The 264842-nt window shown below is 47.0% G+C and overlaps 72 protein-coding genes and 2 non-coding genes across 74 annotated transcripts in view; 35 read left to right on the top strand and 39 right to left on the bottom strand.

Moving 5' to 3' along the window:
• The window catches only part of F4812DRAFT_391088 (uncharacterized protein), a 3270-nt gene extending 3106 nt beyond the window's left edge, over positions 1 to 164 (top strand). Inside the window, exon 2 of the mRNA XM_047932118.1 lies at positions 1 to 164. This exon is cut by the window's left edge and continues 1733 nt beyond it. The gene's annotated coding sequence lies outside the window, so the exon portion shown is untranslated.
• Positions 165 to 218: 54 nt separating this feature from the next.
• F4812DRAFT_459390 (putative polyketide synthase) lies at positions 219 to 8688 on the bottom strand (the record flags this gene model as incomplete). The annotated part of the gene is made up of 9 exons (XM_047937535.1): positions 219 to 421; positions 560 to 1235; positions 1301 to 3408; positions 3470 to 3561; positions 3639 to 6510; positions 6580 to 7767; positions 7833 to 7965; positions 8016 to 8284; positions 8343 to 8688. The coding sequence occupies 9 exons, from the start codon at positions 8686 to 8688 to the stop codon at positions 219 to 221; spliced, it is 7887 nt and encodes a 2628-aa protein (XP_047790424.1).
• Positions 8689 to 9859: 1171 nt separating this feature from the next.
• F4812DRAFT_428897 (uncharacterized protein) lies at positions 9860 to 11768 on the top strand. Its single transcript, XM_047934225.1, has one exon. The coding sequence runs from the start codon at positions 10411 to 10413 to the stop codon at positions 11122 to 11124; it is 714 nt and encodes a 237-aa protein (XP_047790423.1). The 5' UTR covers positions 9860 to 10410; the 3' UTR covers positions 11125 to 11768.
• Positions 11769 to 15294: 3526 nt separating this feature from the next.
• Positions 15295 to 17408, bottom strand: F4812DRAFT_391008 (uncharacterized protein). The gene is made up of 6 exons (XM_047932117.1): positions 16832 to 17408; positions 16743 to 16762; positions 16567 to 16674; positions 16388 to 16501; positions 16010 to 16281; positions 15295 to 15932 (listed from the first exon to the last, which is right to left on the bottom strand). Exons 1-6 carry the CDS (start codon positions 17067 to 17069, stop codon positions 15425 to 15427), a joined length of 1260 nt encoding a protein of 419 aa, XP_047790422.1. The 5' UTR covers positions 17070 to 17408; the 3' UTR covers positions 15295 to 15424.
• Positions 17409 to 17747: 339 nt separating this feature from the next.
• Positions 17748 to 19267, top strand: F4812DRAFT_451172 (FAD/NAD(P)-binding domain-containing protein; the record flags this gene model as incomplete). Its single annotated transcript, XM_047936173.1, has 2 exons — positions 17748 to 18252; positions 18306 to 19267. 2 exons carry the CDS (start codon positions 17748 to 17750, stop codon positions 19265 to 19267), a joined length of 1467 nt encoding a protein of 488 aa, XP_047790421.1.
• Positions 19268 to 20091: 824 nt separating this feature from the next.
• On the top strand, positions 20092 to 27997 carry F4812DRAFT_471358 (ketoacyl-synt-domain-containing protein; the record flags this gene model as incomplete). Its single annotated transcript, XM_047939088.1, has 11 exons — positions 20092 to 20164; positions 20219 to 20693; positions 20754 to 21062; positions 21121 to 21340; positions 21429 to 21552; positions 21657 to 22136; positions 22204 to 22476; positions 22535 to 26327; positions 26390 to 26555; positions 26615 to 27104; positions 27189 to 27997. The coding sequence occupies 11 exons, from the start codon at positions 20092 to 20094 to the stop codon at positions 27878 to 27880; spliced, it is 7095 nt and encodes a 2364-aa protein (XP_047790420.1). The 3' UTR covers positions 27881 to 27997.
• Positions 27998 to 29408: 1411 nt separating this feature from the next.
• On the top strand, positions 29409 to 30614 carry F4812DRAFT_459385 (cyclophilin-like domain-containing protein; the record flags this gene model as incomplete). Its single annotated transcript, XM_047937534.1, has 2 exons — positions 29409 to 29766; positions 29854 to 30614. 2 exons carry the CDS (start codon positions 29409 to 29411, stop codon positions 30612 to 30614), a joined length of 1119 nt encoding a protein of 372 aa, XP_047790419.1.
• A 1467-nt stretch (positions 30615 to 32081) lies between these two features.
• F4812DRAFT_451169 (Rho GTPase activation protein) lies at positions 32082 to 35480 on the bottom strand (the record flags this gene model as incomplete). The annotated part of the gene is made up of 1 exon (XM_047936172.1): positions 32082 to 35480. The coding sequence occupies one exon, from the start codon at positions 35478 to 35480 to the stop codon at positions 32082 to 32084; it is 3399 nt and encodes a 1132-aa protein (XP_047790418.1).
• A 5363-nt stretch (positions 35481 to 40843) lies between these two features.
• F4812DRAFT_390764 (uncharacterized protein) lies at positions 40844 to 42876 on the bottom strand. Its single transcript, XM_047932116.1, has 2 exons — positions 42565 to 42876; positions 40844 to 42334 (listed from the first exon to the last, which is right to left on the bottom strand). Exon 2 carries the CDS (start codon positions 42180 to 42182, stop codon positions 41076 to 41078), a length of 1107 nt encoding a protein of 368 aa, XP_047790417.1. The 5' UTR covers positions 42183 to 42334; positions 42565 to 42876; the 3' UTR covers positions 40844 to 41075.
• A 1444-nt stretch (positions 42877 to 44320) lies between these two features.
• On the top strand, positions 44321 to 45603 carry F4812DRAFT_390754 (mitochondrial ribosomal protein subunit L20-domain-containing protein). The gene is made up of 2 exons (XM_047932115.1): positions 44321 to 44510; positions 44654 to 45603. The coding sequence occupies exon 2, from the start codon at positions 44937 to 44939 to the stop codon at positions 45582 to 45584; it is 648 nt and encodes a 215-aa protein (XP_047790416.1). The 5' UTR covers positions 44321 to 44510; positions 44654 to 44936; the 3' UTR covers positions 45585 to 45603.
• Positions 45604 to 46163: 560 nt separating this feature from the next.
• Positions 46164 to 48381, bottom strand: F4812DRAFT_428852 (uncharacterized protein). Its single transcript, XM_047934224.1, has 4 exons — positions 47784 to 48381; positions 47377 to 47674; positions 47068 to 47300; positions 46164 to 47009 (listed from the first exon to the last, which is right to left on the bottom strand). The coding sequence occupies exons 1-4, from the start codon at positions 47996 to 47998 to the stop codon at positions 46490 to 46492; spliced, it is 1266 nt and encodes a 421-aa protein (XP_047790415.1). The 5' UTR covers positions 47999 to 48381; the 3' UTR covers positions 46164 to 46489.
• Positions 48382 to 49091: 710 nt separating this feature from the next.
• Positions 49092 to 52773, bottom strand: F4812DRAFT_390484 (glycosyl transferase family group 2-domain-containing protein). Its single transcript, XM_047932114.1, has 4 exons — positions 52142 to 52773; positions 50789 to 52074; positions 50083 to 50729; positions 49092 to 50009 (listed from the first exon to the last, which is right to left on the bottom strand). Exons 1-4 carry the CDS (start codon positions 52607 to 52609, stop codon positions 49651 to 49653), a joined length of 2760 nt encoding a protein of 919 aa, XP_047790414.1. The 5' UTR covers positions 52610 to 52773; the 3' UTR covers positions 49092 to 49650.
• A 3953-nt stretch (positions 52774 to 56726) lies between these two features.
• Positions 56727 to 59211, top strand: F4812DRAFT_451167 (glycoside hydrolase family 37 protein; the record flags this gene model as incomplete). Its single annotated transcript, XM_047936171.1, has 5 exons — positions 56727 to 56891; positions 56950 to 57013; positions 57072 to 57196; positions 57255 to 58996; positions 59064 to 59211. The coding sequence occupies 5 exons, from the start codon at positions 56727 to 56729 to the stop codon at positions 59209 to 59211; spliced, it is 2244 nt and encodes a 747-aa protein (XP_047790413.1).
• A 1212-nt stretch (positions 59212 to 60423) lies between these two features.
• F4812DRAFT_428843 (isocitrate lyase) lies at positions 60424 to 63272 on the top strand. The gene is made up of 3 exons (XM_047934223.1): positions 60424 to 61397; positions 61464 to 62365; positions 62549 to 63272. The coding sequence occupies exons 1-3, from the start codon at positions 61011 to 61013 to the stop codon at positions 62904 to 62906; spliced, it is 1647 nt and encodes a 548-aa protein (XP_047790412.1). The 5' UTR covers positions 60424 to 61010; the 3' UTR covers positions 62907 to 63272.
• Positions 63273 to 63345: 73 nt separating this feature from the next.
• On the bottom strand, positions 63346 to 63953 carry F4812DRAFT_471341 (aldehyde dehydrogenase domain-containing protein; the record flags this gene model as incomplete). The annotated part of the gene is made up of 2 exons (XM_047939087.1): positions 63346 to 63638; positions 63740 to 63953. 2 exons carry the CDS (start codon positions 63951 to 63953, stop codon positions 63427 to 63429), a joined length of 426 nt encoding a protein of 141 aa, XP_047790411.1. The 3' UTR covers positions 63346 to 63426.
• A 5350-nt stretch (positions 63954 to 69303) lies between these two features.
• F4812DRAFT_451165 (ARF/SAR superfamily) lies at positions 69304 to 69846 on the top strand (the record flags this gene model as incomplete). Its single annotated transcript, XM_047936170.1, has 1 exon — positions 69304 to 69846. The coding sequence occupies one exon, from the start codon at positions 69304 to 69306 to the stop codon at positions 69844 to 69846; it is 543 nt and encodes a 180-aa protein (XP_047790410.1).
• A 4406-nt stretch (positions 69847 to 74252) lies between these two features.
• Positions 74253 to 75119, bottom strand: F4812DRAFT_428831 (uncharacterized protein). The gene is made up of 2 exons (XM_047934221.1): positions 74642 to 75119; positions 74253 to 74582 (listed from the first exon to the last, which is right to left on the bottom strand). Exons 1-2 carry the CDS (start codon positions 75031 to 75033, stop codon positions 74348 to 74350), a joined length of 627 nt encoding a protein of 208 aa, XP_047790409.1. The 5' UTR covers positions 75034 to 75119; the 3' UTR covers positions 74253 to 74347.
• Positions 75120 to 76620: 1501 nt separating this feature from the next.
• Positions 76621 to 80934, top strand: F4812DRAFT_390278 (uncharacterized protein). The gene is made up of 2 exons (XM_047932113.1): positions 76621 to 79283; positions 79335 to 80934. Exons 1-2 carry the CDS (start codon positions 76914 to 76916, stop codon positions 80721 to 80723), a joined length of 3759 nt encoding a protein of 1252 aa, XP_047790408.1. The 5' UTR covers positions 76621 to 76913; the 3' UTR covers positions 80724 to 80934.
• A 1546-nt stretch (positions 80935 to 82480) lies between these two features.
• F4812DRAFT_459374 (uncharacterized protein) lies at positions 82481 to 83665 on the bottom strand (the record flags this gene model as incomplete). Its single annotated transcript, XM_047937533.1, has 1 exon — positions 82481 to 83665. The coding sequence occupies one exon, from the start codon at positions 83663 to 83665 to the stop codon at positions 82481 to 82483; it is 1185 nt and encodes a 394-aa protein (XP_047790407.1).
• Positions 83666 to 83923: 258 nt separating this feature from the next.
• On the bottom strand, positions 83924 to 85240 carry F4812DRAFT_428826 (uncharacterized protein). Its single transcript, XM_047934220.1, has 2 exons — positions 85034 to 85240; positions 83924 to 84955 (listed from the first exon to the last, which is right to left on the bottom strand). Exons 1-2 carry the CDS (start codon positions 85052 to 85054, stop codon positions 84206 to 84208), a joined length of 771 nt encoding a protein of 256 aa, XP_047790406.1. The 5' UTR covers positions 85055 to 85240; the 3' UTR covers positions 83924 to 84205.
• Positions 85241 to 85337: 97 nt separating this feature from the next.
• Positions 85338 to 86575, top strand: F4812DRAFT_390120 (ribosomal protein L17). The gene is made up of 2 exons (XM_047932111.1): positions 85338 to 85744; positions 85924 to 86575. Exons 1-2 carry the CDS (start codon positions 85529 to 85531, stop codon positions 86323 to 86325), a joined length of 618 nt encoding a protein of 205 aa, XP_047790405.1. The 5' UTR covers positions 85338 to 85528; the 3' UTR covers positions 86326 to 86575.
• A 197-nt stretch (positions 86576 to 86772) lies between these two features.
• Positions 86773 to 89476, bottom strand: F4812DRAFT_390029 (DUF1253-domain-containing protein). The gene is made up of 3 exons (XM_047932109.1): positions 89025 to 89476; positions 88217 to 88954; positions 86773 to 88148 (listed from the first exon to the last, which is right to left on the bottom strand). Exons 1-3 carry the CDS (start codon positions 89192 to 89194, stop codon positions 86831 to 86833), a joined length of 2226 nt encoding a protein of 741 aa, XP_047790404.1. The 5' UTR covers positions 89195 to 89476; the 3' UTR covers positions 86773 to 86830.
• Positions 89477 to 89723: 247 nt separating this feature from the next.
• F4812DRAFT_471339 (Mov34-domain-containing protein) lies at positions 89724 to 91169 on the top strand (the record flags this gene model as incomplete). Its single annotated transcript, XM_047939086.1, has 2 exons — positions 89724 to 89828; positions 90026 to 91169. The coding sequence occupies 2 exons, from the start codon at positions 89724 to 89726 to the stop codon at positions 91019 to 91021; spliced, it is 1101 nt and encodes a 366-aa protein (XP_047790403.1). The 3' UTR covers positions 91022 to 91169.
• A 640-nt stretch (positions 91170 to 91809) lies between these two features.
• On the bottom strand, positions 91810 to 94937 carry F4812DRAFT_390090 (uncharacterized protein). The gene is made up of 6 exons (XM_047932110.1): positions 94692 to 94937; positions 93703 to 94598; positions 93318 to 93650; positions 93180 to 93268; positions 92796 to 93121; positions 91810 to 92724 (listed from the first exon to the last, which is right to left on the bottom strand). Exons 1-6 carry the CDS (start codon positions 94743 to 94745, stop codon positions 92050 to 92052), a joined length of 2373 nt encoding a protein of 790 aa, XP_047790402.1. The 5' UTR covers positions 94746 to 94937; the 3' UTR covers positions 91810 to 92049.
• A 1609-nt stretch (positions 94938 to 96546) lies between these two features.
• F4812DRAFT_390016 (zinc knuckle-domain-containing protein) lies at positions 96547 to 97960 on the top strand. Its single transcript, XM_047932108.1, has 3 exons — positions 96547 to 96920; positions 96975 to 97110; positions 97169 to 97960. Exons 1-3 carry the CDS (start codon positions 96854 to 96856, stop codon positions 97878 to 97880), a joined length of 915 nt encoding a protein of 304 aa, XP_047790401.1. The 5' UTR covers positions 96547 to 96853; the 3' UTR covers positions 97881 to 97960.
• F4812DRAFT_428816 (cwf18 pre-mRNA splicing factor-domain-containing protein) lies at positions 97961 to 98939 on the bottom strand. The gene has a single exon (XM_047934219.1). The coding sequence runs from the start codon at positions 98719 to 98721 to the stop codon at positions 98041 to 98043; it is 681 nt and encodes a 226-aa protein (XP_047790400.1). The 5' UTR covers positions 98722 to 98939; the 3' UTR covers positions 97961 to 98040.
• A 119-nt stretch (positions 98940 to 99058) lies between these two features.
• On the top strand, positions 99059 to 102189 carry F4812DRAFT_428815 (uncharacterized protein). The gene has a single exon (XM_047934218.1). It carries the CDS (start codon positions 99320 to 99322, stop codon positions 101795 to 101797), a length of 2478 nt encoding a protein of 825 aa, XP_047790399.1. The 5' UTR covers positions 99059 to 99319; the 3' UTR covers positions 101798 to 102189.
• Positions 102190 to 102800: 611 nt separating this feature from the next.
• Positions 102801 to 105532, bottom strand: F4812DRAFT_389969 (fungal-specific transcription factor domain-containing protein). Its single transcript, XM_047932107.1, has 4 exons — positions 105297 to 105532; positions 103526 to 105211; positions 103130 to 103475; positions 102801 to 103072 (listed from the first exon to the last, which is right to left on the bottom strand). The coding sequence occupies exons 1-4, from the start codon at positions 105422 to 105424 to the stop codon at positions 103013 to 103015; spliced, it is 2220 nt and encodes a 739-aa protein (XP_047790398.1). The 5' UTR covers positions 105425 to 105532; the 3' UTR covers positions 102801 to 103012.
• A 1818-nt stretch (positions 105533 to 107350) lies between these two features.
• On the top strand, positions 107351 to 107422 carry F4812DRAFT_t84. The gene has a single exon. It is a non-coding gene; the product is annotated as a tRNA-Ala (tRNA).
• Positions 107423 to 108267: 845 nt separating this feature from the next.
• Positions 108268 to 109635, top strand: F4812DRAFT_389909 (acyl-CoA N-acyltransferase). The gene has a single exon (XM_047932106.1). The coding sequence runs from the start codon at positions 108583 to 108585 to the stop codon at positions 109384 to 109386; it is 804 nt and encodes a 267-aa protein (XP_047790397.1). The 5' UTR covers positions 108268 to 108582; the 3' UTR covers positions 109387 to 109635.
• Positions 109636 to 109794: 159 nt separating this feature from the next.
• F4812DRAFT_t85 lies at positions 109795 to 109880 on the top strand. The gene has a single exon. It is a non-coding gene; the product is annotated as a tRNA-Arg (tRNA).
• A 628-nt stretch (positions 109881 to 110508) lies between these two features.
• Positions 110509 to 110819, bottom strand: F4812DRAFT_471338 (uncharacterized protein; the record flags this gene model as incomplete). Its single annotated transcript, XM_047939085.1, has 2 exons — positions 110509 to 110711; positions 110765 to 110819. The coding sequence occupies 2 exons, from the start codon at positions 110817 to 110819 to the stop codon at positions 110509 to 110511; spliced, it is 258 nt and encodes an 85-aa protein (XP_047790396.1).
• Positions 110820 to 120169: 9350 nt separating this feature from the next.
• Positions 120170 to 121317, bottom strand: F4812DRAFT_428793 (uncharacterized protein). The gene is made up of 4 exons (XM_047934216.1): positions 120982 to 121317; positions 120740 to 120921; positions 120441 to 120690; positions 120170 to 120380 (listed from the first exon to the last, which is right to left on the bottom strand). The coding sequence occupies exons 1-2, from the start codon at positions 121096 to 121098 to the stop codon at positions 120784 to 120786; spliced, it is 255 nt and encodes an 84-aa protein (XP_047790395.1). The 5' UTR covers positions 121099 to 121317; the 3' UTR covers positions 120170 to 120380; positions 120441 to 120690; positions 120740 to 120783.
• A 2372-nt stretch (positions 121318 to 123689) lies between these two features.
• F4812DRAFT_459361 (uncharacterized protein) lies at positions 123690 to 124421 on the top strand (the record flags this gene model as incomplete). Its single annotated transcript, XM_047937532.1, has 1 exon — positions 123690 to 124421. The coding sequence occupies one exon, from the start codon at positions 123690 to 123692 to the stop codon at positions 124419 to 124421; it is 732 nt and encodes a 243-aa protein (XP_047790394.1).
• A 338-nt stretch (positions 124422 to 124759) lies between these two features.
• On the top strand, positions 124760 to 126071 carry F4812DRAFT_459360 (trimeric LpxA-like protein; the record flags this gene model as incomplete). The annotated part of the gene is made up of 2 exons (XM_047937531.1): positions 124760 to 125947; positions 126006 to 126071. 2 exons carry the CDS (start codon positions 124760 to 124762, stop codon positions 126069 to 126071), a joined length of 1254 nt encoding a protein of 417 aa, XP_047790393.1.
• Positions 126072 to 127349: 1278 nt separating this feature from the next.
• F4812DRAFT_428778 (uncharacterized protein) lies at positions 127350 to 130134 on the bottom strand. Its single transcript, XM_047934215.1, has 2 exons — positions 127567 to 130134; positions 127350 to 127435 (listed from the first exon to the last, which is right to left on the bottom strand). The coding sequence occupies exon 1, from the start codon at positions 129772 to 129774 to the stop codon at positions 127918 to 127920; it is 1857 nt and encodes a 618-aa protein (XP_047790392.1). The 5' UTR covers positions 129775 to 130134; the 3' UTR covers positions 127350 to 127435; positions 127567 to 127917.
• A 100-nt stretch (positions 130135 to 130234) lies between these two features.
• F4812DRAFT_389580 (emp24/gp25L/p24 family/GOLD-domain-containing protein) lies at positions 130235 to 131862 on the top strand. Its single transcript, XM_047932105.1, has 3 exons — positions 130235 to 130796; positions 130938 to 131240; positions 131456 to 131862. Exons 1-3 carry the CDS (start codon positions 130593 to 130595, stop codon positions 131603 to 131605), a joined length of 657 nt encoding a protein of 218 aa, XP_047790391.1. The 5' UTR covers positions 130235 to 130592; the 3' UTR covers positions 131606 to 131862.
• A 1079-nt stretch (positions 131863 to 132941) lies between these two features.
• On the bottom strand, positions 132942 to 134543 carry F4812DRAFT_459357 (casein kinase I; the record flags this gene model as incomplete). Its single annotated transcript, XM_047937530.1, has 4 exons — positions 132942 to 133928; positions 133986 to 134134; positions 134197 to 134266; positions 134415 to 134543. 4 exons carry the CDS (start codon positions 134541 to 134543, stop codon positions 132942 to 132944), a joined length of 1335 nt encoding a protein of 444 aa, XP_047790390.1.
• A 4465-nt stretch (positions 134544 to 139008) lies between these two features.
• On the bottom strand, positions 139009 to 140845 carry F4812DRAFT_428769 (DUF689-domain-containing protein). The gene is made up of 2 exons (XM_047934214.1): positions 139651 to 140845; positions 139009 to 139593 (listed from the first exon to the last, which is right to left on the bottom strand). The coding sequence occupies exons 1-2, from the start codon at positions 140375 to 140377 to the stop codon at positions 139286 to 139288; spliced, it is 1035 nt and encodes a 344-aa protein (XP_047790389.1). The 5' UTR covers positions 140378 to 140845; the 3' UTR covers positions 139009 to 139285.
• A 191-nt stretch (positions 140846 to 141036) lies between these two features.
• On the top strand, positions 141037 to 143589 carry F4812DRAFT_389527 (uncharacterized protein). The gene is made up of 4 exons (XM_047932104.1): positions 141037 to 141368; positions 141462 to 142407; positions 142490 to 142784; positions 142899 to 143589. The coding sequence occupies exons 2-4, from the start codon at positions 141618 to 141620 to the stop codon at positions 143176 to 143178; spliced, it is 1365 nt and encodes a 454-aa protein (XP_047790388.1). The 5' UTR covers positions 141037 to 141368; positions 141462 to 141617; the 3' UTR covers positions 143179 to 143589.
• A 1372-nt stretch (positions 143590 to 144961) lies between these two features.
• Positions 144962 to 146892, top strand: F4812DRAFT_389433 (uncharacterized protein). The gene is made up of 4 exons (XM_047932102.1): positions 144962 to 145142; positions 145921 to 146048; positions 146145 to 146589; positions 146853 to 146892. Exons 1-3 carry the CDS (start codon positions 145092 to 145094, stop codon positions 146380 to 146382), a joined length of 417 nt encoding a protein of 138 aa, XP_047790387.1. The 5' UTR covers positions 144962 to 145091; the 3' UTR covers positions 146383 to 146589; positions 146853 to 146892.
• F4812DRAFT_389447 (Formyltransferase) lies at positions 146596 to 149217 on the bottom strand. The gene is made up of 4 exons (XM_047932103.1): positions 149088 to 149217; positions 148486 to 149033; positions 148320 to 148390; positions 146596 to 148162 (listed from the first exon to the last, which is right to left on the bottom strand). Exons 2-4 carry the CDS (start codon positions 148904 to 148906, stop codon positions 147140 to 147142), a joined length of 1515 nt encoding a protein of 504 aa, XP_047790386.1. The 5' UTR covers positions 148907 to 149033; positions 149088 to 149217; the 3' UTR covers positions 146596 to 147139.
• A 385-nt stretch (positions 149218 to 149602) lies between these two features.
• F4812DRAFT_428742 (uncharacterized protein) lies at positions 149603 to 151933 on the bottom strand. The gene is made up of 4 exons (XM_047934213.1): positions 151338 to 151933; positions 150774 to 151278; positions 150652 to 150720; positions 149603 to 150529 (listed from the first exon to the last, which is right to left on the bottom strand). The coding sequence occupies exons 1-4, from the start codon at positions 151492 to 151494 to the stop codon at positions 150097 to 150099; spliced, it is 1164 nt and encodes a 387-aa protein (XP_047790385.1). The 5' UTR covers positions 151495 to 151933; the 3' UTR covers positions 149603 to 150096.
• Positions 151934 to 155906: 3973 nt separating this feature from the next.
• F4812DRAFT_471336 (uncharacterized protein) lies at positions 155907 to 157048 on the top strand (the record flags this gene model as incomplete). Its single annotated transcript, XM_047939084.1, has 2 exons — positions 155907 to 156058; positions 156192 to 157048. The coding sequence occupies 2 exons, from the start codon at positions 155907 to 155909 to the stop codon at positions 156667 to 156669; spliced, it is 630 nt and encodes a 209-aa protein (XP_047790384.1). The 3' UTR covers positions 156670 to 157048.
• On the bottom strand, positions 156950 to 158595 carry F4812DRAFT_389317 (uncharacterized protein). The gene is made up of 3 exons (XM_047932101.1): positions 158007 to 158595; positions 157225 to 157947; positions 156950 to 157139 (listed from the first exon to the last, which is right to left on the bottom strand). Exons 1-3 carry the CDS (start codon positions 158270 to 158272, stop codon positions 157010 to 157012), a joined length of 1119 nt encoding a protein of 372 aa, XP_047790383.1. The 5' UTR covers positions 158273 to 158595; the 3' UTR covers positions 156950 to 157009.
• F4812DRAFT_389316 (arad-like aldolase/epimerase) lies at positions 158596 to 160196 on the bottom strand. Its single transcript, XM_047932100.1, has 3 exons — positions 159699 to 160196; positions 159067 to 159624; positions 158596 to 158965 (listed from the first exon to the last, which is right to left on the bottom strand). The coding sequence occupies exons 1-3, from the start codon at positions 160003 to 160005 to the stop codon at positions 158919 to 158921; spliced, it is 912 nt and encodes a 303-aa protein (XP_047790382.1). The 5' UTR covers positions 160006 to 160196; the 3' UTR covers positions 158596 to 158918.
• Positions 160197 to 160326: 130 nt separating this feature from the next.
• F4812DRAFT_389192 (MFS general substrate transporter) lies at positions 160327 to 162804 on the bottom strand. The gene is made up of 6 exons (XM_047932099.1): positions 162259 to 162804; positions 161856 to 162201; positions 161696 to 161768; positions 161486 to 161641; positions 161113 to 161436; positions 160327 to 161060 (listed from the first exon to the last, which is right to left on the bottom strand). Exons 1-6 carry the CDS (start codon positions 162539 to 162541, stop codon positions 160437 to 160439), a joined length of 1806 nt encoding a protein of 601 aa, XP_047790381.1. The 5' UTR covers positions 162542 to 162804; the 3' UTR covers positions 160327 to 160436.
• An 890-nt stretch (positions 162805 to 163694) lies between these two features.
• F4812DRAFT_459348 (MFS general substrate transporter) lies at positions 163695 to 166642 on the bottom strand (the record flags this gene model as incomplete). The annotated part of the gene is made up of 2 exons (XM_047937529.1): positions 163695 to 166295; positions 166352 to 166642. 2 exons carry the CDS (start codon positions 166640 to 166642, stop codon positions 163695 to 163697), a joined length of 2892 nt encoding a protein of 963 aa, XP_047790380.1.
• A 4107-nt stretch (positions 166643 to 170749) lies between these two features.
• On the top strand, positions 170750 to 172814 carry F4812DRAFT_471334 (uncharacterized protein; the record flags this gene model as incomplete). Its single annotated transcript, XM_047939083.1, has 3 exons — positions 170750 to 171064; positions 171137 to 171978; positions 172028 to 172814. 3 exons carry the CDS (start codon positions 170750 to 170752, stop codon positions 172395 to 172397), a joined length of 1527 nt encoding a protein of 508 aa, XP_047790379.1. The 3' UTR covers positions 172398 to 172814.
• Positions 172634 to 174130, bottom strand: F4812DRAFT_389149 (uncharacterized protein). The gene has a single exon (XM_047932098.1). The coding sequence runs from the start codon at positions 174034 to 174036 to the stop codon at positions 172870 to 172872; it is 1167 nt and encodes a 388-aa protein (XP_047790378.1). The 5' UTR covers positions 174037 to 174130; the 3' UTR covers positions 172634 to 172869.
• A 1526-nt stretch (positions 174131 to 175656) lies between these two features.
• F4812DRAFT_471332 (uncharacterized protein) lies at positions 175657 to 176633 on the top strand (the record flags this gene model as incomplete). The annotated part of the gene is made up of 1 exon (XM_047939082.1): positions 175657 to 176633. Exon 1 carries the CDS (start codon positions 175872 to 175874, stop codon positions 176631 to 176633), a length of 762 nt encoding a protein of 253 aa, XP_047790377.1. The 5' UTR covers positions 175657 to 175871.
• Positions 176634 to 177856: 1223 nt separating this feature from the next.
• Positions 177857 to 178702, top strand: F4812DRAFT_459344 (uncharacterized protein; the record flags this gene model as incomplete). The annotated part of the gene is made up of 5 exons (XM_047937528.1): positions 177857 to 177875; positions 177943 to 178047; positions 178115 to 178312; positions 178393 to 178498; positions 178573 to 178702. The coding sequence occupies 5 exons, from the start codon at positions 177857 to 177859 to the stop codon at positions 178700 to 178702; spliced, it is 558 nt and encodes a 185-aa protein (XP_047790376.1).
• Positions 178703 to 178921: 219 nt separating this feature from the next.
• On the bottom strand, positions 178922 to 181072 carry F4812DRAFT_389094 (acetyl-CoA synthetase-like protein). Its single transcript, XM_047932097.1, has 2 exons — positions 179341 to 181072; positions 178922 to 179283 (listed from the first exon to the last, which is right to left on the bottom strand). The coding sequence occupies exons 1-2, from the start codon at positions 180958 to 180960 to the stop codon at positions 179197 to 179199; spliced, it is 1707 nt and encodes a 568-aa protein (XP_047790375.1). The 5' UTR covers positions 180961 to 181072; the 3' UTR covers positions 178922 to 179196.
• A 2758-nt stretch (positions 181073 to 183830) lies between these two features.
• F4812DRAFT_471325 (uncharacterized protein) lies at positions 183831 to 184764 on the top strand (the record flags this gene model as incomplete). The annotated part of the gene is made up of 5 exons (XM_047939081.1): positions 183831 to 184022; positions 184091 to 184123; positions 184177 to 184263; positions 184376 to 184589; positions 184646 to 184764. 5 exons carry the CDS (start codon positions 183831 to 183833, stop codon positions 184762 to 184764), a joined length of 645 nt encoding a protein of 214 aa, XP_047790374.1.
• A 161-nt stretch (positions 184765 to 184925) lies between these two features.
• F4812DRAFT_471323 (uncharacterized protein) lies at positions 184926 to 186308 on the bottom strand (the record flags this gene model as incomplete). The annotated part of the gene is made up of 4 exons (XM_047939080.1): positions 184926 to 185131; positions 185204 to 185592; positions 185653 to 185825; positions 185898 to 186308. 4 exons carry the CDS (start codon positions 186306 to 186308, stop codon positions 185070 to 185072), a joined length of 1035 nt encoding a protein of 344 aa, XP_047790373.1. The 3' UTR covers positions 184926 to 185069.
• A 5206-nt stretch (positions 186309 to 191514) lies between these two features.
• Positions 191515 to 193087, bottom strand: F4812DRAFT_389026 (Alpha/Beta hydrolase protein). Its single transcript, XM_047932096.1, has 2 exons — positions 192772 to 193087; positions 191515 to 192690 (listed from the first exon to the last, which is right to left on the bottom strand). Exons 1-2 carry the CDS (start codon positions 192869 to 192871, stop codon positions 191705 to 191707), a joined length of 1086 nt encoding a protein of 361 aa, XP_047790372.1. The 5' UTR covers positions 192872 to 193087; the 3' UTR covers positions 191515 to 191704.
• Positions 193088 to 196579: 3492 nt separating this feature from the next.
• F4812DRAFT_388991 (DUF1711-domain-containing protein) lies at positions 196580 to 198002 on the top strand. Its single transcript, XM_047932095.1, has 2 exons — positions 196580 to 197162; positions 197295 to 198002. Exons 1-2 carry the CDS (start codon positions 196765 to 196767, stop codon positions 197701 to 197703), a joined length of 807 nt encoding a protein of 268 aa, XP_047790371.1. The 5' UTR covers positions 196580 to 196764; the 3' UTR covers positions 197704 to 198002.
• Positions 198003 to 199018: 1016 nt separating this feature from the next.
• Positions 199019 to 202733, top strand: F4812DRAFT_428713 (SPRY-domain-containing protein). The gene is made up of 8 exons (XM_047934212.1): positions 199019 to 200360; positions 200420 to 200646; positions 200716 to 200840; positions 200909 to 200949; positions 201005 to 201059; positions 201115 to 201268; positions 201320 to 201805; positions 201861 to 202733. Exons 1-8 carry the CDS (start codon positions 199570 to 199572, stop codon positions 202004 to 202006), a joined length of 2025 nt encoding a protein of 674 aa, XP_047790370.1. The 5' UTR covers positions 199019 to 199569; the 3' UTR covers positions 202007 to 202733.
• Positions 202734 to 202983: 250 nt separating this feature from the next.
• F4812DRAFT_459336 (uncharacterized protein) lies at positions 202984 to 204790 on the bottom strand (the record flags this gene model as incomplete). Its single annotated transcript, XM_047937527.1, has 2 exons — positions 202984 to 203032; positions 204564 to 204790. The coding sequence occupies 2 exons, from the start codon at positions 204788 to 204790 to the stop codon at positions 202984 to 202986; spliced, it is 276 nt and encodes a 91-aa protein (XP_047790369.1).
• Positions 204791 to 207502: 2712 nt separating this feature from the next.
• Positions 207503 to 209229, top strand: F4812DRAFT_428706 (uncharacterized protein). The gene is made up of 3 exons (XM_047934211.1): positions 207503 to 207752; positions 207824 to 208345; positions 208404 to 209229. The coding sequence occupies exons 2-3, from the start codon at positions 208106 to 208108 to the stop codon at positions 209055 to 209057; spliced, it is 894 nt and encodes a 297-aa protein (XP_047790368.1). The 5' UTR covers positions 207503 to 207752; positions 207824 to 208105; the 3' UTR covers positions 209058 to 209229.
• Positions 209230 to 210868: 1639 nt separating this feature from the next.
• Positions 210869 to 212322, bottom strand: F4812DRAFT_388645 (uncharacterized protein). Its single transcript, XM_047932094.1, has 2 exons — positions 211532 to 212322; positions 210869 to 211466 (listed from the first exon to the last, which is right to left on the bottom strand). Exons 1-2 carry the CDS (start codon positions 212084 to 212086, stop codon positions 210939 to 210941), a joined length of 1083 nt encoding a protein of 360 aa, XP_047790367.1. The 5' UTR covers positions 212087 to 212322; the 3' UTR covers positions 210869 to 210938.
• Positions 212323 to 213483: 1161 nt separating this feature from the next.
• Positions 213484 to 214803, bottom strand: F4812DRAFT_459333 (uncharacterized protein; the record flags this gene model as incomplete). Its single annotated transcript, XM_047937526.1, has 4 exons — positions 213484 to 214135; positions 214330 to 214448; positions 214534 to 214583; positions 214707 to 214803. 4 exons carry the CDS (start codon positions 214801 to 214803, stop codon positions 213484 to 213486), a joined length of 918 nt encoding a protein of 305 aa, XP_047790366.1.
• A 3918-nt stretch (positions 214804 to 218721) lies between these two features.
• Positions 218722 to 220480, bottom strand: F4812DRAFT_428687 (gamma-glutamyl phosphate reductase). Its single transcript, XM_047934210.1, has 2 exons — positions 220031 to 220480; positions 218722 to 219960 (listed from the first exon to the last, which is right to left on the bottom strand). The coding sequence occupies exons 1-2, from the start codon at positions 220329 to 220331 to the stop codon at positions 218912 to 218914; spliced, it is 1350 nt and encodes a 449-aa protein (XP_047790365.1). The 5' UTR covers positions 220332 to 220480; the 3' UTR covers positions 218722 to 218911.
• A 959-nt stretch (positions 220481 to 221439) lies between these two features.
• Positions 221440 to 223764, top strand: F4812DRAFT_388526 (major facilitator superfamily transporter multidrug resistance). The gene is made up of 2 exons (XM_047932093.1): positions 221440 to 222105; positions 222191 to 223764. The coding sequence occupies exons 1-2, from the start codon at positions 221682 to 221684 to the stop codon at positions 223489 to 223491; spliced, it is 1725 nt and encodes a 574-aa protein (XP_047790364.1). The 5' UTR covers positions 221440 to 221681; the 3' UTR covers positions 223492 to 223764.
• F4812DRAFT_428681 (tryptophan synthase beta subunit-like PLP-dependent enzyme) lies at positions 223712 to 225592 on the bottom strand. Its single transcript, XM_047934209.1, has 4 exons — positions 225442 to 225592; positions 224965 to 225387; positions 224369 to 224758; positions 223712 to 224223 (listed from the first exon to the last, which is right to left on the bottom strand). The coding sequence occupies exons 2-4, from the start codon at positions 225332 to 225334 to the stop codon at positions 223763 to 223765; spliced, it is 1221 nt and encodes a 406-aa protein (XP_047790363.1). The 5' UTR covers positions 225335 to 225387; positions 225442 to 225592; the 3' UTR covers positions 223712 to 223762.
• F4812DRAFT_428676 (ketol-acid reductoisomerase) lies at positions 225593 to 227594 on the bottom strand. The gene is made up of 5 exons (XM_047934208.1): positions 227259 to 227594; positions 227133 to 227164; positions 226791 to 227069; positions 226068 to 226735; positions 225593 to 225985 (listed from the first exon to the last, which is right to left on the bottom strand). Exons 1-5 carry the CDS (start codon positions 227464 to 227466, stop codon positions 225958 to 225960), a joined length of 1215 nt encoding a protein of 404 aa, XP_047790362.1. The 5' UTR covers positions 227467 to 227594; the 3' UTR covers positions 225593 to 225957.
• A 325-nt stretch (positions 227595 to 227919) lies between these two features.
• Positions 227920 to 229522, bottom strand: F4812DRAFT_428673 (putative NEDD8 conjugating enzyme). The gene is made up of 3 exons (XM_047934207.1): positions 229081 to 229522; positions 228934 to 229021; positions 227920 to 228845 (listed from the first exon to the last, which is right to left on the bottom strand). Exons 1-3 carry the CDS (start codon positions 229099 to 229101, stop codon positions 228397 to 228399), a joined length of 558 nt encoding a protein of 185 aa, XP_047790361.1. The 5' UTR covers positions 229102 to 229522; the 3' UTR covers positions 227920 to 228396.
• Positions 229523 to 230499: 977 nt separating this feature from the next.
• F4812DRAFT_459326 (uncharacterized protein) lies at positions 230500 to 234608 on the bottom strand (the record flags this gene model as incomplete). The annotated part of the gene is made up of 2 exons (XM_047937525.1): positions 230500 to 231521; positions 231572 to 234608. 2 exons carry the CDS (start codon positions 234606 to 234608, stop codon positions 230500 to 230502), a joined length of 4059 nt encoding a protein of 1352 aa, XP_047790360.1.
• Positions 234609 to 243784: 9176 nt separating this feature from the next.
• F4812DRAFT_459325 (haloacid dehalogenase) lies at positions 243785 to 244600 on the top strand (the record flags this gene model as incomplete). The annotated part of the gene is made up of 1 exon (XM_047937524.1): positions 243785 to 244600. The coding sequence occupies one exon, from the start codon at positions 243785 to 243787 to the stop codon at positions 244598 to 244600; it is 816 nt and encodes a 271-aa protein (XP_047790359.1).
• Positions 244601 to 245866: 1266 nt separating this feature from the next.
• Positions 245867 to 247078, bottom strand: F4812DRAFT_428631 (uncharacterized protein). Its single transcript, XM_047934206.1, has 3 exons — positions 246092 to 247078; positions 245962 to 246029; positions 245867 to 245887 (listed from the first exon to the last, which is right to left on the bottom strand). Exon 1 carries the CDS (start codon positions 246777 to 246779, stop codon positions 246480 to 246482), a length of 300 nt encoding a protein of 99 aa, XP_047790358.1. The 5' UTR covers positions 246780 to 247078; the 3' UTR covers positions 245867 to 245887; positions 245962 to 246029; positions 246092 to 246479.
• Positions 247079 to 248807: 1729 nt separating this feature from the next.
• F4812DRAFT_388174 (ras family-domain-containing protein) lies at positions 248808 to 250381 on the top strand. The gene is made up of 2 exons (XM_047932092.1): positions 248808 to 249361; positions 249480 to 250381. The coding sequence occupies exons 1-2, from the start codon at positions 249257 to 249259 to the stop codon at positions 250083 to 250085; spliced, it is 711 nt and encodes a 236-aa protein (XP_047790357.1). The 5' UTR covers positions 248808 to 249256; the 3' UTR covers positions 250086 to 250381.
• Positions 250382 to 256065: 5684 nt separating this feature from the next.
• On the top strand, positions 256066 to 256512 carry F4812DRAFT_388148 (uncharacterized protein). Its single transcript, XM_047932090.1, has one exon. The coding sequence runs from the start codon at positions 256147 to 256149 to the stop codon at positions 256420 to 256422; it is 276 nt and encodes a 91-aa protein (XP_047790356.1). The 5' UTR covers positions 256066 to 256146; the 3' UTR covers positions 256423 to 256512.
• Positions 256507 to 256949, top strand: F4812DRAFT_388140 (uncharacterized protein). The gene has a single exon (XM_047932089.1). The coding sequence runs from the start codon at positions 256602 to 256604 to the stop codon at positions 256827 to 256829; it is 228 nt and encodes a 75-aa protein (XP_047790355.1). The 5' UTR covers positions 256507 to 256601; the 3' UTR covers positions 256830 to 256949.
• Positions 256950 to 260603: 3654 nt separating this feature from the next.
• F4812DRAFT_388099 (uncharacterized protein) lies at positions 260604 to 262183 on the bottom strand. Its single transcript, XM_047932088.1, has 2 exons — positions 262038 to 262183; positions 260604 to 261986 (listed from the first exon to the last, which is right to left on the bottom strand). The coding sequence occupies exons 1-2, from the start codon at positions 262072 to 262074 to the stop codon at positions 260737 to 260739; spliced, it is 1287 nt and encodes a 428-aa protein (XP_047790354.1). The 5' UTR covers positions 262075 to 262183; the 3' UTR covers positions 260604 to 260736.
• Positions 262184 to 264842: the final 2659 nt, after the last annotated feature.

Raw genomic sequence — 264842 nt, 5'->3', positions numbered from 1 at the left:
TTTTATCCGTCCGAGGTCACGATGGTTTTGATGTGCTAGCCGTATTTATTACATGGTGTAGATGTCAGCCCTTACAGGCATCCTTGTTATTACCTCTCTAAGCAACCACATGTATACGAATACCCAAACCCACGGATAAGTTCGCATCCTTACTAGACAGGCAGCATTGGAAAGCGAGATTGCGAAATGGCTAGTCTTAATAACCACCAACCCCTTTTCTACTCCGCCTCCTTCACCGCATCCGATATCGCCTTCGAGCCCAGAACTATCTTTCTCGCGAGCGACGCGAGGGCGGTCTTGCTCAGCAGGTCGAACACCGAGATATCCGACTGTATCTCCGAGTATATCCAAGACCGTAGCTCGACGGCAAGCAAGCTATCAACGCCGTAGCTGCTTACCGGTCTCGAGATCTCGATGTCCTCTGTTTGGTCCGCCCGATTAGCTTTCGGAAATCCCCCTCTTACCTACCTTATTTCTCAAAAAAAAAAAAAAAAAAAAAAAAAAAGGGGAGGGGGAGCAAAGGGCGGGGGGTTGCTACTAGGATATGTGGCTAACTTACCGGCTGATATCATCATCGACTTAGCAAGTTTCTTCACCAGTGCCTCCGCAACGATGTCCGCGGCCTGCTCGATGCTGCCCGCCTGCGCGAGCTGCGCGCGGAGCTGCACGGTGTCCTCGTGCGTCGCCCTCGCCAGCTGGTGCGTATCGACCTCCGCGAGATGCGCGAACTTGACGTCCTTGTAGTAGTACGGCTCCTCCCTCGCGCCGCGCAGCAGTATCCCGCCCGTCCCGAGGCCCGTCATGACCTGCGGGGGCACGCGCGCGCCGTCGTCGTCGGAGCTGGAGCTGGAGTTGGAGCTCCGTCCCGTGATCGCCGCTTGGAGGATACTCAGAAACTCCTTCTCCGAGATCCCGATCACGATCCAGCTCTGCATGTTCTCGAGGACCCGGTCGTCCGTCGTCTCGTCGGATAGGAAGCCCGCGCCGAGCACCATGCCGACGTCGATCGCGCACGCTGAGAGGCCGAGGTTGCGGCGGTGGTGCGCTAGCGCGTCTTGGTACGTGTTGCCCGCTGCGTAGTTGCCTTGGCCGCGAGAGCCGCCGATGCCGGCAATAGACGAAAGCATCACAAAGAAGTCGAGGTCTTCAGGGAGATGGCGGTGTAAGTTCCAGCTTCCCTGGACCTTGCTTCGAGTTGTGGCGAGGAATTGTTCCGACGACATACTCTGGGCGATCTATTCCGGAAGATTTTGGTTAGCGACAGCCTTCCTATGCGATCGCAAATTAAGGGGGAACTTACACCGTCTCTAAGCACCATAGCCCCTTGGACCACGCCGCGAATAGCAGGCCAATTCTCCGTATTGCATCTATCCAAACATATCTGCAGTTGGTGTTCATCCGCAACATCGCACGCCCATGCGTCCGCTCTGACTCCTTGACTAGCGAGTTGGGCTAACAAGTCTGGGACGGACGCCTTGCTGGCCCCTGAACGAGATAGGAGGAGGATGTTCTTCGCACCGGATTCCGCCATCCAGTTGGCGATGGAACCGCCTAGACCACCCGTACCGCCTACGATCACGTATGTTGCATCGGGATAGAAATGCGCTGGAGCTATACTCGGAGGGATGGCTTGAACAATATCGCCGTCGACTGCTTCTAGCACCAGCTTACCGGCGTGCTGGCCAGTTTGCATGAGTTTAAAAGCCTCTTCCGCCTTCGAGAAAGGCACCGTGGTGATTGGCGTGACGGGCTTTACGACGCCCGCACGGATCAGATCTATGACCTCGCGGAACACTTTCGCTGCGGCGGGGACATCGTGGTCCATGAGATCAATCATGTTGACGGAGTGGAAGGACACGTTTTTGATAAAGGGCGCCATGTCAAGCCCGGTGTTCCCATCGATGTCCCTCTGCCCCAATTCGACGAACCGGCCGAAGCGCGCAACGCAATGCCACGATTCCCTCAGCGCATCGCCGGTGAGCGTGTTCAGCAGCACATCTACCCCACGCCCACCAGTGCGCCGCTTAACCGCCTGCGCAAAACTCGCGTCGCGGCTGTTGAAGATACGGTCCTCGGGCACCCCGTAGGTATCTATCAGCAGCTGCTTCTTCTCGCGCGACGAGACCGTAGCAAAGATCTCGGCGCCGAAGTACTGGGCAAGCGCAATTGAAGCCTGTCCGAAGCCGCCGGCCGCGCTGTGGATCAGCACCGTCTCCCCCTTCCGTACATTTCCAACGTTGACGAGAGCGTAGTATGCCGCGCTGTAGACGAATGGGACCGAGGCCGCTACGTTGAAATCGAAGTCTTCCGGAATGAATTGGACCATGGACTCGTCTGTCCGGATGTAATTTCTGAACGTCCCCCTCTTCCACGTCATCACCTTGTCTCCGCGCCGGAACGCCTTGACTTCGCGGCCGACGCGGCTCACGATTCCACTTGCGTCAAGGCCGAGGTCATGCTGCGAGAACTGGCCCGTCGCGGCCATAACGTCCTTGGAGTTGAGGCCCGCGCTCCTTACTTCGATCTCGACTTCGTGGCTGGAAAGCGGCTCCAGAGCGGTAAGATCGTCCGCGAACCGCAGCGTGTCGAGTCTTCCGGGAGAACCAATCTGGAGTACTAACGGCCGACCATCTTGCTTGAAAGGGGCCGGTTCAGGCTGAGGAACCGTATGTAATGTTTTGATTAGATCGTTTAGGCCCTTCTCCAGAACGACCCTTTGGATTATTGGGACGCTGTCCCTTATAGCGACCTCCCAGTCCTGGCGCTCTAAGCCTTTGGAATTCGTTAACGCCGTGAACACTTTGACGACTTCGGCGATAGTGTCGTCGGTATTTATAGGAACATTCGGATCCAAATCCAACGTGGAGAGGGCAATGGTAGGGTTCTCGGAGCGGATGGTCCTCGATAAGCCAGTTATGAGGTTAGATTGAGGGTTTTCGCTGTTGATAGTGCCGCCGCGTGTTACGTATGTAGCGCTTTGGGACGTAAAGATGAGGTTCTTTAGGGCATCCCAGTCTTCAGTAGAGACATTAGTGAGGAAGCCTTCTTTATTCCCAATGTCGACCAGAATGAGACACGACTTATTCCTGATATCGATATTAGGAGTATCTTGTAGTCTCATGATTATCACATCGCGGCCAGCCTCCCTCATTCGAGATGCGACATTGTCTGCAAAGTTAGATATCTCTTCCTGACCAGGGGCTGTTGGCAGAACAATCATGACTTCTTGCGAGGTATCCGGGGGTTTGGGTGCGGTAGCAGTAGTGACCATGGCAGAATTGGTCACATCTATTTCGTCCTCGAAATCCGAGAAGCCAACCTCCACGCCGGAAAACCCCACTTCAAGCATAAGATCATTCCATTTATTTAAGGTTAGATACGGTCTTCCGTGACGCCCGTCGTCCTCGCCTGTATGAGGCGTTAGTAGTGTCCAAGTTAAGCGAGTGTTATCATGAGTTGCCAAACTCACCATACCACCAGCCTTCAAGCGAGCCCACAATCATATGGGATCTCATTTTCCCGGCTGGGTTCGTTATTTCGCCGAGGACTAGTTTGCCATTTCTATAATCACGGATTAGTAGTGTGTCTACCTCTCAAAAAGGGATTGTGATGCAAGGTCTAACTAGATATTTACCTACGGTTTCAATAGTTTATGGATATGTTTCAAGGTTTGCGCTAGATACCTGGTAGCATGTAGCACATTCGACGCAATGATTAGATCGTAGGAGTGCTCTTGGAATCCTTGAAAGGTAGGGTCCTGCTCGATGTTAAGTTTGCTGTACTCCATAAACGGAGTCCAGGCAGCTAATTTGTCGGCGGCCTTTTCGAAATAGCCGGGACTTATATCAGTAAAAGTGTACTTTTTGAAGCGCGGCGAGGTATTATTGGAACCGCCGAGCGACTTGAGTATAGGTAAGGTCACGCCACCCGTACCTCCTCCTACTTCGAGGATATTCATGTTGGGGTTCTTATGGGCCAGCAGCTGGATGTAAGCTACCATTTGGCTGTTATGACGTTCCAGACCCAGTGAAGATTTGTACCAGTCGTGGAGAAGGCCGTCGTGCATAAGAACTTGAAGAGGTGGTATCTGTCCGCGGAAAATCTGCGGAAGATGTTTACCGTGTGCACATAGGATAGCGCCGTCGGGAGAAGACTTGGACACACGTTCCAGCAGCTCGGACTCGGCTTGCTCCCCTAGGTCTAGCCAATTGGAATCTGGGGTTTGATAGCAAAGCTGTCGCTTCTTGCCCATATAATAGCGCTTGCACATGTAGTTGTTGTAGAGCTTGAGATGCCACGGGAGACTCTCGATTTCAGACAGAGAAAGATCGTTTACAATACGTTTGATATATATTAAACTGGCGATTTCGAGTTCTTCCAGCAACTTGCGACTGGGGCTCACAATGTGTTTCACAGCATTGAGACTGTAATTTTTGAGTTGCTCACGGTCCATAAGAGACGCATCCGGCTTCCATTCGAGGACCGTAGCGAGTTTTTGTAAGGACTGGGCGGAGGTAGCGTCATCTTGGTTAGCATCATGGACAACGGCGTACTTTATACCTTCAAAATTAACGAGTGGCTTGTTCCATTGAGCGTTAGCCACAGATATAGACCATTCGTCGTTTCCGGAGTCGGTCTTGTTCCGCTTAGAGTAGCCGGACAGGACTTCACCGGGCTGATTCGGGATATCCGCTGATATAACTAAACGACCGATACCTGTCGGTACCATAGCCGAGGTGATATTGTCGCCTACATTAGTGTATGACGGCCAGGCCATGTGGATAATGCCGTCCAATGTAGCGGGGTGGATGATGTGAGGGTACTCGAAATTATGAGGCATAATGCTCTTCGTATCCGGAATCCTTAACTTACAAGCGCTCCAGAAGTTGCCCTTCTTTATTTCGATTAGGTTCTGGAAAACAGGACCGTATTGAAGGCCGACAGCATGGAGATGGTCGTAGAATTGCCGTGGGTGTTGGGCCCGGGAATAATCTTCTCGCATGCGATGATACTCTTCTGAAAGCTTCGTTGCAAGCATCACGCTTTCGTCCTCAAAAGTTGTGTTAGCAGTCTCCTTATAATTGATGCGGATCAAACCCGAGCAGTTTAATTCCCATGCTTCTTTGCGTGAGTAAATCTGGAATTCCTGCCAAGTCGAAGTGAGGGCTCGCGATCCGGTGCGGTAAGGCTTGATCGAGAGCATGGTTTCAACACCGTCTTCGTCATTAGGAACTACAATAGCTTTACCAATAATAACATCGCGAAGCTCATAGCTGTCAATTGCACGATCCTTCGCAGCATCTTGGGACATGGCTTCAATAGCCATAATTACCATTCCGGCAGCAGGGTAAAGTATGGTACCTTGGACCTTATGCTGCTCTATCCAAGGTACCTCCGTCACCCGAAGGGTGTTACGATACCGGGGTTCATTTGTCAGACGCTCGTGAGTTTGTAGACCAAGGAGGTCCTGTCTAGGGTGGTCGCGGAATCTATGTGCCTTGGAAAATAAAGATTCCGCCCAATGCTTGGCATTATGATTCCAGCTGAAAGGAGGTAGATCAACTAAGAAGTCGTCGGAAAGGCTCTGCTCATTGACAGCATTAACGTCCACGCTATATCCAGACTGGTACAGCTCACCCGCAACAGCAAACGCAGTTTCACAAGCGTTTGCGCCTCTTAAGAGTATAGATTGGTACGTATAGTCTTTCGCGAACGACTTCCATGTATCCTGGCCTAATATCTGATTTAGCGGGCCTTTGAGCGCAGAATGGGGGCCAAGTTCGATGAAGTGCTTAACAAACCCCTTCCTCGCCCGCCCCTTCGTTTTCTCTTCTGAATAAGTGAACATACGTTCAACTGCTGCGGTAAAATTTACTTGGCCAACCATATTAGCCACCCAATACGAAGGGCCAAACTCGGAATTGTGTGCTAGGTTCCCAGTCAAAGACGAAAACATCTTCACTATGCTTCGGCCCTCGGGGAGAGGTGTGATTTCACTAATAGCTCGATAGTATCTGTCCGCAATAACCTGCATGTGTGGCGAGTGATAGGCGACATCCACTTTGAGCTTCCTCGCAAAATGGCCATCATCCTTGAGTAACTTCTCTAGTTGGGCTATGGCTACGGAGTCTCCCGACAGTGTTACACTAGAGGGACTGTTTTTGCAAGCAATGGTGGCCTTGCCTTCGGTGACACGGGAGATGTATGCTTGTATATCTCCGGCTCCGAGCCCAACAGCTAACATAGACCCCTGGAGTTGGGGAACGAAGCCCCGAATGCAGTTCGAGAGGTGGCCACGGTGATAAGCGATCGCCCAAGCGTCCTCGCGTGAGAGTGCTCCTTTAGCGTAAGCTGCGGCGATCTCACCACTTGAATGTCCGACAACGGCTTTTGGAAAGATATTCCACATTCTCAACAAGTCGACCAACGCAATTTGAAGGGCGGTACATACAGGCTGGCTCAGGTCTGCTGAATCCAGCTTTGATGTCCTTTCATCTTTCCAAATCTCAGCTATTTATATGTTTTAGATCGAATTCTTAAGGGGCGAAGGGATAATAATTGTGCAAAATAGAATCTTACTTATAAGTGACCAAGGCGCTCCTAATTGTACGAAGTATCTTCCTGCCCCTTCAAGACTTTCTCTAAACACAGGGAGTGTTAGAAGTTCACGCCCCATAGCGTACCACTGTGCACCTTGACCAGTAAAGACGAACGCCAAATTTGGATCCAACTTGTCATTGGATCGGACATTTTTTATGGGCTTCGACAATTTCTCAAGAGCTTCTTCGCATGATGTTGCGATAATATATGACTTCCACGGAAGAATGCTACGCCGCCCGGCAAGGGTACGAGCGAGTTTACAGAGGAGTTTCCTATCATGATTCCCCTCTATCGTTTCAGTCGATGTATCTTTAAGTCTGGCATCGAGGTATGCTCTATAATCATTCGAAGTTCGCGAAATGCCGGCTTGGTCGTGTAAACTCCATACTAGAAGTTTTGGGGCAGGGGGTAGGCGCGCTTCGAGTCGGTTTCCCAAAATTCCTTCGAGAGATTTCCACTGTTTGGTCCCATCGCTGAGTTGGCTCATGACGTCGACATCATAGGTCGTGTCAATCCCGGAATCGGGACTTGAAGTAGGCGACGCTCCACTGAAGATCTGGACATTGTGATTCCCAGATAAACCCCGAGCTATCAAATAATGGCATGCATCGTCGATGATACAGTGACCATTAGTTCCACCATACCCAAAAGAGTTGATACTGATCCGGCGCAGTCCGTCTTTTGGCCAGGACATAAGCTCAGTTGGGACGGCAAGATTCCAGTCTTCCATCGGAATTCGTGGGTTAGGCTTTTCGTACCAGAGACTTGGTGGAATCTCGCCCTTTTCTAACATCATGATACCCTTTATTACTTGTGCAAGGCCTGAACCTCCTTCCAAATGCCCGATATTCGACTTTATAGATCCTATCCAAATGGGGTCTCCAGGAGCTCTGGCTTTCCCAAAAGTAGCTGAAAGAGCGGACGCCTCAACTGGGTCACCAGCTGCTGTTCCGGTGCCATGGGCTTCGACATATGCTGTATCCGCCAAATTCAACCCAGCGTCGGCATAGACTTTTCGGATCAACATCTCCTGTGCTTTTGCCGAAGGTAACGTAATTCCAGGGGTATTTCCGTCCTGGTTAACTCCCGTGTTACGGATAATTCCACGAATAACATCGTTATCCCTAATAGCCAGATGAAGAGGTTTTAGGATGCAGAATCCAGCCCCTATTTATTTTCATTAGTACATAAGTAGATATACTATTAGGATGGATACTATAAGAGGTGGGTACCTTCGCCTCTAGAATAGCCGTCAGCTTTGTGGTCAAAAGAGTGTGATTTCCCATTTGGGCTCAGAAAGTGTAATCGGGTCATTCCACTCATAATATCAGGCCCAATCATTAAGTTGGTCCCACCGACAATAGACTAGGAATTTAAATCAGATATAACCCGCGCCCAAATCATGTACGGCTTACAAGTTTTGATTCGCCTGTACGAAGGCTTTGGCAGCCAAGGTGAAGGGCAACCATTGACGATGAGCAGGCGGTGTCGATACTAATACAAGGGCCTCTCAAATTGAAAAACCAAGAGACTCTGTTAGACATCATAGCGAGACCCGTCCCCGTTGGCTGATACGTGGGGACGTTATCGGTGTCATGTGCCAGCATGTCGTAATAGTCCCTTGTAAATGTGCCCACGTAGACCGAGGTGTCGGACCCTGACACATCTTCCATACGAATTCCAGCTAGAAGACACTGAAACTCAGATTAGGTTGCATAAGAGAGTAGATAGGACTGACATACCATTCTCTAGAGCTTCGTACGTGCATTCCAGTGCCATACGTTGTTGTGGATCCATAGCCTTGGCCTCCGCAGCAGGAATATTGAAAAAAGGGGCATCGAATGCGGATATATCTCTCTTCATGAAATGGGCTTCCTTAACGTTCATCGTTCCAAAACGTTCGGTACTTGGGTGGTAGAATGAATCGACGTTGAATCGATCAGATGGAATCCTAGTCGCAGCGCTTCTCCCCTCGAATATCATATCCCAGAGCTTCTGGGGATTTTCTGCGTCACCAGGAAACCTCCCTGAGATCCCAATGATAGCAATTGGCATGACAGCATCTTCGTGAGGAGCAGTATAGAGCATGATGCTCCTTGGATTGTAATTAGGTACCGTCGTGACTATAGCGCTATAATTTCAATATCCAGACTTGCAAATTACCGCAACGATGATAGTATCGAAAACCTACCTAGGTACATACCTCCATCGAATTTTAGTTGAGTCGATAGACTGCCGGATTTATATTGCTATCCCATATTTTTGCCACAGATACCTCAGGTCGGGTACTTAATGTAAAGACAGATGTCCCTCGGAACGTGGCTCATTAGATGGAGTCACAGCCGTAAATGCTTCTTCCCGATATTGTCTACTTTTCCCCCGAATTTGATTACACGCATTCCACGCTTAATTTAGCTTTTGTGTCACCGCCTTTGTACTATATTAGTGATGATTTTCATGCTTATTTTACCGTCTGAACATCATGTAGTGAGTTTTGTAGTCTCTTATCTGTCGGGTTGGGAAGGGGATACGCGACGACCTGATCTGCGATTAAGAGGTACCTAAGGTAAGGTAAACGGTTAATCGAAACCCCGCTATTGAGTAACTTCATTGTTAGCGTGTGGTATATATTCCCAGCTTCCTTTATCACGAATCGTTGGCGTATGTGCGAATCCATAGAAATACCCTAGAGCTTTCTACATAAGATAACAGGTTCAGAGACGTCGATAGCTGTAGCTGGTATTTCTCTGTTTGAAAGTCCTGGTTATAGTGATTGAAAATAGGTACCCACCTTTACCCCGGACCACTCCTAACGAGGCAGACATATGAGACAAACCAAAGTTAAGACTAAGCCAGATGTTACACAAGGTTACACAAGGTTACACAGAATCACCCGGAACTTTCCTGTTAGGGCAAACCACTTGGATTTGATTGGCCTTTTACCCCAGAGAGTTACCTGGGTACCTCTTAACTTAGCCTGGGTTAGGTGTACTTTATTACTTGTGTATACCCGCTTCGTGCCTCGTAACTTTTATGCTTGAGGTGTTCGAGATTTGGATATACTTGCGTTTCTATATCTGAGGTAATTACACGGCATATTATAACTTACTAGATTTACGTCTTATTAGCTATCTTATCTACCTAGTTACCCCATGTCAATTCCCGCTCTAAAAACTAATCCTTTAAAATCTTGATGCCGGCTTAGAGCAGCTCACGGCCGAAACTTCGCGGCCGAGTTTGTAGTGCTGACTACGCGGCAGGCGAGTTTTTAACCGGGGTTCGTAAACACTGAAAGCTGTGATTGGCCGACGTGGTGTTGGAATTTGAACTTCTAATGCATCCTCCAATTCCAATGGGTCCCACCCCCAGACGGTTTCCGTTGCTGACTATCGTGTAGAGCACTTACGGTCCTAAGTTACGGCCTAAATTAACCAAGACAGCGCTGCCAGTCAGACGCTATGTCTCGGGAATTGAGGCTATACTTGCATCCTTGTGCGAGTAGGAGTGGAATAGGAGTAGAATGGGATAAGCATCTGGACCAGCTGAATCCAAGTACCAACTGGTCTGTCCTACCACAGCTCTGGGTCTTTTTTCTCACATAAAACTAATCGGGCAGGGCCCTACCGGCTGGACGGTTATAATACTTTATATATCCATGCTCTATCCCCCCAGCCGGGTGCTGCTAGATACTCCGACATAATATATAATATAGTAGGATACTTGCGTCTTTCCGTCATTATCAATAACCTCCGGACTTTCTTCAATACCTAACATACTTCCCAACACTTACACAGGAATTAAGTAAAGAAAATGAGCACTACCCTGGTAACAGAGACTAGCTCGACGGGCTTGGGCTCGGGCATCTACACACAATCTATTTTAAACTATCTATACCAGCGCCTAGTTCTAGAGTTTAATGTCCCTTACGTATGGGGCTGCCCATGCGACGTACTGCTCAACCTGTTTGCCGAACACTTCTCCCACAACCACCTAGACTGTGGTGTCGCCACGGGTTATTTTCCTGCAACCGTCCTACAACGCACACGCCAAGCCAATACGCAGCGGCAGATCACTTTATTAGATCTCAACCCTAACTGCCTCGAGGCAGCCAAGTCCGCCATACAAGCCGAGGCGCCCCGAGTCCCAGTCCACACCGTCGAAGCCGACATCAAGGCACCCATACCGGCGGCGCTAAAAGGCAAGAAGTTCGACACGATATCCATGTTCAACCTGTTCCATTGCGTGCCCGGCGGCGCGAGCAAGTTCCAAGCGCTTGCCACCTACAAGGACGTGCTTGCGGATAACGGCGTATTCATAGGTTGTACCGTATTAGGGGAGAAACACGCTACCGGCTGGTTCTCCCGGAACTACCTCAGCCTCTACAACTGGGTCGGCGTGTTCAACAACTGGGATGATAAGGCCGAGGATATTGAGAGCGTGCTACGATCGGCTTACAAGGAAGTCGATACTTGGAAGGTTGGAATGATACTTATGTGGAGAGTAAAATCCCCCAAGAAGGCTTAAGTGGGCTACCTGATATTAACAATACAATATTCGACGAGACATGGGCTGTTCGTGTAACGCGGCGGCTAGGAATTTGGTTGCTTGTTTTCTGCTTGTATAGAAGCGGCTCGCTTGCTACCGTCACGCCATTGCCGCAGCAAGCAACTTTTGCATCAGCCAATCGTGGTAACGATAGGATAGATTTGGATTAACTTGGCGAAGAATACCTCAATAAAACTTCTACACTTGCAACTTGTGCCAAGCTTGCCTTACCCCCTTTACTATCCACCTCAAAGAAAACCTAGCAGCCTCCTTATGGCCTTAAGGTGCCGTAAACCACATATGCAGTTACGTTACGAGCTGGCTGGTCACCCAACGTATACCAAGGAGTTCCCATCACGTTATACATCGTTACATGATTAGCAAGGTTATGGCCGATAGGAAAGATTCCTATATAAACTCGTGTTTACCAGGATCTTTTTGAAGTTCCTAGTAGTAGAACCGAGTTATGTAGTCTTGAGAATCTCTAGTGAAACGTATCTAAGATACAGGCGAATGAATAATATCGTTTATATGGCTTCAAGTCTTGTTGCTCATGACAAGATGAACATCCTTTTGAAGTAGGTAAAGTGACATACATGGGTTGTCCACGACGGCTAGGTCGGGTACACTGGCAGTTGATAGTAATATACAAGTATCGTAAGTCCAGCATGAGATGTGCAGAAAAGGTGAGATTTTATAGGTGGTATCAGGTTAGCAACGCATCAGCAAGCCTATCTACGAATATACGAGGCTGACCTTTCATGGATACAATTTGTAATCCACGACGACTCCGCAAGTAGCTAACAAAATTATGGCTCTATTAATTTACTGTGAGATTAATTAACTCTCGTGGTGCCGGAGTTTCGAACGATTCTTTACCGCCAAGTCAGGTTATAGGCAACTTTATGCTAGCTAGCGTTGCATTGCTATGGGAAAGAGGCTTGAATGTTGATCGCAAACAGTTTCTTGTTCCTAAACCTCTCAGACTAGCACAAAGAAGAGTGGTGCCATCCGTAACTCTTTGGTACCTAATGTAAGGCGCAAAGATATCGAATTTGAGCCCCTGTGCTACCTCCAACGTCGTACAAGCTCGTTTGAAGGATCGAAGAATAAAGGATAAACGTACGTTGAAATAGATAATCACCCAAATATGGCATACATCATAACATGCGATCTTGAATGACCTTACTTTAGCCTGCTAGGTACCTCAATAACCTAGTCCTTAGATAATCAGCAGTAGTCATATCGCATGCAGTGTTATACATACCTAATCTACCTTAGATAGGTACCTACATGCAAGACATGCTTGAGAATAACACTAGTAGGGTATTTGCAAGAATTAACTTTGACGATTCAGACAAATGCAGTCAGATCGGGAGCCACGTGGGACCTAGATCTGGGAACCAAGCGTCGAGTAAAACTGCATACTGCTAGGATAGATTCTGGATATAACCTACTAATTACCCTTAAGAATAGGTAGGTAGGTAAGCTGAAGATTTTGGTACTACGATGAAAGCTTAGCCCGTCAGCCCGTAAGCACTCTCTTTACGATATCCCTGTGTACCCACACATCCCTGGCATGATCAGTGTATGCTAGGTAGACTTGGTTATGATGTGTCAGGATCCTAGATGAGACATCTACACGTGTAGCATAAAGTATACGTTCTATGTATATAGCTGTATACCTTATCTAGTTCCAAGATCCGTCTGGTTAGAGTTCCTTGTAGAGTAGGGAAGCTGGGTCTATTCTTCTTGCTCTATCTCGTGATAGTAGAATGGATTGGGGGAGGGGAATATAAGTACCTGTCAACGTAAGTACTCGTTGGGTTGTTCTGATATCTTAAAGAGAGTGAGTGTCCGAAACATTGAGTCTAATTTCATCGTAAATGTTATTGCTTGGGTACCTAGAAGTTGGAGACAAGTATCGCAAGCATCTTTCAAAACAACTTCGCCCTTGACGGTCTAGATGTCTTCGTATTCCATGACTCAAAATACTCCCGGTAGCTTCTTGTAAGCTTCTTGTAAGCTCTAGACTCTAGTTTCATCAACATGTTGTAGCCTCCCTCATAGCTACCTAACCTAGGTAGTTCGTGCGTATATCAGCTATACTGAACGGCGCTCGCTCCGTGAATACCGTCTCTTGCGACACGCCACACCGCTAGCTGTGGCTATCTCATGCCAATAGCTGTGGCTGTGTTGCCTTCAAGTCCGCTTCACGTTCTCCAAGCAAGTTTCCCTAGGTGCAGGATCCAAAACGGGCTGCGCCCCCAACCCCCGCTTAAGGGGTGGGACCATCCAGAACCAAAATTCCATAGCAATGGTTTGCACCTCTTACAAGAATTATTTCTCAAGACCATATATTGTCATTATAGAGGTAGGAAATACCTATACCACAGATACGACGCTCCTGGACGTGCCAACCGTTTGTTCTGAACGATAGCACGGATGATCAAATGATACCTGCCATTGTTTAAACACCACGTATGGACATCTCAAGCCTATATGAAGAAACGCCAACTCTTCTGTCGGCGTACTGAGCCTCACCCAGACATAAAGAATATGCATCCTACCACCGCCGTTGCATTCCGCGGCTCGGCTTTAGTAGTGCAAGACGGCGATTACCAGTTTCGTAAGCGAACGTCTGATTTAAGCACTAGGATGCGAAGCCTATTGCTACCCTTTCTGTTATAACGAACTTGCGGGAAAGGATTCGCTCAGACATAATCAATATCTGCTTCCCCTTCTTCTAAAAGGACCGGACTGTGCCTCTTCCGTAGGCGATGGTAACAAATGACAACTTTTGGTTTGAAGAAACCATTATCAATAGATATGCAAGGGCATTTGAAAATGTGACAGAACCTGGAATACTTACCTCTTACTATGTATTTGGAGAAGCCATACGATGACGGTATAACTAACAAGTGCGCTATTTTAACAACTAGCTAAACTAATATAATAAAATATTAGGTAGTATGAGGTGGGTCTTATTGCGTGTTCTTTACAATTCAACTCGACCTTGTTCTTCCCCGGTTCTTTTAGACATACTCGTTACTAGTGCTATCTACACAAGTGCTGCGCTTTGATTAGGAAGACAGGCAAGACTAAAGATAGGGTACCAAGTTTCAAGCGCCAATAAGAGGTTAATTCGACCCTTATCATATGCTGAAAAAAAAGGGGGAAAACAATGAAATTCCATGAAATATTATGAATGCTCGAAAATATTTTGATTTTGATATAGACTTATAATACGCCTAGTAGGAAGTCTTTCGATCTGTCCTCCCTACCTAGGCAAGTATTAGCCGTTTTCTTAATTAAAGCCTAGCACCCCTTGGGGTTACTTACGGTTGAGCATAGCTGCCACTCGGCAAATGACGTAAAGTTGAGATACAGACACCCCAAGGCTAATAAAAGAAAAGAATAAAACAAAATATGGATTTATGGTACATTATGCATGAAAAGGGGTTGACTTTTTTTGAGCCTCCAAGATGCGCACCCTCCTATTGGTTAAATTTTATAGCGCTTACAGCATACCTCCCACCTGCAAAAGAATACGCCTTCGTATTTAATTAATTTAATTAATTCAGTTTAATCCAATCTGTATTAAAAGCCTTATCCGAGTAAGTAATACACGTATTTAATATAAGCGCATTCGATGTGAGCCTTAGGTAGGTAGGTAATTCAAAAGCACGTTGCCAAGTCTCTAGTCTTAATAATCTAACGTCCTTAATAATACTAGCACTGTATTAGGCTGACACTAATCATAAGGCAGATAGTGATTTATACGTTAAGATATAAGTAGCTTGCCACTATAATTACAGGGGAGTTAGCTACTATTAGTACTAAAAATACAGTATTTACTTCCTTAACTAATACACCCAAGCTAAAAGCAAATCCCCCGTACCCCCAGATACTCGTTTTTAGTGCATAGTGTACTATCTTAAGCGCAAACATGTCTTAAAGCATAGTAAAGCATCCTTGCAATTTAAATGTACCCCACCATTTTAAAGGGTGACCCTATAAATTTTCACCAATTTTAGGGCATTTGCCGAGTGGCAGCTATGCTCAACCGTAGTTACTCGTTGAACTTGTGTAGACAGCACTAGTAATAAAGTATTATATTAGGTATAAATCTTTCAAGAATGAAGTGAGGGATTCAAGTAAAAATGGCCATTTGTTAGGTCCATACATCCATTAGGCTCATTTAACTGTAAAAATACATCTTTCGTGATACATAGTAAATATTATACATGGTGATAGGTATCTCTAGATAATTCTACTTTTACACGCGATCCGAAGCCCAGGGGTGACTGTTGCCATCGAACCCATTTCCCTCTGGATGCTTATTCTGTTGCTCTACCGAGATAGTAACTTGAGTGGTCCGAGCGATACCCCCCCATCCACGCTCATCACCATCCCTGTTACCTTTGATGATGCCAGCACTGCTACGCCCGTGGCTGTCCCCCGAATGAAAATCCGCTAGCGAGATTTCGTTGTCGGGATGCTCCATGCGATTGTATTCTCCAATCCCGTCGGGGTTCTTTCGTAGCTGCGAGGTGCTCCAAGTGGCCGCATCCATAGTCTTGATACGAGTCGTAGAGGACACCATCCGGCCCAGTAGTTTTGATTCCTTGAACGCTTTGGGAATCGCGGGAATGCAAAACACCAGTATTCCAAAGGCCAGTTCAGCAAAGGATAATAGGGCCACCTGCGAGATATTGAATGTCCAATCCTGAGAGCTAAGATGGTGTATGCTTAACCCTAGTCGAACGATTGCGAAAATAATGGACCTACATTCTCTGATTAGCCTACCAACTATACATAGTGTAGGTAAGTGGGGGATGGCGAATGTGCGATTTTGACTTACAGAAGACCTATGGCATAGACGATGGAAACGCCGATCTTTTTCTCTCTTGTCAAGTGTAGACCCCAGATGATCTTTTGTGGAGCGATAAGGATGAAGAGGTCACAGACCACGTTGACGCTAGCTGTCGTCAAATCTAATGGGTTGCGATCGAAACATTTACCCGGAATGGTCTTGTCCCAGATTCTCGCAAACGGTATGCAGCTAAGGTTCCCAGCTATCTCAGAAGAGAAATAAAAGAGGAAGTTGAACAAGAGAATTCCATAGCAGGTCCACTACATTGAACATCAAGGTAGGCCAGGTAGTTAGCGATGATCAACTCGAGAATAACTACCAGGTATATGAAGAATGCGGGGGGAACCAGAGACTTGGGATACTAACGAAGAACACCCCACGAGTACCACGCGGAATAAACATTTGGACCCAGTCTATTAAGATAGCCGTTTTTAATAGAATTAAAACGATCGCGTAGAAATTGACAGCAAGTTGAACGATCTTTTCCTGTTAGTCGTACGAAACATGCCTAACGATACGATACGATGGCTGGAGTCTGGACTTACATAAATCATTCCCGACAGGTCGCGCACTAGGAAATTCCATTGATGGACAAACATTCCGGACGTTGCTGCAAAGCGATAGATGCAGTATGAATAGCCAATAAATGCGCCCTTTTGTATACCAAAGTAAGCAACATGCATTTCGGCAACGTAGGTAACTTAGAGATGAGGCAACTTACATATGAGAGAAGACCAATAGCTAACAAACAATCATAGAGACGTTAGGACAGAGGCGAGTTGAAAGACAGGGACAAAGTCTGAATCTCACCATCTTGAATCTGTGGGTTTTTCACAATCCAGATCTTCACATAAGCACGAAGGAAAACCGCAATTGTGACTATGGCCAAGCCAACCGTGACGACCGCTACAACAAGTCTGTTCATGTTCGGCGGATTCTCAAAGTTTGGCACCACATCTTTGCTAGGTGGAGCCAGCGCTGGGCCATTGAGAATGGGCTGTTGCTGTTCCGGTGGAAGAAGGGATAAAAAATCCAGAGCCGACGACATGATGCGTTTTTTCCTAGCGGGTTGGCCGATTTTCTTTTCGAGATGGGTGAAAAACGAGGAAAGGTCTTATGGTTAATGTCTTATGATCGGACATTATCTCCTCCTTCTCAAATACTTCTAATACTTGAACCGTACCTATGACTTATGCTTGGCTTAGCTTATTAAGTTTATGAGACCAAGTTGGATTTGGATGGTAGGAAGTGGTAGGTAGTATTCCATCGGGTTACAGTACAGGATTGGTCGATTGGTTGCACTGCAGGATTGACCTGCAGCCGGCCGGTTCCAGTATAATACGCATATCGTCTCGAAATCTCCTTGGGCTAACAAAACTCTAAGGCCCAGAACCTCCAAAGCCCTGGAACCCTGAGGTTAGGTTGCGTATTGGGTAAAAAGTAGATATATTACATTTTACTAAAAGGTCAGGTAACTAACTAAAAAAAGAATATAGCCTTGTTGGTTCCATGTGATTTTGGACGAGGGTAGCATTACCTACCTTTAACCAGCCTAGGTAACTCGTGTTGGCTTCAGCCGACAGCCAAGACCAGAGGAGTTGAAAAACGAAGGAATTAAAACCTCCCTGAAAGAAGAACTCGCCCATTTCAACTTCCAATTTATCATCATACCAACTCACATCTAACCCGAGAATCTTTGCAACTTAGAATCCTCGAATAATCGAAAATGGCGCAGTCCAAGACAGCTTCTACCGAAGCCGAAGTGCTCGATGTCCTCATCGTGGGAGCTGGAATCTCTGGAATCAACTGCGCATATCGCTTGCAAACCGAAACTCCTCATGTCAAATTTACTATCCTAGAAGGCCGCGACGAGATTGGCGGCACTTGGGATCTTTACCGTTACCCAGGCGTTCGCAACGACTCCTACATCTATTCCATAGCTTTCGAATGGCATCCCTTGCCCTTCCATAACCCAATTGCGACAGGAGAGCAGATTATGGACTATCTCAAGGATGCCGTATCTACGCACCATCTGGACAAGTATATCCGGTTCCGCCATAACGTCTTATCGGCGCACTGGTCCACGGAGACCAAAGACTGGACTATCACGGCCGTAAATCAGGACAAGGAAACTAAGACTTTCCGCGCTCGGTGGCTTATCCTAGGAACGGGATACTTCGATTACGATGATGTCTTCCATGCCGAGATACCTGGCATAGAAAACTTCAAGGGTAAGAACATTCAACGTGCCTAGTTCGAGCGTTTCGATCTAACCAGCGTATAGGAAAGGTTGTCCACCCGCAGTTTTGGCCGCAGGACTTGAATTATGAAAAGAAGAAAATCGCCCTCATTGGAAGCGGTGCTTCGGCTATTAGTATTCTGCCGGCGCTCACAGAGAAAGCCGGCGAAGTTACGATGATCCAGCGAAGCCCTACTTATATAACCCCCACCCCGAATGATTCGGCGTGGCTTCATAACTATTTCCCTCGGCCTCTCGTCGACTTGTACCGACGTATACGTTACCTTATCTCACCATACCTAATCGTCCTTCTGTGCCAATACTTTCCCGACTTCGTCAGGGAGGTGTTCCGTAAAGACGCGACCAAGCACCTCCCGCAGGGGTTTGACCATGACAAGCATTTCAAGCCGCGATACAATCCGTGGGTGCAGCGGATTTGCGTCGACCCCGACGGCGTCTTCTTCAAATCGTTCGGTCTGCCGCATGTACACCTCGTCACGGCCGAGATCGACACGGTGACGGAGAACGAGCTCAAGATGAAAGATGGCCAGACCGTGAAGGCCGATATCATCGTCAAGGCGACAGGTCTGAAGATGATGCTGGGGGGAAAGATCGAGATCCGAGTTGACAACGAGCCTATAACGTGGGGCAAGCATTACGTCTGGAACGGGTCTATGCTGGACTCGGTTCCGAACATGATGTTCGTATTCGGGTATTCGAACCACGCCTGGACCGTCGGAGCCGATAACACGGCGATGGTTCTGACGAGGCTTTTGAAGCACATGGAGAAGAAATCGATAAAGTCCGCGACACCTAAGATATCAAAGGATGCGACAACAGGCACACAGCGTATATGGGCTCTGGATGCCACGTACGTGAAAGCGGTAGAGGATGAGCTGCCTGTGTACGGCATGGCTGGTAGTTGGAGACCGAGGAACCGCCCGCCGATCGACTATGTGCATTCGCGATGGGGAAACTTTACGGACGGTCTGCAGTTTTCGACCTGAACCTCGACCTCGACCTTAACCTATCACAGGTAAGCTTGGGGATGTTGGTTGGTGTGTAGGTTATGTAGGGTGGATCTGTCTATTTTATTTTATCTTCAATGCTACGTTAAGTACCTTAGATGTCAGGTACCTAGGTAGTCTTAGTCCTAGTCTTAGGTAGTAATGCTATATATAGAGTGTGTATTTTCAGTTGTATTTTAGATTTCCAGTTTTATTATTATGCACATGTATTATCTGTCACTGCCTTACATGTTCCCATTCTCAAGGCCTGCATGGTGAATGACGCATAGTAGGCTGTAGCCCTCGGAATTATCTCAGCTTACGGACAATAGACATCGTATATTATGGGCCACAGCACGGACGGATGCTTTTCTGTATGCATACTCTTGTCATAACGAAGTAGCACTGCACCTGGGGCGTTCCGTTAAGCCGGTTAGCGTTATTCCGTGCCTGAATTGCAACCCTCCCTTGGCCAGGTGATAGTCTTCGCCTGCATGCCTACCTACCTACCTTAGGTAGCCCACTTAGGACCCCGTCTCGGCAATGGGCCTCCTACCTATATAGTAGGGTAGCTAATGCGTTGAAGGATTCTGTAGCATCTAGTGCCTTTGGGTAACCCCTCTAAGTCGAAATCCGCTTACAACTCTATATTCAGTTAGGCGTACGACAGTCACCGAACTTATAAACGGCATGTAGTTAGTATAAATCTTCTGTTGTTTCCGATACTCGAGGGGGAAGATCAGGTGCAGAGTCGTCGGGTCCTGGTCTGAGCATTGTAAACACAATTTGAATTTTGACATTTCTTCCGCAAAGCCGCCGCCATCATGTCTACTCCACATGTGACGATGTCCAATGGATCTTCGCATGATGTGGAGCCTATAGCAGTTATTGGAATGGGTATGGCTTCTAGTAGTTTTGAGTATAGACTTATACTAACAACCATCTATATAGGCTGTCGAATGCCAGGGAACGTTCGAAGCCCTTCGGACTTTTGGAACCTTCTGATATCCCGGGGTATCGCCAACACTCCAAAGGTTCCCGTGTCCCGTTTCAATATCGATGCATATCTACATCCAAGCAACGAACGCCCCGGAAGCTTTAATGTGCCAGGGGGCTATTTCATCGAAGGGAACCCTTACGACTTCAACCCGGGAATGTTCAACATATCCCCCGTCGAAGCTTCATGGATGGACCCTCAGCAACGATTATTACTAGAAGTCGTATATGAAGCCTTCGAGAATAGCGGAACTACCCTAGACGAGGTATCAGGTCAAAAGACCGGATGCTTTATAGGGTCATTTACGTTTGACTTTCAGCAGTCTATGGCAAAGGAGCCTGACTTTTTACATGCCTACTTCGCTATGGGCGCCGACCCTGGACTCCTTGGTAACCGGGTTAGTTATGTGTACAATTTAACAGGACCAAGGTAAGGTTATCTTCTCAATATCATAACTTTGAGGATGTAGAGTCTCTAACATATCTCTAGTCTAACCGTCAATACGGCATGTTCCTCGTCATTATATGCTTTAGATCTAGCATGCAAATCAATAGCTTCCGGGGAGTGCGATAGCGCTATCGTAGGCGGCACCAACCTGATTCTCGATGCCTGCCAACACATGTGTATCGCTAACATGGGTGTGCTTTCATCAACGAATACATGCCACACGTTTGATGCGTCTGCAGATGGTTACGGGCGAGCAGAGGGCGTGGGTGCTCTATATCTAAAGCCCCTGAGTGCGGCTATCAGAGATGGTGACCCTGTACGTGCTGTGATTCGAGCTACCGCAAGTGGCAGGTGAGTATTGCCTAAATCTGGGCTATTTAAAAGTAATAGGATGCTAACAGCTTTGCAGCAGCGGAAGGTGTAAGGACGGCTTGGCCCATCCTAGCGTCGAGGGACAGGTAGAAATAATCAAGACGGCGTATCGTCTGGCAAAGCTATCGCCCGAAGATACTACCTATGTTGAATGCCATGGCACAGGAACGCCAATTGGTGATCCCATAGAAGTAAAGGCTGTCCATGACGCCCTAGGGGTCAAATTGTCAAAATCAAATCCAATTCTCATTGGAAGTGTAAGTATTGGCTCCCTTTCCACCCCTACCTGACCCTTCGACTCTATTCGGAATATCATGATACCCGTACTGAGAATCAGCGTCTTAGGTCAAACCGAATGTCGGCCATAGCGAGGCAGCCAGCAGTATGGCGACCCTCATCAAAACAATAATGGCTCTAGAAATTGGCATTATCCCCCCAACGGCAGGGGTTAGTCAATTGAATCCAAGTAGTACGTTGGCTCCCCTTGTACATCCTAGACGTCAAAGCTAGAGTTATTGTGATCGTAATATCACAAGTATAATGCGCTTTCTAACAGTTCACCCGTACTGCTAGTTCCTTGGGAAGACTTCAACGTACAAGTTGCCACGGAGCCGACTCCATTCCCCGCGTCAAAGCCCATTCGTCGTATCAGCGTGAACGCGTTCGGCTATGGTGGTACAAATGCGCATGCCATTCTCGAAAGTGCAGAGTCGATGGCCCCCGGATACCGAACTCATAAGCTCATAAGCCAGGCATCGAAAGATGCTGGCGGACCCGAAACCCGCGACCCGAACGATGAACGCGCACATCTCCTCGTGTTCTCTGCACACGACGAAGCGACACTGAGGAATAATCTCGCCAATTACTCAAGTGGTTGCAATGATAAAAGTCTTTTAGATTTAGCATACACTCTTGGGGTCCGACGTACCAAGTTTTCCCACCGAGCATTTACAATCGCTCGTAAGGAGAGCCTTGGATCAGATATTACATCTGCTTCTGTCAATATTACCCAAGCACCATCGACACCAGCAGTAGCTGCCTTCGTATTTACAGGTATGAATCACCGTAGCACTAACACACGTACTAGGGACAATCTTGCTGATATATCTGAACTCGGTAGGGCAAGGTCCGCAATGGCCACGAATGGGAGCCTCGTTAATCGAGGCGTACCCATCCGTGTTACAGACGATCCAACGTCTTGATAGACACTTGAGCACTTTGGCGAAACCGCCGACCTGGAAAATCGAAACTATCATAACAACTCCAGAGGAAGAGAGTGTTATTAATGAGCCCGAATTCTCTCAGCCTATTTGCACAGCTGTGCAGATCGCTGTGGTTGACTTACTGAATAGTTGGGGCGTCAGACCAGTGGCTACGGTCGGGCATTCCTCCGGTAAGTTTACTTTAATGTCCAAAGAATACTTCCGTACCTGTTGATTGACTCCTGATAGGTGAAATGGCAGCAGCCTATGCTGCCGGGCTTGTGTCTGCCGAGAGCGCAATTGCCGCAGCTTATTATCGTGGAAAAGCGGTCGCTTCCTGTGCAAAGAATGGTGCTATGCTGGCTGTTGGACTGGGCGCGAACAGCGCGAAAGAGTACATCCAAAAGGCATCCGGCGAAGGCAAAATCAACATTGCATGTCACAACTCGCCCAATAATACCACATTAAGTGGCGACCGAGCTGCGCTCGAAGAACTCAAGCAGAATCTCGACGCCGAGGGTATCTTTAATCGCATGCTTCAGACGGGTGGAAACGCTTACCATTCATACCACATGAAGGATATTACCCCTATTTATGGCGAGTACCTCGACGCAGAGCCAATTCCATCCAGCAACTCAGAACCCAAGTGCTCTATGTTTTCTACTGTACAAGCGAAGGAGCTCACTGATCAAAACGGTAACATCCCAAGCTCGTGGAACTCTTACTGGGTTGAGAACCTTGCTAGCTCTGTACTGTTCCGCCAAGGTGTTCAGCTTATGCTGGATTCTAAGCCCGAAGTCAACGTCCTTATCGAAGTAGGACCCCATCCTGCCCTCTCAGGCCCTCTCAAGGAAATATTAAAAGCAGCAGGCCGGCCGCAGGTTACATATTTGTCAACGCTAAAGCGGAGGCAGCCTGATGTAGATCAGCTACTTCAGCTCGCTGGTAATCTTTGGTTGAACAATGCGAGTATCGATATGCGCCAAGTAACTGGCGTCGAAAGATTAACCAAGAGTGGCGCTATTGAAACACAGACAGGGCTGCTTTTAGTTGACCTTCCCGCCTACGATTGGGAACGTTCGAGATATCTATCAGAGCCTCGATTCAGCAAAGAGAGGCGCGAGGCCGGAGAGCCCCGCCACGACCTCCTTGGCCGGAAGATCGTTGGAACGTCCAGTCTCGAGCCAATTTGGCGAAACATCCTGCGCCAGCGAGACGTGCCCTGGTTATCTCACCATTCTATTGCTGGAGAGATTCTATTACCTGCTACAGCATACATAGCACTTGCCATCGAAGCCATCACGCAGCTGAATGCCCAACAGCAGCCACCCGTGGCTATTGAAAGTTATACGCTCCGTGATATTACTATTCATAGCGCGACGGTCATTCCGGACGATGACGAAGGCACGGAAACGATGCTCCGTTTACAGCCGACGGATAAGAAGTCTAAGACATCTGGTGAAAGCGGGAGCCGCCAGTGGTACCAGTTTACTGCTTCCTGCAACACATACGGGACCTGGAAGACCACTGCCGAGGGACGTATCTGCGTAAACCTCAAGGAGCAGGATGTAAGCAACGAATCCCAGGGTCTACGCAAAACTCGTTCAGAACCCGGGACGATACCTATCGAATACGACGAGTGGTTTTCGAAACTTCAGACACTCGGTATAAATCTGGGGTCCACATTCCATCGTCTTCACGACATATACGTGGATACCGAAACTTCCACGGTCTATGGAGGCATAGATATCTCCCAAAAGTGCGGCTTGATGGAAGCGGAGTCGCGCTATATATTGCATCCGGGTGTGATCGACGCGTGCCTACAGCCATACCACATGTCCCGCCACGAAGGCCGGATCGAGGACATGCGCTACGGTATGGTTCCAACGCACTTCGAAGAAGTGACCGTGTTCACTCCATCGGAAGAGAGCCTAGCCAACCCGTGCACTTTCAATTGCTTGGTTTCGCAACGCGGCATTCGAGCATGCCTGTCGAGTTCACAAATCTTTACCCACGAGGGCTCACTCCTCGTTGATATCTCGGGCTGTAGAACGGTCCAATATCACGGCAGCCTTTCGGATAAGATGTACAAGGAGCTGCAGCGTGACTTGTTTCTTCAGTGCGAATGGAAAGTCGATGTTGACTACCTGAAGTGGGCAAACGACGCCGGACTCTTTAACCAGAATTCCTTGGCCACCATCATCGATGCACTGCTTCATAAAGATATTACGACGAGAGTATTATGCCTCGATCATACCCTTGTACCATCCATCCTGGCTATGCATCCTGCTGCGGTCTTGACAGTCTTAGGTCCGGTTCCAAACGACACACTAGCCGCTCAGTATGTCGACGATGAGCGAATAGTGTCTGCCGAAATCGAGGCCTTACTCCTCGATGCTAAGAAGCCCAGCGGAGGGTTCGACCTTGTTATTGGTAATATCATAGATCAGACTGATATCCCTTTCCTAGAGCGTATCCGTAAGCTCGTCACCCCCAATGGCCGTCTCCTATTCAACGTTGAGAACAAGTCTTCGGAGGGATGGGACCGCGCTCTAAGAGACACCCAGTTCTCAGGTATCGAGCTCCTGTCACCCGATGGCACGTTGCTCACGACCGCGGTAGAATCTGCACCCAAAGTCAACGGGGTTAGCGTGAACGGGGTTGGCAGCCATGGAAACCTCACCCTTGTCTACCGCGACGCTCCCACGTCTCTTCTCTCGGTAGTATCCGAGAAGTTTTCCAGCGAGGGCTGGAATGTCCGCTCGCAAGCCATTACATCCCTCGACATTTCGCCACAGGAGCGGGTAATCCTGCTAGCAGATGCGGAAGGCCCTTTCCTCGCCGAATTAAACGAAGCCCAGTTGAAAGGACTGATAGATCTGAGCCAAAAGGCGTCCGTAATCAACTGGGTATCCTGTGGTGGTCTTCTCTCCGGAGACAAGCCGGAATTCGCCATGACAGAAGGCGCGGCGAGAGTCATTCGAAACGAAAGGGAATCGCTGGATCTCGTAACCATCGATTTCGACGTGGAAACCACCTCCGAGGCCCGCGTAGCCGAGCTGCTGGCGGACATCATAAGGCGGCAGTCCACTCGAGGTCAGAATGGAGAGACAGAATATTACGTGAAAGGGGGCGTGGTCTATGTTAACCGCCTTGCGTCGTGCCGAGACATCAACCGAGAATTTGTCCCCGATTCGGGAGAGACGAAAACCTTGCTACAGAAAGACCTCCCCGAAATTTGTGGTCGGTTTAACCACGGAAGACTCGAGTTCTATCGCGACCAGGAGCGTTTTGCGAAACCTCTGGGCGAAAACGAGGTGGAAGTCCACGTGGCATCGTTAGGTATAACTTCCGCGGACGGGACTGACGACGTGGCATTCTTGAATCACCAAATCGCCGGCACGGTAACTCGTGTTGGCTCGGGGGTTGCTGATACCAAGATATCTACCCGCGTATTTGGGTTTGCGCTCGATCATCTAGCGACCTTCCAACGAACCTCCTCTGCGCTTTTGCAAGATTTACCTCAAGGATGTTCTTTGCCAGAGGCTGCATCGCTTCCGTCTCCTTTTACCACGGCCCTTTACGGGTTAGAAGAGCTGGCAAGGATCGAACCGGGTGAGAATGTTGTCCTTATTGATAATATGGGTGACGTTACGCTGGCGGCGATACAGCTTTGTCAACTTCACCAAGCAAACACCATCGTGGTTACTTCGTCATCTGCTTCGCAGGAGCTGCTGCTTACCAAGGGTGGATTAACTCCCGCTCAAATCATCGATGGCCGTGAGGGAAGCATCTCACCCAAAGTAAAGAAAGCCACGGCAGGAAAAGGGATTGACGTTGTCTTATGTGCGGTAGGGACGAGCGACGAAGTTATTTCAGAGCTGGGCCACCACATGTCTTCGTTTGGCCGGATAGTCGCTTTCGGCACTGGCCAGAATGGGGATCCCAAGGTGCTGCGTCCGCCAACGAACAGGAAGAGCATAAACGTGTTTCAGTTCAACCTCACAGATCTCGTCCAAGAGAGGCCGCGCATCGTGGCAAGGTATGTTTCTTATCCAACCCTTTCCTGTATTGACATTTGAGTAACCGCATTATCTACAACAGGCTCTTGACCCGATGCGTAGACCTTTATACCCAGGGCAAAATCACAGGTCTAAATCCCACCCACGTAAGAAAACCTAGTGACTACAACGAGATTGTACGATCTGGTCTCAAAGATGTGGCGTCCGGAAGCCAGGTTATTTCATATGACGAAAGCGTATCATTTGAGGTAAGTGGTACCTATCCGCATAAGTATCAGAGCTACAGAACTAATCAGCGGAGCAACAGGTTGTCCCGACAAAGCGACCCCTGAAGTTGAAGCCCGATGTCACCTATTTCCTAGTGGGAGGTTTAGGTGGTATTGGACGAAGACTGGCCATCTGGATGGCCGACCAAGGGGCCAAGCACCTAGCCTTTATATCCAGGAGCGGCGCCACCCGGCCAGCCGCGGAAGAAACTATAAAGGCCCTGGAAGATCGGGGTGTCGATGTCTCGGTAGTACGCGGCGACGCCACGTCCCGCGAAGAACTAGCCGATGCGATTTCTCAGATCAACCGGGCATACCCGATCCGGGGCGTGGTAAATGCCGCCGGTGAGATTTTCGACGGTATGTTTGACAACATGACGTTTGATCGATGGCGCAAGACCGTCGATTCAAAGTACAAGGGCTGTCGGAACCTTCATGAGCTTCTAAAAGACCAGGAACTCGACTTTTTCGTCATAACGAGCTCCATCGCCGCTCTGCTCGGCTCCACGGGGCAAAGCAACTACAGCGCTGGTGAGTTTTGATTTCATTCCCCTTCCTATTTGGAGAAACATTTAACAGCGACATGGTTGACTAACACATGTATCCTATCTGCAGCCAACTCGTACCTCGATTCACTCGCTCGTCACCGCCGCGTGCGCGGCCTCCCAGCCGTCTCTTTAGACTTACCCGCCATCGACGGTTTCGGATACATCCACGAGCACTCCCTGGAGCAATCCGTGAAGATGCGGGGTCTATACAGCATAGACGAGAAGGAGCTCTTGGAAGCCTTCGAGATCGCCATGGCGCCCCAAAAGGAGCTTCCCCCGGACATCGACCACATCGCCGTGGGCCTGCAGCCGCGGCGCTTCGCGCGCTCGATGAAGATGTCGGGGGCGCACATCGGGCTGTCGGAGAACCCGTACTTCAACTGGCTAGCGGCGGTGATGGAGTCGTCGTCGCAGTCTGCAAAGACGGAGTCGAAGCTCGCGTCGGCGGGCAACTCGGAGAGCATCCTGAGCGTGATGCAGGCCGCGGCGTCCGAGGAGGAGGCCGTCGAAGCCGTTACCACGCACGTCACCCAGAGGCTGGCGCGGCTGCTGATGATTGAGGTGGGACGGATCCAGACGACGGAGCACTCGGTTGCGGAGTACGGCTTGGACAGCATGATCGGTGCCGAGTTCCGCAATTGGATATTCCGCGAGTTCGGCGTCGATATACCGTTCCAACAACTGCTTGCGAGCACCCTTACTTTGTCTAAGCTAGCACAGACCCTGTATGAGAAGGTTAACGAGGGAGGGAGTAGTTGATTACGAGTTATGATGTAGGGGCGAGACTACTTCCAAAGGACATGCCTTGAAGCATTGGGAGGGGGGGATGGAAGATCAAGTCAACAGTATTGAAGCGGCTACGCTCGATATCAATTCAAGCAAAGCCTACTATATGTCAATTGTACAGTAACATGATAATCCAATTCTTTGGTCGATCTTACATTTTTGCTTCTTATCCATCGTCTTGGTTAGTGATTATAGCATTGTTCTTCCATGTTCGGAAACTCTGGTAGAATTCAGTTGAATATAAATTACTCGACGTATCCGGTTATGCAATTTACTTTTTACAGCTCGGAGCATCCTGTCCAGTCATCGACTAATCGACACAGACGTTCCCATCATCATATCAAACAGTCAACACTTTCTTCAACATTCGATATTTGATAATCTAGAAGCAGTACCTATCATCGTTAAGATGTCGTTTGGTAACCGTTTTCGTCTTGCCTCCCCTGCTCATGCTGGGAGATGGCTTGCCACCTGTCGTTCGTCACATATCAGAGACGGGCCTTGGACGTCTTATTATGGCTGGATCTGTTGTAGAGACGGTACCCGAAACGGCGGCGGGGGCAGCTGTTTGGGGTGTGGACATCGCAGATGCCTATATTGCATCACTTAAGTCACAGTTAGTTTGAGTCCTAGCGGCTTGATTATACCGGACGCGAGGTTGATCCCATAGCGGCTCGTAATTCAAAGGCGTTGTTAAGTTGTACGATAGATAAGAAAAGAAAAGAGAAAGAAAAAAGGAAAAAGTTACCCCTTATAACTCCCCTTTAAAGCTTTGATTTTGTGCAATCAACTATGATTATGTGCATGTTGTATTAAAAGATGTTGAAAGACCACAATTGAATTGAATTGAGCCGCGTATCAAATAGATTAGGTAGGTACCTAGGTACTCGTACCTGACTCTCCATCCAGCCCTATCAAGAGAGCTACCTAGAAGAGCATCCGGTACGTAAGGTACTTCGAAAACGCGCTAGTTTAGGTACACAATTGTTTCAACTTACATAACATAATGCATTGTGCCAATTGTACCTAATCCGTTGTATAATAGGTAGGTACCTTAGCTGCTTAGGCAGGTAGGGGGTACAATACCTAGATGGGCCCCACATAGTACACAGCCCCGCGATTGCGGTTCACCTAGAAGCTTCTACTGTATTGTACGATACGAAAAGCTTCATCTTCTAGCTGGAATAAGTACCTATAACCTACCTGCAAGTGCGCTGCATTCCAATTGCCCCTGCGGCCGCAAACAGTTTTACATATTTTATTTTTTTCACGCCGTTGGTCTTTTCCTTAACTTTGTTTTCTCCTTAGAAAACTGCAATCAAAAGTCCTTCTTTCCCATCTTCACCTCTTCAAAACATCCCATCGCTTTACCCCACCAAAGCACCTTGTCACCGTCAACCAGCTCCAATCCTGTACCTACCTAATCTAAGTAACCTACCTAGGCAAGTTGCTTAATATAGCAATTCAATAAATCCCTTTACGCAGAATCAGAATTGTAAATATGGCGACCTCAGAAGAATCCAAGAAGCGTAGCTACGTCTTCTTCGACGTCACCATCGGCACCAAGCCTGCCGGTCGTATCACTTTCGAGCTATACAACGACGTCGTCCCCAAGACCGCCGAGAACTTCCGCGCGTTATGTACGGGCGAGAAGGGCGTCGGCAAGTCGGGAAAGCCCCTCCATTACAAGGGCAGCATCTTCCACCGTGTCATCAAGCAATTCATGATCCAGGGTGGTGACTTTACCGCTGGCGACGGAACCGGCGGCGAGAGTATATACGGCGAAAAGTTCGAGGATGAAAACTTCGAGCTCAAGCACGAGCGTCCATTCTTGCTTAGCATGGCCAATGCTGGCCCTGGTAAGTTTTATAACCCTTTCCTTTCTTCATATACGAGTTGCTTTAGGAAGCTCTAGGCTTACAATTATTCCTTTTCTTTTTATATAGGCACCAACGGCTCTCAATTCTTCATTACGACCGTCCCTACACCACACCTCGACGGAAAGCACGTTGTATTCGGTGAAGTCAAGTCAGGAAAGTCGGTGGTAAGGCAAATTGAGAACCTGCGCACCAACAACGACAAGCCCGTGAAGGACGCCGTGATCGCGGACTGCGGTGAGCTCTCCGGCGCCGCCGCGCTGGTATCCGACGTTAAGGCCCCGGATGCCTACGGCGACCAGTACGAGGACTTCCCCGAGGACGAGGCCGATCAGCCGCTCTCGGCCTCGCGCGTGCTCCAGATCGCCTCCGACTGCAAGGATTTCGGCAACAAGGCGTTCAAGGCCGGCGACGTGCTCGGCGGCCTCGAGAAGTACCAGAAGGGCCTACGCTACCTCAACGAGGAGCCCGAGGTCAAGGACGACGAGAAGGACTTGCGCCAGAAGCTCGACGCCCTGCGCTTCACCCTCAACTGCAACTCGGCACTGCTTAACCTGAAGCTCGAGGCCTGGGACGAGGCGCAGCGCACCGCCAAGGCCGCTCTCGACGTCTCGGGCGTTTCCGACGCGGAGCGTGCCAAGGCGCTGTACCGCCAGGGCCTGGCGCTCGTCAAATTAAAGGACGAGGACGCGGCCCTCGCGGCCCTCGAGCAGGCTAAGAAACTGGTCCCCAACGACGCTGCTATTACAAAGGAGCTAGAGGCGGTTAAGAAGCAAGCTGCTGCTCGCCTAGCTAAGGAGAAAGCTGCGTACAAGAAGTTCTTCTCGTGATTTTGTTAGCGGTTCTATACTATCCCACGAGCACAGAGCGATGGAAGGACAGTTCGCGAAGCTTAAAGCAAGCCAAATACCGCAAGTACCAAGGATAAAAGAGATGTGGTGATGATAACGCATTACAAGTGATACCTGGTGGAGTACTTTAACGACTTTTCTGCCCTTGACAATGGTCTCGAAGTTGGCTTAGGGCAAGGAATTAGGAGTGAGTAAAGCGAACAAACAAAGAGAAAGAAGAAGAAAAAAAAAGTCTTAAAAGTAATATCATGATCTGGAGGTATAAAGGACAAGGGGCGTTGATTAGGCATTCGATTGAACATTTGTCTCTTCCTACGTCTCTAGGTACCCCCCTTTGGTGTTTGTATGTTCATAGAGGAAGGAATATATCTTCTCAGACACATACCGTTGAGCCAAAAAGGAATTTATTGATTATGAGCACAATTGCTATAACAGTCTATCTGACTTATAAGTGGTACACTCATAATCTTTTGTTTACTACTGATGTTTCGTGTTTGGTGGGAGCAAATGCCTACAAGCATAATTATTAATCTAAGGTTAGATTTCCCAGCATGAAAGGGCAAATATAAGCTTAGGTATAAGTGGTTATGGACTATCAAACACAGATAAAGAATTGTCATAGTTTAACTTTCATAGCCAACACTAGGTTATTTACAAGTAACCTCTTACACGACCGGCAAGTGTTATGACTTCCAATTTAGCTGTAACTATGCGTATTCAGTACAGAAGCCAATGGTTGAACATCACACATATTTTCTCACAGTACTTGAGCTATCATATAGGACTCCTTTATCGAAACACGTCTCTGCTGATTCATGCTGTTTGCTAAACACATCTGATGAAAACTACAGACACGGCATGATAGGGGGTATATAATATAGCCTCTGATACGATAATGATGCGATATACTGGCAGTCGAGTTTTCCGCTGTGCTCTTGCCCCGGCTTTGCTTCTGCTCTGCTTCTCTCATGTAAAATCAACACCTATGTAATGTAGTAAAAAAGATAACAAAGTGAAAAAAAGGGGGGCTTAAAAAACCCGACCCCCCCGATCAAAGAATAGGCCTCTCCCGAAAGTCTTTTTTCTTCTACCAAGCCTACCAAGCCCGCTTGAAAATGCAGAATCAAAACTCTTTTCCTATCAAGAGTAGCGGAAAAAAAGAAAAACATTCAAGTCCGAACGAGTCCACGTTAGATAATTCTTTGTGACGAAGCCGCCCTTTAGAGCTCCTACATTCTAAACTTTTTCTAGTAAGAAGTCCGTTACGGTAGCCCGATAATACTCCCCAGCTGGCTTGCTTCGTCACAATCCCAATAGTTCAGCTAGTCTCTTCGCTCCTAGAGGGGATGGCCGCTTCGCCAGCCGGGTCCGAAAACGCCCCAGACCCTCTTGCAATCGATTTCGTGATTTGGTGTATGGGTATCGTTTCGGGGAATTAAGACATAACTAGTGCCTTGAGCTGTTGTCGCTCTGCCAGGATTCCGAGAAGCTGCTTAGAATGCCTCTACCAGTCTTCTCCTCCCTTTCTCTATTTCTCTCCTGTCCTGTCGATGAGCCGGCTAGCTCCTTTTCCCTTTCTCTCTCCCTCTCCTTTTCTCTCTCCTTGTCCTTCTTTTTGTCCTTATCTCTCTTGCCGCTTATTAGGCTATGTAGAAAGCTGCGAGGATTCTTCCCATGCTTCGCCCGTATGGTACCCGAATTTGACATCTCTGTATTATCGGACCCGTAACGAAAAGCCTTGCCTTCTTTCGCATGCGCCCGGAATGCTTGACGGTCACAACCATCTGGCTCGCTCCCAGACGAACCTGGGGGGCGGTAAGAGTCGTTCTCGGACCAAGGGGGAGGGTTCCCATATGCCACGTTAACTGCATCCAAAAGGGATGTCCTTTCCATAACCTCTGCCAGTTCGTCCGTGTCCACTGATTCATTCTCCGACGCACGAAGTGCTTCGACTCTAGCAAGGCATTCGTCAGAGCGTCTTTGAAGATCTAAGCATATTATATGGAATTCCGCCAGCTCGGCATCGAAATCGGCAGGATCGGTAAGTGCAGATTTATGGCTGGATTCAAGCCAAAGTTTGACTAAGGCTGCGAAATTCCTGGGATGATCGATAAGGTATGGTAGAGAGGGGAATCCTTCCCTCGATATTGGAGATAGGCGGCCGAGGATTGTGATGGGAGTCGAGTATGAAGCTGGGACAGCATAGAGGTTACGCTCAGTCGGTATCGAACATGTCTGGTCTATGTAATCTTTGAAAGGTTGCCTATGAATGCCTAAAAATTTGTTCATAGGCTCCATCCAGCTTTCTTTCTTGCCGAACGTGGATAAGTTTGCTAGAGCCTGGAGCCCTTTCGCTATAAGGGTTAGTGTACGTTGGGCTTGAGCTCTTGGATTGTCCCGCAAGAGTCCGAAGAGTTTAGGATTTAAGATCGCTGGGCAGATAAACCGAAGGAACAAGAATCCCGAGACGCTTGTGTAGGTAACGGTACGAAGAAAGTCGCCGTAGCGATCTTCCGCGACAGCTCGAACGTACTTGAGGATTTGTCGGAGTTCAAACGGTAGCTTCGTTGCGGAATCAGCTATACACTCCCACACCTCCGTCGTCAGTTGTACCAAGAGGGTCCAGTGTTGTTGCAACTCATCGCTATGGTGGATTCTGCTCGGATCTACCTCGCAATCCGGATTCAACTCATTGATTTCGAAGATCTTTTCTGCCAATATCTCCTCTAAAAATTCTTTTCCAAGCCGGCGCATGTGAAATTCCAAAGCTTGAGTGAGCAGAGAGTTGCCACGAAAAAGTAGATTGGCCTCGCCGGCTAAGGTCTTCATGTCGCGGACGAGCATGTCCCTGTCGCCCGAGTTTGCGGAATCAGTCGACTTCAGTCGTCGGCTGAAGCGCAGCCTCTTCATATTGTTCTGGCTTCCAATCCCGTCTATCTCTTCTTCGACAAGAGCCATAAGCCATTCGCTGGTAGTTCCTGACACTTGGTAGATATTTAAGAGTAGCTCTGCAAGCCGTCGCATGGCGGAGGGTATAGCTAGGGCAATTTGACTCGTCAGCCCGACGCTGAACTTGTGAAGAAGTTCAGATAACGGCTCATAATCCTTCGTTCCGAGGACCACCAGCTCATCGTGATTAACTTTGACAAACATGCTCCCAATACTATCTTGCTTCTCATCATAGACTTGAAACCATTGCTCATGATCCTTTGCGCGTTCCAACTTTTCCAAGGGTATATCCACCGCTCCGCATATAACTTCTGTCAAATCAATCGTCTTAGGCACACCTAAACTCGCTTGTAGCTGATGACTCAAACTTTCCAGATTTCCATCAAGTCGCTTTAGAATAATAGATAAATACGGTAATGTGCTGGGTAATTCAGTAAACTGGGCAAACTCTCGCCAGAACGGGTTCTTTGTGTCGGTCTGGGTCGTTGTTCGGGATCGAATTTCGCCATCTAAAATCACCTCGGCAAGGTAATTCCCGGTCAAAGGATCTCGCTCTTTAGAATGGCGGTCGTGATGCTCTGGACCTGGGGTTGCTTTTCTTATTTTCGCTTCGGTAACTCTGATTTGTATGGTTTTCTCTAAGCGAAATAGCTGCCCTTGAAAATCATTCATGAAGTCTTGTATTTCTATTACCTGGTCTGTAGATGCTTCAAGACCGTATAAATCAGGTACGGCAAATGCCCGTAGGAGCACAAACCAGACCTCAAAGAGGACCCTAGAGTCGAGAGCAAGATACACAGGCCGGAATATCGAAAGCTGCTTGGCTGTGGATGCGTACGTCGGGAAGATCGCAATGCAATATTCTTCGTCTAAGACAGATCTGTCTAGTTGTTGTATCGCACAGCGAGAAAGCTGTGGTAGCTCAATTACCGAAAGTACCGCTACATCATTCTCTGTCATCAGTTTGAATTCACCATTATCTTGCAAGATGCAAGACACCTTCCTCCACGCTGTCAAGCCTGAACGGAGATCTCGGGTAGATGACCGTTTCACGATTGCGCGTGGTGACGTAGCGGTGCCTTTGTCCCACAGCATCACCTTGCCGACCTTGATGATGGCCGCATCCTTAGAGGACGAGCCGCCTACGGCCAGAGATCCTCGCCTTTTCATTTCCGGTCGAGCGGACCCGGGTGAACTCGTACTTCTGCCGTTAGCAAATCTCACGATACTGGGGCGGAGTTGTTGCCAGCAAAGAAGACTGGCAAGCCACCAGTCAAAATCTGCGGGTGAAAGAGGTCGTAAGAAGAGTTCCACGCCCATCTTATTGTTTAGAATTTCCAAGCATGTCCCTTTGTTGTCCAAACCGTCAACAGGTACAACCCGGCACCCCCGAAGGTCGGTAACTAAAGCAGTAGGAAGCTGCCCAGTGAGACCGGAGTCACAATATAAACTACCTCTGTCTTCGTCGATCCAGGCTGTTCCACAGTGCCAGAGACCGTTCATCTCGGCCTGATACTCGATTTCGCCTTTCATGCGACCGGCCGAGGCCTTCATTAAATAGAGGATTTTATTCGCATTGTTCGTAGGAATCGGAAGAGGTAGTGAATCAACAGAAGGTGGTGGTGATACTAGGGGAGACGTAGGACGAGAAGAACCGCGTTTTATTAGGCGCCGGTTAGAAGATTTTTTATCTTTGTTGGATGATAGGGTGATTTTTAGATCCGGGGGCCTGGTTTGTGCGACGGATGGATAGCCAACTGACTCAAGCACGGTCGGCGGGGGACGAACCTCAATATCTGCAACTACCTGGGAGCCTGATGACGAGAAAGACCCTACTCGATGTCGGCTATCAGAAGCAGACGTGGTTTGCTGTCGCAGTGCTATCGCACCATCCATAGTATGCGTGCGTGGTCTAAGAACTGCCTTTTGACTCTGCGATGGCAGACTCGAGGAGATACTGTCCAAAGATTCGCTATACGCTTCATTAAATACGGCACCCTGTCTCCTTTCTCCGCTGGGTATAGATCTTGGTGAGCTGTGTTGGGGCGAAGTGCTACCAGATCCCTGCGTCGCTTGTGCGATGGAATTCGCGTCCGCGGCCTCGCCGTTTTCGCCTCCCTCAGGCGTAATTGTCCGAATACTATTGCCCTGCATGTTGACATTGGATCCCAAACTTGTACGCGCATCACTTCTTATTGCCCATTCCGCACCTGGTGGGAGTGTGTCACCCACGGTAGCCAACGCCCAGTCTGAGAGGTTGTCGATGTGATGAAGATCGTTTTGCGTATTCCCTCCTGGCGGCGGCGGCGGGGAGGCACCGCGAATATGTCGTTTCGAAGGCATAAATATTGAGAGATCACGGCATCGAGCGCTGGACAGGCGCGGCGCAGATGGAAAAAATTGATGTTGTGCCTTGCAGTTACACGTATTATCGCGGCAGCCATCCACCTCTTTCAACAACGGGATTATGCGAGTCTGATTTGCATGAAAATGCCGTCTGTCATAAGTCGCTAACGGATGTTATTTCGTTTACAAGCTGCCATCGGGGGATGGGCATTCTTGATGAATAATGTGGATTGTCGAAATGCTATGTAGGTCCGGTTAGGTGGATCGGCGCATGATAAGACAAAGTACGCAAATTTGAGTCGAATATCTGCGCCGTGGATTTGGCAAGAGATTCGGTAGGTGAATGTTTTCCCTTTCCTGCAGATATTATCATAATATCGTGTACCTACCTTCAGAGTTTCCGTCCAGTGGCACGCATACGGCACGTGGAGTATTAAGCGTCAGGGATTACAGCAACCGGTAAGCTTTTAGGAATTGCTAGTTGAGGTGTGGGCGAGAAGTCGAGTGGTTCAAAGCTGGCCGTCTGCCGGGCTCGGCTCGCATTAGAGGACGGTCAGGAGGGCACAGCAGAGGGTGCTGTGTGTTGTTCTACTCGTTCGTTAGGTGGCCAGGGCTATGCAGGAAGAGCAGGCCGGCTTTGGGTTCTATGGGTTCTGGAGCTTCTGGATTTGCACAGCAAAGGTCGGAGTATTATCTGCAGGACCACAGCTTGTTCTGAACCATTGGCGAACGACGATTGGGTCCCCGGTCCAGGTTCAGGGTCGAGAGGGGCGAGACGGCAAGCTACCGGTCAGGTAATTTGGTGGGGAGAGGAGGGTGCGACGACAAATAGGGAAGAGGTATTGCCGTTAAGGAATAGCTCTAATTAAACCACGTAGAAAATGAATGTCTCAGATGTAAATTGCGGGCAAAAGGGTACCTATAGTTTAGGTACTGTAGAAGAAAAAGGTATGTAAATGGGGCTGAAGAGGATCCTATTTTGTTATTTTATTTTATTTTATTTTTTGAGTTGAAAAGGAAAGCGGTCATAGCAAGATGCTAAGATGAACAAAGTGAATACTTACTTCCTAAAGGTAATGTTCTAAGCTTCCATGTTCCTTCCTTCGCTTGATTTACCAGTAAAAAGTGGTAAGGGAGGAAATGCCTATAAGAACAATACAATACCTATAATATAGAAGGTTACCTAAGGTACCTAGACCTAACATAAGGTTACTGCCATTGCAGGTGCAGCATTGCAGCATTGCAGCAGGTGCGCTTACCTCTACACGGTCTTCCACCCCTCCCGGGGCCGCTGTCATGACCGCCTTATTTACCTTAGAGAAGCTTAGATCCAAAAAGTTAATTGCACTTACCAGGACCCCAGGGAGCTAAATAACCTAAGAACCCTAGAGTTACACTAGCTAGTCCCCCTTGTCAAAACCCAGCAGCGGCCGCTATCATTGGTCTTAACTATTAGTCGACCTGGTTTTGACTCTTACAGGTATGTAACCATCTATCTCGTCACGCTACTACTTGAAGGTTAAGAGATTTCCATCTTTAGTCGATTGTGACTTGTTACTATCGATTAGAAATTAGGACGGGCTGGACAGGCTGGACAGGCTGGGGACAGGCTGGACAGGGAACATACCGCTAAATGTTTACGCCAACGAAGCATTATGGAACTCGTACATGGGTGACGGGACCTGTCTAACCGATCCCAGTTCGAACCTTCATACCTAATCTGTAACCTGGTTGTCCTGGCTGTCCTTGCTGTCCTGTTTTGTCCCACCGATTGTTTTCTAATGTTGATAGGTCCAGCCGAGGGGACCAAGTCCTCTGAAAGTAGCTTAATACTACCGGGGATTGTACCTAGGTAGGTAAGGATGAATGGAAACACTTCCTTATTAGTTGTTAAACATCCGAACGTTCATCATCCATAATACCTACCAAGTATCTACCTAACCTAACCAAACAAAGCAATCTTAGCAGGTTATCGGAAGCGAGATATCGCGAGGGCAGAGAGCAGAGAGCACAGTAATTACCTAGGTAATACCTCATATCAATCATCCGATATATACCTACCTACCGAGGCAGCCTGGTTCGCGCTGGTAGAATCCGTGACTTGGAAGCTACAGGACGGTGGACGCCCCGGCGGTATACACTACTACCACCATTGGCCTGAGCGTTTGCTAACAAGGCTCACATAATTAGTGACACGGACTAAGACGACCTCGAAATCAATTTGATAAGCAATTATTGGAGGTGTAAATAGACGATTCGCTCAGAGCCGTTGAGCCCCCACACCTCAGACCGTCATAGGAAATTCCAATGTACTATTTGGACATCCGGACGTTCTTGTCTTAAACCTCGACATCTTAGTCAGTCAGTAGGTAGTAAACAAGGTGACTAGGTATTGACTCTAAACGAGGCTACACAACATGCCCAGTGGGATATGAACTAGGTACAAATCTCCCCCAAGACGCGAATTTGGGAACGAAACGCAGGCTTCTCGTTATTCATATTTGGTTGACGAACCTATCACCGGAGCCGAAGCCTTGCGTTTGGCGTGACTAAAAAATGTCACCGAATTCTCTTCTGCGCCCTGAGGCGCCCGCAGCCTGCTGTCTTGTGTTGCCCGTATCCAGATTCCCGGATCGCCTGCGTTGGTTCCATGAAACTTCGATGCCCGATGCCCACACCATGCATACAGTTCCATATTCGGGGCCTGTAATATATGTACATACGGTTACATATCTCCTGCATATAATATACTATAATATAGTATAATATATAACATGCATACCTACCTACCTATCTAGTTACCTAATAATATAATAACTAATATACATAAGTTCCCATTCGACTTTTGATGCTGTGGAGAACGACTCGAGCAGGATTGGCTTTTATTACGAGAACGGAAATTGTTCTGAACATTCTCGAACGATTGTGACAAGCATATGAGGGGGCACATGGTATCCCGTGAAGTTTAAAGTGGGAAAAGCTACGAAAAGCTACGAAAACCTTCTGGGAAATATGAAATATACGAAATCCACTTGGATTATTAGCTTGGACGCTACTACGTACATAGTAGCCTAAGGACAAAATTTCAAATGGTCCGTTCCGCAGCGATCGGCCGAAACGGTGGTTTTCCAAGGATACCTATTCAAAGGGATCCATTGTTTATAATGCAACATATATTGTCCTTGATGTGTGATGTGTTGCTTGTTGACGCTTTGCTGATCTCCCGTTGGCGTCTTTCGATTTCCGCGTTTTCTCGAAGGAGACGAAAACCGAGCGAGCTTCAGCAGCTGGGCATGTACCACGAGCAAAGTTCGAATTGCAGAATTGGCCGCCGCGAAGGTCATGTACGTATGAGGCAATGTATTATGACCGATGTCCACTGTATGTAGGTATGTAGGAGGTATGTAGTGTAATTGTATTACACATGTCTGCCAAAGTTACGGTGTCTTTCCCCGCTGTTCCATGTCTTGTCTCGTCTCCCTATTCTTCGCTTAGCCCGAACCTCAACAAGAGCCCGGAAGACGCAATTGGCCCAAGAGCGCAGGCAACCATTAAAAGCTGCCGTCCAAACTCAAAGCAGCGGTAGCGACGAAAGAAAGAAACAACAACAACAAGTCAGGGAAAAAGGTGAAGAAGATCCGGGGAGTGACCCATTTATGAAACATTCGATTTATGTTCTTTCATAGTGTAATCTTTCCTACCTCATTACAGGTAGCAGGGAATAAAGTCGTGAAACAAGATTATGTTGGGTACGAGACAGGACATCAGTCACAAGACCTCTCGGCTTTTGCGAATGAATCCCCACACAACCGTGAAGGAGACTAGGCTGCTGGACTCTGTACATAGTAAAGTGCTCGAAGGAATGAGAGCCTTGTCGACAAAAGCTTACGCAATGCAGGTCCCAGGACCAATGCAATATACTAATAAGCATGTAAATGTCCCCCGACAAGTGGTTTGGACGGGATCCTATTCGATATCCAAATTAGGCAATATCTCGTACAAGCGCGTCCTGTCCGTGACGTATTTCAACAGCTCAATTCACTATGGGTCGGTACACATATCAGGTTAGGTACCTTAAGTTGCCAATCAGCCCTACCCAAAAGACACCTTCAGACCTACAATAAGCGGGTGAAGGGAAGCTGTAAAGAGGCGGTCTCCCCGACCCAGCGGCACGGAACGTCCACACCCTCAGTTATGCTTCATAAGATGAGAGGGTATTGATGAGATAGCCATTTAGGTACTAACATATTGGACAGACATCCGGGGCCTCGAAGTTGCAGTTGTATTGTACCTCTCCTTATATCCGCTTAATTATCCAGCGTCCTAGTCTCCCTAGCCCCGGCAGTACACACGTCTGTGTGATTGGATATCGAGTTTCTATATATATACCTGTGACTCGATGGCTGGGTTTATGAGCTTCTGGCCGACTAAAAATCATGCAAGGACGCCGTAACCTGTAAGGTCCTATGCACGGAGAGCTGGTACGGCCTGACAAACAAAACACACCTCGAGAATGTTAAAGCGGCGGTAAACTTCATTGAGGACAAGGGGTTCCATGAAACAATCCAGAGCAGGTTTATACTATGTACAACTTCATCCCATCTCTTGCTATTTTCTGCGGTATGCTCGAAAAGGGGAATAGAGCTCGGGATATCAAAGCGAACAAAAACCCCTCCTGTCATCTCCCTGCATCACTCGTCCTGAATTGAATAATCCATGACTACAAAGGTAGGTACCTAGATACCTAGCTCTCACATCACCGCCCTGCCCCCCCCTTAAAAGCCTACCAAGCAGATTCTGCTGGCACAAACACGAGAAACGACTTGTCAAGAATGGTATCACCTTTTCTTATGCGGCTCGTAAGAAATAGAAAAAAAAATAACACCCTTGCCCTAAAACCGCATATCTGCCAACTCCGTTTGCCCAAACTCTGCCTCCGCCTCTGTCGTCCCTGAAAAAAAAGTATCAAACGGTATCCATGAGCTGCAGTTCCAAAAAAGAAATCAAGGTATAGCTAAACGCGTCCAAAAAAAATCGAAGTCTGCGGAGAAGAGTCGCAGCTTTTAAATATATCGCCGTCTCTTGATTTGCTGTCATTCAAGTTGAGGATAAATAAGTGTGCATAGATATGCCCCCCTCGCTTGTTTAGCGCGAGGGGCCCTCAACCGGACTCACGGGAAGACTCCGAGCAATGCTGAGATCGGTGCTACCGGTACGTCTCAGCGCTTGCGACATGGTCTCTATGTTGAGATCTCCGTTCACTGAAAGGCTGTGCTCCACAGATGTAGGACTTCCAAGGGGTTTCCGAACAGGTGACATGCTCAGCCCTTTAATAGAACCCGAAATGCTGTTTGGTGGCGAGGTTTCTGGTCCCTGAGAAGACACAGGTGATCTTATCGGGGAGGGGGAACGGTTCACTCCTCTCGATCCAATAGAGGTCAAGCCAGCAAGATGCATGGAATCTCGGCTGCTATTCGGAGGTACCTGTTCTGCCTGGACCACATCCGCAAATGAGATAAAGCTGAGACGCCTGACATCAGCCGAGTCGAGCGACCCGTAGTTTGAGGCAGCTTCTTCCTTGTCAGAAAAAGCAGCAAGATCCTCAGCCCATGAATTAGACGAGGTTTCGTATTGAGAAGCACCAGTCACAGTTACACTGGCAGGTTGGTGCGCATTATGGGTAACGATCTCGACAGAGTCAGGGTTGAGGTGTTCGTCGGTGATGGCTTCGGACGATGCGTCGAGAACAGGTGGGATATAGTTTTCGGTCTGAATATGGGATGGGATGGCTGGCGAATTAGGTATAACAGCGGCGCTTTCTTGAACGTCTCGCTCAAAGATTTGAGAGCCTGCAGGAGAGCTTAAACGTGGCGACGACGAATACAATCCCCTACTAGGCGACGACGGTGTTATGTTTGGACTACCAGTTCGGTTTGGCGAACTAGTCACCGAACGTTTCGCAGGCGTGGGAGGCACATCCCTCGCAGATGGCGAATTCGGTAGTCCCGAAGTGGGTTGAGGGGAAGGTTTAGCACCAGGCTTAGTATCGCCCTTCTTCTTCCCGAAACCAAACAAACTTCTCTTCTTCGTCTTTGGATCCGTCTTGTTCGAATCGCTTTCCATTTCCTTCTCGTTGTTATCTGTGATAGTTGAAGTTGAATCACTCTTAGTATTCCGATTCGTTTCTTTCAATTCAGGAGTTGAATCCTTTTCTCTGCTGGATTTTATAGAAACTGCTGGTGCGAGACTCATCGTGGTTTAGAATGGGGTGATTAACGGGTAACCCTGGATGAGTGATATTTAATTCTGGAAGATGCCAAGACAGCCGTTAGCACGAGACCAAAAAGAAAATGACGGAACCAACGGCGACGGAGCGTAATGCCAAAATAGAAAACGCCCGATTTCTAGTTGAGAATAGTGTGAGGTTATCGAAGTTGTTGTTTTTATTGTTGTTATTGTTATTGCAACTTGCATGGGGACAAAACCTGCGTTTGGTAGGATTAAATGGGGGAGGCAGTTATGACTCGACCAGAGAGTGAAGATGAGAAACCCCAATCTGTCATTCTCGCATAGGTATAATAAATTGTCGGGGTAGTTTAATATATTAGGTAGATTTCAGTAAACTGCCACTTACCCTCTCTGTCGGTCCACTCCGCTAGCTACTAAGTGGAAATTGATCCAAGTTCGATCAGGCGAAATTCAGTGCTTTCTTTCTCGTTTCTGTAGACGAACCTATGGAAGAAGGGTCTGCGTCTGCGTCTGCGTCTGCGTGTTCTAGCCTGCCCTATCACTTGTTCCTGCTGGTTGTCGTTGGTGTGGCTGCAACTATGGGGATGTGGTTGCAGATGTAGGTATAAGTGGAAAGGGTGAAATCTGGTACAGCACGATGCAAGAGGATGCAAGTATGTAATTTGGGGTAGGAAGCCTTGCGAGACCCTGTTGACGATCGCTTTTTGTCCCAATACGTAACAACTAAATCAGGGCGACCAGGGAGAAGGTGAGGCAGGTGACAAGCAGCGACGATCAGCAATTTGCTTGTGTGGATTGATGACGCTGATGGAGCGTGGCTAATAGGTTGGTCTTTTAGTACCGTGTCTTTCTAGAAGGGTGAATTGTCACGGAATACCAAGGTAGGTAAGACAACGATAACGAAGGGATCAGTTTGGTATAAGTGCCTGGCCTGCTTTGAGTAAATTAAGTATGCTGGTAAAAACAGGTACCTTACCCCAGGTACAATACAGTCATCTAGGATCATGGGACAGGTTGCCGGTCATTAATTGTACCCGAGAGTATCAGCCTTGAGGCAGAGACAAGAGAGGGGTGATAAGTAAAGGCGGAAAAGGAAGAAGATAAAGTGAAAAAAAAAAAAATAAAGAGTAACCATGTGCTAAGGCGGGATGCCAATTAATAGTAATAGAGCTTTAGTTCTGCAAGTTTTTTTCTCCTCTTACTCGTCACGATCAAGGTTCACAGGTCACAGCCATCAGATTATTATGCTTGCTTGCTTTTTTTTTTTTTTTTCTTCACGCAAGCAAGCTTTGTGCTGATATGCTGGGGGGACCACTTGGCGTACCCAAAAAGTTCGTGAGTGCATGCGTTTGCGAATGTAACCGTCAGACACAACAAGATTAATACAGCTAGGGGAAGATGATAAGAAAAAAAAAATCTTACTTTGATGCTAGAAACCTAGGCGTAATATGGCGGTATCACGTAAACATAAGTGAATTCAGAAACACGAGAGGGGATATTAGGGATGGCCAGTTTCTGGACTATTCTGCTCATCAGGTTCTAAAAAAAGGGGGGGCTGCAACAGGCAACGTCACTTATGGTGACAGAATCCAATGATCGTTAAGGATTTTGAATGAGCTAGGATAAGGGATAAGGGAATGCCCCTCAGATGCGCGACCTTCGATCGTTTTTCCTAGGCCCGATTTCTTAACCTTGTTAAGGCGCTCGCGCTCGATCCTGTTCTTTTATCTTAAGAGGTCTGGAGGTATGGATGATTGTGATTCTGATCATGGACATGGGCATGATAAAACCCCTCGCGACGAAACTGGTGATGAACCCGAACAAGTCTCGAAGGGGGAAAGATAGAAACTCTCCATTGGGCCTTTTACACTCCCGTAACTTGTCGCATTAAAGTCAATGCAATCCCACAGGCTGAAAATAGGCGAATAGACCAGTTGAGACAAATCTCGGCCTAACAGCAATACATAGTATAGTAATGCTGACAACTGAACCTGGACTGGACAAGATTCTGTAGAACATACCGCCATGATCCGTCGTTCTGAATCCAGATCGGGAAATATCAGATATGTGCCTCGAGTAGCTACACGCTTAGAGTAGTACCATCGACGCCATATCTTGCAAATGCTCGAACAGAAGCAAACACCTAGGCCTACGGGGACCTACAAGAGAGCAAAGACTCAGATTGAGACGAAGATAACGATGATTGCGTACCTCTGAGGGCACCAATCAAGCCTGTAGGCTGAAATCAATTGGACAAATCTGGCGAGATCGATGGTCTGGGCCGTCTGGCACATGAAACCTTTCCAAAGGCTGGAACTGGATCTAACGTGGGTACGTCACTTTTTTTTCGTAGGAGGGGTTTTTGTCAGGCCAAACCTGTCCAAGGTTGTAAATATTTGCGTACCTGTGTACATGACTCAGCACACGGACCATGTGATAGGTACGGTACCTAATCTTATATAATGGCACACTAGATCGTACCTGGGTAGCTATGGCCACGTGACCTGGTGCCCCTCGGCCCGCTGGATGCTCCGACAAAATTTCACTTGCAACCCTTTGCCCGAAGTTCCATATCAACTGATTTGATAGAAGAACTCGAGGGCCACTTCCGGAGGAGAGGGGAAAAAAGGAAAAGAAAGACAGCAATTCCTCAATTTGAGAAGTCCCCATCCCTTTCCCTCTCTCTCTTAGAGGTGACATTCTTCTTCATCCTAACTCCAAGCCAATCGAATCGGCGGCACTTCCCACAAAGCGGAAATGGAGTCTCGACCCCTCTTGCAGCCTCTGCTGCGCTCCATCAACGCGGCACCTGTCTCGACGAGCACAAGAGCGGCAGTAACAATAGCTTCTATACCACGACGGTACCAGTCCTCGACGGCCCGGACAAAGCGCGCCCTGAAAATCGCGCCTCACCCCTCTTTCTTCCCCCCCGACTTTGCCTCCAGCAGCGAATCTTCCACCCAGCTGATCTACAACCCGCCGTCCTCCGCGCCCTCCGTCTACCACACGCCCTTCAAATTCCTGCCCCCCAGCGACCCGCGGCGGAAAGCCAACCTCGCCCAGCTCCTGCGGCCCTCCGCGGATGACGCCGCCCCGTCCAAATCCGCCGCCCTGCCCCCGGAGCTCAAGGACCGCGAGCGCAAGTACAACGTGACGGAGGAGCAGGTCGAGGAGATGCGCATGCTGCGGGCGACCGACCCGGAGCGCTGGAGCGTCCTCCGCCTCGCCGAGCGCTACGGCTGCGCCCCTTACTTCATCCTCATGTGCTGCCGCGCGCCCGAAGACCACCGCCAGCGCGAGCGCGAGCGCCTCGAGGGCGTCAAGGCCCGCTGGGGCGCCATCCGCGCCGCCGCCCGGGAGGAGCGCAAGAAGCGCAAGGACATGCTGCACAAGGGCCTGTTATAGACGATCGCAGGGTTGGTCGATCTATCTACGCGTCTTGTCTATTTTCGCCTACATACTGCTCTCCCTCCCCACTTATTCCGGTACCGAGCTTCCCTCCCGCTATTCATGTCGGAGGAATTTGTAGTGGGAGCCGTGGGATCTTTAGTTCCTGCTTCTCGTAGAGATGTGGAATGAAAAGAGGAAGGGCCGGCCGGTTCCTGTCTGGCTAGGATGAAGACCACGACTCGGTTGGGGAGATCTGCCATATATCATCATCGGTCTTAAGAGAGCGAGGGGATTTGTATCTATACCTACCTAACCTAACCTACTTACCTATGTATATAGTAAAAAAAGGAGGGGTTAGGAACGAGGCAGACGACTAACGAGTAAAAGCCGGATGGATACACATAAAGATCAGATCACAGCTCTACCAGGCTGGGAGGCAGATTTAGACGTATCACACAGCCTTGAAGAATAATAAAGTTGTACCATCACCAAACAGACTGAACTAGGGCCTGTCATCATTAACCTTGAATCAACGCATCTCACAGGCACCCAATAAGAGCTCATAGTTCATCCCCAAAGTTATCTTTTTCATTTTTTTTTTCTCTTTTTTTCTCTCTTTTTTTCAACATAGTAAAATCTGCTTACCTATATCCTCATCAAGGTCATATCATATTTGGGACGCTTATTATGTATGTTCCCATGCAACATTCTCATTGAAGAGGCCATTAAATAGTTCTAGTGAAGTTATTTAGGTACCTATACTATGTTCCTGTATTAACTATTTACGCCTGGGGAATCCATTTTGTTGCTCCTAAATACGTTGTTCATCCAAGCCGGAAGTCTGCAAAAATGCAGCAAGTTCTATGTATATCGGTAGCTTGTTGTGTATTCTGAATTACAGTGCAAGCAAGGTGAAACCCTCACTGCTTCTCGTTTGTAACAATGATTGCGTTTTTAGCCTTTGCCATTTCCCAATCCTTCTTACCAGGGATCACTCTCCAACACCATCCGCACCAACTACGGCTGCGTCCGGACACCTCTCGGCCCAGGATCTCATTCTTATTTTTCTCGTCCTCCCACTCGGGAACGCAGGCGCCAACGCGCACAATTCGGACGAGTTTCGTCTTAACTACCCCGCCGATGCCCTCAATTTCGTGACGGGCGTACCCGGGCCGAAGCTGCGGGCTCGGCGTCCGGCGTTCGGAAGGCGGTGAGCCGGCGATGGAGGATGCGGGCGACGGTGTTGTCCAGGGAGACAAGGTGCCGTTATTCTCATCTTGCTCCCGGGCATCCGCGGCGTCGCAGTCGGTTTCCTGCTCCCGCTCCTTGGAACCACAACACGCCGCCTCCCGGCCGCAAATCACCCCCCGGTCACCCTCGCCGATACCGGTGCCGAGACCCCCGAGCACTTCGCCGTATTGGTTACGCCATTTCCAGATGCTGTATCCGGTTAGCTCGGACGAAAAAGGAGATGATCGAATGATTGGGAGATACATACGATTTATAGTCGTGATCTGCCCCACGAATACTCCTCCCGCAAGGTTGGCAAAGCCAAACTCCCTTTGTGTGGCAGGTGCAAATTGCCCGCTGCATTTCGTCCGCGTCCACAAGAGTGTCGGGCGATAACGATGGCTTGACGAGACTTCCCAGCGGAGCCTTACTGCACGGGATGCATAGTCGGCGATGTCTGTCGCGAAGCACAGCGGGTGCCGGTGGCTTGATGGCGCAGTTCTAGCACACGTCTTGTTAGATGCACTGCTAGAATGATGCACCAAGCATTACTTATGCTCAGCTACGAAATGCTTACCCGGCATACGACCGTTCCGCATCGCCTACATTCGGCTACCATATCTCTCGCGCAATTCCCGCTCTTGCCGTTGTAGTCCCCGGTACGACCGTCTTCCATGTAATACCAATTCCCTGCTCGGGCGCGGTAACGGAATGTGTCTTGGGGGTCGACGGGCACGTCCTCGTTGACGCAGTGCAGGGTATGCGCGAGAATGCTGCTGCGATATTGCAGAAGGGTACGGTAGACCTGGCGGCAGGTTCGAGACAGATTATCGAGCGTGTTTAGATCGATGGACGAGGCGATCGCCATGACGATACTGGTTGTCGAGTCAGCCTTTCTCTCCCCTGGCCTCACACGGGAAGTATGATAGCCAAGGGGGAGTTTCTGCTAGTAGAAACGTCATAAGTGAGGTTGCGTCTGCCTACGGATAACATCCGAGAGCCTCCGCCATCCCATTATGCTCATTGGGGTTCTCTGGTTCTCGATCTATCGTATTCCCTTGGCTCTCTCCTCCATGCGATGCATTCTGACCGTTCGGTAGCTCCTGCTTGACGCGCTCGCCATTCCAATGGGGCTTCAAGCCGTAATGTTGAGTCTGCGGCGGCTCGGCCTCCTCTTCCAGGTCTACGAAAAGTGCCATCTTTGGTGGTGCTGAAAGAAGGCCAGCGTGACGAGTCGGAGTCGGAGAGGGGGGGAAGAGATAAGAAAATAAGACGGAAGGTGAAGGGATTCGAGTTTTGAAGTTGAAGAGGAATGGAAGGGGGAAATGAGGGAGCAGGCCGGCAGATAGGATAACAAAAAATAATATATATTAGGTACCGTATATAAAGTACCTTCTCATATATAAAATCGGAGACTTTGAAGTTAAATACCTAAGGTAGGTTAGGTTAGCTACCTCCTACTAAACAGTTAAATATGCCATAGTAAGAAATGTTCGGAAAGCTTCTCAACGAACAACTTCCAAGTCGGTCAAGTCGGTCAAGTCGGTCAAGTTGGTAAAACCCCCCAACAGATGCGTTTCGCATTTAAATCCAATACATGAAATATACAATGTACGAATACCTAACATGATACATCCACCTGCATATACTTAATGAATAGGTACCTAGGTACCTAGGTATCTAAGGTACTTACATGTACATCGTATAGTTATACCAATGTAGGATTTACCTTCGATATCGCAACTGCCACATCACAATTCACGATAAAATACGGCCATTACGAATGTAATGCATCTACCTAACCTAGTAGGCAGTTGCGGCCCCATCTTACCTTAGGTACTCGAGTCAATATCCAGGTATGCATTACGTGTATATATGCGAAGATTAGGGTAGGATATTAGGTACTTTAGGTACTTTAGGTAAAATTCTTCAAATTGAGGTCGTGTCGTCCCGTCTTTTATCAGATCCATTACCGCGCGCAGGTACGTGGATCAGCGCTACCCAGACGCTACCCAAACGCTAGAGGTAGGCTATGATCCGCCCTTTACCTAACCGTATTGCAGCACGCCATCCGCCTACACTACTAGTGTGCTGTAATGTACTGTAGTGTACCTTGAGCTCAGCGCAAGTCATCAGGGGTAAAGACTGTAATCCCTTACTCCTTGGGTTAGACCACGCTTTAAGTCGTTGTCAGAAGAGGTACTTTATGTAAATGTTCATTCACATGATCGTCCTGCAACTATCGTGAGGTTTCAAAAAGCGGTTTTTGCTCAACCCTTCACCGATGTTAATATTTGATCCATCTAAGTATTGTACCTACCAGGTAGGTACCTCATAAAGTAGCGGTACTTGGAGTAGGTAGATGTTGTTCACCGCTCATAACCTGGAGAAAAAAAAAACATGGTTGCTACCAGCTTGCCTAGAACGACTCAAACGCGATTTTCCCTTATGCTCTATTTCTCTCCCCTGTCCTCTCTATTTTACTTGTCTTTTTATAATTTCTCCTTAAACTCAATGACTGTATACGGAATATCGCTATTCATGGTTTTCTATTAATAGACCTTAAAGAAAGGTATTATGATTGATGAAACTATATGTACAAGCTCTGTGCCTCTTTATTCTATAGGTACCTACCTCTATGTAGGTACCTAACCTAAGTAGGTTAAGTATCGGCATTGCTTCTGCTCGCTTCGAGGTGTATAGCGATGGAACTTGGAAGAGAGGTTCATCCTCCTCTAACAAAACAGGCGTAGAGTGATCTAGAAACCACCTATGCCGTAACCGCTAACTACTCCCTGTATGTATATCATCGTAGTAGTTACAAATTAAGAATCCTCCGTATATACCTGTATTAAAACGAAAAAACCATAAGCGCTGGATTTAATACAATGGGAAGTAAAAGGTGACAGGTGACAGTCCACGCGAGTGGCCAGATAGAAGCGAAGTGCATGATTCTCCACTCGCTAGGGAAAGCATAGTAGCCGCATACGATCAGTGCCGCCATGAACAAACACCAGGTGAAGGTACCTTTGAAGCGCCGGAACAGTCGGGGTATTTCTTGGAAAAAGTCAACAGTCTCGATTTCTTTCGCTGTGGCACCCCAGCTCATATCGACGCCGATGAAATGGAATACCAGGGCCTGTGAGACGTGTAGAGACAGACCACCCAGGAAGACGGTCATCAGCGGGATCCATTTGATGTTGTTCCAGACTAACAATAAGTGCAAAATATTAGTATCTGATCTTCCCTAGAACGACTATGGGACGTGGCATGAGAAACTTACGGGCTCCGGCGAGCGACATATCGTTTAGACGATACCTGTAGATAGCCAGGGACAAATTTCCAAGCCCCGTAAAGACGACTACTACCGAGACGAATATAGCAAAGGAGTCTAAGTAGAATTTGTCGTACAACCCAAAGAACCATCCCGACAGGAAATAGTTCATCAGGGTCAATATCCAGCAGGCTCCGATGGCATAGTACGTGCCGATGTACGCGCAGATGGTCATCTTCTTGGGTAGATGTATGTTGGAGAAAATGAATTTTCGAAATAGAGGTGTTATAGGGCCCTTGGTGAACCAATACCTCAGAGGGTGAAATAAAAGTTCATTACAACCGTAGGCGTATTTTTCCCATCGCGCCAATTCGTCGTAGACTGTAAGGGAAACACCCTCCTGGAAGCCATCTCCGGTGTAGGCTGCGAACCTGAGCTCGTACCCGGCACATTGGAGCTTAAGTGACATTTCGAAGTCCTCGGAAACGTGACTCTCAGACCAATACTTCTCGTAGCCGTCCTCGTCCTTATACGCGGCGGCGTCCTGGATGGCAGACCATCGTAGCACGGCGTTGTGGCCCACAAAGGGGCAAGCATCGCCACTTGCCACCACAAACGTGATGGCCGTATAGATGAGGTTCGTGAACCACGTAACGCTATGGAAATATTAGTACGCATGAACCCATTATTGTCCTTATAGGGGTCATGAACTTACCCGCTTTCGAAAAAAGATGTCGATACCTGCATCACCCCGGACGTAAATTGAAGTATTGCCACCTGAGGGGATCGTTCCATTTCACTGACAGCGTCCAACAAACAGTCTTCTGGGACACGGGTATCAGAGTCGACTATGAGTATGTAGTCGCCTATACGAACGTTACCCTCGGCCCAGGTGCGATCCCCGTCTTCCTCCAAAACCTCTGCGAGACAGTGGTTGTACATAGTCTTTTCATCAACATTGGTCCAACCCGGCGGTCTAGGTATCTGCAGCAGTTTTTCTTCCACGCGGTTGCTTATCATCAAGCCGAAATTCATGTTGGACGCCTTCTTGAATTTCCCCCGCCGGAGAAATGGCCGGCTGCCGTCCGTTGGGTTTGGATTATGCCCTGGTCGGGCGACCCAGCCGATGTTGTTCTCCTCATAATACTCCCGACGGGCTTGTGCATCCGAATCTGAAATGAGCTGCATTCCGTCGTCGTTGATGAAGATGTTGGCAGAACCTCCTTGCATCTCGTAGGTCGAAATGCATTTTTTCAGCGATTCGATCGACGGTTGAATGACTGCTTTTAGGCCCTCTTTGTACACCGGCATCTGGATGGTAACGTGGGGCATAAAGTCGAAGTGCCGATTGAGTCGCGACGGGGCTATTCCGGAGTAGAACCTCGAGTTTTCATCAACGCAAGTGATCTCGCCACCGATTTGCCAGAGATTCGTGATCAGCGACTGAAAAAAGAAGAAGGCAACCCATGCTTCGACTGGGATGACGATAATAAGTGCGAGTCGAATATACGAGCCACTGACGACAACTTCGTATGCCAGAGCCTTTAGACCAAAGCCCATGCAAGTCATACATAGGGCCAACGTAACGGACACAATGCAAGCGCTGCTAAGCTTGGTTTTCCTCCGCTCTTCCTTGGACGTATTCTCCGGATCCACCTCTGCTACGGTTACTTTGGTTATTCGGCTCTCCCGACCCCTTTTTCTCTTCCCTTCTAGTTCATCGTCAGGCTTATCGCCCGGTGCACGACCCCAAATCTTCCTCAACAACTCCTTTTCCAAGTTATCTGCCCTCTCTATAAGTTGCCTGGGGCTATCGTCCCAGACGACTAAAATCTTGATATCATCGATAAATGCGGCAAAATGGTGCCTTTGGCAATGTACAAGGTCAGCCATGGTCGGGAGAACTTGTATGAAGAGATCACCAGTAAGCGGGATGTGATATTGACTGGCCCTGTTGTGCAGTACCACGGCGATGACTCTGGTATTGACCGTCATGGCGCACTTATAAAGCGTGGTTAGCTTCCCATTTCATTTGTCCAAGACGCCTAACAAAAAAAAACTTACTTACTGGGACATTCATCTTTATCGCCATATCGTACAAGCCGTCGGGTTCGTTTTGAATTTCTAGCGGGAAGCAAGCGTAATGTCCTCTTCTTTTCTTTACCACACAGCCCTCGCCGGGTATCAAGCCTGTGATATATTGCCTTTCGATTTGTTGCTGGTATACCCAACTGCACACTATTGCCCCTTTGGCGTCGCTGGCCCTCTCCGGAGCCTTGCGTGAGCCTCCGGTAAAAAGCACGGGACCATCGGAAAAGGGATCCCATGATTGCGATGTGCGAGATGCGGCGCGGCGGCGCCTCGGTGGTGCTATGTCGGAGCTTAAACTGGCAGAGGAAGTTGATAACGGAATGCTGGATTTTGAATTACTCGGACCAGCTTCATCATGCCTTGGAGTAGAACTCTCGCTATCGTCGTCTTCCAATCTTTTGCCCCTAACACGGCCAGGCGCAGTATCCGTCTCGAAGGATTTCATCTCCTAACTTGTCTATAGGAGAGAAAGAGACAACAACCATGTGTTCCGCTATATCATTAGAGATACGAAATACTATAAGCATCGGGAGTTCTTCCCGGAGGAAATTACATATAAGAACTTCTAAAGTAATAGGCGGTAGCGTATATAGGACAGGGAAGACAAACGACATGCAATGAAATATCATCTAACAATTATGATCTTGTTTTGGGTCCGATGCCTTTTGAATTTATATCTAGGTAACGTTGGGATGTAAGATTTTCTAAAGGTACCTGTTAATTATCCAAAGAAGGTGCTCTGTTCCAACAATACGGCCATAGTTTGGTAAGGAGCTACTTGTTCAAAGTCATTAAAGATGGTGCCCAGACTCGCATTACATGTGGGATAGCTGAGCCAAGCCCGAAGCCACGAGAAGCACTTTCTGATAAACGGGAAGAGTTTGTAGACTGCAGGAAGTCTTAGCCAATACCTGAACTTGTTAGTAGGTTAGGCTCCTGAGAAGAACTAACGTGTAACCTCGTATCGGCGTCAATACTGACCTATCGCAAAGATATGCTGGCTGGAAAGTACATGGTGGGTGGTAACGAGGGCGAAGTTTGCTGTAAGGATGTAATATTCGCTAGAGTCTAGGCCCGAGCGCGCAAAGCTCGAGGTCGGCCGGTCGATCCGCCAAACGCCAATAATGGACAAGTGCATGAGAAATCGGAAGTAAGCCTGCATCATATCAAGCCTGGTGTGCCGTTGGCACAGGAAATTGGGGTATTCCAGGAGCTCAAGGACCGATGACAACCTACTACTTACCTGGGCAATCTATAGTTTTCAGCTTACATGTTGATTGGGCAACCCGACAATTATGGACACGAACCTGAAAGCCACGCTATGCACGACATTATCTATTGTGTACCACAAACAAGCCAAGGACGAACGGTTCACGAACTGAGAAGGTGAAGAACCAAGAACCATTGAACTGTGCATTAGCGAGGGTTTGTGGGGAAGATAAGGAATTCAAAGTTATATTGAGTCCGCTTAGTTCTTGGACTAGGATTTAGTTGACTTCTGAGCACTTAACATTTTGCCCTTGAAGAGAAAGAGAATACCTAGCTGAGGAAGGGGTATAAGTCATTCCTGACCTATAATGGAATAAGACTTTAGCTATAATGCGTACCTTATATGTACCTACCTCTAATGCATTGATCGTACAAATACAGAAGTAAAATTAGAACATTGAGGTATTAAGAAGCCGCGATATTGGTTAATTAGGCGCCGTGTACTTTGACATGTCGAAAACTTCAAATCTATATTATGGTGTGCAGCTGTAGCCTGTCAGAATGGAACGCTGAGAATGCAACTCTCGGACCTTTAACAAAGTTTGCGATATAAATGTCGCAATCAAAGCAGCCAGCCCCGAGGGTGATATCCAATAAGTCACAGTGCCAACGTTAGCACCCAATACTGTTTAGAAGGGGCTCGAGAAATTTCGCCAAATCCTTTTAGAGGTACTTACCTCCGAATAATTGCCTCTATGGGAGCTTCTCTTGGAGCTATACGGCCATAATGACCACAGCAAGCACTTACCACATCAGCCGCATATACTACCTTCCATGCATACAGCTATGCAAGTGTGATGGCAACACGGGTTTGCCATTCAACTCTAGCCATGTCAAGACACAAGATAGGGGTGGGGGTTTACCCCCTTCTGTCAGTACCATATGGGTTCTAATATCACCGTCTCAGGAACTACTGTGAGTCTAGACCTTCAAAATAAATAAAGTAGAAAGAGATATGGTATAAATATAGACACAACCCCACGGGATTTAGACGAATGCGTCAATTTAGGTAGGTATGGCAGGTAGGATATATACTAAATATTTCTCTTCAACGAGAATTGTGGACGAGAGCAACAGTCGAGTTAAGTAATTCATATACTCTGACTTAATCATTCGAGTATTGGAACCCACCTTACCTAGTATCTGTCAATCCTTACCACCTAAAGTAGTTTTATTTTCCTTTCAAGTATGCCTCTCATCCTCGTCAGACACTCTATCACGACTGGTCGATCTTTTAACTGGAGCCGTCATCTCACCCCTCCTCGCATCTCATTCCCTGACACCACCATACCATTACTCAACAATATATACGGTACTCACAGAATATGTGACAAGTAAGCGTGAAAGCAGCCATTAATCAATTAGGATAACAAAAGACATTTCAATTCGTGTAAAAGGACTAGCTGAGGGTTGTATAGTATAGTATATGGTGGGTTTCGTTACATGGACAACTGTCAAAGACAACTGGTTTCTCCCCTCTTGACCAACTTACACGATAGCTGCTATCTGCCTAGCATGAGCTGAGCTGCACTCAACCATCACGATGGAGCTCCACCAGGTGAGCCGCAGAATTGGCGTGGGACGTAACCGCGGTAAATGTGGAAATAGCTGCGAAATAACTTGCAAGGGCGCCTATGATTAAAAAAGACATGGCGTCATATAGTGGCGAGATTCTAATGAATTCGAAGAGTCTTTTTGTTTAAAGAATAGTAGCAAAGGGCGGTGTCGAACGCAGGTAAAATTCTATACGATGGGTCTTACAGAATAGAGAGATAACGCCGGTGGTAATGACGATCTTTTTCTTTGGGTAACTGATTCCATATTCCATATTCCATATGATACTACCTAATGTATGGACTCATAAGATTTTACCTCATTCCCATTTCATGTGACATCATACGTGAATGCTCCAGTGTTTTGTCGGGCCGTCTCGACGTAAGTTTGCTCAAGTCGTTTCTTCTCAAGATTTTCAACTCTTTGGAACACAAAAAAAAAGGGAAGGAGAAAAAAACTTAAAAATGGGGTCAAGATGTATTAAACATACCGTGCATACCTACATAGTAACACATCGTGACTCTTCCTGTAGTACAAACGGGGAATGTTGGTTTCGTTAAAACACTCGGAACACTACCGATATGGAAGATTTATAACCATCCCATTGGATACTCGGGGGGAGTTAATATATTTCGACTTAGTGGGGTTGCTCAGGCGGGGCCAATGCCTTCATTGTGCAGCTACCTAGCTACGTCCAGTACCACCCAAGTATTTGTTAAGCTTAGTCAAAAGAGACCCTGATATTTGATTTGACAGGTGAATGGACCACCACAGAAAATAAAATCAGATTCTTAAAAAAATTTAAATATTTAGAAACAAGATGGATATAGGGCTTTGAAAGCGGGGAGAGATATATATTCACCCTTACTTTTAGTGTAGTGTATACGATGAACCTATCGATAAGCATTAGTCCCCGTAATTCAATAGGTACAATACATTAGGTACCTTAGGTAGTGAGTGTTTTGAGCAGCTTGGTTACCTTAAACACCTCCCAATTTTCTGACATCATACGCCCTTGTCAACCGTTTCTCGCCAACGTTTCTTATCTGAGAAGAAGCAACTTACCTTACCCTACCTACTTTGTACCTACCTACCTCTCAACCACTTATCTACTCCCCAACTATTAGAAGTTGCTTCTATTCTCTCTTCCCTTTTTTTTTGGACGACTTCTAATCAAATTCAAGATCAAGGGCAAAACCGAGGGAGGCTTTGACGATTGAGTCCTGTTTTTTTGATTTTTTTTCTCCGTCGGATCATATTTCATTATTTTATGTCTGCTCTTTTCCCTTGTGACCCGCGTAAGGACCTGTGATTGATCCAATCGTGGGTGACTACCAACCAGCGCTTTAACCTAGAAACGTCCCACGATCCCCTCGCCCCCCGCGTGTGCCGTAATACGTACAAAACCTATATAATCCCGCGATTTCGACCCCTTCCTACCCTCGATTTTTACTCCGTTCAAACTGTTGGTCACGGAAAAATAGTCGAAAAAAAAAGAGAAAATTCGATTATATTTTTCAAGAGAAGAACAAATCGTTGACTACGACGAGATAAGAGAGAAGCTTCGGAATACCCCCACCGGCCGTATCCTTGAACCATCGTCAATTGAGCGAGTGTTGGGCTGTCACTTAAGACTCCATACCGCTTTTAGTGATACTCCTTTTTTCTTCTTGATTCCTTTTTCTCTTTGACCCCTTTTACTTCCCACAACGCCTACGAATTGCTAGCACCAACTCGCCATGCCCGATTTACTAACGCCGGGTTTTACGAAAGCCCGACGCGATACCAGAGACGGGACTCGCGCAAGTGAAGATTGGGGTGTCTACGATGACGCCAAAACGTATTACACTTCCGACGCTCGGCACGGTGGTAGATCGCACAGACGCAACCGTACATACTCTCAAGTACGTTATACAGAACTTTTCGTATGAAAACCAATGAACATCGGCTAAGATGATTTAGAATGGTATCATTCAAGAGATTGAACGTATGGGACTGCATGAACCACATAGGCGGGGTAGCCATGGTATGAATCTACCCTTCTATAGCAAAATAGCAGGAAGCTAATTTCTATTATCGTCCAGATGAATCAACTAGGCCACACTCCCGCCAATTCCTCGTTGATGTTGACCACACACTAGAAAGCTTACAGGCACAGGAAGATACAGATGGCAACATGCAAATTACGATTGAGGATGCTGGTCCCAAGGTAAGTCGTTTTACTATAAACTTCTTGGTATCGACAGGTTCTAAGACATTATACCTAGGTCATGCCTCTTCGAACTGCTGCATCCGGTGGCCATAATCGATTTGATATCCGGGGCACATACATGCTTTCAAACCTTCTCCAGGAGTTATACATGGCAAAAGAATTTGGGCGGAAGCGGATCATCCTTGACATCGGTCGCCTTAACGAGAACCCAGTTAGCAGACTATCGAGGTTGATTAAGAATCAGTTCTGGGATGGGTTAACTCGTCGCATCGACGCTTCAAGCATTGAAATCGCAGCAAAGGATCCTAAAGATTGGACATCCGATCCGCGACCACGCATATATATTCCGCCAGAGACCCCAGAGCAATACGAATACTACCAAAAACTTGCCGCTGAGCGACCCGAGATGCGGCTAGATGTTTTGTACCTCCCGGAGAAGATCACTCCCGAAGTGGTCCGAGACATGAACGATAAGCCTGGGCTTCTCGCTCTTGCCATGGAGGAAGTGAAGGATCCTAAAACCGGAGAAAAAACGCTACGCGGGCTCCCATTTGTGGTTCCCGGGGGAAGATTCAATGAATTGTACGGCTGGGATAGCTATATGGAATCCCTCGGGCTTTTAGTTAATGATAAGGTATACCTAGCGAAGTCGATGGTACAGAATTTCTGCTTCTCTATTCAACACTACGGCAAGATCCTTAACGCAACCAGATCATACTATCTGCTGCGCTCACAGCCACCTTTCTTGACAGATATGGCCCTCCGGGTGTATGAGAAAATCCAGCACGAACCTGGCGCGCTTGATTTTCTTCGGACGGCCTTCCTTGCTGCAATCAAGGAGTATTATTGTGTATGGACGGCGGAACCGCGTTTGGACCCCAAGACTGGTCTTTCGAGATACCGACCGGAAGGGTTAGGTGTGCCGCCTGAGACGGAGGCTTCTCATTTCGTTCATATCCTCGAGCCTTATGCCGAGAAATATAACATGACCTTCGAACAATTCGTTAGAGCGTACAACTACCAAGAGATCCACGAACCAGAACTAGACGAGTACTTCCTTCACGACAGGGCAGTCCGAGAATCTGGCCACGATACGTCGTACAGGCTGGAAAAAGTCTGCGCTAACCTTGCGACCATTGATCTTAACTCGTTGTTATATAAATATGAGATGGATATCGCCCGCACCATCCGAAACGTCTTTGGCGACAAGCTAGAAATTCCTGCTGAGTGGTGTGGCGGTAATATGGTGCCCGGCCAGATTGAAACGTCGGCCATCTGGGACCGTCGCTGGAAGAGACGACGTGCAGCCATCCATAAATACAACTGGAACGAAGAAAAGGGCATGTACTTTGACTACGACACAGTGAAGCAGCAGCAATGTACCTACGAGTCATGCACGACGTTCTGGCCTCTCTGGGCAGGCATCCCGGATCCCGAGCGCGCGGCCAAGGTAGTCAAGTGCGCTGTGCCTAAATTCGAAGCCTACGGGGGACTCCTATCTGGAACGGAAGAATCCCGCGGTGCTGTCAGCATCGAGCGTCCGAACCGGCAGTGGGATTATCCCTACGGCTGGGCGCCTCAACAGATTCTGGCTTGGACAGGACTGTACCGCTACGGCTACGCGGACCTCGCACAGAAGCTGGCATACAAGTGGCTATTCATGGTTACCAAGGCGTTCTTCGACTTCAACGGCGTGGTGGTGGAAAAGTACGATGTCACAAGGCCAGTCGACCCGCACCGTGTGGATGCCGAATACGGAAACCAGGGGCTCGACTTTAAGGGGGTTGCTAAAGAAGGGTAAGTTCAATAAAATATTACATTGAAAGTTGAGAAACATACTTACATGATTGCGTTATCTCCCTAGGTTCGGCTGGGTCAATGCTAGCTATGTTTACGGCTTGCAATTTATTAACACAGAGATGAAGAGAGCTCTGGGCACCCTAACACCCTATGAGACGTATGAAAGAGCTCAGCAGATCAAAGAGGAGAAGCTGCTCCAAGAACTAGTATGAAACATAGCTACCGTACGAAACGGAAATATTTGATGGCGGTACCATTCTCTTTCGTCCGTTACTTGGGCATCGCATGAGCACCTCATGGGCATCTTTGAAACTCGGTCGATGATGTTATCGTTACGCCGGTTACAGACAGGCACGGATCATGATTTGCATTGGTTGGGCTGGGTTAGAGAAACGCACAGGTTGCATTGCGCATGCTGATTTGATGTTAGTATCTTAAAGATGCGCAGGTTTTACTTAGTATCGCTACACGAAGTTGACGATGAGTATATCGTTTGATGAAGTTGCTTGGCCGACCTTTAGTATTTTTTTAAGGGGCCAGTCCATTCGGGTAGGTAGATCCTAGATAAGTATGTATAATGTTAGCTTTGCTTTTACCGGATCTTCTTGAGTTTATATTTTTAGAGAGCTTGTGATTATCTAGATTTTATAGGGAGCAAGCTTACTCGAGCTATCCATGTAAGGAACTTGGATTTGGATAGATGGCTGGGAATAATAGTCGACGGAGACAAGTACCTTATCCTATAAGATACCTAGGTTAGGTGGGTAGGTGTTCAGGTACTTTATTCTTTTTCACGTGTATCCTCTGTGAGGTTTAGGAGTCATAGGGAATCGAACTCGATGCGAGACTCAAGCAAGCTTCTGCAGCCGAGGTCCGGGGTAAGGTGAGGCTGGAGATATGGCCGGGTGTAAACGGGAAACAGGAAAGGGTAGGAGTCTGGGGACGATACCTAGGATGCAATAGATCTTCACATGTTAGTGTCTTGCTTTGAAGCGTTGCGTACCTATCCTACACAAAAATCTGTAGCTTATTATTGATGTAAAAGGTAGGAGGTATAAGAGTTCTCATGAATAAAATAAGTCGAGTAAACCGGAAATATTCTCATGTTGGTCATTTATCCATCTAATGCTATTTCATGGCTCTCATCGAAACTATTACTATCTCCTACCAGGTAGATAACGTCACTATCAAATGCTAAATGTTACAAAAACCCAAACCCTCCAAACCCGGGGTCGGTTCAAGGACTCGCCCATTGCGGGGGACTGGGGTTCGCGTCTCACTAGATCGACCTGGATCGCTCTCCATCTTCGGCAATTTGACCAATCACGGCAAACCAGACGCACGTCCACATGCCTTCTGGGCCCTCTGGTCCCTTAAACCGAGAACCTGTAGCCCGTAGTTGTCTTCTCTTTTACATAGTACACGTCTAAGACCAGCTCTAACCCAAATGCTTTGTCTTCGTTCCGAGGCGCCCCGGTCAAAGAGAGCTGAGTAGCAGCCAATGGAACGGCGCCGCCGTTACCGTTGCCGTTACCGTTACCGTTAGCTGGTTGGGAGTTACTACTTGGAGTCACCCTATGACGGAATCATCATACATAGCCGCTTGACCGATTGCTGCCGAGCATGAGGTACCCTTAGGAGTCATGGTTCTAAGCCGATTACGCCCCTTTTGTAGTTCGGATCAGATTGACTATCCTGTGCCAGGTTGTGTATTATAACAAGTAGCTTCGCCTACTCGTGAATGTAGCTTGATCAATTCTTCTTCCTTTAATATTAACCCCGCCCCCTAATCGTTCGTTTCTAGCTTGCTACAACCTTCTCCCTGCTTTAGTTCTTGTATCTTCGAGACCACGTGCTTCATAGCAAGTATACACGTACATTGACTCTTTAAGAAGAGCTCTTTGTTCCTCAGTGCCCGCACATCACATTATAGAGTCTTTAACATTTATACGTTCTTACTGGACACTGCTGTTGTGGTATACTTGACCTATCTTGACCTATCTTGCCCATCATGGCGTCAAACAACATGATCAACACGGCCGTGGACCCGAATATCGAGGACGAACTCTTCCTACAAGAGGTGGAGGCTGTTAAGAAGTGGTGGAGCGACCCGAGATGGAGATACACGCGGCGACCTTTCACAGCTGAGCAAATTGTCTCTAAGAGAGGCCATCTTAAGATCGACTATCCAAGCAACGCACAGTCCAAGAAGTTATGGAACATCCTTGAGGAGCGCTTCAAGAATCGCGATGCCAGCTACACATACGGCTGCTTAGAACCTACGATGCTCACACAGATGGCCAGATATCTAGATACTGTTTATGTCTCAGGTTGGCAATCATCGTCAACGGCCTCGTCAACCGATGAGCCTGGACCGGATCTAGCAGATTACCCTTACGTGAGTTGTGACCCCCCTAACCACTGTAGATTAGCCTCGGATTTGTATGCTAACATAAGGTGAAAGACCACCGTACCGAACAAAGTCAAGCACCTGTTCATGGCACAGCTCTTCCACGACCGCAAACAAAGACAAGAACGTCTAAGCGTGCCTAAGGCTGAGCGAGCGAAGCTGGCGAACATCGACTACTTACGGCCCATCATTGCGGACGCGGACACGGGCCACGGCGGATTGACAGCTGTCATGAAGCTGACGAAGCTGTTCGTCGAGCAGGGCGCCGCGGGGATCCACATCGAAGACCAAGCGCCGGGCACGAAGAAGTGCGGGCACATGGCGGGCAAGGTGCTGGTGCCCATCAGCGAGCACATCAACCGGCTGGTGGCGATCCGGGCGCAGGCGGACATCATGGGCACGGACCTGGTGGTGATCGCGCGGACGGACGCGGAGGCGGCGACGCTCATCACGACGAGCATCGACCCGCGGGACCACGCGTTCATCCTGGGGAGCACGAACCCAAAGCTGCAGCCGCTCAACGACCTGATGGTGGCGGCCGAGCGCGCCGGCAAGATCGGCGAGGAGCTCCAGGCCATCGAGGACGCGTGGCTCAAGCAGGCCAACCTGCGGCTGTTCGACGAGGCCGTCGTCGACGCCATCAACGCCGCGCCCTCGCTGCCCGCCGGCAAGGAGGACCTCGTCGCCAAGTACCTCGAGCAGGCCCGGGGCAAGAGCCTGTCGGAGGCGCGCGCCATCGCCCACGGCATCATCGGCGTCGACGTGTACTTCGACTGGGATGCGCCGCGGACGAGGGAGGGCTACTACAGGCTCCAGGGAGGCTGCGATTGCGCTATCAACCGCGCCGTCGCGTACGCCCCGTACTGCGACGCCATTTGGATGGAGAGCAAGCTCCCGGATTACAAGCAGGCGGAGGAGTTTGCGGCTGGTGTGCACGCCGTGTGGCCGGAGCAGAAGTAAGTTGATCCCCCCCTTTTTTCTTTCTCGTTTTTCTTTTATTCCTTGCCCTCTATTATGCCCCTAATCACGAACCCCCACCCGACCACCTAAGTCCTCTGTCGAACTCACGCTTCACCTACCTACCTACATATCACAAAAGTATAAGCAAAAAAGCTAACAGCCCTCCCCTTTCAAAACAGACTCGCGTACAACCTCTCCCCCTCCTTCAACTGGAAGGCCGCGATGCCGCGGGACGAGCAGGAGACGTACATCCGACGGCTGGCGAAGCTGGGGTACTGCTGGCAGTTCATCACGCTGGCGGGGCTGCACACGACGGCGCTGATCAGCGACCGGTTCGCGCGCGCGTACGCGGAGGTGGGCATGCGGGCCTACGGCGAGCTGGTCCAGGAGCCCGAGATGGAGGGCGGCGTCGACGTCGTCAAGCACCAGAAGTGGAGCGGCGCCACGTACGTCGACGAGCTGCAGAAGATGGTCACCGGCGGCGTGAGCAGTACGGCGGCTATGGGTAAGGGCGTTACCGAGGATCAGTTCCATTAGGTTGCGTATCTAAGATTGGGAAGTGAGGTTAGGTTTTGTTTTTGTTTTTGTTTTTTTACGACGTATTGTGAAGAGAGAAAGAGAGGCATATTGTGCAAAGTCATGATATTAAGGGTCAGGTAACTGCCTATAAATAAGTATTATAGCATATATGGTTCGTCGCGATGAAGCGTCGGCGACTTGGTTCGGAGTATTTAATCGAATTATATAGGTATATATGAGTACCGTTTTACCTATTTTTATTCCCTTCTCGACTGGATCTTCTGGCTCGCGGTTAGTAACGCGATGTTTTGAAGAAGAGTTGATTTGCATAGGTACCTATATTTGTAAAAGCTATAGCCTCTGACGTGGACTTTGAGTACAAACATGGGATATCAATGCAACTCGAAGTGTGCCTAACTAACGCAGACATATTGTTGTAACTATATTGATAGTTTATAAGCTGCTCATGTACTTATTTGCTTAACCTTCTGTATATAGTCTGCACATCGCCATAGCACTTCAGACCCTCTACGCCGTACTAGACGCCAATTCCACTCTCCTTAAATCCTCCTCCCGGGATGAGCGGGTCCGCTTCTCCGTGCGTGTTGATAAACACCATCCCCGCTTCGAGCTGGCGAGCAATCCGGTCGGCCCTCGACCACACTGAGGCACCAAGACCGTATTTGGTATTGTCGACCATTTCGATGGCATCTGATTCCTCGGACCACTTCAATACTGGGATCATCAGGCCTAAAGTATGCCAGTCTGTGGTTGCCCCTATTTGTCTGCCACGGAGGCAGGTATGTATCTAAGATAGGTAGGTAGGCATATTGTATCAAGTGATAACTTACCGAATGCTTCTTCGACAACAACTCTCGAGTCATCCGGCGGATTATCAATAATCGTTGGTGATAAGAAAGGCCCCTTCTGATCTGCAAGAGGTTTCGTGCTTCCGGCGGCTACGGTGAGCTTGTTCGCTTCGACGTCCGCAAGCAGCTGCTTGACATGCTCGTATTGAGGCTTGTTAGATAGCAGACCGATCGCGAGCTCATCCTCAATTTGCATCTGGGATTTTTCTCGAAGTTAATAAGCGCAGCGAGTAATTCGTCATAGATCGATTCGTGCGCGTAGATGCGCTTGGGTATAATGCAGATCTGGCCGCAATTGGCAAAGGTTTAATACCCGAGCTTGGGCGCGATAGATGCTACGTCGACATCAGAACACACAATGGCCGCATCGTTGCCTCGAGACTAATTTTATACCAATGAACACCCTTGGCTAGAAGGCTCAGAGTGTCTAAAGATGCGTTGGTAGAGAGGGCCGTACACAGCAACAGAAGTTGCAACAAATCCTGTCATACATTCGACAGTACCCAGATAATTAAGATTCATTAGATCCCCTATAGCGATGAGTATCATTAATATCTAGTTTAGGAGATCGCTTGACTGGTAAGCTTACAGGTGCCATCTATTGTCCTACTTAAGCTTCCAAAAAACTTGAGTTGAGCAAGACACACTATACAGGAGCTGTGATATGATTAGAATAAGCAGAGTGATGCGGAATGGAGGAGCGGTTTAACTAACCTGCCACCCGCTCCGAATGCGAAAATTAATCCCCATTTGCTCCGCTTGCTTATTTGCAGTTTCCGTATAAGTGGAATAGGCATGTTTATTATGATAATATCACTAATGATAGTTTGAATATAGCCCGCTCGTCCGGCTACGGCAGAGTTTAGACACCTTGCAGGCACAGCAGGGTCCCATAATCGAGCAATGGGTATACATTCAAGATTAATTGTGAGAAGAAACTGTATTGCCATCTCGATCAGGAGTGCTCTAACCACCCATATTGTCCGATTAAACCACAACGAGCACTCAAATATACTCTTGTATAAGCTGAGAATACTAAGCTTGAGGAAAATAATAACTACGACGTATAGGTCTTAGAAAACGAGATTTGTCTACCAACGGACATACACGGTTAGCCATTGTCAGCTCATCTAGATACTAATAGAAGTTCCATGACAAGGAAGGCTAGCAAGCACTTAGGTATACACTTCAGGGTAAGATTTCGATGTAGGTGAAAACGATCGCGAAGAGAACGACTTACGATGGAGAGGAGACGAGGGTCAGAAGCAAAGATAACATGTCGTCCCAATCCGTACCTAGTTGAGAGGCAACCAAAGACAACAGCTACAACGAAAAATACCTTGAACTGTTTAGCCATCTAATTAAAACCACAATTTAGTGTACCTAGGTATATATCTAACATACCCACGCGACTAATGCAAACCAATCGCTTACTATAAGTTGCATACGGCCCTGTTGTATACGCCGCGACCAGAGACGCAAGATAATACAGACAGTAGCTATCTCCTCCGCATTGGGAGCTCGTGACCCGCCCATCTTCCTCGGAGCCGAGATCGGGTTAAAAAAAAGAACAAAAAAGAATAGGAAGCATTTTAGTATGAATGCATCTTTGTTACCTGAAGCAGCTGTCAATATGATACTTTCAAGGTCAGAAAGTCGTAAACAATTGGGAGTGAAAATGTTGAAGCTGTAAGGTTTCTGGTCCCCGGATACAATTCAAGGGTAGATAGAGAGCGCTTTGTTCGCGAGGAGATCGAGGGAATAGTATGCCTTTGTTTCCCCGCGCACCATATCTACCTAGGTAGACTTATCTTTCGTTCAACATAACAGATAGCTTAGGTAAGGTAGATATAAGGGAGGGCGAATAAAGAGTCTTCGTGAGGAAACCCCAGAAGCTCAGAGTGCACTCTTTGTGCTTAGATGATCCCTTAACTCGATAAAGAGCATTAAGAAACAGGCTATTAAGACGTCAGGAAACGACCCCAAACGTTTATAAGACGCATTTACCTACTTCGGTTTAAAAGTAAAGGTTATACATGGTCGGTCATCTTAAGGTAGGTAGGCTATCATGTCTTCGACTATCAATATGACTGGCTAGTGGTTTAGCCCCTGAATGATATATTCCGTCCCAACAAGGGCTAACCGGGTGACTAGCTTTCCAGAGTAACTTTGTGACCCGATCCTCGTCAGTTCCATGTGTATAAAAATTCCAGATCAGTCGAAGTGTTCACTAAGGGACGATCCGCTTTCTATTCCATTGCGTAGGCGATAAGGGTTGTTCGAGATACATTCGCTTGCTTACGCCTCATTGGTCATGTATGATTTTGTTTGTGACTTTCCCCGCTATAGGGCTATATCAGGACTTTCTGTGGTTATAAGCATTACTAGCTTGTATGATTCGTATGTCCTCGTATGCGTTGCGTTGAGGTTATTGTTGACTTCTAATGTTAGGTAGACGCATGTCGAGGCCCTTGCGGAGACACAGTAGCTATTAGAACTTAGGATCCTAGTAGATACTGAGTAGGCCGCCTTGGGAGACATTCCCGTCTTCACACAGGGCTTGACCGCTATTAGTTAAGTCAATAGCTATAGCTATAGTATAAAAAATAATAAAGCTTCTCATGATTTGTTTAAATTTTTCATAAACATACCTGGTATTCTATCTCAGCCCAACAGCAGTTGCAACTTCGTAAAGGAAGGTAATTAATTGGTTTGATGCTTCTATGTGTGATCGGGTAATCTAACCTCTGAAATTCTTCTACCGGACTGTTATGCCTGTATGACTCGGTGGCCGGAGGCTGACCGCGTCATGCGCAGTTGATTTAACTTACTTGCATCCGTGAGGCGCATTTCAGCGGATGGAGAGACCGCCACAAATACCATTTGCGGGAACCGACGGCGTATGTTTCACCAACGAATTTCTTTTTTTACTGACTGGTCACAACTCTTCTCCGCCGGAAGTCACGTTCTAAATTCGCGGGCGTAACAGCGTTACGACGACGTGTCCAATCTGGCTAAGATTACCTATCTGCCCTTTTTACACCGCCAGACGTATTATGATATACAGCCAATGGTATTAGAGTCTTCCAGCCTCAAAAGCCTTCATGTCCGATCAGATAGGTATGTGTCCACGGCGTATAGATCCTCAATGTCATAGATGCTTTGTTTCATAGCTATCAGGTACCCGCTAGGAATGTTGCATGGCTAGACGGCGAGCTGAACTGTACCTAATATCAAACGCCGAGTATAACGCCACAGATGATCAAAGGCGAGAGCATCTCCGAGAATGACAATCCGAAGATCATCCTTTTCTACCTTCTGCCTATCATTTTTCCCCCTATCCGTATAGGAGTACCATCTCCCGTTGTTCTCCTCATTATATATATATACCATAAACCAAACCACCCTCCACGCAACAATAATTTGGACCATAAACATTCAGCATCGCCTTGAATTGCTATCATCACCCATTATCAACATCACATATCTACTCTACACTCCAGCAAAAACTTTCATCATGAGCACCAGAGTCTGGCTAGACCCCAAGGACCATTCCGTTGAGGGCCACACAAAGCAATGTGTCCTTACCTTCAACGGCGATGAAATCTGGGGACTGGTCCACTGTCATCCTAACACGACCGTTCAACAAAAGGACATTAATTGATCGAAACGTATTCTTGGAAATGACGCCCTAGCCCAGATGAAGCTAAATATCATGATAGAACTTTTCAATCCTAAGCTAAAACCATAAATCAATCCTTCTAAAGCTGGTGTATTCATTATATCTTCTATTAGATAATCTAAAACAAGTAATCAATCTATAAAGAAAATTTCTCAAATAATATAATCCAAATAAGTTAATAAATAAATAAAGTCTAAAATTAAATACCCACCTAAAAATATTATACTTGTTAATATACACATTAACACAACACTTCCATATTCAGCTAAAAAAAAAAACTATTTCTAATCTTGTATCGGTTTAAATCGATAAACTTTATTATATACAAGACCCGAATTTAAATACTTACCTTCAGTAACCTTAGAAATATCTAAATGTTTAGCTAACTCTACATTATTATTAAACTTAGAATTCGAGACGCCCTTCGCAAGGCTGATAGTCGATTCAATCTTATCATCATGGACAGGTCCAAGTCGGTCGAGGGTCACATAGCCTACATCAGCATCAGCGCTGGTGGAAAAGTCCTTCTGGACAAACTCTCCACTCACGACAACATGCCTGGGCTATGCCAGGCCGTCTACGATGCCCAAAACCCTAAGGAGGTACGTAACTCTCGTTCTATCTAACACAACACCACCATCTCAATCCCCCAGATGTTTCCTTCTGTCATATCAAAGCTAACCCCCTTTGTAGTAAACATCGTACTTCCGCCCATGTCATCATTCTGGCCGTTTGGTCTACGGGAATGGCATTGTGAAGACTGGACTTCGTCGTGGCAGGATTTCTTTTAAATAAAAATTGATGGCTTTTGGAAGGGAGGGTCAGTGTTTGATGGGGTTTCATGCGACATGCTCCAGTGGAGTAGGGCATATCAAACTCCCCCTATTCGCCGCTCTCTTAATGTTACGTGCCTCAGAGGACATCACGGTCATTGCAGGGGTAGCCCTAGGTGCACCCACTGAGCCAGCCTTTGGCTAGCTCACAACTTACATAGTAGTCGGGACTTTGCTTAGAACTTTTGTGCTAGCTTTCACTCCTTTTAATATATCAAAGTCTTGTTTCGAGCGTTCCCTGTGCAAGCTTTCATACGGAGCAGGTACCTACTAGTACAACTAGTAGCTATTTAATTCTCAGTATTAGGTAGTGTAGATGTTACTGTGGGAAGTAGGTATAGCTCTACTGGTTTAGGTTCTAATCTGTCAAGTGTGTAAAATAGAGACGACCATTTCGGATTTCCAGGCCATTAGTGCCCAGTGGAACAGTGGTGTTACCAGCTCTTGGTAAAGTATCAGTGTACATAATGCTAACCCCCTTAGCGTACGTATCGACTCGAAATAGTCGACCCAGGGTAGGTAGAGCCAAGACTCCGTAAAGTACTTCGTGCGGTCGGGTCGATGTTGAAGCCATGTCGTTCAACTAGCGTGTATCGGCAAAGGGAAGCGTATCAGGTACAACGAATTATACGTAACCTGCGTTTCCAGGGTTAATTTTCAATATAGTCGCCATCTTATACAATTTTAATAATCTAAGCGTTTCGCTATTCTATGCAACATAGAGATTTTTGAACTATGAGATTCACATTAGGTGCGAAGTTACAACAGAGGAGTTTTACCACATTACCTCCAAAACCTTTCAAGTGCAGTTGTGGTCAAATATAACTTATCTTTCCCAACATTAGATCGTAAAATCTTTCACCGGCTAAACAAAGGCATTGTTATCCCTATGTATTATCAATTATAAGATGATGCGTTACCCAATTACTTCAAAGCGCTCATATGGCCTCCAAACCACAAAGGCTTTATCTAGCTCCTTTTCTCCTTCAAATTTCGATTCCAGATATTACCGAAACACTTCTAACGATGCCATGTATTTCATTAATTTAATACATGCCACCTTGATCTCGCTTGGCCTTTTGGACAAGCGAGCCAAGCTGTTGCTGCTTGGGCTCGACAACTCTGGTAAGTCAACGCTGTTATATAGGTTGATAACTGACGAGCTCGGGGCATTGGATCCTACTGGGCGCCCAACTTCAGAAGAGCTCAAAATCGATAACGCGCTTTGTACCACGTTTGACCTCGGCGATCACCAACAAGCCAGGAGCCTCTGGGAAGACCATTTACGGGAGGTTGGCGGCATTGTGTTTGTTGTCGATGCTGCAGATCCTGAGCGCTTCGACGAAGCCAGAGCTGAGCTATGGGCCCTCTTTGCAAAAAAGGAGTTAGCCGATGTTGCTTTCCTGGTACTAGGTAACAAGATCGATGATGAAAATGCCGTATCGGATGTCGAACTTCGTGCCCGGCTTGGCCTTAACAATCCCTTACGCGAGGACGTTAGGCTTTTCATGTGTTCCGTGGTCGAGAGGCAGGGATATGGCGAAGTTCTACGATGGCTCGCCGATCGCCTCTAAGCACACGACGCTGGAGCCTGAACTTTTTACATGACATAGACAAATAGACATAACATACAGTTGAGCAATACCTGAACTGCTCTCAACTTCAGCTGGTTTGAGCCAGTACGTAGGCATAGTACTGTCTTGTAATTAGGGGGGGCTAACAGTACTCTGAATATATATGAGGCTTGGTCCAACCCACAAAGACGTGACTTAACCCAACTACCGAATTAGAGAGCTGCATAATTTCTGACTAGCATATATACTCCGTAACTCGCGGTAGTTAGACCATGATCTCAGTGTTACTCAGACGCCTAAAAGAAGCTGAGCGTAGAATTGTATTAAAACATCGTAAGGGCACCGCAATGAAATTGGCCTTTTGATCTGCATATTACCTACCAACCTTCAGTTAACGAAATCGGAACTACGCCTTTGACTTCGAATTCAACTTCCTCTAAGCCTCCTAAGAAGGCCCAAGAAAGCTTTAGGTACTTCAATGGTGTCACCGCTACTGAAGTAGAGTCTGGCGGTAAAAGTCAACCCGGAGCTTCGAGAGAAAACCTTCCCACGCAAACCATTACGGCAAGCCGCATGCTTTCCTAATAGAGATAGGATAAAACTTTATCCATACTCGTTGGCTGTCAATCAATGTTGTGTTCCAGGGGCATTCTCGGGCTGAATGGGCTAGAGCTTCAGATATATCAGCCTACTTGCCACGGCGGTGAAATTCCCAATATTCTACTCAAATACATAGCTCATATGCTAGTAGGTAGGTATCTAGGTAAGGTAGCAAAGATATACCATTGCAATTTAAAAATATATTTAGCTCTTCGCTCACTAAGCCTCTCATAAATATGGCAGTTAGTATGGTGCCTTTGCAATCCTAACTTTGATGTAGTTGCACAATACTAAGATCTGCATACAGTGAGAATACAGCTGGAGGGTTAGCAATAAGGGAGGCAGACATATAGTTATACAGGCTTTCCTTACACTGCGTTATTAAAGTAAGCTTTGTGGCATTCTTCAGTCCCAATTTGCTGATCTCAAGGTAGGTAGTACCAAGCTAATTTGTGGCAGAGGACATACTCAACGACGCGACCTCGAGAGGTATATACCTATTGATGAGGATTATCTGAACTAAGGTACCTAAGGTATATACACTTATGCATGAAATAGGCATTCAGCCGCAGGAGCCACTCCGAAGTTTCGAGCAGACCAATGACGTGTACCCATTCAGGAGCCAATAACGGTACTTACTACGTCAATTACGCGCATAAGTACATAATAGGATTGGCAGCCCCCAAGTCTCCATATGGAAGTCTCCTCAAGTTTACTCATGGTACCCCAGCCTAGGAGTCTAGGTTTCTTAAACCGCCCCCAAAATAGAAAGCGAAGATGAGAAACTGGGGAAGTACATGTTAATAATAAGCTTCTTTTTAAAGAAATGTCGCCACCTAATGCTACCGACTTTTCGACTACCTACCCACCGTAGCACTGCGGTTATGTCCTACCTAAGGCAGATCCACGAGAACTTCCCAAAATGCGAGGAGGAGGACCCGACAACAGACTACCACGAGGTGGGCTATGTCGGGCGAGGTAGGTAGGCAGGCTGGTAGGCAATAATATGGCTACCCGCAGAACCATATCTCCGCTACGAGGAATCGTACATAGTACGTGGAGTAGTAGCCTATGCTCGGAGCCGGCTTGCGTCGAAGATGCATGGAAGGATGCTGTAGTGCGTGGTTGGTACCTACCTACCTAACCTAGCCCGGCGCTGCCTTTTTTTTTCTTTCTATTTCTTTCTAAGATACCAACCTACACCCGCCGAGGGAATAATCACCTTATTGTTTCGGAAGATGTGGAGTGAGACGGTCAGGTGGTGGAGATGATGGTCCAACGTCACACAGCACTTACATGAGGCCGTTGGCTGTCGGGAGGCTGCAGTTGAGGGTAGCCTACCTAATTGCGCGGTAGCCCGGAGAGTCATCATTATGGTTACCTACATAGCCTGCCTGTGTATCCCTTTGGGTCAGCAGGCACTGCGTTGAACTTGGGATCGTTGTCTCGCTTGGCTTAGAGAACATTATATGTGTATGACTGTGATTTATATATACCTACCCTACTTCCTACTTTAAATCCCAGGCGGGAACCAACGAAAGCCTTACGATATTCCAGCCCTAGGTTCCAAGTATATGGCGCACTAAAAATTAGCTCTCGTCTAAGCTTGGACAAAGTTGAGGCGGTAGCCGGGCGTACCAGGTGCCAGGATTAGGTATCTACCTGATTGTAAGCAAACATCTCATCTCAGGCGCCTTTCCGTTAGCGACACTTGTCTCGTTAGGTACAGAGCGGTATGTTAATCTATCATGCCACGAGGCTCCCTCGCAGTAGGGAGTATGGAGCTAGTATTAGTACCATCCATTAATTGGCTGATTGACCGATGGTGCTTGAGTGGAATTCTATGTTAGTTCAACGAGGTTAGTTTTTGATAGTACTGGTTTTAAACTGTAGAGACCCTATGGTAATATGCGTTTGTGACTAAATACCTAGATAGGAATATCTCGGGATAAAGTGACAAGAAGCTTCGGTCACTAGATTCGTGGGAATGGAGACCGTGTCTACCTAATAAGCGTAAGCCCCGAAAGGATGATAGTCTTTTAGAGAGTGGCATATACACTCCACTCATTGGCCGGTAAATGTGCATTCCCCGGAGCGGATCGGTCGGATCGGTAGGAAGCATGCGTAAGCGCCCGGACCGGCTTCTTGAGAAGCGTGCCCGTATCAGGGCTTTATTCGGACAGCGGGCTGCGGCATTTATAATAGTTATTGGTGTTATTCCCTTAAAAATTCGGCATCCTGTTTAACTAAAGCGCAATATCTAACTCTCCCGCCGATGAGGTCAAGGGAGGCTACGTATCATCATGTGCAAGACATGTAAGAAATTGGTTCACCGCAGTTGGGATCGACACTAGGAATAACATGCAGATCAGTAGGGCGCAGCTATCATAGATCTTACGCGGTTGTGGAGGATAGTTGATATCTTGGATTTCCCCCGACTCATAACAGTTGGCAGCACACCTTCTTTACCTACCAGTATGTGCACCACTTACACACTCCAATGCAGTAAGCATCCGCCGGTATTTGTGGCAAAGTGCATTACAGTGGCTTGGAAGGATTAAGAATGATAAGCTGTAATAAAACGCCCTCCCGTCCGAAGATGGGGTTAAGAAGATACTGTGAGAAAGTACCTAACCTAACGTACTATGTAGAGTAGAACCTTTAAGGTAATGAGTAAAAAAAATAAATACCTGTACACAACCTGGATCATTCGGTGGTCATGCGCTTTAAATCTTACGGTGCCACACCTTTTTTCTTTATTTTATATTTATTTTATATTTTTTATAACGAAATGACGCAGATCCTGTGCATTAGGTAGTATTGAAAAAGTAATATAATACAATTTCAAAGTGTGGTAACGCGTGGGCTCTAACAGGAAGATCTTATTACTGCGCACTTCCAATGCTTCAAAATCGGTATCTAATGTACGAGTGGATATGGGCGGCAGGCGTCTGATGTTTCAATAAACAGCAGCACGTATCCATCGAGCCGGACTGAAAGTATGCGACTCGTCACTTTATTTTTTACTTTTTTTCGATTAAATGCGTGAGGTATCTTTGCGGTGAAGGATTCCAAAAGAGGATCCTTCTCCTCATTCCAGATCGGCAAACCGTTTGCACGCGGTGGATATACATAGTAAATATATCGTAGTTGGTGTATGGTCGGCTGCAGTGTCTTTATGTACATCAGATAGGTTGCAGCCAAGTTCCGGCCAGTAAGCTTCGGGTCTGCGTTTAAGAGACATTCTTGAAAACCCGGACCAGCATCGAAATCCTACATCCTACACCACTTTAGACTGAGCCAGGAGCTTACCATACCTACATACTCTGTAGTTAGTCTAGGTATGTATTGCAACACTAATACAACTGTTGAACAGGATAACTGCCGTCGTCAGAAAACTCGGATATCAGTCGAGAATAGAGGCAAGGGTTATATTCTACAGCCCCCGCCCTGTGCCCTCCATTATCAAAGATTCTTGGCTGTGCCATCGGGAATATGCACTGGAAAAAAAAACCTACTTTAGGTCCAGGTAGACATGTATGCACCTTATTCTGCGTATGTACGATAGGTACCCTATTGGCATACATAGACTTTTGATGCGGCTCTCATACCTATTACCCTAGCGTGATGTTATTGGGCATATCTCACTCATACCGAGATACAATCGTACTATTGTGTAGTAGGTCAGTACCTAACCTAAGGTAGTAAATCAGGGTGACCACTACGAAGTTCATAATGAGGTATGGTACCCAACTTGAGATTTTGATTGACGCTTATCGGTTAAGCAACGGCGCGGCCGACTTATTATGCATGTATTAATTATTAGTTCTGCAAGATAATATTTCGTAAACAGTTAGCATCTTGCTCGGACCTTGTCACTTATCGCAACATTAGTTCGGAATTACCAACCGGATTTGCATAGGCCCAACTCTTTTATAATATTGCCAGAGATGCATTGCATGAACGTAGCTTCAACCCGCCAGCCCACTTCCCACGAGATCAACGGCCTCCACCTGTGGGTTGCGCCGTCCCTCGAATAGTAATACCAAATTCTGCGTGTTTCTGTTCGTCCACCACCCTCAGGGGTCCAGCCCCTCTTATCGCCATCCTTATTTTCGGGCTGCTGGTGCCTGGCTCTAAAAAGACTATTAACGGACGGCCTTTTCTCTATCTCTTTGGTATAAGAGGTAGATACCTGTTATAGAAACTTTGCAACTTATAATAATAAGTTGTGACGTGATACCTTGTCTGATCCAAGAGCGACTTATATAGGAGGTATATATATATACTAACCTTATATAAAGAAGTTGAAGCAAAGTCCTTCCCTATCGGAGCGGAGGAGAAACAATTTGTGGATGTGCTACCTGCACCACGTTTACAGAATAAATCTCCGAGGTTCAGCTTCTGAAACGTCGGTACAATATAACACCTCTTTTCACAAACTTTACAAGGGCATATCCACCTCCTCCTTTCCTTAGGTACTTTACCTCTATAACCGGATTTACTTGATTTGTGTCCGTATTTATATTCACATTTATAAATATGATATATTAATAGTTGATGATGTAGAAATTGAATATATTTCATGTTATTAAGAGAAAGCCTGAGGATTAATGTAAAATGCGCATTCTGTTGCGCATTACGGGGACCTAGAATTCCTCAATGCTACATCTGTATTTAAAAGATTCAGACCCTAGCTCAGGGGTGCATATATCTATCTCTACCTAGGTACTTACTCTAATTTTTCTTCTTCGACTCCCCCGGAGCGAGCTGCATGCAAACAGATTCAAACATTGACAGGGGTCAAAACTAAACTTATCCGAGTTTAGCTCGGGTTAAGGAAATCAGGTAACTCGCAGCTGTAAATTAGCTTTATTAAGTGTAATGTATGTTCTCGTAGCCCCCAGCTTATATGGGGCGATGTGCAGTGACATACAGCGATGTGCTACTGTCGGTACGAACTAAGTTTTAACAAAGCCGGCCTACGCTTAGTCTAGCCTATGTAGGTAATGAATTGTGGATAATAAAAAGCAAGGGTAGACAAGGGTAGACAAGGGTAGGTAGTATCCGTACTTCTTCAAGGTGGGATATACCCTGCTATTCATCCATACACGGTAGCTTGTACTGGAAGTCGCAGTCGCAAAAAGCTCCAGTGTTACTTCAAATGTATCAATTCCTACGCTGGCGCGTTGCCGGCAAGCTAAAAGTAGAACACCATTTTTTGTTGCATCTGTCTGGCTAATATTTCTCTCTTCCGCCCATGTTTTCCTTTCTCCAACATCCGTCCGTTTCTTTCCTCCAGTCTGCATCTCTCGATATCTTGATAATTGGCCATATTGACCATATTGGACAGCTAAACCCCGATCTTTGTTATTCTTCCTGCCGTTGCAACCGCAATGAATAATGAATATGACATCCTAACAGATTAGAACGGGCTCACTTCTACTTCTACATCTCCTATTACTTATACTTCTACGCGAAGAAAACCGGAATAAAATCTCCAAGTCCCCGGCGGTGCTTTTTACTTCTTTCTTTGATCAAATCAAAACTAGGGTACGTTGGCCGATTCTACGTCTGCCAATTATTATTTTGCTTCTTCTTCTTTTCAACTGTTATTTCATCGGAGGCTTTTACGGGTACCTGGATATTGAAAGATCTGGTAGTGCCATCTATCTACTTGATCTGCTCTTTTCACTACCATATCTTAACCCCCTTGTCGGCAGGGGCTAAACTCATCTCTGAAGCCTCATGCTCTTCTATTTTTTGCGGAGGGTTTTCACAAAATAGGGGGAGAAAGCACCAGCACAAAGAATTGACTACTCTTTGCTGGGGAATTATTAGTTCTTCTGGCCAAGTGGTCCACCAAATTAACTTGTTCATCCTAACTGATTACGCTGATTCTCATCACATCACATGTCATCATCACCATCACATTGACGATCTAGGGTCTCACCTAAGATTCTCCCATTCGTTTCCTTTTCGTTTCATGCCTAGCTACCCAAAATGTCTTGCTGCGATACTTGACTCATGAGCAAAGCAAAGTCTCAAGCTAGATCTAGTTTCCCCTTTGTAACATGACTCCATATCTTTTACCCGAATCTCGACGTGCTTGGTTTCCCCAGTCTCCCTATGGAATGTTTCACTTATGAGCTGAGCTGCCATTCATTCTATTTCTTCCTAGTAATGATCTTCGTACTTCCTCTTCGACTACAGTTTCAGTGCATTCTTTCCTAAACTATCTTTTTTTTCTTCTTCTTTAGAGCTCATCGTTAATGTCTTTAACTATTATAGCTTCTACCACTCGATAATTCGAATATTGCTCTCAAGCCGCTTGGGCCTACTCTGCAGACTTGTCGTCTGCAGATATTCATTTCAATCTGTTGCCATACCCCAGTCAGGGCGACCTTCTGGGGTCTGCTGTTACTACGGACGTCCCAATTGAGACCTTCCTAGCAAACAACTCCACCATGTCGAGCTCTTCCTCAACCGCTGTCACAAACTCGTCGCGACACGTTCATTCCAGAACCCAGAGCATATCGAGTGACAGACCATCCACAGCTAGCCACAACCTCATGTCTCCCCCTCTCTCCGTATCGCCCGAAGCGGTCTTTATAGCTGCATCTGCTGCTTCGCAGATAGTTACTAATGATCATGACAGCCATTCTGAGACATGGTATGATCAGATGGGAATCGAGCCTTCGCAAGAAACTGCGTTGGTCTCACCGGGCGCTCTCCAGCTCGCTAACAACTTCGTCGATCAACTTTTATTCAACATAATTTCCGTCGCCAAATCCACCTCCTTATCAGCTTTGCGACCGGCTGTTAGCGAAGTTTTGAAGCCGAAACTTGCCAAAGATGCCATCAACAATGCCGAAGAGGAGCTTCGAGAGTATCTGGGTGGTGGTGAAGTTGAAGACTTGGTGCAGTCTCCGAGCACTGCAACCCCTGCCGATTGGGACGTGGAGCTAGTTTGGAAAAGAACGAGGCTACGTTGTATGGTTTATTCATCCCTTGGTGATATGGAAGAGGAGGATGAAGAGTACTATATGGAACAGGAACATCTTAGAGGCGAGTCGGATGAGATTCTCTCTGAAGTTGTATCACCTGCAGTTGCTATTTTCTTGACCTCGATTCTTGAATTTATGGGTGAGCAGGTTCTCGTCATAGCAGGACAGTCGGCTTTCAACCGGTTACGTGTCAAACATGAGAAAGAGCTGAAAGAAGGCACGCGATCACCTGGCGGACTGTTTGAACGTATTATTGTCGGGGAGTTGGATATGGAGCGTGTTGCGTTGGATCGGACCCTCGGTCGACTTTGGCGGTCTTGGAAGAAGAGGATTCGGTCGCCGATAGAGCCTAACTATTCTCGTCCCTTTTCGCGTAGTTCTTCGAGCATCTCGGGAGTACCTAACCAGCGGCGTGGAAGCCTTGCCACAGACCACGCACAGTCGTTTCAAACACGTAAAGATTCCGACCCTGCGCTCGAAGTACAGGAAGAGCAAGATAGCGAGACGGCTGGTGATGAAGTCAGCCAGCGGTTAATTTCGGAAGTAAACCCAGCTGATGTACCTCTGCCGGATAGCGATATCGAGTCAGTCTATAGCCATGAGGAGGAAAGCGAGGAAGAAGATAGTGATAGCGTTCGCCGGCCGAAGAGTCTTATCCTTTTCTCTTCGTCAACGAAGAATAAGTTAGCGGCTCTTCGGGCTTCGCTGACAAGTGCGTCAAATCGACGCCCTCGATCTCTTCCTCCTCCTCGGAGAAGCTTGCGACAACGCTCTGCTGCCTCTAGTCCTCTAAACGAGGCCCAGCCTGCCAAAGATATAGGCAAGGATGAGGAAAATTCGGCCGAGAAACCCACAACTGAGGCAGAAGATAATGTTTCTTCTAAGGAGGTTATAGATGTCAATGCTAATGGGAATGAAGAGCCTTCCCAGATAGCGGAACAAAAGGCGATGTCAGACGGACTGATTCCTGTTGCCACAAACGATTCTACACCTGTGATATCGACGAGAGCCAGCAGCATTACCCGACTGAGCGAAATTGAAGAGGACGAAATCGATGAATTTACCGAAGAGCCTGAGATATTGACATCATCAAGAATCTCTATTGGAGGAAGGAGTTCATCTCCTTCTACATCAGATTCCGGAAAACCTACTCTTATGCCTGTAAGGACTAATAGCATTCAGTCGGTACGGATTATTGAGGTGCAGAGCCCTCGTAGCCCGACGGCTGGTTCGCAAGCGAGTTCTATGGATTTCCAAGATCCCGCCGCGGTGGCTCGTAGAATGTCCACCCCTCCTATTGCTGAGGAAAAGGACTCAGAAGCACGGCCTACAAACAGGCATGCCGTTATTCTTCAGCGGTCATTCGAAGATCCCCAAGAGACCAATTCTACGACCGTCCAACCTGCCCGAAATCCTAGTCCTTTAAGAAGTGTTCATTCACAAGAAGTATATGAACTCGCAGCGCCCACTACTAGAGTGACTATCCTGAGTAGTTCCGGATCGGAGGCGCCTCCGGATGAAAAACCTGTGGTTTCTTCGAAATCATCGAGGAACCCACCGATGCCGACATTACCTGAGAGGAGTACAAGTCGACCCGTTTACGGACGATCGGGCTCTAACGATACTACGTCTAATACATCCGCTCGACGTGGTACGCCGGAATCACAGAAGATGCCACGCCCTCTACCAAGTGACTCGCCTTCATCCACGTCAACTAAATTCAAACCTGTGCATTATGCTGAGGACAGAGCGCGCGATTTCGAACAGTTAATCCACAGCCAGGACACCCTGCAGTATACCCTCACACCTGAAAACATGCGCGATATTGACGTAAGTCTTCCATCTACCCGCTATACGGCGATATTTAACACAGTGCAATAGTCTACTTCGTCACAGCATACCGGAAGCCCTAAAACGAACAGGTTTCAGAGAAACGAAGACAACAAGCATGAGCGCTCGCGATCTTCATCTATTAAGAGGGCCGCATCGATTACGAAGAAAATTAGTCCAGGTATCCATCCTTTGAGTTCCAATCCTCCCACGGATATTCCTTTTGCTGGGAAATTCTCCGAAGCGATCATAGGCGTGCCCAATGCTGGCCCACCGAAAAGCCGATCGGGTAGAGCTCCCCAAGCGAGGGAGGCACGAATCCCTCGGGAGTCTTTGCAAGACTTTGCCGATTTCATTCGATCAACAGGTCCTCCTACTGAACGTAACGTTCAGCGTACCAGAGGGCATACTCCTTCGTTATCAACCGTCCGGGCTTCCAAGGGACCGACTCATGTGAAAAAGAGCGCAAGCATTGACATCCGACAGGCCCATTCGAGTAACCGACCGCACCTCCAGGCTCGGGATGCTACTGTTAATCACAACAGCGAAAGCTCGGATCTCATTGATTTTATTCGGCAGGGGCCGCCTAACAGCAACGGAAATAACCCTCGAATTCCCCGCCATATAGCTCCTTTCCGCAGCACGATGGATTCGGACCAATTGCAAATGGCGGGCGCGGTAGGAGGCAAGGCGATCGATGCAGTAATTCCGAACATTCGAAATTCCGAGGCATCGACGAATGTTACGGAGGCGTCAGCACCGTCATCAATGAATTCTCAAAGCGCACTCTTGAGCAAGGCAAATAAGGTACAACAATACTCCGGTAATAATTTTGACGACGACGATATGACGCCAAAGCGGACACAGCGACGAGTTCGTGACCCTTATGCCATTGACTTTAGCGACGAGGAAGATGAATACTTGGATACAATGCCCCAACCGAAACCAAAGAAGGAAGAAAGCTTAATCGATTTCCTTAACAGCTACCCGCCTCCCCCTGAGCCAATGTCAGAACCAGTTGCTATCCCGAAGAAGAAATCCAGTGCGCCAAATCTGATCGCACGTCTGAGATCAGGCGGAAGCTCTATCAAATTAGCCTCGAACCCGAGGGGACTTGGCGAATCAAGATCTCTAAGTAGTCGGAGTGGTACCAGCAAAGGTTACACACCTATTGTTCTCCCAACCTCAGTCGAGAAATTTGGGAGCGAGCCCGGGCCGCCACCAACCGCTCCTAGTAACCTAGCAGGCCGTGTTCCGATGAAGAAGTTCGAAGCACGAGACGCCGTTTCCGCCAATACACCTACATCAGATCTTGCTAGTTTCCTACGCGATTCGGAGCCGCCACCTCAACCTTTGATGTCGCATCCCATCCAGAACGAAAACAAGGGTAGTGGGTTCTCTCGGATGTTTGAGCGCCGTAAGAAGTCTGCTGCATTTTAATCACTTTCGCCTTTGAATTCGAACCTCCCGTGTATAAATCAACTATTTACTTTCGAAACGTTCGGTGCTTATAAAAATATTAGAGCTAGGACAAAGGGTGGCAGTTTTGAAAATTATATTTTTCTAGCGGCGGAGTTGCCAACCATTTAGTTACGGACATCTTATGCGTGTATTTATCATCAATATTGGCCGGTTGTTCTTTTTTATTTTGGCAGTTATTTTGATCCGTTGGTTGGTCGGTTGTCCGACAGGGCTATTCAGATGATACCATGCATTCTTCTACTTACTTTGCGTTGCTAGCAAAGGTTGAGTGGAAAGACATAATACAAAGAGTACCAACGGAAGATTATTGGTCAAGATCGTACTTAGATAGTATATCATGTAGGCCCTGATATACTACGCTCAAATGAAAAATGCCAGTATTACTTTCTCGAGTGGTGTGGTTTTTCGATGATGAAATATATGGTGCTTCGTTTCCAACACAAACAGAAGTTGCAGCTTATAAGGAGTGACTTATCACCAACGATTCCATTACTATTACCATAGATACCAATAGAGAAAACGACCTAACCTAACCTTAGATAGGCATGCTTAATAGATGCTATGGAGGAACAGTAGATACATACCTCTGACCTGCAAGCCAACTTTTGTCAGTTACTACTCCAGCTTCAATAACTCCTAATACACCCCCTGAACCGGTTTTGAAGTCCATATTAGACAATAGAACTTCTCTAAGGATACGAGCTATCTTAAGGCCTATATATATACTTGACTACCTACCTTATATAAGGTTATGAAGCATCCTTCTAGACGCAGAGCATGGTTAGTCGTGCGTATTTTTAGGTACCTTAGGTTAGATAGGAGGTAGTTTACGATGTGCTTTAAGTAGCAACCTTTTGGAAGGGGCACAACAGAATGAATGAAGTGCATAAATAACGGTGCTATGTGAAGCATCCCTTTTTGTTGAATTCGGCGCAATTAATGAAACGAAAGACTAGGTACCTAACCGACCCTAACCTAGATTAAGGTATAGGAACCTGATGCAAATTATTATACATGGATGAGAAACTGGATAGCACATCTGTTTTGCTTTCGTAGCTGGTTGACTGACTGACCGGGTGACGACCTGTAATTACCTGGTAGGAGACTGGTCTGACTGGGCATGTCTGCGTCTGCTGCTAGGTAGACCTGGCTAGGTAGATGTGCAAGTGTCCTGCTATGAGAGTAGTAGTAGACTGCCGTGCATCAAATATTAAGAAAAGAAGCACATAAAAGAAAAACTCATGAAACGTGCTGCCGTATCGTAATTATAGAGCCAACTACCTAGATGGCTTACTTCTTTCTCTCTCTCCCTCCATATCTCTCCCCCCCCTGTGATTAACGGCCGTGATCATAAAATGCTTTGACTCATGAAAATTATCCTTCGTGCGTGCGTGCGTGTATGTGTGGGTGTGTATGTGGGCAACTCACTCCGAGCGCCAACAACCCTTATTATGCACGCATTGCTCCCTCTGCTGTCTTGTATCGTCGGTCAATCAGTATCTGACCCCATTGAATCCATTATTTTTTTCCTTCCTATTTTCCTTTTTCTTTCACACACGCAAAAGCACACGCACGGGCGCACAGACACACTTATCTGTCCGTCCCCCTTTCACCTCCCTCCTTTTCCCGCGACTCCATATCCATATCACCGAGGAAACACATCCACAGGACACAATGCTAAGTCAAGTCAAGCCGCAGCGTCAAGTCCCCGTCTTTTAGCCTCTCAGACGACGAGCGAGCCAAGCACGAAAACCCTTGCGATTCTTGCCGTTGTTCTTCTTTGCCTTCTTGGCTGCCGCCTCGTCACTGGAGCGGTAGAGATCGTCGCGATCTCGTCCGGTGTACACGATGCCGCGGGAGATCGTGGTCAGCGTGGAGTGGGAGCCGGAAGGGCTCGGGGTCTGGGGGTGCGGGGCCTGAGCCTGGACGATGGCGCTGGCTTCGTCGTCGGCCCTCGCGAGGGCCGACGCGCTGTACGAAGCACCGGGAGCAGGGATCCAATTCTCTTCATCAGCACTGTTACCTTCCAGGTTCTCGCGGTACGGATGCGTCACAGGAACGCCGGGAGTTCGTTCGGGTCGGCGACTGTATAAAGTTTGTGAGAAGTAAGTGCGGGCAAGGGTGCTGCTGGGGTGAGAGGCGGATGAGGCTTGAGCTTGAGCTTGGGCTTGAACAGGGGCGGAAGCGGGAACTCGCGTAATTGTAGAGCCAGAAAGAGTGTTTTGCTGAGGGCGGTCCTGATTCTGCTGCTGCTGCTGTTGAGAGGGGCCCGAGTTTTGGAAAGCGTTGCCATTGCCGTTACGGTTCGGGTAGCTAGGCTGGAACTGCTTCTGCTTTTCCACGTCTTTGTGCTGGTCCAAGTGCTTTTGGTGGTGCTCGTTGTTGTATCTCACAGCTGCGTAAGGATCCGACTCGTCAAAGGGCAGAACACAGTAAATTGAATGCTCTACCTCGTGGATGGGCTCACCCACCAGTTTGTCGTCCTGAATATGGTAGTGATGAGCGTGGTTATGGACGTGGTAATGATGGTGATGGACGTGAGTGCAGCGATTTTTGCGAACCTTCACGTTCGAATCATCTTTTCCTTTTTCCTTTTGCAGGACGTTGCCCTTTCCTTTACCTTTATCATTAGACTGGCGTGCACGGTAAGACTGGTCATTGTACTCTGCCTCCAAATCCGATAAGTTACGCTGCAATAGCGGAGGAGTGGGTGCCTGGACGTTTATGTGAGGTACGGCAACGTCCTGCTTGTCGGACTGCGAACGATCTTGCTTCTTTCGTTCAGAAGTTGAAGGCGATTCATCGCCGGAGGCAGAAGTGAGAGACGTAGGGCGGCGACGTCTGACACTCCTAGTGCAGCTTCTGCCGCGGCGATGCGAAGAATCGAAGGGGCCCGGCATTCTAGAATGGAAATTTAGTATCTTGCTATTATTTATCTATAAGGAATGCTGTCGTTCTTACCTTGATAAGCAGATTCTAGATGATATTTAATCAGTGCTTAACGGTTGATGATGAGGGCTGCGATGCTTTGCGTTGCGTTGAATTGAATTGATGCGCGATGTTCAATGTTCTAGGCGTCAGGAAAATAAAAAAATAAAAAAAGTTAAGAGGGAAGGGTACGTCGGCAAGATTCAGGACGTGGAAATTTAGCAGCCTGTTGCTGGAGTGAAGCAAACTGCCGCCGTCCAAGTGCGTGATACTACCAGATTTGTGCCTGATTTTATTCACTGCCTATCTGCCAACGCAACCAATGGCAGGAACGGACTGATAAGGTATCTTAGCTATCTGACATTTAATCAATTGTCTAACTGAAGTTGTAATTTGCATACAACAAAATGTACATCCGTTACTACTTAATTGCTTGAACGCTTTTCTTGCTCTATGAACAATAAACAGAGAGGCACAGAGGCAGGGAGTGAAACTTACTCGTTATTCCCTATTTATAAAGCCTTTAGTTGAGATTTGTCCTGCTGTCCAGCTGAGGTGTATCGTGCAGCTAATACCTCATCCGGACTCTGATTAAGTGAAGTTGACCCCTGATATCGTTGGTTAAGTACCCTCTCTTCCTCGGATAGTTGTGATGAGAGTTCGTTACCCTTTTGCTTGGCCCCTTCTACCACTGCCGACTTTGCCTTGTCAGCTGTATCCTTTGCTCCCCAGAGCCTACTTAGAAACGAGCCCTTTGCTTCCTGGGCCTTCTCTTCTGTCTTTACAACCACCTCGGAGCCCTTGGCCTTTGCATCCGCATACGCACTTTTAGCTGCTGCTGCTACACTGGCAGCTTTTTCCTTGCCCTGGTCCAGTTTCTCATTCACAACGGCCTTGGCGTTTGCCGCAACATCTTCAACCTTCTCCGCCGGTCCCTGAGCATCACCAAATGCTCTTGCCCAGAGTCTAGCGAGAGCAATCTCGACATTCTCGCGGGTCTCCTCCCAGTCCTTATTCTGAACCCAATGAACAGCATCCTCTATCTCGGAGTTCCAGCGATCCTTAGCTCTCTCAATGAAATTGGCACGGTCAGCCGCCGCACGCTCAGCCCTGGTGGGTGGCAGAACAGGCAGCAGCGGGTCAATGATGGCGGATAGTAAACGAGTCTGCTGCCGCAGGATAGCAGCTTGGCGTTCTCGGTGTCGTTGGTGTGCTAGGACACTTAGATAAGCTACTGAGAGGGTGAGGGTTACACCTCCAGTCTGTATGAGTGAAGGAGAAGCTTTGTTAGTTTGCTGTCCTATATATAAGACGATGTCATGATAAAGGTAAAAACGTACGAATCCAGTAACGAAGCCCATTTTGAGCTGTTTAATATGCGCGCAATGGCGCAAGTGCTATAAGAGACCAATTATTTATAACTTGATGGAAGTTTTAGTTTTCTTGTAGGTTTATGTAAAGAGTCAAGCTCAATTGTTTTTGGTGGGATGTTTGAATATGTTGTGATGTATGTGAATATTGAATGGAATAACTGCATTGAATGGAAGCTTGACGTTTAACAAATGACGAAAGTCACGCTTACTTGTTCCAACTTCCATAAGTACCTAGGTACTTACTTCACAGTGTGGGTCTTCTGATTGGACACCCAGATCCAAGATCCAAAAAATTCAAAGTACCTAGCTTTGTACTTTTGTACCCTCAGCCAATAATTTGAACCTTCAAATCGTCGTCAAATTGTCAAATCAACCCATCCCACCTTTGCAACCGAAAATCCACCACCAATCGTAACACAACACCCGAGATCGAACCGTCCGGTCAAAACAAAACCTTGAAGGATGGCGGGTGGTCTAGTCAAGTACCGACACCTGAGTCGGAAATCCTCCCACCGACAGGCCCTGCTGCGAAACTTGGTAACCGCCCTCGTCCAGCACGAGTCCGTCCGGACGACATGGCCCAAGGCCAAAGAAACCCAGCGTCTGGCAGAGAAGCTCATCACCCTGGCTAAGAGGAACAACGAGACCAGCAGGAGGAAAGCGACGGGTATCTTATATGTACGATTGGTCCCTAATTTCCTTCCCTTCCTCCCAATTACACCATGTATAAGTCGTCTTTATCATCCGTATCATTACCATGCTGTATAGGTAGCTCAGAATAAAAAGAAGAAGAAGAAGATAAAAGCAAGAATATTACTAACCTATCTTTCTCCCTCTCTCTCTTCCCCGCCAAACAGACCCCCCACAACCTGCTCCCAAAACTCTTCGGGGAGCTGCGCCAGCGGTACGCCTCGCGGCCGGGCGGGTACACGCGGGTCTTGCGGACGGAGCCCAAGTCGCGGTACGACCAAGGCGAGTCGGCGATCCTGGAGCTGGTAGACGGGCCCAAGGACCTGCGGTTCGCGATGACGGCGGCGGCCGTCGCGCGCGACCAGCGCCTCGGCCGCCCCCACAACCAGCTCACCCTGCTCAACCGCCAGAAGGTCACCCGCTACCGCCCGGACGGCCAGGCCGCCTTCGACGACATGGTCAAGAAAGTCGGCGCCCTACGGTTGGGCGGCAAGGGTGCTGCTGCTGCTGCTGCTGGTGGTCCGCAAGAGGAGGGGTCGGGGGGATCGGAGGCTGCTGCTACGAGCTAGTCGAAGGAAGGGGGATAAAAAAATAAAATAAAAATAAAAATAAAAATCTGCGGTTGGTTCTACGAAGGAGGATGAAGAGCGGGGAACGAAGGGTTTTGATTAGGCCTGGTTCAGTCTTGCTATGATAGGAAAGAAAACTTAGGAAGAGCAAGATTTGATCGTATGGCTTGAGTCCGGGCATGGTTATTACTTGCCTGGGATTTCTTCAAATTCCAGTAAGTGGGAGAGAGTATCGGGGAAAAGAAATGTACAAGTACTATTACGATCCGTCTAGAAAGGGATCAATCAACCAACCCAACCCCCTTAGAGCCAGGCATGATGAGAAACGGCTGTTGTACTATAACCATAACCATACCCGCAAGAAATACAAGAAAGCAAAAAAGAAGTAAAAATTCCCTATTCACATATATCTATTTACACCTAATATTCGCCTGTGAATCAACTCAATCTACCTCACCTCACCTCTCCTCTCCTAATATTTACTAGGTACCTACCTCTAATGTTCTCATACAAAATCAAATGTATCCCCCTTCTCCTTAATCATCCTGCCCACCCTCTTAGACCCCACGACCCTCTCCAGCTTGAGAAGATCGTACTTGGAAAACATGACCCTCACGGTCCCCTTCCCCGGCTCGAGTTTCAGGTCCCTCTCGCTGCGCCCCAGATACCCGCCCACGATCTCCTTGTAGAAGGTCGGGTTGTCGGGCAGCCCGTACATGACGACGCGGCGCACGCCGCGCAGCGCGTACCGCCGGAAGTGGTGCGCGCGCTCCGTGTACAGCAGGACCTGGTGGCGGCCGCTGGCGAAGTGGGAGCGCGCGCGCGACGCCTCCGGGACGTCGGCGTACTCGGACACCGCGGCGAACGCGAGAGCAGCGCAGGCGGGGGACGTCGCGAAGTAATTGCGCACGCGCACGAAGTCGAGGTACGACGGGACGAGGATCAGGGTGCCGCCGAGGTCCTGGCCCTTGGCGCGCTTCGTGAGCGCCGGTATGACGGCGCTGGTGAAGTATTCGAACCTGGCGTCGGGCTCGGCGGCGACCGAGGGCGCCTCGAACCGCGAGAACGTCTGCTTCACCCTGATGCCGAGCTCCTCGATAGCGCCGGGATAGGCTTCGGGTTGCACACGTAGGCGGCCGGCCCAGTTGGTACCGAAGCGACGATGCAGTTCGACTAGTTCGGGTGTGTTGAAGGCGGATAGGACGAGAGTTTGTCGGTAGTGCTGGGCCTGCTTGTCGAGGTACCACTCACGAACTCGGCTGAAGTCACAATCGTGAGCCTCGCGCGGCTGGAGGTTGAGGTGCTCGAAGATGTACTCGACGTGCTCCCAATTCTGCATGAGCAAGGCGTCGGCCTGGTCGACCACTACAACCTCTATGGAACTTAGGAAATCAAAGTCGACCTTCTTTTGCTTCTTGTCCTCCTCGGACCCGATGGCCATGCGCAGGCCGAGCGGGGACGCTATCAAGATATCCGAATTGTAGAATTGCGCAAAGTACTTGATGGTCTTCCGTGTGAACTTGATGCCGATGCGAAACATGTCATCATCGTTGCCTTCGAAGAGCTCCCGGAAATCTTCTGGGCGGTCCTCCGAAAACTTGGCATCCTTATCGAGGTATGATTCGTCAAACCGTTTTCTGTTCTCCTGCTGCTCCGGCTCGCACAAGTCGCAAATCATGTTGACCATCTTGACAGCCGAGTGCCGGGTAGGAAGCAGCATCAGGACTTTCGGACGGGTAAAACCCTGGTCTCTTGGCTCGAAGTCGCTATTCTCGGTCTCCTTAGCGAGTTTAGCATTGTTTTTAATTACTCGATCTCGAGTTCTGTGGTGAAGTCAGCGGACCGTAGCTATTATTTGAGATCAACTTTTTTTTTGGCGGAGGTGACATACTTAAAGACATGATTAACACTATGAAGGCATGCCATTCGGCGCAGGTTCTCAGCATTCTTGGTAGTTCGTCCAGAAAATAATATATCGTTATAAGCAAAAGTCAATGGATAGAGAACTTGCTCTAACTTATCGAACGTCGGACGTTTTCGGTTGGCCACTTCGGCAAGTCGACTCTTGAGTTCAAGACTGGACGGGCTTGAGATAGGGGTGGGGAGGGGTGCTGGTTTAGTTAAGTCTTTCCCAGGGAAGTTTCGTATTAATCTCCATCCATTTTGCTCGGAATGAGATTGAGAATATTCGTTATTTTCAATAGACTTCAGACGTTTTTGTACCTCATTCTGATCTGGATTGACGAAGTGGGTTTCGAACGGATCAGATGAATCTGGGATATCATCATCGTCATCGTCATCATCGTCCACCTCAACTTCATTTTCTGGTCCTTCCTCCGCTTCATCCACATGATCGACGTCTCGTTCTTCATCTGCAGCTTCGTGTTCATCAATTGAAGTAGCTTCTTGCTGCTTAGGTTTATCAGACTTTGCTTCTCCAGGCTGAATGTCAAGCTTTCTCCTTTTAGCGCTTGGAGCTGATGACTCTTTAGATAAACTTTGCATTAACGCAAAATAAGGCCGGCTAGTAGATTTTTCCTGCTCGTCTTCTGATCCAGAAGCATCATTTTCAGAAGCATCGTCTGATGGTAGTTCATCCTCTGCTTCTGATACTTCATTTTCTGATTCCCTATGATATGTATTAATAATTGATCATTCAATTTAATTATAGACAGTAGTGAGCGCAATATGAAACTTACTCTGAGTCAATGATTCTTGCACTGTCAAACTTGGGGCCGCCTCCAAACGATCTTTTTCCATTAAATTTTCCTCCTCGACCTCCTCGACCTCGACCTCCTTGACCTCGGCCTGCTCCTCTTCCTCTAGGAGCACCTCCCCGACGAGGGCCTCCTCTAAATTTACCAGGCATTATATGATGTGAATGAGGCCAGAGGGGTTATTTGGTTTTCTGAAAACAATTAAGATTGCATTATTTACTAAAAATAAAAATCCCAATACCGCATTAAAATCTTGTAAGGGAAATTCTAAATTTCTAATTGAAGGTTCATCGTCAATCAGCCTTGCAGAAATTCTTAAACGCAAGCCTTTCCAAGTGGATCCCAGGTAGATCCGAGCCACACTCCACACCAATCGCTACGTCAACTATCCCTGTCCAACCTAGACTTTTAATTCCTTTATCTTTTGCCCCCCCCCCAAAATTGTTCAGCCTTGCCCACAACCTGGTGCGAACCCCACTACGCCCAGAACGTGAAAATTACAACGCCTGCAGGCAAAAAGATAAAATAAAAGAAGAAAAAAAAAAGAAAGGGAAAAAATAAAGGGTTCGATTAATTGGACTGAGAGACAGCAAAACAGCAATATTTGCTATCGTCAACCAAACACTCTCCCCCCTTTCCCCATAAAACACCAAAAAAACCGGCCTCCCGAATACCGCAATCATGGCCGTGGATACGGAACCGTTTCTTCATCTGTCGCGACCTCTGGCACCGACGTTGAATTTCCACAGCAATCTTTCCCCGCTCTCCGTTAATATCCTACCACAAGTATGTCAAGCCACTGTTATCTTGGTCTTGGTCTTGGTCCTGGTTTTGCTCTTGACCTCTCTCCCTCTCTTATTCTACCCCCCCTCCCCCCTCTCTACTCTATACTATCGAGTAGTCTTCTTCTATCTATCTATCTATCTATCTATCTGTCTAGTCGAGTAGGTATATAATATAACTAATACTTATCACAATAACAGGCCATCCTCTCCATCCTTGACCATGCCACCCGCCGCGACCTCCGCCCCGCGCCGACGAGCTCGTCGCGCGTCATCGGCGCCCTCGTGGGCACCCGGTCCGAGGACGGCAGCGAGGTGAGCGTGGCGTCGTCGTTCGCGATCCCGCACACGGAGAACGAGGACCAGGTCGAGGTCGACGTCGAGTACCAGAAGAACATGCTGTCGCTGCACCTGCGCGCCCACCCGCGCGAGGTCCTGCTCGGCTGGTACACCACCTCCCACGAGCTCAACTCCTTCAGCGCCCTCATCCAGAACTTCTTCGCCAGCCCCGAGACCGGAACCTTCCCCCACCCGGCCATCCACCTCACCGTCTCCGCCGAGCCCGGCACCCCCGTCCAGACCAGGGCCTACATCTCCGCCCCCATCGCCGTCAACGCCGAGCGCGCCTCCGAGTCCTGCCTCTTCATCCAGGTCCCCCACCGCCTCGTGTACAACGACGCCGAGCGCTCCGCCCTCGACCTGATCTCGAGCGCGCGGGACGCCGAGGCCCGGGCCGCGCCCGTCATCTCGGACGTGGAGTCGCTGACGCGGAGCCTCGAGCACGCGCAGGACCTGCTGGAGCGGGTGTCGGAGTACGTGGGCGGAGTGATCGACGAGGAGCGGGAGCCCAACAACGCGCTGGGCCAGTACCTGATGAGCGCGCTGTCGCTGGCCCCCAAGGTGGACCCCACCACCGTCGAGGCCGACTTCAACAACCACATCCAGGACGTGCTCATGGTCAGCTACCTCGCCAACAGCATCCGCACCCAGATCGACCTCAGCCAGCGCCTGGCCACCGCCGCCCTGGCCGCTGACGACGCCGGTAAGACCGACGGCAAGGAAGACGGCAAGGAAGGTGGCGACCGCAAGGGCGAGCGCGGCGAGAGGGGCCAGCGAGGCGGTAAGCGAGGCGGTCGTGGCGGTGGCCGAGGCGGCGGGCAACGGGAACCCCGTGAGCCTCGCGAGAACGGCGAGTGAATCTAACTTCGCACAACACACGCCCCCTCCCTCCCGCCTCCCCGCCTCCCCAAAATCCAGAAGCCGAGTAATGAATAAGAAGAGATGTAAAAGTCCTACGTACGTTGCGATGACCTGGGTTTATCTCTGTGCTCTGTTATTTTTGTTAAGAGAAAGCGCGAAGGTGGTAGCCATAAAAATTAAAAAATTGAGAGCCTGAATGCATGGTGGTACTAGGTAGTGGGATACGAAGAAAACAAAAAGGGGGCCGTCAGTGCGGTGCTCACCTTAGGTACACTTACAGATGAATACATACCTCTAACGCAATTGGCAAGGGGCCAGGCCAGGAGCGATGGGGGAAAAAAAAGGTCGCGAAGTAAAACTTGTGAAGGACGCACAAGTGGTCATCTTAGGCGTTTGCGTCTGGTTGTTACTCAGGGGGTATCTCCAGTCTTTATTTAGAAAGGGAAACGCTATTGCAGCAATGAAAAATAGGATTCTGAAACCCCCAAGTACCATCACATATTTTTTAAACACCCGTTGAATGATAAGGTATGTCGACACATGCATACCTACTACCTAAGGTAACCTAGGTGTATATGTGTTGCCTTGAGAAGGAGTAAATAAAATTGAATGTGAAATAATGTAAAATTGTTGTCGTGCTTGCTTTACTCTACGCCTTATAAAGTAGATACTATATCTTGTCGTGCTAGGTACTCGCAACCTAGTTGCCGAGAGGAGTCCATCCCTTTTTACTTCAAAACAGAATGGGAATAATACCGGACACCTTCAACTTCAATACCCACTAATACGGGGCAAGAAGCTCCCATCCTATCATCAACGTCTTTAATTAAAAGCTTTGCCCTTCGCCAGAACGCCAGCCAATGATACCAATACAACAACCCGCCAATTTACGCCGGTGTCGTTGTCTCTGTAAGGTTCCCTTTATCCATCCGCCTTAAAAGTGTCTCAAGTCCTCACCGAAAAGAATAAACACCACTAATGCTTGCTAACTTTTCATGCACATGTTGCGTTGCGCCAGTTTTTGTCTATATTCCAGTGGGTGGCTTTTGCGGCAGGGTGGCCGGATTGCCGTAAGTAGGTAGGTGGCTGAAAGTCTGGGTTGGGCCGGTCGGTGGAGGAATGCTAGGTTTGTTAGGCACCTGGGCCGGGACCTGGGGTAGGTGTGCCGAAGGATGTTGAGGAAGGGGTGGGTGATAAGCTGGCAAGGAGCTGTTAGATCCTTGCCGACTCATCCCGTAGCCTGGACCGCCTACGTACGCTTGAGGCGGAGCGGGAGAACCGCTATATGCACTATAGGCTAGATGAGGTGAACCAACCTGGGGGCTACCATGCCCGCCCATGTTATAGGGAGGTAGCGGAGGTTGGACTTGTACCATGCCATTGCTAGGGACAAACGACTGGGTCTTAGGATTAAATGCGTGTCGATTGTAACTCCCTGGAATAGGATGCTGGCTTTTGGGGTCATGGGGATTGGCATTCGCAGGAAGCTGTCCAAATGCGTAAGGAATACCTACTGGCCCTGGGTTTCCCGGAGTCTGAGGCTGAGCAGCCCGACTTTGATAAGGACTTAGTGATGGGGCCTGGTTATAGTTGGGTTGCCATTGTTGAGGAGGCGGGGTTTGGACCGGGCCAGCGTAAGTACCCGTGCTGCTAGCAGATGCAGCATACCGCGGTGGAGTGACCTGCGTTTGAGGAGGATACTGTTGAACAATGTTAGCCACCTAGGTATGTGTATAACTTATGCGAGTACATATATTAAGATAACACTTACCATTGGTATGGTACCATATTGCGGGAATGCCGCGTTAGGCATCATAGTTGGATAGGGTTGCGCAGGAGGTGCATAAGCCTGCGGCATCGGGTTTGGGTATGGCGGTTGAACAGGACTACTGTATTGCGGATGCCCAATGGGAATGTATTGAGGTGTCGTCCAACCAGGTTGGTGAGGGTGATAATACGGTTGATATTGTGACCGAGAATCGAAGCTTTCAGAATCATCTCTCCGCTGCTTACCCGTCTTTCCTCGCTTCCCAAGGTTTGACTTGTCCTTCGCCGACACAGAACTTGCTCGAGAGATGCCATTTGCATCGTCATTATCTATTAACGATTAGCGACTTGGGGATGTTATTAGTCAAATACGAAGCTCATATCTCACCTGGTGTGGTCTCTCCAGGTTTGTCTGAACTGCCAAAGATTCTCTCGCGGGCCTGCTTGTATGCCTCTTCACGTTCTTCTCTAGTGGGTCTAAGGTACGGTCAGCACTGAATTTACGTAAATGGCCAGTACTACATACTTGTCCTTCGTCGTAGCCGATTTCTCCTTGCCGTCACTCCCTACTTCAGAGGTTGCTTTGGATGGACTGGTACTAGCTTGTCCTGATCCGCCGTCCTCGCCACGCCTCATGATCTTTTTGGGTAAGAGTTGAGGTGTTGAATTAGTACTGTTATTAGTAGTAGTGCCGACAATACTAGCCAAGGAGGGAGGCACTCGGCAGAATGGGGTGCGGAATATACGGACGGAGCCTTGAATAGCTTCAAAGGAATGCGTCATGTGATAATAGTCGGCGAGCTTGTGGGTTAACATTCTGCAGAATGAATTGTTCGGTGGAAGATCCATATAGGGCTCCCTAGCCAAATATCAGCACCTCGAAATCTTATGGGAGCCAAATCTATACTCACTTAGAAGACTGAACAAAGTTAATAACTTCCTGCTCCAGCCGTAGGAGAAAAATCCGATCCTTTGGAGATTGCATAGCTTCCAAAAGTTTCTCGTCCGGGTTCTGGCCATAAGTTGAGGTAAAGGCATCGGACGACCCGTTAACGATTCCTAAAGTCTGAGGTTGTTCTGCTGGAGGCTGCTGGCTAGAAACACCGCTCTGGGGGGTAGCAATTCCCTTATCTTGCAGCTCGGGAAGTATCTGAACAATTCGCCTTTCTGGCATGTCACCAATCCTAAGACGATGGATGCGAGCCACTTCAGAACCAATTCGAGAGTTAGCAATTAGTGAACCCCTTATCGAAAAAGACTCGTCATCTTCTGCGGACGCTTTTACACTAGCACTGTCGTCCGGGCGCAGGGATTCCTTTTCATCAAGCGCAAATGTGGTACCCGAAGTAATACTCTTTCCATCAAGGCTAGGTGCCTTAGTACCCATCTCCGAGTTAGAATCAGCTCTTTGCGAAGCGTCATCTGATACTGAAGCCCCGTTTTCATTCTTATTATGGGCTTCGCTTAGTGAAGAAGATGAGCCATTCACGACCAGGCTGGGCGTGGACGAAGCGCTAGCAGTAGAGAGAGAGGCATGCGCATCTTTCCCGCCTTGCGCGGGCTTGGAACCATCAACAGTCGTGCTATTAGGTGGAGCAGTCACCGTGCCATTTTCTTTAGAAGCTAAAGGAGGCTTGGCGGAAGCTACCGGATTATTTCCAGAGTTCGTTGTGGTATTTGTGCTCTTAGTCGTGGCGGCAGGATTGGAGGAAGCCACAGCAGGCTGCAAGCGATGTTCCATAGCCGGTACGGCAACTCGTGAAGCCGGAACAATAGGCATGTTTTCTTTAGGTTTAGACGCAACCACCTAGGTTACTTGTCAGCTAAATACTAATAAGATGGGAAGGGAAACAACGCGCGGAAACGAAGTGTCCTCAGTCGTGGCTTAGAGTAGGCATACCTTGGCGAAGGACAACTTCTTAGGACCAGCGGTTGCTGAGGGTGCTGTCGCCATAGTTTGTACGGGTCGCGTTCGAAGCTAAGTACAGTCGACAAAACGTATCGCTGGTTCTCGATAAGGACAGAAAGAATGACGGCGACAATCTCGCAAATGCTGATCAGAGCCCCGTATGAACAAATGTACTCAACGATCGAGAAGACCAATAGCTTCGGTATAACGACGTCAGAGTAGCCGGAAATCAGGAAAGAAAATGAACAAAAGCAGCCCTCGGGGAGTACGAAATACGGCTAATCATTGTTGTGATCTGGTTATCTCGAGTCGTATCGGGAGGTTGCAAGGTTTGAATATTGAAGCGCAAATGGCCGAGTTGAGGTTCTCAAGCTACAGATGATGAAGTATATGTGAGGTGCCGAATAATGGTGGTGGGAGTGACCGAGACTAGAATAGGGCTGCTGTCAGCATGGGAAGGAATATCAGGGTGGGATGCGGGATGGGGGGGGGGGGGGGGGCAGGAGGATGAATGGAAGAGAATGGGACTGGTAGGCTTATGGTCCAAGACAGATCAGTCAGGTCAGTAACTGGACCAGATAAAATTGGATTGGTTGAGGAGAATGGTAACAGTGAACCGGTAGTATAGGTATCTAGTATGGAGAAGAGTTGGGTTGCACGCACATTCATATGTAGCTGTCGTAGGTAAGTGGTGTATGTAGTGTCTATGGAGGATATAAAGATGTAAAGGGCAAAAAAAAAAAAGAGAAAAAAAGGAAAAAAAGAAAAAGTATGGCTCGTAATAGGGTAGAAGAGAAGTTTGGTCGCAAAAGATTTAGATGTATAATACCTAGTTAATACGAATAATGCGAATAAGGCGGAGGTGGTGTTAAGTCCGTATTTGGGTAAAAGTCATCAGCCACCTCAGGCACCGATGTGTTCAGTGTGTTCCTATGTGTGTTTTGTTTTATGTCTTCTTCTTCTGACTGACAATATTTCTTTATGTGGATCGAAACTTGTAACGATGGCTGGATATAATCGTTGAGTGTTGAACGTGAACGTGACTGTGATCGTGACCGAGCAAGAAGAGAGAATGTGAGGCTACAATTAACCTCTCTGTTCTCTCTTCCTAAATTTGGTTCGCCGTCGAACTCCGCCTTCTTCCTCTTCTTCTTTTTCCCTCTTCCTTTTTTTTTTTTACTCTTTTTTTTTTTTTTCTCGGGTAATTAAGAGGCCGATAGATGAAATGTTGTCCTTGAGTGCTCCAAAATGCGAAGGACAAAATGAGGCTTAGGCGGTTGTGGATTGGGAAGATGGGGAAATTCAATGGTGACCGAACTTCGAAGTGACCGAAGGAACCAAGCGAAAGTAAAATCAAGTTTCAATCTTTCTTCCCAGCCTGGGCCTGTTTCAGTCCACGAACATTGGAGCATTAAAAAAAATTAGGCAGGGCTTTTGGGGGAGGCGCTACATATTAGCGAGTTAGCGCCTCAAGTTTACCTGCCGGTAGGAGCCGTTGTCCCCCTGACTGCGGCTGGTCAGTCCCTTTCAATACCTGAGTGAACCTAAGGTACCGGGTATATGCCATACCTAGTACACAGTACATATCTGTCAAAATTTACGCCTTTTATGTACTGCGAAATACCTTTTACATTTACAGCATGTAAGTATTATTTCAAGCTTTTTTAAAAATAAATTTTCTTTATTTAAATATTTAGTAATATTTTTAAATAAGAAATAAGGTAAGCTTTTAAACTTTTATAGCAGTTTAGGTACACCGAGACATACTCCGCACCGCCACACTATAGGTGATATATGTACGTTACCATCAATTAGGTACATGAGGTGTACTTAATAATCTCCAGATATTACAGGTATTACACAAGTACCTAACTTTAGATCCCTACCTACCTAGGTAACCTAACCTCCTAGAAGACGGTGAGGTCTTGATTCCCGCAGGTGGTCATCAAAAAGGGCTACATATGAAGAGTCGAACATTTATCTAAGATACACTTGAATTGGAATACCTCTCTCATCAAACACCAATTCCATTTCATTTTATTCAAGCACAAGATTCAGTCTTCATCTATATTTCAGTGGTCTTCAAAACTGGACCATCATTTCTCTAATTTTTAATCCTCATCCTCGTAAGAGCCCAGTCGATATCCACGGCTATGTATCGACGAGGCCCTCCGAAGTCTACCCCCGCAAACGTACAATGCCAAAAGTGCCTTAAAAGAGATATGTCATATCCCATTCAATTTTTTCAAAGAATCCTCCTAACATTCTCAGCACGTCACTACTCATACGAATGTAAAACTACAACACAAGACCGGCCTTACGTCTCAAGGCCGTCTCGGACACAGCAACTCTTCAACCCAAAACTTGTCCCAAAGCTGGCTAGTGACACCACAGATACCTTGCAGAAGCAGTATGAATTCCTACCTAAGATAAGCTAGATCTATACTCCGCTAATACTTCTACTATAGGAAAGGCGTGGCCGATGAGGAACTGGCTAAGAGGGAAGCCGAAAGGGCGAGGAAGCGAGAGCTAGAAGAAGAGGGATCGGACGACGGATCTCCAAAACGTAGAAGATCAGCTTCTTACGATTCTGTGTCCTCCATCTCTACCAGGCGATCCCTTTCACCGCCACCTCGAGCCCAGCAATCTACTAGGGTTCATCCAGATTCTCCCCGAAGAGGGACTAGAAGCCCGTCGCCCGTCAGTCGTGGCGGACGAAGGGATTCGTATAGCTCTGCTAGCGACTATGACCGGCGCGATCCTTCGAGCACCCGAAGGTCAACTAGAAATGACAGCCCACCAGGCGGACGTCATAGGCGGTCAAGATCCTTGGCGCGGGATGACAGTCCCGGGCGAAGCCATTATGACGACGCAAGAGATGAAGCTCCGAGCCAAACGTCTAATTATAGCCAGCGTAGAAGATACTCGTCCAGCCCTAGCAGATCCCCGCCGCCACATGAGCGACAGCAGTTTCGTTCGAGATCTCCAGACCGGCCTAGGAGGCGCGATAGGAGTCCCCCGCGAGACTACGAAAGGCAAACACGTCGGGACCCGGCACCTTCTTATAGGAACGATCGAAGACATGGCGAAGCACCGCCGCGTCGGGAGCAGCGAGAGCGCAGTTTAAGCCCATTCTCCAAGAGATTAGCTCTTACGCAGGCGATGAATATGGGCCGTTAAGATTGGGGTATCATAGTCGTATTAAGTTAAAGAAGTAAAAGACCTGGTTCTATTTAAGCTTATACACATATTGTAATCGAGTTCGGTTTTTTTTTTCCCCTGATGCTGTAAACCAAACGCCGTTAACCATGCAAATTTATAATTCGTCGCGATACCATCCTCATATATTATCCTCGTCTTCGCGCTCCCTCCTCTCCTCTTCCTCTTCTTCCCTCTCTCGTACCCGTACACCCTCGACCAACGCGACGCCATCCATGCCCGCGGCCTCAACGCTTCCCTCGTCTCCGTCTCCGTTTTCCACCGGCTTAGCCGTCTTCTTCGCCGCGTCCTGGGCGCTCGCGATGCGTTCCCTAACCAGCTTCGCGATGGCGTTGTCCGTGCGCACGTTGAGGATCTCTAGCTTCTTGTCCAGGTCCCTCTTGAGGTCCCAATTGGGCTTCTTGGGCTGGAGCTTGAACAGATCGATGCCCTTGTCGTCTTTGGTCTCCTCGGCGGCCTTCCGCTTGATCTCGGCCTCGACCTCGGCGGCTTGCTCCTCCAGCGTCGGCCCTTCCATGTTCAGCGTCGGCGGCGCCTCGAAGCCTAACTTGGGCCCTCGCATCTCGGGGTCATAATTGCGGCCCGACAAGTGAAGACGCGCCACGGCTTCTTCTGTTTCTGCGGCTTGTTGAGCTTCTTCCGCGGACGTGGATGTGGGTGGTACGGGCGGTGATGCCGAGCGCTCTGATTCTGGGGGGGCGATCTCGTCGGCGGGTTGCTTGCGCTTCAGCTGCTTAAGTTTGGCAAGCCGCGCTTTGCGGTCGTCAGCTGCCGCGCTGAGTGTCGCGTGTGACGTTGACATTTTCGTATTATAGCAATTCTGTTTCCCCCCCCTTATTCGGAATAATCAGGTATAGCGTAGTAAGGTCGTTAGAAGAAGCCCGGAACTGGAATCGAAGTAAGCTTAAAAATGAGGAGCAAAGGTAAAAGAAATAAGAATAAAAATAAAAAATACGAGTGCAAGTAAGTACATGCGATAGGTACCTATGGAGGTTTAGCAGTTTCTAAGATAGGTATATGGGGAGGTACCTACTTAACCTAAGCAGCCCAAGGCAAACAGATAAGTCATTTCCTGCCTCTTATCGATAAAATATCGAGATAAGATAAAGAAATTAATCCCTGCTAATCCGTATGCGACTTTTATAGCGGACAAGGAACTTGTAAATGCTTCTAGCTTCAACAACTAAAGAACTTATGTAGAGAAATGCCGCTCTTTAACGTCTGACTCTACAGACATCATACCTCCAAATGTTATAATGGTACGCTTCTAAGATTTAGTCTCTACTTCTTCTTTTTATTAAAGCGCGATATTCGCAGGTAGTCATAAAAATGTCTAATTATCAACCCCATACCGATCAAATCCGTCTTCCAGCATTGACGATACTTTTATCTTCCCGATTATGTCAACACCATTCATATGCCGTCAATGCACAGCCCGGCTTTCCCTGACCCATTCTGTGCGAATCCGACCGAAGCGTTTCGAAACACATGCTGCAGCCGTATCGGCAGAACAGAGACGAGGGCACTCGACCGGATACGATTTTACGAATAACCAGGGAGATGAACTTCTAACATACAACTCGGACCCGCAAGCCTTTAGGTATGAAACGGCCATAGAAGAACAGCCAAGGTGGAACGGACAATTGGAGAAGTTTACCCATTGGCGCCGACCAGATGTGAAAAAGCTCCGTAAACTTCAAGTTTCTGGTTCCCAAGACCTAAAAACGAAAATCTTACGGTGTCTAGGGGACTATAGATTCTTACATGACGATTTGATACGCTTCTATAGCCTTTCGCCTCAAGAAGCGCGCCATGCGATAAGCCAGCTAGAAAGGTTACTTGGGGGACGGTCAGCCGCGGAAGCTGGGGCACTGCTTGAACAGTTTCATCTATGGAAATCCCATTTCAAAAAGCTATCGGAAATTGTTTCCGGTGGGAATTCTACTTCTGGGAATAAAGATGATTTACCCGAAGATCCCTTATGGAAATTCTCGGCGAAACAGGACGTTGAAGCGATGAAGGAAGTGTGGCAGAGACAGGACCAAACAAGGCGCGGGTATCTATGGCCTCAAGCGATCATATCCGCATTCCGCTCACACTTGAACACAATACCAAATCTTATCCGGGCTACGTTTCAACCCTCGTGGTGCCCAAATTACATCGTGGAGGACGTGGTTTATCTCCTTTCCCGGACTTTAGATAATGGCCAGACCAGCAAGGGTGACCGATGGCAGGTTGTTGAACTCGTCTTTTTCTTGCTCAAGAACAGTACCCCAAGGTATATGATTTTAGAGCAAATTACTATATGGAAAGTCATGTCCTTCATCCCGACTGAGAGGCTAGTTGAGCTTCATGAAAGCCTGAGAAGTATGGAACATCCCCTTACCCATCACACTTTGCTACATTTCGCAAGTCTCTTTGCCCGTAGTTCAAAGCATAAAGTACACGCAGCTGAAGTCTTACATTCTCTTGCGAGCGTTCCTGGTTTCAATATTAATTCGCCAGCGTCGATCAGTGTCTGTACCACTCTCCTCTCGGTGCAAGAGGGCAAGTTACCGGGAAATCATGCAGCTCCCGATGAGCTATTTAAAATGCTTTTGGATGCCGGGTTCCAGCCGAATATCCTCACTTTGTCTACACTCATGCGGAACTTTTGCATTCGCGGGCGAGTCGAGGTCGCATTAGACATATTTGACCTCTTAAAGAACTATAGGATCGAACCGGATCCGCAAATATTCTCGATTCTCATCAACGGGGCAAAGCAAAGTCTGGATATACAGGCGCTCTCACGCATTGTCTCCATGATTGAGAGCCGTAAAGCCTGGTTTATACACCTTGTCAATGATTTATTGGATTTCGTATACCAATACAACGAGTCTCTACGAGAACATAGGCGGAGACAACGGAAAACTGACACAGCACGTGCCTGGCGGTTGATGGTCCAGATATACTTCAAGTTCTTTAAATCTGCCCCATTGCAGAAGCTCACTCTTTTCCCACTGGAGAAGTTACTTTTCAAACGTCCAGAGCAGATATCTCCGAAGCTGAGACCAATGGACGAATTTGCCACCCACCTAAACCCATTACCGGATGCATTGCTTATAGAACCAGATAGCATCACCCTGGGACTCATGTTCAGAGTCCATTTTTGGACTATTCAGCGGCCAGGGCCTCTAGAAATGTACTACAAGTACTTCATTAAGCAATTAAATAAAGGTGATCGGATTATGACCGAGCTCGTCAAAGATCAGGGAACTATGGTTTTCGACACATTCTTACGAGATTTTATGCAATTCAAGTCGACTTTCAAAAAAGGCCTCTTGATCGTCCAAGACATGCATAACCGTGCGTACCGGGAGAAGGAAACGCTCGGGAAGAACGTACTTCACCCGCAGCCATCGGTTCACACCTACACAATATTGATAACGGCCCTCAGAAACCACCATCACACCCAGGGAGTAATCGTAAGTCTCAACATGATGATGAAGGAAGGCATCGTGCCCAATATCGTCACCTGGAATACCGTGATCGGAGCCCTGCTCCAGAAAGGTTATCTGGAGGAAGCGGTCAGGGTCATGCAAAATCTGAAGCAGGTCGGGCTCGAGTCGACCGCCCGCACGGTGCAGGAGATCACCAAGGTGGCCAAGTACAAGAGGCAACGGATCGCCGAACTGATGAGAGAGCTCAAACCCGTCGACACGAGCGACCAGCTCCAATTCGCCAAATCCCTATTGCGCAGGTGGGAGAAGAAGAGGCACGATCCCGTAGTAGACCATCGACGGATGGCAAGGGGTCGTAAGACACTTGAAAGGTCTCACGGGATTGACGAGCTGAGTGTAGAATCAGAATCTTCTGATCGATCTTCCGATCCAGCTTGAGCTGAGACCATGGGCTGCGTGGGGGGAGGGGGGGCGACGGGTGGGTGGTCTTGTGGTACTATCTGTACTATCTAAAACGATCAGGGACTGGAGGATATTATGCATGTCCAAAGCTGATATCCCCTGCTGGGAGGACATTGTACTACCAATGTATTCTGAGATAAAGTGCTTCGTTGACCCTCGTCAATCTAACGAAGCACATCCGTACCGTATTGTATATATTATAGGTCAGGTCGGTACTTGGGTACGCTTAGCATTAGATTTAGGTACCTAGTGGCATGGTACAGTACATACGGTTCCAGTAATGGAAAGGAAAGATACGATACCCTCTCCCTATTATCGTAGACAAAAAAAAAATATAGAATCGTATCTCAAATAAAATATATTCAGCATTATGATATCTTCTTAAGACTTGTATCTTTATTAGCAGAGGACCACTTCAACGGGAGTATAATCCGTAGAGAAGACCGAGATGAATTATCTGTCTCAGGGACCTAAAACCTTCTGCAAGATTATTTCACTGTAGAAGGTAACCACCACATTTGAGCTATATTCCGTTCACAGAGGTAAACACCATTTTGCCGCCAGCAAGTACTCTCAACATCGGGATATTTCTATTCACAAGGTAAACTAAGCTGTCCACCGTATCCAGACCAGAACAAGTTAAGTAGCACGGCACCTCCTCTCTCGTCCTCTAAACCATTATAAAAGAGTAAGCAATCCAGTAGGTAAAGAGCGCACGATAAATAAATAAAACAAAACAAGCACGAATCCTCACGGTCCAATACCATTAGGTGGATTCTAGTAGGCCAAAAAAAAAAAAGAATTAATAGAAAAAAAATCAACCGCTAGTTATTTAAATTAGAACAACCCTGCTTCTTTTTGCTGACTAGGCGCCCGGACGCCCTCGATGATGAATGCATTATAGTAAATCGCCCTCGAAGGCCCAGCTTAGGTATCTATACAAGGTAGACGTCGCCCAAAAAAAGAAAGAAAAAAAAAACAAAGCAAATATCTAAATCGTGACAAGTGATAAGTATACGGCTGGCTGCAAAGTCCCCTCCGTCTCTCACAGCATCCAGGTACTTAGTAGTCTTACGCTAGCTTATATGGTAGTATACTAGTATATGGTTCGTGATTCCGTCGCCGATGAAATTCTAGGCATCATCTAGTATAAGTCTGAATGAGTAAATTCACGGACGCCGAATCAGTGGTCTAGGACACAGGCTTTAATCCGCTGTCGTCCCTTTCTAGTAGGAACTGGTCGATTGCGCTCTGCGAACAAATCAATAAGCCTCATAGTCAAAATTATTTCAAGGCGGTACTCCTTACCCAATCGATCGTGTTGCTGCCATTTAACACGTTGTCAAGCGGTGCATTATTAGCAAAGTCCAGGGAAAAATCAAAAGACGGTATTATATGATCAAACGGGGGCGATGGAGCTGGCGCTGGCTGAACATCATTATTTAGCAAGCTAGCCAGCGAACCGTCCCGGACTTCTGGTTTTGGTGGCGGCGGTGGCGAGCGTGTAACCGCAGGGTCCTGCATTGATACTTTCCGGAGAATGGCGCCCACGACCCGCGCAGCATGCGCCGCATCTCTGGAAGTGTGCTTTCTTTCAGCCCACATCTTATACGACGTTCCCAGAGCCTTCAGTTTCCTCGATCGGTCCGCCAAGCTGCGAAATTATGAGTTGGTGACCAAGGATGTTACTTGATTTACACTTACCTGCTCGGTAGATTCTCCGTAAGATCCAGGCATAATACCATTGCTGCTATCAAAAAGTCATGGAGGTTGAGAGCTGATAGCATATATTTATCCTCGTAGATGCGACCACCAGGCCTACTCTCCTCTTCGTACTCGACGTGTAATTCAAGGATCCTGAGAGCCGCATCTCGACACGTATTCCGGGAGCGATCATAGACGGGGTTGTCCTTCTCACGATTAAGATATGGTCGGTGTAGAACACAAAGACTTTTAAGGTACATCAATTCCAACATGAGGCGATGCATGATGTCATGCGTTTGATCTGTGAAGCTATATGACCGTATTGGTTTGATTTGCAACGAAGGGGGAACGTGCTCGTGGTATTGGCGGAGCTCATCATCTAGCTGAATAACGTCTTCATAAGGGGAAGGATGGATTGAGAGCGCAAAGCGAATCACCCGTCGTAGTAGTCGACATAGCTTTGATTTATGGCTTAAGTACAGAAGAGAAGTTGGCTCGGTAACCGGTCGTGAGGGAGGTAGAGCCATAACATTTTCGTCAAAGTCAGAATCGAATAGGTTGCCGGGTGACTCGGTATCACATTCGTCATCGCGGATGATCGGAGGCATCCCTAACTGAAATGAGAAGAGGACGTCGAAGACTTCGATGAAGAAGAATGCTCGTCTGCGGAGTTCACCCTCAAAGGGAGTAATGTTAGGGAGATACTTGGGATCTCGGTGATATCCCATACGTTGTGCAAGGCGGGCGACAAGTCCGAACTTAGCCCACAAGCTAGAGTCGATCTCCCTATTCCTTTGCAATTCCGTATAGCTGTGCAATAAGAGTGCTTCAATACAATAAGGCTTAGCAGAAAGATAATCACCTGATACAAGACACTCAGTTGATAATGCCCTCAGTTTGTCCGGGAGTGTTGCTACTGATTCATCACTTTCCCCTTTCATGATGGTTATCGATGCAGCAACCCATAGCATAGAAGCGAGGCAACTCAACCACAGTAAACTGGTCGAAGACGGATCATCCCAGAAAGCATCGTACTCTCTTTGAAATTTCGTCGTGTGAATGTACGGTGCGGTCATAAAATTATGGCGAAAGTAAACCAAAATGAGCGCATCCGTCTTGGACTTGGGTGGCAAACGCGCAACAGCCTGCGAGAGAGTTATGGGTGCTACCTTGCCGAACAGAAGGTCCGCAGCTTCCACACCATCCACGCTGTCCTTCTGTGGTGGGGGTGAAGGAGTAGGAGGTTCATCGGTCTCAGTCCGGAGAATGCCTTGAATATCGCGAATGCTCTCAAGAATTGAAGCCCAGTGAGTAGCCCCGACATAGCTATGCTCGCCAAGAATAGTAGGAAGAGGCGGAACTCCCGATGTGGACGGGGCCAAGCTCGGTGGTGAGCTTAGGTCAGAACGAGTCTCAGTCTCCGTTCGTTGGTCCGAGCTTGAGGGGGTATCGAGAGCGGGCTCCCGGTTGCGTGCAGTATAGACCAAACTATTAACCATCTCCTCAAGCTTTTGGAGACGGACCTGGAGGACGGGACGAGACATGGGTTCATGTCTTGGCCGAACATCCACCTGCGGCCGCGCATCGGTGCGAGCCTTGCGAGAAGCACGAGGCGCATATTCGCAAAAGTTGGCCTCGCCACTTTTGACACACCTCTCACAGGGTTGCTGGCGGTCACATTTCACCCTATCAGTAGATGATGAGCTATAATAATACACGGGGATGGGGATGGGGACGGGGATATGGACAGGGACAGGGACATGCCACTCACTTGCGTGTTCGGCATAGCAGACAAGATACAGGAGGACGATTGCGCTTTTGGATCTTGCGCTGGACCCCCTCGGTCGGCTGGGCACGAAAGACACTTGTCTGATAGCTACCGGGCCGAGAGTCCATCATGCCCGGGATAGATTTCGCGGCCAGTCAATAGATGGAATATATCAGATTGAGACCGATCGGAAATAAAAGGTCCCAGCTAACGGCCTCAAGGAAATCAAAACAGTGTAAAAGGGAATACCTCCCCCGTCCGCGCGGGCGGGCAGCTCAGACGAGGACTTAAGAGCACACCTAATTGAGAAGAAGTCCGGTGGTACGGCGAGAAAGTATAGAAAAGAAATTAAGGAGGGAAGAAGAAGAAGAAGAAAAAGGCTACTAGCAAATACCTTCGAATGGCTCTGAATGTTGAACTAATGAAACCTTCATTGGAGTTTCCCCGGTGCAGATGCAGACTGCAGAACGGTTATCGGAAACAAGGGAGGAAATGCACCTGGAAACTCCGCTAACACTATTCCTAGATAGGAAAGCTACCAGCATGTCTTGGCATTGCCTCATTGGAATTTGCGACCGACGGATTATCACCGGCTGGATTTAAAGATAGCTCCTTAACTTTTCTCAACTCTCCTTCTCTTCGCAAATACGGCCAAAACGCCGATCCGTTTTTTTTACTTGTTGCTTTTTTCCTTTCGGGAGTTATTTTTAAACCTAAACTCCTAAACCTTCTATATACATACCTCAAAGTACCTACCTACTTAAGGTAGTATACATTAACTACATAAACCAGCATAAATGTATGTACGTATATGGTAAACCTCGAACGAGGTACGGCCATAAAAATTTCAAATCATGGAAATCCTTACTACCATGCGCTACCTATTCCGCACTTAAACCCATATCTATATCCACTTACGTTTTGTCCGGTGCGGCACTTATTAACCGATGATTTCAAATTGCTACTATAACATTCGATTATTATTGTTATTATTATTGTTGTTATTATTATTTCACCTTACCAGGGCCACCATACTCCGAGTAGCTTCGGATACTGCCAGACTGCTTTAGGAACTTTGCAAAAAATTAGCGGCCCAAACCACGTCCTTACATGCGTAGTAATTTTCCTAACGGGGTATTTCTTACCTCCCCTAACGGGCCCTAAGACCCTAAGACCCTAAGACGCCACCAACTGATCTTTGACGATGTGACACAAATGCGACTAGCTCATTTCGTTTCAACGGCTTTAGAAGGAAGAAGGGGAAAAAAGGGTGACTTATAACGCTACCCAAACCAGCCATTAACCACTCAAGAGGAAAATTCGAAAGCGACGATCTTGCTTTGAATCGAACCAAAACTGTCCAGGATCGAGATCTCATCTCTCATCTCATCTCGTTTTGGACCCAGAACCCGCGGTAGTTAAAACGCACTCCCGGTAGTATTCATTCCGATGATGCTTCACCCGACAAGCCCCAATCCGAATTTACCTATCCGACATCTCCGGTAATAACACTATTGGTCCGAATAGGTTTGATTGTCCCACTAATATTGAACATGTCATGCCAAGATATATCTCAATACAAGCTTTATTTTGTTGAATTCGAACCGTTGCAATGCTAATGTTCGAAACGCCCCCTATTGACCATAATAAAGAGCCTTGTAAATTGGGAGTTTTATCTCCTTTCCCTAGGTCAGGTACTAATAAAATTTCCCGAAGCTTACGGTTTATAGAGATTCCTAACTGCATCAAACCAAGTACCTACATAGTAAGCAACGTATCAAAGTCTGGTTATACCTAAATTGTATCTTTTCTCAACGGTTAGTTGCTAATTATTTCATACCACCTAAATAAAATCCATGCCCCTAAACTAGCTTAACTACCTCTAACTCAACTCAAGAGAAACGGAACTATTCCAAGAAAGGGCGCTAAACAAGCTCCACACTCGGTCGATTAGGGCACGCTATCTCTTCAACCACGATAGTAAGTATAATACTTTAGATACCAAACAATTCTTTCACGAATCGTATCTGAAGTGGCCTCCATTCAGAAGTCATCCGGGGCTTGTGGTTTAGTGGTATAATACTCCCTTAGCATGGGAGTGGTCCGGGGTTCGATTCCCCGCGAGTCCAATGTGAAGAGGTTAGATTCCTCTTATACCGCATCTTTTTGAACAATTTTTTTTATCGATCGATGCTGTATATAGGTATGAATGCCATATATCAACTATTGAAACAGTCGGCTTTCTATTCCTTGGGTCTTGGTTTTTTGTCTTCAAGTTCTTATTCTAGCCGGGTGTACGAACAAGTGGAACTACTCGGCCGAGTGTACTACCAACACTTATACACTCAGATACTTAGGCAGAGATAAACATAATTTCTTTGCCTTTAGCCGACCACGCGTCTAGCTTAGACGCGACAAACGTCCGTTAGTTCCGCTTGGGGCTTAGCATCTGGTCTGGAATTACCGAAGTGAATACACATGACTCTCTCCATATCGTGCGCTTACAGCTTGATCGTAGCCTATAGCAGTTGCCAGAGAAGATCCAGGATTTTATTAGCAGCGTCTAGCCGGCCTTGTTCCTTTCTAACGAGGCATTGTTATACATACCTATATATAAAGAAAAAAGAAGCTTCAGCCAAACTGGGACGAGGAATTTGAAAATGAGAAGTCCATGCACAACAAGCTGGAGGCGATTCAAGGCGATTTGATCCCTATTTTTTTTTTCTTACGGCGAGGCGCAATGCGAAGGGACCCGTGCCTTGCTTCTTTCCATCATGCGAGGTGCCGTGTCGTGCGAGCAGACAACACCACTTACTCCTGAGGAGTTTTGGCGGCGATTAGAGGTAGTCTACGGGAAACTACACGCTTTCTAACTGTCACATGATGATGCCAAACTGCCCAATGCGATGTTGGTCGACGACAAAATAATGTTTATAGATCTCGAGTCGGTTTGGGCGCCTGAACCAAGCCGGATAGACTAGGCATTTGATATGTATATTGAGCATTTTATGACTCAGTATCATAGGTATTTAAAAGGCAGACTTGAGGATACCTTCTATCTTCCATCTCTATATTCTGGGCGGATTATATGAACTGGCTTCGGGTGACGACGCCGGGCCACACCGCAAGGAGGGAAGCGGGGAAATGTTCCAAACCGACGCATGCATGTACAGCCTGTGCTGATAATTCTGAGATAGTTACCTCTCCAACCTAACCTGATATACTTTCTTTTTCAGGGTCCCGCACCTTGATTTACTCAATAGCGTTATCGAGAAAATCGAGAAGTATCATGTCTTCCGGCAAGCATATCTCGGTCTCCATCCAACCTCTTAACTACGCCGATATCTCCGCGTGCGCCCGCATCACCTCATCAGCTTTCTCCGTCGATCCGCACACCATTGTGAAACAGTTAGGCCGGAGGCCTTTCGATATGTACGACATGTCCTATTATGGGTTTCTAGATACCCTACATAAGAAAACGTACATCTACGTCAAAGCAGTGGACGACGAAACAGGCGAGATCGTCGGGCATGCCGCGTGGGCATTTAGGGGCCTTGATCCGGCGCTAGTTCCCTGGAGCGGACTCGAGGACACAAAGCCGGTAGAGGAGGATAGAGGGCAACAGCAGAGGAGAAATGACGGATTGAAAACAGGGGATGAGTCAAAGAGTATAGAGGAAAGGAAAGAGAACTCTATCGATCGTCTCCATGCCCTTGAAGACGCCGATATGAAATACTGGGTTTCCAACGTAGTCCCCTCGGATACGCCCTGCATTTTCATCGTCGGCGTTATCGTGTCGCCTTCACATCAATCTCGAGGCGTAGGTAGCGCCCTGATACAGCATGGCAACTCCATCGCTGATAGTCTGGGGCTTTGCGTATGGGTGCACTCGTCGCATCAGGCGTACGAAGCATATAAGAAATTCGGGTTCGAAGTCACGAGGGAACTAGATATAGACCTGGACGAGTATGCGCCAAGGGGGCCAACTGAGGAAGAGCATGTCATGGAAGAGAAGGGAAGTGGGAAATGGGGAAGGTATGTCATTAGGTATATGAGGAGGCTACCGATGAAGTTGGGTCAGTCAGGTGGATAGATATCTCTGGGATGGGGATGGGAAAAAAAAATAGGATATCATATAACATATAACATATAATTTAGAGTATTTCCAACCCCATGCCGATTCCAATGCTATTAAACCCCGTAGCAGATCTAATTCTCTCCGCCGATGATATATACGTATTACCTTAACGTGACATTCCGGTTTCCTATTATACTATCACCGACTGTTAGCATGAGAAGCTACTAACGTACGACTAATTAAGACTGATCAAGTAGCTTATCTTTTGAAAAGCCTCTAACTAACAGTTAGATTTCCATCTAACCGAAAGAATTGTCGAGACCAATGGGCCATTAGACCATTACATTATCCCCACACCGTGCCCACTCTCTCCCGCACCGCACAAATGAATATAATGCATCACAAACGAGAATTTAGACCATCGGGTTCATGGCCTAATGGTAAGGCGTCAGATTTCGGTTCTAGTTGCTGTTCTCTGAAGATTGCAGGTTCGATCCCTGCTGAGCTCGTTCGAAATTTCTTTTTTATTTTGTATCTCTATTTCCTTTCTTTCCTTACTTTTTTTCCAAGTCTGCGTTCAACGAAAATATACAAGATCTAGGGTTTCTTTACGATCTAGTTCTCACAGCCTATAATAAACTTGAATGACGGTCCCAGATATGAGCTTCTTATTTCCCGTTCGAAACATCTGAAAATCAATGGGGAAATAGGGGCGCATCAATGCCGCCTGGTAGAAGTCGGGGGGGAGGGGGGGGAGGGGGGGGGTTCTCTGCCTAGTTATCAGAAGGCTTCAAATCGTAAAGGCAGTGGACCATACCGAGAAAGGAAAATGAGATGTGATTGAGCATATCCATGCGTGACGTGCAATCAACAAGTATATCTAAACTTGTGCATCCACTACGGATACCCAGTTACAAGTCCATAGCACGGAGAAGGGCCGGGCAGTAGCGCAACCGGCTCGGGCTGAGGTGGACTTCAAGATGAATGGAATGACTCAATGGCTTTGCTTTCGCATGTCATATTAGTATCCGAAGAGCAATTCACCGAGATATCACCTGCAGACTGGAAGCAATGCGTGTCGTAGTTCTAGATAAACATTCCACCGTCGAACTGATGAAGCAGAGGACACGGCAGCGTCTATAGATCAAACTGGTCAGGGGTCAGGCGGTATTCCTTGCAGGGATCGGACTCAATGACCTTTTGGGGGATAGAAGCGTTGCTCTTCGCTGTGACGATCTTGTATGTTATCTGTTTGGAGACTGCCATGGAATCCAAGTCGATGTGTCTGGTCGCACAGTCAAACACCTGCTCTGGATGCACCCTGAGTACGTTCACAGCCTCTAAAATATGTCAGAGGTTGTTCTCATTCTGGCTCTTCAACTTGTTGAATAACGGGGTCCCCTGGGTGACAGCGCCGACTTCGAGAGCTGTTGAAGGCTCTGAGACATGTAGAGTCTGGAGGATCAAGTTTGCTCGGGAGTCAAGTCAACAATGTGGCAGTGAAATATCTAGACATTCACTTTAGAAAAGATGCTATTCGTCGTTTAAGCCAGTTATATCTCGTCATCCTATAATTCGAGCACAAAACCCCGTGAAACTCCACCGACCGAGATAGGGGCAGCATAGAGAGCGGACGATGAAAGACACTAGATACAGTAATTCATTTCCTTAATATGCATGATACACTTTAATGAGGCGATCTAAGATAGGCAGGTATTCCAATTTATTTCTTTAAAGTTGCAGACATACATAAAGCCCTCAAGCCACATTGGATTGGTGGGAAAGCCTATTGAAGAAGAGAAGAACAGGATAATTGTTGCCACTACGGGAGCTGCAGTGGCAGAAAACGGGATCGGGCCCTTTACAGACACTATTTCGACTTGGTAGACAGTAGTGACGGCGTGATCACTGGAAACCCATGCTTATAGGTAAATTAGCAATTCTGGATATTTTATATTCTCCTACACCCGAGGCTTTTAAGGTAGATTCAATTTCCTACCTTAGTGTCAAGCAGGCATAATACCCTTAACATTGCCTCTACTTTTTTTTTTCTCTGTTGTGGTACCAGCCCTCATCACAATCACGGCAGCCATATGCCTTGTAAAGCGGCGTCGTGTTATCCTCGCTGCTCGCGAGATCCTGCTTAACAAAATGTACCTACGAAACCTAATAGATGCTACTAAAGCGGGATCCATCTTGTCCCTGCATGTCGTTGGGTTTTACGCAAGGCCGTCTTCTGTATACTCTAGAGCATGTCGTCAAGTAGGTGACGGGGAAGACTATTAGATGCGAAAGATGTTATTAGGTGGGAGGATTGGCGCAACGGTTCATTTGAAAGGTGATTTACCTATTAGATCTCAAAGGGTTAAGACTAAAGTATAACCATATGCTAAAGTTTCACATGGACTTGTCGAGGTTTCAATACCATATCCATTATACTGTATGACTCTGTTTGATACCAATGGATTTAAGCATCAATCTATCGAAATCTAATAAGGCTTATGTGGTGGTCTCCTCGTATAGGCTATAAGATGTAGTGTATTCCAATCTTAACGTACCATAGCTAGGTTAAAATTCTTGACAAGACGAAAAGAAGTTATTTCCATGCTATTTGGTTCGCCCTCGTGACATATGGCGGATGCTCGTAGCTCTAGACACGTCCCGAGGGGGAATGTCTTTTGCAGCTGAGCTTTACATCTCATCCTTACTTTACCGCTATTGTCTACGTAAGAGCCAATTGTTTCTAAGGGTATGCTCTGTGGTTCCTTACGTAACGACGGCTATTATCCTATCACTGGGTCACATCACGACGAGCCATCGCTAACAGCGGAAGAAGTGAGGCCCTCATAATTCAGATAAGCTTTTCGATGCTCTAGATGTTAATCTACTTTCCGCTTCTACGTAGGTGATACCTAGCGTTGGGCAGCGACGAGACGGAAGGCCGAAAGAGGTAAACCCCGAGTATTGTACGCTTTACTGGGGATATCCGGGGTCCTCTGCAATACTACCCAAGCTAGGGACTCCGTGTAATATAGCAACCTGTAAGATTGGGTTGGTTATAGACGAATCAAGATATTCTATCTTTAGCGGATTGGCTCTCGACTCCAGACAGAGTATATCGAGTAGTATCGTCATTATAGGATACAACGCCAGGAGAGAGCTAAGCATGGGTATCGATCATTGGATTATAAATCACGTTGGTTATACTGAAGCCCGTCACTACCTTTATGGAGACATCAAAAACTAGATGCAACCGTCGGTTTTTCCACTTGGGCCTAGCTGATCTGCGGTGACACCTTTAATACAGTCTGGAGGCCTTATTATACCTTGAAAGTTATTATTAGGAATTGAGTTGTCTCCAAAAGGGCTATAGTGACTGGTTGTCGGTACCGCAGAGTGACTAATTCCTAGTCTATAACGCGCCTATAAGGCTATATAACCATCTTGGAGCAGAGTTTTGTTTCACTTGAAATCCAAACGAGGTTATCATACCCTTGTTTTGTGGAGTAGTGTTGGAAGGATAGACGACATCTCTAGCCGCTAGTAAGTAATGAGATAAAAAGGGGGAGATAACATTTGGACGCATCTGAAACTCTAGAGACTGATAGAAGAAAGTAACCGCCAATAGATAGGCGGTGAGTTAGGAAGAACCGTTTGATTGGAAGGAAAGATACTATGCGCGTGAAAAGGGATGGCAAATTCGGAGGGATGTTCGGCCTTAAAAATCAATGTGCCCTGTCTGAGCGCGCTTAAGATAGTCATAGGGTTAAGGCAAACATATTATATTTGTTAACTCAGGTATCTAGGTAGTTATTGTGTAAAAACAAGGGAGGTTCGGTATTTTCAATCCAGGAGGTGACGTCTAAATAATACTTACACCTCGCGAGCGGCTGCAGATTGAGGCTATCTCTTAATTTAGAAACTAACCCCCTAAAAATAAACGCCCCAGAAGGTCCCCTGGGGTACTAAAATCTCCAAGTCACGTACGTCACAGACAGTAGGTACCTACACGTAAGGCTGGGCCGCAAGAGGCGTAGAGATGATCTGGAATCCCGAAATCTGGCTTTGCCACGTACCGTTAGGTACATTAATAGATGGATATGATAACGACATATGTATGTGCATGTACCTCTGGCAGTTGGTAGTCTGGCGCGGATACAATGGGTACCTACCAGCGCCGTGGTACCTAGAATGAGCTCCTTAAGCCCCTAAGTTCTGACTCTTATGGCCACGAACGGCAACGGCGATAGGGAATTGACGAATCAAGAAGGGACTGATAGCTTGCAGGCGCTTCTGGAACCTAGCTGACATGCAAGATGAAGACCGGTAGGCGCTTCTTCTAGCAGGAAGGGTAGCATCATTGAAGAGTCCCGTACATGGCGGCGAAACGCTCACGTTACTCCTGGCTTTCCCCAGATTCCCGGTAACCAACCAGGTGAAGATAACCTGGATATAGGGTGGTAATGTCGCCTCGGTGCCTTGCAGATTTGCAGGAAGGATTATGACGGTGGCGGGCGGCAGAAGCGCGTCATGTATGACAGGTAGATTTCCTGCAAGTGATCTAGAATAAAGATAACGAATCAATGAGAGCGGGATGCAAAGAAGCGTCACCGCGACGTTGAACGATGCTCATGCGCAGAGGAAATGTTCTCGAAAGCATACATCATTCAGAGTATACTTGAGCGGCAAGCTACACACCGCGAAGTTGGGGCGCTTAGATGCTTTAGCCAGTGGGCGGCTATGCGAGGCTGCCGGCCTCTTATTGGTCAGACGAGAAGGCGGTAAACCATTTTCTAATTTGAGGATGATCACTTTTTGAAGATTTTAGCGACAAGGACGGGAGATTTCCGGGCGGGGATTACTTACTTGTATTCTTACACTTATAGATGACAAAAAAAAGAAGAAGAAAAAGAAGGTAGGTAATGCCGATCTAAGATAGAAAATAGGAGACACGATGAGGCTTAAAGATTGGCTATCGTTTAAATAGGTATGCAGCACTTTTTTTTGTTGATGTTTAGGGTGGGCCGTAGAGGCGGCCTGGAATTTCGAACAAGCTGCCTCTAGGTACCCACCCGCTATGTACAGTATCATGTGACTTCCCACGCAGGTGCATTACCTAACACAGTACCTACTTTGGTTTAGGTTAGGTAGGTACCTAGGTATCGATATGTAAGTCGGGCCGTACTTACGTTGTATCGAAGTTACGATTTCTGGAACTTGTGTCAGGTACGCGGCTACTTTCTAAACATGCTGATTTCGTATCGAAGGTTAAGGGGATGTTTTGGTGCATAACTTTTGCTTTGCTTATGGAAACTTGTGGGGGATAATCTTAAGCATAAGCTATGTGTTAGGAGGTACCTGATTAACTTATCCCTACTAAAATCTGGTTTATAACCAGTTCCACAATACTTTCTCATGCATTTAATAAACTTTAATAAATTTGCTTATGATTATTTAAAATTGAAAAGCACTTTTAAAGGTGCTTTTTAATTTATTTATTTTTATTTTATTATTATAATATTTTATAAATATAATATATTAAATATAATATATTAAAAGAAAAAAATAATAAACGTATATAATTTATAATAAATAAATTCTTATAATTAACGTAAATTTTAGTAGCTTATTTACCAAAATAGCACGGGCCATAAGTAAAGTTAAACTTATGCACTAAAACATCCCTTAAGGTTCTAAGTAAGGTACGAAACATAGGAAACTGCCTGAATACTAGTGGATCTTTTTTTTTAAAAAAAAAAAAAATTAAAAGGCACTAACTCCTTACGCCCTAGGCAAAGTTGAATTAGAAAGTAATCCATGGGCAATACCATTTAAACACAAGCTCCTTCTCATCAACATCTCAAAAAAGTTAAAAAAGCTCACAAAGCTCATAAAACTCATAAAACTCCAAAAAGGCTTGGGATGTTAGACAGACGGCCTAGAGGAAATCCTTTTCATATCACATGTACCAACACCAGCCATGAGAAATCTTGCTTGGACATCGTAAGTGGTGCACCAAGTTCCAACATCAATCATCCTTGTGCTACCCCATTTATCATTTCGGGCTGGCTTAAAAGCCACCATCGCGACGATACATGCCTACCTAACTTAACCTAACATACCTAGGTAGACACGTCTCGTACATTACATAGTACACTAGAAGCAATGTACTAGAAGCAAGGTATGCTCGCGCAGTAGCCTGTCTTCACTCTCCGACAACGTGGCCCAGCTCGCGACCCGTCATATTATTGAAGCCCTGCCTGGCTACCGGAAAACAAACCATTAGCTAAAAAAAAGGAATTTACACCGAATTGGCGATGCTCAAAACATGGTTAGACGACTAACATATCGGACTTTGTGGTACATACCTTAGGTAGGTGGTAGGTTAGGTATACATGGTAGGCATACAAACATCCGTGGATATACATTCTCACCCCGGCATCTACCTACTCTGCACTTAGGTATCATCTATGTAGTGTACTTAGCGTACCTAGGTATTCACTTCCTAGATCTTCCACATGGGCTTCTATTTACGAATTATGTACTTCGTACCTGGCCGATCTAACAGGGAGGTAGATTACATACCTGAACGTCCCGCGGAAGTCTTTACACAACTTCCTGTTGACTACTAACTACTAACACCTCCAAGTCCTTGGCCAACCGGTTGGGACTATTTTATTGTAATGGTTTCCAGACTAGCCTTCTCCTTGCGTGGCAAGCCACAGTCTTTAGGGCTCGTCATGTTCAACAGTTTGCTAACGTTTCGGCGCCTTGTCTTCATATCTCTACCTAGATACCTCTACCCTAGTATATCTATTATTGTCAAAAGCGCGACCGGCCGTCCGAGGGCGTACCTCGCGCTTATTGTTACATAGTACACGACGACCGGCTGTTGGATGTGGTCTTGCAGGCTTATGGTGACAAGGGCCTAGCAGGGATACTAGACAATGTGAAAATCGAGCAAGCGCAATTTTAGTACGAAAACCTTTTTCGTAATAACTTGAAAATCATAACTTCGTTACGATTTTAGATTCAATAGGTGCATGTTTTACGTGTCTAGTTGCATACATATTTTTAAATTAAATGTTATTCATTTATACCAGGGATTTATACCAGGGGGACACCCCCTGGGACCTCCAATGCCTCCGGCGGCCCTCCCGGGGGGCGCTTGCAGCGGGCCAGTGCCTGCGGCAGGCCCGTATTTTAATCAAATAACCTCTACAGCGAAGGGTGTATATCACAAAAAGCGGTCATATCAAGTAATACGTATCGAGATATTACATAAATGCACGTACCTAGCAAATAGACGTAGATTTGGTCTATAGGGAGGCGTGGTATCGGGTTCGGGACGACGATAGGTAGGAATCGTGGTAGGTGGAAAGTATCGGAGCTCCGAAAGACTGGATCGAAATACGATTAGATTTGAATATAGCCGTAAATGGATGACGTCACGAATCACATACCTGAAAAGCTATTCAAATCTGGGTTGAAGCAAAAGTGAGGCTCACGATACTGTGATATTAGTAGATTAGTGACACGTGTGTGGCGGTGAGGTAAATCAGTCAATAGGTCAGTCAATACGTACCTGAAATAGCCCTAGCGATAGCAAGCGACGGTGAGGTGCGTGCGCTTTGTTTGAATGGCTGAATTCGTGCAGCCGACCCTACCAGCGCGTTCTAGCGCGTCTGCCTGAAATTTAGCCTTGCCACCGTATCTTTTAATTGGCTCGTCTTATCTTATCAATTAACATGTCAAAATGGCCCGTGCACTTGAATTTTGAGCCCTCCCCCCCCACCCATACGAATTTAGAAGCGAAAACTTTACTCCGTAAAAAAGGTGACGTAAGCAAGTTGAGAGTAAAGTTTTCTTAATCAACGGACTTTTTCCCGCTTTAACTCGTGGCGCACTCCTCAGAACCCTATCTTCTTTTGGTAATGTATCATTTCGATATTGCTCAGGACCTACCTCCAGGTTGCAGGTAGCCTGCTTCATTTGAGTCTCGCAAGGTCAAGCCCAAGTAACAATCAAACAAACCGAGAGGCCAATCATCAATAATTTGGCAACTACGTAACAGCCCGAAACCTGGTAATAGCTAGGTGCGGCGTATTTCTACCTGGGCCCAATAGGGATTATTCCACTTCGTTCTCATCTCTGGGAAGGCTGATCGCCCCCAACGGTTGTCTCAATTTGATAGACCGAAGGTTCTATCAACGCCGTGCCACATATTGTCGCACCAATATACCAGATAGAAGAAGGGTCCTATTACATAGATAGTTTAAGTAGCCACTAGGCAACGAGGTATGTATATGCAAGCATTCAGAAATAGGAAGAGCATGTAGATCTCTGGTAGCCACTGATGAAGAACTCTCTTGATTTCGGCCTCATTAGGGGGGACCCATGAGCGACATGGTCGTCAGCCTGGCACAGCATCATACAATCTCACCTCCGCTTTTCAGTATTGGCGTCATGAGGGGGGATGGACGGACCTCATCACACACAGGTCGATACAAGGAGACCGGGGCACAATAATATGAGGCCTTCAAGATTGCATTGAAGTACCAGCAGATAAGGCGTTGGATTTAGAGTACATTAGGTTAGGTACGTATTACCTGACCTACCACTGGAAGTTTACAGTTGCCGAGATGCGTTTGTCGCGCATTATGTCGCCGCCGCCTGGGCGGTGAAAAATTATGACGGTTACCAGGTGACAAAAGATTGTACCTGCCCAACCTTAAGGTTAAAGGGTCCAATAAGCAGACTGTCTTTCACGAAACCCTGACCCGAAGCTTACTACCAAAATGACCGTGGTCTAGTGGTTAAGGGAACGAAGGGGACGAATTCGAGATTGGATTTGAGTCGGGGCAGACGAAAAGGTCTATTCGTTCAGGACGAGCGCCAGGTTAGATCTCACTTTTTTTTAATACCTTTTTATTTTATTTTTAATACCCTTTTAAGGGAAAAAAAAACCGTGAACGTACAATAGCCACATGAGAATTGATGCTTTCCTTTTGCATAGGTGTTCATGATAATACACTACATAGTAACCAAAAGCTTCTTATTATACCTACCCTACCTGGCTTCCCAAGCGGGTCGCACATGGAACCTAGAAATGTTCCGTCGATTTCTAAGAAAAGAAAATCCGGGCCAGCAGATGGGTTTTATGCGCGGACGCGGTTGATCGATTGTCTCGTCCGATGTTTGGGTTTGCCCTTGTTGTAAGCTAACCCAGCTGAGAGCTGTTGCCTCTGGCCAATGAGCGGCGACGAGCCGCTTATGGATCGATCACCTTCCCGACCGGCGGCAAACGTATCCGAGCAAGGTCTCGATGATTCGCGACAAGCGCAAAGCGCTGGCCCCACAGAGCGTGCTACAGGACAGGTAATTTAGAAACGCTTACGGAGGAGAAAAAAAAAAAAAAAAAAGAAAAGGATTACGAGCATCATGGCCTGCTACGTAAAGTAGGTACTATGTAGGCAGGTAGTTAGGTACGGATGAGTATCTACCTCTATACAAGTAATTGTCCAAGGAATTGTTTAATGTGTGGGAATAGTAGTAAAAACAGGTATCTCAAGTACTAATATAATCTCATGTCTCCAGATCTTATAAGCTGTAACAGATCCACTTACCGTCAAAGCTTTACGGGCTTGATATTCGTACGAAATTTCCTAATTGGATAGGTGTCTTCGGACGAAAGCAAATTGACGATGGCTATGCTGGCTATGCGTCAGACGCCGAGGACAGAAATGGCCCCGTGTGTGCCGTGCGCGACGGGCTCTCGAGTCACGGCTTGAAGGGTGCTATCCGGCCGGTAGGGTGCATGGGCCAATATGCTATATTCGAAAATGGAAAAGATTCCGGAGCTAAGAAAGGTCAGCACGTGCAGCGCCCGGATCGATTACGTTGCAACAAGATCCAGGGGAAGGGGAAACTTGGAAGGGCCGGTGGCAGTACTATGTTAGGTAGTATTGGCAGGTTATTACCTACCTAGGTAGTACCATTCCTCTTCGGTCTCTGTTTGCTTGGTGGAAATGGGATCCATGTAGCCCTATTTAACTCCTTATTACTCCTTTCTTGACCGAGGAAACAAGCCCGATATAAGATAATATAACTAAGGTATTATAAGATAATGACTGACTTACGTAGCTAGGTCAGCAAGGCGGTCGTGTTGCAGAGTAGCACTGCCGCATTCGGCTCAGCATCAACAGTACCTAGTGTATTCTCAAAAGGTAGTATCTTCTCATGGCTGTGACACGACCGGGGCCGGAGAAGGGCTTATTTAGCTTGTTGTATTATATTAGCGGCCTCTTTTATGTGCTTCTGATGCCATGTCATGCCTTGGTTTTAGGTTTCAACATTTCCGAGTCGAAAGATCGATGGGGATGTAGGGAACTTGGGGAACTTGGGGGGAACTTGCAAGCTAATACGAGACATTTGTGACGACGGGGCGAGCACATGCGTTAGTAGCAAATCAGCAGCCTCTCGTCGGCTCTAGACGCGGGTATTCGCTGCGTGCTAAATAAGAGAGGCACTGGGCATTTTCGACATCACACGCCCGCGCCAAATTGCATGACAGCTATATCCCTGTCCCGAGATGCCTATTGGCTGCGGACAGAGTTAACTTCTAATGTACAACCAGACTCGCAGACTCGCAAACTCCTCTGACCACCTACCTGCCGGCAGTGCTTCCAGGGTCTGCCTCTTTTTGGTTGGAAGCAGATGCTGCCGCGACAAGAATTGGCAGAATTCTAATGACCCAAGGCGGGAATTTGGCGTTGCACCCTTCCTTTTTTTTTTTTTTTTTTTTTTTCTCTTTTGCTGTGCCGCTCGTGGACTTCTACAAGATCGAGGTTCCCTTTTGAACTACTCAGATCCCCCCAATCGCACGGCGTCTTCTACATCCTAGCTACATTTACCAAACCTGCTTCACACCTGCGTGTGTGCTATTTTGGTCTCTTACCTTATGTAGAGGGCAGCTTAATATTACGTGGGTTAGGATAATCATATCAAGGGTTCGTAGGGCCGCGACCGGGTCTTAAGAAGCGGCCTCTATTGACTTACATACTATGTAGTATAGGGTATAGGTAACCATATGTTTTCCCCATTCATCCCCATATCGCATCGATACGCCAGTAACATACAGAGACGAACACAACGATACTTTTTTTTGCGGGCCGAAAAGTGCTACACCTATCATATCGTAGCTTCGAGACGAGACGTGACAAATACCGTAGTGAATGGCATAGTCCAATTGGCACCTTTTGAGAAAAGCCCCGTGCAACGTTAAAGGGGGGCCGTTGGTGGCATCAAGAGAGAAGAGAGGTACGGGGCAAAGCATACGATTATGTTGAAGAAGCTTATCAACGCTTAGTATTTTGTCTCGGATGACGAGTAACGAATAAGAATAGGAAGCGGTCAAATAAGGTATGATTTATTTACTAAGACTCCACAGGAGAAGAAGAAAAAAAATACTAGGTAAAGCACATTCTCCGGAATGCTATAGGGTTCGAAGAGGAAGCAGGACAGGTTCGTTGCCGTTGGGGTCAAAGTCAGGTACTCGCCTCTATTCGTCGTATTCGGTGCGGTATCTGATGATGAATGCTCCTACGGCAGTGCCACCCGGTTTAGATTCGGTAACATCGCATGAAGAATGGCGGGAGACAGAAGACTGATTATCAGACCTAGGTGCGTTAGGCGTGTATGTATGTGAATGTGAATGTGAATGATCATGGTAACGACGAAAGCAGCTTTAAGTTATAGGACCTTAATATTATACTATCTCTCGGCTTTAACACTCGGGACTTAGTTCCATTCGATATCAGAAAATATTAATATATAATTTCATTTGGTGTTTGAATAGGCGTCTTATTAATTATGTTAAAATGTTTTTAAAAATATTTACCTAAATAAGGAAGTAAGGAAGTAAATTGTAAAGATATTATATTATAAATATGTAAATAGTTACATACCAAATATTAACTACCTAAGTACATCTTACATCAATAGTATTTACGCTCGGACGCTTCCAAGGTTTTGCTCGCATGTACGTACCTAAGGTAAGATCCGCCGCGGAATTGTAAACAGGCGTCTATGTGAGATGCTAGCGTTAGCGTGAGTACCTGGGTACAAATTGACATAGGAACTTAAGGTACCTACTATTAGTACCCGTACGTACGACACGAAACGTGCGGATATCCTTGCTAAGGAGCCGACGTTGCTCAACTCGCTTCCAGGTTGAAGGTTCTTTCTCTAATGGATGCTCGTTGCGCGCGGACGCACGTACCCACATTAGATACCTGGGTACGCACGTATCCCTGGAGAAAAAAAAAAGGCCAAGGTATAATATGTACTTCGGCGGTTTTATATGTATCTCTGTTTCGATCATCACCTTGCCCGATCATCAAGCGCCATGCCGCCCAATACATAGAGAGGTACATTCGCAGGGTTCGTCGATCGCCCGCGGTACAAATACAAAACTATCGAGGCATCCCGCGGAGGACATGGAGTCATAGTCAAAATCTTTTTTTGGGGAATTCTTTTCTTCTAAATTCTTATCCTCTAAAAGCTGCAGCATTTCATTTACATATTGGATATACATGGTACATTACACCAATTGCCAGCTACCTCTTTAAGGCAACGTTAATTACTTGCATCCGCTCTTTTCCCACTCACGCTCGCTTACCTAGGTACTTACCTAACACTCACCTACATACATACATCCATACATAACACCTGTTACTGCCTTGCATGCGTGCATGCCAGATAAGGTACTTTCAGTCGGTACCTAGGTACTGTATTATTGTATTTGCATCTGTATTTGTGTTGATTATACAAGACAACACAATACTTACATACATAATAATACTACAATACTTACCCAAACCTTAGGAGGTACAATACTATATCTGATCAAGAGGAAGAGGACTAGTTCACCCCAGCTGCCCAGCTAACCTACCTTATCCACCAACGTATCTATTGTACCTTACCCTCTACCAAACCCAACCTTACATCAACTTCCCGCTCCGCCTGGGCCCTGCTCGAGCTGCTGGTGCTGCTGGCTAGCCACATAATTTTTTTTTCCTTTATATTTTCTTATATTCCTTCCTACTGCTGCTACATGCTGCCTTGATTACTACTACTCAATTGCCCTATTGCAAATCACTTTTCTATCCCACCCCCCTTTCCCTCCGTTTATCTTGGCTTTTTCCGGTGGTACCTTGGGTTATTTGTAGAAGGGAGGTGAAGAGAGGGACTATCAACATTAGCATTGAAACTTACCTTACCCCTAACGTTGGTAAAGGGAGTCAAAGCCAGAGGCATCCGAAAGTTATTTCATTCCCACAGGCGCAGCAGGGCAAATAATTAATCGCGCGTCAAAATCGTCAAGCGCTGGCTGGTTCCTTTTTGTTGTGTACGCATTAAATAAAGGTGTAGGATCCCAACACGAGAATCAAGCGGGAACCCGGGAAATCCAATACAGTTGGTTCAAAATTCGACAAGTTGCATCGTGGGCCGGGCCTCACAAGAAAAAAACAAATTAGTCTGGAGTTTTTCCACGCCGTACAAAGCTCAGATAGCTATACTCGGTCTAGTTATCACTAACGGAGGAAAAAAAAAAACGTTCCCTGGATAGGATTCCCTTTAGCAGCGCAGACCAACGTGCAGTTGTTTAGGCGCAGCAGCCTGCGAGCTTGCTGCTTACACCGCAACACGGCACTACGCAACGTACCGCAGCAGCCCTTGCAAGTCACTGTCGTATTACGCTGCCGGATTCGATAAGAACAAGGTGCGGCTGGCTCAATCCCGCTCGCTTGCACAAAATTGCCTCCCCGCGCACTCGCTTTTGAAGTTCGTCACAGTCAAAACCTAGAGTTTTCTTGCAGATCACCCATTGTCCAGCCCCACGACACGCGCATCGATTGAGGGTCTGAATTTCGTCAGATCGCGACCTTCACATTGCTTCATTTTAATGCACTGACCTGCAGGGACTGTGATTCGGAAATTCTGCCAGATCATAACGCTATTGCTGTGTGCATCATCATCATCATCAGCTCTGGGTGGCCTTGTTTACAACTTCATTTATTAGCCTTTCACCTCCGGTGTTTTCCAGCTTCTCTACTGGTCTTTTCAACCAGGTCGTACGTCAACTAAGGCTACGTACTTCGACTGCGCCCAGGACCGCGCCCTCAATTATTAGTTCGGAGTTCTCAACGGGCAACTGCACCGGGCTTACCAGATCTTAAATGCAGACTCAGCTAGTTTAAGGATTTACCACACAGTAATCATTATCTGGCTATTATACATCTAAATCGACGAATTCTATGCACCTCACGCAGGGCTGTTGGGCTGAAGATATTGTTGGACGAACTATGGCGACGTTTACGGCTTTGAATGGAGGTGAACAAAAAGGTATCGAGAGGTCTGGAAGCAGCCCTACCTCGATACGAGCTACCTCCGAGGAACGACCCGCTCGTCAAATGATCACCCACGAATCCAAAGTTGGAGAGACTTCTACAAACCAAAGAGAGCACTGGTCGGGGCTAAATTCCGAGCGCTCATCTTACCAACCTACTAACTATCCAGATGTTGAAGGTGCGCATAAGCGCAAACGCTCAATCTCAGATGAGCCGCGTAGAGATGGACTAATTGCTCGAGAGCGAGAGCAAGCACCTCAAGTAGAATCACGTGAATCGTATTCAACTCCGCAGAGAGATCGGGAATATAGGCACTATGGTGAGGAGAGTCGGGAACATCACGAGTCCTGGTATCCGCGGCAAGGGCATGCAGATGAGCGTAGCGCATACGACCGGCAGAGTCCCGCTGGCATGGCTCCCTCGCCGACCGATGAGCAGCTCGGCGATACACTTCGAAGAGGAACTTCCCATATGGAATCTCAGCACGATTACACAGCGACGAGTCCGGATGGTGATGATGGTTCCACACTCTACGGAAGTGGCTCCTATAGCCAGGAACAGAGGAAAGGTGATACTATGATACAGTCAGATCCCAAGAAGAGGAAGCGGAATTTTAGTAACCGGACCAAGACTGGGTAACTAGGACCCCATCATTTCGCCTCTCTTACGCGTTGCATCCAGGACCCTGTTGCTAACTTTTAGGTATGGCTGCCGGTCCCGCGTCCTCTTACGTGTTGTAGGTGCCAAAAAAAGGCACCTCGATACGTAAGGGCGAGGTATCGGCTCCCCGTACCAACCGTTATAGCTGCCTCACCTGTCGAAAGAGAAAGAAGAAGTGCGATGAAACAAAACCACAATGTGAGCCTCCCCCCGGACAAAAACGCATTTCCCTTTTACTCATGGACTGAGTAGGTACCAACTGTGTTCGAGGCGGTTTCGTATGTCACGGATACCCCAACCAGCGAGGTTACCAGAAAATGGAGAACAAACCCGTCACTGTTCCGCTCGAATCTAAGGATCCTAGCTATGTACCTCCAGGTGCCTATGGAATGCCGCAGCAGAGTAGCTACCCGATTCCGCCCCCACCACCCCCGAAGCGTGATCAACCAGTCCAGGCTTACCGTGGCCAACCACTCCGGATAGAACCAGTGCAGGGCCGGCCGATTCTAGCGGACAATAGCCGGCAAACTGTCCCGGCCACCCTTCCCACACCGACTCCGTCTGCTACAAGTCCAGAAAACAACAAACTATCTTCGATATCATATACCAACCCGGGAACTATGTTCCCCACTCCGATAAGTGCTACGAGCAGTACTATGCAATTACCAACGCCATTAAGCGGCGTCGACCGACACAAGGATTACCAGAGAGTGCCACCATTACACGACCTTACACGTACGGAGCACGACACTTCACATTCTGGTTCGCTTCCGCAGATCAACATTCTTCCGCCAACTCGAAGCAGCAGCCCGCCACTCCAAAGTCATCCAAGCCAACCTGCGCCGCCGCCGCCGCCGCCGCCTCAACCAACTACGGCAACCGACCCTCAGGAAGCAGCACGCCTTGCATTATCTCAACATTTGCCGCCTGACCGGGAGAGAACGCAGAAGGAAGAAATGCTCACGGGAAATCAGTACTATCCATTCGACGAAGAGTTAGTGCTGGAGAGGCAGAGATGTAGCGCCGCATGTTTCAGGTTTAATAACTCCACCAACCCGAGTGTTGGAGTATCGGCGTCCGAGCGGTCTCGGCTTTTCCGAGAGATTTTACACCCGACGGAGCCTATCTTTATGAACCCTCAGTTACAATCGTCGATTACAAATGTCGGTAGCGTGGGACAAGAAGTAGTTGTCGAGGCGCCATTCACGTGCGATTATGGTTACAATATTGCTATCGGAAACAATGTTTTTATCGGCCGAAATTGCACCATCATCGATCCTATGGAAATCATTATTGGCAACAACTGTTACATCGGACCGAACGTTAGTCTCTTCGGCGGTACCCTACATACGGACCCCAAGAAACGCAAAGGGAGTAAAAGCCCCCACCGAGGCGCCCCTATTTACATTGATGAAGATGTCTGGGTCGGAGGTGGCGCTATAATCCTTCTCGGCCTTAGGATTGGGAAAGGGGCGACAATCGCAGCCGGCGCAGTGGTTACTAAGGTAAGTCTTGAGCGGATAATGACATTAACCTTGAGGTATGGTACTAACAAACGTTTAGGATGTACCTCCGTTTACGGTCGTCGCTGGTAATCCTGCTCGGGTGACACGCGGTGCCATTAGCTGACATGGCACGGCATGATGGATACAGATGATGATTACTTATAATTGCTGGATATCGATCAAGATGTCTAGGTTTATCGCTGCTGTTGTCTAAATAAGTACTGTACTTTTTGGCACTCCTGCTACCCACCCCTCTTCGCTTGCCGAGGACGATTAGATCTCCTGTGCCGCAAGATTCGAATACGCCTAGAACGACGGGATCAAACTTTCGACACTGGGAGCATGGGACTTCGGCAGCAAGATATGCGATGGCCACGCATTTGCTATATATATACGATGGATTGATATACGTCTAATAGGAATATACCAGATAGCTCCGGTAGCTATATGGTTAATTCATGTGTTGGTAGCAACTGTCTTCCTTTTCTTTCCTTTACTTCTAGGGGGTGCATGTATACGGACTTCACGAATCTCCTATCACCCGCGTTTCTTAGATGTGCTTTTTAGGAGGGGAGAATATAGGGATCAGCTTTACTTACGAGATCACGGCCGTCACACACACATGGTGTTATTTTTACAAGGGCGGGCTTGTAGTTGCGCCATCACGCGAAGACGAGGATTTTCGGCGAAAAGAAGAAGAGAGAAAGAGAGAGGTATGGCATTATAGAGAGATCTATGTTTAAGATACCCGGTCTATGATTTTGTCGGTTGCAGTTTGGCTTTGGAGCTGCGCGCGAAGGATCTAGATGGCTGTATTTATATGAGAGCTTATTTTAGGGGAATTGAAATCTGCTTTAAACACGTAATATCACAGTCAGTTACCTACCTGTTGGTTATTATTGAAACGCTTTGTCAGTATTTAATATAACTTTAGATACAACGGTCAACGGTTTTAGAGGAAGGATATGGATGTGTGTGCATATGCAAGAAAAAAAAAAAAAAAGCAACTTAATATCATAGGGGATGCGATAGCTACAATACAATAGAATGCGCAATGCAACCTGGGGCCCGTTTGCCCCTGTCGGACGATTTATAAACGAGAGAGCATAGGCTATTTTGCGTTTACGCGAATGGGTTTCCTTAGTCTTGTTGTATTGGATGATGTTATATGCTTCCGGTGGGATCTCGACGGCATACCTACCTACCTAACCTAGTAGCTTACTCAAGCATTATACAGCAAGTTGAGTGAAGTTGCTTTGGGTGGATTTAAGAAGTACCGGTGAGATAGGTAAGTTCTCTAAGTTAGCAAATACCTGTGTCTCAAGCTACCCTAGGTAGTATCTACAAGAGATCTAGTGTATGTATACTTCTATATGAATATTTGTTATTAAGAAGAGCTTACCCGGCAAACTACTAGGAATGAGTTTCACGCAAGTTCGTGAATGATACCTAACGAGGAATCGTGATGGGGAATAACTATTACCTTAGGTTAGGTCCATATCTCCTATCCAGCCACAAGTTCCTCGATGCAGAGAACTGCCCTAGTGCCTGCCACTATTATATTAATATTTCCTTAAAGATATTAAGTTCGTGAAGTAACGGACTAACTCTCAGCTAAGAGACTGAGCATCAACAAGCTCGAGCAAGTTACAGATACACCGCAGGCATATAAGGGATTGATCGACTTTTCGATCACCTTGCCTAGCATGAGGAACCTACCTACCTGGTACCTAGAGTAGCAATCACCCAATCACGAAAAACAGGGCAAATAGGATCGAAAAAAAAGGACAGTTATAGCATAATAAACCTATGCGTTAGGTAAGTATGTTATTCCCATCTTACTATCGTAACATCATCCAGCTTACAACCCTGGTGCCAGTTTCTTGTAAGAGGTAACGGCCACGGGGTAATTTTTTCCATAGCGCTACACTTAAAGCACGTTCTTAATTTGCACGCTTCTTCGTATGGGTTTACTTCTTCTGCCTCTTAGCGCTCTTATCGCTGCTGGCACTCAGCACGCTTGCACTTCTCTTACGCCCACTACTGCTCTCTGGCCGCACCCCTTTATCCTCGGTTCCCTTCTCTGTGCCCTCTGCACTTACGGGTTCGCCGCTCTCGCCGGCAGCATCTCCCTTTGTTTCGTTATTCGTCGTAGGTGCTTCGCTACCGGTCTTCTCTGCAGCATTTTTATCCACCGCGGCATCATCTTCTTTCTTATCCTCGTCACTTGCGGTGGGAGTTTCTTCCGACTCTTCGCCTTTAGCCTCGTCTTCCGGCTGAGGAGGAGCCAGCGCCTTCTCGCGCTCGGCTTTCTTCGCTTTCTCAAGCCTAATCTCGGCTTCGATCTTATCGTTCATCTTCCGCATATCGAGAAGAACGCCGATAGAGTTGAGCAGCTTTTCCATCTCCTCTACGACAGCCCTTGTAGGCATGTTGAGCCTGCTCGGGATATCCAGCTCGGCCAGGGTATTGGTGATACGCTGGTGTTGAGCGTTGCTCTTGGTTGTGAGTATCTTGTTGATTCGTTCGTAACGGAACGTCGGCCCTGAAGGTAGCCGGTCATGATGCGATACACCGTAAACCTGTTCTTCCTGCTCAGTGAGCTTCTTACGCTCGGGCTGTGCTCCCTTCTTAGCAGGTCGTTCAGGACGCTCGCCCACGGCAGAATCACGGCGGCCCGTTGAAGAGGCTGCAATGCTTTCACGGCGGGTTTCTGAAATTGGAGTAGAATTGGGATGGTTGGAGGGGTGAGCTGAGGGATGAGCTGATGCCGGCGTGTTCGCGCCGTTAGCTTCCATAATCGATTTCCTCTTCTTGGTCTTGTCAACATTCATTAGATTCTGAAGAAGCGTCTGCAATCCAGTACTGGACTTGAACGCGTTGATGTCTTGCTCCGTGTGGGGATAATCAAGGCGATTGTAAAGTTCGCGACGTTCTTGGTTGAGCTTCTCCTGGCGGGCAAGTATCCGTCGTACTTCGACTAGTAATAACTCCTCCTCCTGAGCCTCATCTCGAGATCTCGATAACGCATCTGCGGCAAACATCTTACGCTTTGTTTCCGAGACGGGGTTGAAATTGGCCATGATTTCGTGAAGTGAAAATTCGGCCTGGGTCATGTATTGAACAGGCTTCTGAACGGCCATCATCTTTGCCGCCACTTCGTAATACCGAGCCTTCAGATCCTCCATAGTCCTCCCTTTAGATGCTGGGACTGGGACTACAGCAGTTTTAGGATCGGTGCTATCCGCTCCCTCGCCATTCGTTATAGCCCCATCCAGTTTGGACTGATAATCGTACCTATCCCATATCAGAGGCCATCGAAGATCGAAGTCCCGAGCAAGTTCGAATAGGTAATCTGTCTCGTCTTTCGTCCAGTCATCGCTCTTCAAATTCGAATTATATTGGTCGTCGCTATACTGGGGAATGTCCACTTGTACGTTGAACTTGGCGAATCCCGAGTCTTCAAGCTCCGCTGGCTTCTCTTCAGCGTTGGTCCCGTTCTCCCCATTCTTCTCATCCTGTGGTCTGGCGTTATCTTCCGTCTGCTTCCTCCAATGTCTTAAGTGCAATGACTGGTCGGATCGCGCAGAGTTGCGGAAAGGACGTAATTCCCATCGCGCAGCCGGTTTCCTGCTTCCAAAGCGCCTCTTTTTGAATGTGACCAGTTCTGGAACAATCGCAATAGGGTTATCGCCACCTAAGTTCTGCACCTCCCTTGCTAAGCCCTTTAAATTCGGTCGCGGAACGTTAGTTTTCTGCTTTTTGGCTGGTCGGGAACCGGCATCAAGTGGTAGGTTGAGAACATCGCGAACATCGTGGGAAGCCATAGCGTGCAGATATTACTGGGGTTTATGTTTTTTCCCCTTTTTTCCCTTTTCCTTTTGTGAGCCTGCTGGCCTCCTATATCATCTAGAAGGCACAGTTATTGGAAGACAGAAGATGGGGAAGCACGGTGTATGAGATGGGCGTATTAACGGCCGAATATAGAAGTATTAAACTACATACGCGTATTAACACATGACAGAAGAATAGAAATAAGCCTGATTTGAGATAGTTCAGAGGTATGGGAGCGTTGGTTCGATGTTTCAATTATTAAAAGTGGATGACGCTATTACGCCGTAGAAACAGAGTATCGCGCATCGATTTTTTGGTGGTGTAAAAGTGATTGATTGATTGAAATGGTAAAAAATTATTTGAACCTTATGCGCCAAAGAGGAGTTATTGAAAAACAGGGGTATATCATTTCCACAGTCCGCCACTTCTTCTCTCGCCTGGCAAGTCCGACAAGTCTGGGTACCTAGCACGTGATTGATATTACTGTGGTACAATACTGTACATTTACAATGCCTAATCGCTACCTTTAAAGGCCACTAAGGGCACTAAAGCCACTGCAAGCAACTGTCCGTCTAACCCCCTGCCCAGGCCGTTTTTTCGAACGTGGCACCTTGACAAGTTCCCGCGACAAGCTTCACACACACAGGTAACCATCCGAACTACTACACCTCATTCGACCCAACATCCCGTCGCTACAAACCAACTCGAACTTGATTCGACCCTAAATAAAAGCTTGCGATACAATCAATTGCGAAGTATATTTTAATTTCAATTAAATAATACACACACACGTACACACCATCGAGCAGCAATGAGGGTGCTTCTCCCCCTCCTAATGCTGGGCTCCGTCGCCCATGCGCTCTACTTCTTCCTCGACGGCACCAACGCAAAATGCTTCTTCGAAGAGCTGCCCAAGGATACTCTAGTGCTCGGACATTATACTGCTGAAGAGTGGGACGATAACCTACATGCCTGGGCCAAGCACGACGGCATCAGCATCTACATCTCCGTTAACGTTAGTCCCACTATCATTCCTCTTTACTCTAGTCCATAGGTAGATGATAAATGCGCAAAAAGAAAAAGAAAAACGAAACCCCCAATTACAATTATGAATGATCAAAACCCACAGTACTAACCCATAACTCCCCCCGTACAGGAAATCTTCGACAACGACCACCAGGTAGTCTCACAGCGGGGCGCGGCGTCGGGCAAGTTCACGTTCACGGCGGCGGACTCGGGGGAGCACAAGATCTGCTTCACGCCGAGCAGCAGCAGCGGGCGTACCGGCTGGCTCTCGGCGTCCCAGCCCAACGGCGGCATCAAGCTCACCCTCGACCTCGCCATCGGCTCCTCCGAGATCGAGTCCACCGACAAGACCAAGCTCATGGACATCTCCCAGCGCGTCCGCGACCTCAACACCCGCCTCCAGGATATCCGCCGCGAACAAATCTTCCAGCGAGTGAGTCATACCCCCTTGTATTCTTTCTCTTCCTTTTTTTCCCCTTTAGTTTGGGATTTATATATGTTACCCTAGGCAGAGGGTAGAAAATAAGAATTACAAAGGAAATGACTGAGATTATATATCACTTGGAACCCGGCAGCAAAATAGCCTAGATACCTATACCTATATATCCATAGAACTTAGTACTAACACCACCTCTCTCCAACCCGTAGGAACGAGAAGCCGAGTTCCGCGACCAGTCCGAATCCACCAACTCCCGCGTCGTCCGCTGGATGATCATCCAGCTCGTCATCCTCGGCGTCACCTGCGCCTGGCAGCTATCTCATCTCCGGTCATTCTTCATCAAGCAGAAGCTTACTTAAATTAAAAACAAATAAATAAATAAAACCCTGCTACAGCTACCATCATCGTATTGTTGTCGTCAGTAGGTAGCCAATCAATGGGAGTCCTGGTTTTGTACGAAAAAAGAAGCTGTTTTATGGTTAACGCAGCCTAACGGTTGACGAAGGATAGAGGGAGGGAGGGAGAGGAATTACGAAAAGGATGAAGTTGGTTGGATGTTATTACTACTAACGGCCCATCTTCATATACTGATTACATTGCCCATACTAGAACGAAAGCCATCCATCACCAGATAAGATAGGCTTGCTATCCCTATGGCAAGAGTCTTGCGGTATAAGTTTTGTGGATTTAGGGACAGGCTACTATAACCGACATTTTTGCTGTCAGAGAATGTCCTCGTGCTCAAGAATAGTGATAGGTGCATATTAATAAAAGTACGGTAGTACCTACTGGTCCAACATGATCGAGTATCACAAATCAGCCAAGCAAACGTAGCAGAGGTCCCAAGATATATCTTTTTGAATCAACTTACGATGCCACGGTCAGCATCGAAATCATTACGAATCTTTTTCTTTTGTCCTATACCACCATCTACCGACGCAACACCCTCAGGGCTTCTCACGCACAAAACTGCGAGATCCCCCCTCCCCTCCTCCTCCGCCTCCTACTATTGCCACTCTGCACTCCCCCTCCTCCACACTACTTCTCTGCTTTAATACAAAACCCGTCTCATCCCCTTGGGTCCTTCCTCCCCCTGCTTCTTAATTATGAATGGTGTATAAAGGGATGGATGACAAAATAAAAACGAATCCCAATCCCAATGCTCGCCAACAGTGCAAATCCCACCAGCGCCGTGCTGCGCTCTACTAATTAAACGGCCTGTGTCTATCTCATAAAAAAACGAGTCGTGAAAGGAAAAAGATATTCATTCGTATCTCGGGTAACGCCAAGCCTTGATCCTAATAGGAAAACATGTATTCGATAGGCCGTCTTCCCAGGGCTCTGTAGGGGTATTATTCCGCAAATATGCATAGGGTGATCCAGGCTGCGATTTAATGTGTCGGTAAGTTTGTGTTGCTTCAAACACACACATCAAGTATAGCAGCACTATCGAGGCTCTTGGCCCACGCAAACAAAATCCATCGAGAAGACAACTGTGAAACGACACATAGCGACCAAGACTTAGTAGGATGAACACCTTGGACCAGGATGCATTAGTAGGTGAAAAATTCGGCGTAGGAATTCCATCCGGAATCACTTCTAGTCTATAAGATCGCTAGTATGCCACGCTAGATTGCATTTAACCTAGAAGCTTATCAGTTCCATGCTCGTTACTGGTACGGACAACGCTCCAAACTAACCGCAGCAAAGGACCTTCATAAATTTCTGGAATCCCGTCGGTTGAGGCTCTGCTGCTACTCCGTTGCCCGCGGTCGGCGATGCCACGGTCGTTTGGGGTGCCATCCTTGTTGGTAAGTTCTGGTTGCTGTTCTGGAATTGGGCTTGCGTTGAAGGAGTTGGTGTAGACATGTCCCGAAGGCCCCCCACCGCGCTACCTCGCTGCGCTCCCGTGGCGCCGAGGGCGTTTTGCCGGCGCTTGTCCGTCTGCCTGGCTGGAGACGGAGGTGGGGGCTGCGCGGCGTTTAAACGCTCGTGGGTAAGGCCGCCAGAGTTGTTGTTGATACGAGTCTGGCTGTGCATCTCTCGAGCAGAGACACCTGGCTGCTTATTCGGGTTGTGATAAGGTCCAGGCTTGTGCATAGCATCCCAGCCTTTGGTCGATGATTCCTTGTTAATCTTCATCCAGTCGTACTCGCCATCCTCGACCTCGCCAGTATTCTTCAGAGCCTGGGTGAAGAGCTCGCGGAGATAATCGTAGTCAGGAGTATCTTCAAAGCCAAGGTTCCTCACGTACGTAAGATACTTGTTGAACTCTTCCGGGAAACCTTCACACAGATCTTTTATGGGGGTGGTCTGCTTCTTTTCACCAATCTTCTCATATTTCTGCTTGTTTGTGGCAGCCTTCAAGCCCTGCCACGGAAGACCACCTCGGAGGAAGTACATGAACACATGGCCGAGAGCCTCAAGATCGTCTCGTCGTGACTGTTCGCGTCCAAGATGGGTGTTGATACTCATGTATCGTGCAGTTCCGGACAAAGACTTTCGCTCTCGATACGGAATGTGCTGCTTCGTCTTCGGGTCTCGGTACTGCTTAGCCATACCAAAGTCGACAACGTGAATAACGTTCGCGGCTTTGGTACCCGGGCGACCAATGAGGAAGTTATCGGGCTTGATATCTCTGTAGATGAGATTCTTCTCGTGGATGGTTTGCACTCGGGAAAGCTAAAATCCGGTTTAGTTCCTGCGCGTAATTGACTCAATTAACTCAGGGGTGGTTACCATCTGCTTCGCTACCATGACAACTGTCTTAATAGTGAATCTTCGGTTGCAGTGATCGAACAGGTCTTCCAACGAAGGTCCTAGCAAATCTATGACAAGAATATTATGAAGGCCTTCCTGTCCAAAATAATAGACATTAGGGATGCCGGCTGCGAGACGAAGCTTGTTAGTCGCGGAAAACGGTATGAGTGGAAGGCATTAATCAACTTACGACATCCGACAAGAATCTTGTATGTACGGTATTCATCTCGTAATTGCGGCGCATCACTCTTCCGTGGCTCCTACGAGGTGTTAGTGGTCAGAACAGGCTGTCTTGCGTTGGTCATGTAGTGGTTGGAGATTGACTCAAGTGGAAAGCAGCCTTGTCGACGGCAAGGGAAAGGAGAGGGACAAGAAAAAGAAAAAGAAAATCAAGGACAGATTACTTACAAACTTGATAGCAACTTGCTGATTGTTCAGTAGATTGGTGCCTTCGAAAATGACACCAAATGATCCTTCACCAATCTTCTTCCCTACTCTATAGTGGACGCCCACAACGTTTGAGGAGGACGACGCCATTGTGGACGTATGAAGCCGTTGTGGTTGTCGATTGGAAGTCGGAGACCAGGGAACAGGAGCAACACTGTCGAATGGAGGCTACGAGAGAAGAACGAGTGTCGCTGATCCGACACGAGTATCCTGGATACTCGAAACGACTCAGAAAAACCGAAAGCTCATCCCCTCGAGTTTTTGTCTAGTTAATTATTAAGGCTCGAGAAGCTGAACTGACGGGATTAGTCAATCCTTGCCAGATGGTTGTTGGGTGAATTGATAGATCGGGATGGATTGAAAAAAGTGACTTGAGAAAGCGAAGATCAGGAAGGGAGGAATTTGGGGAGAAGCGGTCGGGGAACGGCAGTGGCTAGAGTGACCAGCGGAAAGTGGCAGAGTGGCAGAGTGGCTAAGGAAAGAAGGCCCAAACTGCGCCGTTGCGACCCCCTTTAGCCTTGATTTCCACTTCTTAGGTACCCAGGTGCAGGTGAGATGTTCACGGGTACCTTAGGTACATACATAATGTATCTACGTACCTGAAATTCAATTGGATCAATCCGTATTCAGGGCGGGGCCTGTCTATAGTAAGTAATTTTAGGTAGTGCTGGGGGGCCACCTGAATCACCACCGGAACAGAAGCTTTACTGAATGTGGGCAGTAAAAAGGCTGGGCATTGGGGCAATGGAGGGGCCATGGCTCCAACTCACCCGGCCAGGGTCTTCAAATTCCAATCACAACCGTCCGACGCAACAATTCAATTGTCAGTTGCCGGAGTGAATAGGTAATAACTGGACGAATTGCAAAAGCAGTACCTTTAATAATATTTTAGGTAACTTTAGCTGCAATGTGCATCTCTATTCAGAAAAGATGTCCTGCAAAACATTTCGACAAAGGCGGGGAGTCCAAAATATGTTAAAAAGGAGAGGAAGTACATACGTAAACCATAAACCGTACACAAATATCGGTCTGTCCGTTACATGCATGGCCTGGACCCTTGACTTTTGAAGTTGCTATTAGTTCAGGAGCTAGGTACATTTAATGCTAACCTTGTTCCATCCCATGTTCATTATTCCGAAAAATCATTGGTGCCCCTGGCGGTAAATGTCAAGAAGCATAGGTCTTGTCCAATACTTTAGATGAACAGATAAAAATTTCCATCTTTACAAAACTATATTTTACATCGTCCGAATCTGCACAGATACCTGCCTAAGGTAAATATCAATTGCTTGCTTTAACAGGTTTTTAGATGGATACAATAACCGTCACATCGATGATCGACTTATCACGGACCAACTGTTTCTCAGTTAGGTGCAAACGCAATGTACCTCCTATGTATGAAAGGGGTGTGAGATTGAAGGTTGATCCGAACCAGACCTGATTAGAAAAAAAAAAAAAAAAGTACAAGTAAGGGTTTCCATTTCCGGGCAAGTTCATTGTTCAATTGACGATTCTCGAACAGTTGAAAATAAAAAGTACTCTATTATGTACCAGGATTAGCTGAATCTCGACCCTATCCAAAACCAGGACTCGGATTCGGCCAATTACAATCATCCTTAGGTACCTGGTGACTTTCTAAGACACTAAAAACTCTTGAGTTTTGTTATCACCAGTCCAACTACCTAACCTAATGCTACCTGGTATAATACATGTTCACTGCTTATGCTGATGAATTATTCTGAAAAGAGGATATTTATGACTGTTATGTTAGGCTCTCCCCAAGACACAAATTATTTCCAATCAAGAAGCCAGTTATCGCCGATCCAAATGCATACGGGATTTCGAATCCGATCGATCCGCTTGCATTGATCTCTTAATTTTACCCTCCAGGACACTTATAATTGCAAGCTTCCTATGTAAGCGAAATGCCTACCTTAGGTTAGGTCACCTGGGTATCTCATCTCGTAGGGATGAATACTAATAGTACCTAATGTAGGTACTTTCAAATAAGTAAGTCCGCGCGCTCGTAATTGACGGGATTGATACGATTGATAGGATACACTTTTACCCCAGATACCGCGTTATTCAGGTACGTAAAGCAGTTATGTGTATCTCAAACTCGTGATATTGAGGCTCTCTCTAATTCGCCCACATATGGATCGACATCATTTATTTACATCATTACCATCGGATAGTAATCCGAAAGGTCCAATAAGAAAATTTTCATGTACCAACAAAGCGGTCTTACATGAGCCAATCTCCAAGCAAGGCATATTTCCATATACCTAGATTTTCACTCATATATAGGTATATATATACCTATATATTCGTGTCCAGGACCAGCAGAGCAGGTACCTAAGGTAAATCTTATCTTGACAACTCAGCGGCAACACAGCAGGAGTTTGCTGCGTACGAGTTCGAAGCGACACGTCAAATTCTACTTTTGTATACCGTCCCTCAAGATACTTTGCCAAGCTTATCAATCCCCAAAGCTGAAAAACAGCCTCGTCATTGGTGCCGGGTTTTTCCGACCGAAGCAGAGCTGAAATCGGAAGCAAACATACCTACATAGCATAGTAGGTAAGATACCGTACATATGCAAGTTCGTAGTAAGGTAGCAAGGGTTTCAGACTCAGCAACCAACGCCCTCATTATTGGAGGTTAGAGTTAAGTAACGCAAAAGCCCCAAGCCGCCGACATATGCGCGGTCCCGAAATCTTGTTTCGACTTCGTCTCGGCTCCCACGAATAGATTCAACTCGTCTCTATTCGATAGAAAGAGGTGAGGGAATATATGTACATAAAGCCACTTCCGAGGTAGTGAAAAGAATAACTCACTACCGATCCTCCTTGCGTTTTAGTTCCGTCGTTAGAGGTTACATACCACCGGGAAAAAAACGAGGCGTCGTCATTGTATCTTGGAGTACCTAGAGTAGACTTGTAAGACAAGCACCGCATACAAAACACGTAACCTAGCCTTGGTTTAAGTGAAAAGAGGGATGTGTCACTCAACCTCACCACATGAATGTCTCCACCAGTTTATTTTTAGTCGTTGGGAGTGAGGGGAAGATATAAACAAAAATAAAAAATTAAGGGAAAGTAATCCCTTGATCAGTTCACGAGATCGATGCCTACGCAATCATTGGAAATAGATGGTCCCTATAGGCTACCTCGTTTATATTGGGATTTGATCCGACTCTCCGCCGGTGAGGTTAAGTCATAACCATCCTAGGTTAGGTATCTCATTATATGACCTTGACTTCGGAGCCATTGTCGTCTTTCATCCACCCCGTCTCGCTCGGGGGAAGCTCCGTGACAATGGATGTTAGGTGTTTGCCAACTCAAGCCGCCGTCCTGCATAGCAACGGCAGTACGTGGGATACCTAAGGAATGCATTTATGTTCAAAAGTAAGCCAGATCGATTTGAGATCACTTGTAGTGACCTACTTATAAAGGTTATTTATATGCATAGTATGGCTACATGCAGAAATATAAACCTGGTTACGACATGGATACCTAGGTACCTAGGTACTTAGCTGGTATACGTTGAAAACTAATACGCAGTAATAGTAAAGGCATGTTGATAGATCTAGTTCCTTAAGTAATGTACCTACTGAATATTCATCATGAAAGTTTGCGATGCTGGAGGTTTCATCATGTGTCAATATCCACCATCCTCGAGTCTATAACACTCTAGCTACGGCCAGTCACGAGTTATCCCCTGATTGATCACAAGCCAGGTTTTCGTAGATCATTCTAGGAAACCGTCTTATATTAAGGTGGTAGTAAATTCGTATGGCTATTGCCTGAAGAATCTTATAACTATACTATACATGTCACCTCTCCTCGTCGCTTATCCTCATCTACGTACACAACTGGTCACGATACCATACCTTTCTGGACTTTTACGGGAGCAGCGTCTATAGGCATTGGGTATATATAAAGACTACGTCAACTAAACCTAGGGCGTGTCTTGTAATTTTTGAAAAGTTACGGTAGCATTTAGACAAAATAATCGAATCCTAGTTGGGTAACACAAATCGAGTAGCTATTCTAATAAAACTCGCAGCCCTACGACCACGAGCCTACGTTCATTACTCTTCCGTAAAGGGCATAACCGTGAATACCTTACCAGATAGGAGGTACCTAGGTAATCATGCTATACCTAAGGTACCTTTAAGTCGAATACCGTTTAGAGTCCCTAGTGCATTGCCCAGCCAAAGCCCAAATATAAAATATCAGAAATAAGATCTACCATTGTCTTACTAATAAACTCCTCTCGATTCATCAAGTTATTTTCCACCTACTCGTTCACCAAGCATACTCTAAAATAGGCTATATGATTCGAAAGCTCTCGTACATACCCTAATAAATCGGGGGCTAGGTACATCAAGACTGAGAATGAGGACACGGTTGAGGTATGCTTGGGGTTGGCTACGCATCTTGTTGCTAGGATGTCTTAGTAACCTTAAATCTTCAACAGCCTCATATCCGTTGAGATTTTTTTTTTTTTAAAAAAAAAGGATTTGTCACAAAAGCTACGGGGAGCATTGGAATTAAAATTAAAAACGAATCGATGAATAAAACTATAAACTCAAAGAGTCATCATCCTCATGAATCTATGATGCTCTCGTGTGATATAAATCATGCCTTGCAGAAACCATCTTTTTTAGACCCTCTTCCCCCTGAACACCGTTCCATTCGCATATAAAGCGACCAATATCCATGCCTGAAATGCCCGGACAGCATGCGTCGTCAAGTCTGTACCCTAATGTGGCTTAATAGTATGTCCTACGCACTATCCCGAAGATGGCTGTAGCAGCCACGATGCTATTATAGCTGGACAACATTGTTCAGCAGTCGGACTTCCTCTCCGGGCTTGAATGCCGGCAATCCTATGTATGGGCATCCGTCACATCGGAAAGCATCGCCTAGCGAACAGTTTCCGCAGGATCCAACCTTGCCCTTGACGGTGAAGTCTACTTCATTTAGATCGTTCAAGTCAAGCTTGAGAGCTTGAAGTTTCTCGTCCGCCTGCTTCCTTCTTGCTGCGTCTTCAGCCTCGAGCTTTTGAGCCAAACCGCACGTGCAGTCCTTGCAGGCACGCCGTCGTTTGCCGACCTTAGGTACGCATTCCGCAGCTGTGATCTAAGTTAGGACCAAATACTGAATGAAGCATATGGGGAAAGACTACTTACGAATAGCCAATGGCTTGTTCAGATCTTCCTCCGTCAACAGGGTATCTTCGTCAATGAGTTCGTCATCGTCATCAGGAGCATCGAAGTCATAGCTGAGGTCCACGAAACCAACACCAGCAGGGGTTGACTTGACAGGTGGAGGAACCATGTCAAGACTAGCATCTTTTCCATTGGCCTGGTGTACGGTAACATTCTTCACAGCAGGACCAGCAGCGCTTCTCTTCTTGTTCTTGCCCAGTCCTAGTTTAAGAGGAACAGCACTGGCAGCGCCATCATCTGGCTTTGAGAAACCATCGGCACCGGGCACCAAACCGGACAGGAGGGCCTCGCGCGCATCTGGTCCTTGGCTGTTCTGTACTAGAGAGCCGTCTTGGGCTTGGATCTTTCCTCCAACTTTAAGGGTTGGTACAATCTTGGCGAAAACATCGCGGTTGAGAAGGAGCGTTGATTCGGCACGGGTGCCATCAGCATCCGTGAGGACCAAGATAAAGTCATATGTTGCGTCGGGAAGATTGACGAGACCGGCGGAAAGACGGTCAAGCATTTGTAAGTCGGTGACTGAGCGGTCGTGAGCGGCTAAGACATCTCGTAACTTTTCTTCGTGACTGGCGATAGACGGAGGGGCGAGTAGGAGGGTTCGGGGGCCCGAAGAGCCATTCTGGGACGGGGTTGAACTGGATACGTCGAAGTCGGATGTGTTATCAATCGTGACAATTGAGGGGGACATGATGGCGGCTTTATGCGCCCTTTGCGCTGCCTAGATGAAAAATGTGGTAAAAGGATTGTCTTGTCGGTGAACTCGACGAATTTAAGAGGTAACAACGCCGACCGCTTTTGGTGAGTTATGTGCCTTGGTTCGCGGGGCAAAATGGTATATGGGCAAAGGCGATTCTTATTCTTATTCTTATTTTATTTTTACGGCGGAAATTCTTCAGGTCGTTACTTGGGTTTACCTTTATTTATTTTAAGTAGAAAAAGGTCAATCGGCGTTTGGATTACAAATTGATTTTTGACAAGTTCTATTTCAGATAATGGAGCGGAGATGAAAGTAGCACTAGATTACCTAAGTCGAAGACTTTCACACAAAGACACAGTAGAAGTCAAGTAGGGGGTACTTTGATAGGTTGATAGGTGGTAATACAAGGAGAGCGAAGTTGCTAAGTGAATTGAGATAAAAAAAATTATTGACTGTGACGAAATTGTTTCTCCGCGCTACTTATCAGATCCGATTCCGGCAACAGGTAGGTACATATGTACCTAATTTCGTACTGCAGCCATACCCCAGGTGAGTAGGTACGTAACCTGCATTTTCTAAGTGATGATTGGCTAGGTCGATAAAACCCGATTTCCGGGGTGCTGATTGGCGTTCAAACCCGTAACGCCTTTGACGTCTCCTTCCTACGGGGCTTCTATCAATCAGCCTGATAACATAAGGTAACTTCCAAGTTTTTACAATGTTTGTCTGATTTTACATAACTTTCATGATCAAGAGCAAGCCACGAACATAAAACTTACAGGTTTGCTTTTGACTCACTACCTACCTTAGGTCCTCTTCAACACAAAGGTACGGCGCATATACAAGATTCTGGTTTGACAACCTCATATAAAATATCTACTTAACCTAAGGTAATGCATAACCCTTCCCACCTCTTATAGCAAGCCTTGGTTGTGGTGACCTCTAGATGAAAGCATCGCATCCTCGGACCTGTTTCTAGAATGTAAGACTTGAGTTTATATAAGTGTGATTCAGAGATGAAGTATATACGAACCTTCAACTACATATGCAAAGGGTGCCTAACTCGAGAACAAAGCAGTGGACCCTTTTGTTTCACATTCGTTTACACACGATCTCTTTGAATTGCGACACGTCATTTTGATCTTAAGTACCGGCTCTCCGGCGCCTTCTCTTCCAATACTTCCCGTAGTCGAGTGCAATCTTGTATCCAAGCAGCAGAGGCCCGGGCAAGATGAATATGGACTTTACAACGTTCCCAGCCGAACTTAGGCTGTCAATAATAGAAATGGTGGCTGATTCGCTGACGGGAAGAACAATTGAATACACTACCGTTTCTCGAGAGTGGCAACCAATCTTCGAGAAAAGGCACTTCGAGCGGATTCTTCTTTCACCTGCGCGTCTGAACAGCTTTGCGCAGATTGTGCAAGGATCGAGAAGGAAACTAGTCAAGCATATCTGGTTGAGAGCAGAACTAGGCGCTTCGCATCCCGATAGGGTCAACGCCGGATTCCGACCTAACCAGAGTCTTGCAGACGAATCTGACTTCAACAACGCAATCGAGAGACTCCTTCGAATACTTAGCACCTGGGAGAGACCTTGTCATTTAAACGCTGAAGGATTAACACTTGAACTGTCCGCATGGTCTCTCCGCGATTATGAGTATGGCTTCCGTCATCAGAGATTTGTGCATGATCCGTACTCAGAACCCAACAAGGACCTCAGGTTCCCCCCTCTAGAATTTCGAAATCTGCTGTCCCTGTTGATGCTTGATCACACCTCGCCCGAGGAAGTGGCCCCTTCACGTTCTGGTAACAACTTGGAAATGAAGGTGTTAGGTCCGACGATTGAAGATGCCCCTAAAGTTGATGTAGTCACCAAGTTCCTTCTCCGTCGGCAGTATTACAGCCATATATCCCCGGATCGTATCGCTCAAATTTTCGAAAGGCTGACGGGGCTACAACAAATTATTTACGAGCCACCAGAAAGAGTAGATGATACCACGGATCTGTGGCAGGGGAAAAGTAAGTGAATATCTACCTGTACTGTTCCTCCAAATTACCTAGGTAGCTATCGCAAGCATGTACACTGACTCTGATTGTTTAGGCCATTGGCTTCTTTCCGATTATAGCCTCCCACAGACGCTTAGGCAGCTGTCCATATTCGAAGATCCTTTTCACCACAACGCCTTGACAACCCGAAACCAAACAGGCAGCGCATATAGCCCTGGGATCGCTATGGTATTGTTCAAAGAGAGCCGAAATTTGGAGCATTTGTCAGCGTCTTTCGTTGTAGATGCCAAGGACTTCTTCCAACCATTCTGGCCGTCAACCCTAACTTCTACAAGCCAAAGCTGGGATAAGCTCGAGACCATAGCTCTCACGTCGAGCCTTCTAAAGCCGTATGAATCATCAGGAGAAGTAAATGACTTATTCTACGCTGCGGGTATGGCTGCGAGAAACATGCCTGCTCTTCGAGTGATGGAGATTTGGAATGGGCTGGGAACGACGTACAGTGGTTTCTTTCGTTATCATAGCGATGAAAATGGCAGCACGATTACATGGCGGGGTACTTGGGAACTTGACCTGGAGCCACGGGTTATCCAGTGCTGGATCGAGACGGTGCGCAAGAATACCCACCATCTCAACGTGGGAGTTCGCGATATGGAATTGCCATTCGATGGCACAAGCTTTCCGGCTTCCGTTCTTCGTCACCTGAAGTTGAAAGAGCGGATTGTACATCCGGTGTCGTTCTGTCAGCTCCAACTTCTAGGGGAGCCGAAAAGACACAAGTAATAAATAGCTTCCTACCCGAGATTATAAATACTCGCTGGTCTTTACTCGGTTTAGGTGCTGGAGGTACCTAACCTAATAATGTATTACACTACTACGAATTGAATTATTGGGTTTGATTGGTCTCATCCTCCTCCTTCAGGATTGCTCAATACAGCCAACATGAGGTGCATGAATCGCCCCATTAAAATTACTACTATGTAGTGTACCTTGCTTCGTCAATTCAGTGCCTACTAGGTACCTACCTAATGTAGTGTAATGTAACAAAAGAGACAAAGGGATAATGATATTCGAGCCTACCTACCTAGGTAAATTCCCTATCATCTTAGCATACCATAGAACAAACTAGACTGAGGATATATCACTTGTCGCAATTCCGAGACAGACGAGATAGATATCGCAACAATGCGTTATTCGTCCTTGTCGAACTGTCACGTCTGACTACGCCAAAATGCATAAAATGTAAGAATGATCGGCTCTAACTACCTGTGACTTGGTTACTCAACTTTAGGTACATAAGACGCAGCAGCTGTGGTACCTTGTCTGGGGAAGTCAGACTGCCAAGGGAATAAATAAATGTGGATTTCCCCGCATTATAATGCAGCGGCTCATCATTGCTTATTAGGTACCTACCTCCCAGTATTGTACAATGCAGAAAAAGGGTACTACCTACTGCTTTCTACTATGTATCTAGGTACCTATGCCCAGGTGCATTGGGGTTGGAAAATACCTGGGGTAATAAATGGGGCCTTTTAACATTTCCGTTTTTCTGCGCGTGTGACATAATAAAACCTGCATGTGGCCATTTTCGTTGTCATTTTGATATTATTCTAATGCTTGCGTGCCTGAGGCTGAATACCAAAGCTGGAAGGACGCATGGATGGTAAAGGTTCCCAACAAACAGACAGAAGGCGGGGGGGAGAGGAGGCGAGGGGAGGAGGAGGGGACGTAATAGTCGTTTATGATGCAATTGGAAAGAAGTTCAAGAAGTTTCTCCAGCTTTGGTCTTTGGTCGCCCGACCGGTTGTTTTTTTGAGGGGAGGGGGGGGGGGTTCGGATTGAGCGGGTAAATTTCCCAAAGATCGACAAAAGCCATCCGAAAGACTTGCGATGATTACTCTGCTAACTGTTTCGACTTACCTAATTCTAGCTGCAGATTACGCCCTTATTGGTTCTTTATTCGCTCTCGACTTCTCTGCTTTATTACTATTATATATTATATTATACTTAGTATAGTATAGTAGTGCATTTAGTGTATGTAGGTATGTGCCGTTGTGGTCATGCAAAGCAGGTTCAGGGATGCCCCTTGTCTCTCCCCGCTAAATTGTTCGGTAATGGTTCCCGGTCGCTGAGCTAATTGTAGCAATCGAAAGCATGTCGAACAGTCATTGCGCCGGTTCTGTTGGGGAAATGGTTAATACGTTGCTAGTTGTCGCTGGTTGTGACTGACATGGGCAGCCGACCCCTTTTTTCTCGCAAAAAGGAGAGAAGTTGGAAGTTTCCTGAACTTTCTTTTGTGACGGTTTCATCGTCCGTTCCAGTGCCGTTCTTTCAACGGCGAAGGCCGCGAAGGGCCTAAGGGGGTGGGCGCGAGGGGCGTAATTGCTTTTTCCCCGTCTTGGATCGATTTTGAGGGAATTGTCCAATAGGGTCATTCGCTCACACCACCCGCTAAACCATCTTTAAAGCACCTTGAAGCTTGCGTCAATCGGTCACGCGACTGGTCGACTTCCAATTGCCCCATCGAAAGATCAGCTCACCCTGGTCAACGTTAGGTGGTCCTAGTGGTCCCAGTGGTCCTGGTGTCGTTCGAGAACTCGCGTGCCTCCCTTGCAATCTTGCAACAGCTTGAATTTCCCACCTTATTCCGCCTCATAGTATAGTATCGACCGTAGTCTCCGTTTCTTCTCAGCAATATGAGTAATATCAGCACGTATTCTGACTCGATCCAAAAGGGGGCACGAGATGTAAGTGAAGTGGATGCAGAGAGGGTCCCTCTCAATGGCATCTCCGATGTCTTAAAGGGCAGACCAGACCCTACCCGATCTCTCTTGAGCTTCTCCATATTGTCTCCAACTGAGTACAAGCATACCTCATAGGCTCATACGTAACTACATCACTACATCACTACATAGCTACAGCATATAAACACTTCGGCCAAGGGCATCTTGATGCAACCCAATTCCTCCTTGAACTAATTACCTACCTTACTGCCATAGCAACCCCATCCTCAGATCGAATTTATCCACTCTTCTTTAATCCTCACCAGCTGTACCACTACAGCTAGCTTTCGTATCGGACATCCTTGATTCGACTTGATCTTCTCTCCTCTCTTCAAACCTCCCTTCTCCACCACTTACTATTTATCTTCTTCTTCTTCTCGAATCCTTTTCTCCAATCTTTCTTTCTCTGGAAACAATCATCTCAGAGTTCATCCTATCATTGTCTATCTGTACGAGCCATCTTCTGCGAGTCTTTCATCCTACAATCCTCTTCAACCCTTCATCAAAAGTAAGTTCAACCCAGCTTACATCTCTAACAGTTCCCCTATTCTTCTCAACCCCGCATTGTCTTTGTGTGACGTGCTTCCCTTAAGTTGGCATGTTGTATGCCCAACGACAAACAGCCATCAATGTCTTTTAAGAAGCAAACACAAGATATACGTCCGAGTGTCACTCGTATTACATGGACTTCTTGCTAACCTATGTTATTGTAGTGACTCGATCTCACAAGTTCAACGACAAGGACCACTCTGGCCTTGCTGAGGGGTCTGTTTCCCCTCACGAGAACATCCCGAGGTTCTTCGCCAAACACGGCTTCGAGGGTGTCGACCCAAAGAAGACCAAGAAGAACGGCAACGGCAAGGGTAACTGGTAAGTCTTTCCCCTTATATGTCAATCCTCAAATTTGGGGAATGATATACACTATACTGGTTCGTTGATGGAGATATGCTAACTGGATGATTCCAGGGGCCCAGCAGGCGCTGAAATTGTCGATGTAGACTTCAACTTCGCCAATGCTCGCCGCCGTTCCAACAGTAGTGGCTTTACCACCCACCTTAGGGACTTGAAGACCAAGTTCGAAATCAATGAACCCGAACCCGTCTTCGAAGAAAGACTGCACGGTCCCGAGGCCGAGGACGAAAACAACCTGAGCAAGACCGAGACTTCTTCTAGCGCAGGAAGTTCCTCGGACGAGCAGAAATAATCACATCTCGGATTATCTACAACGCTAGATGAGGTTCCCTAGCCGGATTGACTTCATCCACCACAACTATCCCTCCTAGTTATTACTATTATGTGTACTTATGACGAAACCTCTATGAAGGATATTTCATTAAAAGAAAATCATCTGGCTGTCAAGCTGGCTGGAACTATGGGATGGGAATTTTTGGGGAGGTTTTATGAGACATGAGTACGTGTCCTTTCGTGTTCGCTACCTACCTAGGTACCTACCTTATGTATTGGGACAAGATTCGGTGGGCGGCGCAATTTTGTTATGACGGCTATTTGATGGAACAAAACCTATCACTAATGTATTATTATTATTAACATCATATGTCGCTATCAGTCTTGCAAGGAACTAGACTAAATGCCTATGTACTATCAAATCTCTGTTCAATCATCTCTCATTACTTAGCGTCTGTCTTGTTGTATGACTATTTTGACAATGTACAGGTTTATGCTAGCTAACCGTCAATTATTTCGACTATGAGTTGCATTTGTAACTACCTTCGTCCGCTTGTTTTTTTCTACTAAAACAAGAGTTTTAAGATGCAAAACGGGCATATATAGTATTAGGATGATACGAACTACCCGAACCCGTCCGAGCCATGCCATGTTCGCCAATCCTGCGCTCTGGTTAAACTGCTCGGATCAACTCGGACAGGAATCCTTTTCCTACCTAGGTATATCCAATATTTGATCAACCGAAACGCCTTTTTCCTCTAAGACCTCTTCGACAATTATTCTTCGATTTTAACATCCTCCAACCTAATGATGGAACCCAGTAATGCCCGCCGCGCCGCCTTCGTGAACTCGCCCTCAACCTTCATCTTCTCGATGCGGTGGGCTCCTATGTAAACCACGTTCTTGACCTCGTCGGAAACCCATACCACGAGGAACGTTTCCTCGGTGCCGTCCGCGTTCTTACCGAGGATGATTCTACTACTGCTATTATCATCATCACCACCACTACTAGCACCACTACCCTCCTCGTCTCCCTCCTCGAGACGCACCAGCCGCGGCACGCACATCCCCACAGCGCTCTTCATCATGAACGTCTCCGAGGTGCGGCGCACTATCATCCACGACTTCCTGTCGAGGCTCAACCCCGACGCCGACGGCGCCCCCGTGCGCAGCGTCAGCGTCACCGGGATCTTCACCCCCACGAGCCCCATGTCCTCGCCCGCCACCTCCTCGATGATCACGCGCTTGCGCGCCCCCTCGTTGTTGCGCACCCAGAACCACTGCCGCCCCAGCACCCGCTGCCGCCGGCTCAGCTGCGCGACGTTCGCCATGCGCACCTGCCGGTCCCGCGCCGTGATCTTGGGCGCGTGCGCGATCCGGTTCGGCGCCCCGTCGGGCCCTTCGCCCAGGCTGATCCGCAGCGCGTCGGCGTGCTCGGCCGTCTCCTCGCGCGGCGGCACGTGCACGCCGTCCCGGAGGCCGCGGACGAGCAGGGCCGCGGCCAGGGGGGTGAGGGTGGCGAGGAGGTCCGAGGAGGTGGCGTGCGGGGGGATGGGCACGGGAGCCGTGCGCGCGAGGACCAGGCCGTGGTCGAAGGCCTTCTCGTCGAGGGTCTGCAGGCTGACGCCGGTCTGGGTGCGGCCGGCGAGCAGGGCGTGCTGGATGGGGGCCGGGCCGCGGAGGTCCGGGAGGAAAGACGGGTGCAGGTTAAGTCCGCCGTACTCGGCTTGGCGGAGGAGGCGCGGGGGGACGAAGAGCCCGAAGGATACGGCGATTATGAGGTTGGTTTTTCGGGGCATCTAGGGAGGCGTTAGTATGAACGTGGGATGATGATGATGATGTGGCTTGGATAGTTGGGATATGGTGAATGTATTTATTTGTAAGGCGTATAAGGTATATGAGACATATAAGACATATATACTCCTTATATAACAAGAAAAAGAATATTGAACTCACATCCCATCCTGTAAAAGTATCTAGCCTGTGGATTGGGAGTTCTAGCTTCGTAACCAAGGCTACAATCGGTGCTGCGCGGATGGTTAGCACGTACGATCTCGGTGCGCCAGATAAATAGTGTCTTTTGAAATAAATATGAATACAAAATAGAGCGAAGGAAACTTACGAGACTTTGGTTTCTGGTTTCCTCTCCCCGTCATCTTAGTCGGCCGGGCTACGACGGTGATGCTCTGGATGAGTTCCGGGTTGCGTCTGCGTTCCTTGTCCAGCGCTTCGAGCGCAGCGCAGCTGAATTCGTCGGAGCCGCAGAATAAGATATGTAGCGGACCTGAGCGCTTTGCCTTGCTCCTGACTTCTTCCACTAGTGGTGTAGCGGTAGTTGTAGCAACGCTACTGCTGTACCTTCGCATCTGGAGACAAGCATTGTATATTCTCGATAACTGAACAGGCTTCCGCGTTGCTGGCCGAGGGGTGGCCGTAATGTCAGATTGCAGTAGTCGAGCATTTACTTTGCCTGCTCTTGATAGCCCATGCCATGATCTAGAACCGAACGGCACTGCGGCAGCTTGTCGCAGTATTGGCCGCATTTTGATATTCCCAGTTACTGTGTCTTCCTACTGCCTCTTCTTTCTGTAGGCCTAGGAATATCCTAGAGTTAGAGTTTTTAATACTCTTCACTCATATAAGCTATCATTCAGATCATTCAGGAGTGAGCTATGAGGTATCAGTTAGACTTGAACATAGCAATAACAAAGTAGGGAGACACACATTCTCTTAGTAAAGTTTTACATACCCCAGGAAATTGGTATCTAATTTATTCCTCAAACTAGAAACAATCTAATACCCGGTCTGCCATTAAACCGTTAAACGGCCATGTCTTGTGATGGTTCGGCTCAACTGAGGATTTAGCGAGATGTGAAAAAAAGAGCTGGATAATAAAACCTCTTGGCATTTCTATACGGTATTGGAAACGGTCCTTAAAATAGGTACCTCATAAACAATCGCCTACTAATTTAAAGGATATCTTATAAGAGCTTTAAATGCTGCATGTTATTATACCATATGAATACATCTAACTTAAAAAAACTTAATGAAGAGAAGACCTAATTTATTGCTGTATTTTTTGCTCTGCTCTGTTCAGCAGAAGGTATTATATAAGGTAAGGTAATGAGGTAGCGTTTTATCAAAACGGAATTACGTTAATTCCGAAGTTACTGTCTGACCGTTTGGCCAAACCGTTTGACACGATAGCTTTTAGTCACGATTCAATCAATCCCTGAAGATGCAACAACAGGTACCTTAGGTTAGGTACCTGCTATTATTTATTCATAGTTCTTTTCCTTTTCCTATTTTTTTTCTTTTTTCGAACCTGAATTAGCCGCCCTAACCGCTAACGGGGTATTTATAATATATTCTATTTGCAAACCTGAAGCCATGAATCCTTTTTTTCTTTTTTTCCTCGCTGTGAACGCCCCCAAACTTTCTCCTTAATCCTCCCGACGCTATTTCGATTGAGTTGCGGATAAGTATATCAAATACGCCCCCCCTCCCCAGCCCTAAAAATAATCGACCATGTAAGCCATAACGGCACGGCCCGGCTTAGCTATGCCGTACTATGATAGCTGTGGAGGCGAAGCACGGAACCGTCCCGATGCTTGTTATATGTGTTTCATACGCCTATGGATGAAGCTGTAGGACACCAGTCATAACTTGAAAAGGGGGTGCATGTGTAGTGGTAGGATGAGTGAATGCCTTGGGTGCACCGGTATGTCTGCTTTTACACTATCCTTCCATCCTCTAGATGCAGTGCTTGTAGTCCTTGAAGGTCGAACCGGGAGAACTCGTCGTCCGACTTAGCGCTCGGCGGTGATGGTATTGCATTCGAGGTCACGATTGGTTCCATGCGATATGAACCATCTTCTGAGCTATTGTTAATATTGCCTTTTATATGGGCGGCAGGTGGCATCAGGGGTAGGTCGCCTGAAAGGCTATTGTGTCTATAAGTCGGTTGGTCCCTGTCGTGTTGAGAGCTGCGCCAACTCGCTGTTGTTTTTCGGGAGTTGTTGTGTAAGCTTGCCGTCGCTCGATCGGACCAGGATCGAAGTTGCGTAGAGAAGTTGTTGAATAACGGACCGAAGGTCGCCGCGCAGGCACATATGAGACCTGTGTTCACTTCGAGAATGGAAAAGGTAAAGCTGATCCCGGACCACCTAGGATATTAGTTAGCAGTGATTTGGGCATATATTTAGACATATATTAGGTATATGTTAATCGGAACAGAGGTAACATGTTACTGGGTGACGTAAGGGGATAAAGGAGGCTATATCCATACCAAGGCCGGTCGTAGGATAGCGAGTCATACGTCGAGATTGCCCAGCGAACACAGGCTACGGCCCAGGCGCTATCTTAAGTCAGTGACTCATTTATTATAAGGGAGCATCATGGTCCTCTCACACAAGACCACAACCAAGCACAAGGCTGAGCCCTATCTTCTGCCTGGTCGTTCGAAACTGTAGCCTCCACACCATAACTAGGGGCAAGATACCGATAATGAGGTCGCTTGTCATATGGCCAGCCCCGTAAATGATATTGGCCACGACTCGGTTGATACACCATCCGGGGAGGTCCATATCCCATTTCTTCGCGATAGGGTGACAGCCGAAAAACTCGGTAAGGGCATTGCAGGTCAGGTAGCCGAGCGTGTAGAACATGGTGAGATAGCACGCTATCCTGAATTTCTGGTTGACGCCGAAGAGCTGCAGATACAGCAGGAGCAATGCGCATTTGAAGCCTGCCAGACTCGTCACGTAGAATTCCGACGAGATCCCAATCCATAGATAGTATTCCGAATTGAGCTCCGGAGTGAATTGCCATATGTGCAAGCCCATGCCGTGATAGGTGGCAATTCCCATGAGTATGGCATGGACGATGATACTAACCATCGTCGCCGCGACCACATCTAGGTATCCCGACGGAATGAGAGTAATCCTAACGAGATGTTTGGGAATGAACACCTACAGTCATCGATACCCCACGGCCGCCTTACGACGTAGCTCCTGCAGTAGAATCTTATAAGCACGAATATGAAAGTGATGAAAGGCATCACTATGGCCGTCCTCCACACATGTATGCCATTCTCGGCGGGAAGCGTCGGCACCACTACGTTCTCGCTCATTCTGGCTCGACCCCCGATAGAATTGTAGACATGGGAGACTGATTGATTGACTGAATGCCTTCGCGTCGCAGACACGAGTGAGAGAATCGGGTCAAATAGAAGTTAGATAAGCGAAAGGGAGGAAAGCGGCTGAGGCCGACGTTATAAAAGTTTTCGCAGCCCTTAGCCAGCTTCTGTGCCGATGAGTCGACGAGGTGTCATCGTGCGAGGTGAGAACCAATTACGATTGACGCCGCCTCATCCCCGACAGTGTTCGGGATACTGCAGTCATACTGAAGTGTTCTTCTTCGGCTTTAAATGCGTGCCAGTCCCTCGGAGAGGGTGTGGATAAGTAGTGTGTCGAGGTATGCAGGAGAGGGGGCTTACGGCATAGGGCAAAGATGTGCATTACCGTATCGTGGGCTGCAGCGCCCAAAAGTATGGGCGGGCTTACCCACATCGCCACATGTTTCGCGGGGGTACCGGCTTGCTGGTAAATGGGGGAGTTCATTACCACTTGGGTACCGCCCGTTGATATGCTGTCAGATCGTTGAGGCATGCCGATGCATACGCTCTTGGATTGGTGGTAAGAATCACGGGCACTAATGCTACACAAAACAGTTTCTCGATTCCGTCCGTAATCCTTCTCCGTTGATCTATCTAGGACTCCAAGCTTTTACATGCCTCCATATTTTAATAGAATATCATGATATAGACAGGATCTGTTTTACGATAGGGGGCCAGATGGGCTTGTTCGATAGGCAAATCAATCCCGCGAATTCCTTTAGACTATCATTCGCAAGAGGATTCTGATCGCGCATCTCAGAAACGGCCGCGGCAAGTTTCATCTAGAGAAGAGTTGGAGGTGAGACGGTATTCGCTTTTTTCTGTGCAACCGAGAGAGTCACCAACTATGCTCAGGGAGCACTGCGATTGGAAGAAGGCCATGAATAGATTGGTTGCTTCCAGTGGCTTATTGTGATTTGAGTAAGATGTGAACCGGTGTGGTTATTCCATGTCACAAGCAAGAATGAGAGGGCGCGATACTACGAAATATCATGTCTGTGTAATGTGATATAGACACGGGCCGTAGAGCATCTAATGAAGATAGGTGTTGATGATGATTGAACTCCCCGTCTGTAACTCTTAATGAATACGCCACACCACCATAACCCCCGCCCAGCGATTCAGAACGTTCCGGACGTGAGACGGCGTTTCTTGCATAAAATAGTCACTCATATACACCGGATTCAATCTCACCGGGGTATCACAAAGCTCTACGGTAGTAAATTATCACATATAATAATAATGCTCATGGTAGATAGCCTGTTCTAATTGAGTACAAAAAACTCAACCCCTATATGTAGTCTAGTTCAGGTGAAAGTGTTACATTAACAGAATCAGAATACTCATCCGTGGTTTTGAAGATATGATTTTTCCATCCAGCGAGCCTTTGCCTTAGGTACCTCATATTGAATTCTGCCATCATCGTATAATGGAGGTATCTATTGCATCCCCGGAATCCCACGAACGCACCCCAATAGGGGATCCCAGCGCCGCGTCCAAGATTAGCAACAGACCCAGGCTGAACCATTAGGTACAGAATGCATTATGAAGCACCAAAGGTCTTGTTGTCGATAGGAAATACTACCATGTGCGTTCCTCCTCTCCCAAACTGCCGGCCGTGCAGGTTCTCCAGCTCATGTAAATGGCCGGGTCCAAGCCGAGCTGACGGAAAAACCAGAAATATTCCTTCGCCAGCATAGCGAACCGCCAAATACTACCCAACGGTGTTACCATCCGAATAACCCCCGGACCCTATATCTAGCTGCTCATTCGCTCATTTAGTTCCTTCGCCTCGCAAGAGATGAATTGACTGGCTTGTGTCCAAAATTCTCTTCTATTTATGCCAGCAACTCATTTCAGCGATGCGCATTAGTTAATCATAACAAATACCTTAGGATTCTGTAGCACAAGCTCTCTTATTTTAGATGGCGTTCAGCTTCTCCCCCTTTTTGGTGTATCTAAGGATAAACGAGTCCCGAGGCTCCTTTGCGCTGTATAACGTTAGTTAGGTAGGCAACTAAGTGATTTGCTAGCTTACTACCTCCATGAATTTATCTGTATAAGGGGTGAAAGTGCGTGTTTAGACCCATCATAGTCTGATCAGGAGTTAGAATCACGGGTCGTGCTTCTTATTTGGCCTTAGGTGTCAAGATTCTAGATGAGACGTCTAGGACAAAGTATACGTTCAGTGCCTATTGTATAACTCTGGTCCCCAGAGCTATTTTTAGTTAGAATTTCTTGCGAAACAACTAATGTCTTCATACTTCTTACTCTACCACGTGACATTAGGAGTCGAGGAGATATATAGATTAGGTACTTAAGGTACGAACAGTTATACCTTTTAGCGTTTCATAGTAACTGACATGCTAATGTTGTAAAGTAAACTACTATAGTACTTAGCCTTTAAGCTGCACTCCTTAATTTGATGTCGTTACACATCTATACCCGGTTCACGGTAGCTATCAATGTGTGCCTCTCAACTTTCGGAATTACTATAACCCTTAAAAGGAATTTATGTTAATAGAAAAGGGAATAGGGATGATGTAAGGCAGTACCACGTAGGTAGCCAGTAAGAGAAGTCAAACATGAGTGGTACATAAGTAGTGCTTGCAAAACGCTCGCTGAGTGGTGCTATTTGTAGCAACTAGCTGGCCTTTGTTATAATAGTAACTCCGGAGGCTAAGGTTCTATTTCGTAGGCAGAAGTCATCAGAGTCATAAACTCATGCCGAGGTGAATGCTATTGTGGCTATAGCCTAGGTACCTACCGACCTAACCTAATGTTGTAACTGTAACTGAGATAGGATAACATACCGTAGGGATTTATCAGTAAAGACTCTTTGGCCGTTGTTGCATAGGAACGAATTTCGTTATAGTCGTAAGACTCTGATGACTACCTAGAGGTACCTACACATACCTAGCCCCTATCTAAAAGACGGCAGGGAAAAGAAGCCAAATACGCAGAATTGAGAGTTTATTGAGTCTTGTAGTGTGCTATCTTTATACATTCGATAGAATCTAAGTTAATCCATCGAATTGATCCATAGTAAGGTATTGTCTTACCTCTGACATAGCGGTGGACGTGTGGTGTATGTATCTGCCTACCTAAACTATCTTTCTACAAGAATGAAAGCATTGTGTCTAGGTTAGAGTGATGAATATATTAGCAAAAGCCGCATTTAGGATATTGCGCGAGTATAAGGAGAGTATTAGGATTTGAGGAGAGTATAAAAGTGCGCAAGGCGATATCAGGTAGGTAGGCGGATAATCTTTAGCTACCTTAGGAGGTAGATAATAAATATATCCCTACGTTAGAGTTATAGACGAGATTTATAGAAGAAAATAATCTCTCAGCTTGTATAGGTACCTCTAGGTGGGAGGTAGCTATTAATATTGTAGATTCGAGTAGATTTGGAATTTCCGGTGGAGCAATGAAGTTGGTCCTGTGTCTTCTAAGCCTGTTGAACACTGCCTGCATGCGAAACCGACGAGGTCCGACGCATTTCAAGTGAGGACTATTCAATTCGTTCTTTTTACCATTTGAATTCGAACTAAAACAAGCGTGATGAGAATTTCCAAGGCAATTTTGGCGAGGTAAGTCGTATCATATTGTGGGTTTAGCGCTTATTGGAAATGAAGAATATTCGTGCCGGATCACCAGCGCTTATAATTTTGACCGGTCTGGGGAGCATATTGGTTATACGCCGTTAGGCCCGTTGAAAAGGCCTCGCAGCGAAACGCCTCGGTCAATCGTTAATTTACTTTTACGATATCGATAACCCTTCGGTATACCTTCCTCCTGACCGCTTATCAATTGCGAATAAGTATCGCAAATCTTATGATGAAGTTTAAGAGAGATAGATCGAAGGAGAGAGAAAGAAAGCATCATGGTGTGTGTGATTTAATAATGTATGCCAACATTTCGTGAAACGTAGGCCTCAGCTGGCCACATCAGATCCAGGATCACCAAACTGAATGAATTCACCGGGGCGCGCCACCACGGAGACACACGTCATAAGGTATATATCTGCCCAACGGTGTGGAAGTCAGGTGTTTCCTGCCTGATATGGAATATAAAACGAGTAGCTTCATCACGGCTTCCTTATTCCCTCACTCGCGGATGGGAAAGTATGAGTGAACCAGGACAAGAGAGAGAGGAGAGATTTCTGCCTACAAAATCTTTCTCTTCTCTCTCTCTCTCTCTTCTCTTACCCACATCTTACAACCTTGAAAGATGATACAGTCGACTATCATTTAATTTGGACCAGAAGCATCGAGTATGTCATCAGATATTGTCCAGTAATACACAGTAGAGTCTATCGTCCAATCTATACGTTAGATATAATAATTCCCAAGGTTTAAACGAAAATGGATCACGCCGTTCAAGACTCGCCTCAACCTCACTCTCCGATGACTGCAGAGACCCAATACGGGAGCTTTGCTCAATGGAGCAGCAGCACGCCAAGTAATAACACCGGGAATCCCAGCTGCTCTGAGCGGTGGAAGCGCAGAATATTTGAGTGCGTTGTCCCTTTTGGCCCCGATACCTACCTACCTACCTCCCTATGATGATTTGGTTTCTTTTTCTCCTTCTTTTTTTTTTGGCGAGGGCAAACGTAAATCTCGCTAATACCTATGACCGCCCCCCCACAGCATCTTCTGTTTCCGTATCCGTGCCGAGCCAGAAGAGAGTACCTCGGCAGCGCCAGGCGGCGGCGGCGGCGGCGAGGAACCGGAGAACCGATACGTAGAGCTGGTGCCGACCATCAAAGTGACTCCCGCGGAGCAGTCAGAAACGGTGCAGCCGGCGCCGACCCCCAGAGTGCCCCCGGCGGTGTATACCCGCGACTATCGCAGACCGCCGCGGGCAGATTATCATATACTCTTGAAGGTCGGGTCCGAGCACAGTAACCACCAGCAGCAGGGACAGCTGTCGCAAGGGCGGCAGCGGCAGCAGCAGCAGCAACAGGCACAGTTACTGATACCGGCGGAAGGGACCCAGGACGGGCCGCAGAGGAGCGTCAGCAGCGTATATAGCTCCCGCGGAGGGGCGACCGGGAACTGCCTAACCGAGCCCTGCGGCTGCTGCGCTTATTGGTGCCATAAGATCTGCTGCAGCGATGATGATTGAAGGTTGCCAAGGCGCTTCTAACTGCTGCTCTACGAGGTGGCGAGCGAGCGTTCATTTCTGGGAAAATGCTCGGCATCACGGAAAGGCGTTGATGGATTACTTGGAAAAGAAACAGCTATCGGTACTCATTCTTATTGAGGCTATAATTAGAGTTCCATGCGGCCTAATAAATGTTGGGAGTTTGTGCCCGACTGCCCTTGAAGAGCGTGGGTTTTTATGATATTAATACAGGATAGGGGCATGGCTATGGACCTCCTATATGTTGGTTTTTTTGGGCTATAGCGTATGGAGTACCTAGTTCTGATAGACATAGCGAGTACAAACCGAATCGAGCAAGTGATCACGCGGTTTTGCGCATGGGCTTTCTGATGTACATTGAGACGTCATGTAAAGACTCATGATATCTAAGGGGTTCCTCGTCATACTCACCTTCCAACATTCGTTGGACACGCACGGACGCATGGTCGGCACTACAAGCATCGGTAAGAGCGATTAGCAAACAGTATTTATTTTTTAAGGCCAATGGGTAGCAGCAGCAGCAGCAGCAATACTTACCAGGCTTGAGCCTCTGGCCCGTTCATTTCCATCATCCTGTGTTGGATAATAGCGACCGGGCGCGCTATATCAGCAATGATCTGCCGGACAGGGATATTGGGGTCGACAGAGACCACGAGGCATGTGTCGTCCACTTCGAGAAAAGCGCGGGGGTCCTCCAGCACCGTGATTCCCGCCTCTGCCAGGATCCTCTTGTCGCAGGGTAAATAAGCCGGATCCTGCGCGAAGCACGGGAACGGGGGTTCGAACGGCTTGCTTCTCGACAGCGAGTTCTTCGCGTTGCGAAGCATTCTGGAAATCTTGTTGTCGGCCTCTTTCGTTTTCCGCAACAGCTGCTGGAGGCTGAGGACGAGCGCGTGCTGGACCATCGACGGACGAGATGCCCTGGAGCCGGTGGCTAGGGTGCCCAGGGCGAAGGCGACGATCTTCTTGACGTTGGATAGCTGCGCTTTTTTCGACTTGAGCAGCTTTTTGAGCTGGGCGTACTGCTCGCTTGTTTCCCACTGCTGTCTTACATCGTCGAATGCCTCGCTCAGCTTCGCTGTATGGAAGCCGGTGGACACGGTTTCGTCGATTGAAGGCATTCTGTGGTGGTGCACTACGGGGCGCGGGCCTGGCCACGTAACTCCTATTGCGAGACAAGCTTTCTGGGGGTTGACAGTGTTCATATCTTCCTGAGCAAGGACGTATTGTATCGAACGATAGTATATATACGGCCCTAAGCTTTCACGAAGTTAGTAAATGGGCTCTAATTTGGAAATGTAAAATTATCGAGGTCTTACCGGCTGTCACCATGATTACACCGTTTATCTACCCAAACCGGCGGCATATTTGGGTCGAGTATGACCTCGAAATCTTCGCCCTTCATATTCTTGAAACGGAGCTTGTTACCTTCGAGCTCATTGTCTCTGTACTTGTCAAGTTGCTCGGCCACTCTTCGAATGGCATCTTTGGTGAATAGCGGGATGCCTCTATTGTACATCTCCATGATATCATTGGAGATAGCTTTGACTTCGGTATCATCTTTTTGTTTCTGTCTCCTCGACATGTTGGAGTGGTGGGAGAGGTATTGCAATATCGAGAAGAGACGCAGGGAAATGATCGTAGCGTCCTAATAAGGAAAAATAGGCGTTGAGCGTAGGGGAAATGTCCTTTTTAGTCCGGGCCCTTCATATTAATAAATACAGGAATGTAAGGATGAGGATTACATTGGGGGAGGGGGTGGTGTGAGAGACGCTGGTGTTGCTAAGCAACGTTATACATTCGGTAGACAAGTCATTATGACAACTCACGATGCGACGAGTGATGGGTTCTGTGAACGCTTTCTTGTAGCAATTTGAACACTTCATCTAGTGTATGATGTTGTTTCTTCCACATCTAAGTAAAAGTCATCGGTGCATGGAACATTAGTATGGGTTAGGTACCTATCTGCATGCATGTACAGATCCGTAGTCGTACACAAAACTTCATTGTGACGATACGTACCTAGGTAACTAAAGGATGTACCTGAGCTGTATGAAATAAAGGAGTAGAACTGAACTACTAAAGATCTTATGGAGTTGTAGTGATTTTGTCATGAGGGTGTTCCCGATAGACAACTCGTAAATTGGAAACACGGACCATTACTGTCTCAGACAGCTATCCACATTACTAGGTATGTAGGGGATTGGTAAAAATAGAAAAATATCACAGAATTAGTTCAAAAAGTTGCCTTTCGTTTTTGCGAGTTGCTCGTCGTAATCTAGTAGAGGCATATTAGATGGGAAATTTTGGAATATGGATGGTTTTAAAAAGGGGGAGGGGATAGGGAAAAAAAAAAAAAAGCGATGAGCAAAGCCTTACATGGTTGAAAAGCAAGCCATCCCTTCGCAGGACCTCCGACCTGTAGAGCAGTATAAGCAGCTTCGTCATCGTCAATAAGAATCTTCTTATGCCCCGAAGCCGAAGCCGCGTCGGCGAGTAACTGAGCCTGGCACGTCCTCTCCAGGCTGATGAACCAGAACGCGGCCTCATCGACGCTCCCACCGACCGTAAGTAGGCCGTGGTTCTGCAGAATCACGGCCTTCCCATCACCCAGCGCCTTGGCGATCCTCCGCCCTTCCTCGTCGTCGAGCACGACGCCCCGGAAGTCGCGGTACACCCCGTGGCTCCGGTAGAACCGGCAGGCGTCCTGCGTGATCATCTCGAGCTCGCGGCCGAAGGCCGAGAAGGCCTTCCCGTGCACGCTGTGGGCGTGGCACGCGGCGTGCACGTCCGGCCGCGCCCGGTGGATCTGCGAGTGGATCGCGAACGCCGCCGCGTTCACCGGCTCGTCCCCGGCCACCACGTTGCCGTCTTCGTCGCAGAGGATTAGGTCGGATACCTTGATCAGCGAGAAGTGCATCGAGAGCGGGTTGAGCCCTATAATCGCCTAATGGTTAAAACGTCTGATTTCTTTCCTTTTCACCCTTCACCCCGAATGGCTTGCACCTTACAGAAATGGTCCGTTAGAATGGGGTCCCGGACGGAGATGTGTCCCGCGACGCCCTCGTCGAACCCGCGGTCGGCGAAGACCCGAAATGCTGCTGCTAAGTGCTGCTTTCGATAGAGTCGCTCGTCTTCGAGGTCCTCGAACTCGGGGTACGTTCTTATGTTAAGTTTCTTCCCACTCTTCGTAGTGCCGGCAACTTGGACTTGGGGAGGGTTCTCAACCCTCTTCTTTACGCTAGATCCGTTCGCCCAGGTTTTCTCAGTGGTGGGGAAGGTTGGAGCTGGCGTAGTGATTGTCTCTGTGGTGGACATTTTGTAGGCATAAGCTTGTTCAATTCACTAGATATCCAGAGTAATAAGCTGGTCGCAGTGTCTTGACGGTACCTTAGGTATATAACATGAAAGATAAGTCTTTATGGGAAGCCTTTTGATCTGGGATTATAAGTACCGTATTAGTAACACATCTCCGCTTGGCGGGGAAGTTGTAATGAACAATATCTCCCACCAATTGCGAGCTTCATAGACAATGTTGTCGGAGTTCTACTCCAAATCACTCGAAACTAATTGGTGAAGATGACGGAACCATACAGTGTTCGTACTGTCCATCCTTTGGAGTGCAACGAATATTATATACAGACCAATAATTATTGACTATTATATATTGTTGGCGTATCTACAATGCTTGTTGTCTATGGTAAAGTAATTAACAGCCTAGAGAGCTTTCTGATTCTATAAACAGGTAACTACTGTTCATCCCTACTCGTCTCACCAGCCGAGACACTATTGTATTCGTTTTCCTGATACTTCTTCTTATCCCCCGGGCCCTTCCATCCCGTAGCGGCTTGAATTACCGTAACGAAGATAGCCAGGACCACGGCAGCCTGAAACAAAACTTTAAGCCCGTCAACGTAACCTTGTACTGCGATTGTCTGCTCTATAGGTCCAAGACCACCATTGAAGACCAAAGCAGGACTACCAATAAGCTTCCTGATCAGGTCACTTCTGTCCTTCGGGCCGTCGGGACCATCAATTCCCTCGAAACCCTTTTGCAAAGACTCTCGCAAAGTCCTGGAAAATATACCGCCACCAATTGCGCTGCCGAAGCTGCCTGCAAATCCTCTAAATGTGCCGAGCAAGCTCGTAGCGATATAGTGGGTATCCGGTAAGGTTAGATGTAACAGATGCGCGAGCGTGTAATTCAACGCTGCACCAGTGAAGAGACCGTTGAAGAAGACAACGACAACGTAAACGTAAATTGGGACATCTGGGGTGGACACTAATGAAAGCACGAAGAGACTTGCGGCAAAGAGAACGAAAGATATGAGGCAGGAAGCCCAAAAACTTCCAGTACGACGAATGTGTAACCACTGGAATGCAATTAGCAGAATGTTAAAACTAACAGGGATGGGAATAGCTTACACCAGCAAGAAGTCCACCCAGGCCGAATCCCAAATTGGTCGGTATGAGAATACTACCGCTAGTAGCAGGGGTAAAACCGCGCACTGCAAGGGCGGTGATGGGAGCATAAAATAGCACAGTCCAGCGGGCCGCCATGAAACCAAGTTGGGAAACGCATGTTAATATGGCACCTCGGTTCTGGATGACAGAAATCGGAATGATAGGATCAACGGCAACATAGCACTCAATCAACACAAAGATGATGAGTGTTGCCAACGAGACGACAAGCGGAATGACTTCAATTGTACCAGATAGTCCGTATAGGAAAAGCACAACGGTACCGGTCTATGCGACGTTAGCAAGGCGGCAATTTGTACTTAAATATGATGCTTACCAGGAACGCAGCCCCCGCATAATCGATTCGCTTCAGTTTTGTTGACAGGGAACCTTCCTTGGACGTTTGCCCTGACGAGAATGTGTGTGGGATACTGAAGAAGATTCCCAACCCGGCAATTAAGCTGGGAGGAACTTGAATCCAAAAGAGAGCTCTCTAGATGATGATGTGAGTCTACGTGTTTTAGCTTTGGGGAGATAGCACCCTTACCCAACCAGTGACAGGTATCAGTGCGCCGGACAAAACAGCTCCCAGCGAAACACCTGTAGTGAACCCGGCATTCCTAGCCAATTAATTAGAATCGCCCACTTCCAAACTCATATTTCGATATGTATGATGTGCTTGAATCGAGGTCATATGTCCCACTTACAAGAGTCCAACGAACAGTCCACGCTTTCGTTTCGTCGTCAGCTCGAGGATAAGAACGATAGCCAAGGCCGTGGAACCTCCACCGCCTAATCCCGTGACAAGTCGGCCTAAAATAAATACCGGGAACGTGCGAGCCTGCGACGTGATGAAGCATCCAGCGGCGAAGAGCGTAGACGAGACTAGGATCATAGAACGAGGCGAAAAGATAGAAGCCAACTTTCCCACTAAGGGCGTCGACGAGGACATGGCCACAAGGTACGATGTTGTGAACCACATCGCGTTCTCATACGAGTTCAAGTCGGCGGCTATCGTCGACTGCGCCATGGTAATACCAGACATGTTCGTAGCTATTCGTGCACGGCGTTAGTAAATTTTAATAAATAAGAACTCGAGGTCACACCAACCTTGTAAGAAGATCAGAAGATAGACGCTAAGGATGATAGCGAGGCCTCGCGCCCGGCTAACCCTCTGGTTCGCGGTGTCCAAGTCCGGGGAGTCTTCATCTTGCGAGGACTCGGAGGTCGCAGATGACGCGCTACCCGCGGCCGGAGGGCTAGACTCGGAGCGTAAAAGCGGCGTCTCCTCCGTAGCGGAATAATCTACTGAGGGACAATCATTGGAGTCAGCAGGCACTCCCGGCCCAGCCTTGGAGGGAAAGCTTCTAGAAGACTCGGGTTGAGAGACCATGATGACCTCAAGAATACCAAAGAACTTGGACCCACAACTTCCAATGCCGCGGTGCTGTCAGGGGTACCGTAGTAACGCAGTCCTGTCTAGGTGTAGGTACCTTATTCCTCCTCTCTACCTAGGTATTTACCTACAGGTCTGACGTAAAATGGAAGATTATCTTGCACGAAGATGCATAGGTTAGGTAAGTAGATAAGACTAAAGTGAATTAAAAATGATGGAATGAGAATGTTTTATGATGTCGTTCGCTTGAAAGTTAAAGACGGAAGGCATTTACCCAGATGCCTGTTATGGATTAGCTGATTGGTGATTGGTAAGCTGAAAATAATTCGACAATACCGGGAGTCTGGTAGTATTCCATTCTATGGCATATGGCTCAAGCGTTTTGTATTGATTTACATATTGACCAATAAGGGCTTTCTTCATGATCCCTAACCCCATAAATGTTGCCAGTTTTGGTTGCCCCGAGACTTCCGGCAAGGCAATCTCTAGGGTGCACTAACTCTCACGGGAACTTACCCGTGGGCTACTCAAAGACAATACCACCCTCGAATTGAATCTCCATAGAGCCCTTTGCCTGTTCGTACCGCCGCATCCCCCGCGCATCAGGTATTCGCTTGGGCCATATAATATATTTTTCGCAATAATAATTGCGCAAAGAGAACTTCGTTGTATGACTTGATTCCTGAACGTAACACACTTGTTGTTGAGGATCGTCGCTTAGCTCGTCAGCTTGGATCAAGTCCTCAGGGGCCGATACGCAAATTATATACATCCTTTTACTCCTGTAGCATTCTGCTAAAATCCTATTAGCAAGGAGAGACCTTCGTCAACGCTTGTGATCTTACCTGGGCAATAGAAGTTTTTAACGAACGAGTCCGCTGCATGCCTCTAAAAGAGAATTTCCAAAATACCACCAAAGACAGGTAGGTATATAAAGTAAAGCAAGCCAAAGATTCCCAATGGGCGTCCCCATTGCTAGAAGGATAAAGATCCTAAAACGAAATACATCCTGCTAGCCAGAATCGACTTAGTATTTTTTTTATCACCAGAAGTCCACGTAGAATTGTTACGCCGACTAGCCGCTGACGCAACTATTGTAAATACAGTCGTTATATATTATATTTAGGCCTTGGTTCTCTGCATTCTTGTTTCAACCGGGACTGTCTGGGCTACTTGAACTAGCAGGACTGCCGAGACTGTCCCGATTCATATCTTGTAGCTCTGTTGCTGTCCCAGGGTCAGAGCTTTTTCTCCCGGGGAGAGTGGTGCTCCCCTTACTTAAGGCAACCGAAAAACGCTTGAGAAAACCAGCTTTGTCCTCGTCCATCGGCATCACGCCCACCGAAGCCCTTCGCCGCGCCGCGAGAATAGTGTCGAGATCCATATCTCGATTAGCTCGGTCCTGTATTTTAGACTGATCCTCGGCGCCGACTCGAGCGTCAACCAACGCACGGGCATCCCGTTTTAAGTCTAAAAAGAGAGAGAATAATCCGGTAACAACAAGAAGAGCGGGAACCAAGCTGAAAGCCGTCTGAATACTTCCTCCTCGTTCGGTGATGGCATAAATTACATACGGCCAAAATGCCGGCCCCGAGGCTCCCATAGTGATCCACGCCGCGGCTCGTTTCGTACGTTTTCCCTGTCCGCGAAGGCCCAGTGTGAATATGAGGGGCCACATAGGCCCCTCAAAAAAGAAGAAAAGTATCAACGGGATGGCAATAAGATTCGGGTTGGTCTCATGGAGAGCTGCCATTAAGATGCCACAGATAATGCTCAGTCCGGTTGTAATACTTAAAATAGTGCGTGGCTGTGGCACTTTTGGATGAGTTGGAGATAAATAAGTGAGATACGCGGTAATAAAACGGGAAACGGCAAAAGCAGTATGAGCGATGAGAAGGTAATTCGGAACCGATAGAGCGAGATCAGGCGGTGGCTGCGGCAATTTCTCTGTCGCAGACTCGGAGGTGGACGGGGATTGCACGCGATACTGGTGCGTTAAAATTTCGTGGAAGAAGATACTGGTGGTTTCTTGGCCTGCAACATATGTCCATTGGGCCAAAACAGCCAACGTCAAAGTCCAGGTCCGAAGTTCCAACCCAGCAAAGCTACGCTTTTTGGGATCCACCGGCAGATACCGTGTGGAGTGCTCCATCTCAGCATCAGTCACCTCTGGTAGAGGCATATAATAAAAGAAAAGGGCCAATCCCGCACAGAGAAGTGTGATGGCCAAGTACGTCCATTGGACATCTAGTAGTGATAGAGCCTCCGTACCGTCGGTGCTGTTGGAAGTCTCTGGGGTGAAGAAGATTCTCTGAGCCATAAGTCCGCTCAAAACGGTGGTAATAGCCTGAATTCCCTGGGCGAGGCAAAGTCTCATTTCTGCATAATCCATTGGGCCGCAAAATACAAGAAATGGATTGGCCCCTGTTTCGATGATCGCTAGACCAAATCCGACAACGAAATTACAGATCATGAAGCCGGCGAATGAAGTCAGAACAGCGCTTGGCCAAAACATAATTGTTCCCACGCCGTAGAAACAGAGCCCTACGATAAATGTTGCTCTGTAACCACCGATCTGGTCTGGGCCATTCTTCTTCCTTCTTGACCGGGAGTGCTCGTCATGTCGCAGAATCCACTCGCCGACAAGTAGTGGGCCAATTAGATAGCCCCCTCCAAAGTAGATTGAAGATAACCCTATCGTTTCGGCAACTGACATGCCTGAGACCGAGGAGACGGCATTGTTGAGCTGGTTTAGAAGACCATAAGAGAAGCCCCATAACAAAAACAAGATCGTGACAACAGTACAGTATTTGAAAGAGTCGCGGACAGATGTCCTGATCATGCTCTTTGGCCGACGCATATTAACAAAGCCGAAGTAAACCGAGTTTTCAAATGCCGAGTAGGTCCCCGTAGCGCTCGTTAGCGCAGTAGGCGATCGATCGAGGTGATCCGACGGAGGAAGTGTATGTGAGTTCAAATCTGGAGAGGTTAAAAAGTCGAGAGCAGACACCTGGCTGTCCCGACTACCTGCAGCATGTGTCTGGGAGGGTGGTGCAATCTGGTCCTCTGTTAACATTGTAGAAGTCGGAAGCCGCGCGGTGTTCGCACTTCCATTCCCATCTGTCGAGGTGTCCCTATCGTATGTCCGGGTCGCGTTAGGATCAACCAGCATGGCGGGTAAGATGCGGCGAACTAGAGGTTTCAGTGTTGGGATGCATGCGCATATTATACCGACATTGACCTCGACAGCAGACCACATGAGAGAGAACGATGCGTTCCAAGCGAACTGAGATGAATCCCCAAAAGTTGCCTCTGGGTTACTAGAAACTGTCGCAGAGACCTGAGTTATGGCTTGCTCGAGGTAATAGATTCGAACAACATCAACTATGGTAACGAATATGCCCAAGGCGAAGGTAAAAATCAAGATGATCTTCTGTCGACGTGGAAGCCTCATACTAGTCAGAACAGGTAATGGCAAAGCTAAGATGGCGAGGTCCGTTACGACATTGACCGGAGCTGAGCATATAAACTCGGTAAGCAGAGGGATGCAGTATGCCGTATCGGGATATGGATCAAACGCCGCTTGGACCGGACGGCATTGGAAGATATTGATTAACGTCAAAACCGCACCAGCCAGGTTGACAATAACCAAAACAGCCCAAGAGGCTAGTCGTAGTACCTTCTGCGTGTTCTTGGACAGGCGGAGGTAAAATATCAGGACGGACGTCTTCGTAGCCATTAAGGCCGGGTTCTAAGGTATGGTTAGATTCAAGCTCAACGAAGCCTCTACTGTAAGGCTTGACCTACATATAAAACTGAAAAAGCATATTCGGAGCGGCGCAGAACGTTCCGGTTTTCAGCGGGTATATCCTCATCGTGTCGGCCAAGTCCCTTGCTAGCACCTAGATCGATAGCAAAGCTGAGAGCAAAAGCAATGGCCCAAGCAATGACAATGAAGTAATCGTCCCAAGTAACACTTCGTACGATACGGATCCGACAGAACAGCCTTGCCGCAACAATGCAACTAGTCAGGACAAGCGTCGCTATGGTCACAGCGAAGACCGCAGGACCGCGATTGGGAAAATCGCCGGACGACATATTTAGTATGAGGATGTCGTTTGCGACTAGATACCTCAGGTAAGGCCATTAGAACGTATCCGCTCCACGGAGGAGATGAGGAAGATGCCTTAGAGGAAGGAGAATTATAGTAGTATATTCAACCGAAGCGGTATCGTTAAAGTAATGGGAACAGATATGCTTCCAAAGGTTTAGTTATTCTATGTGGGGACCATTTAAGTGAATAAGATCATGTAGCACTAATTAGTCGACTTGTAATCAGCGAGCTTATATAAGTGCAGCCCGGTGGGACGTTGAGGACGAATTGTCGTTGAGATCGTGATTGGAGTAAGGAGACCGGGTACTCCAAGGGGTGGTTGATTGCACCCAATGTTAGCCAAAAGCCGTGGAGATTAGCCAGAGAGGTCGAAGAAAACGAAGAATACAAAGACAGAGGGACAGAGAGACACAGGAGAGTGGAGTAAATAAAATATATATATAGTAAAAATGTGAAAATGGAAAATCAAAATAAAAGAGAAACGGTAAGAAAGATTCGTCTCTAGCGGTGAGAAGAGCTGGAGCTATCGTAAATGAGGCAGACGAGACCGTCTACCCCGCGGCCAACATAGGTGAGCGACAATGAGCTGGATAGAGGGAGAAAGAAAAGTAGTGGGAGATGCCAGATGGCGGTAGGATGAAAAATGGAAACGGATGCACAAAGACTCGTGTGAGTTGTAATTGCGAATTTGGATATGTCCGTGTGTGCGTAAGGGTGTATACGTGTATGTGCAATGAGAAGAAGAGAAAAAAAAAAAAAAAAGAAGGAAAAGAACCTAAAGGATTGAAAGAATAGCTACTAGTGTAAACCCAGAAAAGCCGCAAATTTGGCCTGCTGCAAATGCACTGATTGCTAGATGTCGGTAATGAGATGTTTTTTTCCCTTTCTCTGCAATTCGATTTTCTCAGCTTGGCGTATTTGGAGGAGTAGCCCAGATTGCCTTGTTGTCCTGCAGATTCGGAAAGTGAAGACCTTTTCAGGTATGAGGTGTACCTAACCTAACCTAAAGCTGGCAATTGTAGCCACCGTAGCCACCCTTGGCTGCTTGGGCACTAAGAAATCAGGACCCAGGTGTGATCTTGGTACGGAGAGGGCCTATGTACATAATAGGTAGCGTCAAAAAAAGATACCCCATACCTCCTTTGGCCACTACAGTATGGGCTTTATGTTTTTTTTTTCTTGGACGTGGGCACTTTGCTACGCAGGAAAAAAAAAATTTGTTAGCTAGCTGCTCTCACAGCCTTCACTAACTCGGTTAACTCTGGTGGAGCTCGTTAGCTTCCGCTGGGATGACGTTGATACGCTTAGAAATAAACAGGGATTGCGAGCCTCTCCACTTTAACAAACCGCTAGTTACCCCGGATTGGCCCCGGATCTACGTCGCATCTTAACGGTTTGTTTCAGTTGGTTGGAACGGTTAACGAAGACCGTTTAGGGTCCCGAAGAACGTGGGCTTTGTTTTCGCTAACCTTTAGCATCTTATTGCACGAAGAGACTCGAGTCTTCTTTGTCCGCTTAAAACTGTTTATACCTAATCGCCTAATAGATGCATGTATGTATCATGCTCCCGCTACGTACTGAATACTTGAACATAATAGGTAAGGTATGGTCTGGCCTACATGTATCTAAGTCTGCAAATATTCTAACTTTAGGTGCTTTATCCACTTGTATGGTAGACGGACGAAGCCCGAGTCGAGAACCCTATGTACGCCTATGATAGGTACCTAACCTAATGCATGACGAGAAAACGTGTTGAATTGTCAAAATGTATGGTTTGCTGTAGGTACTTAATTCGGCGGATTTGCGTCTTGCCATCTCTACCAACCGCTATTATCCTCACTATGGTTCGCAAACACACAACGTGGTGAAACTTACCTAAGGTACCTCATATATAACTGACTGCATTATGTACTACCTGCTATATGAGGTACCTAATTTATTTACATTCGAAGAAGGTAAGTACCTAACCTGGTAACTTGCGCCGTATTACATTTATCTTTAGGTTGGTTGGTTAATATCATACAACCGTGTCTTTACGTTATATTCAACCAATGATAAGCACTATAAATCTCCCCGCTTTCAATATGTTTTCCTCCGTTTAACCAATCAATTTAAATCGAGCAATGCATTGTGCCCTTCTCGTACTTGAGGACATAGCGCATTCAATTATGACGAAGCCATGTTTTTTCCCCTTTGTGATTGGAAAGTTCTAAAATGGTAATCCGCCTGAAGCTTCACGTTCTGTTGCCAGACGCTTTGATTTGAAGTCTAGACAAATCCTATGAATGCATCCCGATCAGTAAGGTTTGAATTAGCGTCTACGTTGACTCGATTCTAGTTTTAGCAACATGCTTAGACCTATCTTATTACTCTCGATGCTCCACTTCGATACGCGTGACCACGATCTAGACTGAACACGACTTTCAAACATCTTGATGTGCAATCATTTTAGACTAGTGGGTTGGATCTTCCACGTTGATCAAGATTATAAGCCGAGAGAGGGGAACACCTGACCCCAAACGTTAGGCTGGATTAGTTCAGTTTAGTTAAGCTTTGCTCAAAATAGTTCAATTTGTATACCGACGCATTACAACGCCTAATAATCGAGAACAAGAAAATGCTAAATCTTTCATTAGAAAAAAAAATAAAAATAAAAATAAAAATAAATCGACTTCTCGCGCAATGGCCTTGACTCCGTCTGTAACAAAGAATAAAGCCAAGTACGCCCCATAGTCCATAAGGGTTGATCTCCATTGCATACCTAAAGCTAAGGATCTCACGACCCCTTTACGCACAACACAAGGGGATGGAGAATGTCGTCAGATCTGATCTTCCCCATATCCCCTCTCCATTCCCAGTTAAGCTTAAAATAATGCTGATATTACCGACTACACCCTACAGGCATGAAGCTGTAAGCTTGTACAACAACAAGACTTGGTAAAATCTTTGAGCGAACCAGCTAGTAATCCACATGCCACAATGCCGTTGATACATGAAAACCCATAGTCCATAGATAGCATACTGGAGAATTTTACTGAACTATCACTTTAACCATGGGTGAATCTGGCGTAAATTCCCATAAGCACCATCATATTACCGTAACTAGTGATTCATCTTTAGTGCGTATCACCGAAAAGTGAAATGGACAAAAGAAGCTATCCATAGTATAATAAAGATCCTGGACTGGTTGGACTATTTCCCCAACTACGAACTAGTCAGTCACCACTCTGGCAACACAACCCTCTCTTCTCCTAGGTATCAATATTTTTGTTTTTCGAAACTGTAAAAAAACTCCCTCGATTATGAAGAACGATAGTGTTGCCGTTGTTGAATTAAGCTATAGCTTCAATGCAATGCGACCCGAAGTATGCAGTAGCCATATTAGGAAGGTGCAGATATGTGGAATACCAAACTACCTCCTACATCGATATCAGAGATAGAAACCTACCAAGTAGGTAATTAGGTACCTAGTTTGACCAAAGAACTGATTTTCTATAGATGTATGGGCCTAATTGTAATATACCTGTGTATTTCGACTCTTAAAATGATGCGCTATTCGCTTATGCATCCTCGCTACTACGTATGGTTCAAATACCTACCTACCTACCTAGGTCAACTCATATCATTACATTCCATATTATTTATCGTTAATAATTCATACGTGAAATCCTACTTGGGCTGTCAAATAACCCTCCCAATTAGAAGTCATCCGAGGATTGAACTGAGGTAATGACAAGATTACATAAAGGTGCACATAGAAGGAAGGCTCCTGAACCGAAGCTACCTCGTGTACCGATATGCAGGTAGGTACCTAATCTAACCTAACTCAGAGATCTCATATTACCTCATGGCACTTTCTTTCTTCGAGATTGGAGCTGTATTGAAATAAGGAAGCTATAAGGAGTTACTGGAAAGCGCCTGCCAAATCATTCTCCGCACCGCTATAGAAACCTTTAAGGCACCACTTTTAAAGTACCACTTTTGAAGCATCAATCTATCTACCTTATATATATACCTTATATAAACATGATCACTGATAACTTTGAAGTATGAGTGCTCCCTATTAACTTATACGAAACTGTTCTGTCAATATGAGTACCACATCCCATTCGATCCAGGCCTTCTACCCTCGCGAGGATCAGTCGGGCCCCAAAACGAGACACACTGGTGCTGTGAACTCACGTATTCTAGGTGATGGGTTCACGTCGTCTGAAGTGGAAACAGTTATAGATCCCCTTTCACGACCATGGACGCCACCACGATCATATGAGCAATGTCCCATCTCACTCCTCCAGACAGGTCCCTTCAACTATGAAATCTCCGGCAGGATTGTAAATTTTTCGAGCAATCCCCAAGAGCAAGGCTATTATTTCCTTGTCGTGTCCGATGGATCGGGCGCTATTGCAGTATGTCTTTTAAAAATCTAGCAAACCACGTACCTCACACATTTCATTTCCTCATGTTGACAGACCTCGCAGGTTAAACTCTATTACGGGAAGGCGTCTGATTACCAATTACTCTTCGGCCAGAGAGTTACAGTTTGGGCGACTTTCATTGCCAATTCTGCACAGGGTAGCTCGGGAAGCATACCATTTTGTGCATCGTCTACTAAGATTTATCCTGGTCGCAGTATTGCAACACACATCACCTTTCATAAGGACCCTCTCAACTCAGATGGCCACCGTATACTACGCTGTCCTTTAGACTGTAACTTAAGGGATTATACCTACCTGCCTGCTCTTATGACTTTAAAGGCTTATCTTTCGACTGGATACGATATGGCAGAGGGGAAGATCCTCGTCTGCGTGCGAAGTGTTGGGCCACGCAGAACTGTCCACTCAAAAAAACGGCAATGTGATCTCGATATGGTGGACATAACCATCTTCGACGATACGGCAACTTGCATCCTGAAGCTTTGGCAGGATAAAGTCCACTCGGCCAAAACGTGGACTCCGAATCAAACTATTCTCCTGATATCAAAGCCTACCTGTCGAGAGGATGACCCGCAGTCTGGGCTTGGTATTGGCTACACCTCAATGATTGAGGTGGACCCTGAATTCCCTGACGCGGACTGGCTTAGAAACAAGGTGAGAAGTATGAAGATGAAGCAGAGCGTACATGTTCCCTTCCCTATTGATATATGGGATATTGACCTTGCCATTCGTGGCCCTAACCGAACATTATTCACCATCGCCGATATTGAGGACCAGGTGCGTAATCCTGAGTCTGAATCCGACTTCACCGGGAAGTTAAATGTGATTATTGTTGAGATGGGGTTGATGGAGCAGTGGCGCAAACGTACTTTTTGCTGCTTTGAGTGGTGAGTACAAAGGAACGTTCCATTTGGCCCCGTCTAAACATCTACTCAGCTGTGGCATACCTGTCTACGCAAATAAACCTGTCGCAATTTGTAAAAACTGCGATACACAGCGAAATCTATCGCCTAACCCACGCATAATTGGATCGGTGATCGATGAAAGCGGCATGATTATGGCTGGCAAGCTCGTGTGGCATAATGATGCTTGGACTCAACTTTTCTTCGGGGACAAATCGAGCGAGACGCTAATTGCGAATGACTCGGAAACTGACCTCGTGGAGCAATCGTGGGAAGATCTGACAATTCTCAGCACCGCCGCACTTCGAGATATCGAGGAACGGCTGCTTTATGCACGCATCACTTTAACTTTCGGCTGGTCATCTCAGCTTGAACGACTCTGTATTATGGGTGTCGAATGGTAGTGGATATACATTTAAAGCATTTAAAGATCATTGCGAGAAGATGCTTAAGCTAGAAGAATGTGCCGAGTTGAACTACCTGAAAAACTCAGGGACGGGGATGATCCGGCTGACAGCTGACATGGCATCGGCATGAGAGAAGAATGTTAGGTAAAAGTATATTACTCGGTAGCTTTCTTCATTTTCCCATCGTTTGCTCTGGTTTCAATTACACTTCCCTTAGAGGTGTATATAGGCAACATAGAGGGGTTTCGGCTACCATGGGTCTGAAAAAGCTTAAACTCATTTTCCACGACGCCCACCCACATGCTCTAATTGTCGTTAACATTATGCCATCATATTACAGTGGTAGTGGAAGGCGTTAGCATAAATCATTAGGTCCTTCCATCTTTATTACATGGGCAGTCATTCCAACCCCTTTGTTGAACTCTTGATACCCTTGGAATATTAACTCTCAAATCAGACTACTCCCATCTCATTTGTCTCCGAACAAACTGAACCGGAACCGACCTCCCTTCAGTTTCTGCGAAGACCGCCCAAATGACTGCTGGGAGTTGATGCGGCGATGGGATGATGGTGGAGGTACAAATTCGTCATCATCATCGTCGTCTTCTTCTTGGTAACTCATGGGCCTCGTGTGCTGTCGCGCAAGCGGAGCCAGGTGCTGTTGGGGCTGCTCCCGCGGAGTGGGAGGAGGTAATGGGTCGCCGCGCATGGCACGCTCGACGTCTTGATGTTGCCGTTGGTAATCGTCGTGTTTGCCCTTAGCTTCTAAGAACCGGGTCTCCGCATCGGCACGTCGTTCTTGAAGCGCCCGAATCTCTGCGTCCAGACGGTCCATCTCGTCCTGCTCGCGGTGCATTATTTCGGCGTACTCGTGCACCTTCTGCATTAGCGGCTGCAGCACGCAATCCATGACACTAGGGCTCTTAAGCCGCTGGATGGATGCGCCTAGGCTAGCATTGGGGACCGCTAAGTTGGGGTCCGATGACGAGGGTGCTGCTTTGGCCTGAGCTTGGGCTTGCTGGATCTGCGGGTGGTTCGGCGGGTAGCCTGTAGAGTTTCGCGGGGGAGACGATCCGCCAGAGCTGCTTGGTGGTCGCGGTCCTGATACGGGTTTGCCAGGACCGGTGCGACGGCCATTCTGGCGCTGGATTCTACCGTCACCGCTGGTGCGGTCTGCTACGAGCATCTCCTCAGAACGATTGCTGCCTGTATACGAGGGGGGTCGCGATTGATTTGGAGTGTTTCCTCCCTGCGGGGGAAACGAGCTTGTCAATGGCGGTCTACTCTGGGAAGGGCTGTTATTGGGTTGGCCGCCCTGGTTAAATCGCTGCTGCTGCTGTTGTTGTGGTTGTTGTTGAAGTGGGGGTATTTGTGAGGGCTGGCCTTGCATCGCAGCGCCGTGGTTTGCGCTAGGGGGTTGGTTCGCACCTGGGCCGGACATGGGACCTCGATTGCTGTCGAGGAAATTATAAAAATCGTCGTGGCTGTCGAAGCGCGGGGCTTTCCCGCTGTTGTGGTACGCGGCGGCCGCTACTGCGTCGTCGTAGTCACGTGGTTGTTGGGCCTGGCGCGGGCGAGGCCTAGAAGAGGGTGAATTCATAGTGGTACGGTGACGGGATGTACTACTACTACTCATTTCAGTCCACGACCTTAACCGCGGGTGTATGTGTGTAGGGTGTGTACACTGCGGGAACGAAAATACGAGAGGCGTTCACGGGTACGGTTTAGGTATGGAGCAGATAGGACGGGATAGGTAGTAGTTGGTGGCTATCGCAAAGTGCGAGAGAGACAAACAAAACAAAGGAATTTGAAAATTTGGGAAATTATGGGAGCGGTGTCGATTCAGTTGAATTTTGACAGATTTATGACAGCTAAACTATCCGGATTGTACATAGGGGAGGTTGGGTGCGCGATTCTTGTCCCCACTATCAATTGGCCCAGCCTCTTTTTTCTGAGAAGGGGGAAAGAAAAAAAAACGAATAATCGGTGGGCTGGATGGATGACGGACACCCTTCCCGCTCCCGCGCATGTTTCTGTTTCGTTGATCGATCTACGAATTGAAATTCCCCTTCTTTTCTTCAGTGCAATTGGACAAACGCACATATACTGCAAGTCTCCGAACATACACGAATTAGAGGTGCGTTAAGGTGATACGATACAGTGCTTAGCTTCGATCATCTTCGCTTTTGTTGGTGCCAGAGAAGCTATGCGCTTGGACCATCTAGCTACCTCATACGTAGCAGCGTAGCAGCGTAGTCAAGCCGAACCAATCATGACTTTCAATTGATTTAAGAAAGGTACACGTAGCTGGTGTACCTCGTACTTAACAGCACGCCAGCACGCCAATCCCGGTGCTTGTTGAACGTTGCATTGGGTACCGGAGCTGGGGAGGTCAAAAGTGGAAGTATTTGACACTACCTATATGGTAGTCAACAGTAATGACAGTAATAAGAGCTTATAGGCTGCGTTTAACCATCTACAATTATAATCAATCTGAGGTAGTCAATAATCACGTACCTACCTAGGTATACACTTGGACTAATGACTGGATAGGTACCTACCTAGATTTGCAGTCTATGTTAACAATCAAGACAATCCAAATCTTTGTTAGCTTACCTGTCATATAGACGATAAATAAATCGCATTGAATAAGAAGAAAACAAGGGACTTGATGTACGTACTTTGGCAAGGCATGTAGAAAGACTCGATTTATCCATAAAAGCCTAATGCCAGTGGTATTTCATTCTCAAAGATCGCTCAAGACTTTAAAGAACTGGTGCCTACCTTAGGTAGGTATATAATGATAACACCCAACCCTGAAATAGCTACTAGGGATATTTTTAATAACATACCAATAGGTTGTAAGAGATAAATGACCGCGTCTCTTATAATAGCGTCGTATTGTCCTCATTTGAGTGTAAACAAGTGAGCATCAGCCCTCCAACACTATACGTGTCTAGGTACTTACTGTACCTAATCTAAGGTATATCATAAAGAGTTCGTTGATCCGATTATAATCAGTTTATTATCATACATCTAGATCCTAGAGAGTCTATCATTAGTTCCAACATAACTTAGAAACAATTACTATAAAGACTCGGACGCGTTCCGTCTCATTGAAGCCCGAACTACACCTTGACAACACTGCCTTTGTCACCATATACACTATTCCATACTCAATAGTTATATGTATTAACGTTATCATGAAAGTACAAGATGGTTTTAAAAACGTCACGAAACAATTTTCTTGGGCTTCGTTGATTCTAATTTCTTTCATTCCTATATAAACTCGCCATTCAACCTGCCCACATTCCAACTCAAAGCTCGTAGCAAGAAATCAGGTATCTGCCTAGTATCTAATCTTGCCTTGCCTCCGAATTAGAACTCTTTGCCTATCAACCCCTTCAACCCAGTTTAAGGCCTCTATCCAAGTAATACATCTCGTCTCGTATCGGTATTCACTATCCTGAAATGGAGCCCGAAGAAGACACGCATGTCCAAGCCAAGGCTTTTACCCCATCGCAGGGAGTACTCAACTTGGCCTGTTATAAGTTCAGGGCCGACACATGGTTTACTCTCTCCGACTCCATGCCGGTTGACGCCTGGCCTCGTGCATGGCACACAGCCGTAGAGAGCGTCTGGTTGTTCGCCCTTCCAACGCCCGACCGCTTCCATCCGTTACCCAACCCGTGGAAGCTCGCCCTGAAGCTTCGGGGCGGCAAGTTGATAGTTTTCGGGATCATCGACTGCGCCCTACAGGCACCCAAGCCAACCTCGTCGCATATGGTAATTTTCCATCCCTACACCGACGAAGAGAGCCCTCCCAGCGATGCCGACAGACTTGTTAGAAACAGCGTGTACACGATAGAATGCAGCATGCGGACAACCATGCCGTTAATGCACTTTGTAAATTTCATAAACAGGCGTGGTGACATAATTAATTACACTCTTCTGAGTAGTGCGCAGTCTCTCATTGGTCCCCGCGGCCGCCGCTTCTGGATCCACAGGGTCCTGGAGAGGATGGAGCCGATCCTCCAGCGTGATCGCAATATCCATGCTTTCCCTGACGATGCGGGGCCTTTCCATGAGAAGGCGGACCGTCTCATGCGCCGCTGCTGGCTCCCGGGAAAGATACACACGGGTCATTTTGGGTCCGATGATGAGGAGGATAATCCCCTCAGGATAGTCCCGGGTGCTGATATTCTCGGCGGAGCTTTCATATTGCCCAACTAGGCGACCGATCAACGAAGGTCTACCTTACCTATAATTTAGGTCCGAAGTAGGGATAAGACAGGTTAGGTACCTAACTATGATCTGTGAGATCCTGGACTAAAATTAAGCATCTTGATTATCCTAGTAGTTGTTCTAGTCCCCCCTTTTCCCCTCGCCACCCCCCGAAAAAATGGGGGGTTTAGTTTCTAAAGATGGAAACACAGCTTTGAATAGGGTTTACCTATCACCGTCTTCTGTGTTATCTTAGGTAGATATCTATTACCACTACTATTATCATAATAATTCATTCACTCGAGGTCTGTGAACCAGGTACCCGATATCCTATTGTTAGCTGACCCGCCAGATAATGCAGGAAAACCCTGTTTTCTTTCGTCTCGTGCAAGTGTAAGTGTACTGCCACAGCCTCTTGGAACATTGAACCTCATCCACGCCGTTGCCACTTACAACATAAAAGCATACCTAAATTACCTAGAGAATCCTTTCTACCCGTACGTAATGCAAGTTTGCTTTTGTGGCGTCGCGCCACGGTGTACTGTCGACCTCTTGGCTCTAGGTAACAGCCCTATCATTCCCTATGGCAACCTGGTAATAGGATCTGCTCATCATCCTTTGAATTATTGTCTCCTGTCTCTTATATCTCGGTGACGTTAATTGTACTACCTAACGAGGCGTAGTTCCGTCTACGCGACCGCGCGAGTATGTGCCAGCCTACTTGGCATAACTACATAGGTAGGTATTCAGCCTACTATGCTTGGTAAAAATAGACACTTCTGCTACTGCCATGGACTCTCGTACGTATGCTAATTATTCTTTGCTTTGTGATAGGAATTATGAGGCTTGCCTTCGGCGCCATGAGTGACGCCCTTACGTTTAGGAAGTCAGCCTTACCGCTGTCGCGTTTGGATATATTTTTCGCTATATCATGGTATATAAGTATAATAAATTCTACCGTTTGGTTTAGAACCCGACCTTTCATGTCAACAGCATACACCATATCGCTGCGCTGATTATCAGTCGTTTAAATTTTCGATCATTCTTCCAATTTCTGATCCTCTTACCAACTCTTTGGCTCCCCTAATCTTCGTCGCAACCCCCAACTAGGCATAATGAAGTCGAACTCGATAGTCTCTCGCCCTTCTCTTTTCTTCCTATTCTCATGTGTGACGGCAACGCCTCTTTTAAACAGTAGAGATGACGGCTGGCAGGGAGACGGAAATGTTGCAATGGCACTTTCCGATGACAGTAAGTCGGCAAGTCAAAATAGGATAGTCGTTGAAAGTCAAAAAGTGCCGGGCTTACAAGACTACAGAGATGAATTGGGGATCGGCCATCCCCTCGGATGTGATCACCCAGCTGCACGATCACTGCCATAGTGATGGCACCTGCGAGAAAGCGTGGACAACAGATACCACCGGTGAGATTCTGCGTGCTGAAGTTGTTTCCCTGAAGATGCCTGGCTAATTCGTATAAAATGTGCGTAGTCATCGTGGATAGCAACGCCGGAGGGGACATGTACGCCGGCGAACTCACGATCGAAATCCTGGATGCGCAATTCGAAGTATGGTCCAAGCAAGGACTTATCAAGGTTATACAAGAGTCGTACGGGCACACGCAGAGCTATGAGACCCATAGTTATGTTTCTGAATACCGTTGTGGCGAGGTTGCTTGCAACCCATCCGGTAAGTCGATCATATGCCGATTGAGATTATACCAAATCATTAGGTATAATTAGGCACTTACTTACTTCTTCCAACTTTAGAGAAAAGGCGGATGGACCAGTGGTATGGTTCAAGCTCTGCCAACATCCAGTTTCGGGATGGCGATGCCCTTCGAGGGTTTATACGCTTGAAGGTGTCCGTCCACAGGTAAGCCAACAATCTAACGAATTATATCTCACAGTTAATGAATGTTTTTTTTTTCACACTGACACTGTTGATAGGAAAGGCATTGGGGCAGGAAGCGGTATCTGCGCCCAACTCATAGGTGTCGGAGCCGCCGTTGCTGGGGCTGTCGCTCCGGTCCTTGGCCCGGCCATGTCTTTAGCATCTCTGATGTGTCTGGCTCTATGAAGCAAAGCTCCTTTATCGCCTTCCCTTCCTCTCTTTGACATCTCTGTCTAGTATATTTTTACTCTATCAATACGGATGCTGATGTATGTCAATTGAACTGCTTTATCTTTGCTTTTTATATCAGTTGTTCGTTTGATTTACCCGGTAAAGCCATCATATCAGGTACCGCTGGTATCAACTCTACACGTTTAGAATACGAGATTATCCTGACGCGGATCTTTGCATTTTATATACATACTGTTTTAGGGGTAGAGACAAATGTATGACATACTACCTAATATAGTGATGAAACGAATAATATACACACTGCGCCAGGAAAAGTACCTCCAATACCATTGCATACGATGAAAGCACTGAACATAGAAAAATCCGTAGTTATGTACCATTAAAACCCTCCGTAAACACGAGTCGTATAATATCACAACGCTGAAGCACATCCTTGGCCCCTCTAGCGAAGGGGATCATATTATTCAAGTTAATGTTTAGATTCAACCTTAGGCTAATTTCGTCATGCTTGGTTTTCTATCGCCAACCTCATTCGCTGCTTGGTCTCTAAGCACCTTTCGAAGGATCTTGCCGGACTATATTTGACTGTTAGCAATCAAGTTCTCTAGACATGTGTGCCTGGCTTGACTCGCCGGATTCTTAGGAATGGCCTCGATAAACTTTACGCCGCCTTTTAGTCGCTTATAGTTGACTACCTTCGACTCCATCCACTGGACGATTTCCTGCTCGGTCGGCTTAACTTCAGGGTCTGGTACAATGTACGCGCGGGGTAACTCCTCGCCGTTGATCGTAACGCCCACGACAGCGGCGTCGCGGACACCTTTATTTTCCAGCAGCACGGCCTCAAGCTCAGCCGGCGCTACTTGATTGCCCTTCACCTTGATAAGCTCCTTGATGCGGTCGACGATATGGAGTAATCCACCCGGTTCGTATTTTTCTACGAACCCAACGTCGCCGGTTTTCAGCCAACGGGTGCCATCTGGATCGACATGCAGGGTGTCTGCTGTAGCTTCGGGCTTCTTCCAGTAGCCCTTTAGCAGCGTAGGCCCAGTAATCCATATCTCGCCTCTCTCGTTAGCTCGGGTGATTTCGCCCGAGCCGTCGATCCTCATGATGCGCGCTTTGCAGTTCGCCAACAACTCGCCAACGGCCGCTGATCTACCAGGCATTTTAGGATGCCAGCCCGTGCTTGCGCATGTCAATTCCGTCATGCCCCATCCCTGGCGAAGAGTCAAAGCGCCTTCGGGCCAGAGTTTAGAGACTTCCTCGCCGACTTCGGCTCCTAACGGCGCGGCACCGGAGGTTATGCTCTCAAGCGAGCTAATATCGTACTTGCGGCTCAGAGGACTTTTAGCAAGCATAACTATAATCGGCGGCACGGAGGTGAGAGAGTCGATACGGAACTTCTCGATGCACTGCAGCATCTTTTCGAAGTTGAACGAAGACATAATGTACACCGGAACGCCTTCTTTCGGATAGATGCATATAAAGAAAGTCTGGCCGTATGCGTGATACATCGGTAAAAACCCTAAACGGCGGTACCGTTTCTTCTTCTCATCGTACTCGGGATCTAATCGCTCCATCTGGTTAACTCCGAGGCCGTTCGCTACGTAGGAAAAATGCGTAATTTCAACGCCTTTAGGCACTCCCGTTGTCCCCGAGCTGTAATTAAGAGCACATAGCGCCGTTTTTGAATTGGCGGGCTCAATCCAGTCAAATTTAGCTGCATCACCTTCTGGGGCAAGGAGAGAGGTCCAATGTCGAGTTCCAAGTCGCGCTTTGCCCAGTCGATTATCGAGCGCGCTTGTGTCAAAGCTATATATCTGGCTCCTCGACAGGCCGGCTACTTCAGCAGCTTCGATGGCAATTTCTATGCTCGCGTCGGCTGCAATTAGAAACGAAGCACCGCTGTCCTTCAGCTGATAAGCAAGTTCCCGGGGGACGAAACTGGGGTTAGCACCAGTGAAGACACCCCCCGCCATTTGAATCCCCATGAAAATGACGGGGGTGAAGAGCGAGTTGCCAGAGAAGAGGAGAACACGATCCCCAGGCTTCAGACCTGCTCGAATTAATCCCAAGGCCAGCCGCTTTGACCATAGTCGAAAGCCAGATTGAGTTATGAAGTGGGTTTCCGGATGGTCAACGTCGATGAACTGTGGCTCATCCGGGAGCGTGTCGAAGCAGGACCTAAATACCCATTTTTGCACCGAACAGTTCGGTATCGGCACCGTCCATCTTGATTCAAGAACCATTGTCAAGAGAACAGATCGTAATAATAGGAAGTAAATGAAGTTAGGTAGGAGAGGAGAGAAATCCTTCCCAATCCACCTTTTCAAGTCGAAGTATCAAATTCAAAGAGCCTCACTGGAAAAAAAAAGTTGGTTCATCAAGTATTCGTCGCGCCGCAAATATGGTTACGTCAAAAGGGAGTGTTGGTTGTATTAGCAACTGTATCGAACACAACACAACGTCACTATCACAATGATTCAATGATTAAAAGTTTCTTGCGATTCCGAGATATAAATGAGAGCAAGAAACACAGCTGTATAAGAGAAATCGTATTAATAAAGCTCTCCCTCGGATGCGGCGGGGTGCGGAGCCAAATTAATGCCGTTGCTGGGTGCTGGGTGCTGGGTGCCGTGGCCCTCGTACTGTGATGCAGGCCATGGTTTCTTTTCGCTATGAGAGCCTTGCCATTGGCTCTAGACCGTACACTTATAGGAGACATTGGCAGTAACGAATAGGATTGGGCTGATATCGTCCCGCGCCGCTATCCCCGCAAATCAGACTCGAAGTTATGGAGAAATCGCCTAAGGATGGCCGGGTGGTAGCCAAGAACCGAGGCTTGTCCGCCCCTTTTCATTCCTACTAAGGCAATCACTGATGCTGTACCTATCGTGTCGTCGTCCAAACTAGGGAGGAAATATAAGAGATATGCATGGCTACCATACCCGGAGCTCGGTGTTTTCTCACAAACCGAAGCCTCGCTGGAGATTTAGTGCAGCCATGTTTTGCGAAGCAATTTATTCAAACTAATATTCTAGCACCTGAGGTCTATTTAGCGTGAGTTTGGTCCGGTTTGCGGCGCGTTTCTTGAGACAATGCGTACAGCATTACGCCATGTATCATACATTAGCTGTACCACGTATTGTACGTGCTTCGGGTAAAGACCGAGATTATTATTGGTTGAGGATTTCTAGTTGGGAATTATTCCTGGTGGCAGTAGGCCTTTGTGACACACTTCTCTAAACCCGTGGACGTAGGCAGGAAGTCATATCATATATCGTAGGAGGTACACAGTAAAATGTAGAAGTCACTAGCAATAATCGCCTTGTATTTCAGCCGACCGTTACCTTTTCTTTTTTCCAATTTTGTATGCCCAGGGTTACACCTCGCTAGCTACACATTCTATCTGACACTCGTCATCGCGTACAAGCAAGCCATCGACAACCAATTCGTTCCATCTCGCTTGTTACTTCTCATGCCAATTCAGCTACTTGGCTTAAATTTATCTTGTGCCACGTCGCTAGATCGGCACCCAAGCTTCGTACATGGTAGCTGAATATTGCCTGTAGTTTCAAACATTGCTAAATAGTTGTGTCAGCCACCTCTGTGGCCATTGCGGCAATACTCTCTGCTGCTTTCGAAAACAAAAGCATATTGTTTGCGTAAGAGATGTATTCTATTTGTTCCAACAATTTCTGATTAGGTTTGAAATATCGCAAAGTATAGACAATAGTCTTATATCCGTAGATTGACGTGCTTGTCATTTTGATACACGATATCTACCACAGCAACCCTTTCTACTATGCGGAAGCCTTTGTATATTCGCACAACTTGTTTAAGTTATGTGAGTATAATGTTTGGATTGTCATATATTGGTTATATTTAACTAAATTTAGTCAAACGAATCTCCTTCAGCAAACTTACCTCTGAGGCAATTAATAGGGGGAACATAAAAAAGGCGTTCAACGGTTCGTACTTCGTCCATTACAGCCATCTTCAAATCTATAAGAGCGTAATAAATATAATATTTAAATCATTTACTCTATATATGTTGATCTAACTGTAATACACAGGCAAATATAAATAGGTAGTCTTTAAGTCTTTATCAAAAAGTGTGAACCGCGACACTTCTCTTTTTTTTTTAAAAAAAAAAACATATCAAATGGATATCTAACCAGCCTCAACTCTACAGTGTTCTAAATGGGACACCTAGAACAAATGTCGCTTTCACTATATAGAGGCGGAAGCTCCTAATAACAGGCAGTTAAAGTTGGGTTTTCTCACGGAATGGAATAACGAAGTCATTTCGTACATATTTGGTTCAATTCAACCGTAAGACGCCGAATGTCATCAACGAAACGCTTTCAAAGCGCGACACTAAATTTCCAATAGGGCTTTCACCTCAACTGCTATTTCCTTGTTCTTGCAATACCGTATTTCTTAATGGTTGTATTAGGGCACGTTCGTAGAGCACCAGGGCTATTTTCGCATCATGCGAAGATGACACGTTTAGATAGACTCTGTTTAACGGCCGTTTTTACGACGGCACTATCAAAGATAGGAGTATCTTATCTTAATCGAGAGTACCTTACTCACCTTAGAGTAACTGCCATAGTCTATTCTTTCCCGAAGGGTTCTTGATAACTTTTCCATAGCGAGCATAGAAAGAAATTGGCAGGTATGGCCGCATCGCCTGCGTGACGACAGGTACCCAACTCTTCGTGTTACGAGCAAGAGCTAAATGTCTATTAGAGGAAGTCGCATAACACCTAGGGCAATATTCACACATACATAGCTTCCCCGGTCAGAAGCGCGGGTCATTCACATTAGCAAACTACAACGCGGTCCCGATTTTCTTGATTGCCCCGTTTTCGAGTTCTTTCGTAAGGAAGCTACAACTAGAGTCGTGATAATTCTTTCCGGCGAATATATATTGAAGCACGCCCTGTTCCCCAGACTCATCTTCCTATTCCCCTTCTACCGTATTCCTGATTCAACCCCTACAAGCAGTACAATAGGCAGGCAGAGAACATTAGTATACGATAACCGCCTCCTTGCGACTTTTCGTCTGACTTTACCGATCTTCCAATTATTCGACCAAGTTCAATGCTACACCATGGCCCAGCAGGGGAGTAACGTCCGTCTCAATATCGCACGTATGAGACTTGCCTATTGGAGGGTGATGATGATCACACACGTCAGTCTCTGGGCTGGTCTCCGAACTTGCTCCCAGAGAGATTATGACCTCATCCACAGCTGTTCTGTCGACTTCGTCGGATATGACAATACAAGCTTCCTCATGAAGATCGTAAGTCTTCCCACGAATTTGTTCCTTACGCGACAGGTGGTGATAGCTCAGCTAATAACACAACGCAGGTTCATCAACTTCACCCGGATAGCCTCACACCGGTATGTACAAATTGGTTGCTAGACATATATAATTTCTAATGCCTATTTTGCAGACAACCTATTGGACGAGACGCTGTGACCTCGCTTGCAGACAAATGGTTCTCGGTAATGGAGCACAGTCCCCAGGAGTATTCACGGCGGTATATCCTCTAATATATCATGACATGAAAAGCAAGCTTTTACCCTGCCCCTAAAAACGTAATAAGTAGCATGTCTTTGCTAATATATAAGCCTCTAATAGTTCATATTAAGATCCGTATCCCCGAAGAGTGCCCAGGTGTGTCAAGCGGCACCACAGGCTTCCTGTGGTCTATCCCGAGCAAGATGAAGTTCATCGAAGGGCCGTCAAATGCCATCATCATCCACGATTGCACCGCTAGTCCAGAGGGCACACTCCAGCTTATACCCCACATCGCCAGCCGCAAATGGGACATTCTTCTCTTGGAGGAGACCGAGCCCTACGAGTGTAAGTTACTATAGCCCCTTTGGCCGGACGATTCGTTTAATCTAACATCATTCCAGATCCGTGGTTGGTCACCGCCATACATGATTCGGGCTCATTCGCCGACTTGCGGCATGATCCGACCGACCCCCGACAACAAAGAGCACTCGAGTCCCTCGAACGCGGCGGAAGGCCTTGATACCCAAACATCCATCACGTGAATCGTCTCTCCATGGTTAAGCAGGAGAGCTTCCATGGCGACTCAACCAAGTGCAAGTAATTCAACATTTTCATAATGTACCTACATTCAAAAGCCCCTCGACGTCAAGAGGAACGCATTTCTACGAGCCAGCATCAAGGGGTAGGTATGTATTTATCAGACGTAGGTACTACGACAAGATCGCGGTTATACACCGAATTTCGTTCTATAGAGGTAATCACTCTTTCTAGGTAGAGTCGATAAATACGAGCGCTAGGTACAACATTACTCAAATACAAGTCCGCCTAGTAGAGTACCTTGCCAGTCGCATCAGTGACGGGCATCCCGCCGGGAAGCTCCTTGAGCCCTAGATACCGACGGTTAGCATAGTTATGACATATAACACGTAGAGCCCAGAGGCAATAAAAACATTACTTACAGCCGTCAATGTCCTCGTCAACGACGACCTGCTTGGTGCACTGGTTGGCCTGCGAGATGGACTGGGTCTTGAGCTGGGGGCAGTTGATGTTGCAGTTGGAGTCCATGGCCTTCTGGAGCGCGCCGCCCTTCCAGCCGAACATGTAATCGCCGTGGTTTCCGTACCCGGTCGGGTCGCCGAACGACCAGACGAAGGGCTGGCTGCCGTCGGTCGGCCAGTCGTTGGGGTTGTTGAACGCGCGCGTGTCCCAGATTACCTCGTAGAAGAGCTGGGGAATCTTCACGGGGTGAGTCGAGGGGCAGGCACCGCCGTTCTCGAAGGTGCCGCTCGCAGGGTACGCAACGTGGCTCGAGTGGTCCGGTGAATCGAGATTCTTGCCGTCCCAGCACCTGTAAAGGGTTAGTGGATCATTGTCGTTACCAGGGGGGTGACGGATAGGTTTGGCTCACGTAGGGAATCGAATGTTGGCCATGATACCAGCCTTGCAGGGCTTCTTGGGCATATCAAGAGTCTCACCAGTGCGGGTGAGGATTGTATCAAGACAGGTGTAGGTAAGCTGGCGGAACTTCTTGGCCTGAGCCTCGGTTCGGTACGTTGGGTCTCCGACGATCATTCGGAAACCCTAGAGGGTAAATTCACAATTAGCTTATATGGTTATATAAGGTATTTTCACCAAGACCCGAGGGCAACTCACAGGCTTGAAAGCGGTGACCTTTCCGTTGTTGTAGCTGGGAGTGTAGTAAACAGTCATGCCTCCCTTAGCCCCCTCGAAGCCGGAGTTAGCCATCTGCGGCACTCTCTTAAATGTGCCGTTGCGGGCACGGAAGTAGAGAACGGCTGTCCAGTAGTTGGACAAGTCCTCGGCGAATGTGCACGTAGTACATGTGGCCTGGCTTGGAATATCCATGCGCGGATATTCCATGGACTGATTGAAGGCGTTACCACCGATGATCTGGTGGACGTGCGGCGAGCCAGTGACGCCGGGGAAGACCAACGGGTCAAGACGCTCGACGACCAGTTGCGAACACGAGAATCGTAGGAGCGCATGGGCGCTGGGCGCGAGCAGCGCCAGGCTGGCGGCTAGCGAGTTCACGGTCAGCTGCATCCTGAGAAGAGTGAAGACGATCGTTACAGACAGGCTCGGCCAGGCTCATCATCACGATGCGGAAGTCGTCGCCTATTTAAACTCGTGGCCGGGCGAACACGTCTCCCTTTTCCAGACACCCTCAAGTATTTTCTTCATTCCTTTCCCACATGATGCTGCCGTACCATTGCTGGTGTCGTCGTATAGAAGCGTGGCGGTTAATATCGGGAATATAGCCGAGATCAGCCCCGACCCTGGTTTCTCATAGGGAGCTACGAGCCGCGAATATGCATTCGTGAGGATGGACAGGGGATTGTCATGTTGTTCCTGAAATGGCAGCGGAATATTATAACTGCATATTGCCGTTGACAAGGCTTGGTTGCCACGAGCCGTGAGGAACTCATGGAGGGCTAAGCGATAGTGACTCCAAACGTTGACGGCGCGGCCAAAGCATCGCCTTGCCCTATCACCCCAAGGATCGCAGCTTGGGGACAAACCATATCCAGACCATGTATGTTAGTTACTATTATGGTAACAATAACATCCAAGAAGTCCCATCTCAGCAAGCTTCTACGGGTCTGCCTCCGTGATATCAGATAAAGCTTAGTTTAGGTAACTGTATGGCCCGTTTCTTGGTTGCAAGTCAATGGTCAGGTGATAATAGGACGTGTCTGCATCCGATCTTGGCGCATTAGCAGCATTCATATAGCTCGCAACCCCAGATTGTGTAGCACCGGCAGTGGAAATAGAAACTTGCATAACTTGGTTCGGCGTCTCATTTAGGTATTGTCTATTTCCCCGGGTAAATTCAGATGCATGACTTGACTTCTGTTTGGCCACTACTCTTCAGATCGTCAGATCGTCCCAGGGGACATATTCCAGATCCGAGCAGAGCATATCATTTCTTTGAGGTTATGTAGAAACCTAGTACATTTACCACGACTCCTATACAAGGTGTATTGGCTCATTCCCTTTGTAAAATTTTGTTACTTAATTCCAATAAGGCAAGTCAGAATAGGCACGCGTCTTAAGTATCTAGTAGATACCTAGGTGATTAGATATCCCAACTCTTTGAGGTAGTATTACAATACATTGGATCATTATGGGATTAGTTACCTCTTAACAAGTATCTGGAAAATATACGAAATAAGTAGTAGTGACTTTATCATTCCCTCCCACGCGAACGGTAGCCCTAACGCGTGCAAAAGTGTGCCTATGTACAAGTACTTCCGCTTAACGCTACCCAACAGCATCCCAACTTCAACGACAGAAATCCAAAGCTGGGTCATTCGGATGCATCACATCCCGAACCTTACCTGATAGAATTCCCGTACCTCAGAATTTGCCCTTGTTCCATCAATAAGGTCTTTCGAACTACCTTCGATCTTAAGACCTGCCAGACTCCTCGCTCGCGACAAGGCCACGTAGACTTGCCCTTCAACAAATGCCTTCGACACATCCACGATGACACGGTCGAGTGTCATCGACTGGCTCTTATGAATGGACATCGCCCACGCTGGTGCTAGGGGTATCTGCGTGCGGCTGAGAAAGCTATACGGCTTTTTATCTCCCAAGTAAATTATGGAGCAGTCTTGTGTAATTGTTACCATCTCATCGTCAAACCTGACGACAGGCCAGACTTTCTCCTCGACCTGATTCATGAACTCATCAGTTTCAGTCGAAGTAATATAACTCATCATATCTTCGAGTTGTTTCGTAGGATCAGTATCTCTCCTATTCTGCACGATGTTCGTGGGCCGCGAGGGGTCAAACTCTTCGAACCCACAGATAATACCTTGGCGGCCGTTACAGAGTCCTCGCTTCAGGTTTATATTTTGAAGTAGCACAACAAGCATACCTTCCTTCAACTCAAGACGTCTTTCGTATTTATGCTGGCCGAGTGCTAGTAAGGAATTGTCTTCTACTCGCTGGTTTTTGCTTCTGAGGTGTGGATGGGCTTTTTGATTCCATCGGAAATTGTCCTTACATGTATAAGTATACTTCTTCGTTTGCAGCTTTCTAAATTCCTTATAGTTAAACTCTCGCACTTCATTACGAGATGCATAGAGCCTAGTTGCGGCGGTTGTATCGCACGGGTGATCCATAAGCAGGTTAGTTTGATATTCTGTCAATGGATCCCCAACTCGAATTGTTTGTAAGGCTTTGATAAATGTCTCATCTTTCTGCCGGTGGATCGACTTGAGAGCAAAATGAACGAAATTGCATTCTTTCCAAGCCCGACTTTTGAAAGCCCATTTGTCCTTATCGTAAGAACGACCATGCTCTATACATGTATAGAACCCCTCCGTACGATCTATGATCATCTCTCTCCCGCATTCGAAGCAAAAGTAGAAAGGTTGCACAGGTGGAAGCTGATAGAAATCACCAGTGACAACTACCTGAACGCCACCGAAAGCCTTATCATACCTTCTAACATATTTCATAATTGTGTTAAGCCGCTCAAAGTGGAAATTTTCGACCATGCTTATTTCGTCGATAACCAGAACATGTGTGCCCCTGATGCGTCCATAAGCAGGTTTCCTTTCCGCTTCTTTCACAAGGGTCTTTATGCCCTCCTTCATTGAATTTGGGGACCATCCAGCATACGACCATATGGTGGAACCGCCAACCTGCAAGGCCGCCCGACCGGTTGGAGCAATGATATCGACGACCTTTCCTTGGTCTTGTAGCTTTTTAGTGAAGGCCTTCAGTACAGTCGACTTGCCACATCCAGCCGATCCAGTATAGAATACATTACGTCCACTCATAATGATGTCCACCAGTTCGGCCTGCTCAGGACAGAGAGGAAGTTGTTCTGTTTCCGACATACGGGCAATAGAAAAGGAGAACGATCGGATTGAGGGGGTTAAAGGCAAATGCAAACGGCAGCTTCGTAGTAGCGTTCTGCCTGTAGAAGGATTCGTTCTCGGTAGTTTCTTCGGGCACGATGCCCAACAGCGTGCAAAGAACATAGTTGCGCGGACGCACGATATTCAGGTCGTTCAGCTTCGACTTAGGTCATAACATAGTATGTCGAAAGTATTACCAGGTTTATACAAAATTCAAAAGCTCAAATAGGTAGCTCTCAAGCACATGTAGGGTATTGATCTATCAGGAGCAAACGGACGCTTATTGGCTTAAAGCGAAGTATCTTGTACAGGCCTGAATTTTATGTCTCTATACCTAGTAACACAAGTTAGATGAACTACATTTCCTACCCGTGACCTATCAGCTATGAAGCCTAAGGTATCTAGAAATTATCCGCAATGATTAAAAGCGAAATGGCATATTGAGAACGATGGGCCAATCCTCAAAATAAGTAAATTTACATATGTCTCTGTACTGAGTTGTTTTAAAGTCCATCCGAATATAAAGTAAAGGGACATCTGAATTGTCATAGAATAGTTGTTAATGTAAAGGTAAGGTTAGAACCTATACATGGTTCCACTGATAGTAGAAGTATAAGTACATGTTATCATGTGACAATGCCACTACCTAGGTACCTATCCGTCATTTTCTAGCTCAGCCTCTCTGGTTTCGAGGTCTGACTGGTCGTCTTCCAACAGAACTTCGTCTTCCAGATACAATCTTCCTCCTCGTGAGCCTTGTTTCACCCAACGACGCCAGTTTCGGCGTCTACCAAAACGATTGCCATAATTCCGTCTGAAAGAGCGTCTATGCCCACGTAGGTAGGTACCAAGAATAACGATGCCCTCATCGTTACTCCAAACGTATATTCTTTTTTTTCTAAACTCAAAAAATAACACATGCTTCCTTCCAATCTAGGGGAGGGGGGTAATCGAACGGGATTTTCTTCTCAGGACGGTAGGATATCGTATAGCTATATCGTATAGCTCCAGGACGGGCGTGTAGAGTAGATAGATGGATGTGGATGTTCGTTTCGTATCTCTTTGTATGGTATGGAATGCTTGTTGTATTGTCTAGGTTCTCTCAAGATTCCAAACCTTAACGGAGTGGAGCTACCAATTGTCAAGACTGCTTTCAGCAAAGCCTTTATAACATTGTCCCTGATTTTCGCATCCGCAATGAAATCGTTCAACTTCTTTAGCAATGCTCCTTAATGTCAGAAAGATCCCGTGATGTATGTCGTGCGCAGAGCGAATACTAGAGACAGTAGCAACTGTATAGAGTGGTGTACATTCTAGGGTATAGCTGGTCTTGTTGTGTGCTGTTTTCGGTTGGAGGATTCGGACAGTACGGGCATGGTGAGTAGGCAGGCCCATGGGGCGCCGAAGAGTCAGGTTAACCGCGCGATAGAAATTGGATTTGAGTGTGGTCCGCATGAAGATTGTCTCCTCAAGGCTAGGGCAAGAGCCTTAGCAAGCGGATGCAGAGTGGTAGGCTTTAGAGTTAACGAATGAATTAAACAAATGTAGCATTAAGCCAAATTCAAACATGGGAGGTGTGGGGGACTGTAGGATGGAAGATAGATTTCTTCGGTCAAGTGAAATACTAGTTCTGCCCCTAGTACTCCAGTCGTCTCTCGCGCCACCGATGCGCTTGGGGCAGATCAGTGTAGTGATTCTCGCATATAGTCCTCCCAACCCGGTAAGACGTAGTCGTAAACGTTCTCATGCTTTGCCGTATCGATCATCACGCAAATCCATCTCCATTGTCTGAGTTGTATTAAATATTAATCATAGTATAGCTGCACTGTTGATGGATTTGCAGGTCCCGTACTGAAATTGAATAGGGTTTGTTGGATTGACAATATTATATAGACGTAACGAAAGAATGAAATACTATTGGTTGAATTGAACTGTGTGTGTAATTATCTAAAAGAGGATGATCCACGAGTTGTGGAAGGAAAACGTATCTACCCAATTGTGGGTGGATAGGAGAAATAAAATAGAAGTAAAGAATGTCAGATCAGACGAGAGAAATTGCATCGACTTTATAACCAGAGATTTAGGCAGGGAGAAAGATCGAACTTGCCTAAAAAGAACTGAAAATACGCCGTTTGGAAAGCACGTAGGCGTTATGATGTTAGGCAAGGTACCTTTTACCCAAAGGTAGGTGCCTACCTAAATATAAGGCGCCTGCCTGAGGTACCAAGGTCAATGTATAATACAGGTACCTGTAGGGAAAGTGCCTTAGAAATACTTCAAGGCTCAAGGTATTAGCTCATGTACCTGTTAACCTCAGAGGCATTGCCAGCTGCCCTCGTAGTACACTTATACCTATTGTTAGATACCTGTTATGGTGTTCGACGGCTAACTTCTGTCCATTCTAGGTATGTTACTGTTGAGCAAGTCATACATAAACGCTATCAACCATACAGCTGAATCTGGTAACAGCTACCTCTATATGTCATGTATTAAACACTTCCGCTTAACCATGGTATATTTACCTGTTATTAACGAAGCCAGAAAAAAAAAAGAGAAAAAAATCACCCCTTAATTCCCAGAAAAGGCAGTTTTGAGCTCATTAACACAATCGGTAACAAACTGCTTTGATGTTGGATTGGATCCATCCCAATGACCGAATGGATGCCCCTGGCCCTTGTAGACCTTGATATTGCTAGGAGTGCCAGCGTCTATCAGCTTTTCATGATATGCAATCCCCTCCGAGACGAGAGGGTCGATCTCAGCACAACGGATGATAGCTGGAGCTAAGTTAGCATGCGAATCCGCGACGATTGGAGAGGCGCGGAAGTCTTTGGCCTTCTCTTCGCGGCTTTCGTCCGTTCCCAACCACAGGTTATAGAACCATACTAGGCGGTTGAGAGGCAACATCGGAGCAAACTCGAAGTCGATGTAGCTCCTGTACGGTGTCGTCGCAGGGTCGCATGAACCCTCCTTCGGAACAAATCTCGCGTCAATTACCGGCACGATGAGTAGCTGCACGGCAAGCCGTGGTAAAGTCGGATCGTCCCGAGCTTGCAACGCCAGAACAGCCGCGAGACATGCCCCTGCGGACAATCCTCCGACGCCTACGCGCGATGGATCTATCCTTAACATTCCTGTGTTTTGGAAAACCCATTTTAGCGCCTGAAAACTGTCTGTAGCCGAGACTGGATGAGGATATTCGGGCGCAAGTCGGTATGCAACATTTATCACAATGCAGCCAACTCTCTGGCAGAGCTTGCGGCACAGAGATTCGTCCGAGTCAAGGCCCCCTATCACAAAACCACCACCATGAAAGTTCACCAGTGCCGGTAACAGGCCTTGCCGTTCAAGCCCAGTACTGGCAATTGCTTCAGATGTTGGCACATACACCTGTACAGCTATCTCGCCGGGAGGGTTCGAGACCGGAACTTGGTATATCTTAGCACTGGCAACGTCCGGCGCCGGTTTGGCGACTTCAGCTGTCGGGAAGTCATATTTTTTTCGGTCACGATTATACTCCTCGTATGGAACTTGATCAGCCCGTAGGCGTGGCGCTGTGAATTTGGTTATTAGCTAGTTATTTAAATAAAAAAACATAGTTGCACATATAAAAGCAATTTCATGATATTCAATACCTTGGTAGCGAAGGTAGATCTCGGCGAAGGCCGGATCGAGTCTGTCGACTAAAGTAGGATGTAACGGGTTGACGAGAGATGAAACATCGTTGGAGCCCATGACTAGTGAGGTATTCGAGTTTATGTTTAAAATGCTGGCTTCGATAAATTGTATTGCGTGCCACTTACACGTTGTAGAGAACCTTTAGGATATGATGGTAAACAACCTAAGCTGGAGACCCATCTATTTTGAACCGTACGTCCCCGCAAATTAGACAATCCGCAAGGTCAAACCTAGATGCCTCCAGAGTTTCCATATCCCTAGAAAGAGGAGACATGGTATTGAGCTTCCGGTTATGATACGCCCCGCCCCTACCCGGCCGGCCGCGTGTCTAAGTTCCCATACTGTTTGTTCCTGATCTTTCTCGTGACGCTCTACATGCATAATACAGCCCATCGTGGGGGTCGGGGTAACAGTAACACACGGGTAGGCAAGTTATGACAGGTAGCCAAGAAATAAAAGTCAACTAGACATGCTGTGGGTATCCGTCGGCTTATCCGAGGGGTATTCCCGCAGGATCCTTGTGTGGGGGGGAGTATTGATATAATATCGAAGACACTGTATGCTCATTATATACGACGGCGTGACTAATTGAAACTCGGTAGAGAACGTCACTAAAATATATTAGAAATAAAGTCAAACCAATTAGCCAACAATATAAATAGTTGCTCCAGATCACGGGCAAGGCAACAGCCCCCTACCCCACCCCCACAAATATCTATAGATGATTGAGGCTCAACATTGGCAGGTAGAATAGTTCAACAGTATTATTAGATTTCAATCCTGTGACTGCGATCTACACCTATAATCTGATATTCTTCGCATATAAGGTATTTAACACAATATCTAGTTCTGTGAAGAACATTATATATCAAACATCAACTACGGGAAACGTATGAACGGCTTTCCAGTTGCAAGGCCTGAATTGCCCTTTATATGATAATAACCAGGGTAAAGCGCCCCTTGATAGTAATATAGAGCTTCGAGGTGCTTAGCGCAGACCGTATACAGTAACTTCATCATATCGGAAGCTGTTAAAGATTTCTAGCACCGTCGTGAGGTTCTTCCTCATATATTGATGAGAAAACCAGGCGTTACCTCCGCTCTGCATTATAGATAGACCGAAATTATTGGATTATCATAAGAGTTATTTTTTTCTCATATAAATCTTCATTGATAAGTTCAAATTGACTCTCCAGGGTATTATCCCACATTTCCTCAAGTTTTCTATTTACGTTGCTACCACGTAACAGCTGCATTAAAACTGAAAAGTAACATATTCTCATTATTCCAATGGAGGAGCACACAAGGGTTATGGCTACCCTTCCATATATAATAGATATATTATGGAAGACTTCTAAGATTTTAGTATTGCTTAAATTGGTATCAATCCAGGTTATTATCAGACTGCCGGATCAGCCATTGACAATTTAAGACTTATCTAACCTATTGGTTGAGTCAACATAGGTAATTCTAGTCTCATCTCTTGCATTTGATAAAACCAATATCTATGAAACTAAAGCTATTGTCGACGAAACACGTAGTCCTAAAGAGGCCTTGATACTAATTCAACGCAAGTATCTAGCCTAATCAACAACACATTTATAGCTATCTCACAGGTATATAAGCGTTGTTTACGTTAAACCATAGTAGAATACAATTTATAATCCTAAAGTAGTCTATACGTAGACAACGTTGATGAACTAATAGCACTACTTAGGAGTGAGAGCTGAGTAGGTATAATGTACAATAACTAGTGGCACTTACCAAGCTGCTGAATTGATGATGTTTATCTATCATAGAGTTGTTATGATTCAAAATCCCGCACGTAGTTAAAACCTAATGAGACGCCGATTGCGGCCTGGGAAAATAACTTCGTGAACCAGACTACGATACGAGTCAGGGCTAAGAGAATATCATATTTTCTAGGATGCCGTTTCAATATAGCGCCGACGCCCCTCGTGCTTCTCTAGACACGTGGTTGGCATGAATGACGCTAGCGACATTACTTATGGAGGATTTTAGTGAGAGATGCATCTTCCAATGATAGTCAGATTTGTTCAGTGGCATTGTGCTTCGATTATCTGAGTTTGGCCCAATAGTTGTGTGATCTACCTAGCAGTCGCTAGGTGACTAAAAGCGGGTATTCGTCCATGCGTATTAGCAACAAAGGGTGTAGAGTATGTGACTAGACTTGAATATGAAGCTTGTGACAACATTACATAGATCATCTTGTGACCTAAATTACGTGGTGAATGAAATAAGACCTAGAAAAAAATTTGGTTCCTAGCTGCGTGGAAATTGGATGCGTTGTTGGAGTTTGAGGTTGACCTAACGAGGTATCCCTTGCAGCATTTGTACACAGTCCCCCTTGTCCATACGTGTTGGAAGAGGAGAGAAGAAAAATTATTGAGCTGAAACACTGCTGATGGCGCACTAGGAAGTAATAAGTGACGACGCCCAAAAGCAACTACAAGGTCAAATTGTAGTATACCTACCTCCTAGGTAACCTACCTACCTGCGATGTAATAGATACATCGGCTATTTGGGTTGAAACTTGCTTGCTGGATCGTTAAGCTACTGACTTGGCGAACTGTCGGTCCCCTTCGCTCCGCGCGACAAGTAAATAAAAATAAAAAGTACCATCCGTGGGTTCCCGATCACCAGTTCCCATTGCTTAGTTGGGCTCATTTATCACTGCAATGATAGGAGGACAAACGTCGTCAGCGAGTGATACAGAAGAATTATTGCTATCTCTTACTGGTACCGTAACTGGGTTGGTAGGGGGGGGGCTGAGTAAGTTTGGGTAGATACCAGACATCAGAATCAAGGGATTTTGTAAAGTCTGAAAATATGTACCGGTGACTATGGGGTTTCAAACCTTCGAACTAGGTATCTAACCTAACCCGGGTATTAGGTATTCCCCTAGTTTACCTACCGAGCGTACATGTAAATGAATACGTGGACCTAAGTAGAAGAAGAAGACGAAAAAAAGAAGAAAAGAAACTTGCAAATAAGCAACCTATTGGAAACCTCCAGAAATTAACTAGTTAGAGAAAAAAACGGATAGAAGAATTTCAAGTTACTATTACGAGCGTTATGTACCTAACCTAATGTACCTAAAGTACCTTCCGAAGGGATGAGGTCCTGTCCTTCCTTCTAGGTTAGGTGCCTCTAGGCTAGGTAGCCTGGCGCGTCCCCTTTTTTAAATCGGCATGGATCTCTGGTTGGATTGGATGGTTGGACAAGGGATTAGCGGCACGTGACTTTAAAGGATACCTAATACCTAGCATGTGGTGCGTGCACCACCAAAGCTGGATTTCTTCGCGACGAGCTGGATCTTGAGCCATCAGACAGAGAGAGAGCAGCAGCCCGGGAGGCCGTTTTAAAAAAGATTGTACAGTTTAGACTGCCCCAAAAACTTATTACATACCACCAACGAGCACAATGGCTGCCCCCGTAATTCATAATTTGACCCTGCCATCGCCATTGCACCCTCATCTCTATTTCCCATTTCCCATTCCATGATAATTTTCCTATTGAAATCCAAACCATCACCACCCTTCCCATCATCATCACCATCGTCACTTTTTCGCCAAACCCGTGCCCAGCCTACAAAACCACCCGCCTCGCCCGCAAAATCCTAAGGCACCGCACCACCCAGGGCCTATCTCCGACAGGGTACGGTAGATTGGCACCGACGCCTCTTAGGACAAGAAGCGCTTTTTGAACGTCGGATCTCGGGTGGATCACTTCACACACTTTGCCAGGTTGATGACCTGACCCAACCCAAACTAAATAGCAAAGTGCACAATCCCACCAAAGGGTTTTCCCCCAAGGAACATCTGACTTTCTCACATTCCTACCACATTTCCACACTTTTCTTTATTACCTTATTCGCGCATCACCACCACAACCCAAACTTCATCAAACCCATCGCGTATTTTTTCGCCATGCCTACTCCAAGCAAGGCCTCTGCCTCCGCCAAGGAGAAAGACCGACGAAAATCCACCGGCAAAACCTCGAATCTCATTACCCTGCGCGTCCCGGCTATTAGGCTTAAGAAGCTACTCGACCCGGCGTCCGTCAAGGAGGAGTCGCCGGCGAAGGATTCACCTGCTTCAACTACTCTACCCAGCGAAACCGTCCCTGCCGCGTCAAATGGCGACAATGTTTCCGCGTCGAGTCCCGACACACCGGCCGCCGCGGGAACGCCATCGCAGGTGTCCATGGGACCTCCGACAGAAGCGCCCAAGAAGAAAGGCGTGAAGAGAAATGCTGCTACCGCAAATGGATCCGACCTGACAGCTAAGATTAGAGGCAAACCCGGCCCTAAGAAGAAGCCTAGATTGTAAGTATTACCCGTTGCCCTCGTGAATTTCAAACTGTCGCTCTATCGACCCTTTCTACGACACTACATTCAATGGGCCTGTACTTTTAATATATGTTATTGTTGTGGCTATTTGCTAATTATTTCTATCAGAGAGGACGGGACTATTGATCCTAGCGGACGAGCCAATGGCGGCGCCTATCATAAACTCGGTCCCAAGGCAAATCAAGGTGCTATCAACGCTGGACTTCGCGCTCTTGATCGTTCGGGTGCTCCCTGTCGGAAGTGGAACAGAGGAGGCTTTAGGGTCAAAAGCTTTACGGGTGTGGTCTGGGAGATTCCTCGTTGGACCGCGCCACCTAAACCCCAGCCCCAACCTACTTCCGATGAAGCCGCTGCCTCTGCCGAGAGCAGCAATAAAGAAAATAAGGACGGAAGCCAGTTGAAAAGTGAGAACAGCAACAGCCATGTCGACGGTGAACAGCCAAGCATACCACCGAGCATACCACCAAGCATCAACGCCAGCTCGCCGGCTCCCACACCTGTCGCTACTACTTCTTAGGTGATGCTTTACGTCAACATTCTATTCTAATGACGCTACCGGCAGTCATGTGTATTTACTATAGGCTTACGGGGTTGACGAAAAAAAGCAAGGCGTTTAGGACCGTGGCTATGGTGCAGTCTTACGGATGACGAGGGGTCATATTATTCGCACTAATAGGCTGCGAGGCGCTTGCCTCAGGTCCCAATGCTGTTTCGGTTTAGAGGACAGATCCAGGTTTGCTTTACTCGGCGTTGAGAGGACGGGGAGGGGAACTGTGCGCTATGCTTCACGTTTTGGCGTTGTAAATATAAAAATACGGAAAGCTGGTACGGGTTAATCGTGAAGCAAAGTCATACATTATTTGTTCTCTCGGTTATGGTTTCTATGAATGCGTATACAATGTTATTATTGTCAGGTAGATGCCCTGGGGAATAGAAGGTCTACGCGACTATGGGTTGTGACCCCCTTTGTTATTCACATGATGAGCTTTGAAAACAACGAGAGTGCCTACCTCTAACTTAAAGTTAATGATACAATACTACTCTATATACCTAGGTAGTTAGTTATATTTTCTGTCGCAATCTTCATATCGTCTCAGTATTGGAAACGCCTATTTATGATGAGGGTACTTTCATACAGGAGATGGGATGTGATGAGGAAGAGCCACTTTAATGAATCTGCCGCTCCCAATCGTACTTGCAATGCGTACCTAAGGTATGTATGTATAACTCATAGAGAATCGCAATTACCTAGTATCTCATGTTTTTTACAAGCCAGCAACTACCTATCATACATACGGTACAGTTCCAAGGTCCATACGTTAGGTTAGGTACATGAGGTGGCTGAGGTGACAAGCAACCTAATGTGTATCTTGGCTTTGAATGTAATCTACCTGCATGTAATTTTCTCATGCCAGCCACTTGGAGATGTTTATATTAGGTATATATTGCAGAATGAGATATGTGTACCTATATCAAGACTGATAGATATTTATTAAATTTTAGCTGTGTTAATAGGTATAAGCTAGGTTAGGTACCTTTGATCTATACCTAATACCTAACGCGACAAGCGGACTACATAAGAGTGACCTCACATCTAGGTACGTTTTACCATCTCCCTACCGGTAGTCATTGAGTATAGTGTACCCACTTATATCGATTAACGCTCGATAAGCGCACGGTGCATACCTCCTACCTAAGGTACATGCATTTTATGTGAGTACCTACCTTAGGTAAGGCACTCTAGCAGTCTAAGTACCGTATGTACCCCCTTAGTGGGCGTTATCTGGGGAAAGAGCCCTGGTCGGGCCAAGTTGAGCAACAGCATCCGTGACCTCGTGATTGATGCTACCTAGGGTACCTATGCAGGTACTTACATCTCTATGTGCTGTACATTGCCTCTCTCGTCCTCTCTCTCTCTCTCTAACCTCTCTCAACCTTTGGTAATTTCTCCGCAACAACCCAGCACCAATTAACATAGACTCGACATCATCACTGCCCATCGATCACACCGCTTTCGAGATAAGCAGGAAAGCGCTCCTGATAATTACTAACGTCAATAGAAGTTGGGTCATGACATATACCCTTGTCACTTAATGCAGGTGTCCTTGCATCACGAAATCGGACCATCTCTTTCCTCGAACAAACCGACCATATCGTGTGCGCGAACTTGAAGCTATACACCCCTAATCTTATATTATTGCATTCAAGTTTATAATTCACCATATCGATACCGTAGCTTTTTAAAAATTCTACGTTTCTACCGCTCGTTCCGCTTTATTCGAATTGGTGCATTAAGAGCGAGAAAGATTCCAAGCGTATTGAACAGCAAGCTCTTGATTCCCCCTTGGTCGTGCTGCGATACAACTCGGACTAAAGGCCGATCATGGCAAACCCTTATCACCATGATCGCTTTCAAACAGATGTATCCTATACGCGTTCCTATTCACAACTGAGAGATCTGCCGAGTCCCCCTGCAGTCCCCGGAACTAGTGCAGGCTTTACGCCTTCGTCCCATTCGCCGCTCAACCGCCTTTCGTACCTCCTCAACTCTCAATACGAACCAACTTCGGATCTCTATAACGCCAATCCTTCCACCCAAATATCTAACAACGGCATAGATACAGATATGAATAACGGCTACTCAGATGGGGCTATACCCTCCCAGGCTCATGGGCCGCACTTACCATTGTATTCGAGGGCCTTCGAGCCGTTTATGCATAATGAAGGGCACAGGAAAGACATCTCGTTCACGCCATCATATTTAAATGGGTCGGATTATATGCAAAAACTCCAGGAAGCGCGCAAGGCAAAACAAGCGCAGAAAGAGGCTCAGCGTCAGGCGGGGAGTGGGTTGCCAGCTGGTATTACGACAACAGGGGCCCTTGCTAATAAACCAGCGGCCTCTCATTTGGGAATGACGTATGATTTGATCGAACGGGCGCCGGCTATGGAAGATGAGGTTACGGTGCCGCCTTTACCGACGAAATGGAATAAGGACGATAAGCAAGGTTCCCTAGAGGTTCTAGCGGACGGGCTGGAGGTCAGATACGCTTCAGGTCGCAATGCCAGGGAACAGGAACACGAAGCATGTGCGATTCGGGCAGACCATCCGATGCCCTGGCAAGCAGGTCTTTATTATTTTGAGGTTAGCCTTCTATCTAGGAGACGAGACGAGTATGTGTCAAACGAGGATTCCCAATACTTCCGGTTTAGTCTAACTTGTGTGAATATAGAACCACGGTTTGCATTGGCTTTTCGGCAAAGAACGTCCCTTTAGCCCGACCACCAGGCTGGGAGCCTGATTCATGGGGTTATCATGGCGATGACGGCGATATCTATTCAGGGGATAAAATTGGAAATCCCTACGAAGGAAGAAGCTTCGGGCCACCAGATACTATTGGATGTGGAGTCAACTTCCGAACCCGCGAGGCTTTTTTTACAAAGAATGGAAGGCAGTTTAGTATGTATACCCTATGCATACAAGCCTGTCGCATTTGCATGGCCACATTGGGATTAACATTGTGCACAGAAACTGCATTTCGAGACATAAAGGGAGACCTTTATCCTATGGTTGGCATGAAGAGACCAGGGGAACACGTTCGCGTCAACTTTGGTCAGAAGAGTTTCGTGTTCCAAATCGACGATCTGGTAAAGGTAATTGCCTGTGTTACCAGCGTGTTTGCTCTCGGTGTGTAAGCTGGTCGTAGCTAACTAGTTTTTAGAAAGAGCGGGAAGAGATGATGAAGGCCATCAATAGAACGAGGCAGGTCAACTCCTGTTCACCATTACGTTGCATGAAACTGACTTGCGCAATATAGTATCGAGAGGCTAGTATCGCCTCCTAGAAGTGAAACAGAGTTAATTCAGCAACTGGTAAGATGACAAGGATGTTTCAAAGAGTATTTTATTGGATAGCTGACTGTATCAGGTATTACAATTTTTACAGCATGACGGATATGTCGAAACGGCCCGGGCGTTTGCCGAAGAGATACACGCAGAGAAGCGAGACTTACGAACCGACGAGCGAACTCCTATACCTGGTGTCAACATCAAGGACGATGAAGATGCGTATCATAGGCAACGTATGTATCAGTTATGTCCTTGGTTTGTTTGTCTTTTACTGACCGAACTAGGTATCCGGAGAGCCATACTCGAGGGTGACATCGAGAAAGCTGTCAAGTACACCTATACTTACTATCCTGGTGTATTGGAGGATAATTACGATGTGTATTTTAAGCTGCGGTGTCGAACTTTCATCGAAATGGTGCGAAAATCGGCCGAGATGAGCAACTCGAGTACTAAAAAAAGTAACGGGCACCCATACGACGACACTCCTAACAAGATGGACGTCGATGAGAATGGCTTCTCGGACCAGATGGAAGAAGATGGTCTAGATAATCAAACAGACCAGGAGGACTGGCTTGTCAAGGCTGTCCAATATGGACAATCATTACAAGAGGATTTCAGGGATGAATCGAAGCCAGAGATCACCAAGACGCTCAACGAAGTGTTTTCCCTTCTTGCATATCCTAACCCCCTAGAGGTTAAGGAAGTTACGCCTTTACTAGACCGCAAAGGGAGAGTAGCTGTTGCTGAGGAGCTCAACTCAGCAATTCTCTGTAAGTCTAGGTATCCGCCTATGAAGCTGTGTATACGACTAACCAATCTACGTAGCGTCCTTAGGAAAGTCATCGCGGTCGGCGTTGGAGAACCTCTATGGACAAACAAGCGTTTTGTTGGATTATTTGCGCGAAGACGGCGGTCCGGGTTCATTCATCACCATTCAGTCGGTTATCGACTCAATACCCCAGCCATTCTGATAGGATGGCCTTAGTTTTTAACTTGGGGCGATGCGGTACAATATACTTCTGCTTCCTGCCGAGACCTTGTTCCCCGAACGAGCAAGGAGTACAAGATGTAGCGAGATTTGACCGGTGTTACTTGCTTCTTTTCAGCAACTGGATCACAGCTCACATGATAACTTGATGAGGCGAGGCTCCAAGCTTTCTTGTGTTGTTTTCACAGTAAAACTTTAGACCTAGCAGTACCAAGCGATGATAGAACTAGCCTACCTCACATCCCGTGGAAACGCAATAGAAGAGTGTCTAACACATCTCAATGTCAAAACATTTGCCTTGACTGGACATTTTATCCTCCCCTATACCAAGTTTCTCTCCAAGAAGTGCACATTTAGGATGTCAAAGGCAGGGTGATAGCATTATTTTCCTTTTCTTCAAGCTGGCTTTTTTTTTCTTTTCCTGAATTTGTTGCGCAAATTTGTCCTGTTGCGCCCCTTAGGATTTCCACAATAGGTTTCCGGTAGCCAGGTGCATATAAATGGCGGGGCAGAATCAAATGGAACACTTCCCTTTCAAGTCTGCTGTTGAATTAGTAGGCTATCCTATCACGGACTAACCGAGTTGATGGTTAGCTACTGAGGTAGGTTAGAATACCGATGTTTTAATGTACGAAGTATTGTAGGTCGCCCACGTTTTATTTATGGGCGAATAGACTTCACTATTAGTATGCACGATAGTAAATCCAGCGATTCATTCAGACTATGTAGTAAGCAATTAAATTAATCGTATATGAGGCATGTGAGAACGGCAGAGGCTCTTCGGAACCGATATACATATTAATAGTGGCTACGCGTCAGATGTACAACATGGTAAAATATTAAAAAGTTGATATGTGAGCAGAAAGACAAGGCAATAGCAGCTTGTAATGTCCATGGGATTCGATCGATCTACTACCTAATCCAGGGACCTACATAGTATGTAGTATGCTCCCGGCAGAATCAGGAAGATATATTCCAGGCATGCAACCTCCGCGACCCGGGAGGAACACTATTCACCGTGCACATGCACATGTTAGCAGTACCATGGCAGCGAGCCAAAGGGAAAATCCAATTAGATTACCCTTACCCCCCAAAGCAAACCCGCATCGCACGAGCTTGGCTTTGGAGAAAGTTATAAATAAGATCGAGATCTTTGAGTTTCTGATTTATTTTATTGTTCTATGCTGAGGTATCTTTCATCAAGTGGTTGGCCCCTTTGTCCGTTTCATCATGCGGCTTTGTTAAAGGTAGTCCAAGCCAAGCGCCCTAAGCCTCATCCCATTCATTGTATCCCGGAAAAAGAGAAACCCGTCCGCATGCATGCATTCGTGAGGAGAGAGGTAGTAAACAACTAAGAAAAAAGAGGTGGTGATGAAGGAAACGACGAAAAAAAAAAAAAGACATGATGATGCGATCGCTATGGCCTTCCCTTGAAAAAAGAAAAAAAAAATATGTCTAACCACCTCCTCCTACTTCCTATTTCCGCCCGCCCTTGCTACCCGTGTTGCAAGACAGACAGCATTGCAGCAGCGAACGGGGGAGAGGGGAGCACTTCGCGAATCGAGCCGTGTGCCCTAACTGCAACGGTGCCAATAAAACCACCATCACTAACCCCCCATCGCCCCTCTCACTACAAGCAACCAGGTGCCCCCCCCTCTTCCCGTCCCTCCTCTCCCCCCTCGTGACTCGAACGATCGAAAAGCGCAGTGGAGGTAGGTAAATGTAAACAACAGACCCGGAAAAATTAAGTATTAGGTATTGATGATTGGAGAGTTTCTCTTTTTTTCTGCCTTTGTGAAGTGATCAAAGCTCCCCTCCCCCTTCCCTTCAAACCTTTACCGGAATTCGGTCCCCACGTATTATTATATAGGTAGGTAGAACAAGCGATGATGATGATGATGATGATGATGATGTGGATGTGGATGTGCGTCTAGAAGGGTTCTCCCGGGTTATGCCGATTGAGTTGGAGTTCGTTACCGAAGTTTCTCGCTGCTCGGTCGCTGGCTTCGGATGGTGGGGGGAAAGAGCGGCAGGGGAAAGAAGGGGAGGGAGGAGGAAGGGGGAAAAAATAAAAATAAAATAAAAAACGGCCTAACGTCATGACTTGGTTATGTTCGTGACCCCTCCTGGACTTCCACCACCCCCCAAACCCAAATTAAAGGATGCCAATGTCAGTCAGGTGCCAAATTCAGCGAAGTAGCACAAAAAGACTGAGGTGATAATGACCATGATCATAGTGATGACGCGCCAACCCGGTGTTTGGCCGTCTTCGCCGTAGGTCTTTTTTCTCCAAGCCTCGGTTGCGTTTGTCGTGTACCCCGATGTTTCTTTCCAATGCGGTGGTGAGAAGTAACCAAAGAACGATAGTGACAACAATAGTAATAATAATGTAAATGGCTATTATGTAGGATGGTATAGTATAGCTGTCGCAGCACAACAACAACACAACGTAGAGGGCTCTTCGGGATCGGGCATGGGGAGGGAAAGGGGGGGTTGCGAAGTAGGGTAGGTTAGGTGAGAGGTAGGTAGGTAAAAATCACGAGATGGCAATGCCTTCCAGGTCTCGCATCAGCACCGCCATCTGCGCGCGCTTCGCGGCTTCGGCCACCAAGTTGAGGTTCTGGATGAAGGCGTCCGTGCTAGGCGCCTTCTGCACTGCTGGAGGGGGCGGTGGTGCGAAGCCTTGCGTCACCGTGGTCGTCGCGACCGTTGTCGTCGATGGGAGTTGGCGGTGGGCCATGGTGGGCGAAGTGATCGGGGCGTTCATGTTGTTCGGTTTTTTTTTTCTTGAGGGGTTGTAGGTGTATAGGTTAGATACCTAGCTAAGGTAGAGAGAGTAGTGTTGTATAATTTGTTCACGGAGGAATGAATGTGCACAACGAGTTAGTTATGCGTTTTCTGGTCTCACGTCGGCCTTTTTATCCTGCCGCAAGTTCTTGTGGTAGGTAGTATAAAAGCACGAGATGGTGCGATGTCGTACGACAGGTGGAGTTTTTCTGCTAGTGTACAGAAGCGGTTTTAGATAGTAGTTTGCCAATGGTAATGTGAAGCTTTCGTAGGTGTGTTTGAGGGGATGTGGAGGTAAAGAAGGATGAGTTGGTTTTTTTTTTTTTCGCAAGTCTAGCAGCAAGTTGGCGGTAACGGCCTTTTTTAAAAGACGAGTCTGACTCTGAGCCAAGGCGTCGATCACGACGCAACGCAGAAATTATTTTGGGTTAAGCGGTGACGAAATTGGTGTGAAATACGCGAAGAATATATCTTGTTGTTAGTCCCTTTTCAACAAGGAAGAAAGGTGGGTTAAGTTAAGGAACAAGCTTGATGTTTGTTTCCAAAGTATTGTTTCTTCTTTCTTTGCAGCAAAATATTTACATATATAAAATACACCTAGGAAGAGTATTAAGGGAAGTAGTCGCAAGAGGGGAGAAATGGAAGGAGTTTAATATTATATGTATCTTGCAAGTATTTAAGTACCTCTCCTCAGAGGTAGTAGGAGGTAGGTATTAAGGTATCGTGATCAGTAGTGGCTGTTTTTCCCTTTGTTCGTTCTAAGCTTGTCTGATATCAATTCGAAGTGGAGGGTCTTTTTTTTTACTGTACTGACCCCCAATTCCCTCCAATACGCACGCATTCTAGACCAGGGGTTCCCAACCGGCCCTTAATTTTTAACGAGCGGCTGCAAGAGGTTGCATGCAGATTGTCGAATGGGCTGGATCTGGATGAACAGTCAAGATTTATGGATATCGAGCCATTTAATATACATACTATATTAATATGTAGTAGCAACTAACCAGAAAACACATTTAAGAAAAGACTGCATATAGGGTCCGTCGTAGCAAGTCAGGCGAGATCCGAACGATATACCTACTGTCTAACGGACAGATTCCATGTTCACTCGGCACAAAGTTCTGTAATAATGTGTGATAACGGCCATCCGAACATGGTATCGCATGATTAAACCAGTTGAGTTAGGCGAGTTCTATTTACATAGTATTCGCGCCAACCACCCGGAGATTAATGGCATGACCGAGGATAACCTATTTGAGTTAGTTTATTACATACCTAACCCAAGGCAGGTGAGGAGGTAGTTATCCCAATATTTGTGTATAGCACGTAAAGCTGTATGGTGTAAGTCGTCAGACGGGTTCTAACAAGTATTCAAGTTCAACTACCTCATATCACCAAGGTCACCGAATAAGCCTTTGGCAAGCCTTACATAATATTAGTGGTACTCTTGATCCCAGTAACCAGCTTTTAGCGACTATGCATGTGCGCAATTTATCTTATACCTACCTACCTACCTACCTATAATCTTGGTATGCGCAATACCTAATCCAGGTATAATACGTTACCTATGTCTTATAAGACACTTGCAGGCACTTACTTATTACATATACTCAGCTTCATTTTGGTACGCCAAACTATTAAAATAATTCCGCAAGCAATCAAGAACGCAGGAAAGGCTTGTAGCAAATGAGTACTACGCAGCTAAGCAGCTAGGGACATCACAGATGCGACTTTGGCAATGGAACATTACGTTTGGCGTCCTGGGCTTTCGGGGTATCGGTCCCCCTTCGTTGATCTCAGATCTTATTAGTGAGAATCGACATCATAGTACATCTAAAGGCCGACGTGGTAGCGGAAAGATTAATTGATCTCGTCGACCATAACCAGAAATAGCAAGAGTCTGTCCCTCCGCTTGAATCCGTATGAACTCATATCAACGTAGTTTATGATTTGGAAAAATACCTAAGGTAGATCGTGCGCATCCAGAATATAACCGCAGTTTTCAAGCATCGTCGGTAGTCTCGTGTGAACGGATGGACGGCTCGGGGACCGTTGCGCAGGTGAAACAATCAAAGCAAATCAATATTGTCTATAATACTCTTCATTATGTTCTAGTCCAACTATCCAACTACTACCGTATCCCCCCACCACTCGAAATATTTTTCCACCGGGAGAACGAGAGCGTGGTGTTTTTTTCAGCTCTTCTATCATTCCCGTAAGTATTTCTCTTGGCGATGGAACAATGGGAATATACGTGATGTTCTCGAAGAATTGCGGACGGGGTTTGAAGCTACCTAAGTGAGTTAATATGTCTGACCACCAAGAGGACAACCGGCATTTGGATATAAAAGATGGATGGTATGAGCTGAATTGATGCCCGACATCTGCAAGTCGGAATATCTCATCTATCATAGATGATTTATCAACGTGGACTTCGGTATATATTTCGTTCCACTTTTTCTTTTAACGAGATGACCCCCACGGATGGGATACGAAGTACCTAGGGTACATAGATATTGTCCCTGAGGTAGGTAAGGTTATGTATGTACCTAAGTACCGAACTAAACGCAAAACAGAATTCACCCCGCAATGCGCCCCGGACTCTTGGATGTCTAGCATCATCGCAATTAGCTTGTGATCGGCGCTGTCCTGCTTCCGTGCGAATCCCTCTACCTAATATCAGTAGTGCAGGGATATTCATTTGAGCAATAGATGCCATCTCCAAGCGTGGTATGTTTAATGATGTTGTTTAACATTCTAACCTACTCGATTTCAAGCCCACCAACGATATACATGTACTTACCTACCTCATTTGTTAAAGCATCGTACAACCTTGTATTGTACCTCGGAACCACATGAGATACCCATTTGAGGACTTGAGGACTTCTAAGGACCCTGAAAAATGTCTGCGTGTCCCACATAACGCCCGAAACTAGCGGAATCTAGTGAGTCTAGGTTTTGGGATACGTAAATTTGTCGGAAACTTGCTGAGTGACTCGCTAAATCTTCGGTTTAGGTACTCGGTTTTGTACAGTACCTTTGTACATACTACTTAGGTACATACCTAGGTAGTGGCTCAAGCCGCAATCCATCTTATCATCATCCTTCGATAAGATAAGATAAGATTGGATACTGATAATGGAACCTTACCTCATTTCAAAATGACGGAGTTTTGCGGAGTTGCGATTAGAAAATACAACATTCGCGCGCAATCTGAGATTGGCATATTCAAAATCCAATTCCTCATAAATCTTCGGAATAAAACGGTTCAATAACGCGCCACGGTTTCTCCTCCGCAATGTCTTCGAAAACTCCTAGCGCCTCTAGTCCTAAGCCACCTGGCGCATCCGGCTGGTTAGCTATACCAGCTCCCTTGGCTCGACTATTCAAGAGATTCCCTCTCTTAACCTATCCTCCTAACGAGCTTCCTATTCGCTCACCCAGGGCCAGGGATATTGCGACTCTTTATGTCTTTATTTCGGATCAGGACGCTCTAAATGGCTTACCAAGCTTCAACCCATCTTGCCTCAAATGGCAAGTACGTCACAAGCATATCGTTTGAGCTTCAAGTTCCTATACCTAATAGCCGATAACAGACTTTTCTCAAGCTAGCCGGAGTCGGTTTCCGAGTAATACCTTCGAATAACCACGCTTCGCCCAGCGGCGCATTGCCGTTCTTGATTCCTCCGTCGAGTCCAAACAGTTTTGTCGCATCTAGACCCATTCCGTCTACCAAGCTGGAGCAGTACGCGACTGAACACGGTACGCGCAAGCTCTCCGAGATATCGAGCCTGAAACTCGAAGCCTATGAGGCACTTCTCGACCACCGGATACGGAATGCGTGGCTCTATTCTCTATATCTATCCCGTCCAAATTCCGCCCTGCTTTCGCGCCTCTACATCACGCCGGTTTCTGCGTCGCACGTTGTGAAGACGACAATCTTATACCAGTTGCGCCACGCAGCAGAAGCAGAGATATCACGATCTATAGGCACGCTAGTTGTTAATTCAGAAAGGCTGTACGACGGTGCGAGGGAAGCATTTGAGGCCTTGTCGACGATGCTCGGTTCAGGCGATTGGTTCTTCGAGACGCCCGAGCCGAGTTTGTTCGACGCCGCAGTATTCAGCTACACCCACCTCTCACTCGACCAGGGGCTGAAGTGGGAGGATCGGAGACTTACCGAAATCGTAGGGGAGTTCTCGAATCTGGTCGAACACCGCAACAGAATATTACAGAGATGTTGGGGCTAGGACTTAACTTGAACAAAGCAACCCACAGTGGTTAGGTGTAATGAGGTGTACTGTATGGTATATGTAATCCTGTAATAAGCCACTATATGTTGGACTGATGCTTATACGAATTCACGAGATGTGGAGATAGACAAATAATATACCCGCTCGGAGTCTTAGCACTGCACCTTGAATGCCATGCATATAAGTGCGTGTGATAGAAATGGGAATCTTGCTAGCTCAGTACAAAAGGCTCATCCCTTAGTCGTTACATTAATACTTAGGTACCTTAGAGGTAAGTACGTATTGAAAGGCTTCCTAGACTACGTTACTGACTGTATCATTGACGGTGCTTTCCCGTGCCATAGACAACGTTTATAAGTCGAGAGTCCTCTAATTGCTAAGTTGGACTGTTAGTTGATATATGTTAGGGTTGCGAATGAAAACATCAAAAAAGGATAATTGGGTATTCGCAGGGTCGTCTCGGGGCGCTTTATCTAACCCCAATACCTTCATGCTTGCCTTACCTGTGTCTTAGTTATATTCCCCCTAGCCCCTATCTCCTTTGAAGGAGTAAACCAAGTTGACAAATTCAAACAGCAGCTTAGTATGGCAAAGCACTACCTACGCTCAGCTATAGTCGTGTTGATTACCTATCATAAGGCATATAATTTCTATTAGCCTTATATATTGAACTACGTCTACAAACTACGTAGGTGCCTTTAAGAGTATTGTTTGATACTAGATGTTTTTAATGCCACATGGACTCACAGCTAAGCAACGGACCATCACGTAGGGTGTTATGTTTGGAAAGAGCCTGCCGTTATGTTAAGATATATTCTGAAAACTAAATCCTATCTCACCACTTTTAGGAAAGTGGTATAGATACGTACTTCGCCAGCTAAAAAAGAATCATATCGCTCTCCTAAAAATACCGAAGCTGCTGTTTGCCTTTTTTTTAGGGTATATCAAAATAGTCGCCTGTACTCCCACTGCGTACCAAGAACATCACACCTCCAAAGAAGCCCCCTGAGTGAGCACCGTGCACTCATTTTGACCCGGAGCCTGTACTATTATTGTCTTGCGTCCCGGTGCTGTTGCTTTTCTTTGTCGATTTCGAGCTCCCCCCGGATGACCGCCAGGAATTATCAACGAGACTAAGCCCTCCGACCTTACGGTAAACTGTCTGAGAAAAAGGTCATATGAGTACACGCTTACCTTGGCCTTTCTTCTTGGAGTTTTTGGATCCCCCAGACGGAGTATAGTCATCGGGGGAATTGCTTGCGAACATCGTGGGATTGGTAGGTAGTAATAAAGTGGTAAGACTGGTAGGCTTTTGTGGGTATTTCTGCAGTATAGCAGGCAATGCCGTTGACCAGATGGTTGTTGTTGTGGGTGGTAGTGGTGGACGGGTTTGATCGAAAGCTTCAAGAAAGTTTTCGATGGATCGCTATATATACGTTATGGTTAGGGGAAAGAAAAAACGGTTTCCAAATTCCCTTAAATCAGAATTAGTTGTAAAACTGATTCAAAGCACTTGCACACTCGGCGAATGGGGATTGCCAGTTAATCTTGAGGTGTCTACACATGATCCGACATAATACACGAGAACCGATAACCGAAGCCCCTGACTCTGAACCTGACCACGCAAGCTTGAATCACACATACCGAAAACATTCTTTGCTGTAAGTGTGGCATACGGATTTAGAGAAATATCATCTATTAATCCCCCTACAAGAAGCATTTCCAACTTCCAGTTATAAAACATGATCGAGACTTGCTCAGTGTTTCCATAAGGTATTTATACATGGCCTGAACGTGATTCGGCTTAAAGACGGAATCATCACATTAGGTAAAGAAGAGAAATTAACCTCGTAAATTCAATACATCTCATACTCACACCTAGAGCCAGGGATTCCACCTTCGTATACTATGCAGTTTCTCAGCACTGCTTCCGCACACAGTAAGCCAGTCGTTCTTGCTCGCCTGCTGCCATTCGAAATCGTGGTCTTGCCCCGGACACCGGTAGCAATTCCAACCGTACGCCTCGGCGTACAGGTCTAGCAGTTCGTCTTTATGGAGCTTCTCCCACCCGTCTAGGCTGAGCACCACGCTCTCCTCCCAAGCGACTACTTCGAATATCGACGGGCCGGTCTGCCGAGAACACATTACGCAACACGCTCTTCTGGGCTTCGGCGATGGAGGCAAGGGGGGCAGAGGCTGTTTATGCAAGTGCTGCGACTCGTGGGTTAGACTTCCTAATTTGACCTCACTGGACGCGTTGTGGCGCTTCAGCCGATGTAGTTGGACGGCGACTCGTTTGGCCATTTGTACGTCCAGCACGAAGTGTTTCACCAAGGCCAGCCTTTGTATCCTGGGGAACGGTGGCCAGCGGTGCTGAGCTGCCAGTTCTGCCTTCTTATCCAAAGCCTGCCCAACGATAAGCAGAGGTCCCGGAGAGGGGACTGAGCAAGGTGGGAATCGAGGTTGCATACCATCTCATCTTGTAGTCTGTGCATCATTAGTTCCTCCCGAAGCAGAGCGTCTAGAGTTCTACGCCAATCGAATGTGATATCGAGACCGTCGTCTTCTACTTGTAGACCGACGATATCGGTGTCGTTGATAATATAGCCCCCTGCCATGCCCTGTTTCAAGATACCCTCGCCTAACCTGAGGTGCGCAACTCGGTTCTCAAAGCTATATTGGCTCCATAATGTCTGGATATCTCTTTTATTCAACGAATTCGTAATGGAGGCTCCCGAGGTCTGAAACCGAACGCGACTCGTTCCAAGGCGGCGGCTCGCGCAAGCGTCGTCAGACAGTTTATAATCGACTTGACATCGCGACCCCGAGTAGAGGGTGATTGTTAGCTTAGGGATCCAATATTGCCAGAAGTGGCGTTCGATACGGCGCATCTGTCTCCTTGCCATATGCCGTAAGGTGGTCCATTGATATGCAGGGTCCTGGTTATAGTCGTCTACCAAAAGGTCTAAGATCCGCTCGATCAACTCCAGGGGCAGCCTCTGCCAGAGATCTGCTGCCGGGGTCATTCTGGGCTATCTGATTTTGGAAGACGAATCAACTGAGACCATACTAATTATCAAAATGCCCCGGAATTCTCCAGCTAAGAGCGTGCGGTGATGATATATACCAGCTCTCTACGGGACTTTATACCCACCATCATAAGCCATTGGTTACGTACTATATAGAAGCTTTTTACAAGCATGTCGGTATTTATCCAGAGACTAGGATCGACCAGGCCTCTCCAGCTAGGAGTCAAACATATGACATCCATCCATCCGTCCGCCTTCCCTTGGATACCTGGCGCTGGAATATTGGACACATGTTTGCGTAAAACGGCGAGTTGCCAAAATCCCAGGTTACATCAATGACGACGGAGTCGCGACTTGGAGTAGCTAATGCTGGATCGGTTATATAAAATTCCACCGAGCCAACGAGTCGATATCGGGGTGTGTCGTACTGCTTCTGACCACCCGGTAGATCGGCCCGTTTGCGTTGGCTATGCTTCCCCAAATAGAGGAGGTGCTCAACTTATTCATTCCCAAACCCACATATAATAGTCCCGAGAAATTTCGACCAGAGATCCTTCTTTTCCCTCTATATGCGACTAATCTGACCCGATTGTTCGAATTGCTTCATTCTCAGCGGCTGCGTCGCTTCGCACCAGCGTCCATGAGACCAGGGGAGTCTTGAATGATCAAGGGTAGATCGTGGGCGTCCCACTCTTCGAGTTTTGGGTGTCATTTTCGGGTCAGATCGTAAGGCGAATGGGTGAATTCGCTAAAACATACAGGATACTAAATCAGATTATATGATCTGCAGACCTTATAATATCACTTTTGATAGAGCTGATTATTCACTCCAACGCATTCTCGTAGCTTAGGATCATTATTATATATTATCAGTGTGGATCATGTAGCTCCGTTTTTATCTTCAAGCTCACATACACGAAGAGTTCTAGGTACTAGCAATCCAACTAGGCGACAAAGCTGAAGAATGCCCATCATCACATACATGCAGGACCCGGCTCTCTGGTCCTCTGCCAAAAAATATCGCAGCTGATTCCACTTTTTCCGCGAAAAGGATCTTCTGTGCTTGGTATATATAAGTTAAATATCATTTCATAACCATTGATACGCTTTGTTTTCGCGTCTTTAACTATTTAATCAGGGCATAAATCATCATAATGTGTTGTTTCGTCGTTAAGTTAGACTTTCGGGGGAGTCGTAGAATCGTAATATACATCGTCGTACCTGTTTCTGTTGCCTTGTCTATGTTTGCTCTGTTGTATGTGGGCAATGCTCGAGTCCCCTTTTGCTCGAGTTAACTCCCTCGCCGTACGCCAAAACCTTGCCGGGTAGGTAAGTTCTTTTTCATGAATTAGAATTTAGTCCCGATTCCTTTTAATTTTTTCATCTTCTCATTATTATCTCAATCCGGCCATCGCAACATTATGCATGGACTTGACGTCGTAATCAAGGTCGTGCCGACTGTCTTGGGGATTATCTCGAGGTCTTACGCTGGCCTGTGAGCCGGGCCTCGGTCTTCGAGAGCTTAAACTTGAATTTGAAAATCTCCTGTGTCTCCTCCCTTCCCGTTCGTATCTCGTCTCTCCAATTGTGCTTGCTGATTCGGATGGCGGGATACTTTCGGAGGCGCTGAACTGTGCTTCGTCGCCGTCGATTACGGACTGGGGAATGTTGGACATTCTCTTGTTCTCTGCTTGGTTCGCCCTGTGACGCTTGTACTCTTCTAGCGCCCTCCTTAAAATTTGACGCATGAAGGCCTTATTGACGTTCCTCCTCACGCGGTCGAAATAACGCACCACATCACCAATTACCATGACTTGAGCATCGTGGTCGACATCGACGATATCGGCATAGTTGGCACGGGAGTCCTCTTTCACGCGGAGCTTTCCGGGGCGCAGTTCGATTCCTATGGGGGAATACGGCAGGCGTTGTCCTACACCGCCCTGGTCGAGGCCTGGGGTCGGATCACCGTTGGCGAAGACGTATCCTTGCTGAAAATGGTCAATTCCTGGCTTGGCAAACTCATGTTTGCCTCCCACGGAAATAGGTCTGATTGAGGTCACGGTCAGTCAACTATTGATGAAACCGATCCCTTGTGAAGCTAACTCGCTTGCGATTCTGTGCTTTACGTGCAAACACTCGAGTGGTTCAAAAGGGAGTTCGTGATATCGGCGAAATTGGGAGGATGAGAGTGAGAGCAGTGCTGGTGAACCAAAAATCAATTAGGGTCGATTTTTACTTACATGCAAGCGCAATGGTGAGGAAAGGTATCGCTATGGCGCAAAACAATGAAGCGAGTATATCCGAGACATTTCCATTCCCACTCGAACTCTGGAGAGTCGGCCCAAAGGAATTCGAACACCTAGAAATGCGAGATTTAGCACATCTATCCCAGAAACTCTTTTTTTTTTTTTACGTTTTAAAGTAAATTTAGGGTGAGAACTCACGTCGCCGATTTGCAATTTGGACGCGGGCCCAATATCGTATCCCTTAAGGGCTGCGGAATAAAACGTCAGCGACACATATTTTTTTCACATATCCAAAATGAACGGGCTCGCACCGGGGAACGGTGAAAATCATAGAATTGTTTTGGTTGTCCATAACTACAAATCAAACTTACTCAGCGGATGAGCATCTGGCCCGTCCCGCGGCCCCTCGGACGCATCGTCCCCATAGCCTGAGTCACTTCTAATAGTAGCTTGATCGCGGGGTCCCATCTCTGACGAGAGAGAAGAGAAGCCAGAAGAAAGGGAAGAAAAGAGGGAAGGGGGCATTAAGAAGGAGGGCCGATTTCGTTCGGAATTATATTAGGGAATTACGGGAGGGAGGGAGAAGAAGAAACAGTAATCGGGGGAGGGGAGTTTTTTCTTGCTAGTATATGCTTAGCACGTGTTGATGGTGAATGAAACCCCTTATTATTTGTCGGAATGTCTAAGCGGTGATGCTGCCCAACTCCATCAACTCCACCAGAGATGCATTTCGCCTGTAGTTGTCAATGGCCACAGCTCACGATGAGGCTCCACTGCCTGCCGATATCCTAGTTAAGCGGTACATAGGGTCAGCCCAGATCACAAGGGGGACAACGGACGCCGGGGGTGAGGCGGCGAAGTGGATCCTGAAGCCCTTCAGTTAGCCAGAGAAAATCGACCACATTGTCACCGCCATTTGGCTCCCACCAACTCCTACCCGTTTCTTGAGATAAGAGAAATTTCACCAGCCATGCAATAGGTGAGACGCGTCCCCTTCACTCCTCTTCACTCCCCTTCCCTTGCAACGCCATACCCCCTCTCTTCCGCCTTAGCTCTGGAACATTCCTCCTTGATCGGGTCTGGCGTGTCCGATAGCCGCCTATGGACTCGAAGAGAAATCTGGAAAATCTGGGCTTTCCCGGCCCGCTGCGGGGTGTTCGATTCCACTTGGTTACTAACTTTCTGCATTTTCTATTTCCTCGCCCACAACGGACGCGGTTCCATGATGCGATGCGAAGCACGAACCCGCGATTGCGGTACACACTGACGTCAAAACGAACCAACAATTAATCGGCTCCAACGAGAAACGGAAGAGCCGATTGTAGGTGGCGGGCTACTATGTGCACTGCACTCTTGGAACCCACCCCAGCCTCCTCAGCGGAGCTCTCTTGGTGAAGCCCCGTGATGTCGGGCCCGGTGCGCGACAACGTGGACAGACACATCACAAAGACAAGTCCGTATAAAAAGCGTGACCTGATGCGCCACCCTTCGCGAAATCATGCCCTGTGGCTATAACCGGATCGGTCCCTGCATAGCAGCAGCATCGTTATTTGTGATATTTTTATTCATCAAATCTGGTTCAGGCTTGTGTGTAGATGGCTTCATAGGGGTCTGATTAAGATGCATTATCGATCACTGCCTCCCAGGAGTATTATTGAAAATGAGTTCTCATCGTCTGGTTGTTTTTGGTAATTTGTGCATGCAGACGACTATTAAAGAGGCAATGGCAGGTTAGATCTCTAAAAGTAGTATGGACTAGCAGTCTGGAACTCGCCGATGCAGCATTATCGTACCATTTTGTCCAACTTTTAGTCTATTTCTGTTAATGCATTGTACGGAATGTCAACGCCAGGCGACATAGGTTTACGTGAGTCACCCACATCCATCCATCGTCACCCTTTTCGCCCTTTTCGTGTAGGATGCTCTTTACGACGACACGTAGGGTTTGGCGTTAGGCGATAAATTCTAAGAATAGGAAGTCGTACCTAGTATAATACTTGCTTGTGATCAACAATCTTGACGCGAGAAATACCGACGATCATTGTATTTTCCTAATGTTCCGTGTTCCAATGCGTCCCACAACGACCCATTGAATGCATTAGGTATCTGCCCAACCTAAGGTAAGGTACATTAAGCAGCATATCGTATATATACTGGCAAAAGAGACAAGTGATGCTAATGCATTATCCATTCACAAATACCTATCATGTGTTACCATCAAGGTGAACATACCAGGTAGGTAGCTTGTAAGCTAGGCCAGCTTAAAGGTAGCCAGATTAGCTCGTATCTGCGGCTAGTCCGCTTCACTATTATAAAAACTGCCTATTCGTGTATATTGGGTGCCTTACTTAGGGGTCCGATTTGCACGGAACCAGAGAAGCATACAGAATGGAACCGGGAGTTCAGAGAGGACGGGGAAAGGAACTGAATCCCCCTCTCTTGGCTTTGCACAAATAGTTCTTACCATGTACCTACATAGCAGAAATGCAGTTAGCACTCTGCGGCACGTGAGGCTGGAGTTTCTATGGGGTCGATTATGTTTGCATCTTGCAGGAATTCGAAGACGTGAGTTGTGGAGACAATGATGCATGTTAGAAATCATTTATGTCAGAAAATATTTCCCGATACTTGCTAGGTACGCTTGGTTTGGGTAGCGAGAAAGCTGATTTAGGTTTTTTAGGAAGATCCGAAAATAACTCATCCTTGGATTTCACTTTTTGTGAACGAACTATAGTACTCTCAGCGTAAATGCTTATGTATTAACGACTCCAACGCTTAGGAGGACGTATCCACCGGAGACATCCGTCTAGTTTTTCTATCATATTACCCAGTAAAATGGAAGAACATATGGAGAGAGTTATATATATCAGTAAGAAGTACTATGTTTATCTTGGCAATTAAGAAAATTTTAGTTAATGGGGATGTTCAACCATCCACTCCAACCCAGCAGTCGCCTTAAGTCAGGTACATAACTATCACCATATGTTCTCGTTGTTAGGTATCCTATCAGGTTGCCAGTTTGGAGCTTTCGTGTCTAAGTCAAGTTCAAGTTTATCTCAGAGCAGTGAAGGTGTTTCCCTACCGCTTGGTTTCATCTCGTGCTGCTACCTAACTAGAGAAAACCTATTCTATCATCCAAGTTTATATGATCTCTTTCTCGTACCTCTCGTACTTCTCGTATTTCTCTAGCCTTAATGCCTAATATGAGTTTTACAGGATAGAGACTTTTCTCGGAGCGTTTTGCTAGATATTTACTTAGGTTAGGTTAGGTTAGGTACTTGTCATCAAAACCATAGACGAAACCGAGACGAAGTCAAGTCTGCTCCTCCCTATCAGCGTGATGGCTGTCGCGAAAGGTTATGAATACTAGGTACCTCCCTGGTATGGAGGTAGCATGTTCAATCATACTATTGCCAGCGTAGATTACCCCAGACAAGCCAACCAAATACCCCTGGCTTCGATTTAAATCTCCGAGACTTTTTTTTTAATTAACGAGATCTCTTCGGCATTACCCCTGGCTTCCCCAGAGAACGCCAGGAGTTGATCCAGCACCGGTGGTTCCCGACCCACTCAATCCGGGGGACCACCCCTATCTCGTCTATCACCAAGGAAATCCTCTCGCTACTGTGTCTAACCACCAAGCAACATGCGGCTTGTGGGTTTGGGCAGCGGGCCCTCTTATTTCCCACCTCCTTGTCCTGTTTCGCCACCTTATACTCAATAAAGCTGCCAGTGCTAGGCTACGACGACGAAGACCCGCGCATGAAGTGTAACCAGAACCTATGGGGCCAGGGGGCAATTATAGGATATATGGTAGACCTTCGAGGACCTGTAAGTAGCAGCAGTCTGCTAAATCCTATTTCCGCGCCACACTCCCTTCACGAGAACCACGCCGCTGTGGAAGGATGACCTTGCTTCCCAAATTTGAATGGGAGAAATTGCTTCAGACGTTTAGTCTCTTTCATCTTGACAGTGGTTCATTAGCGATGGTGCGATGAATGGGACGGCAATGGGAGGCGCTAGTTCGAGGTTTGGGAGCCAAACAGGACATGAATCAAAGGTTGGAATGAGATGGGGGTTCTCCAGTAAATACGGCGCAGAGGTGGACCTCGCAACCGAAGACTGGTGGTGGCAAGACCACGTATTCTGCCACCTTGAAGGTGCCTAGAATGTCGCCGTTCCGAACCTGAAGCTTGGCCACTATTTGGTTCGACACGGGACTATCGACCTTAAGGTGAGTCTGCAGATCTACTTCGAGTGTGCCCATTATTGGAGACGGTGATGCCACCACACCCCCCAATCCGAGGATTACCTCGTTGAATTCCCCGGTGCCTATCACGGGTGCCGGGTGGCGAGTAGATTATATGTTCAGCTAATCGGATGCCGTTTGTTTGTAAGCATTGAGATCTTCTTTTTTTTTTTTTTTTTTCCTATGTTGTAAGTTATCTCTTTAATAATCAATCCTTTTCTTCCCATCATGGCGTGACTCAGAAGGTGTTACCATTACTTCGTTAGCGCACTATGCTTTCCTAACGCCAATATATTCAAATATATGCCGCCTCTAGAGCACAATAATCTACAAAGGAAGTCTTTCATGCTTATAACTCTTCTTTCCTTCGCCTTCGCCATAAGCTGCCGTAACATGACCTTGGCCTCGGATCTTGTATTTGTAGATCATCAGGCCTTCCAAGCCCACAGGACCTCGGGAATGGATTTTATTCGTGCTGATGCCGACTTCTGTCCCGAAACCGTACCTCATACCATCAGCAAAGCGAGTTGAGGCATTCCAGTACACGCCTGCGGCATCTACGCTCGACATAAACTGCTCTGCGAGTTCGGACGAGCTGGTTAATATTACGTCTGTATGCTTGGAACCATGGGTGTTGATATGGGCAATTGCTTCGTGGATGTCTGCAACTGCCTTGACTGCGAGCGTAAGGCTAAGAAATTCAGTATCGTAGTCAGCGCTTTGGGCGTCCTCGATCTTTGTAGAAACATCAGAAGATATCTTGCCGGAAAGCGCCGCTTTGGTCTTGGTATCACAACGTAAGACGACGTCTTTTGCAATTAGGGCCTCAGCTACCGGGGGGAGAAGTGTGTTCAGAGCGGATTCCTGCACCAATAATGTTTCCAAGCTGTTGCACGCCGCGGGATAACTGGTCTTGGAGTCAACGATTACATCTGCTGCCATCTTGGGGTCTGCCGATTGCTCGAGGAAGATAGAGCACAAGCCGTCGGCATGACCGAGTACCGGAATCTTGGTGGATGATTTGATATATCGGACCAATTCGTTCGAGCCCCGGGGTATCACAAGATCGATGTATTGGTCTAGATCTAGCAGCTGAGGTATTACATCTCTTGTGGTGACTAGTTGGACGGCTCCGTTAGGGACCTCGGTTTTGTCTAGAGCTGCAGATATGGCCTTTGAAATAGCAACGAATGATTCTGTTGATTCTTTGCCGCCTTTCAAGATAGCAGCATTGCCTGATTTTACGGCAAGGGAGGCAATATTAGCAATAACCTCAGGCCGCGCCTCAAAGATGATCAGGAGAACACCAATAGGGCAGGTGACTCTTGTCAACTCCAGTCCATCATCGAGCTTTGTTCTTAAGGTAATCTTGCCGACTTCAACGCGATCAATTAGTTTACTGCATATTTAGTCTAACAGTCCAATTGTACTAGATTGGTGACTCACCAGGGTCGTCGAGGTCTCGAACGTCCAGTATCCCTTTCAGCATATCTTCCCATTTCCCTTTCTTACCGAGGTCTAACCTCGATACCAAACTTTGACTAAGTTGGCCATGCTCTGCTGCTAGGCGTGCAGCTTCTAGATCACGAGCATTGGCGGCAAGTATGTCATCCTTAGCAGCGATTAAGCTCGTGTGAATAGCCGTTAAGGCGTCATTTCTTGCAGATTCAGATAAAGTGGCGAGAATGTGGGATGCTTCCTTTGCCGATTTGGCAGCTTCCGAAGGAGATGCGTTTGTGAGAGACATTGTACCTAGGTAGTATTAGGTATAATTGAGGAATGTGGAATGTGTCTATATTCGGAAAAGTATTATCAAAACATTGCATTGTTGAAAGTATCGTCGAAGGTACCTAACCTAACCTAACCTAGCCTAATTAACAGAATCATGGCGTAGAGAGAATAATGTGTGGCGCTTGTTAACGCCCTCTGCGCCCTACATGTATTAGTTTGAGCTACATACCCCACAGTTACTAGATGAGGTACTTTCATACTATGTACAACATTGAACCCAAGACTTTGGATCGGGGGTTTACAACTTGCTTCCGTGCAACCCAATTCAAACATCGTCACCTAATGGGAAATACCATGCCAACATCTAGTAACATATCAAGTTAAAAACTTACTGCACAAGAGCAGATATACACCTTCAAAGTTGCGGAGCTTTCCAGGTGCGATAGCCGATAGGAATTCACCTTCCGAATAAACAGGCCAATTCTTATAAGGGTCATCATTAAGCATCGGGTAGATGTTGAAAGCTTTGATACGCCCATAGATAGCCGATCTACCGTATAGATATGCAGCACTTACATATCTCTTCGGATATAACCAGAACCTGTTTCTCCGGCATAAGATTCATCCAATTAGATTTCGCAACAATGCGGCGGCATGAAGCAAAATGATCTAGGAAACCCCCAGATGAAATAATTCAACTTCAAGTGGCCAACTATGGTTCTGCCAAACAATCATTTGTATCACTGTTGTCTTTCCATATACGGATATAAGTCCTTGGTATACGTTATGGATCTAGGCGATGGGCTTTTACCAACTATGGTCTGGCGCATCGGAAGCCGTACCCGAACGGAATCACCAACCGAACAGGACCCTCAGTCGTGATCTCGGGTTTGTCGGCATTGGACTTGCAATGCACTACAATTCCCGTTTTTTTGCTGATTTTTCCCCACACAAAATTAAAGTAGCAAATCATTCAGCCATGTCAACAGACAAAGCTCATCGCTAAGGTCTTTTTTTTACTTAACCCCCTGACAGTTGCCTTTTCTAATATTCATGTTGTTCTGCTCATCTATTATTATCAGCCTCAAACCTCTCCACAAGCAATTCCCATTATCATAGCTACCTACCTAAGTGCCAGGTACCTTACCTATGTACCTATCTTCTAATTCCCATACACGTTGGTAGAAAAGCCTCCACCACCAAGGGGCTTTCTGATATCTCGATAACCATTGCCCCTTAAGTCTTTTGTTCTTTTATATATACCTACCTTATATACTCGACTCCACCGATATCGGCTATCAGTTATTACTAGCTTAATGCCCACATACCGCTAAGTGCCACTGCCTTAACGAGCAAAAAAAAAAAAATGAATATGCATGTCGACCCAGAAAAGATGGACGAGAAAGCAGAGGACACTAAGTCAACGGGAGCGCGCCTAGAAGATAAAGATGAAGATGCTGCAGAGTCTATAACCACTTCTAACGGTGACGTGGAAGAGGAATCTATAGACGCCGTTCCTGTTCAGCTATTCACTCCAAATGGCATGTCGGTAGATGAAGAGGCCGCGGCTACCGTACCAACGGAGCGAGCCAGGTCGCAAGCGTCATCTGCTCGATCTAAACCATTGTCTGTAGTGCCAAGATTGAAACGACGAGGTTTCCTCGCGCAGTTGACTCTCATCCCAGAGGTCGAACGACCTCGCGATTATCCAAACAAGGTGAAGTGGACGATAACGGTCTTCATAGCTTTGGCAGCGTGTGCGGCGCCAATGGGGTCTGCCATTTTTTATCGTAAGCATATAAATACCTTCCATTATAGTGTAGCACGAACCCCCTTCAGCCAACGTGAACTAGAGGACTCACCTGATCATATTAGCTGCCCTTCCGGAAATGTCGAAGGATCTCGGTGCCTCACCGACAGTCGTAAATTTGACGGTAGCATTATACATGTTAGCAATGTCAATATTCCCTCTCTGGTGGAGTTCTTTCTCCGAGACTCTAGGCCGCCGTAATATCTATCTTTCGTCCTTCTTCTTAAACGTGGTCTTCTCGCTACTGAGTGGCCTAAGTGTCAACATTAGCATGTTGATTGTGTTTCGTATCCTCTCGGGCGGAGCTGCCGCCTCCGTCCAAGCCGTTGGTGCCGGCACGATTGCCGATTGCTGGGAACCCCGAGAACGTGGCCGTGCTATGGGGTATTTCTACCTTGGGCCACTTATGGGACCCCTATTATCTCCGATCATAGGCGGCGCTCTCACGGAGGGGTTTGGTTGGAGAAGTACCATGTGGTTCCTAACTGTTTATGGGGCTGTTGTTTTTATCCTCGTCCTGTTTTGCCTGCCGGAGACCTTGGCAAAGCGTAAGCCAGCGGTTGCGACTGAAGCATCTCATCCTGACGGCCTGTCGCGCGTTTCTACTACGCGCTCCGTGCAGGTGCGCACTAAGCAGGCACTCGCGCAGTTTAAGAAGTGCTTCGTCGACCCTCTTGAGATAATTATGTACCTGCGTTTCCCCGCTGTGGCAACTACGGTGTTTTATGCTGCGGTTACTTTTGGGTCCCTGTACATACTTAACATATCTCTTCAGTCGGCATTCTCTTCGGCCCCGTATGGTTATTCGGCCATAATCATAGGGCTTTTGTACCTGCCAAGCTCGCTAGGTTACTTTGCAGCGTCACTGCTTGGCGGGCGATGGATCGACCGGATCATGGTCCGGGCAGCGGAGAAGGCCCAGAGATATGACGCCAATGGGAAGCTCATATATCTACCCGAAGATCGCATGCGCGAGAATGCATGGATCTCTGCCACACTGTATCCCGGGGCGCTAATTTGGTCTGGCTGGACATTACAATACGGAATTCACTGGATGGCACCGTCCGTAGCCAACTTCTTTTTCGGTGTTGGCAGCATGCTCGTCTTTAGCGCTGCCACCACTATGCTTACCGAATTCATGCCGCGAAGAAGTAGCAGTGGTGTTGCTCTTAACAACTTTGTGCGAAACATATTCAGCTGCGTGGGCGGTATAGTTGGCCAGCCTCTCATAGACGCCATGGGCGTTGGGTGGCTGATGACTATGGTGGGCTTGATCGGATGGGTGAGTGGCAACCTTGCGATCTGGCTCCTCGGAAAGAACAGTCGGAAATGGAGAGAGCAGATGGATAAGGCTCTGAGTAAATGAGCCCGATAATGATCTTGGATTATTTAGCCAGAGCGAGCTTAGAAGGCCCTGTTGATGACATAACGAGACAATGTAGATGACGATGACGATGGAATTTTTTTTGGAGCATATAGGTTGGGGTAGAGTATCATATTTAGTCGCAAAGTGTTATTTTTGGTATATAACCAATTGTTACCGAGGTCCATTCGCTTTGGCCCCAGGATACGAAAATATACGAAAATTTAATGTAAACATTTATTTGCTAATATTCGAAGAAGCAAAGTCTTCATATCTACTTAGCGACTTCAGAATTCTCAGAAAATAGCTTGCCCAAAGCCTCCAAACTAACATTCCCTCCGCTAAACACGATGCCCACATCCCAGCCGTCCTCACCAGCCTCCCTCTCGACCATGGCCCTGAAGTCCTCATTGTACAAGGCGACGGCGAGCGGGACGGCGGAGCTGGGCTCGACGACGACCTTGAGGCGCTCGTAGGCGAGCCGCAAGGCGCGGATGATCTCGGCTTCGCTGACGCTGTAAAAGCCGGCCACGAGGCGGCGCTCGTAGATGACCGACCAAGGCACGCGGCCGAGCGGCGTCCGCAGGCCGTCGGCGACCGTCAGCGAGGACACGGCCTCCACGCGCACGCCCGACTCGTATCCCCGCTTCGCGTCGTCGGCGCCCTGGAACGACGGCTCCGATCCGAAGACTCGGATCCCCGTGCCTTCGCAGGAGAGGGCTACGCCGGAGAGCACTGTCGGGTGTTAGTGTTGTTGAGTACTTAACCTAAAGTACCTGTCATAATGGTTCTTTGTAAGGGGGGGAGAATTGTAATAAGTATGCCTCCCGGATAGCAGGATTGTTGTGGGAGAGAGGCAATCAAATATACGACCACTTACTACCACCACCGCCGCAAGGAGCAATAATAGCATCAAGCCCCTTCCTCTTCTTCCTCGTCGTCTCCCCCCCCTTCTCCCCAGTCGTCTTCTCCTTCTCATGCTCCTCGGCAATCATAGCCTCGACCTGCTCCTGGAACTCGAGGCCGAGGGTTCCCTGGCCCAATATGATGTCCGGGTGGTCGTAGGGGGGCACGAGGCGCGCGCCGGTGTCCTCGATGACCTTCGTGGTGACGGCTTCCCGCTCGACGCTCGTGCTGCCGCTGAACACCACCTTCGCACCATACCCCTTCGTCGCGGCGATCTTGGGCGGCGCCGAGATCGACGGCATCACGATGTACGCGTGGATGCCGTTAGCTCGGGCCGCGAGGGAGAGAGCTTGCGCGTGGTTTCCTTTAGGAGGTTAGGTATCTCAAATCAACTACCCCCGTGGAAGATACGTGATGAAAGTATTCCTTAGGTATTCTTAGAGGAGATAGAAAGCTTTCTTTTGAATGACAAGATATGTAGGTAGGTAGGTAGGTATGTTTTCCGCCGTCAAATGCGAAACTGGCAGCATAGAAGAAGAAGAGAATAAATAAATAAAAATTCACACGAACCAGAGCTATGCGTAACAACCCCCTTCTTCGCCCCTCCCCCCTCCAACCAGCCCGGCTCCCGCTTCAACCTCTCGACGGCGTGGAACGCGCCGCGGGCCTTGAACGCGCCCACCTTCTGGAAGTTCTCGCACTTGAACCAGAGCCTCAGCTTTGGTTTCGCCTTTGGTTTCGCTTTTCCTCCCCCTGCTCCTGCTCCTGCCTCTCCTTCCGACTCCGGGCCCGGGCCCGCGCCCGCGCCCACGTCGGAAGCTAGCGCCGACAGCGACGAGCTCGTAATCACCGGCGTCCGGTGCACGAACGGCTTGATGAGCTCCCTCGCCGCTGCTACGGATTCCCGCGTCAGGGGCGGCGACGTAGATGGGTCCGCCATGGTAGGACTTCTTACACCTTATTCCTTATTTGTGGAATTGGTCTAGTTTGAGACTGGTGGAGGATTGTTTAATAACTACCCCCTAAAACAGCAAGAGGGGGGAGTACCTAATAAGAGGCTGGTTCAAAGAGTGAATGAATGCAAGTCTTATACTATGAAAAGTGTATAGCACGTCAATCAGAACCCAGATACTCCCACCAGTTACTACGTACCTACCTAGGTATGTAAGGTAGGTAACTAACGGGATTATACTAAAAGTGGAAACGACTAAGTGAATGCCTAAGGCTGGCCAAGCCGCGAGACTTCATCCAGTCAAAAATCTACGATTTGTTATTGAGGGTCCGATAACGGAGAAGAAACCACTCGAGAGGATCCGCAAGGAGTAAAAACAGTCCGATGGATGGCAACTGATTTCAAAAAAGCTTCATTGATGATCCGACTAGGAACAGTTTTTTGGGGGGGAAATATCCGCAGATCTTCGCGAGACAATGTTGGGGAAAATCCCAAATATAAGTACAAATGCTCTCTTTCTCCCTCTCTCTCCCTTTGCCCCCGGGGGAATATGCTACCACCTTTTTAATTTTACCGTCCGATACCTGCTCTGAATTTAACGCCAAATGCACTTATTTTTGGTTTTCGGGTCGGAGAGATCTGTGAGAATAAAGTGATTAGTTATTGACAATAGTAACACAAAGTCAAGACTCTTCAAGAGTCCCTAGTGAGTGATTCTTACCTCACAGCCTTTCCGGCCTTCCAGATCTCCATGTTGCGGATCTCATCCATCTCAGCCTCGAACTTCTGTCGGTAATCCTTCTGGCCGTTGTACTCGAGCGATCGCTTGGTCTCGGTACCATCTCGAACGGAGTCGTACAGCTGGTTGAAGACGGGCTTCAGGGCGTCCTTGAATCGGGGGGTCCAGTCAATGGCACCTCGTCGAGCGGTAGTAGAGCAAGCCTCGTACATCCAGTCCATGCCGTTGGCACCAATCAGGGGGTATAAGCTCTGGGTAGCCTCCTCGACGGTCTCGTTGAAGGCCTCGCTGGGGCTGTGGCCACGCTCCCGGAGAACCTCGTATTGAGCCAGGAACATACCGTGGATACCACCCATCAGGCAGCCACGCTCACCGTACAGGTCGGAGTACACCTCCTTTTCGAAGGTGGTCTTGTAGAGGTAACCACTGCCGACGGCAACACCGAGGGCCTGGGCCTTCTCCTCGGCCTTACCAGTGACATCCTGGTAGACGGCGTAGGAGGAGTTGATACCACGGCCCTCGCGGAAGAGAGATCGAACGGTTCGGCCAGAGCCCTTAGGGGCAACAAGGATGACGTCAATATCCTTGGGGACATCGACCTTGGTGATATCCTTGAAGACGGGAGAGAAACCGTGGGAGAAGTACAGGGTCTGTAGTGTTAATTAAATTATTGGTTCCCAGAATCGGCGAATCATATTAGCATACCTTTCCCTTGGTAAGCTGGGGCTTGATGGCGGGCCAGGTCTCGCTCTGGGCAGCATCACTGAGAAGGTTCATGATGATGGTACCCTTGGAGATAGCCTCGTCGACCTCGAAGAGGTTCTTGCCGGGAACCCAGCCATCCTGCTCAGCATCCTTCCACGATTGGCCGTTCTTCCTGACACCAATGATGACGTTCAGGCCGTTGTCACGGAGGTTAAGGCCCTGACCGTGACCCTGAGAACCGTAGCCGATGAGGGCGAGGGTGTCGTTCTTGAAGTAGTCCTTTACATAACATTAGCTGTTGTCACTAATTTTGTCTAGGTTTAAATTTTAAGAAGGACTTACCAAGAGCTTCTCCTTGGGCCAGTCGGCACGCTCTATAAAGTATGTGTTAGTAGCCGTGACCTATATATAGGTAATATATAAAAATATATATAATATTTCTTCTATATAGGCTTTTAGTTAACCTACCATAAACCTCCTCCGGGGTTCCAGCGAAGTCAATGGTCTTGACACCGCGAACCTGCTGCTGAACAGCACCAGCCAAAGCAGGGCGAGCCTTGACAGTAGCCCTGGCGATGTTGGAGGCAGCAACGAAAGATCGCTGCTGGACGGCGGGCGAAGCCACTCGACGGGCCAATTGGCTACGAAGAGCCTTGGAAAACCCTCTGGAAGCCATCGTGAAAAGTATGCTGAGTGGAGATTAAGGTGAGAAGAGGTATTAAGAAAAGAAAACTCAAGGGGGTATTTTCACGATGTCTATAAATGCGCTGTTGTTTCACAGATCAAAGTTTTTTTAACCCACGTTTTTTCTTTATTTTTAATTTTCCCAGGGTCTTGGGAGCTTCTGCAAAAAAAATAGCTTAAACTGCGACTTCGGCGGTGAGTCGAATCAATCCACTGCCCGCAGCCAATGGTGGGGTTAAATCGCCGGTCCGGTCAAGGCTAAAGCAGGCGCAGTGGTTTTATCGTACAAGTACAGATACTATTATAATAGGTACCTACAACTTACAAGTAGGCAATTGGACCCTAGTACTTCACATTGAAAAATAGGTATATCGATATCCCTAAGGCTTAGGCACTTTGAGGCCTGGGGAATACTATAGGTAGGTAGGTACCTAACGGTACCTATGCTAAACAAGCAAGGGGAAATTGCACTGCTTCAATAAGCGGTGACCTATAACCAAAACAGTACAATACAGCAAGTACTATAATGGAAAGTTCGTTATATTCATGTGTTAGTATCTTTATCTATCATGTTATTGTCGTCGGTCGTCCCATGGAAGGCATTGTGTCGGCTGCGAAATGATTTGCAGCCCCTTCCCCCCAGAAGGCCAACAGCACAGACGAAAAGACAGTTCCCCCTGATGCCTTCAAGTAAAATGCGGTCCCTCATAAAACGCCTTGCTATGTGCCGTCTGCAAAGCTAGTCTAAAGCTTATTTTCTTCGTCTCATCTTGTCCTCTTTGATTCTAGCTCGACCGGTTTGCGTAAGGTTTCTCATTGTGCCGGCTCGAGTATAACATATAACCCGACTGGACCGGACGAAACAACCTCATGTTCGCGCCAAATATTCCGTTGCTAAGCTCCTTACCTGATCCTGCCATCTTTACCTGGTGACAAGTACGCGGTCATATGCAACTCCACGTATCGAACCGCCACCCATGGAAACACGCACATTCCGTCGGAAGTTGTCTCGGCTTGAACGCAGATCGTCTGCAGCCTCCTTGTTGAGAGGATCCGAAGCGTTTGGCTCGAGAAATAGGAATTGCAGTCCGACAATAACGGCGTTGAGGTTGAGTACTGGTTTCCAATCCTCGCGCAGGATATTTAGACACACTTTACCCTCGAGGTCGATGTTGGGGTGGTAGATTTTCTGCTGGCAGCGCACCTTGGGAGGTTCGTGCGGGTAGTTGGGGCCCATAGTAAAGGTGAAGGTGAAGAGTCCGCCATGGTAGATGCCCTCGTCCGGCGTGATTTCGAGTACGAAGTTGAGGATATCATCGGGGTCGGGGAATACCGTTTTCATAGTCGATCCCAGGGATAATTCTGAGAGGTCTAAGTGAAGTTGAGAAAAAGCCCTTGTCAGTATACAGAGTTAAGTCAAACAACATTAACATAAAATAATGGGATATTGCCGGCTTACCCTTTTGTACTCGTAGTTGAGCAGGTGTAACTTTCTTCTTCTTCCCGGCTGCGCCATCAGCATTTTCTGCCTTCTGCTGGGCAGATTTCTGCAAATCAACCGTTAGTATATACCATTTGGTTAGATGGACCAATTCTCGCAACTTACCATAGACCATATCTTTAACATCGTGGGGGAGTTGTCGTAGGGTGGGTGGAGACGGATTTATTAATATGAGAGTTATACGGGGTATTAAAGACGGGCGAAAGGTGAGGAGTAATAGTAGGCTAGGTATGTACCTAGGTAGGTTAGGTAGACTTTTTGACGTTGACGAAGCGAAAGAGAGTATTGGAAGGGGCAGAATAAGACAAAAATAGAAGGCTCAGGCTCAGACTCGGGCATAAGTTTGGAATTAGAAGCCTCGCGTTGCCACGCTGGGCAGTTATGACCCACTCAAACGGCACTGTAAGACAACCGTATGACTTGGAGGTAGGAAGATAAGATGTATTGTACCAATGCAAAAAAAGGCCTTAAAAGGGGTACTTAAGTAGCACGTTCTCCCCCGAAGTATACTTCAAAGGAGGTACCTATATAGAACCAGAGCTAATACTGTAAAGTAGAATGAAAAAAAAGAAGAATCAGATTAATATATAAGAAATAAAGTTCTTTTTTTTAATTATAAATTTAAACTTAATCTATTTTATTGTCTCTGTACGTAATATTAGAAGCTGTAAAACGTATATAAAGTTACGAAGTATTGTTGAAAGAAGATGTTCGCACGTACAATACTTAATGTAATATCCGTATTATCTACTTATCGAGGCACGCCCCGCCGTTCTATCCCCTCCACCAAACTTCAAAGAGGACCCTTCAGCAAACGTTACCATTCTGGGAAACATTTCAAAATCACAAAATCACAAAACGAGGGAACCTTCCCAAGGGAATTGTTAAACTATCTATTTCTTTCTAGCTAGAGATTAAGCTTATCCTCGGATAACGTGCCAACGACCCTGTTGGGCCAACTATTTATACACTTTTTAAATCCCAGAATTGGTCCTGAGACCTAAGCCGATTGCTCATCTAAGGTTGCTTTCCTTTGCCTTGATAATAACACCAGGCTACCTAGGTACCTAACCACCCTCAAGTCCTGTTTGGTCCTTGTTTAGATCCTATCCTCAGGTATCCAACTCCTTCCTTTTTCCAACCCCATGTGATAGCCTGATGGGCTGCCAACAACTATTGTACAATGATACTCGACAGAGAAGGAAGACTGCCAGTATGGACGACTACTTTTATACAAGATGAAAAATGAAAAATGACAAAGGACAGAGAAGTGAAAAAACAGAAAGGAAAATATACCAGACAAGGAAAAACAAGGTCGTACTCGTACACCGAGATTTCGGCAAAAGATACAGGAGTATAAGACGCTTAAAACTCCAAAAACTCCAACGGAAACCAAACCGTGTTGTAGAAAAATTTTTGGGTTCGGACCTCCTTGCATAATAAATGAATGGTATCGCTTATTGCGATGAAAGTTAGGGTATTATCCGCATGCGCGCATAAGTACGGGAAAGACAAGCGGTCGATTTAGAATCCTTTAAACGGATCGTCTCGGAAGTAGTCTTCTTCTCCTATCCTACTTCCAGCATAGTGGGAATCTGTACCGCGTGTACCACGAGAAGCGTAGCTGTCCCGACGTCTACTTCGGCTGCGACGGCGACGAGCTTCTTTGCTCCGTCGCCGAGCTCTGTATCGCCATTCTTCTTGCTCGTCTGGGTGGTCATCAAATCTCGGGAATGTTAATGGGCTGATGAAGGCCTCCATCCGCACGGTACCGATCGCTTCGAAGAAATTACCTGGCGGCCGAGACGACGCTTCCGACGTTCGTTGGGAGCCGGCTGTGCTCATACCCCAGGTTATGTTGCTTGAGCCCTGTGATTGGTAGATATCAGACGAGCCCGCTGTACCCACGCTGTTGCCCGCGGTGCTGTTCGTCGAGGCATGGTAGGAGCTGCTATGACTCGCTGGTCCTGAAAAGCCTCGGAATGAGAGTGGCGGGGGTACGTGGCCGCCAGTGTTGCTTCTCTTACGACCGTGAAGGACAACCTGGTTTGCCCGCTCATGTACTCTTTCATGCGACCTTTCATGGAATCTCGGGATGAGGGGAGGTTCCGCAACCTCATACGATGGCTCACGCTGATGAGTGGGGATTGGAGGGAACGACTCCTGTTGGGCTGATAGAGCTTCCTCGAAATGATGAGTGGTTGGGATAGGGTCGTGGCGAGCCATCAAACCAGGGTTCCTTCCCTTCGTCAGCCTAATCGAGTCACGAATTCCCGATCTTTTTGCTTTAACTTGAGGCGCTTCAAAATCAGGCGCCGGGCCGATCTTTGGCGCGTTAGCTGTTGGGATGATCTCAGGCACATCCTGCTGCGAATGAGCTAGGAACGATAGTGATGTCAACCAAAGGTAGTGCCTTTCTGCCGTTGTAGCAGTAAATTTCAACGCTCTCTGAGGTGTTAAGATGAGGATAGAGCGGTTGAAGATCTGGGTGCTGCCTTTAGGTGGGGGGTTGTCGTCTTTTACATCAAGCACAGACTGTATGATCACTGTAATACGGTCAGCACTGTCTGAAATCTAGCGGTTTGGCAGTACTTACGCTTTCGGCCAGGTTTGCCCATCAATGCATTGCCATTTGCAGGCTGTTTGCTGCTCCACAGAATTGCACGTTCATAAGGCGCAAGCCATACCCATCGCTTGTGGCGGTCATTACTATTCTCATCCGCGCGGCCGGCGCCATCGGCCATACCGAATGACTTGCGCCTTCTAACGTACTTATACATCCACTCACCCACCATCGTCTGCGCGATAGCATCTACCACGCTAGATGACTGTTGGTTGTCGGCGGAGCCTGTGTTTGTATTTTCGGTATTTGCAGTATTGGTTGAGGGTTGAGACTTGTGACTACTACGGTACCGAGATCCCCGACGTTCGCGTCGAGGAGTGGTGATGTCGTTGGTTGGTAGTGGTGGGAGGCCTGGACTTTCAGGAGCCTCTTCGGAGGGAGACATTGGTGGTGGTGAACGGCTAGCATGTCTCCTGGATCTCTGGTTCTGGGGCAACGCTGCTGCTGAACGAGCTTTGCGAATGCTACTAGTTCTATACACACCAACTTTTCGGCCTCGGCGGGGCCAATGTTCTCCATTGTAGGTAGGGCTCCGCTGGCCATCGCTCGGGGCACTGGCGCTAAATGGTGGCTTCCTCGAGCTCGCTCTAGTGGGAATTGGGAACGGAGGGTCCCGCGATTCTAGCAGATCGGGACTTCGGGAAAGGACTTGGTGTGAAGCGATACCGCTCTGGATCAATGCCGATTTTCGCATAACACTAGCTCGGGAACCCATGGCGTACCCAAGTGATTTTCCGGTTGTTCCAGTGGCCACTCTGAGAGACGGTTTTCGTGATAGACCCTCCGGGGCGTCGGCAAGACGGAAATTACCGTTCAGTTCAGGACTTCCGATTTTGCTCGCAACACTCGTCGAATGTCTGGCAGCGGCTTTACCTTGCTCGGGAGAAGTTGGGGGTATACTTGGTGCTACTCGCTTGTTAGGTTTACTAGGGCCAGTTTTGGGTCTCGGGGCAAGTGCCGTACGATATTCGGAGTCGCTCTGGTCACCATCGAATTCGTCCTGTTCATCAGAGCTTTGGACATCGAAGCCGGCAAATAGACTGCTAATGCGGAGCGGTCGCCTAACGGGTGCTTTAGCACTGGATAATGGTCCATCATCGTTGTTGCCAGGGTATGCGTCTCGCGTTACTAGGTCGTCAACCGTTGGCGATTCCGGAGGCGAGGAAGGAAAGTCGGCGGAGAAGCTTCGCCGGTTACTTGTGAGGCGGCGCGGATTTCGTGGAGGAACGTGTCCGGGAACGGGTGTGAAACTCTTACTCTCATCGATCATTGTAGTAGTAGGGATAGTGATAGGGGAGGAAGGTCTTGAAGAAATCGCAGACGGATGAAGATGTGGTGGCAATTTGTCAAGTCGTTTGTCAACTCGGATCTCATCTGTTTGTACGGAAGCGGATCTCATGGGATTCGACTGTAAAATAGAAACCTGGCATCCAAAGTCTTTGACATACTGAGGTAAGAGGTGCTCATGCAGACTCGTTGGCCTGCTACCTGGGGGAACAATGCTAATACTCGGTATTGAAAGTGGCGCGGAGACCTGCTGAGGTTCAGGTGCGACGGGGTCTGTCTGAGTGGCAGCTGATATTAGAAGCGTAGCAGCGGCGGGCCTCGTTTCCACAACAACTGGCTGAGACATTGCTAGCAAAGGCGCCCTTTCTAAGGTCTGAGATGCAGCTGATACCATCTGCTTCGCCTTGGGAAGCTCCACTGGTACTTGCTTATTTAGAGATACCCTCTTCCGACTCTGATTTGCCTCAATCTCACCCTCAGCTCGACATAGACTTTCCAGGCCCAACTTCTCACTCTTCAAAGCAGGTTCCGGTGTTGCTGGCTTTGCCGGTACTACTTTAGGGGATGGAGGTGGTGAAAATTGGACACCCGTGTCAATATACTGTACCTTCTGAGATACCACAGAGTTCTCATCATCTTCGCGAATTCCACCCTCGAGCCTATCGAGTACAGTTTGGTTCATAAACAACCTACTTCGCACAATGCTACCTGGCCGCATCAAGCTATCATTGCTCTGGTTACGCCGATGAGACTTCGACATCATACTGTCTCGACTTTGGTTCCGGTTGTGTCTTGCGAACGAGATTATACTCTGGCGACCATCCGGATCCGTCTGGTAGTCATCGTCGTCGTCGAAGTTGAGCTCATCAGCAAGACTGTACCCATTCATCTTGCCAAAGCCGGGACCGCTCATCACTGAATAGCGAACGCTATTAGTCATGCTCATCGTTCGTACACTACTGCCATCGTTCTCCTTTTCGGTGTCACTCTCGAGTTTATCATGATTTCCGCTCATTTGCGATGCCTGCAAATTAGCAACCTCTTCTAGAACGACTCGAAGTCGTGTCTCAGCGACGTGTAGTCTCCGCTCATATCGGCGTTTTTCTTCGTCCCAGGCATCCTTTTCCTTAGCCCAAAGGTCATGGACTCTCTGAGAATCTTCTTCTTGCGTTCGGACTTTCTTCTGGGCAGCTTCGAGTCGCCTCCTAGTTTCGGTTATTGCGTCGACTGCTTCATCGCGTTCCTTCGCCAACTCGCCTATGGCCGATGAACTCCCTCCTTCGAGTAGGGATAATTGTCGTTTTAAAGATCTACTTTCCTTGGAGGTATTTGATAGGTTTGTCTGAAGAGCCTCATATTCCTCCTGAGTAGCATGTAGTGTGCTTTCGAGGCTTTCGATTATCTTAAGTTTCTCTTCCTGGTCCCTTCGTAAGGACAGGATCTCTGAAACTAGATTCGCATGAAGGGTAGGTGTAAATCGGCGAGGGTCAAGAATGCCGAAATTATCATCGGCTTTGACATCTTTCGAAGTTCGCTTGCTTTTCTTCTCCATCTTATCCAGTGGCAACGGAGGACGAGGAGAACCTGAACCACCAGGCGGAGTAGCAGAACGGCGCGACTTCCTTGAACTTCGTGAGGATGCCCGGTAAGGTCTATTATTGGGAGCTGGTGGTGATGCGGCCGCAACACTGCTCAACTCATCTTCGGTTTCCCATACGGCCATGTCTGCTGATATTCACGATCTAGCCCGGTTTCCCGGTCGAAGATAGTGGCGTCTATGAGACACAGAACAGAGCAGCAGAGCAAATCAACTCACGTCGACCCTAGATTTGCACTTCTTTTGTTCAATCTTAGAAAAGGGTCCAAACGCCAGGCTCCACAAACCAACCCCTGTTACCAGTGGGGTGATTTGTTCTGCGTGGGAGAGAGTGACGATGCGATGTGCGAGTGGGCTCTGCGTTTAATACAATTAAACTCCACAATTAGCACTATTCCTTGCAGAGGCATGGGATGCCAGGGATGGATGCGGGCTTGGACACTTTAAAGCATACCAGGCGTAATAAATGGTAAGTGATGGAAATTACCGATTCTAACTTGTAGTGTCATCCTCGGTCCAGTTATTTTACAGAGTATGATTCCATCGTATCTGTTACATTTGATCTTTATGCTTAGAACGATAAGCTCATGCAGCTTCAGATCTGCATCTAGCTCGAGAGATCAAGAGCAGACTCAATCATAAAAATGAGAGAAAAAGAAAGGGAAAAAAAGATCTGCGCTCACCTAAGCTCTTTTAGGTACGATTAAAAGTTTTAATAGTTTGTCCTGTACAGCTCTTGGACGAGTACCGACGATTGATAACGGCAAAGTCGAGTAAACATCAACGCATCATCCCTAGGCTTGACACATCGTTATAGAATCAGAAGCAGTATAGATACACTTCAGCCTCCTCAAGCCAATTAGACGAGGCTCGACGTGATGTATGCACATATGAAAAGATATACTGAAGCACACAACAATATAAGAAGACTAGTACCTATGGAAGACCACAATTAGCTATATTACGCCGCAACTAGTTGGGTTCTGATAGTTCCAAAGAAAAGACTATGGAGACCATAAGATCGGTGGTTCTCAACTTACAAAGATCCGAGATAAAAGTTTGTACAACGAAATGAAACGGTTTGTCAAGATATGCTAGTCAAAGAAGGGAAGTTCGCGCTTATGTGAATATAATCAAGAAAAATAAAATCGGAAGCATAGGCCGGCAGTCGTTGCGTTATGTCGGACATCCAAGGCGCTCGGTCGAATATGCACGAGTTGGGGTAATGGGTTTCCCCAGAGAACGCAAGGACAAGACAGGTAAGACAGAACGAATGGGCTGGCAGACGGTAGAACAAACCGAAAAAAGAAAAAAAAAAGGAGAGGATGTAGTGCGCGGTTTGCAACCGTACCGGATCGTCGTCGTAACTAAGACGGGATGGAAAAGCAAGATAGGGTGGTGGTGGAACAGGCTGACATCAAGATGCCAGAAGCAAAGAAAATAGCCTAACAACAAACCAGGTTCTAGCGTTGTATGTACGCTACGAAGTGATCCGTAATAAAAGCGCAAGAGGCAAGAAATGACCATACACGGAACATGGCCCGAGGGTTGGACGAAGCGGGATGTGCGTTACTAGGTCCTCTGCATATGTGGGGAGCAACGATAGAAGTTCAATCTCTTCTATATTCTGTCAAGTGCTTCTATGCCCGTAATAACCTCGTGTTCGCGAAGCCCAATCACCAACCCCAGACAAGCATTCTACAGCATCGCAGCCTATAAGGTTGCTTACTTACGAGGTGACGGGCAAGTGATAGATAGGTACCTATGCTTGACAAGATTATCAGGGGTTAAAATTTTGACCAAGCGGTTCCAAATCCGTGGAATAAGGAATAAGGAATAAGCAGGCAGGCAGGTGCTAAAAATCAAGAACGATATTGTACAATATAATATCGGACGGGGACTCCCCTGAATGTACACTAATATGGAACTGTCGCTCCATGGCCCGCTGTAATAGCTTGGTTTCTTGGCATGTACACTACCGCAGCGAGGCCATGCCGTTTCTAGGGAGTTTAGAACCGCGACCTGAACCGGGAGGCGGGGCTTAAACTGTAAAGGGATGGCAATATAGAGGCTACCGTCGAAGTAGCAAAGTAGTACGGAATACATGGAGACTAATCACTGGCAGAAATGCGCCGATAATTTAACGGACCTTAAGGAGGGAGGGATGTAATTGGAAACAAGTTGTTCCAACCACAAGAGGCGATGAGCTTGCTGGTTGGGTTGGAGAGCTCCTAATGGCTGTTTCCCTCATGCAATGAATATCTCTACCAAATAAAGCATATCCTATCGATTTGCTAAAGAAAGCCTTTGTGTTTATGTGGTACGTAGGATTTTGGCACCTGCAAAGAGCCGCTTCCACGCACATTCGGCGCATTAGCGCATTTGGACAGGCGACAGCGGACAACCTGCCGAATGTGGACCGGTCACAAGTAATTTACAGGGAATATTAAGATATTAAGAGTATTTCAGTGTAGGGGGTTCGCCTGAGAGAAGTGAGGCGTATCCCGCTCCCCTGGGTGACGAATTTTGAAGAAGGAAACTCGACCGAATTCCGAACAAGTCCAAATGAGTGGGCTACTACCCGAGTATGATAACACACTTATAACTGGAGTGATTCGAACGTGATGTCGAATAGGAAGCCGTGGCAGCTAGGTATTTACGATGCCGATCTGACATGTTTCCCCAACTGTGCCTCCTATTTCAAACTACTGCATGCTGTAGTACTACTGTACATGTAACCACCTACCTATCTATGTCCTACGATTGGATAAGTACCTAGTAATTCGTAATTTGACTTATTTAGGTAGATAATCCTGCTACGCGAAGCAATGGTAGACAGACGTTCAGATCTTTTTTATCCACTCATTAATGTTAAGTGCATATGCAAGGCACAAGCGTTGATATTGTAGACATGCATGGGACGGACCATCCACAAGGGACCACCATACAAGGGCAACCTCGCCGAAGAACATTTTAGCCATGATCAGTTAGCCTTATTAAGAATAGAATGCAACTCTTTAAGAAAGATCATTAAAACCACACATATACCACCAGGGCTTCGTGGTGTACCTATTAGGAAGAGATATCGCTTGTGGATTTAGCTGTGTACCTTAGGTAGGTAACATAGTATTTTGAACTGCAAGTCAACTTCCCCCGGATTGTAGAGTCTGTGGGTGATGAGCACGGATAATCATAGACAGCTAGCTACCTAGGTACCTACCTAAACTAAGATCGGATATATTGTATGCAGCTAGAGCCCAATTGCTCGGATGGTGGACACGCAGAGCCTACAGTGATACCCAATGCCGAGTTCTACAATAATTGCACCTTCAATATGTATCTTACAAGGCCTCTTAATACGCAATACGTAACCAAGATAAAGCTGTATCGCAAACCCTTCGGAATATTCCATCGGCGTTGTTCCATGCTAACCAAACAAGCCTATAAGTCATTTTTCAACTGTGAGTTATATACCAGCTTCCCTTATTATAGTAGGCTATAAATGTCCTTTGATAATACGCAAAAACGGTAGTTTCCTTCGCTTTGTCCGTAACACAGTCTGCAAATCTTGAAGCCGTCAGGGTGCAAAGAACCAGCCTATCAAACTTGACAGGTATGTCTCGGAACCTCCCGGTCGCAGGTATATAGGCCGAGAAGTTGGGCTTTCAGGTAATATTTCTGAGGCTGCCCAAACATATTGTTGATGAATTGGCGAAGGGACTAGTCATATCTATATCGATTTCACATGTTTCAATAGCAACAACGTGCGCGCAGATGTAGTCGATGCAGAGGACCCGACAAAATCACTCTTCCATTAACAACCGGATGCAACAGTGACCGATGCGATGTGACGGACCTGCATCACCCCGGTTTGGAGAACGGAGCCCTGTGCGCTACTACGGTTAACCAAGCACCTTTCGGTCCAAGCCTTGCCCGTAGTATTTTCAGGGGGAAAGTGAAGCACGTGTTTCCACGCCACTAGCCAGGCCTGAAGACAGACAGTCGGGAAGAAACAGTTTTTTTCACACTTTGGAACGCCTGATCTTCTATGTAATTACTAATAATACCTGACTTTGGCGCCTTGCGAGGCTTGGTTATTAGCAAACCGTCATGTTTGACGAAAGTAAGCCACCCGCGCGGCTGAATGACACCTACCTCTATTAGGCTCAAGTAAATTACAGCCCCTAATAATAAACTCATCCTTGAATATCTCAGATATATGATGATATATATTATGCCAGCGAAGATATCGTATTCCTTTCCCCTATCAGGACTTTCATGGCCCGCCTTAAACAGGTATTATATAGCATTCATGGGCTAATAACCGGTATTCTATAGCACAGTCATCTAAAACGGTATATACTGTAAATAGGCCTCTAAGTAAATACCCAGTGAAGGACGATTAAACAAACAAAAATGAGGACTTACAATCAACCCTGACGCCATTAATCGTCCTAGTTTCAGCATTTACATAAATCAGGCCAGTTTTAGCTAGCCGAGGCCGAATATGGCGTCTCCAACACGTTGGACGCCAAGTCTAGGTTACAGCAGTAGGATCAGAAGCCCAACTTGTTCCAAGATCTATGACAACCTAGCGATCCTCTACCAAAAGCTACTTCCCCGTTCCAACGTGGTACTAAATTAGAAGAGGGCCTATCCAATATGACCCCCCCTCTTAGCTCCTAACCAACCTCGGCGGTCTACCTTGCCCGTTACGTCTTTCTCAAGAAAGGCTAAAATGAGATATCGGGTTTAATGCGAGGGAAGCTCTCACTAGGAACTTCTGAAACTTAGCTTGGCTACCTAGAGGTAGGTAGGTAAATCATTCTTTCCTTACGAAAGACTGATCCGATCCCCCTCTCTCTCATCACAGCCGGTAAATGATCCGTGAAGGATTTCGAGAATACTCCCGACAGTCCGGGGTCTCTTAGAAATGAGCCAACGCCAATCAAGGCCTTCGTCAGCTTTTGACAAGCATACAATACAACAACAAGGTACGGAAGAATTCCGTGGCAAACATATCCGGGCTTGGATCAAATAACGCTAACAAAGCAGCTCGTTGGGAAGATAGCCACGGCCAACAGCCACGTTATTATGGTTTCTTTCCTGTGCCCGCGGCTCGTCTCTCGCGTCGCGTGAGATTTTACGCGTACTCGCGAAGTAACCTCCCTGCGATCTCTCGTCTTTGAGGAGGTCGCTTTACACGAGGATTTGGGGAAATCCCACCTCCCTAAAAAGACCTTCACGATTCCGAAGGTGAGTTCCGCGAGTCAGTATGACCGGTAGTGGTATTTTCTCCTTCCACTATGTAAAGATGAGAAGGGAGGGAGATAAGGGCGCACGTACTATGGTATGAGTTGTTGCCCAGGTGGTCAGTGCTCATCGCGCCGTCGGATGCGATCGACCTTGCTTGTATGCAAGGAGAATCACATCTTCGGGGCTTGTTCCACTTTCAACACACTTGCATACGAACCCCCGAGTTCGCAATCAAGGAAAAGGGAAAAAAAAACACCAACACGCAAAGTAGATGATAGGTAAACTGAGTCCTCATATCCGATGTTACGTGTCCGCGTTAACTTACAACGTAAGCTCATAGGCCCACGGCCGAGATCCGTAACGACTTCTCTTACTGGTTGGTTACCTGGTATCTGCTGTTATGCAACGCTTTGCTAAATAGGGGTAGGTATGCTAATGCATACGAGTACCCCCGGATTTTCACGTCTTTGTTGATCCTCCACGAAAGGCCTTCGACGGGTCCCGTTTGCTTTCGCAACTACCTAGTCCGAGGACTCCAACGGCTGGTTCTCTACGCAAAATCAATGTGTATGCGGACTCCAATCAAGGGGGGTTTCTTGTCTTTAACGATAGTACGTACATGCAAGGTTAGGTAGATTTTAAGCCGTCAAGAAAATATCCATTTATGCACGTGCAGTATCCGGGAAGCACACTACTAAGGTTCTTACGGGTTCTTGCGCAAGGGAACGTTGAGGCTCAATCCTCTCCGCATAACGAAAAGTAATATAGCTGGACTGTGCTTCGAGAGCAATAAGCATAGCTCTACTACCGCATGAGCTAGTCCAGGAATCGACCCGTTTTACTTAATGAAAACTCACCTGTCAGATTATACAGACTGACAGACCGCTTTTCATAAGTGGTTGGTTGGTTGAGAGAGCAGTGGCGTTTTCTGATTTCCACAGGGTGGACTCTTTTTGCTTTTAAATCTTCCTTACCCGATCACCCCTATCCAAGACAGTTCCACTTTGCGACTTCAAGGCTAGTTGAACATCGGTTGGCTGGCCTTACCGTCCGAGGTCCCGCAAGGTAAGACCAGCCTCGGCGCTCTAAACCTTTGAAGTCAGTCCAGACCCTTTGGCCACGGACTTGTATTACTGTTATGTCTACCTACCCTAGCCAACCAACACTTATTACCGTAGGATCTATACACGGTGGGAACTTGGCCAATTATGTGTACGTTTAGAAAATACATCAATAACAGGTACCTAGTTAGATATTTACGTGTTCAGACACAGTATTAAGTATTACACGAATGATGTGCTACCATCCCTCGCCCCACGGCGAGTTTTCGTAAACCGCTTGAGCGACGTAGGACCAGCATGGGATGGGTGTATATACGAACTTATATTCAAATAGCTCTGATGAGAACTCGTAAATGTTCTGCACGCCAAGTTCTTAACTCGTCTCTCTATCGACATCTCGATCTAAGATCATGCGTACACTTTACTTACACGCAACAATAAACCCTGAGTGGAGCCATACCAACGCTGCTGTCGATCTCGCCCTACGCGGCCCCATATACCGGTAGCCCGAAAAGGCTATTATATGGCTACCGTGGTTTTCTCACCTGAGGCTACATTAGAACTTCCGCGGCGTTGGGCTTATTGCTTACAGAACGTATGATTTTACGGCAGCCACAGTATTACTGCTTCTAGTATTAGCACGAGAGTGGCTTTAATTACCTAAAGAAACTCGAGATTACTTGGCAACATCACCAAGAAGACGCTGATATTACAGCCGCACACGGTACGTGTGAGATCCCACGCTTTTAGACGACATACAAATCACGAGTAACGCATGATCTAGTGAGTGTCTACTAGTCTTTCACGTTATCTTCAGGCAACAGGTATGTTTTCATATCTTAGAGAATGGGTGGCGAAATGGCCCATGAGTAAGTATACAAACTCGTCGCCCTCGGGTGGCATTTGGCCACTATGTAGGTTGGGAATAGCCGCCACCTAATTAGAACACGTTTAGAGTCATTGCGGAACGAATACGCAGCTTAGACTACCTAACAAACCCTTGTGTCCTACACTAGATACGTTCAAAGACACACGGTGCAGCCGTAAATAGAGACTAATTCAATATACCTCTAGTGTGAGTAAAGTTGGTAGACTCTTGAGTCTGAGTGGCAATGGCCACTTACAACATCACTTCATAAATACGATAGAGAAAGTTAGTACTAAGTCGCCGGGGATAGTACTAAAGAGACGTACACCGAACTCCTGGTTCATAATATTTGTAACAATTTACTACATTAGGTACCTACCTATATCAAGAATATATGCCCAAGAAATTGATAAATTACGTTCTATGCTCGCGCTAGGTACACGAAAGGAGACAATTTCCATGCTACATCTAATATGCACTATTTTAAATATAAGAGGTAGCTGAAGCAATAATAAATAATCTATTAGTTAATTGTCAGCACGTTTTTAGAAACAACCCATATACTTATGTGTTTATCAGCAATTCAACCTTCAATTTTACTTTAATACATCATTCACCTTTCATCATGCCTCGTTATGAACTAAGTAGAGAGGTCGTAGGTTTCATATTTTATTATGATGTAGTTATTCTAAATCTCAGCCGAAACCCCGTAGCATCGTTAGACGGTCAGCGATTGGTCTAGGTCAATATAATGACTTCAGAAGAAAATTACTTGTTTCTATCATATGCAATGTAACGATGTCCTAGAACCGAGGAGATACAACTGAAGATAGGGAAATTAAAGTAGTAAAACACGCTGGCGTTTCTATATTATACGGTAGTTAATCAACATCTAAGAACACACGGGTGTAATTACTTTGCAAAAGGGACATGCTAAGGACTTAGGACTGCCTGATTTCACGTATACATGGTATCTAACTGCTACGCTACCAAAAGAAAGACTATTAGATAGAAACACTTAGTACTTGAGGGACTTAGATACGTCGCGAATCTTCTCGTTGGTAATAATATATTCGAATACACGAAGACGTGAGCCACATAGTTACACTCTAAGAGTCCTTCGCATCCAGTAACATGATAGCTTATACCATGCTTATATATCTTAAGTTACTCTCAAGAGCACCTAAGATAGGTAGGTATCTAGCCTATAGTCCATGGAGTCGATTCATGATTGCAAGGCAACCAGTTATGGATACCAAACAGCAATGTCCCTACCCCGAATGACACGCAGAGTTTCATTGTGGAATCAAGATCGATGGTTTTCCTAATGACTACTAACAACCCTATATGTTGATGTGACTCAGTGTTAGTAAATGAGATCTCGTCGATGAGGATATTTTCTCGTTACGTGGTAATTAGTCCATTGCGACGATGTAGAGCGTCCTTCGTGCATTTGTTATAAAAAGATCCGTATTGCTATAAGAAAAGAGAGTTTCGTGAGATTAGTTTACGTCGGGCTTTGTTGGTAGACTTATTTGTAGCGGTATAGACGTTCATACAAGGTATATATGTAAGTGACAAGCTTATATACCTATTGTTGGTGAGAAGAGAAATGTTACAGCGCCGTAACATAATGCTTATATATTATACCAAGTTAGCTGCAAGATGCGTTAAGAGAAATAAATGCGTGGGATGTCAGGTATGCATGAGTAAAGTATCTTGCATGGCAATGTAGGTTCCTGCAACGAAGAGACCAATCCGCAAGAAATACCATAAATGCCGATCCAGTAGAATGACGAGATGTAGTCGTGGTTTAAAAGCCGATATTAGTGATATAACTTAGGTAGGTTAGGCTAGGTTAGGTACTCAACGGTTTCTGCATGTTGGGAAGCATACGAAGGCCATAACCGAAAATGGATTGTAAAGGGAGGATCTCGGCACATGCCATTGTCAACTCTCGGTAGTAAGAAGGGCGTACGGCTAACCCCACTCTCCCGATGGCCGAATCACTTCATCGTCTAAATCACTTCGCTACCTAATTAACATATTTCATAGATTTATTTTCATAGAGAGTGACTGGTCCGCTACGTTGCCACGTATAGAACTAGATAGAAAAAATGGCGACTTCCATTCCTGAAGCGCTCCGGAACGTGAAAGCCCTGACTTTCGACGTATTTGGCACGGTTGTAAATTATCGCTCGAGCGTCCAGCGAGAACTCGTGAAGCGCGCCCGGGAGAAGGTGGCGTCTCCGGCCTTCGGCACATTGCCCGAGCCGTCGCAGGCTCGCCTAAAAGCAATGACGGACGACGATTGGGCCACGTTTACTCAGGAATGGAGGACGACATACTACGTATTTACGCGGGAGTTCGTGCCCGGCAAGTCGGAGTGGAAGGACATCGACACTCACTTCTACGACGCACTGCGCGAGCTTCTGGACAAGTGGGGACTCGCCGGCATCTACGCGGACGACGAGGTGCGGTCCATCAACCAGATCTGGCACAAGCTCGATCCTTGGGACGACTCCGCGGCAGGCATCCAGCGGCTGGGGACGCGACTCGTCACATCGACGCTGTCCAACGGCAACCAATCGCTCCTCAGAGATCTCAACGAGTACGGGGGTCTGGGCTTCCGGAGAATAATATCAACTGCCGATTTTGGCGCGTATAAGCCGCACCCGAGTACGTATCTAGGCGCCGCGGATGCCCTTGGCTTTCGGCCCGACGAGGTGGCTATGGTTGCGGCTCACCTGGGGGACCTCGCCGGAGCGCGGGCGAACGGTCTCAGAACGATCTACGTCGAGCGGCCTATGGAAGAAGCTTGGGACGTTGGGGAGGACCGCTACAAGGAAGCTCGGGGATGGGTTGACCTCTGGATTGCTGAAGGCGAAGACGGTTTTCTTGAAGTCGCCAAGAGACTCGGTATACCTGAGTGAGAATTGGCGACTGCCTAACCTAGGCGCTGTGTATGCCTAATTATCCTTAATTACAAGATGAAACTAGGAACTTGTCGGTTTGATTATTCTTCATGGTCGGTAATCATATGTAATTTGAATGATATGCCAGGTATCATAGCGAGATGTGAGGAAGCCCGATAGCCCAACCAACCGTATCCAAGGGCTCCAAAATTCCGAGCCCGGGCGCTTGGATACCTATCTGAAAGCTGTCATTTTAATCGTAGCCGTAACCGTAGTCGTGGGAGGCAGGAGGTCTGAGAGCGCAGCACACTACCTACCTAGGTACCTAGAACGTTTTGTGATAACTTAGGTACAAAGTTAGGAGGTCTAGGTTAGGCACCTGTAGCGGATGAGCCCTGCTAACCAAGTAGAGACATTAAATACCTATATCTTAGTGGGGTATTCAAGTAGTGACATGGCGTGAATAAGATGCTATAACTACGGGCAATGGTGTTTATCGAAATTCGGTTGGTTATAATGGAATTTGTGAGTGAGGCTAATCACGATCGTCGTCATCTATAGATCTGTTTTACCGTGCAACATTGCACATTGTGGCTTATATGTGCCGTTTAAAATCAACCTGACGGTGTAAAAATAGAATATTGGGTAAATTTGATGCTGTTTAGTTTTCTTTTCAAACTTTGCTTGCCATGCGCTCGGTAGTATAGAAAGCCGAAAATATTAAGGATGATAACCCTTGAAGACAAGTGGTAATGGAATCTCCTTCGAACGAAGGAAACTGGTTTTTTAGTTATTTTGGGCAATTTGCTCTACCCCCAATAACGCAAACTGGACCCGGGGGAGAGGATTGGAGGCCCTTTCTTTACACCATCGGTTCACCACCGGTTCGTTGCTTATCTCAGACTACCCCTGAGACACTCTGGTAATAGAAAAAGAGTCGGGAAAACTCTACAGTCCTAAGAGATTCTAATACCGACCATATGTCCCAAAGGAGAAATCGGAGAAGGGATGGTTTGCTACCTGCATCTCGTCACATCAGCCTAGGTACCCCGAGGTTTAGAACGTGAGTGGCACGGGCGTCGGCGGGGCCAATTCCATGCTAATTCCATGGCAACCCCACAGAAGCTTTACCTGTACAGTTTTACTACTATTCACCTTTCGCACCAAGCGAGTTTGCGCATATGCAGTATCGCAAGTTAAGCGCCGCTAGGTCTGTACGCATAATATATGGGATGATGGCGCGTCCCTCACTCAACATGAATTCTTGGAGGGGTTTGCCAAGACGAGAAAAAAATGTCCTTGCGCCTGTGAAACGTAATCAAAATGGTGATTGGGAAGGTGACTGGAGATCAGCGGGCGTGACGGTTGAGATAGAATACCTCCATGTGAATGACCTACGCCGCACGCATACGCCGCAAATATGGTAGACTACCTACGTCTCCCTATGCTAGCCAATGGTAAGGGTAACGAAGGCAACTTAGATGATCAAAAGGGTAAAAAATTCCTAACCGAAGTGCGTGCCAGGAGATATGCGACTACGCCTATTCGTTGCTTGAAATGATGAGCTGTAGGCATGGTAGCATTGCCGCGGAATAAAAAGAGGTTGACGGAAGGATTTATCGTGGACCTGTGAGAATACTGCAGTTAAGACAGCATCTTTGATAGGGTTAGTCGTGATAGTCATCTGTTATATTAGTCGTTCAAAACTGGGTACTTGGTGATTGATGCACATCGATCGTTGGTGATTGAATACGGGTTTAGCACTGATTTTCGAAGCCGGCCGTATAATCCCACTGTCTTATTCTTTTCTTCCCAATCCTGCTCATCGAATAGTCCTAGCTTCATACGAGAGGAGATGTCTGACATGGAGTAACAGGCAAGTGGATGAGTTGGACCGTCAACAAAATTTCATAATCCGTATTGGACAGTATTTGCGGATTTGGAGGGACGTGGTACGGGACAAGAAGAAGACGCCGACATATCTGCGGGTATAGTAGCAATGAAAAATGCAAGATACACGCCGCGAAGACAGGATGCTGTAGCTCTTGGAACCCGTAAGCTCATTGCCCGAGACTACGCTCGGGCTTACATTGGCTGTTGAACCTGAGTTGTTTGAGGAGCCGCCGAATTCAAACATCCCACATCTTGAAAATGAAGTCCCGAAGAAAAAAAAAAAAACAAAAAAACAAAAAAACATTTGTTCTTGGACACACCGATAGGAGACCCATGCATCCTTTCAGTATGAAATGCAGGATAATCAGGATGATTTATAGCATAAGGCTTGAGAGGTAGAAAAGAGAAGAATGTAGTAGAAGGAATTAGAGAGAAAAAAAAAGGTCGAGAAATAGGAAACATAAAAGTAAAGATGCTTGCAGAGGATGAATACGTTAGGTTAGGTAGGTCTAGCAGAAGAGTGATATAGACACGTGCTTATTTGTGTATGTCCAGTTTGACTCAAAAAAAAAACTAAAATCTAAGCGCTTAAGATATTTACGGTTGCGGTTGTACAATTTAGTCGAGTCGTACAGTCGTACAGGTGTAGTCCAAGACGTTAAATGTTACCTATACAATACCAAAATACACCTATAGGTACCTCTTGGTATACCTACATTAAGTACGTGAAGGTAAGAACTTAAATCCCTCTTACGTACTCCTGCTAATTCTTACCGTATCCGATCTCACTCAGATTGGTAATCCGGGTACCTAACTTAATGTAAAAAGTATAGTGCTATTCAGTACCTACTGGTTGTTACCACCGGATGGAGTTTAAAAAAAAACTCTTTTTTTTTTCGGAGAAGTGTTAAATATATGGTTAATTTTTCCTTGTCTTTCATTTTCGTAACATTACCCATCTACGGTTTAATATACCTTAATATTGTAGAATACATTCTTAGCCCACGTACCTAGCATATACTTGGCATATATACACCTAGTTGGAAAAAAGAAATAAATAAATAAAAGAAAGAAGAAAAATACCAGGCTGACTGGAACCTTGCATGCTCATTCAACCCTATATCTTACGGCAATACAGGTAGGTTAGGTTAGGTACCTATTCTTTTCAATAGCATTTCAATTTCGTCAACGTGGTTCCACATTGGTTCAGACAGAAATCGACAAGGTTGATAATTACGAACTTGATCCTTGCATCTACACATTGGACGCATTGGACATATTCGCTACCTATTTGGTACGGTACGATACGATACAAATCCAGTTCCCGAGTTGTGGAACTTGTGCTCAGCCCAGAGAGGCGTAGATGCGTTAGAGACGTAGAGGTGACGGGGTGACGAGGCGTCGCGGCGTCAACAAAGTACATAGTAATATAGCGACAAGCAAACGACAGACCAATTCGTAAGAACAGCAACGGTTTTAATGGTTTAAGGGGTCAAATAATAATAAGACCTACGAAGCACGGCTTTATATAACGACCGAGCTGTTTGGTATTATTTTATCAATTTCATCAACTCCACAAGAGCTCTCTACCCCCTTGACGAGCTTGTCTAAGTTCGGTCCTTGGGTTCGGTCCTTAGGTCCCAGCTTTAACAGGTTAATTCCCAGGTTAGGGTCCCATAGTAGTGGTCTCTTCTTTCCCAGCGCCACCTGTGCTATTGCGCTGGAAATAGATGTTGATTGGCCGGCTGTTTTGATCAAGGACTCTAGGATAGCCATTGAAAAAAGACCCCAGGGCCTTCGCCAGGGAAACATTGGCTTTGGGTCAACTCTCTCCACCTCCGCTTCGCCAATTCAAAAAAGAAGAGAAAAAAAAAAACCATAATCATCCCGGCAACGGGTACATGTACCGCACCTCCGGCTAGCAACAAAACCCAGCATAACCCGGCACAAGGTACATAAGTGGTACTTCGTTACAGATAGCCATCCTCGCTCATTCTCGCCCATTCCCCGGCGCAGGTTTTCTTACATGTAGAGGTACCTAGTACCTCTGACCTAGTGCAAGCTAGTACGGCTAGTACAGGTTTTTCGTACATGTTCCTAGTTCTTAGGTTCCCTCAACTGTAAATCGGAGTCTGGAATCTGAGGTCCCTACTTAGGTACCTTAATACATTAGGTAGGTACAGTACCTAGGGTATTACGCTACCTCCTACTTACCTACCCAGCTACCTTACAAAGTTACAATACCCTACCCGTCTACGCTTAATTTTCCAGAGCTCAGGCCTTCCCAAAATCTCAATTCTCCACAATCTTCTACAAGGCCCTATCTCGTCTCCTGCTCCTTGCTTCCCTCCTTCTCCTTCTCCGTTTTTCGTCTTGAGCTAAAAAGTACGGACGTCGCTGCGATCAATACAGTCCTTTTTTACTCCTCATACTTTTTTCTCCCCGACGAATTGACTCGCCCCTCTCTTCCCATCTCGTCTTAGGTCCGACTCAACCTCACCAAACTCATCAAATCAGCTCAACTTAACTTAACTTAACATAGCCGAATACCTTCTACGGCCCGATCAACTTAGCCACCTCGTATACTCTCTACCCGTTGTTGAGTTTCTAATATCCTAACTATCTCTCTATCTCTCTCTTGTCTCTCGAGATCACTTTATCTCTCTTACCTCTGTCTCCATTTATTCACCAAGCCTGATAAAGCAACAACCACACACACACACACACAAAAAAAAGCAAAGAATACTACTCGGTCCTGTGCGACCACTTCCAGATTACAACATGGCGGGAAAAATGGTTCTTTATAAATTGGTGGTCCTCGGTGACAGTGGTGTTGGTAAAACAGCTTTGACAATCCAGTTATGTCTACAACATTTCGTTGAAACTGTAAGTCTTCGCCCTCCAAAATCAGATGACGCTCGCGACTAGCACCGAAGTCAACCCTCGTAACCTGCGCGCGTACCTGTGTGCTTACAATAACATCATCGCTAACCACGTTCAATAGTATGACCCTACAATTGAAGACTCATACCGAAAACAAGTAGTCATAGATGGCCAGTCCTGTATGTTAGAAGTATTGGATACCGCCGGCCAAGAAGAATACACAGCCCTACGAGATCAGTGGATTCGAGATGGCGAAGGTTTCGTACTAGTTTATAGTATTTCATCTCGGTCATCATTTTCCCGAATCAAGAGATTTCATCACCAGATTCAAAGGGTAAAGGAATCATGCTCTGCATCACCTACCTATCCCGGCTCGCCGATATCCACAGTAACTCCCCCCAGTGCTGTACCGATTATGCTGGTCGGTAATAAGAGCGATCGGGTAACAGAAAGAGAAGTTTCGACCCAAGAAGGCCACGCCCTGGCGAGGGAATTAGGTTGCGAGTTCGTCGAGGCGTCCGCAAAGAATTGCATAAATGTCGAGAAAGCTTTCTATGACGTCGTCAGAATCTTACGCAGACAGCGACAACAAGCATCCCGGCCGATGCCGCAAGCGGGCCGCCCGCGACCTCAGAATGGGGAAGCTCCCCATAGGGAACCTGGTGATAGGTACAGGAGGAACCGCCGAGGTGGAGGTGGAAACGGAGGTCGTTGCGTCATATTATAGATGGCGTCTTATCCTTAGCATTACGTGCGCCCTCGCGCGCTCACAACCAGCATTTCGATGACGAAATTGTTCCGGTGTTTGGTTGCGTGCTCCAAGCTCTAATAACAACCCCCCTAAAAAGATGACAGCAATCGAGCACGCACGCATACAAATACACACTTGGACTATACTATGTTCATACAACATACTTGGAGGATTATTATATTGCACTCCATACATCTACTAGCTATCGAGTCGGCGAATGGCGTACGAAAAAAAGCGGCATTATTAGGCGCAAAGTAACCTTGGTTTCCCCGAGTAGGGATGAGAAAGATGTATGTTTTATAGGCAAGATGGGTGGACGGCTACGTTGGTGTTTCGGAGTCAAGGCATACCTTGCCCCCAGGTTGAGATGAATTTTGCCAGTCAAATCTTAGGCACACTATGAAGACGTTTATATTGTTATCGACTATGTGTTGGATATGTGTTCACTTATTGGTGGATTTCTGTTTGGAAATCTCGGAAGAAGAAGAAAAAGCGCAGCTATCTGATAACTTGAGGTTTTAGGTTTACCTGATTTTCTTTACCTCAACTCGAACCTATAGAGCCTACCTAATGTATGCTCAGAATTGATCTACCCACTTGAACACATCTCGATTTTGCCCTGGCAAATGATTTCAAGGACCACTTTTCATAATTTATTTTGTAGCATGTTACCCTTGTCAAGAATACGACTCCCGATCTTCCCAGGCGTTCGTTACCCCTTGGATACCTCCTGGATAATAGACTACAGGGCCGCCTCATAACTACCAAACCCCTTCATAGATCATAAGAGGGTCTCCTAATGATTCAAAATTTTCGACTACGCCCTACCCCGATTGCTAATCCTTCGAAACACATGGAAAACTACTAACGTGTGCTAGGGCATTACGCGGAACCGGACCGGGGGGTTCGAGGCCAAAACGGCTCATAATCTGTCGTCTAATCCCGGGCGCCTGTGTGCCCAGAACCCACGAGGGAAAAAAAAAGAAAGGAAAAAGGAAAAGCATATTTCTCAACTTGCCATGCACGGAGCAGTACCTGTACAACGATAAACGGTGACCTTACCGATGATTGCGAAACTCACCTCGGGCAAAGGGGGTTTTTTTTTCTGATGACTTTTCATTTTGATGGAACGGCGAGAAGTTGTAGAGTTATAGAATATTGGTGGTTGGGCTTCCGATTTACTGATCGAGTGGGCTTTAATGTGCAATACTTACCTTAGGTTAGGTACCTAACCTAAGGTAGGTAGAGGGGAGAATCATAGTTCGCATAATTATGGACAGCTGTACATAACATAGTAAGAGAGGTTTTCTATGCAGTTTGGTGGTGTCAGAGGAAAGCGGACGCCAATCAAAAAGCGTCTAGGCCGTCTCAAAACAGTAAACAGTCCTGGCTTTTTTGAACAAAAGGTCGCAAGCTTTGTGGGGAATCCTTTTTGTCATTAGGCACCAACTCCTTGTAGTTGGTATTAGACCAACATAAAATTGTACCTTGTTCAGGTAGGCTCTGGTACGGTAATAAGGTGACCCTGTCTGGGCTCGGCATCTAAACCGAACAGACGCTACCGGCTAGGAGCTAGGGAAAGGAAGCAAAACAAGACATTGCCGGGAGATCATCATAGCTCTAAGCAAGCGAGCTACCTGCTACTAGTAACGCGGTATTGTGGGTAAGTCACAGCACAGGTCATAGGTAGAAAACAACTCGAGTGTACCTCCTGACGGTGGTGAGCTCGTCTTCATCGTGGGGATGGTGTCTCCTTTGCATGCATAGCATGGCATAGCATGGCATAGCATGGCATAGCATGTATGTACATATACGCATTTACGTGCGTCTGGGGCGGCGAATACCACCTAATATTATCTTAATAACCGTAGCGACAAGGGAGCTTCTTCTCGGCCCCGTGTTTACCTACTTAGCCGCGCGAGCTACGAGCTACAAGCTGCATGTACAATACAATACAATACAATACAATAAATACACTGGTTACCTAGGTACAGGTGATCGATGATGGAGGTACACAATGAAGTAAGCTACGACGGCTATGGCTACGGATGAAAATCCTCGACGGTGACGTGACGGCATCCGACATGTCGGCACCAACATCGAGTCTGGGCATGGTTAGTTGCCCAGGGGAAGTGTTGGCGTATCTTGCGTTGCCCTCTACTTTTATCATGTACCATCAATATCTTCGCATGTACTTTTGTTTTTCTATACGAACCCAACATGTTGTACAACCTGTCAGCGTAAAAATCATCGAATTATTATGATCCCATTACCGCGGCAGCTGTTGTGAGACGTATAGACTTTGGGGCTTGCTTCCCTTGCACCTCTGAACCCGGGCAGCGTCGGTAGTACATACCTAGGATGTTAGGCATGCTACTTGGACTATGACATAGCTTAGCTGGATGCATCGCGAGCGTGGCCAATCCCATGCCTCAGATGAGAACGGGACCTGTCCTCGGCACTCGTTATTCTAGGTGTGTTCTACATACCAGCATACCTAGCACAGTAGCTCGTCTTTGGGACCTTAGGTACATATGTAAGTATGATTGTCTGCCGGTACTACTTGCATACAAGCATGTATCGATATGTCGTGGCCGCAGAAGAGGCCGCTTGAAAGTCTTGTCGCATGGTCTTTAGTCTCTTTGTATACGCTTCACAGCTACCCCTTAGAACTAGCCATATACCTTACCTTACCTATCTAAGGTACCTACCTACCTACCTAGGTAGGTACCTAGGCAAAGAGTACCCAAGGTATGTTTACATGATAATATTACCTGTAGACTAGTAGATTAGAGGTAGATATAGATTTACCTAGAACCCAAATCGAAGTCTAGCGACGTGCCAAGTCTCTCATAAGAGAGGCGGGGAGCGGAAAGCGGACACTCCTTAGTTAAACGACAGCCGGAACCAAAACATGTAAGAATATGTTTTACCACATACTTCGGGCTTCACTTTCTACCTAGGTACCTAGGTATGCACCCTCCAATACTACCTAATGGCATACATACTGACATGTAGTAAAATAGTAAAATACCTGAATACATTGTACAATACAATTGGTTCTACGGCAGCTTAAACCAATCGATCCATGCAGATTGTGCAAGGGTGTCTTCCCGGACTACCTAGAAGATCTACCAGGTAGGTGAGAATAAGGTAACCATTTCATATCAAGGGGGACTTTGCGCATTCCGCAATTTCTCGGGTCCTGGCTTGCCTGCCGGAACGCGGAAATTCAACCCGAGGTGGCACGGCTTGCGTGCAGTCCGTGTCCCTTTGTGTCATGGTTCGTCCCTTGATAATAACGGACACGATCTTGGTGCCAGAATCTGATAACTGCGGGAGCCATCTCCTGTTAAGACATGGCATTAGATGAGCTATCCTATCACATCCCGCTTAACCTAGTAGGTACTTTTAACCTCTACAATACTAGGGAGGTGAACACAAGCATACATTAGGTACACTACCTCATAACACCCAGCCTATGCCTTGTCAATCTTAGTCAGTTTGGAAACCTCGTCAAGCTAGGATCGTCGGGTTAAACTTGGTTCTGGACACTTGGGATGACGCCGAGAATCGTACGCCCGCTCTTCTGGTGACAACGAAGCGGTCGACATCTAAAATCTGTCGTAAGACTGGCGGACTACAGCTGCCAACGCTCGGCTATTCCCGCAACCACCCGATCCCATTCACATCCCGTCGGCCTCGAGTGGGAACGCGCTACCGGTTTATCCGGAGCCGGGCGCGGCTTGTCGTGTCGTGTTTGCTTACAAGGCGTGACCGCGATTCGCATTTCTACATGTAGACCTCTCCCGGCATTCCTTATTCCTCCTCCCTTGCCCCACGAGTTTCGCAGATCGCTGAATCACTGGATACTACCACGTCTGACAACAGGCCGGAGAAAATCCGTAGTATAACCAACCCCCTATACTGGGTAATCTTACCTAGCCCAGTCTTATGTTTCATTAATATTGAATTGCTAAAGAAAATATTGCACGTTACCGACTTAGTAGCATGTTAAGTCATGGAAGTAGCCTTATGGGGATTACGGAGCCAAAGCGGAAGGTCGAGCGTTTTCTAGATATTTTACTTTAATGAAAAGAGTTAAACAAGCGAATGAAGGGAGAATAGGGAGAAGGAAATTTTCTATACCGCCAAGGGTTGCGTTATACCTTTTCGGACTAGGAAGCAACTTCAACACTAGGTAGTATTTCGTTAAGCCCTGTCGCTCATCATTGGTAACAAGTCCGGTTACCAAGTTTGTCTTTTTTTTCTCTCATTATTGACTGCAGATTAGTTTCTAGGCATTCATTCACTTCAATAGTTTATCCGACATGTGTTTTAACACCTGCGCCTATTTCCAACATGTAAATAGTATTACGGAGTTGTGTCCGAGGGTGTAGGGTTCTACTTACTAGCCCCCCCGGTGATCTCTAACCCGTCTTCCACCGAATGAAGAGTCATCGCGGGATTGTCCCTTTCTGCTTCTTGCAGACTTAGTACTGACATATCATGCGGGAACATCTTGACGTTTTCTGCTAGATCTCAGCCCAGCGCTTGAGCACCCATTATCATATGTTCCCTTTCCCATATACTGCTATGACCAAATACATAGGCGGCTCTGAAGGACCCTCCCTCCCTAATTATTACAGTTAGACAAGCATCCACGGCCCCACGGTAAGGGAAAGGCCCTTGACACACCGGACGACAGGACCATACTATGTACGCGTGGTTATACCAACCCCACAGCTCAAATCTTCCCAATGCCACGGACGCGGTTTAGGGGTCTAACCTATTCAATTCCCAAATCTACGGGCAATAATCTTCCTAGTCTCTCCCCCCTCCTTCCACCCCTCGAATGCTCGTAATTTCGTACGGTGGGGACCATGCTACATAGAAGCTACAAAGGTCCTTCCAAGAGGGTTAAGTGCCATCGAATCATAATACCCCCTTGAGCTTCTCTGCTCCCGAACGTCCAGCATCCCAATCCTTCACCACGAAGGCGTGTTGTACCTATTGTACAGTACAATATAGTACACTAACGTCTAGGGTGTGGGCTTTGGTCGGGAGCATGTAGATATAACAGGCATCTGGACAAGCGAGCGGTACCACATCGACACGTGGTAAAAGAAAAAAAAATTAAAAAAAAAAAAAGGCCTGCCCAGCCCATAGTAGGAAGTATTTATTGTTACAAGGACACATTCACCGTTCTGCTACTGCAAAAAGAGGGAACGAACCAGTACGTAAGTAGTAGTATATCTACAACATACCTCATACCGTTTCATCCCGCGCCGCAGAAATAAAACCGGCCGCAATTAAACCTATCGACCGGTCAGCTGGTGTACCTACCTAAGGTAATATAACCAAACCGACTTCCAAGTCCGCCGCGCGGAGTTCGAGATAGAGAGACAGGGAGAGAGAAAGAAAGAAATTCTCGGGATTTGAAGAAGAGAAAGACGGCTGTGTTTTCCCCTTTCCTCCATTTCCGTGGTGTGGTTTGTTTTTGTTCCCCATCCATCCCATCCCATCCATGAATCCGTGCGTTGGTTTCGTTTTATTCTCCTTCCTTTCTCGGTCGGCCCGTCCCGTCTTGTCTTCCTTTTTTTTTTCCACACTTATCGGCGACCAGTGTGGCGAGCAGCGACAATCGCCCAGGGGTCGAGATCCTTCCCGACAGCGAGTCTATGCTGGTTCGTGCGTTTGCGCGCGCGCGCGCTCGCGGGGGGGTGCCCTTTTAACAATATTCGGTAGTTACGGACGGGTATGTAGGTTTGACCAACACGGCGTTCTTGCTTCTTTTCTTCTTCTCGTTCGTCCTCATTGTTCCGTCAGCGTCTGGAATGGATGGAGTTGGTTTACGCCGAAGGCGCTGGAATAATTCTAGAAAACACATCCCTTCCCCCGTCGGCTGTGAACTTATCGGCCGATTCCTTCGGGGCTGTGCCTCGGCCTTTATGTTGTTGTCTTTCTATCCTACATCCCTCTTGTGTGTTGCTCGGACGCCGTGCGACGGGTAGGCGGAAGAGAAAGAGGGAGAGAGATGATTCCTTTCGTCTTTGAAGCCATTATTTGCGTTCTTTTCCTTACTAATCCCCACATAATTTCGGGCTTTATCGTTCGGCGTTTTCGCTCCTGCGAGCAGACTTTCCTCTCTAACGTCAGGGAATCCAGCCGTGTCTATTCTTCAGCTGAGCCGTGGGATTGCGTATCCGGGGAGTTTCTGAGTTGTCTTGTGTGGGGCGCCTTTGCTTTATGCGGTAGGTCTAGCATGACTTGGGAAATATTCGTATTACTTACCAGCGGTGATTTGTCTTGATCTGTGTTATAAATAGAAGTCGTAGTGCTATTCCCACTTCTGATATCTCGATATATCTTGATAAATCCTGCAGGTATGTGCCGATTGAGTTATCGCATGGAAAGACACCTCTTGCCCAAAAATATCGACCACTACGAGAAAACATTCCATCTTTGCCCGTCTCTGGACCGGGAAGATTCATGTCACATAGATGGGGTGTATGTACGTACGTCACTCTGCATAGGTGGTTGGCGTGTGTCATGTTTCTCACAAGTCCCCCCACGACTGCTGAGCCTGCTGCATGCCTCTACGTGGGTGGTCGTCCCCTGAAAATCTGGGTAGATAATCAGACCGCTTTGCCTGCAGGGAAAGCAATATTGTCTATGCAGAATCCTATGCAGAGTAAGCGTGTTTGTCATAGATACTGACCCTTCTAGAATGCGGAGTGCATTCAACAGATCTAAGGGTTCAATTAACTGACCCCCCTTTCCCTCTTCTCGTACGATACATCCGTAGGTGATGAAGTATCCTTGGGTTGGGTACCTAGGGTACCTACCCTATGTAGGTAGCTGAGCAATCATTCCAGAAGGAAATAGTAATCCGGAGTTACATTCGTCTTCCGGTTTGGCGTGATTCCGAGCTGCCAACTTGGGTAATTCCTTTTAGACATGTTGTGCTTTAGGTATTGTCTTATGTACGTAGTTACCTATCAATCTTATACAAATGTATTCTCTGCTTCGGCTAGGTATATGATATCTACCAAGTCTCAACTACCTAGTATTTCTCAGAGTCTACCGTTCCCATTCACCTACACTTATAGCCAAATTTAGCCATTAAACAGGAACAAGAAGGTTGAGTGATGAGCTTTCCTACCTCTTATGGAAAGCTAAAGTGTCCTTAGGGTATGTGATATCGTAGGACTCATAACGCATCATCCAGTGTAGACTTACAGCACGGCGTTATAAGAGACAACAAGTTAACCTGCAAACACCCCTTTTGCCCAAATCAAATAGTTTAGAATGGTATTTCCTATTAGCCTAGTCGTATAGACCCTTAGCTTAGCTAACCGAATTCAAGCCTATCATAAGGATAACACACCACGTGTCTGCGTAAGAACTTTACTAGGATGAGATGTGCTGGCACCATTGAACTCTTGGACTGACCTAAAAAATTTCTTACAGGATACATTAACAGCACATCTAATCTAGGCTCAGATATGTCTCTTCATGGATCCACCAGGACGAGCCGTAATACCCTCGGTCCCTGCGTAGGATACTTGAAATAGTAGCCCTTTACCGTTGATAGTTATGCCGTCAACAGTATTAAAGAGGCGAAGGCACAGCTCTGGTTGGCCGGGTCATACGTAGATCTATCTCAATACGAGGAAAGAAAGAACAACTTTGGTTAAGGTATCCGAGAGATAGGCTCTATATTTGTAATGTTCATTGCTTTGTAGTGGCTGTTCTAAGTCGCTCAGCAACTGAACCCTCCCCTATTATGTTTATATGAGGTAGGGTTACTCTTAACCGTCACTTCACCTATCTAAAAACATATCATCCTATCAGGCCACACTCAAATATTGAGTAATAGCGGTCTAAATGTAAGTACCTACCTCGTACATACAGGTGCATATCTGCGGGAATACTCTAAGTTAATTCCGGCCGATGTATGCAACTACCGGAGGTGTAGGACAGCTATATAAGCTGCAGCTGCAGCTGCAGGATACCGATATACCTGCTTACACTGATACCTTATACCAGGTGCCCAAGGTAGCTGAGGGGAAGATGCGGTATACGGGTACGTGCATAGGTCTAGAGCTTCTAAGTGAATCTAGAAACCCAGGTAGATTAACTTAGACTCGATGGAGGCACTATTCGTGATGTATAGGAGATGTTGATCCTCGGTGGTACTTAGACACAGTCGGATACTAACAGGTACTATGCCAATAAACCTACCTGGCATAGGGAAACTATATGCTCGCTTTATAGACTTATCAACCTACATCCATTTAGCTGCCTATCTTTGCAGACATGGAACTCCGTCTCATTTATCCTACGCTAGCTTGTGAGGGGCGCCGGGATGGGCGATAGTAGGGATGAGCAACAAGAGTAGAATATAAGCAGTGGTAAGAGATACTCTCAGAATACTAGGTAGAGAAAGCTGTCGAAAATGAGGACAAATGTGAGTGCGTAGTGACTGGCTGCTTACCACGCTTGTTTAAATGGGTACGTCAATGAAATAGAAGCTGCATTGCTAGATTCGAATTTGGTATATTCAAAAGTCCAACGAAACTAAAGACAATCGTTCGATTTATAATGCTATATCATGTCCTGTCACATCTGCCTTGCATACAGTTCTACTCCCATCTTCAATTAAAATATACCCAACCTAATGTTTCCAGTGGCGGGGGAGTACAAAAATTGCTGCTATGTTTGGGTCTCTGTATAAGAAGAGTACCTATACTCTGATATAGACCTCGTCTCTCTTGTCTGATTCACCCTTCTTCTATTTACTCCTTACTGTTATACCTAAACGCCTCTCCAGTCCGACGACGGATGTATGCAGCAAGCAAGCGAAGCCTGCAGTGCGAGTCTTCCTCGGACCCCCAAAATGACCTTACACCTCGGCATAAGCATCGTGATACGTCGGCAACCAGTCATAGTAAGGTATAAGGTAGATATATATATACAGTAATCTACCAATCTTATGCGGACACCCACTATTTTCCCACCAAAACTTAGCAACTTCATTATATTATTACAGCCTTTAGAAAAATGGTAAAAATAAAATTCTTCTTGTCTTATAATATTTAATGATTAAATTTTATAAGAATATAATCTTTTAAGCAATGGAGTTTGACGTTCACGTTGTATTTTAAGATATATTTGACAAAATTCGTTTTCCACCAAAAAGTTACACTTTTTGTTAGAAGAAATATTTCTTTCCACTTTAGTACCATTTTATCGGGTAATAAACTCAAAGAATTAAAAAATAATATAATGCAGATAATATTTTAAAGAAATCTGATTAATATTAAATAATTTCATATTTTTACCATTTAAGTTGACTTTTTATTACTTTGTAAAGTTGATGTCTTTTGGTGAGGCTATAGTGGGGTATCCGCATAAGAATGGTAGGTTATTGTAGCTATATAGGGATGCACATTCAGAACGGACATGATATGCATGTTACAAGCATATAAGAACACACGTCTTGTTTGGGTAGGCCGGCTATATATTAAACATGTTCTCAAACTTCAAGTCAGAGACATATAAACGAGCGCCTACCTGACCTATATTATATCCAACTGTGCTTCTACAGTAGATGTTCTGATGATATTAAGAGGTCAAGACCTCATACACCGTAAATAACCATCAGGCCGTTGCGATCATATACGAGTATGCCATGAGCCTAACATCCTGCTAACAACTGTTATTTCAACTAGAAAGACCATCAGGTTCGATACTACGCTGACCACAATGTTCAAGACTGAGGCAAAGGGTGGCAAGAAGGTATGCAATATCAATAGTTCTCGAGTGGTCCTGGGTGCGGGTTTGAGGACTATCCGTAATAGAACACAATCACTGGGGATTCTTCAATTTGGAGCAGAAACCTCGTCTGACATCAATGTATAGAACCAGATGCGAGCTGTATCCGAGACATTGCCCTTGATATTGTCTTAGATTTGGCACGCTATATACCTAACCTGAGGTATCTGTTGAGTAGAGTTCGATCGCCGGCGTCTCGAATAGAATCCCAAAGCTTGGGTCGTATCGTGGTAGAAAAAAAATATGAACCACAAACGCGACAGATATAGGGCAAGTGTGGTTAGCAACACCACAATTGCCCTATATGCAACATCTTAACATGATTCTGTAGACGTATAAGATCCAAGTCACGTTGATAATGACTGTCAAGAATAACAGCGTCGGAACAGATCGTATTGTTCGTCTCTGGACCTCAGAGGCTCGAAGAAAAGGGTAACACAATACATAGCAAAAGACAGGCCAGCAGCGATAGCGACATTGGCAACCATCTACATAGGGGCCACTATAACTGCCCCCTTTCATTCGTATCTCCAAACCGAGACGCCGTACCGTAAAGATCCAGCCCCAGCACTCATCCTGCCGCGATCTCCAAGTCGCAGCAGGTGGTATGAAAAGAATCAACAAAAGCTGGTTGCCGACCAACTAACAATACCAAAGAAAAAAAAAGAGTCCAGACTAAGTAAATACCAGAAGTAGTAGTTTTAAGTAGACGAATATATTTCCCGTTTTGTCGCACATTTCCCGTATCCCATCATGATGCTAGATGTCATGCTAGATTGCGACTAGATTAGTCTCGTAAGGCATTTTCATCGCCAAATGGGCTGCCATCCCGCTGTGTCAAAGATTTACTCCTGTCGATCCGCGAGACCGAGTCCCCCATTACTGCACTAAGGGAGCTGTTATTTCTATCGGCACGAGGAGGCGGGTCCGCAAAGGGGCCCTGATCTACGACCGGTGTATCGTCAATTATTGTGACTGCATTGGACTCCCTTTCACGGTGTGATTCAATAACTTGCTCCAAGGCGTCTGAATTGCCCTCAGTGGTAGGAGAAGACTTCGATTTCACATCGACTGTCTTAGGCCCGCTACCAACACGGACCATCTGAGGGCGTACGGCAGTGGCAGTTGATGCGCTAGCATTTTTGAAAAAGGTAGCCCCGATACTGAAGGCTGGGGAAGGAGGTGGGTGATCGTATTTTTCGTAGTCGACGGCTGGAACGGGCGGCGTTGAACTACCGCTATTGCTGCTGGGAGCGCGAGATTTGACACTGATAATAGACGGCTTAAGGAAATTGCCCTTCTGAGCAGGGAGAGGAGATACTATAGCATTCTTTCCGTATATAGTGGATGCAACGCTTGATCGCGGAGCATATGACGTTCGGGCAACCGACGAACGATCGGTGTAGCCTGATATGCCCGAGTACGTCGAGTCTCGGAGGTCGCCGGGGACGAAGAAACGCTGCTCGTCGAAGGGGGAGTTACTACCGCTTTCTGAATGCGCGATAGGAATTGGTGGCACCGGAGGAACAAGCAGCGTAGGTGACGTAGGTGTAGCTCGATTGGTCACGCCAGGAATGTATGCAATCTGAATGATATTCGAAGCACGAGTAAGGACGGTGGATGCGATCGAGTGAACAGTGTGTGTCGATTCTCGTTTCGACCGGCCTGCATCCAACTCATTTCGCATGCCCATAGCCTCCTTGGTATGTTCCACGTCTCCTTGCCAGTGTTCTGTCTCGTACTGTGATCTCTTACTTTTGATATAGAATCTCCAGACCAGGTAGGCAATAATCGCAATAGCAGCTAAACCTCCCACCACGCCACCGGCAATCGCACCAGCATTCGGGCCTTTACTGGCTGTGGTGGCAGTACTACCGGCGGTTGGATCTTTTATACAGAAGGCCTGAGGACATTCGTTGCAGGACTGAATACTAAATTGACATATTTCATCATCGGCACAAGGAGGACACGTCGGCGCGCCAGTCTCGCATTTTATGCAGCCATTTTGTCTTTTGAAGAGTGGAGGGACATCATCGTCTAGACCTCGAGCGTTAGAGACGGCAATCCAGAGTAAATGAGTTAACTTACTTAGGGAAACCCCAACGAAGCCGGGAATACCTGCCATTGGTAACTGACAGAGGGAATTTTGCGCCCGAATGTGAAAGGTAACTCGACGATGTAAACTTGGAAGAAACTCGGAATCAATGCCTTAATACGGATCGACAATATGATACAAGACGCTGAAGACTTTGGCTTGGCGGTGAGATGACCCTACTGCAGATCGGTCTGGCTGGAAAGTCTTGATTGGCGATTGATATCTGAGAACCCGACACCTCTGCGTCGATGGTTGCGAAGTGGTATTGGACGACACGGAAGCGTCAAGCCTCGGTGTTGTTCGTCAAAATGTCGAATTGGCTAAGACTAGGGACGGAAGAAGGGGGAGGCACGGGAACGTTTGGCGTTACAGGCAATAATTTAATTGATGAGGAGGATAAACGAGTGACAGAGAGACTAGCTCAAAGAAATGAAGTCGAATAAGTGCAACCTAGGTTGCCATGGGAAAGAACATTTAACAACCACTGTAGTATCGATTGCAGCTTGTGCGAGTGATACCTTTTTTTGAATTTGAATTTGCAGCGTGGTTAGAGTATGACAAGAGAGATGAATTGGTAGAATTGGTAAGAAGGGAAGAATTGAACGAGGATGGATCCCGCATGACAGGTGCGGCAGAAGTTGGTTGGAGTTGGCAGAGGGGGGGGGGGGGGCTTGTCTGGAAAGGTGGGAGTGCGGTAGTGTGAAAGTGTTAGCCTACAAAGAGGAATGGGGCCAATGGGCAGGTGGAAACATAGCATAGCGGACAAGGTCTAATTCGGCTTCATTAATTGATTGTCCTGGGCAAAACAGCCATAAGGAGAAAGAATAATGGGTCGATTTATAGGTACGTACTGTTCTATGTGCTAACCTTTAGGTACCTAAAGCACTGTAAGTTTAGGTACTGGGTAGCTATTACTCAGCATTAACCAGCATTACCCAGCGTCACCCAGCACGGCAAACGTTGTACAGAATAGCAAAACTGCCAAATTAGGCGAAACAAACTCGTTTGGCAGGGGCCAATAGTGCTCTCTCATTGGATCGCTAGTCGCTGCTAAATAATCCTCTAGGACTTTTAGGATATTCTGTACCTTCTGATCCAGGAACAGCTCAAAACGTTCAAAACACAATTGAAAATAGACTTGTGCCAAAACGGGAGAACAAAGAGGAGATCGTCGATTGGTTCCATATTTCAAAGTTCTTCTTGTGGGCGGGTGGGATAAGCATATCTACCTTTAACCCGTCTTCTTTCAAAGAGTTCTCAAAAATAGAGAATAACTAGGTACCTAGTAGATAACTAAGGCAACTAATAGAAAAGAACTTATCTTTGTCAAGTTGGCGCACCACGTACACACATCCGGCCGGGTACATAAAAGGTCCCATATAGTACCTAACCTAGTACGGAATAGATCCCTAGGCAGGCAGGGCTAGAACCTCCTGGATCTACGAGGTCTACGCAACTGAGCACTGACCGTTCAATGATCCTGGTGTACTCTTCTGCTTGCATGTGTTGTGCGTTGCGTTATTTTGATAAAATAGTGTATGTAGTACTCCGAATCAAGTTCTTGGTGTTGTACGAAGCAATATCTTTTAAATGATCCGGCCCCTCGCCCAGAATTTTATCGGATTGGATGCTTGACCCTTGGGGGATGGAATTGTATCGCCGTGAGCAAGCAATCAATGTTGTATTTTCCCCGCCCGGAGATTTTTAAGAAGTTGGTTGCCGCTTTTCCGGGAATGATGGAAATGAAAATATAAAAAATCTACCCGCTACCCTTCTTGCTATTATTTCATAAGAGCCATTGCTCATTGATTAAGCCATATGTAGCTTTCTTTTTAGAATAACCAGATAAAATTACGAGAGACTGGGTACGGATTAGATCTCCCATCTTGAATTTTATAGACAGGGAACCGTATAAAAGAAAATTTCGCATGAAGAAAAGGACGGATAGTAGTGGTCGGCATATTTGTTAAGTAAAGTAATATAAGTACCTAGCTACTTTTAAACTAACATGCTGAATAGGTACAATAGGAATGAAGAAATGCTAGGCTTCTACCTACACGACTGGGATAGACACGGTTATAAAATAAGGATACACTTACTTTAGAGGTAGTTAGCTTATTCGTCGTCCGACATCTAAACAATACCTACTTGACCTACACTGAGAGTTCACCTCAACCTCTCGATCCTATTTAACGCATCAAATTTGATCATCAACATTTTTTAGCAACAAGAAAGATATAAATTCATGCGGTATGGTAGTCAAGGGCGCTGGTGGGTTAAGTTGATGCTCTGAACTCTGAGGCTGAACGCGATATGAATCGACATGACTTGACAATAACTATTTTGTTTAATCGATACTCGAGGAATTATATAGCTGTAATATTTCTGCATATACCTACCTACCTAATCTAGTATACATACCATCTTATACGAGGAAAAAGATTCGGTATTCACATGTAGATAAAACAACGTTGGTAAGGCTGGATGCAACGTTAGCTCGTTGTTAACCATGCATTTGGTAACGGCCTTGTGTTTAAGTAATGTATGGGATGATCAAGGTTTATAAGTAAAAATTTCGAGTTTCTCGTCTGCAGCAACTCTATAGCACATACATACCTCTAACATGTCTGCATGTGTAGTCGAAAGAAAGCATGGTTAAAGACTAGCAAGATATCTAATATATAGGTCTTAGGTAATGTCAAATAATAGTAATAGGTATTACGGATTACTAGTGCTGTCTACGTATAACTCGACGGCGCACCCCAAAGGGGTGCTGCGCTTTAATTAGGAAATCGGGC

This window comes from Daldinia caldariorum (genome assembly GCF_022478825.1).
Source record: "Daldinia caldariorum strain CBS 122874 unplaced genomic scaffold F4812scaffold_8, whole genome shotgun sequence".
Classification (NCBI taxonomy): Eukaryota; Fungi; Ascomycota; class Sordariomycetes; order Xylariales; family Hypoxylaceae; genus Daldinia; species Daldinia caldariorum.
The sequence above is the reverse complement of the archived record's forward strand: the minus strand, read 5'-3'. Positions and strand labels throughout refer to the sequence as shown.

Coding starts and splice junctions, on each gene's coding strand:
- F4812DRAFT_428897 (XM_047934225.1), top strand. CDS start 10,411: ATGAGCACTACCCTGGTAACAGAGACTAGCTCGACGGGCTTGGGCTCG.
- F4812DRAFT_390120 (XM_047932111.1), top strand. CDS start 85,529: ATGGCGGGTGGTCTAGTCAAGTACCGACACCTGAGTCGGAAATCCTCC. Junction 85,745..85,923: donor AAGCGACGGGTATCTTATAT/GTACGATTGGTC, acceptor CCCGCCAAACAG/ACCCCCCACAACCTGCTCCC.
- F4812DRAFT_428852 (XM_047934224.1), bottom strand. CDS start 47,998: ATGGCACTTTTCGTAGACCTGGAAGAGGAGGCCGAGCCGCCGCAGACT. Junction 47,675..47,783: donor GAGGCTCTCGGATGTTATCC/GTAGGCAGACGC, acceptor CTCGACAACCAG/TATCGTCATGGCGATCGCCT. Junction 47,301..47,376: donor GCGGAACGGTCGTATGCCGG/GTAAGCATTTCG, acceptor GACGTGTGCTAG/AACTGCGCCATCAAGCCACC.
- F4812DRAFT_390029 (XM_047932109.1), bottom strand. CDS start 89,194: ATGCCTGGTAAATTTAGAGGAGGCCCTCGTCGGGGAGGTGCTCCTAGA. Junction 88,955..89,024: donor GCAAGAATCATTGACTCAGA/GTAAGTTTCATA, acceptor TACATATCATAG/GGAATCAGAAAATGAAGTAT. Junction 88,149..88,216: donor AGTGTTAATCATGTCTTTAA/GTATGTCACCTC, acceptor ACTTCACCACAG/AACTCGAGATCGAGTAATTA.
- F4812DRAFT_389149 (XM_047932098.1), bottom strand. CDS start 174,036: ATGAGTAGTAGTAGTACATCCCGTCACCGTACCACTATGAATTCACCC.
- F4812DRAFT_388174 (XM_047932092.1), top strand. CDS start 249,257: ATGGCGGGAAAAATGGTTCTTTATAAATTGGTGGTCCTCGGTGACAGT. Junction 249,362..249,479: donor TACAACATTTCGTTGAAACT/GTAAGTCTTCGC, acceptor CACGTTCAATAG/TATGACCCTACAATTGAAGA.
- F4812DRAFT_389969 (XM_047932107.1), bottom strand. CDS start 105,424: ATGATGGACTCTCGGCCCGGTAGCTATCAGACAAGTGTCTTTCGTGCC. Junction 105,212..105,296: donor CTGCTATGCCGAACACGCAA/GTGAGTGGCATG, acceptor ATCTACTGATAG/GGTGAAATGTGACCGCCAGC. Junction 103,476..103,525: donor ACGGAGAATCTACCGAGCAG/GTAAGTGTAAAT, acceptor ATAATTTCGCAG/CTTGGCGGACCGATCGAGGA.
- F4812DRAFT_389909 (XM_047932106.1), top strand. CDS start 108,583: ATGTCTTCCGGCAAGCATATCTCGGTCTCCATCCAACCTCTTAACTAC.
- F4812DRAFT_388526 (XM_047932093.1), top strand. CDS start 221,682: ATGAATATGCATGTCGACCCAGAAAAGATGGACGAGAAAGCAGAGGAC. Junction 222,106..222,190: donor GGGGTCTGCCATTTTTTATC/GTAAGCATATAA, acceptor TGATCATATTAG/CTGCCCTTCCGGAAATGTCG.
- F4812DRAFT_389317 (XM_047932101.1), bottom strand. CDS start 158,272: ATGTCGAGGAGACAGAAACAAAAAGATGATACCGAAGTCAAAGCTATC. Junction 157,948..158,006: donor TGTAATCATGGTGACAGCCG/GTAAGACCTCGA, acceptor ACTTCGTGAAAG/CTTAGGGCCGTATATATACT. Junction 157,140..157,224: donor GGGCCAGAGGCTCAAGCCTG/GTAAGTATTGCT, acceptor CGATGCTTGTAG/TGCCGACCATGCGTCCGTGC.
- F4812DRAFT_390090 (XM_047932110.1), bottom strand. CDS start 94,745: ATGGCGACAGCACCCTCAGCAACCGCTGGTCCTAAGAAGTTGTCCTTC. Junction 93,269..93,317: donor TCGGCTACGACGAAGGACAA/GTATGTAGTACT, acceptor ACCGTACCTTAG/ACCCACTAGAGAAGAACGTG. Junction 93,122..93,179: donor ACCTGGAGAGACCACACCAG/GTGAGATATGAG, acceptor AATCGTTAATAG/ATAATGACGATGCAAATGGC.
- F4812DRAFT_389433 (XM_047932102.1), top strand. CDS start 145,092: ATGAGTAATATCAGCACGTATTCTGACTCGATCCAAAAGGGGGCACGA. Junction 145,143..145,920: donor TCCAAAAGGGGGCACGAGAT/GTAAGTGAAGTG, acceptor TTCAACGACAAG/GACCACTCTGGCCTTGCTGA. Junction 146,049..146,144: donor GGCAACGGCAAGGGTAACTG/GTAAGTCTTTCC, acceptor GGATGATTCCAG/GGGCCCAGCAGGCGCTGAAA.
- F4812DRAFT_388099 (XM_047932088.1), bottom strand. CDS start 262,074: ATGGCAGGTATTCCCGGCTTCGTTGGGGTTTCCCTAA. Junction 261,987..262,037: donor CTTCGTTGGGGTTTCCCTAA/GTAAGTTAACTC, acceptor CTCGAGGTCTAG/ACGATGATGTCCCTCCACTC.
- F4812DRAFT_388148 (XM_047932090.1), top strand. CDS start 256,147: ATGATTCCTTTCGTCTTTGAAGCCATTATTTGCGTTCTTTTCCTTACT.
- F4812DRAFT_388991 (XM_047932095.1), top strand. CDS start 196,765: ATGCCTACTCCAAGCAAGGCCTCTGCCTCCGCCAAGGAGAAAGACCGA. Junction 197,163..197,294: donor CCTAAGAAGAAGCCTAGATT/GTAAGTATTACC, acceptor TATTTCTATCAG/AGAGGACGGGACTATTGATC.
- F4812DRAFT_428631 (XM_047934206.1), bottom strand. CDS start 246,779: ATGTTTTTTTGTTTTTTTGTTTTTTTTTTTTTCTTCGGGACTTCATTT.
- F4812DRAFT_390764 (XM_047932116.1), bottom strand. CDS start 42,182: ATGAGTCTCGCACCAGCAGTTTCTATAAAATCCAGCAGAGAAAAGGAT.
- F4812DRAFT_388645 (XM_047932094.1), bottom strand. CDS start 212,086: ATGACCCCGGCAGCAGATCTCTGGCAGAGGCTGCCCCTGGAGTTGATC. Junction 211,467..211,531: donor ACAGACTACAAGATGAGATG/GTATGCAACCTC, acceptor ATCGTTGGGCAG/GCTTTGGATAAGAAGGCAGA.
- F4812DRAFT_389316 (XM_047932100.1), bottom strand. CDS start 160,005: ATGTCCACCACAGAGACAATCACTACGCCAGCTCCAACCTTCCCCACC. Junction 159,625..159,698: donor CATTCTAACGGACCATTTCT/GTAAGGTGCAAG, acceptor AGGCGATTATAG/GGCTCAACCCGCTCTCGATG. Junction 158,966..159,066: donor ATGGCTTGCTTTTCAACCAT/GTAAGGCTTTGC, acceptor TGCCTCTACTAG/ATTACGACGAGCAACTCGCA.
- F4812DRAFT_428673 (XM_047934207.1), bottom strand. CDS start 229,101: ATGTTAAAGATATGGTCTATG. Junction 229,022..229,080: donor TGTTAAAGATATGGTCTATG/GTAAGTTGCGAG, acceptor GTTGATTTGCAG/AAATCTGCCCAGCAGAAGGC. Junction 228,846..228,933: donor TCAACTACGAGTACAAAAGG/GTAAGCCGGCAA, acceptor AACTTCACTTAG/ACCTCTCAGAATTATCCCTG.
- F4812DRAFT_428687 (XM_047934210.1), bottom strand. CDS start 220,331: ATGTCTCTCACAAACGCATCTCCTTCGGAAGCTGCCAAATCGGCAAAG. Junction 219,961..220,030: donor TCGAGACCTCGACGACCCTG/GTGAGTCACCAA, acceptor ATCGCGTTGAAG/TCGGCAAGATTACCTTAAGA.
- F4812DRAFT_428815 (XM_047934218.1), top strand. CDS start 99,320: ATGTCAACACCATTCATATGCCGTCAATGCACAGCCCGGCTTTCCCTG.
- F4812DRAFT_428676 (XM_047934208.1), bottom strand. CDS start 227,466: ATGGCTTCCAGAGGGTTTTCCAAGGCTCTTCGTAGCCAATTGGCCCGT. Junction 226,736..226,790: donor CCCAGCTTACCAAGGGAAAG/GTATGCTAATAT, acceptor TTAACACTACAG/ACCCTGTACTTCTCCCACGG. Junction 225,986..226,067: donor AAGGCCGGAAAGGCTGTGAG/GTAAGAATCACT, acceptor TTATTCTCACAG/ATCTCTCCGACCCGAAAACC.
- F4812DRAFT_389580 (XM_047932105.1), top strand. CDS start 130,593: ATGAGGGTGCTTCTCCCCCTCCTAATGCTGGGCTCCGTCGCCCATGCG. Junction 130,797..130,937: donor GCATCTACATCTCCGTTAAC/GTTAGTCCCACT, acceptor CCCCCCGTACAG/GAAATCTTCGACAACGACCA. Junction 131,241..131,455: donor GCGAACAAATCTTCCAGCGA/GTGAGTCATACC, acceptor TCCAACCCGTAG/GAACGAGAAGCCGAGTTCCG.
- F4812DRAFT_389447 (XM_047932103.1), bottom strand. CDS start 148,906: ATGCGGCCAATACTGCGACAAGCTGCCGCAGTGCCGTTCGGTTCTAGA. Junction 148,391..148,485: donor AAACCAGAAACCAAAGTCTC/GTAAGTTTCCTT, acceptor CCATCCGCGCAG/CACCGATTGTAGCCTTGGTT. Junction 148,163..148,319: donor ATACTTTTACAGGATGGGAT/GTGAGTTCAATA, acceptor ACGCCTCCCTAG/ATGCCCCGAAAAACCAACCT.
- F4812DRAFT_428826 (XM_047934220.1), bottom strand. CDS start 85,054: ATGGGCTTCGTTACTGGATTC. Junction 84,956..85,033: donor TGGGCTTCGTTACTGGATTC/GTACGTTTTTAC, acceptor TCACTCATACAG/ACTGGAGGTGTAACCCTCAC.
- F4812DRAFT_390278 (XM_047932113.1), top strand. CDS start 76,914: ATGTCGAGCTCTTCCTCAACCGCTGTCACAAACTCGTCGCGACACGTT. Junction 79,284..79,334: donor AAAACATGCGCGATATTGAC/GTAAGTCTTCCA, acceptor ACAGTGCAATAG/TCTACTTCGTCACAGCATAC.
- F4812DRAFT_390016 (XM_047932108.1), top strand. CDS start 96,854: ATGTATCGACGAGGCCCTCCGAAGTCTACCCCCGCAAACGTACAATGC. Junction 96,921..96,974: donor CCAAAAGTGCCTTAAAAGAG/ATATGTCATATC, acceptor CATTCTCAGCAC/GTCACTACTCATACGAATGT. Junction 97,111..97,168: donor ACAGATACCTTGCAGAAGCA/GTATGAATTCCT, acceptor CTTCTACTATAG/GAAAGGCGTGGCCGATGAGG.
- F4812DRAFT_389192 (XM_047932099.1), bottom strand. CDS start 162,541: ATGGTCTCTCAACCCGAGTCTTCTAGAAGCTTTCCCTCCAAGGCTGGG. Junction 161,437..161,485: donor ATGCGGGGGCTGCGTTCCTG/GTAAGCATCATA, acceptor AACGTCGCATAG/ACCGGTACCGTTGTGCTTTT. Junction 161,061..161,112: donor TGGGTGGACTTCTTGCTGGT/GTAAGCTATTCC, acceptor ATTGCATTCCAG/TGGTTACACATTCGTCGTAC.
- F4812DRAFT_391008 (XM_047932117.1), bottom strand. CDS start 17,069: ATGTCGTCGGCTCTGGATTTTTTATCCCTTCTTCCACCGGAACAGCAA. Junction 16,675..16,742: donor CTATTGGTCTTCTCTCATAT/GTAAGTTGCCTC, acceptor GGTATACAAAAG/GGCGCATTTATTGGCTATTC. Junction 16,502..16,566: donor ACCTGTCGGGAATGATTTAT/GTAAGTCCAGAC, acceptor TAACAGGAAAAG/ATCGTTCAACTTGCTGTCAA.
- F4812DRAFT_428843 (XM_047934223.1), top strand. CDS start 61,011: ATGGCGTCAAACAACATGATCAACACGGCCGTGGACCCGAATATCGAG. Junction 61,398..61,463: donor ATCTAGCAGATTACCCTTAC/GTGAGTTGTGAC, acceptor ATAAGGTGAAAG/ACCACCGTACCGAACAAAGT. Junction 62,366..62,548: donor GCCGTGTGGCCGGAGCAGAA/GTAAGTTGATCC, acceptor CTTTCAAAACAG/ACTCGCGTACAACCTCTCCC.
- F4812DRAFT_428706 (XM_047934211.1), top strand. CDS start 208,106: ATGTCTTCGAAAACTCCTAGCGCCTCTAGTCCTAAGCCACCTGGCGCA. Junction 208,346..208,403: donor CATCTTGCCTCAAATGGCAA/GTACGTCACAAG, acceptor AGCCGATAACAG/ACTTTTCTCAAGCTAGCCGG.
- F4812DRAFT_388140 (XM_047932089.1), top strand. CDS start 256,602: ATGTCACATAGATGGGGTGTATGTACGTACGTCACTCTGCATAGGTGG.
- F4812DRAFT_390484 (XM_047932114.1), bottom strand. CDS start 52,609: ATGAAATCCTTCGAGACGGATACTGCGCCTGGCCGTGTTAGGGGCAAA. Junction 50,730..50,788: donor ACATCTTTTTTCGAAAGCGG/GTAAGTTCATGA, acceptor ATATTTCCATAG/CGTTACGTGGTTCACGAACC. Junction 50,010..50,082: donor TATGTCGCTCGCCGGAGCCC/GTAAGTTTCTCA, acceptor ACTTATTGTTAG/TCTGGAACAACATCAAATGG.
- F4812DRAFT_428713 (XM_047934212.1), top strand. CDS start 199,570: ATGGCAAACCCTTATCACCATGATCGCTTTCAAACAGATGTATCCTAT. Junction 200,361..200,419: donor CTATCTAGGAGACGAGACGA/GTATGTGTCAAA, acceptor GTGTGAATATAG/AACCACGGTTTGCATTGGCT. Junction 200,841..200,908: donor AAATCGACGATCTGGTAAAG/GTAATTGCCTGT, acceptor ACTAGTTTTTAG/AAAGAGCGGGAAGAGATGAT.
- F4812DRAFT_428831 (XM_047934221.1), bottom strand. CDS start 75,033: ATGAAATATATTCAATTTCTACATCATCAACTATTAATATATCATATT. Junction 74,583..74,641: donor TTGCAAAGTTTCTATAACAG/GTATCTACCTCT, acceptor TAGTCTTTTTAG/AGCCAGGCACCAGCAGCCCG.
- F4812DRAFT_428742 (XM_047934213.1), bottom strand. CDS start 151,494: ATGAGCGAGAACGTAGTGGTGCCGACGCTTCCCGCCGAGAATGGCATA. Junction 150,721..150,773: donor GTGCTTGGTTGTGGTCTTGT/GTGAGAGGACCA, acceptor GACTTAAGATAG/CGCCTGGGCCGTAGCCTGTG. Junction 150,530..150,651: donor CTATCCTACGACCGGCCTTG/GTATGGATATAG, acceptor CTAATATCCTAG/GTGGTCCGGGATCAGCTTTA.
- F4812DRAFT_428816 (XM_047934219.1), bottom strand. CDS start 98,721: ATGTCAACGTCACACGCGACACTCAGCGCGGCAGCTGACGACCGCAAA.
- F4812DRAFT_390754 (XM_047932115.1), top strand. CDS start 44,937: ATGGAGTCTCGACCCCTCTTGCAGCCTCTGCTGCGCTCCATCAACGCG.
- F4812DRAFT_428769 (XM_047934214.1), bottom strand. CDS start 140,377: ATGTCCCCCTCAATTGTCACGATTGATAACACATCCGACTTCGACGTA. Junction 139,594..139,650: donor GAACAAGCCATTGGCTATTC/GTAAGTAGTCTT, acceptor CTTAGATCACAG/CTGCGGAATGCGTACCTAAG.
- F4812DRAFT_428793 (XM_047934216.1), bottom strand. CDS start 121,098: ATGATCATTCACATTCACATTCACATACATACACGCCTAACGCACCTA. Junction 120,922..120,981: donor CGAATCTAAACCGGGTGGCA/CTGCCGTAGGAG, acceptor AGAGGCGAGTAC/CTGACTTTGACCCCAACGGC.
- F4812DRAFT_428681 (XM_047934209.1), bottom strand. CDS start 225,334: ATGGCGGACCCATCTACGTCGCCGCCCCTGACGCGGGAATCCGTAGCA. Junction 224,759..224,964: donor GGTTGTTACGCATAGCTCTG/GTTCGTGTGAAT, acceptor AACCTCCTAAAG/GAAACCACGCGCAAGCTCTC. Junction 224,224..224,368: donor TCCTTGCGGCGGTGGTGGTA/GTAAGTGGTCGT, acceptor AACACCCGACAG/TGCTCTCCGGCGTAGCCCTC.
- F4812DRAFT_389527 (XM_047932104.1), top strand. CDS start 141,618: ATGAATATGGACTTTACAACGTTCCCAGCCGAACTTAGGCTGTCAATA. Junction 142,408..142,489: donor GGATCTGTGGCAGGGGAAAA/GTAAGTGAATAT, acceptor CTGATTGTTTAG/GCCATTGGCTTCTTTCCGAT. Junction 142,785..142,898: donor ACGTCGAGCCTTCTAAAGCC/GTATGAATCATC, acceptor AACGACGTACAG/TGGTTTCTTTCGTTATCATA.
- F4812DRAFT_389026 (XM_047932096.1), bottom strand. CDS start 192,871: ATGGGCTCCAACGATGTTTCATCTCTCGTCAACCCGTTACATCCTACT. Junction 192,691..192,771: donor GATCTACCTTCGCTACCAAG/GTATTGAATATC, acceptor CCAAATTCACAG/CGCCACGCCTACGGGCTGAT.
- F4812DRAFT_428778 (XM_047934215.1), bottom strand. CDS start 129,774: ATGGCTTCCCACGATGTTCGCGATGTTCTCAACCTACCACTTGATGCC.
- F4812DRAFT_389094 (XM_047932097.1), bottom strand. CDS start 180,960: ATGGTTCTTGAATCAAGATGGACGGTGCCGATACCGAACTGTTCGGTG. Junction 179,284..179,340: donor AGGCCATTCCTAAGAATCCG/GCGAGTCAAGCC, acceptor AGTCAAATATAG/TCCGGCAAGATCCTTCGAAA.